The 288,358-nt window shown below is 36.6% G+C and overlaps 24 protein-coding genes across 37 annotated transcripts in view; 20 read left to right on the top strand and 4 right to left on the bottom strand.

The window, feature by feature from the left end:
* The window catches only part of crygn1 (crystallin, gamma N1), a 12,420-nt gene extending 8,134 nt beyond the window's left edge, over positions 1-4,286 (bottom strand). The window contains exon 1 of the mRNA XM_079877450.1: positions 3,698-4,286. Coding sequence (XP_079733576.1) covers positions 3,698-3,718 — 21 coding nt within the window. The 5' untranslated portion in view covers positions 3,719-4,286. The remainder of the gene's footprint in view (positions 1-3,697) is intronic.
* LOC307161903 (uncharacterized protein) overlaps positions 1-11,365 on the top strand; it is a 150,839-nt gene extending 139,474 nt beyond the window's left edge. Inside the window, exons 1-4 of one of the 2 annotated variants that reach the window (XM_079876855.1) lie at positions 8,971-9,110; positions 9,579-9,644; positions 10,042-10,161; positions 11,109-11,365. In XM_079876855.1, coding sequence (XP_079732981.1) covers positions 9,035-9,110; positions 9,579-9,644; positions 10,042-10,161; positions 11,109-11,224 — 378 coding nt within the window. In that variant the 5' untranslated portion in view covers positions 8,971-9,034 and the 3' untranslated portion in view covers positions 11,225-11,365. Of the gene's footprint in view, positions 1-8,970; positions 9,111-9,576; positions 9,645-10,041; positions 10,162-11,108 lie in introns of those variants that run through there. The other variant, XM_079876856.1, reaches the window with a different exon arrangement.
* On the top strand, positions 4,324-5,588 carry ly97.3 (lymphocyte antigen 97, tandem duplicate 3). Its single transcript, XM_079876821.1, has 4 exons — positions 4,324-4,568; positions 4,872-4,924; positions 5,202-5,324; positions 5,419-5,588. Exons 2-4 carry the CDS (start codon positions 4,876-4,878, stop codon positions 5,526-5,528), a joined length of 282 nt encoding a protein of 93 aa, XP_079732947.1. The 5' UTR covers positions 4,324-4,568; positions 4,872-4,875; the 3' UTR covers positions 5,529-5,588.
* A 4,642-nt stretch (positions 11,366-16,007) lies between the features above and the next one.
* On the top strand, positions 16,008-17,021 carry LOC307161596 (uncharacterized protein). The gene is made up of 3 exons (XM_079876450.1): positions 16,008-16,069; positions 16,189-16,308; positions 16,437-17,021. Exons 1-3 carry the CDS (start codon positions 16,018-16,020, stop codon positions 16,535-16,537), a joined length of 273 nt encoding a protein of 90 aa, XP_079732576.1. The 5' UTR covers positions 16,008-16,017; the 3' UTR covers positions 16,538-17,021.
* Positions 17,022-29,470: 12,449 nt separating this feature from the next.
* tgm1l1 (transglutaminase 1 like 1) lies at positions 29,471-58,723 on the top strand. Its single transcript, XM_079876100.1, has 14 exons — positions 29,471-29,592; positions 38,567-38,853; positions 38,945-39,136; positions 40,574-40,825; positions 45,665-45,783; positions 46,793-46,900; positions 48,392-48,569; positions 50,616-50,754; positions 51,022-51,214; positions 52,405-52,558; positions 54,352-54,636; positions 55,783-55,943; positions 56,097-56,233; positions 57,122-58,723. The coding sequence occupies exons 2-14, from the start codon at positions 38,568-38,570 to the stop codon at positions 57,267-57,269; spliced, it is 2,352 nt and encodes a 783-aa protein (XP_079732226.1). The 5' UTR covers positions 29,471-29,592; position 38,567; the 3' UTR covers positions 57,270-58,723.
* A 1,812-nt stretch (positions 58,724-60,535) lies between these two features.
* abhd4 (abhydrolase domain containing 4, N-acyl phospholipase B) lies at positions 60,536-68,416 on the bottom strand. 2 transcript variants are annotated; one of them, XM_079877785.1, is made up of 9 exons: positions 68,241-68,396; positions 66,959-67,047; positions 66,447-66,551; positions 65,232-65,520; positions 64,277-64,461; positions 63,080-63,191; positions 62,220-62,406; positions 62,056-62,136; positions 60,536-61,286 (listed from the first exon to the last, which is right to left on the bottom strand). In XM_079877785.1, the coding sequence occupies exons 1-9, from the start codon at positions 68,282-68,284 to the stop codon at positions 61,266-61,268; spliced, it is 1,113 nt and encodes a 370-aa protein (XP_079733911.1). In that variant the 5' UTR covers positions 68,285-68,396; the 3' UTR covers positions 60,536-61,265. The 2 variants fall into 2 exon arrangements, with proteins under 2 accessions (XP_079733911.1, XP_079733912.1); XM_079877786.1 differs by lacking the exon at positions 60,536-61,286 and having other exon boundaries at positions 61,369-62,136; positions 68,241-68,416.
* Positions 68,417-69,161: 745 nt separating this feature from the next.
* On the top strand, positions 69,162-74,756 carry dad1 (defender against cell death 1). Its single transcript, XM_079876857.1, has 3 exons — positions 69,162-69,428; positions 70,605-70,753; positions 74,572-74,756. The coding sequence occupies exons 1-2, from the start codon at positions 69,218-69,220 to the stop codon at positions 70,733-70,735; spliced, it is 342 nt and encodes a 113-aa protein (XP_079732983.1). The 5' UTR covers positions 69,162-69,217; the 3' UTR covers positions 70,736-70,753; positions 74,572-74,756.
* A 297-nt stretch (positions 74,757-75,053) lies between these two features.
* pigr (polymeric immunoglobulin receptor) lies at positions 75,054-90,896 on the top strand. Of its 2 annotated transcripts, XM_079875698.1 has the most exons (8): positions 75,054-75,186; positions 78,665-79,009; positions 80,054-80,135; positions 80,242-80,468; positions 87,536-87,614; positions 89,444-89,538; positions 89,745-89,794; positions 90,116-90,896. In XM_079875698.1, exons 1-8 carry the CDS (start codon positions 75,138-75,140, stop codon positions 90,197-90,199), a joined length of 1,011 nt encoding a protein of 336 aa, XP_079731824.1. In that variant the 5' UTR covers positions 75,054-75,137; the 3' UTR covers positions 90,200-90,896. The 2 variants fall into 2 exon arrangements, with proteins under 2 accessions (XP_079731824.1, XP_079731825.1); XM_079875699.1 differs by lacking the exon at positions 89,745-89,794 and having other exon boundaries at positions 75,066-75,186.
* Positions 82,909-86,823, bottom strand: LOC307161285 (uncharacterized protein; the record flags this gene model as incomplete). Its single annotated transcript, XM_079875906.1, has 5 exons — positions 82,909-83,120; positions 83,230-83,286; positions 85,212-85,308; positions 86,245-86,318; positions 86,751-86,823. 5 exons carry the CDS (start codon positions 86,821-86,823, stop codon positions 83,104-83,106), a joined length of 318 nt encoding a protein of 105 aa, XP_079732032.1. The 3' UTR covers positions 82,909-83,103.
* Positions 90,897-91,643: 747 nt separating the features above from the next.
* On the top strand, positions 91,644-92,890 carry LOC307161858 (polymeric immunoglobulin receptor-like; the record flags this gene model as incomplete). The annotated part of the gene is made up of 6 exons (XM_079876795.1): positions 91,644-91,659; positions 91,769-91,972; positions 92,056-92,352; positions 92,440-92,502; positions 92,576-92,609; positions 92,809-92,890. The coding sequence occupies 6 exons, from the start codon at positions 91,644-91,646 to the stop codon at positions 92,888-92,890; spliced, it is 696 nt and encodes a 231-aa protein (XP_079732921.1).
* Positions 92,891-105,303: 12,413 nt separating this feature from the next.
* LOC307162432 (polymeric immunoglobulin receptor-like) lies at positions 105,304-114,141 on the top strand. Of its 3 annotated transcripts, none has more exons than XM_079877704.1 (5): positions 105,304-105,427; positions 105,611-105,925; positions 106,027-106,335; positions 106,415-106,451; positions 106,646-107,179. In XM_079877704.1, exons 1-5 carry the CDS (start codon positions 105,367-105,369, stop codon positions 106,662-106,664), a joined length of 741 nt encoding a protein of 246 aa, XP_079733830.1. In that variant the 5' UTR covers positions 105,304-105,366; the 3' UTR covers positions 106,665-107,179. The 3 variants fall into 3 exon arrangements, with proteins under 3 accessions (XP_079733830.1, XP_079733828.1, XP_079733829.1); XM_079877702.1 differs by lacking the exon at positions 106,646-107,179 and adding an exon at positions 113,930-114,111 and having other exon boundaries at positions 105,312-105,427; XM_079877703.1 differs by lacking the exons at positions 105,304-105,427; positions 105,611-105,925; positions 106,027-106,335; positions 106,415-106,451; positions 106,646-107,179 and adding exons at positions 112,539-112,752; positions 112,837-113,151; positions 113,265-113,567; positions 113,675-113,711; positions 113,930-114,141.
* Positions 108,632-109,726, top strand: LOC307161283 (CMRF35-like molecule 1; the record flags this gene model as incomplete). The annotated part of the gene is made up of 3 exons (XM_079875904.1): positions 108,632-108,959; positions 109,042-109,313; positions 109,634-109,726. Exons 1-3 carry the CDS (start codon positions 108,851-108,853, stop codon positions 109,724-109,726), a joined length of 474 nt encoding a protein of 157 aa, XP_079732030.1. The 5' UTR covers positions 108,632-108,850.
* Positions 114,142-114,943: 802 nt separating the features above from the next.
* On the top strand, positions 114,944-124,172 carry LOC307162431 (polymeric immunoglobulin receptor-like). Its single transcript, XM_079877701.1, has 10 exons — positions 114,944-115,193; positions 115,337-115,672; positions 115,756-116,052; positions 116,452-116,485; positions 117,117-117,161; positions 118,101-118,189; positions 118,693-118,745; positions 118,829-118,918; positions 118,987-119,053; positions 122,408-124,172. The coding sequence occupies exons 1-9, from the start codon at positions 115,091-115,093 to the stop codon at positions 119,041-119,043; spliced, it is 1,104 nt and encodes a 367-aa protein (XP_079733827.1). The 5' UTR covers positions 114,944-115,090; the 3' UTR covers positions 119,044-119,053; positions 122,408-124,172.
* A 4,160-nt stretch (positions 124,173-128,332) lies between these two features.
* On the top strand, positions 128,333-136,322 carry LOC307161857 (CMRF35-like molecule 1; the record flags this gene model as incomplete). Its single annotated transcript, XM_079876794.1, has 8 exons — positions 128,333-128,375; positions 128,486-128,794; positions 128,883-128,913; positions 129,337-129,437; positions 132,736-132,782; positions 135,863-135,922; positions 136,032-136,088; positions 136,185-136,322. The coding sequence occupies 8 exons, from the start codon at positions 128,333-128,335 to the stop codon at positions 136,320-136,322; spliced, it is 786 nt and encodes a 261-aa protein (XP_079732920.1).
* A 4,635-nt stretch (positions 136,323-140,957) lies between these two features.
* Positions 140,958-155,500, top strand: LOC307161855 (polymeric immunoglobulin receptor-like). Its single transcript, XM_079876791.1, has 21 exons — positions 140,958-141,085; positions 141,266-141,580; positions 141,675-141,983; positions 142,081-142,123; positions 142,558-142,658; positions 142,791-142,843; positions 144,930-144,992; positions 145,095-145,151; positions 145,236-145,248; positions 148,429-148,746; positions 150,770-151,078; positions 151,162-151,207; positions 151,512-151,570; positions 152,238-152,274; positions 152,365-152,451; positions 152,585-152,685; positions 152,903-152,952; positions 153,028-153,075; positions 153,157-153,216; positions 153,886-153,951; positions 155,334-155,500. Exons 1-21 carry the CDS (start codon positions 141,025-141,027, stop codon positions 155,355-155,357), a joined length of 2,220 nt encoding a protein of 739 aa, XP_079732917.1. The 5' UTR covers positions 140,958-141,024; the 3' UTR covers positions 155,358-155,500.
* Positions 155,501-156,459: 959 nt separating this feature from the next.
* Positions 156,460-199,084, top strand: LOC307161854 (polymeric immunoglobulin receptor-like; the record flags this gene model as incomplete). The annotated part of the gene is made up of 11 exons (XM_079876790.1): positions 156,460-156,613; positions 171,329-171,649; positions 175,705-176,013; positions 195,856-196,164; positions 196,247-196,292; positions 196,588-196,646; positions 197,312-197,348; positions 197,439-197,525; positions 197,656-197,756; positions 198,226-198,285; positions 198,963-199,084. The coding sequence occupies 11 exons, from the start codon at positions 156,460-156,462 to the stop codon at positions 199,082-199,084; spliced, it is 1,605 nt and encodes a 534-aa protein (XP_079732916.1).
* Positions 199,085-204,529: 5,445 nt separating this feature from the next.
* On the top strand, positions 204,530-206,379 carry LOC307161853 (polymeric immunoglobulin receptor-like; the record flags this gene model as incomplete). Its single annotated transcript, XM_079876789.1, has 4 exons — positions 204,530-204,600; positions 205,515-205,829; positions 205,939-206,247; positions 206,330-206,379. Exons 1-4 carry the CDS (start codon positions 204,555-204,557, stop codon positions 206,377-206,379), a joined length of 720 nt encoding a protein of 239 aa, XP_079732915.1. The 5' UTR covers positions 204,530-204,554.
* A 387-nt stretch (positions 206,380-206,766) lies between these two features.
* LOC307162430 (uncharacterized protein) lies at positions 206,767-220,991 on the top strand. Of its 3 annotated transcripts, none has more exons than XM_079877700.1 (7): positions 206,770-206,841; positions 214,418-214,496; positions 214,631-214,731; positions 215,316-215,365; positions 215,480-215,545; positions 216,375-216,442; positions 217,804-220,991. In XM_079877700.1, the coding sequence occupies exons 3-7, from the start codon at positions 214,650-214,652 to the stop codon at positions 217,862-217,864; spliced, it is 327 nt and encodes a 108-aa protein (XP_079733826.1). In that variant the 5' UTR covers positions 206,770-206,841; positions 214,418-214,496; positions 214,631-214,649; the 3' UTR covers positions 217,865-220,991. The 3 variants fall into 3 exon arrangements, with proteins under 3 accessions (XP_079733825.1, XP_079733826.1, XP_079733824.1); XM_079877698.1 differs by lacking the exon at positions 214,418-214,496 and adding an exon at positions 208,314-208,350 and having other exon boundaries at positions 217,804-220,563; XM_079877699.1 differs by lacking the exon at positions 214,418-214,496 and having other exon boundaries at positions 206,767-206,841.
* LOC307162429 (polymeric immunoglobulin receptor-like) lies at positions 219,674-224,952 on the top strand. The gene is made up of 8 exons (XM_079877697.1): positions 219,674-221,181; positions 221,921-222,235; positions 222,372-222,695; positions 223,269-223,308; positions 223,416-223,549; positions 223,783-223,817; positions 223,939-224,013; positions 224,198-224,952. Exons 1-8 carry the CDS (start codon positions 221,010-221,012, stop codon positions 224,249-224,251), a joined length of 1,149 nt encoding a protein of 382 aa, XP_079733823.1. The 5' UTR covers positions 219,674-221,009; the 3' UTR covers positions 224,252-224,952.
* Positions 224,953-226,200: 1,248 nt separating this feature from the next.
* On the bottom strand, positions 226,201-258,934 carry lrrc24 (leucine rich repeat containing 24; the record flags this gene model as incomplete). Of its 4 annotated transcripts, none has more annotated exons than XM_079876428.1 (6): positions 226,201-230,182; positions 231,327-231,495; positions 232,811-233,089; positions 238,030-238,249; positions 258,492-258,714; positions 258,824-258,922. In XM_079876428.1, 4 exons carry the CDS (start codon positions 238,189-238,191, stop codon positions 229,026-229,028), a joined length of 1,767 nt encoding a protein of 588 aa, XP_079732554.1. In that variant the 3' UTR covers positions 226,201-229,025. The 4 variants fall into 4 exon arrangements, with proteins under 4 accessions (XP_079732554.1, XP_079732553.1, XP_079732552.1 ...); XM_079876427.1 differs by having other exon boundaries at positions 238,030-238,204; positions 258,824-258,892; XM_079876426.1 differs by having other exon boundaries at positions 258,492-258,934.
* On the top strand, positions 244,633-246,753 carry LOC307160929 (extracellular superoxide dismutase [Cu-Zn]-like). 3 transcript variants are annotated; one of them, XM_079875283.1, is made up of 2 exons: positions 244,633-244,761; positions 245,990-246,753. In XM_079875283.1, the coding sequence occupies exon 2, from the start codon at positions 246,005-246,007 to the stop codon at positions 246,656-246,658; it is 654 nt and encodes a 217-aa protein (XP_079731409.1). In that variant the 5' UTR covers positions 244,633-244,761; positions 245,990-246,004; the 3' UTR covers positions 246,659-246,753. The 3 variants fall into 3 exon arrangements, with proteins under 3 accessions (XP_079731409.1, XP_079731411.1, XP_079731410.1); XM_079875285.1 differs by lacking the exon at positions 244,633-244,761 and adding an exon at positions 245,402-245,524; XM_079875284.1 differs by lacking the exon at positions 244,633-244,761 and adding an exon at positions 245,402-245,556.
* A 9,200-nt stretch (positions 258,935-268,134) lies between the features above and the next one.
* Positions 268,135-271,757, top strand: them6 (thioesterase superfamily member 6). Its single transcript, XM_079875689.1, has 3 exons — positions 268,135-268,213; positions 269,537-270,041; positions 271,440-271,757. Coding segments are annotated over exons 1-3 (618 nt in total). The 5' UTR covers positions 268,135-268,211; the 3' UTR covers positions 271,551-271,757.
* A 1,009-nt stretch (positions 271,758-272,766) lies between these two features.
* Positions 272,767-276,135, top strand: LOC307161143 (protein THEM6). Of its 2 annotated transcripts, XM_079875693.1 has the most exons (4): positions 272,776-272,817; positions 273,253-273,757; positions 275,182-275,328; positions 275,512-276,133. In XM_079875693.1, the coding sequence occupies exons 2-3, from the start codon at positions 273,257-273,259 to the stop codon at positions 275,287-275,289; spliced, it is 609 nt and encodes a 202-aa protein (XP_079731819.1). In that variant the 5' UTR covers positions 272,776-272,817; positions 273,253-273,256; the 3' UTR covers positions 275,290-275,328; positions 275,512-276,133. The 2 variants fall into 2 exon arrangements, with proteins under 2 accessions (XP_079731818.1, XP_079731819.1); XM_079875692.1 differs by having other exon boundaries at positions 272,767-272,817; positions 275,182-276,135.
* Positions 276,136-277,393: 1,258 nt separating this feature from the next.
* Positions 277,394-287,032, top strand: ftr67 (finTRIM family, member 67). Its single transcript, XM_079876384.1, has 7 exons — positions 277,394-278,066; positions 278,147-278,242; positions 282,226-282,459; positions 284,411-284,564; positions 284,688-284,747; positions 285,733-285,819; positions 285,942-287,032. Exons 1-7 carry the CDS (start codon positions 277,470-277,472, stop codon positions 285,995-285,997), a joined length of 1,284 nt encoding a protein of 427 aa, XP_079732510.1. The 5' UTR covers positions 277,394-277,469; the 3' UTR covers positions 285,998-287,032.
* The last annotated feature ends 1,326 nt before the right edge of the window (positions 287,033-288,358 follow it).

Raw genomic sequence — 288,358 nt, 5'->3', positions numbered from 1 at the left:
CAACTCGGGCTAAGGTGATTGTACAGCGACTCTGGGATAAACAACGAGAATGGGATGACCCATTGCTGCCTGAAGAGCTGCTCCAAGCCTGGAATACATGGGTAGCAGAACTGCCTGAATTATCTCGCATCACCTTACCTCGCTGCTATGTTCCCACAACCATGGACCAGCCAGAAGTGATACGAGATGTCCATGTGTTCTGTGACGCATCTGAGAGAGCATATGGATCAGTGGCCTACCTACGCTCTGAGGACGCTGAAGGTGGTGTTCACTTGGCATTCCTGCTGGCCAGATCTCGAGTTGCGCCGAAACGACAACAATCCATGCCAAGACTGGAGCTTTGTGCAGCAGTCACTGGAGCTCAACTTGCAAAGCTGATAATCAGTGAGCTCACCTTACCGATCCGGAATACCATCTTGTGGTCCGACTCGACCACTGTCCTGACATGGCTCCAGTCAGACTCGTGTCGATTCAAGGTCTTTGTGGGAACCAGGATTGCTGAAATCCAAGCGCTCACAGATCGGCGGGCATGGAGGTACGTGAGATCAACACTTAACCCGGCAGATGATCTGACCAGGGGTAAATCCTTGGTGGAACTAGCACAACCGAATAGGTGGTGTCAAGGTCCATCTTTCCTTTTACGAACCCCTGATGAGTGGCCAAAAGCTCCAGCAGGGACAGTCGGAGAGGATCCTACTGAGCTACGGCGTTCCTTGTTCTGCCATTACATCTCAAGTTCTGATAGGCATGTCCCTGATCCCAGCAGGTATGCTACATGGAGTGAACTAGTGGAGGCCACAGCCAGCACCCTTCAACATGAGGAAGCGGAGCAAGCTGCTCCATCTAGTGCAAGAACTTATCAGCAGGCAGTCTCCCTCCTCCTTAAACAGTCCCAGCTCGACAGTTTCCTAGAGGACTATAACCTTCTTAAAGCCAATAAACCAGTTCCTTCTAGTAGCCGCCTTCTTGTTCTGGCTCCTGAGTTTGATGCAACAGAAGAGGTCATTCGGGTTGGTGGACGCCTCCGAAGAGCAGAGGATTTGGATCCTAACTTCAAACATCCTATTGTGCTGGATCCGAGCCACTGCATCACCAAACTGTTAATCCAGGATTTTGACCAGAGATTATGCCATCCTGGACCAGAGCGAGTCTTCGCTGAACTCCGACGGTCGTACTGGATATTGAGAGGGCGTGAGGCTGTTCGGAAGCATCAATATGCTTGTCTGGAGTGCCGGAAGTTAAGATCCAAACCTGTTTCACCGAAGATGGCTGATTTGCCTCCCGCACGACTGCGTTTGTTCAAGCCAGCGTTCTATTCCACTGGGATGGACTGCTTTGGGCCATTCCATGTGAAGATTGGTAGGCGTACAGAAAAGAGATGGGGCATCATATTCAAGTGTCTTACCACTCGAGCAGTGCATCTTGATGTACTTACCTCTATCGACACAGATGCCTTCTTGTTGGCAGTACGGAGGTTTACAGCACGTCGTGGTACCCCTGCTGAACTTTACTCTGATCAGGGGACAAATTTCAGAGGGGGAGAGAAAGAGTTGAGAGAGGCTTTCACTGTCATGAATCCTAACCTGCAAGGGTTGCTGGCAAAACATCAGATCAACTTCCATTTTAATCCTCCAGCAGCTCCACACTTTGGAGGAGTGTGGGAGCGAGAGATTCGCTCTGTGAAAGCAGCACTTAGCACCACAATTGGAGCACAAAGCGTTCCTGAGGAAGTACTGAGAACGGTTTTAATTGAAGTGGAGGCGATCTTGAATTCCAAACCGTTGGGGTATGTGTCAGCTAACATCTCAGATGTTGACCCAATAACACCAAATCATCTTTTGATGGGGCGGCCCAGTAGTTCATTGCCACAAGTTGTCTATCAAGATTCTGAACGCCTAAGTCGCAGACGGTGGAGACAAAGTCAGATAATGGTGGATCATTTCTGGGCCAAGTTCATCCGCTACTACTTACCTGGTCTTCAGCTCAGGCAAAAATGGCAAAGGACTACCGAGGACCTTACTGAGGGGTCCGTTGTAATGATGGTTGATAACCAATTACCAAGGGCTCTATGGTTAGTAGGCAGAGTGGCGAAGGTGTTTCCAAGCACTGATGGGCATGTGAGAGCCGCTGAGGTAAAGGTTAATGACAAGAGCTTCATTAGACCTGTGGTAAAGCTAATTCAGCTGCCTGAATTGCCCAAGGAGGATTAACAGTCAATTGGAACACATTTACATTGCAAATGTGGGGGCGGCTGTTACAAAGGTAGCGCAAAGGCGCCAACTAGTGGCTATTAGTGGATAGGCGGGAAGTGATCGCGTACGTGAAATGCGCGTGAGGAATAACAGCTGCGCTCTCCTCAGGAAGACTGATATAGAAGTCACGGTGCAGTGTTCGTGTTGAACAATAATAACTGTGTACGTCCTTGCGAGAAAACTACACTACATACACTACACTGCATTCATACCTTCGAATACCTGATGTAAACATACCATTCCTGTTAATCTGAACTGAGAGGCAACTACTTAATTCAAGTTTGCATCTGTAACCAGTGTCTAATGTATGTCTGTGCTGCCGAAGATAATTCAGTAAAATGTTTAAACTGACTTCTGCCTCCTGTCCTGCGTTCTGACCGACGCTCCAGGGCGAGAACTATAGCCTCCTAAGCACCTGTGGTCCTTTCTCTTTAATACACACACTCACACACTCACACACACACACACACACACACACACACACACACACACACACACGCACATACGCACACACACACACACACACACACACCAGATGCTGCTCAATAACATCATGCATTGGAGTTTTTATGCTTTCCAAACATAAACATCTGGTTGCACTGTTGTTACAAATTTTGCTTTTTAAATTTTTAAAATATTAAAATATGTTTTCTAGATAATTTTTTTGAAAAACAAAAAACAAACAAAGTTAGCAAGCTAGATAACTAGATAAAAGTTATCTAGCTTGCTAACACAGATAGAGTTGTGTTTAAATCGAAATAATTTTTATATTTAGGGAAGCATAAGCTAAAATGAGCTGAAAGTCATACTTTATATGATGTGTAATAATAGCTAAATTGGATGATTAATGAATTAGACATTATAATTTACAGCTAATATTACCAATTAAACCTAATAAATTATATGATGCATGTTTTTCTGTACAAAAGACTTAATGTTATGGAAGAACATAGAAGGCTATATTCTTTCTGACATACAAATTGCTAAAAAATAAAATGCACTTGTTTTATATTGGGGTCAGTGAAAATAATTCATTGTAATTAAAAAATATTAAGTTCAAATCTATTAGAACTACTGTGCATAGTTCTCATGGCTCATAGTTCAGAACTACAGTCCTGTGCATTGAAATGTATAATGTAAATATATGCATTAATTTGAGAGCAAATGTGTGCATGAGAATTTGGTACAATGGCAGTAAAATATATGATCAGCCTCCAATACACACTCATAAATATAAGTTTACATGCAGAGTTGTGCAACATTTAATGTCTCTAGATGGTATACAGGTATGTTCATGTTTATATGTTGTTCATGTATATGCAAAATTGTATATGTGTGTATAAAAGAATGCATATATGTATTACATATAAATGTTGCTTTGGTTGGTCAGCAGGTTATAGTCAATCATTCCCTGAAACTCCTCCAGATATGACTCCGGTACTCACCTTCCCTGAATACTGTGACATCTTTCCCTGCCTGGATCCTGGACACCGATCCACTGGAGTGAGAGAGAGCAACCGGAGGGAAAGATCCGGACTGTCTGATATATGTGGCCTATACGCCGCGAGGTTTTATCGCGAGGTTTTGCCCACAAAAGCGGCACAATGAAGAGCTTAGCAGTTTTTGCATCATGGACAGATTCTCTTACACTGGGCTCTGCTGATATTGGTGTTCAGGAGGGCGAGAAACACAACGGCACAATCTATTGTGTTAAAGCTCCGATTTACAGTCACTTGTTTGGGTGTGTGATCAACTGAAGCTGGCAGACAGTCAAAACAACACAACACAACACAACACACACACAGATCAGAGCTGCAAGAACATAAACATCAAGAGAAGAACTAGACTAGAAGAGATGCACTATCTATCTGTCATTATATCTGTCTATCCATCTATCTATCTATCTATCTATCTATCTATCTATCTATCTATCTATCTATCTATCTATCTATCTATCTATCTATCTATCTATCTATCTATCTATCTATCTATCTATCTATCTATCTATCTATCTATCTATCTATCTATCTATCTGACCCAAGCTATAAAGCTACAGCACAGGAAGGAAGTTGCAGACATCTCTTTCAAACACACAGTTACACCCATAAAGTTGAGAAATACTGTTTAATTTTCTTGGGCCAAGACCATATTTGATATTGATATAGTTGTGTTGCATGAAGTATGACCAGGCTTGGTCTGTTTGCACATAGAACGAGAGAGGAGGGAGGTGATAAGAAACAGTAGGATAAAGGTGAGGTTTCATAGACATACAGACAGAAAGCGGATCAGTTTTACTCAGTCCACTGCAGCACAAAGGTGAGTTACGCAGTTTTATTCATTGAAATCATTTTTTTTTTACAGTACATTAAAACATACTTAAGGGATGCATCATAAAACATAAGATAAAACTTTATTGATCTACTCTTGGCAATAGCATGGCCTTTGACCATATACTCCCTCAGACTATTTACAGGTTTATTTTAGTATGTTTAAGATGCTTGGGTTTGGTTTGAATTGGTTGGTTGCTGTCTAGTGAGTTTTAATACTCTTTAGAGTAATCTTGTTTTTTTTTTTACCAACAATAAATGAGTCGCTTCTCTTCTTCGGTTTGTTTCACAGAAAGATGAGGTTCCTCGTATTGGCTGTTGTTCTCATGCTGGTCGTAACAAGCGGTGAGTGTGATGATTGATTTCCCGTCGTAAAACGGACTTCATATCATGTATGATGCAATGAAACACTCCTTTGTGTGCTGAAAAATACATGAGAATATTCATACAGGAAAAAAAGAAAGAAAAGTCTGTTAATACCTGTAGTTTAACTACTGTATGTGGTGTGTGGGCAGGTTTTGTTTGTGACATTTCTGAAAATGTCCACATGGAGAATAGCAAAAACATGTCCAAACTACAAGCACAAAGTGTGATTTGAAATATTGGCCCGTGTGTGTTTAAGGCACGGCCCTGGACTGCCATCTCTGCACCCCAGTTAAAGCAGGAGGGTCCTGTGAGGTCACCGCTGTAACCTGTCCACCGGAGAAAGACGCGTGTGCCGCCGCCAAGTTTCGCAGAAGTCCATGTGAGTGTTGATGTCCATTCAGACAACAATGAGCTGTTTTTAGGCAATGCACTATTATTAATGTAATTTTAAAAATCTGTTTTTTTTTAAACAGATGGTCATTTCCAAAAGTGCATGTCAATGTCAGACTGTGAGATGCAGAAACAGAACGCCTACATCAACATCAAGTGCTGCCAGAAGGACTTCTGCAACACCTTTGACTGATCTGAGCCGTATATGAGCCGGATTCATAAAACAGCTTGCAATAAAATAGATTATACATGATGACAATGCTTCTGATTTGTGACTTAAATAAAATAAAGCAATATTTCCTCACTGAATTTTTAGTTGTGCAAGTTACAAATAAACAGTCGGTGGCAATTGGTCATTAAAAAAAGTTTTTTGGTGATGCGATTTGCTTTTTAATACAGATATATCATACGAACATATTCTCATTCACACAAAATTGTTTATCAAATCAGTTTGCTTTGTTTTTTTAAAAGATCACTTTAAATCTGCTTTTCAAATTATGAAAATGTAAACATTCTAAAAAATAGTTTAAAGATTTTGAAAAATGGTCATTAACATTAAAATAAAAGCATGTTAGCATTTTTGTTGATGTGATTTACTTACACAATATCAAACAAATACATGCTCATTCTCACACAATATACAATATAGCAATGTGCAATAGAAGACTACTGCAGTTAACCTGTAATGAATTCACTGGAGACAAGCTGGTAGAGAACCCAAATGCAACTTAAACAGAACTCAGAACTCAGAACTCAGAACTCAGAACTCAGAACTCAGAACTCAGAACTCAGAACTCAGAACTCAGAACTCAGAACTCAGAACTCAGAACTCAGAACTCAGAACTCAGAACTCAGAACTCAGAACTCAGAACTCAGAACTCAGATTCAATACTTGACCAAGACACAGAGCAAACATGAGGTCTTAAATACACAGACTAATTACAAGACAAGGAACAACTGTGAACAGTGATCAGAGGATTAACCAATGACAAGACACATGGCAGGATCACATGACAAAACACAGAAACATGACAATGACAAGAACAAGAAACAAAACCCAAACCGTGACATAACCTTTCCATGTTAAAACATTAAGATGAGCGAATCACATTGTGAAATGTTGAAGTATTATTAGTGCATGTCATCTATAATATTTTTCAAACACAGATTTCAAGGACAGCCTATAACAGCTGTGAGGTATGAAGCTTGTTTCCACCACAGAATAAAACTATTTAAAAGGTAATTGCGACTTTTTATCTCACAATTCTGACTTTTGTTCTCGCAATTGTGAGTTTATATCACGTTATTCTGAGAACAAAAGTCAGAATTGTGAGATAACAAGTCACAATTATCTTTTTAAATTGTTTTATTCTTTGCTGGAAACAAGCTTCCATAGTGAATGTCAATATCAGAAGTAAAATATGTGACAGTTTTACATTTCCACAATGTCAAAATCAGATGTTTGTTGCCGACTCATGCATTTAAAAGCAAATGCCTTTTTGTCTTGTTTTTCAGTAAAAATATCTAAACATTCTAGAATTAAATTAATTTACTTGAAGAGCAAAATGAAAGTCTTGTTTTCTGAAAAAGATTAAAAAATAAGTTTGTGCTTAAACCAAGAAAAGTATCTGTCAGTGGGGTAAGAAAAATAAACTTAATTCAAAGAGAAAACCAGATAATATTTGGTAACACTTTACAATGAAACGTCATTAGTTAACATGAACTAAGAATGAACAATACTTCAACAGCATTTATTAACCTTAGTTAGTTCATTTTAACATTTACCAATTCATTATTAAAATCAAAAGTTGTACTGTTAACATTAGTTAATGCACTGTGAACTATCATGAACAAAAAAAGGAACAGCTGGATTTTTATTAACTACCATTAACAAAGATTAATAAATAATGTAATATTGTAAAAAAAAAAAAAAAACTTTTTTTTGTATACTTTTTTAGAAGATATCTGTAATGAAAAAGACAAAAATACTACAATTTTTTTTTTCTTGCAGTGACTAACATTAGCTTTCATAGTACAATCTCAATAACCAGCAAATAAAATAAGTTGAAAATGGCAACTGTTGTCTGACTGCCATATCAATGAGCTTTACATACCCGGTCTTATGTTACATAATAAGAGCATTAATCACTGATAGATCAAAGATGATGAGCTTTCATTTAATCTCATTAGCTAGTTAAATAAGCCAAGAGCAGAGCTAAATCCAACAGACATTAAAACCTTGTGCACACATGTACCTTGGACCCAAAATACACAGTAACTCACACTTTCTGGAACATTTCAAATCCAGTAAACGCTTGCAGAACAGATTCAGACACTAAACAATCATCAAAAGTCTTAGAATATTGCTAAAGGCTCATGAATTACCAAGCCTCTCAAAAAGATATTATATACCTCTTAATCCTAAATCTGATATTTCTCCCCTCAGGCTCTTGTGTCCCTCAGCTTTATTGAACTTTCCTGCCACGTCCTCATAGGATTTGAGAAGAAAACATTAGTCATTTGTCCAACACACAGTGTTGGGAAGGTATCCGTCATGTTCTCATGAGACTCATTGGCAGACATGCTGTTTAATCGACCTTTCTGACCTTTCCTGAACCACTGAAGGGGAGCTGATGCTGACCATCATTCACTAATTAATTATAAAAGATGAAAGATTAAAGAAAAGGGGCACTAATATAACATAAATCCCCATCAGGGTACAAGAACATTTTCACTGTAAAAAAACATTTGATCAGTAATCTTGACAACAAATGGTTTTCCGTCACTTTAACTCATCAAAATAATTTAACCAATTTTAATTAATTTTTTTAAGCTATAAAAGACTCAACTATGCAAATTTTTTTTTAAAACGTTTGAAATTACTAGAGCCAGTTTTATTATACTTTAAGGCAGCAACTGAACTTAAGTTAAGTTGAATTAGGGGATTTAATTAAATTTTTCAACAGTTGTTTACATTGTTTTGTATATTATTTAACCCCGATAAGCTATTCAGGGTCTTTCTGACCCCAAATGATGTTTGCAAAAATTAAAAAGAATCTAATCTAATCGAATGCAGTGTTATTTTACATTTGATTATTCAATTTCTGCCGAATACTGTTAGACCTACCTGAAAATATGAAAGCCGTGTTTATTTAATTTGTTTCATCTTTGTTCTGTTGTATTTAATTCTGCAGTTGCGCCCGCTAGTCAGGACTAACAGATTCATGATTTATCATTGATTAATTATTGAATGCCGAACTCGTAAAATGATCACTTTGGTACATTGGACAGGAAATAATATAAAATAATGATAATAATAATAATAAAAAGGCCAGCCCACAGAGAATCCCAATGCTCCCGATGGCCATTCTGGGCCTGCACCACCATATTTGTGTTTGATACCCAAATGCAGATAATATTGAAAAAATATTTGTAATTAATATGCCACGTTAAAAACAAGTTAAGAGTGGTTTATTGTAGTAGAACGGGACAGAACAGGATCTTGCACAAGAACATTGCACAATCAGTACTGAAGATCTGAAGCTAATGCATGAGTAAACAATGATCAAACACACAGTTGAGCAAATGTTATTGAGCCTTGAGTGTCTGTGGCCTCATTTTAACACAATGAACAAGTTCCAAACTCTCTGGGAATTCCTTAATTACTGGAAATGATTTACTCCTGAGTGCGTGACAAGTATGCTATATAAGAGATTCGAGATACACACAAGTGCTTATGAACTTACAAAACTCTCAATACTACATCACTTAGGAGGTAAGTTTTCACATTATTATCCTAAAACAATACACATTAGATATTTGCACTACTTCAGTATACAATTTAACACTTTCGTATAATTTGACGCTGTCTATAAAGCGCTTTAACACAAGTTTTATAATTTGCCTGGTGAAAATCTAAGCTTAATCGCTTGGTAAAGTAACACCACAAATCTCTTCAACCTGACACATGAATTGAGGAATAATTCATGTCAAATCATTCAAGTGCAATAGATAAGGTTAGGGGTTTGTTCAAAGCTCTAACACTATAGTAACAGTGATGCTTGACTTGCAAGAACAGAGTACAGTTCATTTTCCGTTAACGGATTTCCACATCTGGGCCGACACTATGTTGCTGTCTGGGCAAGCTGATCAACCAAAAACGAAATTTCACCACAGATATACTCTTAACTCAGATACTGATGAGTGTTGTACTTATTAATTATAATAATTATTATTTTCTCAGCTCTAATCAACAGAATAATGAAGACTTTGCTGGTGGTTCTTGTTCTTGCTCTGGTGTTGAACTATGGTGAGTTAAAGCTGCTGAATTTTAATAACAGCATAAAAAAATTGAAACGTTCCCTATTGTCTCGGTATGTTACTGAGTATGTTAATGTGATTTATAAGTGTACATTACTTCAAAAATGAATTGGAAAATAATAATTTTTCCATTGATGTCACATGACTGCTGTTTCTGGCTCCAAATTAAGATAGTTAGAACGGTTTCTGTTCTACAGATCATAAACAATGGTCCTAATCTAATCTAATCTGACTGTGCAAACTATTGATACAACATAATCATGTTGTGACTGTAAAATCCCCATACTAAAATTCCGCAATACTGTTACCATTTCTTAATGAGAGGTTTTGAAAAAAGTTTTACATCAGTGTTGATTTATGCACATGTGTGCTATAATCCTTTGCAGGATCTGCACTGAAATGCCACCACTGCGTTCCTCAGTCTGGAACACGCTGCACGCCATCTCAAGAGACCTGTGGCATTGGAAAAGATGCCTGTATAGCGGCCAGATTCAACTTCCCTCCCTGTGAGTTTAAAGTTTCAACTTTCTGTCAGTTTCACACTAAGAAATGCATATAAATGTCCTGAAAAAAAAGTTAAATTAAATATTTTTTTTATAAAATGTATTAAATTAGAATAAAAAATATATAATTAATTGTAAAATGTGGAAAGTAATAAAGAATGAGGAGGTTTGTCCAAACATTAGACATGAACCAGGATTATTATAATTAACTAAAACCTTAAAAAACTGTTTTGTTACTTGAAATTGTCACGAGTGGATTGCAGCAAGTACGAACGGAGTAACAAACAAACAAACAGTCTTTATTTATAATCCGTAAAACACCCAGGAGAAGCGTAGGATAGAAAGCAAAACCAAAATATCCATAAACAAGAACTGACGAAGGACTGAACAGGGAGTGTATACGGTATATGGCAAACAAACAAAGAAACACAGGTGAGAATCATAAATAACCATAGAAACAAACAAGTACATAATCAGTAACCAAGGAAACCAAAGCTAAACAGAACTGGGAAACAGAAGCTTTGTCAGAAATCGAATACTTCCCTTCTATATGGTTAAAAAAGCTAGTTGCCAAGGAAACATTTCTTATTTTTATTTAGTTTAACTTGATGTATGAAAATAACTAAAAATTGAACTGAAATAAATGTATTTTACATTTAATTACATTAATTTAAAAAATATAGAAATATGCAATAAACAACAAAATTACTAAAACTTTAACTAAAATGAAAATGGAATATTTACAAATAAAAACTAATTTAAACTATTAATAAAAACTATATTAGTAGGCCTATCTCACTCACATGACTAAAATAACACTCACATGGATGCTAACAGAAACAGCTGTAGTTTGATTCTTTGCATTTCATTATATGCAGATAAATGTTCACTTTGTGATTAGATCAAGTCATGATGTTCATAAACTGCTTTTATTTTTGTGTTTGATGTAGTCATGGGCTTTCGGAGATGCAGCAGTAAGAGTGAGTGTGCTCTTCTCCAGAATAACACCGCCATGAAGATTAAATGCTGCCAGTCGGACCTCTGCAACAACGTGGTCATCTTGTAGACGGCGTTCTGTCAACTCAGAACATAAAACTGCTAATAAACCTTTCATGTTTACAATACAGTTCAAGAGGCTTCACCAGCTCTCTGATAGGGTTTCTTTTCCTCACTGAAAAATACAAATAAATATTTTACACACATTGTCAGAATGTCCTCTGCTTTTTGACTCATGCAGACAGTGATACTGTTTGTTAATCTTTTTCAGGCTTTTATTAATATATAATCATTCATCAACTCACATGTGGTAAACTGAAGCTCAAGCATGTTCACTTCTGTTTCTGTTTCTGTTTGAGCTTCTGGAAAACGTTTGTTCTCGCACGTCAAGCAGTTGAGCCGGTTGAGCTTCTGTTTATATTCGCTGATCAATGTTTATATGTGAATTAAAGCCTAAATTAAATATGTTCATCATATAAAGAGATTGAGTCTCTTCAGAAAGTTTGGACTAAACTGCTCAAATTATATGGATTAGTTTTATGATCTCTTTATGAACTTTTTGAAGCATCAAAGTGGTAGTTGAGTAGCTGTCAAGGGAGGGACAGAAATCTCTCAGATTTCATCAAAAATATCTTAATTTGTGTTCTGAAGAGTAATTACATTCTTAGGGGTTTGGAACCACATGAGGGTGAATAATTAATGACAGACTTTTCCTTTTTGGGTGAATATCCCTTAAACAGTAGATCCATGTAAACCTGCAGCTTCCAGTCCAGACCACTTGGTGTCACTCTCACCTCAAACCTTTTTTTTTTCTTTTAAATTATTTTTTACAATCGCTACATCACATTTCTCAATACTTAGGTCACTTTTTCAAAACTCTTCCCACAGTGAGCACAACAGCAGTTTATGTGGGCTAAACTATGGATCATTTATCATTGCTTTGGCACAAAATGCATTCAATGACAAAATCTTTCAAATTACATGAATTATTTTCTCACTTAGACACAGGCACCACCAAAACTATGTACCTACAGGCCAATATGCACATGATTACATATACTCTTTTCAAAACATAAAGCTGCAGTCCGTAGTTTTTCCTCTTTGTCGCCAACTCTGTTCGAAATCTGCAATTGCAGTTATTCACGGAATTATCAACTTTACGTGGGTTGTGCCTCGGCATGGCACAGCGCGGATGAATCCAATGTTTTGAGGAGAATGTGCGCTGTCAGTCACCTCGCCATGTGGATACTGTCATTCGCAATCACAGATTCTACTTTTTTGGAAGTATGACCAATTAAGAATTTTCACCGGAAACTGTAATCTGAACAAGTTAGTAACATCCAATTTTGCTCTGACCAACTAAGAAAAAAAAAAAGAAGCATTGCAGTAAATCGCGCTGATTAAATCTAACGATCACTTATCATATCATGTCAAACTGTGCAAATTATACTTTGTTCTCAAATTGTTAATGTTAACAACATCAGCATTGAGTGACTACATTTAATGCCCCAATATTTATCCTTGTTTTCGAATGGGCCCGGTTGCAGTCTCTTTTTTTCTGTATCCACTCCGAAGTCCGAAGTCTTTTGCATTTTACAACGGGTGAATCTCCAGTTGTCACTGGTGATTGTCATTTGAACCTTTCTGGATACGCCATCAAATTGCTATGTTTATATCAAATGCTGTGAGAAAAGGCTATAAATCTCCACCTCCAACATCCACACGCCTACATCCAGTATAGCCTATTAGCCGAGACTCCTTCTTTATGTGTACAGATGTGACGTAATGATGCAAAGACATGCTCGAATTTCCCACGGAAATCCACCAGTAAAACTGGAATTAAAAACATTATTACAAGCTTACCGTTTTGAATCGAGCTAAGGGAAGCAGATAGTTTTGAACACTGGCTGGTTATGTACCTGCTCAAAAAATTATTTTGGATAATTTTTAACCCAAAAAAGTTACGGACTGCAGCTTTAAGTTCAAAACCTAACATAATACAAAAATGAATAAGACAGCAATTTGCTACATTTCTACAGTAATAAAATATTGAAATATATTCTGAATCTAAAAATGAAATACCGTACTATCATTCGGTATTCTAATTCTAATGCATCAGTTGTGATTATATTATGACTATTTTAATTCCTTTTAAACTTGCCTTACTATCTATAATGTATATCCACACGCAGACGCAGAGAACACAGTTCGACCACACACACACACACACACACACACACACACACACACACACACACACACACACACACACACACACACACACACACACACACACACACACACACACACACACGTCTGGTTCACTATCTTTGTGGGGATTCTCCATAGACTTAATGGTTTTTATACTGTACAAATTGTATATTCTATCCCCTTACACTAACCCTACCCCTAAACCTACCCATCACAGAACACTTTCTGCATTTTTACATTTTCAAAAAAATATAATTTAGTATGTTTATTAACCCATTCCCCTCATGGGGACCGCTGGCTGGTCCCCACAATGGAGGTGATCTCAGGTTTTACTATCCTTGTGGGGACATTTGGTTCCCACAATGTAATATAAACCAACACACACACACACACACACACACACACACACACACACACACACACACACACACACACACACACACACACACACACACACACACGGCTGCCAAAGGAAGAGCAGTGTCCTCATGCACAGAGAATCATGTGGAAACAGAGCTGCACTTTCTGAAATCCAGCCCTAATTATACACACATTAGGGACACTTTCTATCCCCATTTCACAACCCACCAGAAAGACCTCCATCAGAAAAGAAATATGGACAAACTCCCACACCAGCTAGGAGAAAGCCCAGCAAGCTCAAACCTGGCTCAAAGCTGAATTCCTGTCACGACAAAAGAGCCTCCAGTGGGACAGAGCTACCAACACACTCATACATGCCTAGAGACACACTGTTATAAATATCAGAAGATTAAACATTTTTATTGCTATGTTTATTTTCATGTTAACATTTTTTTTCTTCTTCATTGTTATTATTTTATTATTAATTATTTATTTATTTTTATTGTATAGTGTTTTTAATGCTTTGGCAATGTAAAGATTTTTTTCCACCATGCCAATAAAGCTTTTTGAATATTGAATCTTAAATCTTGAAAGGACTCAAAGGACATGTTTGGGTGTCCATTCAAATCTCACCAATGCAAAATAAATATATATATATATACTGTATATATATATATGGGTGGGAAAAAAGGTAAGAAAACTGAAAAAGGTTAAAGGGTCGAGGTCTGGTTGAGTTGCGTTAGTAGTGTGTTGAAACTCGCTGTTATGGTAAGCGGTGTGACATTTCCCAAACACACTCAAACGCTTGACCAATCACAACACACTGGTCCAGCCAGCCAATCAGAGCACATTGCGCTTTTCAGAAGGAGGGGCTTCATAGAGACAGGAACTAAACTGAGCGTTACTGACAGACTTGGAAGAGAGAAGCTGCAATAGTGTAAAATATGTGAATAATAATGTTTTTTTTCTTCTTATTTACATTCAAGCATGAAAGCCTATAGGTAGATCCCAAAAACAAACTCCAACCATAATAATCAAGATGTTCAGAGTAATAGGCAGGTGAGTTTGATCAGGCTTTGAGCTAAACACTGCAGGGCTAAAAACTCGGCAGATTTGAGGAACCATGACCTACATGTAAACATTTTATCAAACGTTCCAGTAAATGTTGCTTAAGCACATTTAATACGATAAGGGAAAAACAATGTATCTGTTGTGGCACAACTGGAAAAGACCAGATCAGAACAAAACAAAAGTTACACAACCACACTGACCATGCAATAAACCAATAAAAGTGGCACGTATCATCTGAAACTTAGCCAAGAGCACACAATGATCAAATTGTGTTACTAGTTTCTTTGGCCTGAATCCAACAAGGAATTTCCAATTCCTGACAAAGATTCCTGGAACTTTACAGGCATCATCACAGTATATAAGGGACACACAACACAGGTGTGTATGAACTACATTCAGCTCTGCTTCACAGTCAAGGTACGTTTACAGCATTATGCAACTTTGTTTTATATATACTGTATATAAGACTGTAATAAGTTAAATTCAGTGCATATTAATTGTACTTTTAATGGAAGAATTGTATGAAATAATGAAAATAGGTACTGGACCTTGACAAGCATAACTGTGTTTTAATAACTCTTTGACAGTCATATTGTTCTCTGATTAGTCTAGAATAAGAAATGAAAAGATAATTTAACAATAATTTTGAGAAAAACTTTATTTTTTCACTCTAAAATCTAAATAACTGCATTTTGCATTGTAACATATTTTCATGAAAACAAATATATTAAATATAATCTCAGCATTATAATGCAATAAATTGCAGTAGTTATGAGAATCATACTTTAAAATCAGATAAATAAATTCCACAATTAAATACAACAAATGTTGCCATGCTATGCAAATAGTTTACCTTTTGAATAAATTATCATAAAAAGTCACAATGTAAAAAAAAAAAAGAAGAGAATTTTAATGAATAAATAAATAAATAAATATATTTTTCCATATAATTAATAATAATTATATAATAATGACAAGTTTAAAAATTCATATTTGTGGTCTAAGTACTGCAATTAAAAAAAAAATATAGGGACATATTTGAACAATGTAAACTACATGAATTTATTGCTCATTAAAATATGAGGGTGCATTAAATGTTTCATAACTGTTGTCAAAGAATGAGCATGGATGATACCTTAAAACACTGTTCTAATAACAAATGTGATTGATTAGTAAATGGATTGTTTTTTTTTTATTATGATTAGGACTTTATTCAACAGAATGATGAAGGTTCTGCTGCTGACTCTTGCTCTCGCCCTGGTGTTGGCGAATGGTGGGTTTGCATGTTTAAAGCCAGAAGTCCAGTATTAAAAGCTAAATGTTTCCATCTTGATGCAATAGTTAGTGTCATATGTTTTGCAATAGTTCATAATCGCTTGAACTGTGTTGTAGTCTCTGCCCTGAAATGTAACAACTGTGTCCCCCGCAATGGAGGAAGATGTGTGACCACTCAGGAGACATGTGGCTATAAACAAGACGCCTGTGTATCTGCCAGATTCACCACATATCCCTGTGAGTCTCTATCTTAAATTGTCATGTGTGGAACGGATTTTGCACACAAATATAGAACGTTTAGAAAGACTTACAGCAAAATATGTCAAGATGAACAAAGACACTCATTTACTTTTACATTCCTCTAGTTTCCTACTTCCGGAGGTGCATTAGCATGGGAGATTGCATGATTCTTCAATCCAGCCCCTATATTACAGCCACTTGCTGCCAGAGAGACCTGTGCAATTAAACACAGCAACAGACCCCTGTCCTTTAAACACACATATACAGTCTTAAAGGGGAAATTACTCAAACTACTTACTAATGCAAGACCAACATACACTATTTAATTACAGGATGTTACACAACGTGTACATTTGAATTTGTGTAAATCTGTAGGCTACTATATGGGCACTTTCACATTTGTATTCATATTCATATCACTGCCATACTGATTGTTGCATGAATAAAATGTTGCATTAAAGGCATGATTTTGTAAAACCATCATCCTTACTGTGTCTTCAAGTCCAAGTTTTTTGTCAATTTTTTACATGACAGATGCAAAATGAATAAATCATTCATAAATGACAATTTACTATACAGTAGGTCATTCTGGTATTGCATGTAAAATGAAAATGAGAATACTGTGTGCAATATAGAGCATAACTAAGACTACTGTGGTACATATTAATAAAAAGCTCTTTAGAGTGTAAAATAAAAAGGTTCTTTAGATTATAAAATGTTCTTTACACCAAGAAAAAAATAAGAACTGTTCACTGAAAGGTTCTTTAGGGAGACAAAAATGGTTCTTCTATGGCATCTCTGGAAAAAATAAAAATAAAATAAAATCTGGAACCATTATTTTTACAGGTGTGTTCACACTTGCAAGGTTTGGATTAAAACGAACTCAGGTGCGATTGCTCTTTTAGTGCGGTTCATTTGAGTAAGTGTGCCATCTGAACCCAAGCGTGTAAACCAGACGAGTGGATTGAACCCCCTGAAAAGTTGGGCCTCGGTGCACTTCCAAACGAACTCTGGTTCAGTTCTACTTAAATATGCCTACAACACGAACCAAAGACATCTAGATTAACCAAAAACAGGACGTGGTGTCACAAGATGCACCTGTTACAAGGACAGAATGGTCTAGAAATCGCTGTCTGAAAAATAGTGTATGGTACTATATTTGATTTGAAACTTATATCACGACACGAAAATTTGTTCTATATAGTACAATATGAATGTGTACAGTATGAATGAAATTCGGACGTAGCATCTCGCCGTAAGTAGTATGTCATCCAGCTACTTCTTGCTTCCAGTTTTATGAATACTATCAGTGTTGGGGAAAGTTACATTCAAAAGTAATGCATTACAATATTGTGTTACTCCCAAAAAAGTAACTAATTGCGTTACTTTTTATGAAAAGTAATGCGTTACATTACTTTTGCATTACTTTTTCTCACCTGGGCTGGGCTTGCTTGTTTCTATTGAAAAAAAAAATCTATTTTTGGCAAATGTTAAGGCCCTTTCACACCAAAAGTAAAATGAATAAGCCTCAGGCTGAAGGAAATGCATGTGTATGCCTGTACAGTAGAGGACGCCGCTCAAACAAACCTTTCAGCCATTCTGGATTAAAGAACAATAGGATACAGGAGAAGGAAGTTCAACACTCTTATTTCTAAATCTAATCTTAAGTTATTTAGGGTTTTTAAACATTTTTAATTTATGATTGAATTAGTTCATTGAAGGTCAGCAGCAAAGACATTGATTAATAAAGTAAGATTAAATAAAGTATATTTGTGTAATTCAATATAGTTAATTATAAAAGTTTTACGTAAAATTCTGAGATTGCATTTCACTGTTTTTATTCATTTTGAGGAATACTGAATGTTTTCGTGCAAGTGAGATGAGCAAATGCATGTTCACATTTAGTCTAGATAGAATAATAACCGTTGTTTACACAGCGCACACAAGCACAACACCTCCTCACTTATTTCTCTCAACATGTGGACAGGAGAGCTGTCAGTCAATAAATGTGAAAAAGTAACTAGCGTTACTTATTTGAAAAGGTAACTTGGACATTTTTGAAAAGTAATGCGTAACACCGAATACTATGAATTCGGACATAGCCTATACTACTCAGCTCACATACTGTTTTTCACATACGGAACATCAGACTCAGACAGATGGTTAGTGGAAATATAGAGATGTTATTGCAGCAGATGAGCAAATGGTAAAACAGGTAAGCAATTTAGAATTATAGCAATTAGAGAAGATACTTGGATTGTAATAGAGGTTACGAACCGTGATGTGACATTTGAACCGAGGCTTCGGAGCTCGTGTTGAGCATAGACAGTAAAAGAAATGGACACAGCGACCCCATTGGATTCAACGGAGAAAAGTGAAGTCAAATAGAAGCACTCACTTCCTGATGGCTGAGCGTACTGCGCAGACTCAAACTGAGCTTGACGACGTAGATGTGACGTGAGCAACCCGTCTGTCTTCTAGTAGCTGTGCCAAGAGAAATCTGAATCATTCCCTTCTGAAACTTGCAGAGACGGAGAGTGTGAGTAGGAGGTGTTCATGAGCTGGAGCAGGAGAAACTTTTGCTAAGTATTCTGATTAATTATTTTGTTATTTTGCCTCCACGTCCCCCCGATTGCCCGCGAGCTTCTGCTCCTGTCCATACGGTAATTTCTCTACTGTGCGACAGAGAGTCGCGTGGTTATGACGCAATTGTTAGCCTATTTTTACAAAAACTGCTTCTACGGGGCCATAACGTAAGATACAAGGTAATGGAGCCTTTTATACATTTTCGTTTTTCTTTAGAAATAAATAATGGACAAATGGAGTCTTTAAACGCCTCAGATGTAAAGTTATTCGCTGTCAAAGTGACGCCAAAATGAATGGGAGTCAATGGAATGCTAACAGCAGGTGATGGTCTGCTAATGCTTCAATGCTTTCTGAAACATTGGCCCACTGGTGTTGAGCATAAATGGGCGTGCCAGATGAAGCCGCGATTCGAGGCTTGTCGTAGAAATGACGTGACCAATGACAAACAAAGCCTCGCTTTCTGTCCAATCACGTGTGCGACGTAATGTTCGAACCCCCAGATCTTACTTTACGAGTTTTCATTCAGACTTATTAAATTATATTTTTAAATATCCAGTCATACAAATAATTGAAAGAATACAAAATTATTTCAGGAACATAAAATATTTGCCATATGCAATTCATATGTGTACATTATTCTTCAATTTACATCATATTGATATTTATACTGGCATTAAATACCACAGTTTATTGGGCACATTAATTTATCACAAAAATAAATTCAACACACACACACACACACACACAGTCCACATAACATGAAACTATCTTTGGAATGTGTGGTGGCTGCTTCGTCCGACGAAGCTTCTTTCACAGGGTTTTGGCTGCTTTATTTTTTGCTAAACAGCAGATAGCGCTGTTTTCGACACTCTCGAAGCTTGGAATCCTTTCTCGTAACAATCAGGGGAAAGCCTCAGAGCTTCATGGGGCTTCATTTGTCCATCCCTACGGTATTGCAGGTGATGGTAGAGATCGAGAAAGAGAAGAGGGTTGTACAAAGAAGCACACACCTCGTCTTGATGGCAGTAGGCCTAATGACTGGCAATCAAATTGACTCACACACACAGGTAGACAAACTGAAGAAGAGCAAAAACATACACAAGCTTTGGGGATGAAGGTAAGAGTCCTGTCTCGAAAGGAGACCAAGCGAGGTGTGTGCTTATGAGTGTGTTGATGAGACCGTGATGATCAATGGCAGGGGCAGGTGATGGCTGAATGAGTGCAGGTGAGGATCAGGAGGGATGCTGGGAAGTGTAGTCCAGAATGTGAGTGAGGGAGTATAGCAGTGAAGGAGGACCGGTCCGGTACACTCGTGAAAGTATGGAAGTAGGCATATTCGGACTTGCCACTTTTTTTTCTTGTCATAGTCGCGATGTTGCCCATACAGTTCAGTACAGGGGTCGGAAACAGCAGATCTTGCAGCAGATCTTTGTGTAGGCTATGTGTGCAACGGAGGGATTCTTGTCGCTGTTTTGACTCCTTCACATATTTTAGGCTACTCAGCTCAGCTGGTAAAAATACCATCATATATACGCACATTCATTAAATGTGCGCTTTTAGCACACAGCATTGTTTTGGATCTTTGTTAAGCAAAAAAGTAATAAAAACCGTTTTTTTCCCCCGTTTTTTTTTATTTTTTTTGTATCTTTAGGTTCAGTCTTAAAAGTGTGAACGCTAAGTGAACCGCTACCAAAGTATAATTTTCTGTTTTGGTCTGGACCAAAAGAACTGAACTACACTATGGTGTGAGCACACCCAAGGGTCACACAGAACGTGTTTTGTAGGTCAGTTCAATGTTCAGTTCCGTTCAATTACTGTGTGATCATCAAATATGAAATTAGTTAAATTTAGTTATAAAGCAGCTTAGAAAACAGTGATATCAGCGTAAAGCTCAGTTCAGTGAGTCTCAGTGCAGTCAAATCAATAATTTTGCGGAATATTATGTGCCCCACTAAGCAAGCCAAAGGTGACAGTGGCAAGGAACCCAAACTCTATCAGGCGACATAAATGGAGAAAAAACCTTGGGAGAAACCAGACTCCGTACGAGGGACCAGTTTTCCTCTGGCCAACGTACCAATGTTAATTCCAGTCTGCAAAACAAGTCAGATTGTGGATTGGGATCATTGGTATTATTCCTGAAACAAATGACTCTTATGAGCCGGTTCTTTTAATTAATAGCTCAAAGGAACCGGTATGGATCAGTTTGCCCTATATAATTTAAACAGAGAGATTTCTGTTAGACATGTTAGATGCAGTACCAATGCAGCCCTTTTTTGTATGCAGTACCAATGCAGCCCAAAGTCAGCATTTTTTTTTTTTTTGCCTCAAAATCCAATGAATTTGTAATATTGTGTCGTGATAATAACAAAACTCCCTTAATTTTCTTTCTCTGTCCAAAAAAGAAATTGCAGATATAATTCAGATTCATTTGTCACAATCAAAAATAGGAGGTCAAGTCTATACATCACACTTTTGCCTTGTATTGTAGGTCATCCAGTTATTCTATGCAAACACACATTTCACATACTATAGACATTATACTTAGCTTACTATATAGTACACTGCAAATCTAGTAAATATAGCATGCATTGATTGGGTCACCTCTTGGGGAACCACTGTCCTAGCTCCAAACACTAAAAGAGCCAGCTAAAAGAGCTCTTCAGGATCACTTGAAAACCACAAGCTGAAGCAGGTTCAAGGTTGGATAGAAACTTTGCTGGGCAGTGGGTCTCCAGGAACAGGGTTGAAGACCTCAGAGTCAGAACCCAAAATAGAGAGACATTTAGAGCAGTATATATGGCCTCTGCCTCTAGAGGGCACTCCATGATTCAAGATCAGTGTTTCCCAGTTTGGGCTTGTCTGCCTGGATGGTAACCCTCATTCTGTGAATCTTTAGCATTCGGTGACTCCAAAATAACCCTGCCCTTGGTAGCAGCAAAAGCTTGCGATAGCTTTCACAGAACAACAACTACCAATTAGACAGCATTACAGTTCAGTCAAATCTGACTTAAAGGTATAGTTCGCCCAAAATTGAAAATTCTGTCATTAATACTCATGTCATGTGACATTCGTCCATCTTCAGAACACAAATGAAGGACTTTCTGATGAAATCTGAGAGCTTTCTGTCCCTTTATTGACAGCTACTCAACTACCTCTTTGACGCTTTAAAAAGTTCATAAAGAGTTTGCAAAAATAATCTATATGAATTGAGCGGTTTAGTCAAAATTTTCTGAAGAGACTCGATTGCTTTATATGATGACTAGATTGAATTTAGGCTTTTATTCACATATTCACATTTCGTGCATCAAGCAAGTTCGGTTGAGCTTCTTTATGTTTATGTTCGCTGATCAATGTTAGTAAGGAATAAAAGCCTAAATTAAATCTGTTCATGTAAAGCGATTGAATCTTTTCAGAAAATTTGGACTAAACTGCTCAATTCATAAGGATTAGGTTTACAATCTCTTTATATCTCATATTTTCCAAAGATGAACGATTGTCTTATGGGTTTTGAATGACATGAGGGTGAGTAATAAATGACAGAATTTAAATTTCTGGGTGAACTATCTCTTTAAATTAGTTAACCCAACTCATTTTAGTTAGTACTTTCTGATCTGAATTGGGTGGGTTAGATTGTGAGATAAGAGAAGCGGATGTTTTATGGATGAATCACCCTTACGAAAAATAAGTTTTCTTCAAGTTCATTTTATGAAGTATACTTAAGTAATGTTCAAGTATATTTTTAAGTATAGGCTACTTTATGTAGTAACTATACTAATATCAATGTGTACTTGTAGTAAACTTGTAAGTGTACTATTTCAATACTGCTTGGGACTAAATTGGCCCACTTAAACGTATACTTTTATATACTAAAAGTGGGCCAATTTAGTCCCAAGCAGTATTGAAATAGTACACTTACAAGTTTACTACAAGTACACATTGATATTAGTATACTTAAGTAATGTTCAAGTATATTTTTAAGTACTTTATGTATACTAATATACATAAATATCGCACCTCTCCCACGTCATCGGAACGCTTCCCCCGCTGGACTACATAGTGCTGAGCGCACCGACAGGCTGCATAGAAAACCCGGACTGGAATACAGTGCTTTTCGCACAGATCTTCGTCATCGGAACGCTTCCCCCGCTGGATCACATAGAGCTGAGCGCACCGACAGGCTGCACAGAAAACCCGGACTGGACCACAGTGCTTTTCGCACAGATATTATCCAATCATACGCAAATAAACTCACTGTCCCTCCACAACTGCATTACCATCACACACGCACTGTTAACTGGGACAACCTCAGATCTTTTCAGCCTGCACCCATCTCTCCACCCTCTCACCATGCCAACTTTGCCCTACTCAACACTCGATCGCTTAACAATAAAGCCCCTGCTCTACATGAATTAATCCTTGACAACACTTTGGATTTCCTTCTGCTCACTGAAACCTGGCAACAACCCAATGACTACTTATCCCTCAACCAAGCATCCCCCACTGGCTACAATTACATTTGCAAACCCCGCCCCTCCCGCCGTGGAGGTGGTCTTGCTGTTATTTTCAATCAGAACTTCCGGATCACTGAACTCACTCTCCCCTCAGTATCATCATTTGAATATCTCGCCTTCAAAGCTCTTTCATCCATGACAGTTATCCTCATTTACCGGCCACCGAAACCAAATCCCTCCTTCCTCTCTGATTTTACTGAACTCCTCACACTAGCCTCATCTCTCTCTCCACGTCTGCTGCTACTCGGTGACTTAAACATCCACATAGACTCTCCCATCTGCAAGCTGTCATCAGAATTCAACATTTTACTGGACAACTTCACTCTCACTCAACATGTCACATTCCCCACCCATGAAAAAGGACACATCCTCGATCTGGTCTGCTCCACTAACCAACCAGTGCTCGACCTCCATCCTTGCCTCTTTCCCCTCTCTGATCATAAACTGATACGGTTCACCATTCCTTCTCCAACTCCACGCCCCCGCCTCCTCAGAGAAATCACCTTCCGTAACCTTAAATCTATTGATTCCCATCATCTCTCTGACTTGATCTCCACCACTCTCCACCTGGACCCAACCCTCACCTCACCTGATGATCTCACAAACCACCTCAACTCTGCTTTGAGTACCTCCCTTAACACTCTGGCCCCCCTTAAAACAAAAACCGTCACTTTTAACACTTCGTCACCCTGGTACACACCTGCACTCCGAAAAATGAAACAAACTGGTCGCCAACTCGAACGTTTGACAAAAAAATCAGCTCTTACAGTACACCATGAAGCCTATAAACTCCACCTCACTTCCTACAAAGACGCCCTCATTCTTGCCAAATCTGCCTACTTCTCCAGCATCCTCACCAACCCCTGTCAAAACCCTAGAACCCTCTTCTCCATATTGAATAACCTCATCAAGCCTCGGACCATCACCCTCCCTACCTCTACTCCTGATCTGTGCAACTCATTCCTTCACTTTTTCGCAGAAAAAATCAACATAATTTATCAGTCTCTATCCTCTGCAAACGACCTCCCAGTAACTACTTCAGCATCGGACATGGCCGACTTTCCCCACCTCCCTCCTGACTTTACTCACCCTCCTCCACACTGCCTTCTCTCCCAGTTTAACTTGGTCACCACTCCTGAAATCTACAAACTCATCAGCTCCTCCAAACCTACTACATGCTCACTTGACTACCTCCCTACTCCACTCCTAAAGTCCTGCCTCCCTGTCCTTTGCCCTTACCTCACTAACCTCTTCAACTCCTCACTGTCCCTTGGATCTGTCCCCTCTGCTTTCAAAACTGCCGCTGTCACCCCAATCCTCAAGAAACCTGGTCTGGATCCCTCTTCACTCAACAACTACCGCCCAATATCCAACCTCCCCTTTCTGTCAAAAACCCTGGAACGCATAGTCGCCTCACAACTACAAACCCATCTTCATGCCAATAATCAATATGAACCCCTCCAATCTGGTTTTCGCCCCCTCCACAGTACAGAAACTGCTCTCCTCAAAGTCCTCAATGACCTCCTCACCTCTGCTGACACCGGTTCCCTCAACATTCTTATCCTTCTCGACCTGAGTGCAGCCTTCGATACCGTGTGCCATAACACTCTGCTTACCAGACTTAAAAACCTTGGTATCGAAGGCACTGCACTCAGCTGGCTACATTCCTACCTCTGCAACAGATCCCACTTCATCTCTCTCCATAACCACACCTCTGCCACAGCCACAGTCACCCAAGGCGTTCCCCAAGGCTCCGTACTCGGCCCCCTCCTCTTCATCATCTACATCCTTCCCCTTGGTCAGATATTTCGCCATTTCAACCTGAATTACCACTGTTATGCCGATGACACCCAGATCTACCTCAGCACAAAGTCCCCCCACAATCCTCCCCTCTCCCACATCAACTCCTGTCTGTCAGCTACTAAAATCTGGATGCAACAGAACTTCCTCAAACTCAACAGCAATAAAACAGAATTCCTCATCATTGGCTCCAAATCCACACTCGGCAAAACCAATAACCCCACTCTCACCATCGACGGCACCATTGTCTCCCCATCTCCCCAGGCACGCAACCTTGGCGTGATTTTTGATTCAACCCTCTCCCTTGAGCCCCACATCCGTCAGGTAATTAAAACATCCTTCTTTCACCTCCGCAATGTTGCTAAAATCAGACCCTCACTCACACCCCCTGCTGCTGAAAGACTCATTCACGCCTTCATCTCCTCACGACTGGACTACTGCAACTCACTACTCCTTGGTATTAGCTCAACTTACATAAAAAGACTACAACTGGTCCAAAACGCAGCCGCCCGACTCATCACCCGCTCCAAATCCTGGCACCACATCACGCCAGTTTTAAAACAACTGCACTGGCTTCCCATTTCCCAACGGATCAAATACAAAATTCTGGTTCTTACCTACAAAGCCATCCACCACCTGGCCCCATCATACCTCACTGACCTCCTCTCCCCCTACCAACCCTCACGGTCCCTCAGATCCACCTCAGCCGGTCTCCTATCCATCCCCAAGTCAAAACTCTGTAGTTTTGGGGACAGAGCTTTCTCGAGGGCAGCTCCAAGGCTCTGGAACTCCCTTCCCCTTGAGATCCGCACCTCTGAGTCCCTTACCATCTTTCAGTCCCGCCTCAAGACCCATCTCTTCACCTCTGCCTATCCATAGCCCCCCCAATTTATATATATATATATATATATTTTTTTTTTTCTGCCCTGTAAAGCGACTTTGAGTTAGAGAAAAGCGCTATAAAAATTCAATTTATTACTAATATCAATGTGTACTTGTAGTAAACTTGTAAGTGTACTATTTCAGTACTGCTTGGGACTAAATTGGCCCACTTTTAGTATATAAAAGTATACGTTTAAGTGTACTATTAGTGTAAGAGTAGTAAACTTTAAGTACACAACTAGGTTTCTCATTTGTAATGCATCTGTACTACAAGTAAACTTATAAGTATACTAGTAGTTTACTATTTTAATACAAGTAGTACATTTTTTAGTTTATGAAAGTACACACTGAAGTGTACTCTCAGTAAACTACTAGTTTAGTAGTTTATACTGCAAGTATACTTGTAAGTTTTTTTAAGTGAACATAACATACTTATAGTTTACTATTTATATATTATTTTTGCACTTGCAGTATACTACTATGTTCAAATGTAGATATTATTTTTTTATACTTGAAAAATACCTTTAACTGTACTTTAATTTTAAAAACATTTTATTAGCTTCATGCATCCTTTTTTATCAACACTTGAATGTCGGTAAGTTTCATAAAGAAAGGCAACATTTTAAACAAAAGAGTTGGGAAAATCCAATATTTGTCAAAGACTACACACCTTGATCAGATTCAGAAACGTGATCAAAACACAGATGGAGTAGATCGAGTCCAACACCCTCAAAGCTTCACAGTCGTTTTCTCTTCATGGGTTACGCTTCATTTCATTTGGTAATATTAAACAGTTTTGATTTACATGCTGTTTAATGTTTGATGATCACATTATTTTACATTTGAGTGAGCAATCTTCTATCACTTGTTTCAGCTTCTTCTACTCCTGTATTTTGATCCGGAGATTCTGTACTAATTCCTATACACTACCAGTGGACTAGCCTACACAAAAATTCAGATACGCAGAATTAGAAGCATATCTGTTTTATATCAATATTCTAATAAATATTTTCAAACAATGTAAGTTTCATAAGACTGTAAATTAAAAACTATGTAAAAAAAAAAAGAGTATATTTAATAGGCTACTCGCTCAAAACATTAACACAACTACAAGCCATGTATACTTTGAATACTTAATTATACTTTTAAGTATATCTCGATCAAAAGATTGAGTAAGTACAGGCCAAATATACTTGGACTTTTCTCTCAGTATAAGTCAAGTACACTTAAGTGTAATTCTAAGTATATTTCTGAGAAGTATAAGTATATTTTTGAGAAGTATATAAAATGTAGACTGAAAGTATACTTTCTCATTTTTAGTTTAAAAGAAGTATACTAATAGAAAATTTGAATAAACTTCTTTCGTAAGGGCAGACGAGATGAATGACGCTGCTCATGATGATGTATTTCCTAACAGCTTTTTTTCTGAATGGATTTTTGTTCAGATAAGAAAAAATAAGACACACCCTCATTGCTTAATCCTTCTGACACATTTGGTGCCACCTTAATTTTTCCCCCACTACAGACTCTATGAAGTCATAACTTATCAATCAAAGTATTCACGTACTATATGTTGTGACATATAACCATATGAATCAGAGAGTGTAAAGTTTGTGTCCGTAACTCTTCTTACTCATTTCCCGTTTGCTCTCTAATTTAGCAGAGAAAGGTTGCTTTACTCAATACTCATTTAGTCTTGACGTCAAAGCTATGCCCACCAGTAATTTTTTTTTCCTTTTAGGTCATAAATTGCAAAATAAACTCTGGGTACTCTTCATGCAAAAAATATAATTTCTTATTAAGAAGAAAGTGAGAATGATACAAGTGTTATGAGAAACATAAAATTAGTACAGTTGCGTGTGAAAATCACAAGTCTGGGATGGCAACGGTCAAAAATAAAGTTTAACATCACAATACAAAAGTATTTGACCGCATAATGATGCCATTGACCAATTAATATGGAAGAATAAGTGATAACATTCTATTACAGTAATTTAGTCAGACACTTGTGAAACTGTGAACTCTGAGGTTTTCTTTTCCTGTGCAATGGTTTTACTGGAAACCACATACAGTACTTTCAAAACTTTCCACTGACCTGAGTAACTTCTGCTGACTGTCTCATCAGTTACACATTGTGTATGTGTAAAAAGAATTCAGCACATTCCAAAAAGTATCAAAGAACCTTTGAAAAATAAAGCAGGCACAATGAAAACAACAACAAAAAAAGCCTAATTCACATTCACATAACTAAATGAAAGGATTCCGTGTTGACATGTTTCTATGAAAACAGGCAAATATGGGAGGCATATTAAAGAGAGAAACATTCTCATTCTAGAGACTATATTTGACTGGACAAAAATATGGATACGCCCCTGAGTGCAGGATGATGTCATCAATTTTCTTGGTCCATTTTCCTTGAAGAGAAAGGGGATTTTAAATGTGTATGTCCGATTAAATTATATTTAGTCAACTTAGTAGTTAGTAATTAAAAGACTTGGTAATTAACTTTGAGACATGGACTAAAATACTCAAAAGTCCAAATTTGATTTTATGACGTCTTAAAAATAAACTTTAATATTTTTTTGACAGAACGCAACATTGCTTTGTTCTTATTTCATAACACACTGTGGTTGTACTTTAAAGTAATGCCCTAGTGTAGGCAAATGTAAAAATGTTTTAACCAACAAACTTAAAAACGCAATAGAAAATCAGATCTTTATGAAAGGGTGTATAGCTTACACTTTCACTTCCTCTAAACTATTATTAGGGCAGAAAGGAAATTGCTCTTGTGACATAACCCAGTCCTTTCAAATAATTATTTAGAATAAAGTTAAATATCAAGACTGGTAACGGCACTGCAAGCATTCATATTCCTTACTGGAAAATGTCGACTCATGAACTGAGCCCTTTAATAAGACTTTAGGAGAACTGTCCATTTAACAAGTTAAGGGGAGACTGTGGGGACAAGTACATTTTAACATCTTACTTCAGTCTAGAAAATATAGCACTACCATTAAGAAATGTACACTGTAAAAGACTAGATCATAATCTTCAATAATAAAAAAAAAAAAAAAAAAAAAAAATAGCCTATATATTTTTTGATTATTGATATCTCGATTCTGTCACTAATGTAAGCAAATTTATGACACCATGTGAACTCCTTTATGAAATGTATAGATATGATAGATAGATAGATAGATAGATAGATAGATAGATAGATAGATAGATAGATAGATAGATAGATAGATAGATAGATAGATAGATAGATAGATAGATAGATAGATAGATAGATAGATAGATAGATAGATAGATAGATAGATAGATTTTTAAAAGCACGTCATTGCCGAGGGGGTGGGCGTGTGTCTCTGATGGGCGTATTATGAACGCGGTTTATATGTGCTAGTCTTAGTACAGTGTTGATCTGACCCTGCTGCGAGTTTTGCGTTCTGCACTCATTTGAAGAACACTATCGGAATCCCGTGAAGAAAACCAGTTTACTAAAGTAAGGCGAAATCTTTTTTCTTTTCTTTTTTGTTCAATGACTTACTGTCAGTCGTGTTTGATCTGTGCAGAAGTATTACTTGACTTTGCGTGGTCTCGCGCGCCTTGCGTTCCAAGGTTTACGGTTCTGCAGATCAAATTATCATCCATAATTAGTCTATAGTAACTATTACTGCGTATGTTTATGTTTAAGTGAACCGTAGCACTTTCACGATGTATTTGTAGTCTCGTTTGGGTGACTGATGTGTGAACTTTTGAGAACAGGGAAACTAAAACCACAGTTACAAGCCACAGTTATTCTTTTTTTGGGTATGCAATTGTCTAATATGCCTCAAGGATATGCAGTGCATCACGTATTTGGACTGAAATCACACATGTCTGAATGTAATTTCATTGTTTGGCAAAATATCAAGCCTTCGAGCAAAACATTATTAAGTGAAGTTCTGTGCAAATGTTTATGCAGCTTTTAAGAGCAGATGCATAATGCAATGACACTCATACTTCTTATGAGTGCAAATATTTTTTGGGATCTACATAGGATATACTGTATGTCAGTGTTTGGCTAGAAACACAGTTAAAGCTACGCTGGACACTGACTGCATGGTTTCCAGATGTTTTTGCTTATGGATTCCAGCTGTTTCTGATTTGATAGGGTGGGGAACTGAACAAAAAGCTCCTCACATTGTTCAGATACTTCGGTTCATCAGAACCTGAGATCTGTATCTCTCCATACCTCTCCCCTGGTTTCTGCATAAATGAGTGAGTTAGATTCTGATGGTTTAAAAGCCTTTCCTGCTGTTTTTCCTTTTTACATGTATCTGTTTATTTTACTAGTCCCATTTCTTGAGGCTGCTGCTTTCAAGAATTTTTTTCTTGGGCATCCATTTGAAGGAGGATTTTGTGTATTCCACATAACTGGTCAGTGTGATTATCATGTGCTCTTCTCCTCATGACTCCACCGACGGCTGTAAACATGAACTTTTATGTGTTTAGCATCTATCTCAGTTATCATTGACAAACATTTCATTTCAATGGAGAAAATGATGAAAATGATGACAGAATTATTATTTGTTTTCTGTTAACTTTTCCATTCATATGCACGTGTTTCTTGTGCTTTAGTTATTTTCAAACATTTATAAATTTGATTGTATAGCAAAACTCTCTGTCAAGATCTTCTCCCCTCAAACTAAACTTCTGTTGGATGGATATTGTGAATGTTATGTTTAGTAACTCATAAACTGAATAGAGAGCCAAGAGACATTTTTAAACCCTCTGGAAAGGAAAGGTAAAGTAATTTTATAGCAGCAGTTTTGGAGTGTTTGAGTCTTATCTGACCTAACCATTCCTGCCCTATTGCATTCCAACAATAAGGGTCTGGTTTTGACAGCCAAAATCAACACATATGCACACACATCCTGATGTGAACCACAGTGGTGCAAAAAAAGTGGTAGAATCCAAAAAAATCTGTTTTGGGTGGTTGTCAGGTTGTTGCTATGTGATTGCTTGGATAACCATTACCACCCAGCAAGCTAGGGTGTTCTGATTGGTTGCAAGGTGATCCCAGCTAACAGAACATTCTCAAAAATTCTCCCTGTAACGTTAACAGAACATTTGTTTAAACTTATCGTGAAATCAAAATCAAACTCAATCAAAACTCAAAACGCACAAAAACGTTATTTATATTGTTTATGAAACGTTTTAGTTGGACATTCGTCTGACATATTTGAAATGTTATTACTTGTTTCAGAATGTTCAGAGAACATTCAAAAGTAACGTTCCCATAATGTTTTCTGAGTAATAAAATGGAACGTTTCCTGAACTTTCGCATAACCAAAAAAAAAAAAAAAAAACTATTTAAAATGTTTTTTTTTTGTTTTTTTTTTTACCTTTTAAACGTTCAGAGAACATTCAGAAGTAATGTTTTCATAACTTAATGGGAATGTTTGCAAAAGATTGTTAGAACATGTTTTTGTTATAGCTGTGATGAACTAGAACATTAACTTATCTAAAACATCTATTTGCTGTGATGTAAGAATGGCATGTTGAGTCAAGTTCTTTCTCAACCGCTGATAAACCCAGTCACTGCATCATAGAAATGATGAAAGTTTGAAGAATAGAGGAATAAAGGTGTGTCACATGATGACTTCATTAGGTGTGTGAACTTATGCCTTCAGTTGTTTATTTTCATTGTGTTTATAACTCTGTTGCCAGGTGTAACGGTCTGGGACGTATCCATAGTATCCGAGTTGGGTGTTTGGCCCTCCAAATGTGCCTTGTGGTGTGAAATTAAAATAACTGGCATCCATATAAAACTTGGATGTGTAAACCAAGATACAAGATGAACACACACGTGTGCACTGCTTTTGTCAAATAGTTCACTCCAAAATGACAATATACACCATAATTTACTCACTTTTATGTTGTTTCCATATGATTAGTGGAATACAAAAAGAGTCAGCTGTTTTGCACAGAACGACAGACTGAAATTGAAGCTCTATGCTTCTGCATATTCGAGCCATCATTGACATCAAACTATTAACAGTGAATGAGATGATTTCAAGTGAATAACGTGAGACTGTTCCTTACACAAAGCTAATGTATTTACATTTGTCCCAAAAAGAGCAGTTTCAACTTTCGGCTTAGCATCTCCTTTTGTGCTTTACGAAAGAAAAAAGTGGTTTGGGGCTCATTAGAGTGAATAAATGACTAGAGAATTCGCTTTTTGGGGGTAAACTAGGCTATCCCTTTAAAATCTAAATACAGCTCAGAGGAGTAGATCTGCAGCCGCCGCCCCTCTCATGTGCACATATTTGTCAGTTGCTCGCTCTATCTTTGGCTTTAGACAGGCTGCTGGAGTTACATTAGCCCTCATACACACACTATCAAAAAAAGTGGGCATATACAATTCCAGAAGTTTAGGGTTGGTAAGATTTTACAAAGAAGTCTCCCATGCTCACCAAGGCTGCATTTATTTGTTCAAAACAGTAATATGTGAAATGTAATTACTATTTAAAATGACTGTTTTATATGTGAATATATTTTTTAAAATGTAATTTATTCCTGTGATCCTTCAGAAATCTTTTTTTTTTTTTTTGTTGCATTTCTTATTATTATCAATGTTTAAAAACCGTAGTACATTTTAATTTTTTTTTTTTTTTTTTTTTTTTAGGATCTTTGATGAATAGGAAGTTTAAAAGAATGGGATTAATGGCAGTTTTATTTTTGGAAAACTTATATTAGTGAGCAGGGTTCATGGGTCACAGTGAATCATGATTTAGAGAGAGCAGATGTGTGAGAAAGGCTGTCCTGCATTGGAGAGGTCAGGTCAGGTCAGGCTTGAGTATGCATTCTAGCATTCCGATCATAGCTGTCTATGTATACATGTAAGATTCATTCTTAACATCCATATATCCCTGTGGCATCTCATGACACCCAGTGGAAAAATGTGCTGCTCTTATATAGCTCATGAGACCTAACTGTTCTCAGTCATAGTTGATGCTTAACTGAAACACAGCAAAGATATTTCTCCTAAAAGTCCTTTGTTGAAGTCAAAATAGTCATACAGTAAGTGTATAGAGCTATAGAAGGAATGTGCATAACAGCACAGATCATTGATGAAATATTGAGATCTCTTTGATACCTTTGGTATCTTTTGGTATGTTATATCGTTAACCCTATAAAGCCTATCATATCTAATGCACATATCTAAAGTCCCCTAAATTATCAACATAATCAAAACTTTGCTGAAAAAAACATTGTCCACAATTCTACATGCTTTCTGTCGCCTGATATTGTAGACTTTTGTTTAGCAAGTAAGAAGTTTTTTTTAATAATTGTAAAAAAAAAAAAAAAAAAAAAAAAAAATCCATGATCAGGTGTCTTTTTGCTATGAATTATTGAAATCTTGCTGTATAGTTATGAAGATCTCATTAATCAGAATTTCTTACTTTTTTGTAGGCATATAAATATGAGCATCTGCAACAAATTACGTCTGTGTTGCACGTCAGACGCATCACACACATGACCAGCGTCGGCCAATAGTGAGCCTACGTGGTGACGTGCAACACAGACGCGCTGCGCAAAAACACTACGTGAACCAACTCGAGGCCCAGATAGAAGGAAATGAATAGTGGAATAAAGTCGTTATTTTTGTTTGTTTTTGCGCACAAAAAGTATTCTCGTCGCTTTATAAACTTAAGATTAAGCCACTGTAGTCACTTGGACTATATTAACGATCTCTTTAACCCTCTGGGGACCAAAAACGCGCTCGCGCGTTTTGCTCGTTTTTTTTTTTTAGCAATGAAAATAAACACTAAATGCTCTGTTAATTTTGATCTTTCATTTTCGTGTAATACATCAAACGATCCTGTTCAGTTTCTATTTTTTTTCTGTATACTCACAATAAAAATAAAGTGTTTTGCTTTTTGACAAATAAAGAAAAATTAACATGATGCGATTTCTGCCTTCTCACTGTCAGTAAACTCCCATTTGAAACGCGTTCGAAAATGATCTATAACTCCGCGAAAATTCAGTCAAACAGGCAAACAGACCCACGGGCATAAAGCTTGAGATCGCATCTGTTAAATGAAGTAACTTATATAAAAAACAAATATTCTCATCTTCTGTAATCTGTATAAAAAGAGAGCGACTCCAGTCGAGCTCATTACGAGCTAATTCACAGTAATGTGACCACTCCCCGGAGAGCGCGTGCTATTCAAACGCAAATTCTGAGAACTATTGAAGATCTGTGAAACGCCCACATCAGCTGTAAACAAAGCGCGTCGCGATCGAGTGAGGCATAATATAGCGGCTATATTATATTGTTTATATTATAGCCTACCTTATGGAGAAAAGATTCCTCAGAACAGTGCTGATATGAGGAACAATATATCCTGATATGAGGAGCAGATCCCGCTGAGGAGTGAGGTAGGCTGTTTTCTTTTCTCAAGTGTGGAATAACGTTATGGAATAACGTTAGTGTAGGCCTATGCAAACCGCAAAAAGATGAATCGCATTTCTATAATATGACTCGCCTTTCTGTGAGATGAATGAAGGGTACATATTTGTAAAGACTGTTTGAATCGCGCGTCTGTGTGTGAAAGAATAAACTGCTTTGCTATAGCCTACTGAGATGAGTAAAAATCGACTGGAATATGTTGAAATAAAATGTATTTGTATAAGCAACGTATTAAACTGCAAATTAGCATTTATATGCCCTAATATTTCATAAAAACAACGTTACAGTCAGTCACTTGTTGACTAGATTTGGGTACAGTTTTTAGGCTACTGTAAAATATACTGCCACATAAAATAAGCTTTTGTTTAGCAATTTCTGCTCATATCTAACGTTTTATATATATATATATATATATATATATATATATATATATATATATATATATATATATATATATATATTTGTCAAAAATAAAGTCATAGACTAAGATGTTAGATGTTCCAATGTTGGCTATATTCAAACTAATGAATACATATGATAAAATATAGGCCTATAATCTTTTTTCTTTTTCTTTTTTACAAAGAAAGAGTACACTTGAAATATTGTTGAAATTGTAATTATTGTTGTAATTGTAACATTTTTAATAAAATAGCAAAACATATTTACAAGAGAGATGTAAGCAAAATCTTAAATGGTCAATATAAGTCTTCTTCTAAATACATCCTTTGTCCTTGCATTGTGGCTCAGTCAGTGTCACACCTGAAAGAATGGCTCATTAGGCAGAGTCATTATGCAGAGTGGGTGTAAACTACTCCTCCCCCTCGCATATTGGCTTTCCAAGCAAAACCTGTTTTACACCATTTAAATCAATGTATTTTTTTTTTGTGAACGATAAAGCAAGACTATTTTCATATAATTTTGAAGCTAGAACTCAAAGGGACCACATCCATTAGTCAAAAGTCTTGTGGACACATATTTAATATGTGTTTTGTGGTCTTAATTCAGCAACTTTCATTTTTATTTTTTCCAATAACCACGCATAAACATTATTCTCTTAAAAATACAAACATCTACATACAAGTTGCTCGCATATTATGGTAGCCCTGTTTGTGCTATATATAGTGAATTTACACCTTTGTCATTAACATGTTTATAAATAACTGAAAAAAGCACAAATGTCAAGGCATGTCAGAACATCTCAAGGGCCCCAAAAACACCTTGGTCCCCAGAGGGTTAATAACTTTTCTGGGCCAGCAAGTTTCAGTCACCTAGAAGCCTATGGAGGAGTGAGACAGCTCTCAGATTTCATCAAAAATATCTTAATTTGTGTTCCGAAGATGAACGAAGGTCTTACGCGGTTGGAACAACATGAGAGTGAGTAATTACTGACAGAATTTTCATTTTTGGGTGAACTAACCCTTTAAGATCTATTCTATAAAATTCACATTACACAGATTCGCCTTCCTTGACCGATATAACCCTCTCAGTGTTGTCTCACTTTGTGCCTCCAGGGCCATAGAGGTTGTGACCTCTTGAGGCTTGTGTTTAGGAAATTGGGGCGGTTCGTTGGTTGAACACAGAGAATTGCTTGAATGAAGTCTTTGAATGAGCAATGGCTCTTTTGAGAATCTTTAAGCTTGAGGCGACTCATCACGCATTGTGAAAGGTCTCAGGACATCACAGTTCAACCTCATCTCGTCATGGGTACATATTTCCTAATTGAATAAAACAATAAAGCAGATTCACATTTGTCCTCTGTAGTCTGTCCTGTAACTGTAGTGTTAATGGCGTAGTCTACAGGCTTCAGTGACTTACACTCATCCAGAGCAGCATTGCACACATTCTTGTGCTGCACATGATCACATATACAGCTGCAAACTTATGAGCAGAACTGTGTGTGTTTGGCTGTATTAAACTGGTAAACCGTAGGACGTTTTTTGCTAAATGTGACTCTGGATCACAAAACCAGTCAAAAGTCTCACGGGTATATTTGTGGCAATAGCCAACAATACATAGTATGGGTCAAAATTATCGATTTCTCTTTTATGCCAAAATTCATTAGGATATTAAGTAAATATCATGTTCCATGAAGATATTTAGTAAATTTCCTACCATAAATATAGAAAACATTTATTTTAGTGAGTGAATGCAGCACAATCACGAACATGAACAACTTTAAAGGTGATTTTCTCAATGTTTAGATTTTTTTCAACCCTCAGCTTCCAGATTTTCAAATAGTTGTATCTCGTCATATCCTAACAAACCATACATCATTGGAAAGCCTATTTATGCAGCTTTCATATGAAATTTACCTTGAATTTTCATTTACCTTGAAATGCAATGTAAGTCATTTTGGATAAAAGTGTCTGCCAAATATGTAATGTAATATCCCAAAACGAACAAAAAAAAAATATATGGATGGAAACATAGCTATTGAGCTATAGTTGTTATCTCTTTAGTCTCCTCTAGAGTTTTAAAAGAGATTATTGGGGTTTTAAGAGAAAATTCTGATGAGAACAATCCTACAATAAGTCTCAATTTGCTGTCCATTCAATCTCTTTGCAGTTGAGGAGAAACCGTTGAGATGTTAAAGAGAATGTAGAGACGTGTCTGGTTTGTTAAACTGAAGGGAATGAGTCTCAGAAATGCTGCTGGTTGGTTGTTGAGAGTTTGGAATTTGGTAATTGTGAGAAATGTCTTCAGAAAACAGAAGAAAACATGCTGTGGAGATTAAAGGAGGAGAGCACGAGGCCATTGGGAGGAAAACACATGGTTCTCATTTTCAATTTTCAACGTTTACTCAGCGTCACTGGGACAGAACGCACATGCGACGTCAGCATTTCTGATCCTCTTGATTAATCTATTTTGCACCAAAAAACTACCGATCACTGATCATTTGGGAATAATTACTGATGTTTATTTGGCAATGGCAATCTGAGACATAGTATCTGGTGGTGGAAGCAATGCTGGGAAATTCCAGTATCTTTAAGCGGCATGTTAAAGTTTACAGCTCATGACCAAAAAGGCAATTACTTTAACAACACTGGAGAAACGCAGATGTATGTGGACTATTCCTTTGCATGGTGGCTTTAACTCATGCACTTTTTGATTAAATGACATGGGAGAAAGCCTTATAAGAAAACTTATAAAGTGTGTGTGTGTATATCTTATTTTATGTTTTTTAGGGAAAATAAGGGGTCGTCGTTAGAGAGTAATTATGTGAATCTTTTTGTTTTGTGCTGTTCCTAGACAAATGAATGCATAAAAAAACTAGTATGGGAAACCATATTCACTATGATTTAACTTTTCTAATTGTAGAATGCATTTTTGCTATGTTTAATTCCATGAGATGCATCCAGTTATCATCATAAAAACATATTTTGCATTTTAAACCAATTTTGTATACTAATTTTTATTTTGTGCAAATGTTTTACTTCAAGCATGATCTTTAAACACCATTTAAATTCAGTCTTGAATGGGAAAATACAAAAAGAAACAATTACATTGCATTATTGCATTATGCATTTATCTTATGTGTGATTCATACTGGATGCATATGTATGACCCTTGGTTTCATTTTTATTTTGTTTTGTGCAAATGTTAAAGTCTTATTCACCTACAAAAAGTGTTAATCAGTTACATGCGTATTGCTAGAGAACATAAGCAGGGGAAATAGTCTTGTGTTAACCTCAAAAACTAAAACTTCACACTTTACATTTCCTCAAGCCAGGCCCATATCTATCTCTAACTTGTTTTTGTTCCATTTCAAAGTTGAGAACTGTTTTATATCTTGACAGAAGCATTATGCAAATGCTTAATGCTTAACCCTATGAATGATATATTCACTTCACTCTTGGCTCTCTGATTAATGAGATCTTGTTTGTATCCTCTTTGAATTTGCTTCACCGATTAATCATTATCAACCAATGTCATTGTGAAACTTATATTGTCTGCTCATTTCACTTGCATCAAGTCTTTGATTTTCCATGTATTAATTACTTTGTACGATGTCTTTCAGGATGCCAGGAGAAAGACGGTCAATCCGAGATAACTCCGCTGTCGGACGTTTCCACGGTGTTTCTGATAGCAATGGTCTGGCCGTCCCTGAGAGACAGACCGAGGCCAAAGTGAAGAAAGACGAGAGCGGATGTCGACGTTGGTTACGGAAGGCTTGTCCATGTTGCTTCCGGCAACAGAGCAACTCGTATGATTTGACCTCTGAAAAGGATGCTGTGGTTGTCGGGGATGAAGAAAAAGAAGAGCCGGCATCTCCAGTTCCTCCTAGCGGTGATACAGAACTAAACGGTGAGAAGCTCAGTCTCAGACAGTCAAAATACTAAAAACCTCATCTGACGTTCCTCAAATTCAATCTTTTTTCTCCACCTTTTCCCATCAGAGTTGTCTCTAGCAGTGCGTTCTGTGGATCTGCTCAGCCGGAAAACTGATCGGAACAAGAAGGAGCATCACACGGATCAATACTATGGTGACCAGCTCATCATCCGCAGAGGACAGACGTTTCAAATGGAGCTTGAGCTCTCACGACCTTTCAACCCAAACACAGATAAACTTCACCTGGAACTGAAGACAGGTGAGCGTGAAGAGAAGTCGCATAAATACGTGCTTTATCTATTTTGAATGTTGATTTCAAACATAAAGTAAAAACCATGGGATTGATAGATAGATGGTAGATTGATTGATCGATTCAAATTCTTCCTCTTTCCTGCATCTTTTGCATATTTAAACCCTTTCCAGCAGTGACTGTATGATTTTGAGATCTATCTTTTCACACTCAGGACAATTGAGGGACTCAAACACAACTATTAAATAAGGTTCAAACATTCACTGATGCTCCAGAAGGAAACATGATGCATTAAGAGCCTGGGGGCGAAAACTTTTTGAATTTGAAGATCAAGGTCATTTGTACATTGTCTTCTGGGTAACATGTATGTATCTTTTGTTGCTTCTGGGGTGCAGTACTAAATGAAATTTTTTTATATTTAAACAAAATAAGAAAAATCTTCATCCTGTTCAAAAATGTTCCGGGGGCTCTTAATGCTTTGTGTTTCCTTCTGGAGCATCAGTGAATGTTTCCCTTTTTATGTGGAAAAATTAAATTCAGAGATTTTATAGTCAAGACCTCAAGGTATTAAACATTCAGAAAAAAAAAAAAAAAAACATTTACCAGAGTAAAATGTGTGACAATAGCCCCAGTTCCCCCTACACATTTTCTCATGGACAAAAATATCACATTGTGATTATTTCAAGTATAGTCTTTCTTTCTACTGTTTCTGTTGACTGCTTATTTGAAATGAGTATTTACAGACTCAAGAACACAACAGGAGTGCTCATCTCGTCTCACTGATAAGGGCTTAAACATCTGTGGTATTAAAATTTCTCTCTCAAGCCGCACCCAATGATACAGCTCACTTATTTTGAAGAGACAGGAAGTTAAGGAGTGAGAGATTAACAATAAATCCAATTCACACTGATACAAGATACAAGATACCGATAACTCAACTGTTCAAACTAACTGATGCGAACAGATTCGCAATCCATTTCAGAGTGAAACAGGATATTCAACTCCCAAAAAATGTCAGGATTTGATTGGATCATGAAAGTAATTTTTCATAAAAAAATATAACTTGACTTTTCCTTTCTGTTGATGTGCACTATTTTTCTTACTCAGCTATTTTCATGTTTCACATCTGACACATAAACATATAAATGCATGACTTATTTAACTATTAATAAATATGTCAGATGTCTTCTACATAAAGAACAGGAATTGAAAAAGGAAGGACCAGATTTCATCATTTGTGCAAGCCTTATGTGTTTTATTACCAGCTAACTGCTTTTGGCTGACCTTGACCTTGAGTGACTGAATCAGTATTTCAACATAGTTGGATTGCTTGGATTTGGCTGAAATCCTCCCTCATGCAATAATTTACCAGAAATTTCTAAACTCAGATCCAAATTAATCATGTTCTTCTCAAAGCATGTGTTTCATGTCCATGTCATCATTCAGGCACGCTCCCGCTGGTGTCAAAGGGCACGCACATCATCATACCGTTGGTGGAAGAACTCCAGGATGAACGCTGGGAGGCCAAGATCGTGGAGCAGAACGTCAACCGGGTCAAGCTGTCCGTCAACTCCTCCACCACTGCTGTCATCGGAAAGTACAAGCTGACCGTCGCAACGCAATGTCTGAAGACGGGCGAAACTACCACACACGACCCTGACAAAGACATTTACATGCTCTTCAATCCCTGGTGTGAAGGTAAGACAAAAACACTTTGTTCCAACATATGCGATCTTATTCGTAATACAGAGCAGTGATCAGATTGAAAAGCTCATACACTGATGTAGATGTGTCTCCACTCTGAATGAATGCATATACCTCACATTTCGTGATATTGGTTTAACTTTGCTTTTTAAACCAAAAAAACGGCTCGGAAAAACAGAAAATATCCACTTTCCCTTTAAAGGGTAACTAAACCCCTGGTCAGAGCCTGACTCCACCCACTGGCAATATTTGAAAAATGCTGGAAAGTGGGCAGACCCCAGCGGAGATAGAGGGGACGAACCGAGGGTGGGGCTGAGCGGGGGGGCGTGCACCTGAGACCCGCAGTGACGGATTAATTGACAGCTGCTGTCAGACTCTAAAATGGAGAGTGACACACAGGGTCGCAAGACGACGTAAAGTACATGCATCTGATGAGTTTTATTGAGTTGATGCCAATAGGGCGCGCTCTCTGTAGGCATATTCATATTTTGCCGCTATGTGAAAAAATCCAGCAAAATGCAGGTTGCACACTTGAGCTCTAGGCGGGAACTCACGGTCTTCCAGGCCAAGTGCATGCAACCACTGGCGCCTAATTTCCAAATCTGCTAGAAAGCTATGCAGTCCAGCAGTGCTGTTGCAACCAGCAACACTACAGCTACATACCCTCCTGACCACTGTACTAAATACAGATAAATCTACGCTAGCTCGTACCAAGGGCGTGGTGAGCTGGAACCTGCTTACGTCACGCAGTACCGCTTACGTCATGTAGTACCGCACACATCCAATAGGAAAATTCAACTGCAGTAGCCACCGTTCAACCTGAAGAGGGCAGCACTCAGACATTTTTACACCATATATTGTAGAATTAAAACACTTTATACCCAAATGTCAAAAAAGTTACTCGAAACAATGAACAGCACTAATAAAGCCCCATTCTTACAGATCATTAACTAAAAAAAGTTGGTTTAGGGTGTAGTTACCCTTTAAAGTGCTCATATTATGCTTTTTTCAGAATCACCTTTTTTTTTAGTGTGTAATATAGCTGTTTGTGAATGGAAAAGGTCTGCAAAGTTTCAAAGATCAAAGTGCACGACAAATGGAGTTATTGTCTCACAAAAGAAAGAACTGTTTCTAAACTGCCTAACACGAGTCGTCAGTAAATCCAGTCTTACTTCGTATCAAAGCCTATGTATGTTTGTAACAAAATTTGCATAATGCCCATATATAGACTTCATTGGCTCCCTATGAACAACGTCTACTTTGACCCGCCCTCAAACACTGTAGTTGTAGCTGAGTCCAGGAAAAGTTTGGTTTGTGTTGTTAACATGTCGAGAAGACGCTGTTTTCTGTGCTGCGAATGCAAATCCACTTTGGATGAGGAGTTGGGCGTGAATTCACAGTGTAAAACTGATGCCATCGCTACTGTTTGTATCACTGTGTGTGTGTATATACAAGTGCTGAGGAAGGTCTGGATCTGAAATTCAGATATGGTAATAGGCGTTTCTTTTCCGACACGCGCTCTAAGCAGTGGACCAATCACAACAGACTGTGACATCTGACCAATCAGAGCAGAGTAGGCTCTCGGAAAGGAGGGGTTTAGAGTGACCGAATCTTTGATTGAACCGTTTCAGACGTTGTGAGAAAAGAGCTGATGCTGCAAATGTATATTATATGAAATTAAATTAATGTTAAATTAATGTAAAATTAATGAAATTAAATGTTTTTTGACTTTGGATTCATGTAAATCTATCATAGTAGACCTCCAAAACAAAATTAGGAACCTTTAAATTGTATAATAGGGGTCCTTTAATAAAATAAAACAACGGGTGCTATCATTGTTACATTTTTCCCTGTAAAAATCTCAAAAATGTGTTATGGTTTCATGATCCTTTAAGAAGATATTTTATGCTCATAATTGCCATAGTACCATTTTCATCAACACAGAGAATGTAATGCATTTATGAATTACGTCATGTCACAATGTCGAATGCTGCGAGGATGACTGTACCAAACTCATCCATTGACGAGAAGCCAAACTACACCTCCACTGAAGCTTGTCTGAGAAACGCTGATATATTTAGTCTAAAATATTGCACAGGCAACTGTTAAAGCAATATAACATGAAGGTGCAAGTTTCCTCTTGTAGCCCAGTGACTTACATCAGTCTTCAGGAGGATTGAACGTGTTCTTGCAGTCCATTTGTGTTGCAGAAGTTTGGATTAACAACTACTTTGGCTTCACTGCAACGACTGGCTAAACTAATTTGTAATATTTCACAGAAATCACTGTATTTTAGTGCAATATTACATCTGCATAGGCGATAAAATGCAGATGTGAGAACTGTTAACCGTTAATATGTATGTAAACTACATTAAGAAAAGAAACTAAATTTATAAATAGACTGATGGGGGAAAATAAATAAAATAAAAAAGTTCAGCAAATGTGGATATGGCTTTTGAACAACTTGAGATTCTCTTCCATAGAATTACAGTTTTGTTTACAGTCACTAATAAAGGTAATGCAAGCCGAATCAGCAGACAATACAAGTTGGATAATGATGTTTGTGATAAAGAATGACAATTTTAATCAATGATTACTTGGTGAAGCAAATACAAATCGATTAAGGAAACATAATATCCCAATATTTATATCGAAATAAATGGGCGTGGCCTGGTTGATTTAGTTAGTAGTGTGTTGAAACTTGTGGTTATAGTAAGGGGCGGGGCATTTCCCAAACACGCTCAAAACGATTGACCAATCACAACACACTGCTCCAGCCGACCAATCAGAGCACATTGTGCTTTTCCGAAGGAGGAGACAGACTGGGAAGAGAGGAACTGCAACAATGTTAAATATGTGAAAAATGATGTTCTTTTTGAACATTCGAGCATGAAAAATTACTCTAGTAGAGCCCAAAAAGATAATAGGTCCTCTTTAAAGCTTGTTTTGTAGGGTGGTTCGGGCTTTGCACTCTTTCCTGCGCTTGAATGCCAGAGATGATTGTTAAAGAAAGAGAGAGATCTGCCAAATCACCTTTCACTGCTGGCACTGTAATCTTTTCTCTCTCCTTCTATTTTTTTCCTCTGTCTGCAATTTTTTCTGACGTTTCTTCTACTGTCCCACCTCATCTGGCAGTTCACATGTCAAATAAATCTTCCCCTCTCCCGCTCTCTTTCTCTCCCTCGTTGGCCGCTCTTTCACTCCAGGCCCTTCCTGTCATTCTTTACTGGGTTCTTTCAGCAAGGCTTGTTTTATAACACTACATTTGGCTCATTCTTGAACTTCAGAACATGCTGAACTCAGTAACTCTGAATGTAATGTTGTAATTTAAGGAAGTACTTCAATAACAGGGTGTAGCTGAGTTTCAGATAAATGTTTGGTCAAGCTCAGACTCTTTATTCATTATGACTTGCTACACAAGGGCACAATGCTACAATTTAGGGAGTATTCTATTATTAGCCCAATTTTTACAAAACATTAAATAAAAGCTTGGAAAAATGGAATAAGTGACCAATTAAAGGGATCATGAACTGCATCATTTTCTCTCAGGTCCAAGATTTGTACATCAAAAAACATCCTAATTTAGAAGTAAAAGGCTATTTTCTATCCTGTTTTTGACCCTCTCTTTGTTTTAATGGGCATTCAAGACTTGGAAGTAAACACGCACTGCTATGATTGCTTAACAGTTTTTTGCATATTAAAATAATTTTCAATGTCCCAGCCATTACACGTGTGGAATTGTTTTGAAAACTCAGAATGTGGAAAATATCCTGTTACATACTTGAAACATTTGCCAACAACGTGAAACATTTTTGCATAATAAATATGCTTTAAGTCTTGGTTGTGACAAATACAGTTTAAGTACTTGGAGTTACCACAGTTATAGTTGATAAATGATAACTTGCATTGTTTCATGTAAACGGAATTATGAATAAATCTACCGTCATTTGCCATTCTTATAGGCTATTAGTTATTTTTCAATAAAGTAAAAAAACTTATGACTAAAATGTTTTATTCAGCGAATGGCTTTGATCAAAATAATAACAAAAGCGGTTTCTACGTGCTTTCTTCCATATTCGGGGACCCTCGCATAAACCACATAAATGCCCGAAGCCAAGGACAGAACAGCGAATCACAACAATTTTATTTTAAGTAATTTTAAGGTTTCCATTTCCAATTAGATTTAATTTTTCATTTTAATTTAATTTAATTCATTTATTTCCCTTTAATTTTAGTACTTTAAACTTATTTTATTTAGCTGTCAAGGCTTTCAAGTTTAGGTTTTTCATCTATTCTTTATCTTTTATTTTATATTTTGATTCTATTTTTAGTTTTTTTGTTTTTGTTTTAGACCACTGTTTTAGAAGTTTGAAAATCATGCCCTATGTTCAGGTAATTGTGATATTGTGTTAAAGGAAAACTAATATGATTTACATAAAAAAAAAAGAAAAAAAAAAAAAGAATGACCCTGATGTGTTTTTCTGTCCTTCTGATCTTCTTTTGTCTCACTGCATCACTCTTCCAGGCCTCTTTCCATTACACTGGTCTTTTCTGAGTCATTCTTTTCCATTCATTTAATCTTTCCTCTAGAACTAATCTAGTTCTCTACTATCATTTCCGTTACTTTATAGTGCCTCCATTCTCTCCCTTTTCCCGTCTGATTGCACCACACTTGTGTTCACGCCCTGGTGGAGAAACATTCCAATGGAAGCAGAACAGATTCCAGACGTTGATGATGTCACTGCTTTCCTTTAAAATGAACCAAACCTCCGTATCAAATCCTGGAACTGTGTTTTCATCCTCCCTTATGACTCTCTCTGTCTTTCTTCTCAGAGGACACGGTGTACATGGAGAGTGAGAAAGAGCTGAAGGAGTACGTCTTAAGTGATACTGGAAGAATCTACTACGGCACTGAGAAGCAGATCGGAGCTCGGACGTGGAACTTCGGCCAGGTGTGGAGATCAGAACAGAGCACTTTCTCTGGGGAAAATAAAACATGTTAATGAAAATTCTTGTGAAAACTTATCTTATACAATCAAGAAAGCATGAAGCAAATCATAATTGACACATGGAGTCTCAAATTTAATTTTTACCACAAATGCCAAAGGCAGGTGAACTTACAATTTACTGGCCATAAAGAAATGACCTGCCGTGAAACTGTGTTTTGCATTATTTTCGTAAAATATATATATATATTTGTCAGGGTGAAATGTTTTAGTAATTTTCCCTTTCCATAGCATTTATAACAGTCAGTGGTATTTTAGTATTATTAATACACCATTATAGTATTTATTAGGATTTTGCTTGAATTAGCTGTTGTTATTTTTTTTAAATTTTAGTTTAAGATTTTGTGATTTTGTTATGTGCTTTTGTCAATTTTATTATTAATTTTTTTTTTTTTTTAATCTTTCATTTATTTTTATTTCAATTTTAGTTCATCTTCAACTTCAAGGCAACAGTTCCAATTTCCATCTAAGTTTTTTAAGTTTAGGTTTTCATCTAAGACTTGTATTTCCTTTTATTTCAACTTTCAATGATCAAAAACAATTTTTAATACGTTTAGTTAATAATAACAACACTGATACTAGTTCGTTTTTTTGTTGTTGTAGTTGTATTACAAAAAAATAAGCATTTTCAACTTATTCTCGCTAAAATCGCCCACTTAGACAGGAAAAAAAAACATCTTAACAACACGTAAAGCACCAAACCACAGTTTGTTTTGTTTTTTGTGACATTTATGGTAAATCTGACATCAATTATACCACAATTATAGATTGCATTGAAAAAACAATGGGGAAAAATTAACTATGAAAATGTGTGTCGACTTTGCAACCAGAATTTGTTTACACAACAAAGCTAATTTTAGGGAGTTAATTTTGGACCATGTTTAGACTTAGTTGACAGCACCATTGAGATTTTACACCAAATGAAAGTTGTCTCTCTGGATTGTCTCTCTCACAGTTTGATGAAGGAGTTCTGGAGGCCTGTCTGTTTGTGCTGGATAATAGCGAGGTTCCTCCCTCAGGTAGAGGAAATCCTGTCAGTGTGGTCCGGGTCATCTCTGCCATGGTGAGTCACACCTCGCCTGACTATATTAATGGAACACATCTAGTAAAAAGTGCCGTATTATTCTTTTTTGTTATCAACTTTTGTTATGCGCAAAATAACATACATGCATATTTTCAATCTTCAATCGGCCTGTATTTCGGTCTTTCGATGCAGACCACAACAACTTCGCCAGGCTTTTCAGTCTCTGCTGATGTCTTGTCTGAGCGAGTCCCGCCAATTATATTTAGGCATATAATATATATATAAAAAACAATAACAATACTTAACACAATCTATTTACAATTGCCTTTTTTTCACAGAAGCATGAGTGTTTAAAGGCCCCAATATACTCACGGCGATTTCTTTTTCGTTGTTCGGTTAGGGGCAAAAAGAAGTCGGAAACACATGACCAGCGATATACTGTTAGCAAACATCCCAATGTTGCACACTGCTGAGAGCGGCATTTAAATGAATATATAAATATGAGCTGTGCACTTTCCTCTCAAGAACAAAATAAGCGTAACAAAAACACAGCGGTGAGAAAACAGCAGTTAAAGGAATAGTTCACTTTAAAATGAAAATTCTGTCATCATATACTCACCCTCATGTTGTTTCAAACCTGTATGCATTTCTTTCTTCTGCTGAACAGAAAGGAAGATATTTAGAAGAATATCAGTAACCAGACAGTTTCTGGTCCCATTGACTTCCATAGTATATTTTTTTCTACTATGGAAGTCAATGAGACCAGAAACTGTCTGGTTACTGACATTCTTCTAAATATCTTCCTTTCTGTTCAGCAGAAGAAAGGAATTCATACAGGTTTGAAACAACATGAGGGTGAGTATATGATGACAGAATTTTCATTTTAAAGTGAACTATCCCTTTAAGAAAGCATCTGATCATAGCGATTGATCAGAGCTCTGCAATTCATCTCTCCCGTCAAGTCACGTCACGTTTATTTATATAGTTTCTTTAAATTAAGCAGCTTTGCATGAAAAACCCTTAAGAATTACAATTTCAATTTCGACTCTGATGCAGCTCTCCAGTGTTTTCATGTTTTAACTCACATCTGACCTCAACGGACTGAACAGAAGGAATGAACCAGAGTAGGTTCTGCGTCAAAGAAGGCGGAGCCTCAGAGCCACACCCACCTATTATTTAATCGCCATGGACCAATGGTAGTTCGAAGGTGTTTTCCAGTAACTTAGCTTCAGAAAACTGTTCCGAACTACCGAAACGAACTTTGTTTTGGCCTGATTTTGTTCGAAATGACGTCACATACAGTTTGTACTTCAAATTCACTCAAAGTATATCGGGGCCTTAAGTGATCTGCTAAATCTGTGCAATAACAAGTGGTTTTAAAAGTGCACCAATAGCTTTATCCCAAGCCTCTATAGTAGAAACTTGTGCTTTATGAATCACAGCTTATGATCTCTCCATGAAAACCACTCTTTCTTTAGAAAGACACTTTACCCGCTTGACCTCAGAGACCCTTGAATGAACCTTTTCTAGATCAATTCTCCGGATGACCTTGGCGTTCTGGAGGGAAACTGGTCTGGGAATTACGCGGGTGGAACGTCTCCCACGGCCTGGAGCGGCAGTGTAGAAATCCTCAGGCAATACCACAGCGAAGGAGGAAAGCCCGTCAAATACGGGCAGTGCTGGGTGTTTTCTGGAGTCACGACCACAGGTGTGTGTGTGTGTGTGTGTGTGTGTGTGGAGATTCCTGGAACAGGATTCTAGGATTCCAGTTTCTAGCATAAAAAACTTTGACTGTGAAAAATCACATGTAAGCATAATGTATCTAACGCTCTCACTAAAACCCCTCCCTCCAAAGACACATCGGCCAATCCGATATCAACGTTTGTGATTAGCTTTGTAAGGGTCCGTTCACACAGAACGCAGTTTTCCATTGCACTAAGATAATTTGTCATGGTTTTTCTATGTAAACAACATGCGCTAGACGGACATGTGTTCGCGACTTGTGTCATCCTTAAGCGCTCAAGCTTAAAGAAGTTCAACTTTTAAATAAAACGTTTTTTCATTTGATTCACGTCTCACATTTTTAACCGCAAAAACGTTCTGTGTGAATGGCCCCTAAAAAGTGCAATTATTTAATAAAAATTACTAAATAAAATAATAATGTATACATAAATGAATTAATCTTAAAGTCAACACAAAATCTAAATCAAAATCAGAGATCAAGTTAAATTGCTGTCCTCTATTCAAAAATTTTCTCTGGGGAAAAAATGTAGACGCATTAAGTTCAAACTTAACTTTTTACCACACCTGCCAATGGCAGATAAACTGAGAATATAACAGCCATACATATTTGACCTAACATGAAACTGTAACCCAAACATAAAACATGCATTTTACTCTTTGTCTTTTTTCCTGTTTATAGATTCTAGTCACTGTACAGTAAATCCGATTTACTGTAATTAAACAAATGTTCCAGAAATATTAAATGAAAATTACTTACAGTAATGTGGAAAAAATAATAATGTATAAGTAAAATTAAATGTGTTATTCTTAGTCAACACAAAACGAAAATGTTCATTATAGTATTTTCTAATTGCATGTTTTTGGTGTTATTATGTACAAATTATCAATGCATTTCATTCCACATACAAAAAAAAACAAAAAAAAAACATTTGTTTTCATAAAAACTGATTTTTGATATCTGTCAAGTAGTGAGAACATTCTATGAATGATACAAAAAATTCAACCTTGCTTTTTTTTTGGTTGCAATTCCTAAAATAAAATAAAAAGTCACTGGCCAACTAGTAACTTCACAATTCACAAACAACAGAAAGACAAAAATAAGTCCTGAAAATATCCTAATTTATTGAAATTTGCAATTATCTTATGATGTTTTACACATCAAAAGTACAGGGTCAAATTGTAATATCAGTGGATTTCAGGAGGGTGTTGATGTCATAGGACTAAAAAAATATGCTATTGTTTACAAGTTTAAATAACCATCGGAATCCGGAGTCGCCAGCCACACACTCTCTCTACAGCAGTCCGAGTGCTGTGACATTCATAGCTGACCCCGTTTAACAGTACTGAACTTCAGTCTGCACACTGTTCACTCCACACACTGACATTAAGTGTTTGACTCTTGCACTCATTACTACTCGTCTTCAGTGAATTATTTTGCCTCAGGTTTCTCTCATTCTTTCCTCTTCCTAGTTTGATATGATTCACTCTACCATTCAAAAGTTTTATTTTTATTTTTAAAGAAGTCTCTTATGGTCAATAAGGCTGCATTATTTGATCATCAAAAATAGCAGTAAAATATTGTAAAATATTATTAACACTTAAAATAAAATGTAATGTATTCCTGTGATCAAAGCTGAATTTTCAGCATCATTACTCCAGTCTTCAGTGTCACATGATCCTTCAGAAATCATTCTAATATGCTGATTTACTGCTCAAGAAACATTTATGATTATTATCAATGTTGAAAACAGTTACGCTGCTTAACATTTTTGTAGAAACCATGATGCATTTGTTTCAGGATTCTTCGATGAATAGAAAGTTTAAAAGAAAAATTTTATTACAGAAATTTGTGTAACATTTTAAATATCTTTTACACTTTTGATCAGTTTAATGCTGAATAATAGTATCATAATATAATAGTATCGTACTGACCCCAAACATTTATGTATATTACTGTATCGAATCTCTACAAACAGACGAATAACTCTCTCTATATATATATCTGTCCCAGTATTGAGATGTCTAGGTATTCCTGCGCGTTCCGTAACGAATTTCCAGTCTGCCCATGACACGGATGTCTCCTTGACAACAGACGTGTATTTCGATGAGAATATGGAACCGATCCATGAGCTCAACTCTGACTCTGTATGGTGAGCATTTGTGTTTTTTCATGGAAGAATTAATATTAGGTGTGGGTCAGTATAAAATGATAAAATCCAATACTGCCGTTGTATCGGTCGGTCAATATTGCAATTTATTATTTTATACTGACATATATATCTACAGTATATACTGTATATATATATATATATATATATATATATATATATATATATATATATATATATATATATATATATATAGTACATATTCTCTTATTTCTCTTTCTGTATCCCTGATTTCCTCTGTTTTCTCAGGAACTTCCATGTTTGGAATGATTGCTGGATGGCCCGTCCGGATCTGCCTCCTGGAATGGGTGGCTGGCAGATCGTGGATTCCACGCCGCAGGAAACCAGTCACGGGACGTTCCGCTGCGGGCCGGCGTCACTGGCCGCTGTACGCTCTGGACAGGTCTATTTGAAATATGACACACCTTTTGTGTTCGCTGAGGTGAGTCCAGACTCGTCAATGTTGAAATTATTTTCATTTCATTTTCATTTTCATTTTTTATTTTTGTTTCGAACATATTACAAATAGACAAAGAAAATACAATATAACATATATAAGTTGTAAACAAAGCAACAAAACAAAACAAAACAAACAAAGTATTTATCCACAATATTTGAATAAATAACTAATGTGTTCGAAAAGGAGCAGGAGGAAGCCAAAGCTTAACATATTATTATTATAATTATTATAATTATCATTATATCCATAGAACAACCATCCACGTCCTTTCTGTCTACAAAAGTGCTCATTAGTTTAGTCAAATTGACTGCAAACAAATAAAAGACAATTACTTGAAAATTGGTTCTTATTTTCTTTTACCACATTTTCTGGAATATAAGGAATAGTATTACTGGAATATTATTAATGGCAATTTACATTTCTGAATGTAATCATAAAAAGTGACTTACACATATAATATTAGTTGCATCAATGTATTTTTTTCAACAATGCAATTTTGATACTTATAGTCAGGTGCGACTTATTTTCTGGAAAATATGCACATTCATGCAATTGTGCATGATTTTAGAATATAACAACTTGCTCCAGCTTAATTCTTAAAAAGCTTACTTTTTTGGCTAACATCACCAGTGTTGTTTTAATATTATTGGTGTACTATTTTAATATTTATTAATATTTTAAATGAGCTTCCATTTTATTTTAATATTTTCCATTTTCGTCATTTTAGTTTTAGTCATTTAAAAAAAAAAAATTATATTTCTAGTTAGCTTTAACTTATATTTTATTTAAGTTTTTCAATTTTTAACTTACAAATAAACTTACTTCTTTTTAGTTACAGTAGTTGCAAAGGCAACTTTCCATCTAATATACATTTTTTATTTATTTTTTATTGTTTTTTTGTTTGTATTTTAATTACTCAGAAATTATTTTGAATATTTTTAGTTACAACAAAAAAAAAAAAAAAAAAAATCAAATCCTAAATTGAATCAAGTTCTGCTCTCATTTCACTCCTGTCCTAGAGGACGGGCTGGCCCTGACTTGTTGGCATCCATGTTAAATATTTTCTTTATACCCTCCATAAAATCCTGTTTGAAACCTGCATTTATCCTGACAGTCATGTCTCTTTAAAGGATTCTCAGCTCTAAACCTGTGCTGTTTTTTTTTTGGTGCAGGTGAACAGTGATAAGATCTACTGGCAGAGGAACCTCGACGGGAGCTTTAGTCAAATCCACAGTGAGAAGAAAGCCGTCGGTCACTGCATCAGCACGAAGGCTGTTGGCTCTGATGAGCGTGCTGACATCACAAACCTTTACAAATATCCTGAAGGTGAGAAACACAAACATGCACACTTTCAGACATCTCAGTGTCTCGCCCTGCATGTACCCACATGAAGAGACAACAGCAGGCTGTAAAATAGAGGCCCTAAGCCTAAGCCCTATTTTTTTCTCTCCCATTGTTGATCAGAACAGTGGATGTTACTTACTTGTTCAGATTACATTTCCGGTGAAAATTCTTATGTTGGTCATACAAAAAAAAATAAGAAGCTGTGATTGCGAATGACAGTATCCACACCGGCGGCGACTGACAGCCTCACATTCTCCTCAAAACATTGGATTAATCCGCGCTGTGCCGAGCCGAGGCACAACCCACGTGAAGTTGATAATTCCTCGAATAACTGCAGTTGCAGATTTCGAACAGAGATGGCGACAAAGAGGAAAAACTAAGGACTGCAGCTTTAAAATTATGATATATAATTATTGCATTTTTATTGGAACTTGTTCAGTTTCCCAGAGAAAATTGTATTAGATCCAAATGTCTATCGAAAAATAAGTCATATTATGTAATGTTACATTTTAAAATCAAAAGAAAACAGAGGAAAATGTATTTTAAAAGAAAGAAATGAAAGAAATTAAGCCTATTTTGGTACCATTTAAGTTTTTTTAAATTGTTACATAATTTTAATTTAAATAAATCACCCACTACAGTAAATACATTTATATATACACATTTGATACTATAAATGTATTACTATAAATATATTCAGAATCTTACTATTATTTCTTCATAATATGTTTTATTTATATTAAATCCCCAAAAAAAGATATATATATTAAACGTAAATTATAAATATAGATTTTATAATTGTATGTACATACATGCAGTAGAAAATGTGTTCATATTAACAAATGTGTATATATACATATATTTAATTAATTTATTGTATTGTTCTTTTTAATGGCACACACCGGCACAAATTGAGCACAAACGATCGACACTGGTTTGGAATGATTTGGACAACATTGGGTGGAGAGTGACGTATTTGTTCCTGAACATTTTTTCCGACATATATTTAAGACACAGTTGTAGTTAAAACAATTTTAATGGCATAAACCGGCAAAAATTTAGCACAAACGAATGGCTCAGGTTTGGAGCGATTTGGATGGCATGGGGTGGAGAGTGACGTCACAGATTCAGAATTATATTGGCTATTTCTAAGAAGGGGAAATAGATACAGTTTATTCATTTTAATGGCACAAACCGAGCACAAACAAATGGCTCAGGTTTGGAGCGATTTGAACAACATGGGATGGAAAGCGACGTCACACAACCAATGTTCAATATCTCCAAAACCACCACATGGCACAAACGAATGGCATAGTTTTGGGGATTATTTCGTTTTATGGGGTGTCAACTTCATGGAGTTTTATCCATACTGTAAATTCATATTCTTAGCCAATGCTGTCTTACCAGAGCAATTTACAATACAGAGCATGAATTACTGGCAAAAGCCAGGACAGATGCAGCCAAGAACACACAATGCGCAGTTTAACTGGCTTAACATTCCACTGCCTTCACACCAAAATACCTGTCATTATCTCCAAACGGTAGTTTAAGTTTAACGGAGACCCACCCACAGCAAACAATGGCATCACTGTCTCAGTTAGAGAAAAAATAAACAGATGAGACAATTAAACAGACTTAAAAGTAGGAGTAGACTTAAAGTAAGAGTAAAGAGCTGTGAGATGGATATATATATATAGCAGCTTATATCATTTAGTATGGGAAGTGTTGTGATCCCTACTTAAAGTCCTCATTTGTAATTTTCTTTCCCTCATCAGACTCGGAGGAGGAGCGCATCGCTGTGGAGACGGCCTGCCGCTACGGCAGTAAACCCGATGTCTACTCCAGTCCCATTGCTGAGGACGTGCAGGTGGAGGTGAAGATGGAGGGAGAAGGTCCACGCATGGGAGGAGACGCTAAGCTGAAGATCATGGTGAAGAACACAAGCTCTCATCCTCGCAGGACCACCCTTCACAGCCAGGTGGCGGTCATGTACTACACCGGCGTGCTGAAGGACACAATGAAGAAGGAAAAACTCAATGTGGAGCTCATGCCACATGAAGGTCAGTTAGTTTTAACGAAGTGATTACTTCGCGACTGCTAAAAAAATACGTTCTAGTATGAATGTAATCCCAAAGTACTACATTCGCCATGTTGTCATTACCACCTACCAACGTCGGTTGCGTTGGTGCACTGCCATTCATAAACCCTCTCCCGTGGCATACTAGCTACACATAGTATGTACAATACACACATTTTCTCAATGTATAAAATACTTGCATTAGGCAATGCATTCTGCTATGCATTTCCTGCCATATTTAACATAAAACCACATACGCCACATTTAACATGTTCTTTATTCATTATATGGTAAAATGAACACTAATAACATTAATTTATTATTGTTCAGGTTTAGCAATTTTTGTACTTTAACGCTAAGGGATACGTAGTTCATTTACTCACCCTCAAGTTGTTCCAAACCTGTGTGAATTTCTTTCTTCTGCTGAGCACAAAAGAAGATAGTTTGACCAAACCAAACCATTGACTTCCATAGTATTTTTTTTTATCTCCATACTATGGAAGTCAGTGGTTCATCAACTGTTTGGTTAATGACATTCGTCTAAATATCTTCTTTTGTGTTCAGCAGAAGAAAGAAACTCTTACAGGTTTAGAAAAACTTGAGGATGAGTAAATGATGAATACATGTATACAGATTTGCTACTGTACATTTACTAGAAACTATTTTAAATTTAATGAATTAAGTAATTAATAAAATATTAATACTTTTTTTTGTCAAATTAAATGTTTTATTATAAATGATAAATAAACAAAGAAAAGTAAATGTTTTATTTCTTAACATTTTAACAATTATGTTATTTATTTAATTTAATCCACAGTGTTTAAAAAATAGGCACTATACAGTATATACCGTGACATCTCATTTCAATTCACCCTTCTGTCTATTTTACATCCTTTAGAAAAGCACTTCAAATTAAATAAATTCAATAATTAATAAACTATTAATGAATAAAAACACATTTTTATTTCATATAAATGATAAATAAACAAAGAACAAATAATGTTATTATATATATTTTTAAATATTAGATTCATTATCATTTATTTAATCAAGAGAGTGTTTAAACAGTATATATTCTCATGTGTAAAGCTCATGATCATTGCTGATTCCTCTTATTTTTGTCCTTCAGAAAAGATCATTGATTGGATCCTGCCTTACACACAGTATCAGAATCAGCTGGTGGACCAGGCCGCGCTCATGCTGACCCTGTCTGGACGGGTCAGTGAGACCCAGCAGGTTTTGGCCAATCAGACCAGCTTTAGGCTCCGAACACCTGATATCCAAATCGAGGTGAGACACCCAGAACCTTCAGCTGCATTTGAACACCGTACAGATGTGTTTACCCTCAAATTTTTTGTGTAGAATATTTTATTGCATATTAAAATTTGTCTCATACTAAAACAAATGAGAGGGTTTGTAAATATGCTTTGCTTCTCGTTGTAGCCTATAGGAGAGGCGTATGTGGGCAAGGAGATGTCCGCGAAGATCACGTTCACAAATCCTCTGCCCTGTACTCTGCGCAATGTGGTGGTCCGAGTGGAAGGACTGGGGCTGAGAGACCTCCATCCCATCAAAGTGGGGTAAGAGCCTCAAAATTATTCAAGATTACTCCTCACTAGTTAGAATGGAACATGTGCAGGATTCCATCGGAATTTTGGAAACCATTTGGAAACAATTCTGAAGGATTCTAATGGGATTTTTTCTTATAGCAACCCAACAAAAAGTAAATCCCATAGAGCATAATTAATCTAAGGCCTAAACCTGGCTTAATCTAAGCCCCTGTCTGTGAAACTAGGCCTATATCTTTTTGACTGATTCAGTTTATTGCTCTTGTGTCTTAGGCCGTGTGTCCACCAAAATGCTTTTAGCCAGCTGAAAACGTTATACCCTCTGCTGAAAACACCCAGTTGCGGTGCGTTTTTTTCAGTTGAGACACTTTGCTTGTTATGATCAGGAATATCCGCGAAAGTGTTACTAGTATCTCATTTCACACATATTTTGTTTCTGTGTTGATTCTATATTAAAATGTCAATACAATGTAATGTATTTTCTCTGGCTCTTGTTTTAAATGATTTTGTTCCGTTATTATGCTTGTTGTTGTCATCTGTTGACATTGTACAAGCAGAATGTGGCGGTTGGTCAGTGTGGTATTAGTCCCGCCCCTCCTCCACTGTGATTGGACGGTTGGGTAAAAAGTGACAGTGATGAGCGCTGTGTTTTATCCAAAGTTGAACATTCTTCAACTCTCAGCGACCTGTAAAAAAAGGCGAACGCTCGGCGCTTCAGCGTGAAAAAGACGCTCAGCGCCTCGTGACGCTCATAGTGTTTTAAAAACACGCCAGCCACGTGAAAAAACGCTTTGGTGGACACACGGCCTTAGTGTTTGAATAGTCACACATATAGAAGTCCTCGCTTTTCTCCCACCAATGAATGCGTTGCATTTATCTCTTTCTTCCATGTTTTCTCAGTGATGTAGGCAAGCATGCCAATGTAACTGTGACGGAGCACTTTATCCCGACGATCGCCGGCCAGAGGAAGCTTGTGGCGTCTCTGGACTGCAAACAGCTCTCGCAGGTGCACGGCGTAGCCGACATCAACGTTCACGAAAGCCAGTGAATTCAGTCTGCTGTTATGGACTGTATTCCTTCACGGTGTTATTTCAGTATCATCAGAACCTGTATGTGTCAAAGCCAGTGTTGGGGAAAGTTACTTTTAACTTTTGTAAAAGTAATGCTTTACAATATTGCGTTACTCCCAAAAAAAGTTACTAATTGCGTTACTTAGTTACTTTTTATGAAAAGTAATGCATTACATTACTTTTGCATGACTTTTTCTCACCTGGGCTGGGCTTGCTTGTTTGTTTTTTAATGACAACAAAAAAAGTTCTATTTTTGGCAAATGTTAAGGCCCTTTCACACCAAAAGTGAAATGAATAAGCCTCAGGCTGAAGGAAATGCATGTTTACGCCTGTACAGTAGAGGACGCCGCTCAAACAAACCTTTCAGCCATTCTGGATTAAAGAACAATTGGATACAGGAGAAGAAAGTTCAACACTCTTATTATTTCTAAATCTAATCTAAAGTCATTTTTGCTTATTAGTGTGGTTGAATTGGATCTTGAAGGTCAGCAGCAAAGACATTGGTTAATAAAGTGAGATTAAATACATAAAGTATATTTGTGTAATTCAATATAGTTAATTATAAAAGTTTTGCATAAAATTCTGAGATTGCATTGAACTGTTTTTATACATTTTGAGGAATACTGAATGTTTTCGTGCAAGTGAGATGAGCAAATGCATGTTCACATTAAGTCTAGAACTATAATAACCATCATGTTTACACAGCGCACACAAGCACAACACCTCCTCACTTTATTTCTCTCAACATGTGGACAGGAGAGCTGTCAGTCAATAAATGTGAAAAGTAACTTGCGTTACTTATTTGAAAAAGTAACTTTTTTCATTGAAAAAGTAATGTGTTACTTTACTGGTTACTTGAAAAAGTAATCTGATTACGTAACTTGTAATGAGTTACCCCCAACACTGGTCATAACTGCCTGTTAATGAACTACATTAACCATTCTTAAGTGGTTTACACTGAGCCACACGATTATTTTTTTAAGGTTAGACATCTTAAAGAAATAACCCTCTTTTTCAACACACTATGTTATGAAATACCTACTGTATGTGCCTAATTTTATATTGTTTATTTCATTTTACACATTATTTATTTTAAAAATGGTTTTGCTTTGCTTCACTGTATGTATTAACTGTTTGTTAGTTCAGTTTAGCTGATCAAATGTTTCTGTTCACCACTGAAAAAACTAAGGCCTGTGGTATTACCATATATGAGTATTATAATTTTACATAATGAATCTTAATCTTAAAAAAATATTTGTTGCCAATTTATTTTATTTTTTTTGCCTTTCTGCTGCCTTATATTGGATATTGTTCACAATAATGGCTATTATGAATTTGTTTAATGTGCCTTCAAGGAACTGAGTTAATATTGAGTTTCATTGGTCTTATGCAAAATGCTGTCGTATCTTCACTTAATTTGCTACTGCAAAAACTGTAAACTAACACTATTCATGTACACTTAAACTATGAAGACATATGAAGTTACTTACTTCGTTATATATTAGATTTTTATGAAGAATATAAAAGTTTTATGTATGTTTGTATTATTTATCTATGTAATGTATTTTTCTTTAACAAATGACATTTTATTAACCGCATATTTTGTTCTCTGTAGTTGTTTTTGAACATGTTTGGCCTGCTTGAACAAGACAAGACATGTGTGTTTGATTTGGAAAGATGAAGTAAAACACTCCCTTAGTGTTTGCATTTGAACAAATGTCATCTGTCTTCTTGAGATAACCCGTTGAAGAGTTTTATTAAACAATCCAATAACACCAAACACTTGTGCATCACCAACTGCTCATTAACGCAAATATGAAATCAGCCAGTCACATCATGGCAACTCGATGCATGTGGGCATGTAGACGGTGGATGCATCGAAATCACACACTTCTCTACAGTATGGTAGGCGAAAAACGTTGTGGAGAAAAGTCTTCCTTCTTGTAAATGAAGCTCAAGAGGCAAAGTTACAGAAATTAAAATAAGACTTTATTGGACAAAGCTGAGATGACCGCGGGAATTTCCAAGGATCCGTATTTTCCCCTAAAAGTGATTTGGCAGACCAAACCATATAAGTCATAGAGACTTGAAACTTTGAGGGATGGTAGTACCCACCCCGTCTACAACGTCAAAGGCTCGCCCCACTTGGCCTGATGGTGGCGCTACAACAATCAAAAGTCTGTAATGGCTCCTAAATTGCTCTTTAATGGATCTCTGATTCGATAGTCACCGGCCAACTTTTGGGGTATTTTGGGATTTTTCGAAAAACCTACTTTTGCGAACTAGTCCTAGGCTTTCCGCTCGATCGGAACCAAACCAGTTCAGAAAGATTCTATAGAGTCTGATTGTCAATAATAATCATCCGCGATGCAAGCCAATACGTTCGAAATTGGGCGTGGCCACTTTTAAAACAGCAATCCCTAATGAGATAATTTCACCAAACTCGGTATACGGGCTCGGTCTGTGGTCGTGTGAAATAGAAAAAAAACAGCTACAGCTACGCAACAGTCAGTCTGATTGACTTGAAAACTGGCATGCAGTGTCTTTGTCCAAGATGCCGTGATTGTCTACGAGAACATTCACGTATTTAAAAAAACACGGGTGCCATCGGCCAATGAATTTCGAGCGGCTGTCAAACAAGGTTAACGGAGGCCGAATGAAACTCGCTGGGCCTGTTTGACTCGCGGCCCTAGAGGCCTGTGATAAGTTCGAAAGACATTGCCACCAGGGGGCACCTTTGTGTTTTTCATGTGCGTAAAGGATTGTAGGGCTATATCACAAGATTTTTCGCACATGCCCACGACATATATGGTAGAACTCCTCATTCTGAGCAACGGACCACCGTTGTAAAACAAATTGTTTGTTAAATATTTAAGATTATTTAAAAATATATATATACTTTCGCGAACTAGTCCTAGGTTTTTGTCTAAACCTCGATAAAAGCTTTAAAACTACTATATTTCCTTGGTAAAATGCCTGTATTGGCTGAAAATGGTCTTTTCCATCTATGAGCTAAGTGGTTACATGCTTGCTAAATGTAACATAATACCTTTTTACAAAAGTGCTTAAAGGCCTTAAAGCTCTTGAACCCCGATTATAGCTTATCTGCTGTTTGGCAATTACTATGCAACTTTTTTTTTTTTTTTTAAGATTCACCCCACCTGTTTCCCACAATTAAATCTTTCTCCTCTCGTCTTTCTCTACTGGAATCCTGCCAGTATATAATCAACCCTTTCCCAGAGGCAAGATGCTCAAATAATCTTTAATTTAACATTTTCCAAGGACAATCAACTCTTTCCCAGAGGCAAGATGCCTCCAAAAGACATATTTATTTCACACTTCTTTAATAATGGTTTGATATATTCTTTGGTCTTTCACAGTCATCTGTTTGATGGAAATCCCCTGACTTTACAATCACTGGTCAGTGGGCCACAAGACTTTCTCAGACGCATCTGACCTTTGTAATTATTATTTCTCGCAGCTTCATAATACTGCTGCTACAACTGTTTATTATAAATTGAATAAATATTCTCTGCAAACACCATATGTGACAAAAGAAGCATGTCCAAATTCACAGTACTTCCGGTGAGTTTTTAATTTTTTACTATCCCATGAGGCCATTGAAGAGGATTTATGAATGGCAGTGAACCGACGCAACTGATGCTGGTAGGTCACATGATAATGAAAACATGCCCAATGTAGTAGATTTCATACTATTTACTATTCATACAATATAGAACACACTTTTTAGAAGTCATGAATGTAATTACTTATTCAAAATAAGTACTTAAGAGTATGCAATTTTGGATGCAGCCATGATCAAGATGATCTGCTGAAGTTCAAACCGAGCATTAGAATGGGTAAGAAAGGTGATTTAAGTGACTTTGAACGTGGAAGGATTGCTGGTGCCAGACGGGCTGGTCTGAGTATTTCACAAACCGCTGATCTACTGGGATTTTCACGCACAACCATCTCTAGGATTTATAGAGAATGATCTGAAAAATAGAAAAACATGTTGAACCTTGAAGCAGATTATATTGAAATGGATTAAAATACAAAATCATATCTGTGATACAGTGAGATCATGCTATAGCTGTTTATTGTTGCATACTGAATATTGATTCACATGCCATTTTTACAATAGCAGGAACTATACTGTGTATGCAATGAGCAAGTTTTAATGGGAATGCTCTGATGAAATCCGAAAAAGCAAAACTTTGCATCTAGCACCTCTTAGTGTTACTTAATTGTAATCACAAGAGGAATGAGAACTGCTTCCAGAAACACATTTTAAAATAAAGAGAAACAAATGCAGACACACTGTATTAAAGGTACAGCCTTGTATTGAGATATGCACGTTATAAAATACAGACAACCGTTTATAATGCAGAATGAAATAATTATTAAACATCTCTTAGTCAATATGACCATCCAAACATTGTCAATGCATTCATGGCACAGGTTTAACGGGTAGCATGACTTTCTCAGTGCATGCTAAAAAAAGAAATCTGAATAAAATATGGGTTAGAAAATACAAATACAACCAGCTTCCAGTAAATTCTGCAGTACAGTCATTGAGCTTTTCAACATTAAAGGCCACAAACAATACAATTTGATTATGAAGTGACAAGGTCTGAGAACAGCTTTGCCTTTAAATGTTTCTATCAATCTGATCATCCCACAAACACAGGACAGAACTCTTTCAAAGATAGAAATGCCAAAACACAAATCAATGTCCATCCTGTCTGATCATATTCAGTCTACCGTATTGCAGATATTCTCAACCACTCGGTTGAACTCGTCCGGCTGATCGGCGTAGACGTGATGGGAAGCATCTTCAATCATCTGCAGAGAAAAGCCAACAACATTTACTCATTTTTGTTTTTCCATGAATTGAAAACGTGCAAACGCTGTCGTTTCTTACTCACCGTGACACTGGTGAGGTTTTTGCCTCTGATCTGAATGACAGTGTTTCCAGTAGAGCTGTCCACCCATGAGAGCGATCCGTACAGCATGCTGACGGGTGTCGACGGTGGCAGCAGGTTCACACGCTGAACCATAGGCCTTTTGGCCCAGCCGAGAGACTCAGACATGGCTTTGAAACCCACTTCACCACTGAGAGGAGAATAGAGAAAGAGAATAAAATACACTATTGCTTCTACATCTGTAAAGGAATGCATCTCTAGAAAATCAAAGTTAAAGAGGCCATGTTATATCCCCTTTTACAAAGTCTTGATTTTGTTTCTGGGGTCTACCACAATCTTTTTCAAGGTTAAATGTTTAAAAAACACATTATTTTTCACATATCTGACATTGTTGCAGCTTCTCTCTTCCCAGTCTGTCAGTAACGCTCTGTTTAGTTCCTGTCTCTATGAAGCCCCTCCTTCTGAAAAGCGCAATGTGCTCTGATTGGTCGGCTGGAGCAGTGTGTTGTGATTGGTCAAGCGCTTCGAGCGTGTTTGGGAAATGCCCCGCCCCTTACCATAACCACGAGTTTCAACACACTACTAACTAACTCAACCAGGCCCCGCCTCTTTATTTTACGTATGCCTTGTACAGGAATTATTTTAATGAGGAATAGTGACGTGTTTGTTCCCGGAAGAAAACTCAAGACTGCAATGGAGGCGCCTTAGAAACAGTGACACTGATATAGAGAATAACTCCCGCTGGAGGGACTCTGTGCTTTGTAACTTTGCAGACCATTTTCATGCTCAAACAGCAACATTACACACTAAAGAAAGCTGAAAATGTGAAAAAGCATAATAGGTATTGTTTAATAAGACTGTACCTCGGGCTCTGGGCGTTACAGTGGTAAATGTATTGTGTCATGGTGTCGTCATCAAACAGACCCTCAAACTTCCTCTTGAAGTCAGGACGGAATCTGTTCACCAGCCCTGGACCTGCAGATGAGGACGTGATGTGAGCAAATGTTTTTTGTTTTCTAAGTGGAAATGAAGTGCTTTAGTGTTTTCTTAAATAACAGATAAACATTAACTTTTTGTCAAAAGTCTAGTATGCTGCCTAAATAGACAGCATTATAAGCAAGGTAGCATAAGATTATCCTGGAAATCCAGAGTTCTCGCGAGAGCACAAGTTGAATTTGCTCAGCGAGTTCCTCTGGCGTCGAGTAATGATGCTCATTAAATATGCCCTTGTATCCGAGCTGCACCAATCACATCGGGTTATCTGATGTAGGCGGGCCAGAGGCGAGCTAAACGGAAGACGACAGCGCTGTGACGTCGAAGTCATTAGTAAACATTGCAAGATGGCTATGGATGAACACCAGTTGTTTGAAACGGCTTTGGCCGCTACAATGAACGAGTTAGACTTGGCTTTTTATCTAAAAGAGGAACAGAAGACGCCGCTCGAATCGTTCCTTTGCAAGAAGGGCGTTTTTGCTGTTTTGCTGACCGGATACGGCGAGAGCCTAATCTACCAGTTAGCTCCGCTGGTAGCTAAGCGTATGGGGCTTGTTGTGATTGGTCGTAGTGTTATCCAATTGCGTGCAGTGAGATTTTCAAATGCATGTTTGGTGCCGCCCCTCGAGCTGGCCGATTTTCATTAGTCGATGCCAGACCATTAATCTTACAGATTTAGGTCTGGATTTCCAGGCTAGCATAAGATACCAAGTTACGATCAAAGTTTTAGGTGTATTCACATATTTAAATCACAGAGATTTTAGTCTCATGATGCATTGTGATCAGCACAGTGAAAAAAAAAAAAAACAGAAGAAGCAAGAGAAACGTTGATTATAAATATAAGTCAATTAATACTGAAAAGTATCAGTTACAAATAGTTGTTCATTATTATTTATATATTTATTATGAACAAGAAAAGACTTGTGTTTGAATATTCGTTTATGCTTATGCATAGTTCCAGATCAGTAGCATGTGATGTTCATTTCAGTTGGTGCCACTGTATGAACTAGACATCACTGCAGGTTACTAGGCTTTGGAGACATCATGCTCATGGTTCTCACACTCACCCCACGGTCCAGCTGCTCTGATGACAGCCAGTGGGTTGAAGAGGCTGAACACTGAAGCAAGAGCTTTCACCCAGCGAGGCGGCGATACCCTCTTCAGCTCTGACCCTTGACCTCCTGACTCCTGTGACTGAGGCTGGGGTCTCTCAGGGAAACCCCACGCGTCCACCAGGATGAGGTGACTGACTCTAGAGGACAAAAACACAACTGGTCTCAGGGTCGTGTAGTTCAATATATTAAAGGTGTCCTTCATGCAAAATAGAAAATTCTGTCATTAATTACTCAGACTCATGTCGTTCCAAACCCGTAAGACTTTCATTAATCTTCAGAACACAAATGAAGATCTTTTTTGATGAAATCTGAGAGATTTCTGACAGCTACACAACTACCACTTTGACGCCTCAAAAAGTTCATAGAGTTCGTAAAACTAATATACATACATATTTATTTACATTGATGCATTTAGATGCTTTTATGCAATAGAGGAATATAATCAATTCATCTCATAATTTTGCTGTAGGATCTTTTATGTTATTTATATTTTTACTTTTTTGTATGGTATTTTTTATTTATATTGTTGTATTTATTTATATTTTATTTTACATGTGCAAATTATACATTTATACATTTTCAGTAGTGGCTTAAATGTCTAAATACTTTGCAAAGTGCTCAAATCGAACTTTCATTTCCAATGTGAGGAATGAACCAAAAGTAACACCAGTAATATAAGATGTTAAACCTTTTTTTGTCTCACTATTTGTTCAGACTAACAAAAGTTAAGATATTATTTTTTACACAAAATTTTATTTTGCATAACATGTATACATTTTTTAAAGCAACTATAACATAAAATAGAAAATGGGTTTAAAATGAAATAATAGTGAGTAGCTGACAACTCCTATTGTAAACTATTATTATTATTGTGCTATAATTTGACTACATAAGCTTTCTTAGATACCTTTCTGGATATTGAATTGTATATGACGTTGCTAGGTAACCACCCAAGCTGTGGCCCAATAAGATCATGCGTTCCAGCCCCACTGATTCTCTCCATTGCTCTATTGAATTAACAAACTGCTCTTCGGCCAGTGAGGCTTCAGATGGGAATGACGGGCGAGAACTGCGCCCGAAGCCCAGCAGGTCAATGGCGTAGACGGGTCGAGAATGACACAATGCGTCCAAGTTACGGATCCAGAGGCCGACCCCCCCTCCAAACCCGTGGACCATCACTAGGGGCGTCTGAGTGGCTAGAGAAAGAACGAGACACAGTCAGGCTTTTTTTAAAGGGATAGTTCACTTTGAAATTAAATTTTGGTATGTTTTAGCTTTCCTCAAGGGCATCCAAGATGTAGGTGTCTTTTTTTCCGCAGTAGTTTCAATTTTGATATTTTTAGGTCAAACCGTTCTTGTCTGTCAGTCATTTAATGCAGGTCTATGGTCACGGTCTCAAAGAGCATGCACAGAGTCCAAATTAAAACAATTCCCCATCGTCCAAATTAAACAATTCCCCATCGTAAGTACACATTGATGGTCTAAGACACGAAACGAGCGGTTTGTGTGAGAAAACGAACAGTATTTATATCGTTTTTACATCTTATACACAGCCACGTCTAAGTGAGCTGAGGGCGCGGGCGCTTCCTGGTGTGTGTCGTGTGCGCAGACTGGTGCATAGATATATACAATAGATGTCGCCTTAAAGACATTCGTTCCAATGAACTGCCATAGACAAGGCGACACCTAGTGTATATATCTATGCACCAGTCTGCGCACACGACACACACCAGGAAGCGCCCGCGCCCTCAGCTCACTTAGACGTGGCTGTGTATAAGATGTAAAAACGATATAAATACTGTTCGTTTTCTCACACAAACCGCTCGTTTCGTGTCTTAGGCCATCAATGTGTAGGCTACTTACGATGGGGAATTGTTTAATTTGGACTCTGTGCATGCTCTTTGAGACCGTGACCACAGACCTGCATTATCTGACTGACAGACAAGAACGGTTTGACCTAAAAATATCAAAATTGAAACTCTTGCGGAAAAAAAAGACACCTACATCTTGGATGCCCTTCAGGTAAGCTAAAACATACCAAAATTTAATTTCAAAGTGAACTATCCCTTTAAGTGTGCTAAATACTTTTGCAGCTACTGTAGACGAAGATTAGAAACTCTACCTTGGTCTTTATGTTTGAGTGCTGTCTTATTGGTGACTTTAAGGGTCCATATTCTGTTTTGATTTGGCAAAGTCACAAATCTGGACCAAACGTTATTCTGGATACCTGGACATATTAAACAGAATAAAAACATGTATCGGTAACACTTTACAATGAGGTTCATTAGTTAACTACCTTTGTTAACATGAATTTAGAATGAACAATACTTCTTCAGCATTTATTAATCTGATTAATGAATTTAAACATTTACTAATACCTTCTACCTAATACCTAAAATCAAAGGTTGTATTTGTTAACATTAGTTAGTGTACTGTGAACTAATATGAACAAACAATGAACAGCTTTAATTGTATTAACTAACATAAGCAAATACTGTAACAAATGTACGGCTCATTGTTAGTTCATGTTAGTTAATACATTAACTAATGTTAACTAATTAACCTTATTGTAAAGTGTTACCAATGTATCCTATACAAATTCTAAATATTAAAAGGGAACTGTGAGGATCTTACAGGCAATAATTTTAGCTTCGGCACTTTTCAGTAAGGACATGGATGTTGGTCTCCAAGAGGGCCACCAGGACCAGTTCCCAGAGGTCGGCCTGCAAAGACAGAGACATGTAAAGTCACTGAAGGGGAGAGAGCAATAGAAAGTATATGACACTGTGTACATACTGTGTTACATCATCTGCCTTTATACACAGTACAAGCCTGTCACCTGCTGGCAATAAAAAATTAATACTGAATAATGCTTTGTGAGTACAATTCATTCACAAGCACACAAAAGAAAATAGTTTTTTTAATAAACAGCTAATTATTATTAAATATTGTTTTTTTTATGGTCTACTCTGAACTGTACATAATGTGAATAAAATGTTCATCTTACATGTAAACATTCATACTTTAGAAGTAAATTATTTTAGGAACATTACTATAAAATATTTTTATTTATGTTCTGTTCTGTACATCAAATGAATAAAAGGTACCATTATCAATTAAAATGTTAGTCTAACTTTTAAAAATAATACTCTTATGAGCAAATAAGTCAGAAAAGTTAAGTTATTATGTTAGGAGTATCACTTTATTATTCAGTACTTTTATTTATGGTCTGCTCTGAACTGTACATCATATGAATAAAAGGTCCCATTAACATTAACATTTCCCTCTAATATTTAAACATTAATATTCCTATACCAATAATAAGACTAAAAACTTTAGAAGTAATTTTTTTTAGAAGCATCACTTTATTATAAAATGTTTAAAGGTCTACTTTTTTTATTGGTCTATCATATAAATAAAAAGTGCGATTAAAATTTACATTTAAATTTTTAGTCTTACAGACGGAAAAGTTAAGATATGAATTATGTTAGGAGCAACACTTCATTATTCAATATTTTTTATTTATAGTCTGCACTGTATATCATATGAATAAAAGGTGCCACTAAAATTTACATTTTAAGTCCTAAATTTAAAAATGAATATGATAATACAACAAAAAATGAAGCTGTAAAGTATTCTATATTGTTATCTTGTTGAAAAACTGAGCCATAACTACTGTGACGTAGGCTAATAACTCAGCATGACTCTGCATAACCTTATGAAATCATCCAACACAAGTCATACCAGCATGTATGATTTATTCTATTACTTCATTTCAGACATTCACGGCAGGGATCCTGAAAATAGTGAAATGTTAAACATACAGTGTTACATAATAGAAGGACACTTCATGTTACATGAGCGACTCACATATTGTATAATATGACTGCATTTATTAAAATATTACGGTACTCACTCTGTGTCAGTCTCGTCTTGCATTGTGGCGTTTGCAGGAGACATTATGAAGCATAATACAATAACTATCTAAGACGAAAGACTGTTACACTTTCAGATTCGTATGTTTGCTACCGGACCTGTCACACTCAGTCTCTTTAAAGGCCCGTGTTTGTGTTTTGTAACACTGACGTAAGCGCATTTAAAGGAGCCGCACCATAGAAATAAAATAAGTGGGTGAAATGCATAGGTGAAATGGCATGAAATTGTCTCAATTCGTGATTCGTGAACATATATATAGGCCTATATTGGACATTTTTATGTTTCAAAACATTACTGTGGTAATGAGATTATAAGATAAGGAATAATCTTAGCTCTGATCTATTTCCTGTAGCATTTTCTTGATAGTATTTGCAAGACTTGGAACGAATTTATCTGGATAATTAGGTTTTCTGGAAAATTTTAACCTATCAGCCTATTATTCTTTAGTTTCACAATTGTCTCTAGTTATCCCGAGTGGATTTGGAAAATTACAGGCCTACTGATAGAAAATTAGGTTGTGTAGTTATAATTGATGTATTTGATGTGTTATTTTGTTTTAGACATGTATTTTGCAATCTAAGGAAATTGTATATCTGATAATTTGGCTAAATTGTATTATGCTTTATATTCCAAAAAAATATATATTTCTATTTAAAACGATATAGCCTATATAAGTAGTCAAATCATATGTCCGTCTTTTATAGTGTTAAAGTAATTGGGTTTAACGTCATTATTTTCTTTGATCAATAGCAATGTTCATAGTTTATTGTTGTTAATTAATATGATTCTGTTTGTTTTCTCGAACACGAACGCTTCACGAGCATCGGAACTAAAATTCACCTGCAGTTTCAATGGGGAACATTTAGTGGACGCACATCTGTCTCTCTCTGCTTACACGTCATTCATTTCCTTGCTGCTTGATTTCTAGGGATATTGTGCTCGTGTTGAGGAGAAAATATGTCTAACTCGGTATTTTCTGTCTTGTCGCGTTTTGTGGAGGAGTACAGGAGCAGCACACCGAATAAGCTGAAGATGATCGACGCTTATATGCTGTATATTTTGCTGACAGGAGTGTTTCAGTTCCTGTACTGTGTGTTGGTGGGAACGTTTCCCTTCAACAGCTTCTTATCTGGATTCATTTCATGTGTGGGATGCTTCATACTGGCGGGTATTTACGCATATTTAATCATATATAAATAGAATCAAAAGTTATTGTTTAAAGGGCTTATTTTGTATCTTTGTCCAATTTATATATTTATGTCTGTTTATAATGCTAATTAAAAAGGGACCAAAATTAACCAAAAAGGCAAACGGTTATGTGAAACTTTTTTCTTTTAATTTAATTGTCTTTACGGGTTCAAAAAAGTTTGCAATAATTAAAAAAAAAAAAAAAAAAATGTTTTTGGAATAGCTATATTGTGCCCAACAAGGCTGAATTTATCTGATCAAAAATGCAGTAAAATTGTGAAATATTCATGCAATTTAATTTTCATACTTGTTTATGTTTTATAATGTGTGTTAAAATGTAAATTGTTCAGCTATTATTTCAGTCTTTAGTGTTTATATATATGTATGTGTATATATATATATATATATATATATATATATATATATATATATATACATACATACACCCCATTTAGATGGTAAAACAACTTAATATTAAAGAATAATAGCATATTATAATATAAGATAAATATTTATTAATTATATTGCATTGTTTTATCTTTATTTTATGTGATTATTTAAAGAACCTCAAATCTGAGTTTTGGCAATCAAACAGATAAATATAAAAACAAGGGCTGTCAAACGATTAATCGCGATTAATCGCATCCAAAAGAAAAGTTTGTGTTTACATAATTTATGTCTGTGTACGGAGTATAATTATTTTCTATATATAAATACACACACATGCATGTATATATTTAAGTAAATGTGTTATTTATATATAAAATATTTATATATAATATAAATTATATATAATATAAATATATATACACAGTATATACATGCAAATATTTCTTAAATATATACATGCATGTGTGCGTATTTATATATAGAAAATAATTATACACCGTACACACACGTATTATGTAAAAACAAACTTTTATTTTGGATGCGATTAATCGCGATTAATCGTTTAACGGCCCTAATAAAAACAAATTGCTATCGGTCAAAAAATAAAAACTTCCCATGTTTTCTAATCATTAATCACTTAAATAACCACCTACACCAAACAATGTTGATATATCCAGGTCTTGTATGTGTGTTTAGTGCTGTAGTCAATCATAAAGTAGGCTATAATTTACTGATCATTAGTGTCTTTATGTTCTTCTATCTTCAGTCTGTCTTCGCATCCAGATCAACCCTCAGAATAAAGGAGAGTTCCTGACCGTCTCTCCTGAGAGAGCATTCGCTGACTTCCTCTTCGCTCACACCGTTCTGCATCTAGTGGTCGTCAATTTTGTTGGCTGAATGAGAGCGTCACAGCAGGTGTGTGTACAGCAGATGCTTGTGTTTTAAGAATGGTTCAAAATCACTTTTCATGTGTATAAATTGTTAGACAATCTATTTAGTAAAATCTGTGTGTGATTCATTTCCAATTGTATATGAGGTTATGTTTTGCACAGATGAGCTGTCTCATAGCTCAGAAACCAGAAAAGAAAACAAAGCAACAAAATTGCAGATATGTATCCTGATCCTATTTTAAAATACACTCTAAAACTGCTTGCTTCCTAAGCCAATTTCTCTAAAAACTCTCTAGCTGACATATAATAAACCCTCTGGTGCCTAATATAGACAAGAGACCTGACACAGCTGTACATGCTTCCTTTTCCATGTCATATATTGATTTGTGTGCAATGAAATGTGTAGTTGGACAGAAGTGCCTTAAAGGGGACCTATTATGCAAAATTCACTTTGTTTGTTTGTTTTTTTATTTTCATAACAAAAACAAAAAAAACAAAAAAAAAACAGTGTTATTCATTTCACAAAAAGAATGTGATGGACAATTGCCGAAAAACCCTCAAGGGGCTTAATTAGTGGCAATCTCCATATAAACAATTATATTTAACAAATTAAAAACATATTATAAAACAATTTAAAATTGGATTTAAAGCACAAACCCATATGGAAAATTCAAACAACTTAGTAACAACAATTTTACTCTGTTTAAACTGTTCTTTAGAAACCTCAATAAATGATGTGGGAAGACTATTCCATACCTTTGACCCTCTGTATAATATACTAAACTGTGTTTGAGTCATACGAGAGTAGGGAGGCCTAATAAGAAAACTACTACGAGTCGAATAGTGGTGAAATTCATTATTAAAAATAAAAATATTACAAAAGTGCTGGGGAAATAACTTTTTTATAGAGCTATAAAGCAATTTGAAGCTGATTCACTTGGTAAACACTAAGAATACTTGCCTGAGCAAACAGTGATTGGGAGGAGTGTCGACGATTTACACAAAATATTATTCTTAAAGCTCGCACATTAGAAGGTGTTTGAACACAGATGTGTGTATGCAGTGTGTGTAAACAACCTGCCTATAATGGTAAAATCCACCCACTCCTTTTTTATAATGTTTAAAAAATAATTATAACCGCCCATGACTGGTGACGATCTGCCCTAATTAGCATAGATCACACCCTGAGTGAGCCATAACAGTTCGCTATTGCTGTTTACTCACTGTAGCAGCTGAAGATTTACAATTAATGCACCAAAAGCATTACAAATGTTCTTTTATTGGATGTACTAATGAACGTAAGTCCAAAGCCTGTCTACGCAAAGCCTGTTCACTCTAACGCCCTATTAAGTCCTATTGGTTGTAGTTCCAATCAGAGTTCCACTGGGGGCGCTCGCTAGGAGTGCAAAATGAATGGGAGTCAATGGGGCTAGACGGCTAAATTTGTCTCCCTCACCCGACTGCCGTTGAGAAATCTCAGATTTGATTGTAGGTTTTGCAAGTTCAGCATGGGTTATAGGTCGAAAGTTGAATGAACGAGTACTTATTTCTTTTCGATTTCTTACAGGTTGAGTTGTTGTTGCCCATAACACGCTAGCATTCTGCTAATGACGTCAGCATTCTGACGTCATTGACATTTTGAAAGACTTTTTAAAGCAAATAAGTGACTCTAAAAAATCTAACACCAAGCAATGTGTAATTTCATTGCATCCCCTTTCGAAAACAACATTCAAATTACTAGACAAAAAATTATATCCTGAGAAAAGTGGATTTTGAGCGGTATAGCTCCATAGACCTCCATTCATTCTGCACTCGTCATGTGAGCGCCCTCATATGGAACAAGAGTGGAACTGCAACCGGAAGTTTATTGAGTGGCACTTCTCCCCTCATTAGACTTTCTCTGGTAAGTCTCAATAGACTCTCGGCATCTGAGCCACTGAGGACACCGTAGTTGAATTTCATTTATGTAGAAAATGTGCAGAAGAAAGTCGTTAAAGTGTAATATATTTGCGCAAATCATTTTTCGCCGGACTGCTTCACAAACGAGGGTCAGTGCAATGCTGGATTTTCCTAAAAGTTGTTTCTGAAAGATTTTTAGATTAATATGACAGTACATGCTAGTTTGAATCAAATCAAAGGGATACTTCACCGATTAGCATTAAGCTTTGTATTCAGTAGAAACCTGGTAGTATTTTGGAGTGACCGTGCTTCCCTCCCTCATGTCCCCCTGAGACGAGAGATTTCTGTATTGTGTGTCTGGAAAAAAACCCTCAGATGACGCAAAAATCGTCATTTAGCTCATCAGAGGCTCTTTTGTCCAGAGGCGAGAGACTCCAGCCAGTAGGAGGAGCTCGTCCCGCATGTGTTCAACCCGCCCATAGGGGGATCTCACCATAAAACACCATCTTTTCAGTTTCCAGTCGACTAGTAGCCTAGTTGTATCATTTCTCCCGATACTGCCCTCTGTAACTGGTAGGCGTGGCTTGGGAGTGTCCTCGTAGGGCAGCGAAGCAAGTGCATTCTGGGAGTTGTTGTCTTTCATCCACATGAGCCAAAAATACATTTTCTGGCTTTTCTCAGTCTAGAAGGCACCAACTTCTAAAATAATTTCACATTTCTACTACATAAATGACCCAATTTAAATATACATTCGTCTTTCCAGCGGTGAAATATCCCTTTAAATCCACATCCACTACATAAATTTACCCACTAACTTTTCAGAAATGTTGTAACTTCTCTATCTGTCTCTATCAGAGAGTCTCTTATCTGTGTCAGACTCCGGTTTGAACCTGTAAGGCTGAACACCGCAACTGACAATTTCTGACGTTTTGGCTGCGTGACATTCTCCAGTTTTGTTGTTGCTGGAGTATCCGAACCACAAGCTGTACAGACTCCGCCCTCTTCTGGAAAGGGGGTGGGATCCAGCAGCTCATTTGCATTTAAAGGGACACATACAAAAATGTTGTGTTTTTGTTCACAGCCAAATAGGGGCAAATTTGGCAAGCTATGATAAATGATGAGGGACTCACCAGAGACTTATATTACATCTTGTAAAAAGGGGCACAATATAGCCCCCCATTAATCTGTCATTGCTTAATTCTATCTTTCATTCTGTTACAGCATTTTGTGTTCATGTTCGTTCAATAAGGCTTTCAGTTACCATATGTGACCCTGGATCACAAAACCAGTCACAAGTCACACGGGTATATTTGTGGCAATAGCCAACAATACATTGTATGGATCAAAATTATAGATTTTTCTTTTGTGCCTAAAATCATTAGGATATTAAGTAAAGATCATGTTCCATGAAGATATTTTGTAAATTTCCTACCGTAAATATATAAAACATTTATTTTTGTTTTATATATTAAACAACTATTTACATAAAAAGTTGTATCTCTGCGAAATATTGTCCCATCCTAACAAACCATAAATCAATGGAAATCTTATTTATTCAACTTTCATGTGATGCATACGTCTCAATTAAAAAAAAAATTGGCCCATGTGACTGGTTTTGTGGTCCAGGGTCACATATGTTATTTAGAGAAATGTAAACGTCCAATGTAAAGTCATCATCATGATATGTTCATGATAGGATGAATTATTGGAGCATTAGGAAGAAGTCATCCCAAAATAAATGTCTGTAAAAAAAGAAAATGTGTTATTAGTGCTGTCAAGTCAATTAATCACATCTAACATAAAAGTTTGTGTCTGTGTTCTTTTATGTCAGATGCGATTAAGCAATTTGACAGCACTATTTTTTTATGTGTAACTTGTTTTCTCAAGATTTACTGGTCTTGTATTTTGCAACAACCTTTGATGAATTATATTTGTTTTCCACAGATATGAAGACCAAATCCTGCAGAACAACTACAAACCCAACAGTCTGTGGATCTCTCAATGTTAATATATGTTTTGACAGAATTGTCATTCATGATCAGTTCTCGTCTTGTTCCTTAATTTTTCTACTTTTGTAAAACTTTCTGAAAGTTATAGAAAGAAAAATAAATGCCATTAAAAACAATTCAATGATCCTGTGGTGTTTTATTCTATGTAACATATCTCATCTGAATCTTTGTGTTTATTTTTAAAAAATATATTAAAATGAAAACATTGAACAATAGGCTATTTTATTTTATTTTGAGTCTAAATGAAACCAGAGTACAGTTAATGTTACAATGAAGCAATTCATTTATGCAGGCATCAGTGTGAAAAAACACATTTTTTATAATGCTTATAGGCCACCATATATTAGCATTGCACTGAACACAATTGCAGTGTGGAACACAAATGGTAAACCTCCCACATCTGGATATGGTTTAGCCAGAAGGAAGTGAGAGTAAACGCAGAAGAATTCCTTCTTGCAACAGCTGTCATTAGAAAAGAGGGACTCCGATGGTTTATCAACGATGACTCTTCCGCTACTTCTAACCATTCTTGTTCTTGGTGAACTGCCAGGTGAGCTTTTATCATTCCTTTTGCAAAAACAAATGTTAATGAGGCATTGAAACCATTTTCCAAAACTATTATATGGAAGGGAGCTTGGAAACATGTTTAGAAAGCCGTTCTGCTGGTAAAATTGGTCATGGGTTTAAACTTCCTCTCTTTGGAATATTATATTGAACTGTTTGCAGTTTTAAAACCCAGAATTGAAAAGCGTTCCTAGTTGAGTTTTCATATGAAGGAAAAGGCTGTGACCCTAAATTCCAAGTATTTTGGAGTGTTGTCTGGTAGCTTTTCCAAACACAATGTTTTTAGTTAAGTTTTCATTTTCAAAAGTGTCTGTTGAAAATACATGTGAAAATTTTATATTTTGTTATTTGCCTTTTATGCTTGATTGTCGTTTTTGGAAGACTGATGGACAACAGCTTGTGGATGTTTTGAATTTCATAAGTTAAATGGAAAAAGTGAAAGTAAAAACTGGACTGTGAAAACAGGCCTTATTGGTCACTAACAAACGGCCATTTCATGCAGCCATTGTAAGATATTTACAGTTTTCAATAATTTAACGTTTCTAAAGAATTTTAGCTTTATAAAGAACTTACAGTGATGACAGTCATTTTGTGACTATTTGATTTTTTGCTTTTGTGAGTGTAAATAATACCAGAAGCATTCTGGCATTATTATTAATGTTAGAGTGAACCGATGTATTTTTTTGCAGGCACGCAAATCTACAAAATTATGTAAATGACTAAATAAGCAATAGTAATTTGAATATGTACTAATGATTTAAGAGTCACTCACTCTGATCATCTGCATTCATAGACAGAGAAAGTATGTGTATCACTGGAGAGACATTTTGAGTCTATTGAGGTCAAGGAACAAAATTCTCACAACTATGATATATTTGCATTAAAGAATATATTTGAATTGCCATGAACTCGTTTTTGTAATTTATTGCTGTTTATAGCCAATATAATACTTTTATTTGTAATATCGGTAACACTTTACAACTTACAAGGTTTCATTTAAGATTAGTTAACTACAATTGTTAACATTAACAATAAACAGTACATCTACAGTTTTGATTAATCTAGTTAATCTCTGCATTTACTAATACGATTTTAAGATCAAAAGTTGTATCTGTTAACATTATTTAAAGGTACATTTTTTTTGTTTAAAATTAATAAAATGTGAATGAGTCAATGCATCATCGTTCCTTCTTCCAAAGCATATTTTCACAGGAAATTGTGTCACTCACCCATGTGTGTCTCGTCATCTTTATTTATATAGCGCTTTATACAATACAGATTAGCCATCTACAGGAATAAACAGGAAAATAATGATTCTATAATGCAAACAGAATTCAGTTCTGTTTTAAAGCAGTTCTAAAAGGACAGTAAACAGGGATTATTCAGTTTAGTGTTGATTCAGTTTGGTTCAATAACTGTAAAGTTAATCAATTGTGAAATGAGTTCAATTCACCCATAAAGCAACCAGCTCAGTTCAGCTCTTATCCAATAGTGTCAGTGTATTCAACTCAATAATATTGCAGAATAGTAAGTCATAAATAAATAGAGAAGTTGCTCCGGCTACTTTGACCCGTGTCTGGTGTGGCAGAGGTTAGTTTTCTAGAGTGAGAAAGGTTGACATGGAGCAGCTAAAACTCAAACCTCCAGGGCTGCGTTCCCAAAAGCATCGTAAGCCTAAGTTGATCGTAAAAAACGATCGTACGACTGATCTTAATATTATGGTCTGTTTCCCAAAAGCATCATAGCTTAAGTAGCACTTGAAAATCTTCGTAGATCTACGAGTGCTCTGGAGTAATCGTACATCCCCAAGTGCATCGTAAGAAGACAGATTTATGAGGACACCTGCAGGACAACCGGCAGATTACATCTTTAACTTTATTCAAATGTATGTGATTATAATATAAGTTTTTGATTGTACTTTATTGTACACTTTATTACTCTTTTTTGTTGTTGGTTAATGTATAAATTAAATAATTAAAAAGGTCAGAAAAAAAAAATAGAAATAATTTAATCAAATAATTTTAATCAAAATTAAATGAATGAAAAAAAAAAAAAAAAAAATCCTTTAAATCTGTTAAAAATTGCATCTTCGTTTCGCTCTATCTCCTCTAAAAGGACATTCATTTCATCTTTTTGAAAGGTATCTTTTCGTGTGTTTTTTTTTTGTTTTGTTTGTTTTTCAGCCATTTTGTCAGTGCCTCCGCCTGTAGGTGCTTTAAATAGACTTGTCTTGATTGCTAATCCACAACAGATGACAATTATTAGGTTAAACATTCAGAATACGATTCCATATAAGGTTATGTTTCAGCTCTTCACGAATGGACAGCGACTCTTAAGTAGCACGTAGAGCGCGTTCTCGCGCGTTCATGTTAAGTGCATTTTTAGGAAACGCTCGTGGAATTGCTGCGAGCGTTCGTAACTTTGCACGTAGAAAGCGCTCTTAAGAGCTAATATACATCGTTATCGGGAAACCCGGCCCAGGGAATCACCCATTTAAAGAGGAGAGTCTGCTGGCAAAAAGAGAATAATAAACAGGCAGAGCTCGTAATAAAACAAGAATCAACATTGGCTTGGCTTTTCGGAGATGGTGAAAAAAAAAAACAGGGATTTGAAATGTTGTAAACGTGACGCGGAGATGGTGCAGCATCGTCCTGGATAATGCGACGGCAGCCATATTGCTCCAGAACGCCCACCACACACCAGCTTACTGGTGGAGAGGAGACAGTGATGAAGCCAATCAGTATATAGGGATTATTAGGAGGCCATGATGGACAGAGACCAAGGGGCAAATTTGGCCAGGACACCAGGGTTACACCCCTACTCTTTTTCGAAGGACATCGTGGGATTTTTTTTAATGACCACAGAGAGTCAAGACCTCGGTCTAACCTCTCATCCGAAGGATGGTGCTCTTTGACAGTATAGTGTCCACATCACTATACTGGGGCATTAGGACCCACACAGACCACAGAGTGAGCGCCCCCTGCTGGCCTCACTAACACCTCAACCTGGTTTTCTCAGGAGCTCTCCCATCCATGTACTGACCAGACTCAAACCTGCTTAGCTTCAGTGGGCAACCAGTCTTGGGCTACAGGGTGATATGGCTGCTGAATATTGGCAGTTGATTATTATTCAACTGGTAAGGCATTTTGTTGAACTGATAAATTGCATCATGTAGCTCTCCAACAGAGTTCCCTGTAAAGCATTATCTATTGTGAAGGGTCACATTCATCCGCACAGTCACGCAGAGCCGAAGCACAACCAAAACAATGTTCTTCTGCACAATGCATGCAGTTTGTATAACCTTTAATGCACTGTGAATGCGAACTAACATTAACAAAGGTTAACAAATGATGTTAACATCGTTACCTCATGTTAGTTATTGCATCAACTAATGTTAACAACTGAGACCTTATTGTAAATTTGGTGTCATTATCTGTCCATTATCTGGTTCGGTCTGTTTTTAGGCTCCTACTGCACCGTGACGACTGTAGGAGATCTGACTGTGCTGGAGGGTCAATCCGTCACTGTCCCGTGTCACTATAACCCGCAGTATATCAGCCACGTGAAGTACTGGTGCTACGGCCGGATGAAGGACTTCTGCTCCAGCCTGGCGCGCACCGATGACCCCACATCAGCCCCTAACGTCAAGGGAAAGGTGACGATCGCGGATGACCCCACTCAGCATGTGTTCACCGTGAGCATGCAGAACCTGACGGAGGGGGATTCGGGGTGGTACTGGTGTGGGGTGGAGCTCGGAGGGATGTGGGTTGCTGACAGCACTGCCTCCCTTTATATCAGCGTCATTCAAGGTGAGTTAAGAAAATCATTTAAATGAAAATACAACTAAACCTTCACAAACTAAAATATAGGCCATGCTAAATCCGTCACACTACTACATCTTGTATCATCAAAAAAGATAATTAGCAAAAAAAGATTACATTTTTTAAATAAAATTGTTAATGTTATAGTGATAGATAAAACATTTGCCTATATAGCTGATCATTATTTTAATGATATTGCTATGTGAATTCAACAAAACTTGAAAATGTTCAGGTTGCTCCATAAAAAAAAAAAAAGAAAAGAAAAATAGCATTGTGATTATTATTATCATGACAATTACATTTCCTTCTATATTTGTATTATGTACTAAAATGCAGAAAAATCTCATTCACATTACTGCACTGTGGAAAAAATAAATTTAAAATATTTATAAATTATATATAAACATTTTATTCATCATTCTAGTATTTTTTGTACATCCTTTAGTTTATGCTGATTTAAAACTAAGTCAAATTTGATGATTTGGTGGGGGAATAAAAAACAAATCCTAGTATTCCTAAAATAATCCTACAAATGTTTTGTTTGTTTTAACATTGATAATAATAAGAAGTGTTTCTGAGCAGCAAATCATCATATTACAATGATTTCTGAAGGATCATGTGACACTGAAGACTGGAATAATGATGCTAAAAATTCAGCTTTGATTCCAAGAATAAATTACATTTTAAATATATTCAAATAGAAAACAGTTATTGTAAATTGTAATAATATTTCACAATATTACTGTTTTTACTGTATTTGATTAAATACATTTTCTAGTTTATGAAAAAGGCATCTTTTAAAAACATTAAAAAATCTTACAGACACCAAACATTTGAACAGTAGTATATATAAATGTGTGTGTATTCCCCTTTTGAAATGTGACCTTTTCTGCTGACTGTATTGATTTATAATGATTGTTTCTCGTATTGATATACTGATATTTTGTGCATTCCTAAATGAAATCTGTAAACCACTGAAGCGTTTGTGAAGGTGTCATAGAGGTGTAGTAACTCATGGTGGTTTTGTTGCAGGTGTGTCAGTGGTAAACAGTATGGTGAGTGCAGATGAAGGCAGAAGTGTCACTGTTCAGTGTCTCTACAGTAAGAACCTCAGGTAGCCTATATTTATATACATATGTAATACAAATTTTGTCTATGCCAAACATTTTGCTAATTCATTTCTTTTTTTTAAAATCCTTGTATTACTGTTTTCACTGCAGGTCCAGTGAGAAGCGGTGGTGTCGCAGTGGGAACTGGAACTCTTGCATGGTGACTGATTCTGAAGGAACATTCAGCAGTAGAAGCGTGTTCATCCACGATGACAAGAACAGCATGTTCACTGTGAAACTAACGCAGCTGGAGATGAGAGACTCGGGCTGGTACTGGTGTGGAGCCGGTCAGCAGCATGGGGCTGTTCATGTGTCAGTCACACCACGAGCCACTACATGTATGTTACACAGAGCCTATCGCTAACATCACAAACTACATTCTTACAGTTTTTTTGTAGAAACGTGTATGCAAAACTCGCTGTCACAATGTCAGATGTCAACATGTTTTAAGTGCTGTATGGTTGCTGCCGCATTGCATCACTATGGAAGTTTGTTTGGAAATAGAAAATTATAACTTCATTGTGACTTTTTATTTCACAATTATGACTTATGATTTCTTAAAATTACGAGTTTAGATATAAATTTCAGAATTGCAGGACATGAACTCAGAATTGTGAGGAATAACATCAGAATTCGAGAAATAAACTTGCAGTTGTGAGAAATAAAGTAAATAAATGAGAGATATAAACTTGCAATTGCAAGAAAAATTCTAATTAACTTATCTAGAGTTTATTACTCTCAGTTCTCACTTTTCTCATAATTGTGAGTTTTATGTCTCGCAATTCTGACTTAATAGCAATTTCAAGTTTATATTTCACAATTCAGACTTTATTTCTTAAAATTACGAGTTTAGATATAAACTCATAACTGCAAAAAGTAAAGCCTGAATTGTGAGATATAAACTCGTAATTGCGAGAAGTGTAGCAAATTAATATAAATAAGTAATCATAACTTGTTATTATTAATTACAGTGAGGAAAATAAGTATTTGAACACCCTGCTGTTTTGCAAGTTCTCCCACTTAGAAATCATGGAGGGGTCTGAAATTGTCATCGTAGGTGCATGTCCACTGTGAGAGACATAATCTAAAAAAAAAAATCCAGAAATCACAATATATGATTTTTTAAACTATTTATAAATAGCAAAATAGCAGGGTGTTCAAATACTTATTTTCCTCACTGTATAAATATTTGGATCAGTTAATCGAATAACTTGTTGCTGATTTAATATTACAATCAAATAATCTGTTCATCCAATGAACACTTAGTATTGATCGTGTCTTAACTCTCAGAAAGGATATTTTTTATGGCCACAGAAAATTAACTCTTTCCTTAGCATGTAGCTGTGATAGCATCGTTAAATTGACGTTGATTTACATGCAAGGGACCAGAATCCACTCGTTGTGTGAATGTACACACCGTTTTATTTAACTAAATCACTAACACATAACTATCTAAACAAACACATTCATACAATCCTGCATACATGGGTAAAATGGAAAGTGAAAGTGAATGAAACTGGAAACAGAAACAGGGAATGAAGCAAGGAAATGAGTCATTTAACCATCTAAACAGAACCATTCTGACTTCAAAGCTCCTTGTTAAGAGAGGTCCACCTCTTATACACTGAAAAAAATGAGTCGTTGGATCAAAGTAAAAAAATTACTTCAACTTGTTACAAGTAATCGGTTTACTTTATCTCAACTTAAAAAAAATAATTTACTCAAATCACATTTCCATAGTCAACTTAAAGTAAAAATACTCTTTCAACCAAAGAGATTTGTTTAATTAGCATTAAATTATAAATTATTATTTGGATTAACTTAATTTTTAACATTTTTTATATATTAAATATCAAAATGAATACAAAATCAAATTACAAACATGAAATATAACCGAATTTTTGTCTGAAAAAATAAGCCTTTTACACTCTGAAATCAACATTTAACTGTTTATTTAGTGCAATCTTCCAACAAACTCACAGAAACCAGAATTTCCACTTGTTAAAACATGTGATGAAGAATTCATTTGATTTACAAAAGTCAATTCTGAAACCGTTTATGTGCATGACTTAATAAAAAAAAAAAAATACATTCAATAATAAAACCGTCAACAATGTAATTTTGTACAACAAAAAAAAATCATCCATCAATAAATGTATACATCAATTCCATTTGCTATAGTAAAATTGTCACTTGACATTTCAGATTACCTTGCATTAAATTTAGGAATGTAACAGAAAACATTGAAAAGCCCTTAATATGGCATTGATAAATCATCCAGTGTAACATCAATTCTTTGAAAAAAAACAAGAAAAAAAAAAAAAACATTGAAAGCTCCTTAAAAGGCATGACATGCAGGAACATTTAAAGGGTTAGTTCACCAAATTAAAATATTTTTAATGAGATCTGAGAGCTGTTTTACTCCTTCATAGGTTGCTATGTAATTTCATTCTGCCGGCCAAGACAAGTTAGTAAAGACATTGTTAAAATAGTCCAAGTGACTACAGTGGATCAACCTTAAGTTTATCAAGCGACGAGAATACTTTGTGTACAAAAAAAAAAAAAAAAAAAAACCTTTCGACTTTCTTCAACTATTAATTTTTTTGAGTTTGGGTCTTGAGTGAGTTCCCGAGAGCGCCACGACACAAGCGCGAGAACTGAGAAGATGACGCTCACGATGAGTGAGTAAATACCACCAGAATTTTCATTTTTGGATGAATTAACCTTTTAAAATCCATTTGCATCTTCGCTATGTCCATGACAATTTTTTGAAAGGCCTCAAAGGTATATTTAAGTACTTCAGGATACCTCAAGTTCTCAGTACGTGATTCCAAACATCATGGCACAAGCAGATGCAACTGAGGACAACTCATGTAAAACCTCAGTACCATCAATGACAATGCTGATGTCCAGGGGAGTGCTTAGACCATCACTTTCATAGAGCACAAAAACTGTCCAAGTTCACTCTGTGCTTCATCTTTTTGGCCAATCTGAAAGACACAATAAAAAAAAAAATTTTTAAAAAAAGGAAACAATTCTTACTCCGAGAGCTAATTCATAAATTCAACTCTTCTTACCAAAAAGAGACCAATTACTTACCGTTATCTTCTGACTGGACTACAATGACTCCAAACTGTTGTCTTTCAACATCTGTATCTTAAAAAAGACAAACACAGCAATCACCAACTTTCATAAAGAAAATTAAAATCCATGGATATGCTTTTGCACCTAAGAGCCAAAAATTGTGCAAGTTTAGATATTTATAAATAATATGTTAAATAAGTTGGTGTAATTTGAACATTTATCAATAATTATTTTCAAAGTTGCAAAGATGTAATTTCATACAGATTTCATAAAATAATGTATTTTGTGTAACGTATTATGTAATAGGTCATTGCGTGCGTGTTTAAAATGTTTAAACTTTTATGACGTAATCGGAACCTACTGCAGTGTGTTAAAACGTCAACAACGTAATTGATCAATCAAGTATTTACCATATATTTATTCTTTTAAAGGGGGGGTGAAATGCTATTTCATGCATACTGAGTTTTTACACTGGTAAAGAGTTGGATTCCCATGCTAAACATGGACAAAGTTTCAAAAACTAAGTTGTACGTTTGAAGGAGTATTTTTGTTCCAAAAATACTCCTTCCGGTTTGTCACAAGTTTCGGAAAGTTTTTTTCGAGTATGGCTCTGTCTTACGTAAGAGAGAGCGGAATTTCCTTATATGGGTCCTAAGGGCACTTCTCCGGTAAGATCGCGGCCGCGCGCGCACTCGTAGACCAGAGCAAGAGAGTGAAAGCAGTTCGCCATCAAAGCGCCCTGCCCGGCTTTTGGGAAGTCAGTGTCACCAAAGAAGTGTGTTTTTGGTTGCCAGGGCAAGACAACCCTGCACAGATTCCCAAAGAACCCAGCGTTAAGGAACCCGTGGATGGAGTTTGTTTTCCTGAGCATAAACGGAGTTGTGTAAGACTGTTGTTCCCTGCATTTCGACGATGATTGTTTTATAAACAAAGCCCAGATCTACGGATTTGCAGATCGTCTAATGCTTAAGGATCGAGCAGTCACAATGATAAAGGTTCGCGGTCGTGCGTTGGAACCGGACGGTGAGTAACTGTTGAACAAATAATGTCTCTGTGTGTTGTCACTAGCTCGGTGCGTTAGCACAGCTAAGCTTCGCCCACACGGCCCGCCCCCAGCCGCTCGTTTTTTTCCGGAAAGACTCGGTACATCCTATCTTTCAATTAAAAATATAATAAAACAAAAGACTTTTTGGAGATATGAAGGATGCAATATTACTCTATTGGTACTCAAGATTAACAGGAGATTGAGTGAAAATGAGCATTTCACCCCCCCTTTAAGGTTATACAGTAGTATGTATATATGAGGCTACTGTCACTTTAAGAATTAACACACATACCAACAAAGACAAACTCGATTTTTTGGCAAATGTTTAAGACACAACCAAATGTGTTAAAGTGAATACTTGGCAAGGTAGACATTTTCAATTAAAATAAAATATCTATGACCATTCAAACGCCATATGACACTAAAAACCCATACACAAAAGAAATATATTTGAAATATATTTTCAGGATATATTTTGGAATATATGCAAATATTTGAAATTGGCCCAATAAATATTTTTCATACTTATATTTCATATATTTTTGTTATATTTCAGAATATATTTCAATGTATTTGGAATATATGCCACATATATTTTTAACACTTTTGGGGACCCATACAGAAAAAAATACATTGAAATATATTCTGAAATATAACAAAAATATATGAAATATAAGTATGAAATATATTTATTGGGCCAATTTCAAATATTTGCATATATTCCAAAATATATCCTGAAAATATATTTCAAATATATTTCTTTTGTGTATGGGAAGAACTCAATTCAGTGCTCTGCAATATATTGATAAAGTGTAAATTCTCTGATGTCCACTTTGAATTCAAACTTTGAATTATTTGATAAAACACGTTTGCATTAATCAGTTAACTGATCCTCATGTGATTATAAATGTATGATAGAAACAAACGTAATTTAATTTGTAACATTACTCACCATGTAATTTTGGGTCCACCATGAGGTTATCCTGCAGCAAAAGAAGATGATGGTCGAGAAGAATTTTGTCCGTGCGTGGTCGTCCGTGGTCACTCGGCTTAAACAGAATGCAAACTTGTCATTTGATTTGAAGCATAATCACACCAACTTAACTGTTGCTTGACTCATTTTAAAGTATTAACCACTCTTGCTACTTTATTTTTCTCATTCACCAATGTTTCTACATCAATCAAATGTCAGAAACTTATGCAATCCACTCAATGAACGAAATGTATACACGCAATGTATTATAACGTTAACGTTACAATCTCTACCGATAGTAACAATTATATACTATTTTAAGGTTTTTCCTGTATCAAAATGAGTTGAAGGTGGTAAAATCCTGCTTGGAAAATAGGTATCTGAACTTGGGCTGTCACGATTATTAAATTTGGTAGACGAGGAGTTTTACCGCGACGCGCTGTTTGAATGCTGAATGGATCAAATGATTGACAGCTGCAACGGAGGGAAGACGAGATTGCGCAAACTTTAATTTAACGATGTAAAATTTCTTCTGTCCCTCACAAGAAGATATGAAATGGCTTTACACCACTTAAATCATTATATTAGAATTTGTGAATGATTGAGTAACAATATTTCTGATTATTTATCGCGACAGGCCTAATCTGAGCCTGTCTGAGTTTTGAGGACAGCCGGATCGGGAACGCCATTTGACGGAGGCGGGAGGCGGTCGCCTTGTAATTCTCAATGCAGGAAAAACCCAAATAAATAATGTAATTAAAAGTCCACAAATTATCTAACGTTACTGACGTTACTTAAGTATCTATTAATGGCTATCCATCGTTACTAGGCCTAACAGTTAACGTTATAGCTAACATTAACTGTACACTTGAAATATCAGATGACTCTGACCAAAATAAAACAGATATTCAACCAAACACATGCATGAATGCATTGAATTCTACTTTAATATTATAGAAATGTATATTAACGGCGATAAAACTTAATGAAAACTTATTTTAGGATTACTCACCAATACTGTGGATCCGCAACGGTCTTCATACAGCAAAACAAGATGGCGGCCGAACAGAAAATTCTCGACCCAAGCTTGATGACGTCAGTAGTCACGTGGTTTGGACGTGGACGTAAAATTGTAATTTGATTTAAAGCAATTAGTTTAAATTACACCCAAAAATTTTTTTTACTTCAAGACAACTAAACTCAATTACATTAGACCAACGACAAGCCAGAAAAGTGAATGTATTGAGTCAGATCAAGTATAAAAAGTTCTTTAAACTAATGACAAGCCATATGCACTTTTTAGAGTGTAATAAACCTCAGTTTAGTTAATATTTAGTTAATTTTACGATACTTGCATTGCGTTAGCTGTTGAAAAAGCGTCTGGATGCAGAGGATAAAGTCTTGGTGCTTCATTTTGTGAAGACATTTTGATGAAGTTGCGATGTTAGTCTGACTGTTTAAACATAGCTGGCATTAGTCGAGGCCTGAGGGGCCGGGTGAGTCCCTCAGAACATCAACCAGAAGATGCAGAGAAGAAGAAAGTGGGATCTGTGCGCTTTAACCTCTGAGCATGGTCTCTCATAGGGGTCATGAGCCTGCGGTAACTTAAGCTTTCGGAGGGAAAGTTTACGATTATTTCTCTTCAAGCATGGTAATTTGCATATTTAACTGGATTGGGTGTTAATGCAGAAACTATTAAAGACAACTACTCTATTCTTGTAATACTAATATGTTGCATAGGTATCAACGTATAATATACACATTAAAATACAAATTCGTAGATGCCTAACATGGTATAGGTCAGGTTACATTAACTGGTGGTTCTATCATAAAGCATGCATAAAACAGTATACAACACAAAAGACACTATACAGGACAGTAATAATCACACACAATGTTCTGAAGATATGCACGTTCCTTCATAGAGAATGAATGTGGAAGAGTCCTTTTTTATGGTCATAAGGTGTGTTTCAAAAGGGGTATAGATTTAATTTGAGAGTCTTTCACATTCTTTTTGGTAAATGGCTTTCATGCCTGGGTGTTAGTTGCTCTCCGGGGGTTGTCCACAGATACCCTGGTGTCTCGTTTTGTTGTTGGTTGAGGGGTTTTAAAGATTGTTAAATATAACAAATAATTATGTCTGATTGGTCCAGCTGTTACAGATGAAAAGTCAGAATTGTCTGATTAAAAAGTCACAATTATTATTGTTTTTGTCACGTGGTGGAAACAGGCTTCCATACATCACTGATCTGAAGTTAAACTCTGCTCAATTTTGTCACATTTGATCTCTGTCCTTGTGCCAGGGGCCACAGTGTCTCCTGTCCAGTATCTGAAGACAACAGTCCGGACTCCATCTGTAATGGGCACAAATGACCCTCACAGGTGACCTCTGTATATTTCCTCATGGCAGATTTCAGATGAAGGGATAAAACGATTTCAGCAATGAGCAATACTGAGATCTGTCACATACACTCTTAAAAATACACTCTTCTCTATTGGCATTGATGGTTCCATGAAGAACCGTTAAAATCCACGGAAATGCTCCAATCCACGGAAATGCTCAATGCTTCTTTACAGTGGATAAATGTTCTTTAGATTTTTTAAATGTTCTTCACACTAAGAAAATAATGTTTCTTTTAAGAACTGATCACTGAAAGGTTCTTCTATGGCATTGCTGTGAAAAACTAATTTTGGAATCTTTATTTTTAAGAGTGTATGAATGAATATTCTTTTACCATTAGTTGATATTTGGGTAACACTTTAATTTGATGGTTCCTTTTGAACATTCTTTTGACTATGTAACTTTGCACCTACATGTCAACTAACTCTCATTAGAGTATTAGTAGACCGTCTGCTTAATATCTGCTAACTCTTTATTGTTCCTCCAACAGACACTCTACTGACTATAAAAAAGCACTAAATGGTTTAGATCCCCAGCGAGCTCTTAACGCATTATAGTCCTTTACATCTATTGCGATCTCAAAATTCTGGCTGGTTGATAATACCTAGAATATCAAAATCGACTGCTGGCGGTAGATCCTTTTCCTTGCACCAAAACTTTGGAACAGTCTTCCTAAAATTGTCCGGGAAGCAGACACACTCTGTCAATTTAAGTCTAGACTAAAAGCACATCTCTTTAACCTGGCATACACATAACACATTATAATCCTCTATAATTCAATGTTAGGGTCTATAGATTAGGTCAGCCGGAACCGGGAACACTTCCCATAAATCCTGACGTACTTGTTACATCATAAGAAGAATGGCGTCTACGCTAATATTAGTCTCTCTGTTTATCCCGATGTTTACCGCAGTCCGCCGGATCCAGGCCGTATCCAGATCTGATGAAGGACCTGCGCCTGGACACGACGACAACGCAGTCCTGAAGTGTCAACTAGTCTCTCCCCTGTGAAGGCCTCCTTCCCTTCCCTTTAACTCTGCAAAGATAAAACGCTGTCAAAATAATTCCGGTTCACATGTATGGCTAAATAATTCTGCATTATGCATTTTTAAGGCCAGACAAGTCATTTGTTGAGGTCAATTTGTAAAGAAAGAGCCTGCGCACATATATATTCAAACGCACATACCTATAGACTAAACACGTAATACGCATGTGCACACATTCTCACAGGTTCGAGTTTTTGAAGTTTGCGTAGAGAACTTTTTTTTGTTGTTGTTGTTCTCAATTTTTCAAGGCTTGCACCTTGGAACCTGTTTCAAGGTTTGCGTTCTCGAGCCGCCAGGCACTGTTGATGTGCGAATGAGCAGCCGGAGTGCGTTAAGGGTTTTCTGTTAGAGCGGTGTCGTGTTAGCGGCCCCTAAGTTAATAACTAATGATCTTTGCAACGGAACGGAAGTGAATCAATCAAAACTAACTTTAGCTGGACAATAACTTTATTCTAGAGCTGTTGTAAAGCCTAAACAATCTCTGTTTCCTATTATCACTGTAAAGCTGCTTTGAAACAATCTATATTGTTAAAAGTGCTATATAAATGAAGGCGACTTGACTATAAGTAACTTTGCAACTACTTATTCTAACCCTACCAGTCTACTAATAATCTACTTACACTCTAATGAGAGTTAATAGACATGTAGGTGTAACGTTACCTATAGTCAGTAGAATGTGTTAAAGGGACCATTAAAATAAAGTGTACCCGATATTTGACCAGCACTAATATTGGTATTCGACTAACACATCATGTCTGTTTCAGCCGTCCTGTTTGGGAGTCTGTTCTCGTGGTGTGTGGAGTAGTACTTCTGGTCATGACTGTCTCTCTGGCACTTTGGAAGTTGCGGAAACATTATAGTAAGTTTGTGTTTTAAGCGGCCTAAAAAGTTATTGGTTACTTAAACTCGTCTGGAACATTACTCCATTCTGATTTCTAAGCTTAAATGATGTCTCTGGATTTGTAGACTACCTGTTTTCCTTCATTAAACCTCAAACTCAAAAGGTTGTGTTCTCATTTTTCTGTGAATAATGCTTCACAACTATTTTTTTGGTTCATTTTGCAGAGAAAAAGCAGAAGCATCAAAGGACAAATGAAACGAACGATAATTTCACAGTCAGTGCAGTTTATCTCTGTTATCTAACAGTCACATCACCCAATGTACTTTCTTCGTGTATCTAACCTTGTCTCTTTGAGGATGATTCATTGGTGCATGTTATTATGGAAACAAAATAAAAAATAAAAACAATTGTTGCCACTTTTTATCTCACAACTGTGACTTTTTTTTCCCTCCGAATTGTGAGATATAAACTAACAATTAAAAAAGGGTAATTGCGATATAAAGCTCTTTTAGTGACCAGTGGATGTTTAATAATGCAAATATTGATGACAAGTTCTTCTGGGTGTGGTATTTGATAGTATTCTCCTTGTTTGCAGATGTGTCCATGGAGAGAAGGAGACTATAAGAACACCTCAGTGATTTTCCTGAATGCTCCAGCTCAGCAGGTCCAAATGCTCTAACAGAGGAGCCTCGTGATGGGAAACAACTCATGGACATTCTGATGATGGAGAATTTAAAGTGAGCTGATGGACACTATGACTCTAGTCAATGAAAGACCCGCAGAATCGAGAAACTGGGGTTATATTTGACATTTCTTCACATTTAACAGTTAAATGGAGTATAATCTTTCATTTCAGTGCATTTTTCATGTTGTATATTTCATGTTTATCTGTCTAAGTAAAGGTGGATTCGGAAATATTGTAATTACGAGATTCCAACTTGTAAACTCTGAAAGCTCTGACTTGTACCATGTGACTGCTGTACCACCTGACTGCTGCAGTTCATTTTGGCGTTGATAGCGCTGCCATAGAAACGCATTATTCCGAGTCCGAGAACAGCTTTGAGTAGAACATCACGGATTGTCATCTAGTAATTACGGTAATTATGGTAAAAACACAGCTTTTGTTATTGTTATGAGTGAGTAGTGTAGTGTGGAATGGATGTGTTCTTACTAAGCGCTGTTTATTAAACACAGTGAAGGAAATGTGTGAGACACTTGTGCGTGATTTTAGAAGAAGGGAAGTACTGAGTGTCTCACTCTTGTTATTTTTGTCTTGTCATGTTTTTTTTATCTGCATTTTTCCATTATTAAATTCTGTACTGAAAAAGTGCTTTATTCACATTTTGTTTCAAGCTGTATTGAAATCTTTAACTGAGGTTGTTTGTCACCTGCTGTCTATTCTTTTGCTTACAAGTGTTGACCACAAACAACCCAATTGTGGTGTGACTGCAGTAGTTTTTTGACACAAGCAACCACAGAGCACAGATACAGGAAGTGAGTCTAACACAGCTAGAGCATTTAAATCATGGGCAAACCCTCTTGAGTCTGTCTCTGTAGTATTAAGAAAGGGAAAAGAAGACGTATGCAAAGATGATGCAGAGAGAAGAAACATTGCAACTTTTTTCCAGAAGGAATGTCAGCTTGAAGAAGTTCATTGTGTTTTTCCTTTGGTTTGTAACAGGCAAGTGTTGAGTTTCTTCATACGGTTAGTTGGCATGTTCTGCTGTATGACATGCTGTACTCCAGTTAAAACCAATTCAAACAGCATTTTGCAATATTTATTTTATAATTACAGACTTTATTAATAGAGAAGTTAATTTGTCATGCCACTGGACTATTTAAGATAAACCAAGTGAAGATAAAAAATGCCTTTGAAAGAAATGGTGACTAGTTAGACAAATACTGCATTTTACTCCTTATACATTCATATTGATTTTGACGTGATCTTGATTTAAATAAAGTCCAAGCACATGTTTTGTGTTGCCTATGTATTAATTTTGTATTTTTTTACTGATACTTAAAAGAAATGGTGTATAGTATGTGCATGTAAATATGATTATTTTGTCATTAACATTGACAAATAAGTCAAACTAAAGTTGATCTTTTCTTCGCGCAGGTCCTGAATGCACAACAGGATCAGTAAACAGAAAGTTAACGGTTCAGACTGGAGGATCTGTCATTATTCCATGTTATTATGACAGGAAATACACAGAACACAAGAAATACTGGTGCTTTCATGCAAAATCAGCATATAATTACTGCTCTATTCTGGCATATGCTAATGAAACCAAAGGAAAAGTGTCTGTAATCGATCATCCAGATCAGAGTTTCTTTACTGTGACTATGAGAAACCTGCAGCTTAAAGACACTGGATCTTACTGGTGTGTTGAGGAGATTAGAGGATTATTTCAAGAGGATGAAAAAGAGCAGCTTCATCTCACAGTTCAATCAGGTATGAGATGAGTTTCACATTCAGACGAATAATTCTGATCCTGATTCCTAATAAATCTCAATCTCAAACGTCTGTGTGTTCAGCTCCTGATGTGTCTGTGATGAACAGCAGTGTATCTGGACATGAAGGTGATAATGTCAGTGTCCAGTGTTTCTACACTTCTGGATATCAGTATAAACTCAAACAGTGGTGCAGATATAAAGATCAGAGCTGTTACACTGAGAAGAGGACTGACACATCCCAGAATTCATCAGTCCAGATCAGTGATGATGGGAGAAGCTCCTTCACTGTGTTGATGACTGGACTGAGACTCAGTGATTCTGGATGGTACTTCTGCTCTGCTGGAGATCTGCAGACTTCTGTTCAACTCACGATCACTGGTAAAACTCATTCACTAATCAAATCTTTATAGGTTTTTCTTCTAGGAAAAAAGACTAAAATAAGTTTGCATCTTTTTCTGTGTTCAGTTCCGGATGTTTCTCTTGAAGATCCAAATGTTCCTGTTCTCACCGTCGCTGCACCAAAACCAGGTAATACAGACTCTTGTTGGTGTATGACAAAGTCATAAATTATTTTAATATTTTCTTAATTTCTTTTTGACAGCAGTTGTGACCACAGAAGCATCTGAGAGAAACAGGTTAGTAGCTAATTAAAATGTAAGATTTATATTTTCTGTCATGGTCTTGATTAGATGCTTAACTGTCTGTGTAACAGTTGAATTTATTGTCTTTCTGAACATTTAATTGATTTTTGTGTGTGTTGTCTTTGCTTATTTTTTGTCTTTTCTTTAGTTTTCTGATCAGATTAATTGTGTTTAATTTCTCTCTGTTTCTTAGCAGAAATGCAGCTCTCTCATCTACAAAACCAATTAACAACGGTCAAACGGCAAACAGTGAAGAGCAGCAGAATGAGTATTGAAATAGGATGTTTATTGCTTAAATTAAAACATGAAAAACAGATTAGAACTTTTAAATTAACTATACAGAAATTATTATGATTTTTTAATTTTTATTAAAGATGGAATATTGTCCATCGGATGAGGATAAACATCATTGTTCTAAACATCGCTTTTATCACTGGGTAAAAGAACGTTTCATACTTGTAATCTAAAAGCTGGGTTACCTCTTTTACCCACTGTAAAAAGCGTGAGTGGCAGTGTGAAACGATGCAGTGAATGTCTAGATGCTTAGCAACCAATCACTTTCATGCTTGGCAACTGAAAGTCATTCGTGCCTCATATTCACGTGCTTTGTCACGGAAACACCACACGTTGAAAAAACATTTGTTTCAAGCCAGCTTCACATCCTCTAGGAATGGATCCCAATCTTTTCCAACTCACGACCCCAAACACGTACGTCTCCATGGCCCACTGCAAGAATTTTAACTGACCCGACTATTTGTGTTGCGTTTGTTAATGAGGACTTGTGGCTATATTGCTCAACACTGCAAAAGCACATTGTAAAGAGAAACATTTGACGCTCTCCAGAGAGCAAACACAAATATGCACTGGAGCGTTTTCCAAATCTGTTTAGCCAATATCCTATTATTACAGCTTCAACTGAGGGTGCTCTTGGTTTCATTTAAGGGTGTTTAGCATCCTCTATAGCACCCCTGTGGAACCAGGCCTGACCGAGCCTCAAGAGACTCTGGGACATAAGATAGACCTAAGACCTTATAAACTAAAATCTTTGTGACTTACCTAATGCAAAGGTTGGCGTTGTTTAGCATTTACTAAGCACTTTATGTCGGGCTAAAGAGAAGAAAGTTGCAAGTGGAAATCAGACTTGACGTGAATCTTATTCTGGTAAAACAATGTGTAAGGCTAAAATAAGCTAAATAATGTAAAGCTTAATTTGAGCAAAACAAAGTTGCTTCTTCTCCGCCCCCACATATGTGAAGATTAGTGCTAAACTTTATCTTCTTCATTTAACTTTATTCCTTACTTGTAGATGAAGAAACATCTGCATTTGTCCTTTTCAGTGACTCTGTTGATAACTATTTAAAAAGGTTGAAAACCACTGATATAGCCTTCCTCGTCTATAGGCCTGTAATATGAGGATGCGCATTGCTAGAACATTTTATGCAAACATATCCTTTGCGGATTTTGTCCAAATGGTGACACTGACACCACAAATATGCAAGGACATTAACCCAGGATTTAGTGTACAGGGTGAAATGGCAGTTGAGTTATTTGTTAATTATAAGCAGTGTGAAACATGAAGGAAAATAACCCAGGTTTCCATGTATCCGGGGTTTGGTCCAGGGTTAAAGGTAGGGTAGGCTTTTTTTTTTTCAAAAACACTTCTTGTTATTCTGGTTGAAACTCTCTTCACATCCTGATAGCAATCAATAATATTAAAAAATGTACATTCATTCTACCCAGAGACAATGTAAATAATAGATTTATTGTTTGAAATGTAAGTGTTATCGTAAGCATGCATCGGTTTTGAGATTAATCATCTGCTACAGGATTTATTTAAAATTTTCGACTGTAACTGGTGTAGCAAAAAATAGTCTACAGTAAAACAGTAGCTACATGAGTGAGGCCATCGTCTTCTTTTGCATATGCTGTTGCCTATCTTTTTTTAATTTTAGCAGAACTGCAGTTAAACTGCATCTGTGGTTGGTGTGAAATGGTTTAGAACCACAACAAGGTATTAAAGTCATTTGAACAGCTCAAAGCAATTCAGATATTTAGTTTAGAAATATAGTGAAGCAAATGTATGTGTATGTATGTATATATATATATATATGTATGTATATATATATATATATATATATATATATATATAGGCTATATATGTGTGTGTGAGCAAATTATAGGATGAACTGAATACCTTTTTCATGATTTGTTCATGATCACAGGCATTATGGGTATCTGGAGGCGTGGATTCCAGTTGTTGTTCTATTGCTGCTGATGGTGGTTGTGGTTGTGTCAATCATAATATTGAGAAAGAAGCGCAGTAAGTAATGATACATTTTCTGGATCACAAAACCTGTCACATGTCGCAAAGGTATATTTGTGGCAATAGCCAACAATACATTGTATGGGTCAAAATTATATTTTTTTCTTTTATGCCAAAAATCATTAGAATATTAAGTAAAGATATTTAAGATCAGTAAGATATTTTGTAAATTTTCTGCCTTTAATTAAATGCTCTTCAACTATTGTAAACTGGTCAAATTCAACTGCTTGAACACTGAGCTGCACTTCGGTCCTGGAGGGCCACTTTTTGTGAGTGAATGCAGCACAATCACGAACATAAATGAACAACTTTAAAGGCGATTTTCTCAGTGTTTCGATTTTTCTACATCCTTAGATTCCAGATTTTAAAATAGTTGTATCTCGGTTAAATATTGTCCTATCCTAACAAACCATACATCAATGGAAAGCGTATTTATTCAGCTGCCAGATGATGTATGAATCTCAATTTCAAACAATTGACCCATGTGACTGGTTTTGTGGTCTATGGTCACATATGACAGATTCCATCAATCATTTAGGGTGCTTTCACACTTGATTTTCGACTGCCTGATCCAAACCAGTTCGATTGCTGCCTCCGCCGGTTTGTGTTCATATTACATTATTTGAATATGAACCATGTTGCGCTTGCAACATTAAAAAGTAGTAGCTGTTTAACCCGGTTGCTTGGTAAGAAAACGCAGGAGAAGGCGGCACAATTCATAACATTGCTCACCTCACTTTTAGATTTTGGTTTCCTTTTGACTCTGTCTCTCGACACTGCGTCATCAAAGCTGATGCTTGGGGGTTATCCCCTCCTTCCTCTAATCTACTGAAACCTTATGAAATCGAGAATTCGCCCGCCAATGGTGCTCAAGCGGGCAAAATAGAGGCGGGCTCCCGCGCACAATAAGGTGCCGCTGGAAGCCATTGCCTTAGAATCTTTTCCTTCAGCTACAAGAAGCCATCTACATCTCGCAGTTGAGGTACGCTCATCTGGGGGACGGACCCGGATTGCCGCTCCCCTGCAGCGTTCTGGTGAGTATTTCTTTCAGATGTCTTCCAGACTGTGGTGTTTCTGCCTGGGTGATGCCCTCTCAGGAGCAGCGCTGCGTTAGTCCGTCTGCCCTCAATAACAGCCGTGGACCTTATGGACTCCGGTGATGAGGTCATGTCGACTAAGTGTCCTCATTTCTCTCATCCAACCCTTCAGGACGTAAGCTCGGCTTCTCCTGCTCTCCCCCCTGTGGTAGATTGTGGAGACTGCAACTAGGGTTCTCATGTCGGCACAGGTCCCGCATGGCCCTTGATCTATAAGCAGCCCCTCGTCTCAGTGCAGCGGTCTGTTGTGAACGAAAGACAAAATGCCCGGCACTTACATGAAATAAACAGCCCCGGTCTCAGTGCGGCGGTCTGTCGTGTGCGGAAGGCAAAATTCCCGCCACACAACATAAGCAGCCCCTGTCTCAAAGCAGCGGTCTGCAGTGGAAAAAGATGGAAAAAGATCCAGTCGCTCACTCAAGAGCACGATAATTACATAATAAACAGCCCCCTGTCTCAGAACAGCGGTATGCCGTCCACAAATCTCAGTGCTGTGACCTGATACGCACAGAGGACGAAGCGCTTCGATCGCTCACTCACTCATGAGCAGTAAGCACCCCCCACCTCAGAACGGTGGTCTACCTTCCATAAAGCATTGAGCTTCGGCCACTCGCTCACTCTCATAATGCAGCTCCCCGCCTCAGAGCGGTGATCTGTCATGTAATTAATCTGGATGTTTGACTGATCATAGTCCATTCAGAGAGTGTATTAAACCATCACAGACTTCTGCTTTGTAACCACCCAGAGTGTAGAACTGTGCTTTGTTGTGAGGCGAGCTCACATTTCATATGGACGCTCACAGTTGTAACTTATACTTCCGTTCATTTCGAGCTGAGAAGTTTCTGCCTTTAAGAGTTCTCAGGCTGATGGCTGTGGATTTGGCACTGTGGTTTGCTTTGCCTCTTGTTTTGCTCTCACTCATGGCGACGATAGCGAGACTGTAAGTTCTCACAGGAACAGTAATGGCCTTTGTGTCCCGCTGTGCAGTGCATTAATATATTATGATATATTTAATTTCATAAGGCTTCAGCAGATTGGAGGAAGGAGGGGATATGTGTCAGCTTTGATGATGCAGTGTCACGTTCCCACCTCTCAGGGAACCGAGGTTACGTTAGGTAACCGGAGACGCTTTTAAACCTTTGGGTTTGTGTTCAAAGTGTCAGGCTGTCAGCACATAACAGCAATTGCATCTATCAATGTACCGCAAATGTTCTAAAGATCACAGGAGTTCATTTGTCCTGAAGGCAAGCAGAAACAAGTCATGACGTCCAGCTCCACCTCTCTGGACGTCTAATGGGTGGAGGGATGGAGATATAGGTTGGGTTAGAGTGTGGTTGGATATTATACTGTAGCTCCACCCATTAGGCCCAAATTACATTCAGAGAGGAGGAGCTGGACTTCACACTCACAGATTGCTCTGCAGTGAACAGCCTCTCAGCAGAAATGAGATATATATTCTCTCTGCTTGCAGTGCATCAGTCACGCTTGTCAGGAAAATGAGGGAAACAGTGTTCACATCATCCAAACAAATCAAACTCTGATCAATCAAACCCGTTTGCTCACCAAAAGTGCTTGTGTGAAAGCAGCCTTTGTGTTTGATCAGCTGTGCATCTAGAAGCTTTGCACATAAACTTGATGCTGATGTCTAAGAACGAAAGACTGATAACATCAGTTGTTTTCTCACTAACAGACAGAAATAACACCCACAATACAGAGGTGACCAGAGATGGAGACAGTGATGTGGTAGGTTTGAGCTGACAACCGATTTGAGTTAAAACTCATAACTGAGAGACTCATTATAATCAGATTTGTTTATAATTATTCACAGGGAAACAGTGTCCGTTCATCATCAGCGGTTGCAGAGAATGACGTGACTTACAGCTCTGTGACAGTACGACCTAAAACTGAAACTAAAGCAGTAACTGAACTCACAAGAACATGCACAGAGATTTGTCCTGTAATGTAATTGTCAGTATTCTTCTTAATCATCTTTGGTCTCTCCAGTTTAGCCCAGCATCAGTGGAGGACGAGGTGACCTACAGCTCTGTGCACATACAGTGAGAAGTTACAGGTTTGTTGATGTTAATGATCACAGGATGTTTTACACAGACACTGAACATGTGATTTCATCTCAGTGTTTAATCTCTTTATCACAGGTGCATGTTCCTGAGAAAATATGAACACAACAGCGCTGAACTTGAAACAAGCTAATTTACTTATTTTTTTTATTTTTTTTTTAATTACCAATTTATAATAAAATATATTAATTTACTTTTCCTAGTGGTAACATAGTGAAAGTACAGTACTTCCATGAAAAAACCAAGTGGTTTACTTACTGTATAGGGGTTAGTAAAGAATTAAATGTGTGTGAAAACTGTTGATCGTAAAAAGTCAAGTCAAGTCAAGTTTATTTGTATAGCGCTTTTCACAATACAGGTTGTATCAAAGCAGCTTCACAGTATTAAATTAAAATAATACAAGGTTTGTTTCTAATGGAATTTATTGATTGATAAAATTAAAATTAAATATCCCCAAAATATCCCCAACTGAGCAAGCCAAAGGCAACAGTGGCAAGGAACCGAAAAACTCCATCAGGTGACCTAATGGAGAAAAAAAAACCTTGGGAGAACCCAGGCTCAGTCGGGGGCCAGTTCTCCTCTGGCGTTTATGAACTAGAGACCGGATTTAACTGTAATATTAAAAATATTATATGAATGCCTGGCTGAAGAGATGCGTCTTTAATCTAGTTTTAAACTGGGAGAGCGAGTCTGAGCAACGAACAGTATCAGGAAGGCTATTCCAGAGTTTTGGAGCTAAATGTGAAAATGCTCTCCCTCCTTTGGTGGATCTGGATATCCTAGGTATAACCAAACGCCTCGAATTTAGTGATCTTAAAGAGCGCGATGGATTGTAGGGCGATAGAAGATCCGTTAAATAGACTGGAGCTAAGCCGTTTAGGGCTTTATAAGTCAGTAGCAATACCTTGTAGTTAATACGGGACTTTATATGTAACCAATGTAGTGCTATTAAAATCTGTGTTATATGATCATATTTTCTTGATCTAGTAAGAACTCTAGCGGCTGCATTTTGGACTAACTGTAGCTTGTTTATTAAAGATGCAGGACAACCGGCTAATAATTAAAAATAAATAATCTAGTCTCGAGGTCATGAATGCATGAACTAACTTTTCTGCATCAGAAACAGATAGCATATTATGTAGCTTAGCAATGTTTCTAAGGTGGAAAAAGGCTGTTCTTGTAACATATGAAATATGATTTTCAAAAGACAGGTTGCAATCTAATATAACACCCAGGTCTTTTACTGTAGAGGATAAAGTAACAGGGCATCCTACTATGTTAAAATTGTATTGTGAGGGGTTTTGTGGGTGGTTTTTTGAACCGATAAGTAGTACCTCTGTCTTGTCTGGATTTAATAAAAGAAAATTACGCGTCATCCAATCTTGTATATCTTTAACACACTCTGTCAATTTGGATAATTTAGCGTTTTCATCCGGCCGTGATGAAATATATATTTGAGTGTCATCAGCATAACAATGGAAACTAGTTCCATGTTTCCTTATAATATTTCCAAGTGGCAACATATATATTGAGAATAATAGAGGGCCTAACACAGATCCTTGCGGCACTCCATAGTTTACTGGAGTTATGATCGATTTTTCTCCATTTAAATAGACAAAATGATAGCGGTCAGATAAGTATGATCTGAACCAGCTTAATGCTTGTCCTTGAACACCAGTATAATTTTGTAGTCGATCTAAGAGTATTGTGTGATCTATAGTATCGAACGCAGCACTAAGATCAAGTAAAACTAATATTGAGATACAGCCTTGGTCAGAAGCTAAAAGTAAATCATTTGTGATTTTAACAAGCGCAGTTTCAGTGCTATGGTGCGGCCTAAAACCAGACTGAAACTTTTCATAGATGTCATTTTCTTGCAAGAAAGAGCCCAGTTGAGCGGACACAACTTTTTCTAATATTTTAGACATAAATGGAAGATTTGAAATTGGTCTATAATTTGCTAGGTTATTATGATCTAATTGTGGTTTCTTAATGAGTGGTTTTATAACTGCCAATTTAAATGTTCTTGGAACATGACCTAAAGATAAAGATGAGTTAATAATATTGAGGAGAGGCTCTTCCACTATAGGTAACACTTCTTTCAATAGTTTAGTTGGTATAGGATCTAATAAACATGTTGTTGTTTTAGAGGAAGTGATAAGTTTATTTAACTCTTTTTGTTCTATAGCACTGTAATTGTTCTTGTGGGGTGATAATTGAGGCTGAATTATAAGGCGCGATTGAAGATTGAACGTTTACAATTGTGGTTCTGATGCTTTCTATTTTCTCAGTGAAGAAGTTCATGAAACCATTACTACTAAACTGTAACGGGATATTTTGTTCCGGTGACGCATGTTTATTTGTTAGTCTAGCCACGGTGTTAAATAAAAACCTTGGATTATTTTGGTTATTTTCTAGTTTGCAGAGGTGCTCAGCCCTGGCCGCTTTTAGGGCCTTTTTATAACGTGACATACTGTCTTTCCACGTGATTCTAAAGACCTCTAAGTTAGTTTGTTTCCATTTACGCTCTAAATTACGGGTTTCTCTCTTTAGAACATGCGTAGTATTGTTGTACCATGGTGCTTTAATTTTCTCTCTGACCTTTTTTAATTTAACGGGTGCAACAATATCCAATGTTCTGGAGAGAATGGTGTTCATAGTGCTAGTTAGTTCTTCTAGTTCATCTGTTTGTTTGGGTTCACTGAGCAGCTGAGACAGATCGGATAAGCAATTTGAGAAATTATCTATGGTAGATGGGAGGATTGTTCTGCCTGGTCGATAACGCGGCGCAGCATGACATATTACAGCAGTACGTAATATGCAAGTTACCATGTAATGGTCAGTTGCGGTATAATATCTATATCGGTTGGATCGGTTCCATATGATATAATTAAATCGATTGTATGATTAAGACGATGAGTGGGACCAGTGACGTTTTGCTTGACCCCAAAGGAGTTTAATAAATCTGTAAACGCAGTCCCTAACGCATCATTTGAATTATCTACGTGTATGTTAAAATCTCCAACAATTAATGCTTTATCGACGTTGACCAATAGATCTGAGAGAAAATCTGCAAACTCTTTTAGGAAATCAGCGTAAGGCCCTGGCGGTCTATATATGGTAGCCAAGCTAAAGATAATAGGGATTTTTTTTCTTACATCTGAGAGCGTAACATTTAGTACAAGTACTTCAAACGAATTAAACTTGTCACCTGTTTTCTGGGTAACATTAAGAATATCTCTATAGATTGTGGCAACACCACCGCCACGACCAATCAGACGGGGCTCATGCTTATAACAGTATCCTGATGGTGTAGACTCATTAAGACTGAAATAATAATTTGGTTTAAGCCAGGTTTCAGTAAGGCAAAGTACATCGATGCTATTGTCTGTGACTATTTCATTTACAATAACTGCCTTAGGTGTGAGTGATCTAATGTTTAGAAGACCTAGCTTTAGAAATTGTTTTTGTTCACTAATAGCGAGATTTTCTGTTTCAATAACAATTAGATTTTTCCTAGATCCTGCAGTAGATTTATTTGATCTCACTAAATGAGGAATAGACACAGTTTCTATGCAATGTTCTACACTAGTATTTATATCAATTAAGTTGGTGCAGCAGAGACTGTAATTTGGACTTTTGGTTACTAGTCAAACGGTATTTAACGACTTGGAGATGTTATCAGACACAAGATCTGCTCCGATTCTACTTCTATATGAAAAAGCATAAAGCATTCATATTGGAAAGTTGTAATGTCAAAAATATTGTTATTTGTTATGTTTGTTTTTTTGTTTGTGTTTTGCCATTTTTTCCCCCACAATAATCTAATAATAGCAAACAAATAATAATGCAAATCACTAAATATTTAAGATACATGGTATGTAAATATTTAGGTGTACATTATCAATTTATTTTCAGACTTGTTTTGTATATTTTAAAATGCATTAAAAACATCTACAAAAATAAAGAAATTATTGTCTGTGATGAATAAGTTTCCAGCCTCCATGCCACAGCTTTATGCTTATGTAATGTAGGGCTTGGTCAGTGTTGCCAGACGTACGATAATTATCGGATTTGTACGATAATTTTGACCTCTGTACGATGTACGATCAATTATGAAAAAAATCCCATAATGTACAATAATTTCAGAATCTTGTGACATTTCAAATGATGATCGTTGCTGTAGATCCTACATTTACCATCATGATTGTGAGAATGTGTGTTGTAAACGTGGTGTTACGCATGTCTTCCATCTCATCTCACAGAAAAAAAAACACATTACGTCTTCTCAGCCAATCATCGTGGAGATTGACTCTCTCTCACGTGCACTACACAGGGTAACGTTCTTGCCGCGGCGCTAAGTCAGTTGTTTCCAAGAGGTCGATAGTAAAGCAATAATAAAGTAATGAGTAAGAAAATTAGTGCTGAAAATGAAGGTGAAGACAAGATGAGGCGAAGAGGAAGGCAGAGTCTATGGAGCAGCCTAAAAGTAAGCACTGACAGCAAACATACAGAACTGAGTGGGAAAAGGACCCCAGTTTTGCAGGATGGCTAAGACCTGTTTCGGGCAATAACACCAAAGTCTTCTGCCGGTGTTGTAATGTGCACATGGTGGCTGAGATCACTGTTTTAAAAAAATCACGAAAAATCGAAAAAACATCAGGACAAAAAGAAACGTCAGAGAGTGAACAGCTAGATACAGCAGTGAAAAATGCAGAGATCAAGCTAACAGGGTTCATGGTAGAGCACAACATAGCATTGAGGACCTCTGACCATTTGGTTGGGTCTTAACAGCTCAGCACATGAGCCTTGGTCGCACAAAGACTGTTTACTATTACTTTGAGAGTTTAACCGAAAACCTGAAAATTTGTGTCGTTGTTAGTTTTTTCGATGAGGGCACAAACAGGATTCAGACCCATTTCTGGAAACTGGTGCAGATCTATTCAGACCAACAGAGACAGTTTTGGGGCCTTTACAGCAAAAGTCATTCGCTGATGCAGATTTACCTATCGAAAACATAGTGGGGTTCGGGTCGGATGGTTGCAATACAATGATGAGAAAAAACAATTCTGTCTCGAAATGATCTGCCAGGCATCACAGTGCAGCAGTGTATGTGTCACTCTGTGCGATATGTCGCCCAACGGCCCATATGTACACCCATCTTTTTACCATTTCGATCACAGAATCTATGCAATGTGCAATCTCCGTCTCTTAGTTTTATGAGATTTGAAATAACTGAAAATAAATTTAAAAAGAAACCCCACCACTTCAGGTCGACTTTGCACCAGGGCCTAAATATTACACTGGAAATAGGGATCTGATCATTTATCCAGCTACAGAAGCCACTTTATGTTGATAAGTCCTGATTGACTGATAATCTGATCTTCTTGATCAGTTCACAGTGATCGCATGTTAATGCCAAGTGATAACGCCGCCTATGTATAGAGAGTCAGTGACGTTTCCCCTCGTGGTGTGAAGAACCATGCAGCCTATTCTGAGAAGACAAGAGGAAGTTTATTATTTTAGAGTTCAGAGATGATCAGCGAAGATATCAACAGATTGTTGATCTTTTCTTCGCACAGGTCCTGAATGCACAACAGGATCAGTAAACAGAAAGTTAACGGTTCAGACTGGAGGATCTATTTCATTATTCCATGTTATTATGACAGGAATAATATTAGATCAAATAATTAATAAAAAAATGTTTTATTCCCACTTTTTAAAAATTGTTTTTTATTTCTGACAGCAACTGTAAGCACAGATCAGACTATTCTCCACATTGACCAGAAGGACTTTTGTCTGTCGATAAATAACAGGTTTTGTGAAACTCATGAGATTTGTATTTGTTACTGTCAAGGTTAAGTTTAGCAGTTAGAAGACTTTAGTTCTGCTGTAGGAAGTCCTCATTGCAGTATATTTTGGCCAGGAATTGCATTTTTCATGATGTTGAGAAAAAACTTCTATAGACGTTCCTGGAACGTCTTCATGATTGTTTTTATTTGAACGTTCTCATAACAGTGTGAGAGAACGTTTTGAGAACGACATTTTCAGAACATTCGTATGATGTTATTTGTACTTGATGATGAATTTTCGCATATAATGCTGACAGAAAATGTCCTTGGAACAACATTCTTGCAATGTCCTTATAATGTTATTGACATTTGATATTCTTAGAATATTAAAAATACATTTTCAATTTCAATATTATGTTTTAAGTAAAATAAGGTTAAGAGAATGTTATACTATAACATTATTGTAACCTTTTAAATAATTTTCCAATCACACAGAATGATTTTAGAAATATTGCAAATCACTGTTCCCACAAAGTTTTCAGAACATAAATCCGTCGAGACACTGTTTATTTATTTATTTTACTTTTTTTTTTTTGTTTGTTCTCCCTGAAAATTTTACTCTTTCCTGTCAATTCTCCTTATAAATCCCAATGTCAGTTACATCTGTAATGGTCATAAGTAGAACTGGATGAAATGTCAGTATTTGGAGATTTAATTGTCACTAGTTCATGTTGTGTTTGGTTAATCGATCATCATGTGTTACACCCATATCTCTCATTTTGGGTCTTAAATCTGCAAGATAAACTGGGTTGTAGCATCATGAAAGTTAATATGCACAGACATAAGCAAAACTACACAAATTAGACTTTTAGTTGATGTGACTTTTAATACCTGCAAAAGATGCATTACTACCTGTGACATAGACATGCATGCCAATAAAAAAAATTCAAACAAAGATTTTAGCTTGGTAACACTTTACAGTAACATTCAGTTCATTACAATTAGTTTTGCATTACTGTAAGAGTGAATTTTTTAAATGTATTGTTTGTTTTTTACTTATTAAAGTTTATTTTATAAATATAAATTTGTTCGTAGTTAATTCATTTTTGTTTGTAATAAATTAATGTTTGTGTATAAGTGTATGCAGAAATTAATATCAATCTAAAGGTTAAAACTGTGTTGTTCATTCTTAGAAACCTGAAGTATTACTGTAACTATCACAAATTGATACTTTTGATAACTGATACTGAACACCCATCAAACAATGGAAGAAATATTGATTGCACTGTATTTTATGAATATGTACAGTCTGTTCACCCCTTATCCACGTGGTCCAAGACATTTAAGAGCATTTCCTCCTCCGTCTATGATAATATGAGGGCAGAAAGCAGAAGCTGAGCAGTTGAGCTGCTGAACTGCAGTGAAAACCTCATTCAGGACACATAAGCAGGAGCAATCACAATGACCGCGTACGAGAAGGCAAAAATATTCTACATTTCAATCGGGTTTTGGCTCACTTTAGGTGAATATTTTATGTTGTTCTGTTTTTGTTTCTTATATATCCAGTTTATGATTTTGTAATGACACATTGTATGCTCAGCTGTTCATGTTGCTTTAAATGTGTTTTTTATGTGGAGATAGAACAAATGAAGAAGTTCTTTACTGTTAATCCTAGACATAATAACAGTGTGTGTTGTGTGTTTAGGTGTTGAATGCTTCAGCAATGAGCCAAATCACACCATAACTATTAAGACTGGAGAATCTGTCACCATCCCATGTCATTATGATGAGAAAAACCCACCGCAGAAGAAATACTGGTTCTCAGATAATGATCTATCTAATATATACACAAACACAACAGAGGAGAATCTGTCAGTAATCGATCATCCTGATCAGAGTCTCTTTACTGTGACTATGAGAAACCTGCAGAGCTCAAAACATGATGGGGGTTATTCTTGTGTTGTGGAGACTGATGGAAAACCGACTGTCACATATGAGCTTCATCTCCAGGTTCAGTCTGGTATGAGATTTTGTAATTATTTTAATCACATTCCAATGCCTAATTCTCTGACTTCACACACATATGTTATTATCTCAAATGTCTTGTGTCTGTGTGTTCAGCTCCTGATGTGTCTGTGAAGAGCAGCAGTGTATCTGGACATGAAGGTGATAATGTCAGTGTCCAGTGTTTCTACACTTCTGGATATCAGAATAAACTCAAACAGTGGTGCAGATATAAAGATCAGAGCTGTTACACTGAGAAGAGGACTGACACATCCCAGAATTCATCAGTCCAGATCAGTGATGATGGGAGAAGCTCCTTCACTGTGTTGATGACTGGACTGAGACTCAGTGATTCTGGATGGTACTTCTGCTCTGCTGGAGAGGCACTGAATCCTGTTCATCTCACTGTAACCGAGGCAGAACCAGGTAAAACATATTTAATACTGTATTTAAAAACTGAAAAGGTAAAACTCAATCGATAATTGTTATTTGGTTATTTTGACAGTAAGTGTGACCACAGACACCGGCACTGAGAAGGACAAGTAAGTCTTAACAAATTCTCATTATTGTGATTAATTCATTAGCAACATCAAAACTTTGTCTTTAATGCCATAAAACAGTTATTCAAGTCTTTCTTCTAACAAAATATTTTCTTTAATGTGTCTAAATTATACATAATCTAGAGATAAATGTTTAGTTAATATCTGATAGTGTGCTATTGTCTTTTATCTTTCAGATGTTTTTCACAGAGCTAGTTTTCTCCACATTGACCAGAAAGATCAGATTATCAGAAAACTGCTGATTCTGCTTTTGCTTTGTCTAGAAACTTTAAACTGTGTATTAAACTAACCATGTGTCTAACATCTAACCTTATTTAACATCTAACATTTGAACAGGATGTACTGTACGGAAACCAATGGAAAACTTGTGACTGAGTGTGTGCGTGTGTATGTATAAATAACATAGTTTGAAACTAGACAGTCTGTTAGAATCTTGTGATTAACCAATGAAGTCATCATTAAAACAAAGTTTGCTTTACCTAGTAACAGAGGGGTTTGCATATGAAGAACCTATCAAATAGTGGGGAAATTATGTAATGCAGCACATTTATGCCATACCTCTATACTATAAAAACTGTTGTATTCTTGTGCACTGTGGGATTTTCTCAATGGAATTTGTCTGAGATCCTCCGGCCTTGATTCTTCTTGGGAGAGTTTCTCTGAGAACTGCTCGAAGACTCTCCCGGCCATTATTAAAGCATTTAAAGGATATTTGCTGATGTCTGTCTGTTCATTTCTGCTTCGCAGCAGGTCAGTTTAGGGAAGCAAGTAAGTTAGAGACTCGGCCAGTTGTCGACGGAAGACGCAGAGAGCTAGAGTATAAAGGTCATTAAGTGTCGATTGGAAGACGCCAGATTTTATTTATTAAGTGTCGATTTGCAGACGCTAGCTAGATAGTCAGGTTTAGGGGAAAAATCCACTACATCTTATACACTCAGTCAGCAGATTAAAGATCTGTGTGTAGAACCTACATTTGCTAAACCCAAATGTCTGCAATGTATTTTTTTCTCACCATTTTTCTTCAAATGTATTTTTTCTTTTACCAAAAGCGACTTACTAACGAGGAACATACCAAATAAAACTACAAAAATAATAAATATATGTTCTGTCATCATGTTAACTAACCAACAACATGCAGATAAAAGAGATAAGGGTTTTAATTCAGAAACATCAAAGCTAAATAAAAAATATTGCATATGAAAATATATGTTTTTTATATCTCAAAAATATGCAAATAAAAACTTTTATAAGCTTACTGTAAAATCAACAGTCTATTCTTTTGATGAATCAGACCAATTAGAGGTTGAACTTTCAAGGGGAGAAAAATTTCAGCACAACACCAGAACAGACTGTTCCTGCTGTAAAGGTTCACGTGAAACTGACGTGATTGAAACCAGACTTCATTTACCCCAATGGATAAAAGCATGTTTAAACAGTTTAAATCGCTCCCTAGCCCCTATATAGTGCACTATGTGTCATTCGCCATATAGAACTAGTAAACATGTGAACAAGTGGTCGATTTCAGCCGCAGCTTCAGTGTCTTTTAAGATGTAGGGGGCGGGGCTCTTCAGATTCTAGAGAGCATTTGATTGGACAGAAAATACTCCGGTAATCCTATAATTGTAAAATGAAAACTAGATATGGAAACAGCTTTGACATTTACTGCATTACTCATATACTTCTAATTTTAAATGTTAATGAATTATTTGAAGCTTCTCTCAACCAGGTGACACATTTGTAACTTGCCTTGCAACACTTACAGAGAGGCTGTTTGACACAAGCAACAAGAGAGAATGAATGCAGGAACTGAGAAAGGCTGTAGAAATCTATGATGACTTTAGACTTTATGCACGTCTCCTTGAGTGAGAATCTGTTTCTATAGTATTAACCTAAAAATTTAAACTTGCATGGAAATGATGATGATAAAGAAAGAAGAAACATTGCAACTTTTCGACAGACCGACAGTCAGTTTGAAGAAGTTCATTGTATTTTTCCTTTGGCTCATAACAGGCAAGTGTTCTCTATTTGCTTACAATTAATTTAACTCATACGAGTAGTTAATATATCCTGCTGTATGACATGCATTTTGCTGCTACTTTTATACATTTACTGATACATAAAAGTCAAACTGAAGTTGCTATTTTCTTCGCGCAGGTCCTGAATGCACAACAGGATCAGTAAACAGAAAGTTAACGGTTCAGACTGGAGGATCTGTCATTATTCCATGTTATTATGACAGGAAATACACACAACACAAGAAATACTGGTGCTTTCATGCAAAATCGTCATACTATTCCTGCTCTATTCTGGCATATGCTAATGAAACCAAAGGAAAAGTGTCTGTAATCGATCATCCAGATCAGAGTTTCTTTACTGTGACTATGAGAAACCTGCAGCATGAAGACACTGGATCTTACTGGTGTGTTGAGGAGATTAGAGGATTATTTCAAGAGGATGAAACAGAGCAGCTTCATCTCACAGTTCAATCAGGTATGAGATGAGTTTCACATTCAGATGAATAATTCTGATCCTGATTCCTGATAAATCTCAAATGTCTCGTGTATGTGTTCAGCTCCTGATGTGTATGTGATGAACAGCAGTGTATCTGGACATGAAGGTGATAATGTCAGTGTCCAGTGTTTCTACACTTCTGGATATCAGTATAAACTCAAACAGTGGTGCAGATATAAAGATCAGAGCTGTTACACTGAGAAGAGGACTGACACATCCCAGAATTCATCAGTCCAGATCAGTGATGATGGGAGAAGCTCCTTCACTGTGTTGATGACTGGACTGAGACTCAGTGATTCTGGATGGTACTTCTGCTCTGCTGGAGATCTGCAGGTTTCTCTGAGAAATGAGGTTTCTCCCATTCTCTCAATCGAAATAAAGTGTAACCAATTTATTTATCTGTGTAATGGAGTTGAATTCATTCTTAAACATTTTGTCTATTTTTGCACGTGGTGTTGCCTTTTTTTTAGTTTTCCAAAACCAGGTAATATAAGTGCATCAAATAATTAATAAAAATGTGCTTTATAAACAGTAAACATAGTTTACTATTTTTTTTTAAATGTGCCCCAAATCTACATGATGTGTCTTGTTCAGCACTCATAATGTTCATTTTTGTGCTGTTTTCATATCTTTATATCTCTTCTCTCTTTCAGATGGCACGTGATGGAGCGTTTCTGTCTGTCACAGAATTAGAGATCAGACTATTCTACACATTGACAAAGAAGAAAAAGGACTTTTGTATCTAGATAAATAACAGGTTTTGTGAAACTCATTAGATTTGTATTTGCTACTGTTAGCAGTTAGCAGACTTTTGTTTTGCAGTAGAAAGTCCTCATGGACTACTTGCACTGAGCCTAGAAAGTATCATAGAAAGCAATGTATCATATGCTTACACATGCGATTATTTCACCACAGGGTGTCAGTGCTTGTCTAAACTAGTGACCGCGATGCAGAAGTGTGTGAGACCTGATGAATAACATCAGTACAAACATTTATATATTTTAATTAAATATTGTAATGTAATGTAATTTACATGTTTATGCCCAAAATGCTGAATTAATATTCAAAATCTCAGCCTCCCCGGGGAAAGTCTATGCCAGGGTACTGGAGAGGAGAATCCGGCCGATAGTAGAACCTCAGATTCAGGAGGAACAGTGCGGTTTTTGTCCCGGTCGTGGAACACTGGACCAGCTCTATACCCTCTCCAGGGTGCTAGAGGGTTCATGGGAGTTTGCCCAACCAATCCACATGTGCTTTGTGGATTTGGAGAAGGCATTCGACTGTGTCCCTCGCGGCGGCCTGTGGAGGGTGCTCCGGGAGTATGGGGTTCGGGGCTCTTTGCTAAGGGCTATTCGGTCCCTGTACGACCGGAGCAGGAGCTTGGTTCACATTGCCGGCAGTAAGTCAGACTTGTTCCCGGTGCATGTTGGACTCCGGCAGGGCTGCCCTTTGTCGCCGGTTCTGTTCATAATTTTTATGGACAGAATTTCTAGGCGCAGCCAGGGGCCGGAGGGTGTCAGGTTTGGGGACCACACGATTTCGTCTCTGCTCTTTGCGGATGATGTTGTCGTGTTGGCCCCATCAGACCAGGACCTTCAGCATGCACTGGGACGGTTTGCAGCCGAGTGTGAAGCGGCTGGGATGAGAATCAGCACCTCCAAATCCAAGGCCATGGTTCTCAGTCGGAAAAGGGTGGTTTGACCGCTTCAGGTTGGTGGAGAGTTCCTGCCTCAAGTAGAGGAGTTCAAGTATCTTGGGGTCTTGTTCACGAGTGAGGGAAGGATGGAACGGGAGATTGACAGACGGATCGGTGCAGCTTCTGCATGCGGTCGATGTACCGGTCTGTCGTGGTGAAGGCGGAGATCTCGATTTACCGGTCAATCTACGTTCCTACTCTCACCTATGGTCATGAGCTGTGGGTCATGATCGAAAGGACAAGATCCCGGATACAGGCGGCCGAAATGAGCTTTCTCCGCAGGGTGGCTGGGCAATCCCTTAGAGATAGGGTGAGAAGCTGCTCCTCCACATCGAGAGGGGTCAGCTGAGGTGGCTCGGGCATCTTTTCCAGATGCCTCCTGGACGCCTTCCCGGGAAGGTGTTCCGGGCATGTCCCACCAGGAGGAGACCCCGGGGAAGACCTAGGACACGCTGGAGGGACTATGTCTCCTGGCTGGCCTGGGAACGCCTCGGTGTCCCCCCGGAAGTGCTGGAGGAAGTGTCTAGGGAGAGGGAAGTCTGGGCATCCCTGCTTAGACTGCTGCCCCCGCGACCCGGCCCCGGATAAGCGGAAGAAGATGGATGGATGGAATATTCAAAGTAGTTGACTGTCATTCTCCTCTACACTGTGTGCTTTACTGTTTAAGATTAGCTAATTAAATATTTAACATCATTAAATTTATGGCACGTACTGCACACCATCGCACACAAGCAGTCCTTTTTTATCAGTCAAATTCATTTAAAAATGTAAACTCAACAGGTATGAAATATTATCAGTATGAGAAAAAAACAGGTTAGAGGGGAAATATATTTATTTACTATCGAATGCACAGTTGGAAAGAAAATATATTTATAGAAACATTTCAGCAGGTTCAAGATAATTCATGTTAACGCATGCGCTGAATGCTGTTACCGGAAACTTCTGCGCTCTAATAATAACGTGGAAGCAGTTGTGAAAGTCTTCTGATGTAATATTGAAGTTACCCTTATACAGTACATGCTATTTGTGGGAAATAAAGCATTAAAAAAAACAGTTGTGCAAGTAGGCTATTCTAGTGGCCAGGATCCACCCACGGAGACAGGAAGTGACGGTCTGATTGACACACCAACCACAAGTGACCAACCATCGTTTCCAAGTGTCATTTAGGGGCAGTTATCTGAAATCAGTCACTGCAATAATCAAATAGTGGCCATAATTAAAGCCAACTTTACACACTCTCCGCCTGCGCTTCCCCTTTGAGCGGTTGCTCAAAATATCATATTTTAATATCATTCTTCAAAATATCATATTTTGTGTTCAGCAGAAGAAGATAAATTCATTCAGGTTTGAAACAACTTGAGGGTGAGTATGATGACAGAGTTTTCATTTTGAAGTGATGAAAATACCTATCTTTTAATACCTGCAAAAAATGCATTACTTCCTGTGACATAGACATGCATGCCAATAAATAAAACGATTTTAGTTGGTTACACTTTACAACAATGTTCAGTTCATCACTATTAGTTAATGCATTGCTGTATGTGATTAATAACTTGCAATGAATAATAATTAAAAACAAATATTGTAGTTTTTTTTTAATTATTAGCCTGTTTTTTGTTTTTTTTGTTTTTAACATATACATTTGTTTGTAGATAATAATTTTTTTGTTCATAATACATCAATGGTCATTTATAAAACTTGTCTATACAGAAAATAACATTTATTACATAATAACATAATTCTTAGAAACCTGAAGCATTAACTAATGTTCATGATAAAACATGCTTTTGATAACTGATACTGAACACCCATCAAACAATGGAAGAAATATTGATTGCACTGTATTTTATGAATATGTACAGTCTGTTCACCCCTTATCCACGTGGTCCAAGACATTTAAGGGCATTTCCTCCTCCGTCTATGATAATATGAGGGCATAAAGCAGAAGCTGAGCAGTTGAGCTGCTGAACTGCAGTGAAAACCTCATTCAGGACACATAAGCAGGAGCAATCGCAATGACCGCATACGAGAAGGCAAAAATATTCTACATTTCAATTGGGTTTTGGCTCACTTTAGGTGAATATTTTATGTTGTGCTGTTTTTGTTTAGTGATATTTATTGTAAATCCTGGATATTATAACGGTTTGTGTGTTTATTTAGGTGTTGAATGCTTCAGCGATGAGTTAAATTATGTTTTAACTATTAAGCCTGGAGGATCTGTCACCATCCCATGTCATTATGATGAGAAAAACCCACCGCAGAAGAAATACTGGTTCTCAGATAATGATCCATTTAATCGTACATACACAAACACAACAGAGGAGAATCTGTCAGTAATTGATCATCCTGATCAGAGTCTCTTTACTGTGACTATGAGAAACCTGCAGAGCAAACATACTGGACTCTATTATTGTGTTGTGGAGACTGATGGGCAGCCGAGTATTAGATATAATATTTATATTCAGGTTCAGTCTGGTATGAGATTTTTATAATGTTTTTTAATCACATTCTAATGAATAATTCTCTGACTTCACACACATGTATTTTATAATCTTTTATAATCAGATGACTTGTGTCTGTATGTTCAGCTCCTGGTGTGTCTGTGAAGAGCAGCAGTGTATCTGGACATGAAGGTGATAATGTCAGTGTCCAGTGTTTCTACACTTCTGGATATCAGAATACACTCAAACAGTGGTGCAGATATAAAGATCAGAGCTGTTACACTGAGACTGACACATCCCAGAATCCATCAGTCCAGATCAGTGATGATGGGAGAAGCTCCTTCACTGTGTTGATGACTGGACTGAGACTCAGTGACTCTGGATGGTACTTCTGCTCTGCTGGAGAGGCACTGAATCCTGTTCATCTCACTGTAACCGAGGCAGAACCAGGTAAAACATATTTAATACTGTATTTAAATGCTAAAAATGTAAAACTCACTCCATAATTATTACAATAAAGTTTTTGCTGTTAGAAAAAAAAACTTTTATTTTGACAGTTAGTGTGACCACAGACACCGGCACTGAGAAGGACAAGTAAGTAACACATTCTCATTATTGTGGCTTATTCTTTAGCAATATCTATACTTCACGTCTATAACGTTACATAATATTTTTTTTCCAGTATTCCTTCTGAAAAAAAATGTGAATACTAATATTTTCTGTAATGTGAGGGCTTAAATGTGTCCAAGTTAATGTGACAGAAACATATTCAGTTGCCTCTTGATAGTGTGCTACTGTCTTTTATCTTTCAGATGGCGTTTCTGTCTGTCACAGAACTAGAGTTTTCTCCACATTGACCAGAAAGAAAACTTTTGCTTTACACATTCAGATTAAAGGTCTGTGTGTAGAATGTATTAGACGTCTACATTTGCTATGTCTGCAATGTATTTTTTTTTCTCAGCATTTTTCTTCAAATGTATTTTTTTCTTTTATCAAAAGCGGCTTATAAATGAGGAACATACCAAATAAAACTACAAAAAAAAAAAGTTTTTTTTTTTTCGATGTAGCCATTTTTTATATTAATAATGTACTGACCTCGCGCAATAATGTAATTTTAGCCAGTGAAAGTATTTGCATATGTCATCATGTTAACTAACCAACAACATACAGATAAAAGAGATTTGGGTTTAAATTCAGAGGCATTAAAGCTTATAAATGAAAAATATTGCATATGGAATATATATGTAGAGAGAAACTATAACTTTTAAATGCATATCTTCCAAATGTGAATTGGTTTGCATTAATTTGAACATACTTAAAAATAACCTTAAGTCAAACATATTCACCAAAAAAATAATTAAATGCCCAATCTTCTCAGCTAATAATGAATATTTTATGCCACGTATCATGTCATCTGCCTATACAAGCCTTGTTGGATGTGTTCCCACTCATGGACGGTTATTCTCAACTAACAGTGCAGACAATGTGTGAAATATGTGTGAACGTTTACAATAACAGAAGCACTGAGAATACCCTTGTTTCTCCTTTTACCCAATCTGAGGCTGTGTCGTCATGCATTTGATCAGCATACAAAATGATAAAAGCTTTTTTCCATTGATAACTTCTATACAGAAAAGTGCTCCATTTATACTTTCACATCTTATTTTCAAGTCATATTAAATTCTGTTGATACATTTTTTTTTTTTGTTTTTTGTTTTTTGCTTAAATGTGTTGACCCAACCACAAAACAGACTAAAAATAGCCAGTTTCTGAGGTGACACCTATAATTGCAAAAAGAGAACTAAAGAAGGAAGCATGTGAATCCCAGAGCGGAAACGCTTTGACATTCACTGTATTGCACATAAATACTTCTCATTTTGTTTGACTCTCTTCTATGATGACTTTAGTCTTTATGCACGTCTCCTTGAGTGAGAATCTGTTTCTATAGTATTAACCTAAAAATTTAAACTTGCATGGAAATGAAGAAGATAAAGAAAGAAGAAACATTGCAACTTTTTGACAGACCAACAGTCAGTTTGAAGAAGTTCATTGTATTTTACCTTTGGCTCATAACAGGCAAGTGTTCTCTATTTGCTTACAGTTAATTTAACTCATACGAGTAGTTAATATATCCTGCTGTATGACATGCATTTTGCTACTACTTTCTACATTTACTGATACATTCAAGTCAAACTAAAGTAGATTTTTTCTTCGCGCAGGTCCTGAATGCACAACAGGATCAGTAAACAGAAAGTTAACGGTTCAGACTGGAGGATCTGTCATTATTCCATGTTATTATGACAGGAAATACACAGAACACAAGAAATACTGGTGCTTTCATGACTCGGCAGCATATAATTACTGCTCTATTCTGGCATATGCTAATGAAACCAAAGGAAAAGTGTCTGTAGTCGATCATCCAGATCAGAGTTTCTTTACTGTCACTATGAGAAACCTGCAGCATGAAGACACTGGATCTTACTGGTGTGGTGAGGAGATTGGAGGACTATTGCAAGTGGATGAAACAGAGCAGCTTCATCTCACAGTTCAATCAGGTATGAGATGAGTTTCACATTCAGATGAATAATTCTGATCCTGATTCCTAATAAATCACAATGACTTGTGTCTGTGTGTTCAGCTCCTGATGTGTCTGTGATGAACAGCAGTGTATCTGGACATGAAGGTGATCATGTCAGTGTCCAGTGTTTCTACACTTCTGGATATCAGAATAAACTCAAACAGTGGTGCAGAATTAAAGATCAGAGCTGTTACTCTGAGAAGAGGACTGACACATCCCAGAATTCATCAGTCCAGATCAGTGATGATGGGAGAAGCTCCTTCACTGTGTTGATGACTGGACTGAGACTCAGTGATTCTGGATGGTACTTCTGCTCTGCTGGAGATCTGCAGGTTTCTGTTCAACTCACGGTCACTGGTAAAACTCATTCACTACTTAGACCTGCACAGGAGTTCATGATAGCAAAAAACAACAACAAAAATGTAGGGCGGGATCAGATATTTTTCATAGGGAATTGATTGTATGCTTGTGGTTTGCTATTGGTGGATCTGATGTGAGTGACAGGTTGCCCCGCCCATCAGAGAAGAGAAGAGATGTTCCTGCAAGAGGGAGGCAAAGTTATTTTCATTCAAGATTATGAGGCACATGAATAATAAAAAAAAATAACGATGTGCATAGATAAATCATTCATTAAAAAAAATGCTGCAATATTCCAAAAAAAAATGAGAATTGTGTATTTTGTTTTTATAGTGATTTTAAAATCTTATTGGTGGCGACAAATTTATAATATTTTTTTTCTGCATTTTTATTCAACAGCAGCTGTGACTACAGAAGAACTTGACGAAAAGGGGTTAGTAGCTAATTAACATATTAATCAATCTTAAATATTGCTCAAATATTAAAGTCCTCCTGTAATCAATAATTTTATCTCTTAAAACTCATCTTTGATATTTTTTTCCTTGAAAACTAATTTCTTCATGCCTTCAAATAGCTTATATGTAACTCTACACCCTTGCCTCATTTAGTATATGCGGTTCTATGAATATGCAAATGAGCACCAGAGATCCACTTGCGATCACACGTTGATCTGATTGGTTACAAGGTAGTGTGTGACGTCAGAAACACCAGCGATTTCAAGCCGCGTTTTTGAGACTGTCTTTGTTTCACTGCAGTTTTAAGGAGAAAATACTCAGCAATGGTGTCGACTTATGAATTTGCACATGGTTTGTCTTAAAGCATATTAAAAACACCACATAGACATATAAACAACATTAAAAACTTGATTTTAATCACAGGGGGACTTTAAGATTGATATTTTGTATCATGGACCTAATACAATGCTTTTTTTACGAGTATATAGTTTAATGTTCTTTCTTAACATTTTGTCAATTTCTCTGTGTGGTCTTTTTCCTTTCATTTTCTAGTCAGAACTGATCAAGTTTATTATTGAAGTTTATATTATTTCTCTCTCTTCTTTATAGCAACAACAACAATTCAACAGCAAGCAGTGAAGAGCAGCAGAATAAGTATTAATGCTCAAATAGATAAAAATTCTGCAAACAGAAAATAACTTTTAAGTAACCAGATTATGCAATTGTTATTGTAAGTTTTGTTTTTAAGGTTATTTGTGCAACATGATTTCTTTTCATTTTATGACTGTAACTGGTGTATACAGTAAAACGGCAACTGCATCAGTGAGGCCATCTTCCTCTTTTTCATGTACTCTGTCTATTTTAGTTTTGCAATACGGCGCTTGTGAAATGGTTTAAAACTACAACTTAATGGTTGTTAAAGGGATAGTTCATCCAAAAATAAAAATTCTGTCAACATTTACTCAACCTCAGGTTTTTCCAAACCTGTATGAATTTCTTTCTTTTGCTGAACACAAATATGGACACCATTGACATAGTTTTTTCTTCCATACTATGGAAGTCAACGGGGTCCATCAACTGTTGGTTACCCATATTTTTCAAAATATCTTCGTTTGTGTTCAGCAGAAGAAAGAAACTCATACAGGTTTGGAACAACTTGAGGGTGAGAAAATTATGACATAATTTTCATTTTTGGGTGAACTGTCACTTTAATAGAAATTGAACAGCTCAATGCATTTCAGACATTTAATTATAGAGATACTGTAGCAAATAGTGTAAATCAAAAGTAAAAAACATTAAATAAATTTAAACCAACAATAACTGCAGCCTTTTAACTAAATATCAAATGTGATCTCAGCAGAACAGATGCCACAATCACATAAATGTAATCTGATGAGGTAATATTTTTGCAAGTGACAGAGTTCACTACAAATATGAATAACAAGTTCAAAAAAGTTAAAAAAACCATAGAAAAATGCACCATGGCAAATTTAGTTTCAGCAAAATAACCATTGTCATGATAATGACTGCAATAACAGTAATGATTTTGTATGCATGTATAATATGAACCATTTGTATTGTTTATTCTCACAGGCATTATCTGGAGGTGTGGATTCCGACGGTTGTGTTGTTTCTGCTGTTGGTGACTGTCGTGTCAGCTGTAAAACTGAGAAAGAAGAACAGTCAGTATGGATTTACCTTTCTTATTATATGACCTATTCCATCAGCCATTCAGTGTTTGATCAGTTTTGCACACTATTGTTCAAAAGTTTGCAGTCAGTATTTTTTTTTTAAAGAAATTAATTATTTTTTTCTCCTGCAAAAATGAATTAAATTGATCAGAAGTCACATTAAAGACTTTTATAATGACACAAAAGATTTTATTTCTAATAAATGCTGCTCTTTTGAACTTTCTATTCATTAAAGAATCCTGAAAAATGTATAACTGCAGTTTCCACAAAATATGAAGCAGCAAAACTGCTTATAATAATAACTGATAATAATCAGAAATGTTTCTTGAGCAGCAGATCATCATATTAGAATGATTTATGAAGGACTGCAGTATTACATCAAACTTTCATCAGACTTACTGACCCAATTGAGCGCTAGTGTGTATTTATAAACTTTATGCTGATGTCTAAGAACTGTCTAATGGAAAGACTGATAACATCATTTGTTTTCTCAGACAGAATTAACACCCACAATACAGAGGTGACCAGAGATGGAGACAGTGACGCGGTAGGTTTGAGCTGACAACCGATTTGAGTTCAAATTCATAACTGAGAGACTCATTATAATAAGATGTTTATAATTATTCACAGGGAAACAGTGTCCGTTCATCATCAGCGGTTGCAGAGAATGACGTGACTTACAGCTCTGTGACAGTACGACCTAAAACTGAAACTAAAGCAGTAAGTGAACTCACAAGAACATGCAGAGATTTGTCCTGTAATGTAATTGTCATCTTTGGTCTCTCCAGTTTAGCCCAGCATCAGTGGAGGACGAGGTGACCTACAGCTCTGTGCACAAACAGTGAGAAGTTACAGGTTTGTTGATGTTAATGATCACAGGATGTTTTACACAGACACTGAACATGTGATTTCATCTCAGTGTTTAATCTCTTTATCACAGGTGCACACTCAAAAAAATGATTCTTGCCACTAATTGAATTTAAGCAAACAATTTAACTAAAATATATTTAAAAATGTATAAAATAATCATTATTGTTGCGAATTACTCTTACACAACGTGAATGTAATGGATCCAAGTCCAAACTGATCAAATTACATACACTATACTTGATTTGTTGCCGTAAGGAGCAGATTCAGATGTGGCGCATGCGCACTAGAGTAAAAAAAAAAAAAAAAAAAAAAACTCTGAAGGCGTGAAGGGCGGCAACAGTCGTTGGAGGCGCGATACAAGACTCAGCGTCAGCAGATGTGGAATATTCGGCAAGGTAAGATATTTTCTATAGTTATAAATGATCTAGACTTCAACATCAACTATTTTGTTTTTTTTAAATGTGATCGATCTGATTTGATTAACGTTAATATCTTAGCTTTTGCCGTGACTGCACTTCAGACGAATGAACTTTTTCGGCCTTTCCAGTTATATAAAGAGTAACGTTAACGTTAACTGATCTTTTTAAAGATTTATTGTCGACTGACTACCGGTATGTGCATCATTTTTGCATTTAGGCAGATTACGCGTATGATTTTGCGTTGCACAAACACAGTCAATCGAACTTAGGCCCAAATGAAGGTTTTCAGGTAAAATTGTATAGGATTTGATGAGGATAGGATTTGTCGTTAAAACAAATATCTTAAAAAATATTTGTAACTTTGTTTATTTATAGGCCTACGGTCGAATGACTGTGTTTGTGCAACGCAAAACGCAACGTGTCATCTCGACGCAAGTTATCGTTAGGCCTAAATTTGACATTGCTTGAAAAATCCTTTGAACATGCCAAAACGTTGCACAAACATACTTAATCGACTGTATATGAAAATTATCTACATGCAAAGGTTTATAGGATTCAATTTAGTGCAACATGCTTCTTTTTTTCATGCTGAGTTGTAATTTCATTACAAAAAAATAAATCTGTCTTTGCTATTTCAGAGTCCTCATCGATGTGACACTATTCCAACATTTCTGGCTCTGGTTTGGCACAATCACTCAATTACGGTATGTGTATTTTTTTTCTTTGTAATAATTTAAACTTGACGTTTAATTGCTTTGCAAAAGTGTGATGTCTGTTGTTTTCTCTCTCTTTTTGAATTTCAGATATTTGAGTTTTGGAAATGTGGCAATTTAAAGTGTGTGGCACAGAATTATCCAGTAGGTATGAGTTATTGAAACATTCTAAGCTTAAACATGGACATTTTGGGGTGAGGTTCAGGCATCCTTGTGTATACAGTAATTGTCCTTGCACTTTTAGGACAATTGGTGTCTGATTTACAAACCAGGTGGCCTGCACTAAATGAAGTAAGTGTTATTGATATTTACACAAGAATAAATTGTAAATTACAATGGATTCCTCCACAGTTTCATGCCCATCTTTATTTCTCTTCTTTTTTTGTTTGTTGCAGAATTCATAAACTGTGCCACTTCTGTCAAAGTTCTTGGCGCAGCTGGACAGATACACTGTTAATCTAATCTTCTGGACAGAAGACATCACACATTATGGCAATTACAGACAAGGTGTGGTAAGCTTAGTTTTTTTTTTTTATAACTAATTACAAATATTGTATATATACAATATACACAATATATACAATATAAATATATAATCATATATAAAATACTAAATAAGTGTTTTTTATATTGTCATAATTTTCAGTGTGATGATGACATACACATCAAACGAGACTGTGTCATAAAAAGTCTGTGTGTACCTCAATGAGGACATTACAATACTCGTCAAAGAAATTGAGGTTTGTATGTACTTTTTGTAATGACCTAATCCTATTGCCAGCCTGTATGTTACCAATATTTCAGTGAAACTGAACAATGTGTTAATTATTATTTGATTGTTTGTCTTTTGTTTTGGTTTAGGACTGCAATCCTGAAGAAGCTGAGAGAGGAATTTCTGAGACCACTATGGGGCTTTTTGTGATCCGTAAAGAAGGTGCTGGTGCTGAGGACGAGCCAGAGGATGTTGGAGTAGTGATATAGGGTGTGCAGCGGCTACAGCCCTTTAAGAGTGTTTCCTTTGGATTGGTAATGCTGTTCGGACTGATCTACGCTCTCAACTTAAGCTACCCTCAGAGTCTCAAATTCACGTTTGAATTCTTTCAAAAGGTTCTGATGAATTTGGATGGCAGCAAGCTTTCCCCAAAGGTTCAGGCACAGTGTTTCAGTGAATAGGACATTCACTTCTTGCCTAGATGTTTCCAACAACTGAAGGGAGATTAAAAACTTTAAAAATGTAAACTTAAGACACGGATGCCCTGAAAGGAATTTTTCAATGGACTGATGACACTAACTCCAGCATGCAAGAGACTGCACCTAATGCACCATTGTAGCTCTGATACTCTTGACACGTGAGATGTTAGCCCTTGTGCTATTGACTCAGTCCAGGAACTTATCTGATGACTTGTTTTGCAGCAGAGCCGAGACTGTTATAGTCAAGAACAGTTCTTTGCCTCAGATTTTTTTGTTCCTGTGTTCTGCTGAAATTCAGCTTCAGAGAGCTGACACAGAGTTCAGCAACAGTGGAATGCTACTTAATCCACCACCAAAATTAAGATTGGACATTCTTGGTGGAGATCATCTTTAACTATGCAGCATACTCCACGGATAGCTTGATCAGGCAGCTGAGGCAGTGAGTAGGACACTTTGTTCTTGCCTAAATGTTGAGTGAAAACAAAATGTTTACCTTAAAAATGTGAAAATGTTTGATGTTGAAATTTTGATCCCTGTTAATTGGCACACAGGTTTAAAACTAAAAAGTGTAACATGAGTAATAACCACAGAAAGTACAGGATGCATAAAACTGTTGCATTAATTTGTGAAGTGCTGTATTATGTCATTGTTTGTTTCTTTTGTCAGACTGAATGCTGCTTTTGACTTGGGGAGCAAATTGCACACAATAAATGTTTGAAAATGTAACGTGTTTGACCGTTTATTCAATAGAATTAGGAAAATGTAAGATAGTTATATAAAGCAAGTAATAACTATTTATTTGAAATGAGTAAAGTTTATTTAATACACAATCTTGAATCACAGTTCATTGAATTAAATAATGGTTATGTGAACTATTCACGTCAACTGAACATGATGGTGAAGCTTAAATAAAATGTTAACTTTTACATTGGATTTATGTGATTAAATTGGATGGAAAATTGACATGTAATTGAAATACATAAGTTTTAACTTTTGGGGTTAAATATTTTTTTGAGTGCATGTTCCTGAGAAAATATGAACACAACAGCGCTGAACTTGAAACAGGCTAACATTTTTTTATTCCATGCATCGTTACAATGCAAAGCAAGCAAACTCTCAATTCAGATAAAATTATATTTATATGATTGTATCATGCTTTATAATGTACAGTCCCCTGTGGTGGCACAATGTAAGTACATGTACAAAACAAATGGTTTACTATGAAATGAAAATTCAGTTTAAGCGTTATTTAGGAATAAGTGTGTAAATTGTTGATTATAAAAAGCATAAAACATAATATATTTGCGAAGTTGTAATGTGCTTGCTTTAAGTGTGACAATTAAATAAAAAGAAAAAACTTTTAAAAAAAAACAGGCGTATAATATTTGCTATAGGCTATTGTTTCTTAATGTGTTTTGCAACTTTTTTTATAGCAGTAGTCTAATAAGGGTAGTATTTTAATATGGAAATGTTTTTTAAATGGCCCCTATTATGCTATTTTAAAGTTTCCTAATGTTGTTGTGGAGTCTCCTACAACATAGTTTATATGCATCAAAGGTAAAAAAAAATCTGTTTAATTTCCTCATAATATACTTTTTTTTTTTTTTATTCAACAATTGCACAGTTTACAGAAACGTTCATCTCCATTACAAAAATAACATTTTGTGCAGTTTCCAACATAAACAAAACAAACAAAAGACTCACATCATCACATTTTGCCAGGGGAAGTACGGATTTACAAAAAGATATCAAAGTGTTTAACCTCATAATATACATTTGCACATCTTCACATTTTCCATGACTCTCAAATGACTCGTCAAATGAATCAATCTCTCTAAATCCCGCCTTTCCGCGATATACTCTGCTCTGATTGGCCAGACAGCTCAGTCTGTTGTGATTGGCCTACCGTGTACAGCGCGTGCGTCGAAAACAAAACTGCCCATTGCCATAACATTGCCAATATACATTAGCCGAGCTCTAGAGTGAAAGATCTGGGGCACGTTCAAGTTCAAAACGGTGCGCAACGTTTTGCTAGGGTTTCCGGGTTGAACTTCATGTTTCCTGGAAACGGCGTGCACCGGTGTGCAACAGGGTTTGAGATAGCCTACGTTTTCTCTTGTTTGGTGGGTGTGTCAGAACTGCAGTCCAATCAGCAGCAACATGTATACAAAGCACGCGGTATTAAAGTGAACTTGCACAATGGGTTCAAGGAAAGTAATTTACAAATGTGTTCGATGCGCACGGTATACGCAACAACTAAGGATATTAGAAGACATGTTTGTCGTAAGTTTTATTGTAAAAATATAGGATATCAACATAATGATGTAGTTGTTTATATTTTTAGCTTCATTGCAAGTGTATGACATTTGGTATAGAAATAAACAATGGTAATTAAGGGCTTTTCCTAAAAATGAGAAAGAAAATATAGGGTATTAAAACAGTATGAACTACAAATAAAGTCAGTATGTGAGGCTAAATAGATGTGTTTTAGTCTGAATTAGGTAAGAGGTGTGCTTCCATTTCAGTTTCAGCAATCCCTTCACTCGATTGGGATGTTCTCTTTTGTTCTGGGCGGCAAGTGCAGTAACTGTAACATCAGGCATATTTTGTAGTATTAAACACATATTTATACCGACTTCATCAGGCTCAGAAAATTCTTCACAAAGAACACAAAGAATGGCCTTCTCAGCTGCCATAGTTGCAACTCTTGCGTCATCAGAACAGTGTGTTCAACGCATCACCGTTTCTGTTTAAAAAACGTTGTGCAATGTTTTGTCGGGGCTGAACGCAGCCCTGATGCAACATAAACGTTGGTAAAACAAATATTTCCTCAAAGTAGTGAGAACGACAGAAAATCTGCATTAATAGACAGTTATAGGTAGGCTAATCGTGGCCCACAAACTGATTAGCAGAAGTATTTCAGTAAGACAGTAATAACGTGAGATAGCCAGTTAGCAGGAGACCTACACAATATAAAACTCAAAACTAAGTATTTTGAACACCATCTTTCAAGAGCAAGCGGTTTGTGAATCCTGTATTGAATTTTGAGATTTGAGAAGCAGTCTTCAGTGAAATAAAGGGAACACAGTAAAAGTTTAATTTATACTGCTGTGATATCGTGGTAAAGATGAATTTTAACCTTTTACCTCACACAGAGGTTCACACACTGAAAATTTCAAAAACTTTTAGCCTTATATGTTCAAACCGGATTCAGACAATGATTGAGAGACTCAAGAAGTGACAACATGTAGAATGCAACAGGACATTTCTGTATTGAATTGATGAATTTATGTTGCTTATGTAGTTATCTTCTAGTCATTGATTAGCATATTTTGTCTTGATAATCTATAAATCGTGTTCCGGGGGCGGGGTTTATGTAAATTATAGGGTTTGTGATGTCACTAACCCGGGAGGAATGTTGTGTAGTCTCTACCAGCCGTTTGCTGTAGTCCTTAAAAAGCAATTTCTTTAAAAGCAAATATTTCCCTTTGCTTTGAACTTTAATTGTCACTTTGCAGATGTTGTTTATACTCAAACAGCAACATTACACACTAACTAAAGTTACAAAAGTGAAATCATAATCAACCACCCCTTTAAGATATATAAATTAATGACTAAAGCATAGGCATATATCATAGGGGTTGGTTATTGTTGATTATTTGGACAGGTCCCATTTCAAGATGTCCAAATACCCACACTTGGGGTCTTGGCCACTTGAGAGTGTGTGACAGGAAGTAAGTGTGCAAGACGTCCCTGGTCTGGAAAATGCCACGCTTAACGCACACTAAATCCACACTATCTGTGAAATGTCTTACTTTCATGTCGTTGCAAACCCGTAAGACCTTCTTTCATCTTTGGAAAACAAATTAAGATATTTTTGATGAAATCTGAGAGCTTTCTGATCCCCCCATAGACAGAACTTTAGAACCACTTTCAAGCCCCAGAAAGGTTGTAAAGACATCATTAAAATAGTCACGTGACTACAGTGGTTTAACCTTAATGTTATGAAGTGATGAGAATAGTTTGTGTGTGCAAAAAAACAAACATAAATAATGACTTTACTCAACAGCTTATTCTCTTTTCTGTGTCATTCTCCTGTGTTATTGACACAGTGCAGCGCTTCTGGGTTCTACGTCTGAACGCCGGCTCATTATTGGCTGACTCCTGCATCAGCATCACACGCATGTGTCGTGGTGCTCACGTGAACAACATCAGAGACTGACATGGAAGAGAAGAAATTGTTGGATAAAGTCGTTATTTTTTCATACAAAAAATATTCTTACCGCTTCATAACATTAGTTGAACCACCTTAGTTACAAGGACTATTTTAACAATGTCTTTGCTACCTTTCTGGGCCTTGAAAGGGATTGTAATGTTGCGTCTCTGGAGGAATCAAAAATCTCTTTTAGATTTCATCAAAAATATCTTAATTTGTGTTCCAAAGATGAACGGAAGTATTACGGGTTTGGAACGACATGAGGGTGAGTAATTAATGACAGTTTTCATTTTTGGGTGAACTAACCCTTTAAGCGTGTCCTGTCATTCATCACCTTGAGGAACATGCTTCAATTTTGCATAATGTCTAAGAAACGTTCCAGTGTATAAGTCCAGATGAAGATGATGGTGAGGAATTTAAATACACATGGTGACTGAACTCAAATGACGAACAGGTGATGACTCATTAATCAGAAAACATATTTCTGAATAATATATTTTTAACACACACACACACACACACACACACACACACACACACACACACACACACACACACACACACACACACACGTTTCATATTTTAATAACATGAAAATATTGAAAGTACATATTTTATGGCATACATAGCCTCTGTGGTGGCCAGCCTTTACTGCAAAGCGGTATATGTAATGCTAATAGGCCTGTAGCAAGGTATGTTGTCATGGGAAGAAGGAGGCAGGAACCGGCAAACATTTAAACACTTTAATAATAAAACAAACACAAAACGAAAGTAAAGGCTGCAACCCCATCACAGACGACTGCCACACACACATAATAATACATAAACAAACCACAACGTAAAGTCCAGGCCTGGTCCTCTCTCATCCTTCACTGTAGTCGCTCCTGCTTTTATGCTTCCGAAGCTCCTCCGTGAGAGATACGACACTGCTCATCATCAATCATGCCACCGGCCTTGTGCGTTCTCTAACGGCCCTCGGCCTCATCCTGCTTGCCACAAGGCCTATAGCTGAACTATTAGAGTTATAAATTGACCAATATTTCTGGTAAGACTTTTGGGTGAGATGTTGTCATAATTCACAGAAGACAAGAGGAAGTTGACGTCAAGTTTTAGTGCAGAAGAAACACTATCATGACCAAACCATTATGATGTTCATTCTATTTTTTCTTTCTTTGGCTCATAACAGGCAAGCATAGGTGGGAGTTAACCAATGACTAAGGAGACACACTTCCTCTTTAAAAACATTTCAAAAGAATGTTATGAAATAGTTTCAAGTTATGTGTCGCCTATAGCAACAACATACACATTCCATCATAAACACTCCCGATAAATTATTTGTTATTAAAGTGACCCCAGATAACAACAATATGTTCTAAGAACATTTTCTCTCAACATTATGAGAACAATCATCAAGTACAAATCACATCATGGACGTTCCATGAAAACATTATGAAAACATTCGGCAAATAAAAATAACATTATAAGGATGTTCCGAGGATGTTATTCTAAGAATGTTTTCTATATATATATTTAAAAAGTGGGTTGTGGGTTGATGACCATGGGAAAAATAACCAAAGACTACAAGTGTGCTGCTATACTCAGGGAATGAGGACAGCAGCACATCCAGCTCCTCTACAAAGGTACCCAATTGGGGGTGATACATTACTACAAGATGGATTTTAACAGGAGCTATAACTGTAATAGCATGAAATTCAAACAAATTTTTATTGCATAGAGAAGAACTGCTGACAGAATGAGAAGAATGTTGGATATGCTAATTTTTATCTCAAAATCACTTACTATTTCTTTCAGAATGTTCAGAGAACATTACAAAATTAGGTTTGCAAAATGGTTAAATTGAATGTTCCCTTAACATTCATATAACCAAGATTTTTTTTTTTAAACGCTTAAAGTTTTGAAAGTTTAGACATTCAGGAATAACATTTTCATTACTTAATGGGAACATTAGCAAAATTATTTTAGAACATATTTTTGTTAGCTGGGAAAGTGTCATCATAGATTATTTGTGATTGACGAATTTAGTGTGTTACAATTACCCCCAGACCCCCTACTAATGAAACAGATACAAATGAATGTGTGTCTATCCTCACTGCATCTAGTCAGATGGCGCAAGAGTGTTATATGAATTAAGGGAGAAAAGGGAAGTGCAACAGTCACTACAGACACAGTTAGACTACTCAAGATACAAGAAGAGAAACTTTCACAATGGCCACATACGCAAAAGTATTCTACATTTCAATCGGGTTTTGGCTCATTTTAAGTGAGTATTAAATGTTGTGCTGTCTTTGTTTCTAATGGATCCTATTTATCATTTTGGAATGACAGATTTTATGCTTAGCTGTTCATGTTGTGTTTAATGTGTTTTATGTGAGGACAGAACTGATTCAGAAGTGATTTATTGTAAATCCTGGACATAATAACGGTTTGTGTGTTTATTTAGGTGTTGAATGCTTCAACGGTAGGTCAAATCATATTTTAACTATTAAGACTGGAGGATCTGTCACCATCCCATGTCATTATGATGAGAAAAACCCACCGCAGAAGAAATACTGGTTCTCAGATAATGATCAATCTGATATATGCACAAACACAACAGAGGAGAATCTGTCAGTAATTGATCATCCTGATCAGAGTCTCTTTACTGTGACTATGAGAAACCTGCAGAGCGAACATACTGGACTCTATTATTGTGTTGTGGAGACTGATGGACAGCGGAGTGCTACATTTGATCTTTATATCCAGGTTCAGTCTGGTATGAGATTTTTATAATGGTTTTCATCACATTCTATAATTATCTGACTTCACACACATGTATTTTATAATCTTTTATAATCAGATGACTTGTGTCTGTGTTCAGCTCCGGGTGTGTCTGTGAAGAGCAGCAGTGTATCTGGACATGAAGGTGATAATGTCAGTGTCCAGTGTTTCTACACTTCTGAATATCAGTATAAAACCAAACAGTGGTGCAGAATTAAAGATCAGAGCTGTTACACTGAGAAGAGGACTGACACATCCCAGAATTCATCAGTCCAGATCAGAGATGATGGGAGAAGCTCCTTCACTGTGTTGATGACTGGACTGAGACTCAGTGAATCTGGATGGTACTTCTGCTCTGCTGGAGAGGCACTGAATCCTGTTCATCTCACTGTAACCGAGGCAGAACCAGGTACATTTTTTTCTCAATAACTAAATATTTAGCTTCTACATATAAAAAATAAAACACAACTAAAATTTCTGCTTTCTACTTTTAACAGTAAACCGAGCCACGGACAATCCGAGAGACTCGTTAGTATTTAAATGGTTCTCATTAAAATGAATAATCTTCCTAGAATTATTCTATATTTGGCTGTTTTGTCATCAATGCTCTATTTCCTAAATTTATTTTTCTTTATTGTTTACATAATAATTTCCTTATTGCCCTGTTTTTTCTTGCTTTTTTATATCTTTGCACAACAATAATAATGCCACAGAAGAACCAAATACCTTCTCCTGTATTGTTTAAAATAAAATAAAGCTTTAAACTAATTCAAAGACTGTGGCTAATTCTAATGCTGAAGCACATTAACAAAGTTTAATAAAGATCTGATGAAAATTTAATTCAGATATGCCTTATTTTCTGGTGCTTTTATTCAGGTGACTTAATCACACACCTTTTCTTCTGAGCTTATTGAATGAACCGATTTTAAAGTGTTTTCTTATTTCCCACAGAAATAAAGGTCTTCTGACTGTGTGGCTTCCAGTTTCAGCTGCACTTTTGCTGCTGTTGATTCTGGTCGGTGTTTTCACCTGGAGACGGAAACAGAGACCCAGTCAGTTTGACCTGCACTCTATTCTTAGGGACTGTTCGTTATTTATTTAAGGGGCCACCGGAGGAGTTTTGAGATCTGTTGTCAAAAAAGACATGACCCTCCCTTCGCCAGCAATAATTTTTTCTATGACCCTCCAAAATGATTGTGAAAAAAGGCATGACCCTCCCCGATAATTTATTGATTAGCCTAATTCTGTACTGGTTTGCGCTTGGCAAAGATGTTCAGATAGCCATTGTTTGTTTGTTTTTTAAACCATAAACTCTTGCTTTCTCATCTGGCTGTAACGATAGACCAAACCTACGATTCGGTTCGTATCACGATTTTTTATTTTAGATTTGAAAAAAAAAAATCATGTTTTCGGTGCTGATGCGGTGTGACTCGTTCAACATGTGGGTGGCGTTGCGAAAAAAGCATCTAAAAGCTGTCACAAAGAACCGGCAAAAGTAATGATTATTAATATGTCATATATAGCTAGACATTTTAATTGTTTTTAATAAACAAGTGTTTTCTGTGTCTACTGCAAAGATGAAGTTGACGATGCGTCGCGATCTTCTCAGAACGCGCCAGAGAGAAATGCACATTTCATAAGGAGAAAGCAGTCTGTTTTCCTTCGTTTTGAATTGTTCTGCATGTTTAAAAGAAATTTCAAGCTTTCTATATATTTCTCAGGTCTTTGAAGCAAGTAGCATACCTTACGCTGAGTTTCGGTTCATTTATGAGACAAGAGTCCAGTTCACTCGCCCGCGCCTCCGTGTCATGATTATCTATTTTCTACTATATTTAGACTACTTCTTATTTATTAAATCCAGATGAAACATTGATTAAAATTAAGATAAAATTAATAAAAAAACGAAATTCACTTTAAAGAAATGCTTTGTGCTTACTGTTTGAGGTCTCTGTGCAATTTTTAAAGTCGCTTCAGAGCAGTCATGTCCGTGCGTAATTGAGAACTGTCACGTCCGTAACATTTTTTTTTTTTTTTTCACATAAATACAAACACGAAAAATAAAATAAAAATAATATAAAATTTAATTTTCTGTGGAGGCCGGTCTTTATTCATCCGGTGGGTATATATATTTTGGTTTGCACAGTGTAATTTATAGAATTACTAAAAAATATTTTGCCACCTAAAAGTTAAAGATTTTTTTGTGTCACGTCACATGTGTATTTCCCTCATATTAAATATAAAACACATGTGTAGACTGATATTTTTCTAATGTCTTGACTCCTTTCAGACGTTTCAAATAAATGCATTTTCTGAGAATTTTTATTTTAAGTTTTGACTGCAAATGTCACGTCCATTCACTGGAATCAATCAATTTTAACGAATTTATCCTCAACTAGTTTTTGTGGTGTAGGTCTATGTATTTTATGTTAACTTAAATAATAGCCTACTAATAGTGATTTAAAGATGTGGTAGCGCTGCGGAGATCGCGAGTCGTCAACTTCATCTGTCTAGCCCACTGACATAAAAAATAACTGTTTTATTAGTAAACAATTAAAATGTCTCCTGCTATATTAAACATATTTGCCTGTTCCTTACAAAACACTGACAGTGGGGTTTTTGCCTGTTTTTCTTTTTTTTTTTTTTTTTTTTTTTTTGAGCAGCAGCGGACAAATTATTTCGACACACACACACACACACACAATATTGATAAACAGGATTTTTTTTGTTGCTTTTTTAATACAATAAAAATTTCATTTAATTTATTGTTTAATAAAATTATAAGCCTATTATTTTAGTTTATTAACAGCAACAACAGCTGTAAAGATGAAGTTGACGATCGCCATCTCCGTATAGTGAACACGCCTATAGAGAGAAATGCACATCATTATAACCAGAGAGTAGCCTATTTCTTTTCGTTTTAAATTGTTAAAAAGACATTTCAAGCTTTCTTAAGATATATTTCATGTATGTGAGGCATATGCTGAGTTTCGTTCAGTTAGGATGAGATGCGCTCCTGTTTACGAGCAGTGCAAGTGACCACGCGGGCGCCTCTATGATTGTGTTGTCTGCTATATTTGGTATTTGGCAATTGGTTGATAAAAAAAAAATATTAAAATTAAGATACAATTTATACAAAACGAAATTCACTTTAAAAAATCGTTTTCTGCAAAACAAAACTTAATTAAGTGGTCAAAATCATGTCTGACCCGCTCCATGTCTCTCGATATTGCGTCGTGTGTGCGGTTCACTTTTCATAATCAACATAGATGAAAAAATAACATTATTATATTTTAACAAAAATTAAACTAAATGAGCTTATTTAATGGTAACAACACAGTAGGCCTACAGTATCTGTATTTGTACAAATTGCTGCACATTCATTTTATTCTGAATTTTGCACACACAAGTTGAAATGCATTTGTTTGTGCATGCATGTAAAACATATCTGCAACATTTATCAAGTTCACTGATAATTATGCGTGCATTTATTAATTATTATCTTAATGAATAATGTAACAAGGACGAAGCATGTAAACTGTTTGTTTAGAATTTGGATCGATCATCGCTAATAGATCCGAATGAAGAAACGTACAAAACCATAGGCTATAGAAAATGGGTGGGCCCGGACCTAAATGCCCACCCGGGCCCAATGGTAGCGCCGCGGCTGGTGGTAGCCCTACATCTTACACATCGTGGAAACAAAATAAGAATGGAAACTAAAATATGCAGTATCGCCCAACAGCATTCTATCAGCAGTTCTGGCGCCTCAGTCCCAATACTGTTAAACTCGACGTATACGTTAATTCACATCACATGTTAATGCAGCGGTAGAGTTACACTCACAGGACACTGTGCACTTAACAAAAGTTCATTATTTGCTCGTGCTTTAAAGCTTTGCCGGGTAAACATTTCTTTGGCATTCTGTTCTGACATGATGCAATTTTTCTAAGCGCGAACTGAAGCGCACACTGCCAAACAGCGCCAAACTGGATTTTTGTTGGGTCAGACCCATCTGATATCGAAGGGGGGCTGATAACGCGAGATCAACATGGAGCTAAATGGAAAAAAATAGCACCAAACAAGCCACTTTGAAATGTTGCTGTTTTAATGAATATAAAAGTTGGGTGACCCTCCCCCTAGACTAAAAAAAGTTGGATGACCCTCCCCTCAACAAAGAATAAAAAGACATGACCCTCCCCTATTTTCCTCCGGTGGCCCCTTCCATAAATACCGAACGGTCCCTTAATTCTTTTTAAAGTTCATTTCATGCCATGTTATAATTTATTTCAACAGCACATATACATAAACTCTGTTAATGTCATATTATTGTTTCCCCTTTTTAAAATAAAGAGCAAGATAAACACCAAAACAGAGAGAGAAACGACAGCAGAACCAATGTAAGTCCTTTAAATTATGAGTTATGAAAATGTTTATGAAAATGTTTGTATGTGTCACACCATCAAAGACTGTTTGTTTTCGTTCACCGTTTCTCCCTGCCTTGTTTGTCATCATGGTCACTGATTTGATTTCGTCATTGTGTTCAAGTGTGTGCATGTCATTATCTCCCCTACTTAAATTCAGATCAGTTGGTGTGTCTTTTTGTCAGGTTATGTCAATGTGTACATTGTGTGTGGATTATCGTGGATTTGCCTGTTGGAATATTAAAGCATGTTTATCTTCTTCATCTTCGTCATATGTTTTGTCTCTCCCTCACAACAGAATCAAAAGTTAAACGGTGAATCATTGGTGTTTGTTTTTCTTCGTCTCAGTTCATGTGTTTGTTTCGGCTTTTATTTCATGGACTTCCCTGCTGTTAAACTACTATGCCTTGAGCAGGGAGAACGCTCCCTCGAGCAACATCTGGAGGCATTTTTGGATCTGGCTCATCAGACCACTTTCCTGGATGACTGCCTCTGCGCGTTTCTTCGGGTTGGCCTCAACACCGCCGCCACTTGAGCACAGTTGTCTGGAGAACCTCCTTGTGGGCGCTTCGCCGACTTTGTGAAGTGGGTGCTGGTGTCCTGCTGATCATTCCTCACCTTTGATGACGTCACCAGCCCCACTCCAATCCCAGTGCCCAGTCAGAACCCGTCGGTCGGAAGAAAGCAGTTTGAGCCCACTGTAAACGTCGAGCCCAACACCAAAGCGCGAGGCAGCAACACATTCTTACCTCTTCATCTGTGACTGAAGAGAATCTTCTTCTGTCCCGTCAAAACTACCCTGCCTCCCTCTCCCACCACCTTAGAGGACATCCCACATCTTCTGACTTTTTCTCCCTTTCTAGCCTCATCCTCAGCCCTCATTCCTGCCACCCACTCCTCACTGTCTTCCACCATTCCCTCTGTGTTAACTCCTCCCAGTGGTGCGGATCCACCTCGGGCCAGCTGTGAACCATCTCAGCCTGGGCAAGAGGAGCCCACAACTCCACCTACAACCTTGGCGGACATCGCTCCTCCTCGACCCGTCTCCCTGACTTCCCTGCTCCTGCGCTCCTACCGCTCACCATTCCAGAGAGGACCATCGGCCATTCGGCCTCGCCGAGCTCCCTCAGTCAGTCGGCTCCACCTGGGTCAGACCTTGCACCTGGGTCAGACCCTCCACCCCTTTGACTACGGCCCACTCAGTCGTCCCTCAGGCTCCGCCACCGCCCTCGGTCACCCCAGCTCGCCCTCTGTCCTCTGGATCTGCTCTGTCATAGTGTGAGGTTGTTGCTGGGGCGCGGTCGCCACAGTCTTCGGCGTTGCTCCATCACCTCGGATCTTCGGCTATGCGGTGGGCTCTTTCTCCAGCGCCATCGCCTCCGGCCATCGCCATGGGGGTGTCAGGACTTCTGCCACCATGGTTCTTGTCTCCGTCGACGCCACTATGGAGCACAGTTCTGGCTGTGGCCTGGGCACCTGCCATCATGCCCCTGCTCAAGGCTCCTTCCTTCCTTTCACCACCTTCAGTTCTGTCTCCTCCCGGTCAGCCGTCCTTCTCCAGAACCTCCTCATGTATCCTCTGCCGGTTTCGCCTACCCTTCGCCAACCCCTTCGCCATCTCCTCATGCTCCTCCTCTCTACGGCGCGAGGACGCACCTTCCGGGAGGGGGTGTACTGTCACACCATAAAATACTTGTTTGTTTTCGTTCACCGTTTCTCCCTGCCTTGTTGGTCGTCGTGGTCACTGATTTGATTCGGTCATGAATCTTCGTTGTGTGTTTAGTCTCTCCCTCACAACCCGTGACAGTATGACAATATCTGTGTATTTTTACAGTTTTCCCAAACGCTTTGGCTCGTTTTTAGTCTTACTATTCTATATTTATGGGAAATAAAAACCCTATTGCATGTCTGCAAAATGTAATAACTCGCCCAAAACATTTAATTCATGCTTCAAAACTATTGTGTACGTAAACTGGCCAGTGCCACCAAAATTAAGAAATTATTTTCCATTGTGTGAACCATGCTGGTCAAAAAGTTTAGATGTTTCGGGGTTTTTTAGCGCAATTTTCCTACGGACAAAATTGCGATTGTTAACTCATGATTTCTGTTCTGTCTGTGCCCACCAATCTTGCACTTCTATCTCCTCCTCAACCAGACCACCTAGAGACTTCGGGTTTTCGGCATTATGTTAAGGAAGGTCTAATCTCGGGAACGCACACACAAAAAATAAATAAATAAATAAATAAATAAAAAGATTTACTATCTCTTAGTGTTGTGATCCCATGACGTCAGAAAATTGCGCTAAAACACTCACTGAGTTTTTATTACTTGTTTCAACGTGTCAGTCAACACTGGAATGTTTGCAATATAGAAATGTCTTTTTTGTTCTACTTTTTTGTTGACACTGACTTCTTACTGTACTATGCTAGAATGTCATTTTTGTTCAGCTAAATGTTATTGTGGATCACACTGAGCATGTTAGATACAGATTTAAAAAATAAACGTTTATTAATCAATAAAGCGGCACACAGAAAAAATATCCCAGCTAACAAGGAACGTTCTCAGAACTTTGGCTAACAAGCATGTTCTCTAAAAAAAACGTTATTTTAATGTTAATAGAACATTCTTTCAGAGTTAATAATGTTCACAAAATGTTAGCACAAAAATATTATTTATGCAACGTTCATGGAACGTTTTGTTTCTGAAATATTACTAGCCTACTTGTTTCAGGAAATTCAGAGAAAATTCAAAAGTAACGTTGTTTGCAAATGTTTGCAAAATGATAAAATGCAATGTTCCCTTAAAACACTTACAAAACTGCACAGTTGAATTAGAATAAAATAGAATTGAGCCAAAGCGATTGACTCAATGCACAGTACTAAACTGTACTGAAAAAACTACTAAACTGCCAAAGCGATTGCTACGATTCACATGAGAGGTGTCATTAAACTCAAAACTTTTTAGAGCATTTTAGATTTTTTTTTCAACCTTATTTCTCACATGTTGATTTCTTGATGTATGGTTTTTCTTATTTTCTGTGTTTGTGTGAAATGCAGATATACTGTGAACCTGAAGAACCTGCAATATACAGCACTGTAGATGATGAACGCTCAAGTGTAAGTAAACCAGACATACCAACACAATGGCTCAGAAATATGACATAGGCCTATTAATAGTAAGTTTTCATAAATGTATCATGTTTAATTACAATCCCATTCTCCACAGGATCCCAACAAAGACATAACCTACAGTTTTATTGGTGATGCTCCTAGGAGTAAAGCAGTAAGTTTTACAAAAAATATATTATTCCATGGATTTATTGTACCATTACTGGCAATACATTGAAAATGATCTCGCACTTCCATAAGCCTCCAGCAGGTGGAGCAATATACAGCACTGTGGCTCCACACTAACAGTGAGAATGACTGGACTGAGAGCTCTGCAGGAGAGGAACTGAACCCTGAACTCAACTCACAGTGGCACTTTGGAAATTACAGATTTTCTCAAACACTTTGAATAAATTCTCGAATTGTCATGGAAGAGCAATAGGAGGAATGTGTGATGGTGTTAGGGGAAGACAAAATAGATTGTGTAAAAATGAACAAAGCAACTATAAATTTTCAATTTATATAACATATTTCTTCAAAAATAAATGTAATGTATAAATATAAAGGTTAATTGTCTTGTATTGTACTACAGTATTTATCTTTTCCTACTGTCTGAATCTGTATCTATTTTTTTTTTTTTTTTTTTTACAAATTGCTAACAATCGTTTACCAATACTTAAAGTACTTGTTCTAATCTCTCTTAACTCAACAACACCACATTTTGTTCATTCATATGCCAGCTCTTCATTTCAAAATGCAAAATGCAAAAAAAAAACTTTTTCTACACACACTACCTCTGTGAAAACACTGTGGGAAACTCAATTCAGTATCCCAATATCTAATCATTCTCTCAAAATATTATAGTAGCCTACTACTTTTATATCCAACAGGAACATATAGTCAATCATAGCATTGTTAAGTTCTGAAAATGTATAATATGCATTTGTTTTTAGCTGTGTATTTTACCATGTGTGGTGTGTTTTTGCCATGTGCTTTCTGTCTTTCTCCCTCACTCTGCTTGCCTTGCAGTAAATTAGCCACAGCTGATGCTTGTAAGTTGTACTGAGTAACCACTATACTGTAGCTGCGTCTCAATTTAGAGGCCTGTGTCACCTCGGCACAATGAAGACTGTCCCAATTCGAATGCTCCTTCAAATGTGTCCTTTTCGTTTTCCGTGCAATGAATGATACATTGGAGGATACAATAAGGATACTCTGAGGGCTCGTTACATGACACCCTTTTCAGCTAAAAACTTTTTTGTGTGTTTTGCCCGTTCATTTACATGGCACAGGAATTTTGTGGGCCTGAAAATGCAAACTTTAGAAAATGGGTTTCAAAGTGCAAGTTTTTTTTAATGATATCGTTATCATTTCCATAGTAGCGACTGAGACTAATCAGACACAATTATTTATTATATGTAACAAATAATCTTTAAAACTCACTCTGGGATCTATGGTCCCATCCCCCAACAAGGGCAAGAAGGGTCTTGATAACCATGACTACGATCAGATAAGTTGGTTTTATTGTTGTTAAAAATGTGGTCATGTGGTCAAGGCAGAGACATATAGGGAAGACAGAAACAGACCTCAAAACATACTTTGCTGCATTCATTTATAGACAAACTGATCTATAAATGCACATGCATCCCATAAAATTGTGTGAATGATTTACTGTCTTGTGTAGTGTCTTTTAATTCTATTATTTTTTTGTATACTGTGTATTTTATGATAGAGCCAACGGTCAATGTAAACTCACCTATACCATGTTTGGTCTCTATAAATTGATACTTTGAAGATTGAAATGATTGTGTACATGATATGCCGATAGCTGCGCAACATATTAGTATTACAAGAATCTTTCTTAGTTTCTTTATCAGAAACCAATCCAGCTGCACATTAAAACAAGATTCATAAATCAACCACAGAGGAATTTTCCCGCTTGGAAATTCCACCTTTCTCATTGGTCAAGCAAACCCGGAGAGGTGGGGCCTTTCTCAGGCTTTATTAGAGACAAATTCACAGTGACTCCCCCTCTTCTTCTGGCCTTCACTGCTGCTTCTTCGGGCTGATGTCTGTGGGGACCCCCACCGTGACCACAGCCTGCTATGCCTTCACTCTCCCAACAGAGTCACACTGTATTTTCTTCAATCCAACTCAGAAGAAAACTGCAACTTTACCATCACTGAATGGGCAACTATCTTCGACTTCCTCACTTCTTGGTTGCCCAGGGCCGGCAGGTCACAATCTGCATGTGGTCAGCCATGTGCTCAAGGAGAGAGAGAAAACCTTCAACCAGAACAGAGTCAAACAAACCACTCAATTTCATCATATCCTCTTCATCCAACGGAGAAGAAAACAATTGCAACTTCCACGTTTGACACTCACCGAACCATCAACATCCCTTTTCCATAGTCCCATTTCCTGCTTCCGGTTCCATTCTGTCACTCACTATTTTACCTATGCATGTTTGTACGTGTGTTTAGATTAATTATGTTTATGATTTAGTTAATAAAACTTGTGCACAATACGTATTTGGTTCTGATTCTCTGCTTGCAACAAAGTTTACTTTACGATTTAGATTTTGACTACAGGCTGTTATAGTACTGTACTATAAGAAAGACATTTCCCTCCCCCGGAAATGAATATTTCTTAGAATTAATAAACAATTAACGCTGAGTGTTCACGGGACGAACAGGTAGGTTGATTGTAATATTCATTTTACTACATTAAGTTAATTCTATAAACTCATCCAAATATTAATAGTCAATTATAACAAGTTATGATAGATTATTAATATTTCTTTGAGCTAACTCGTTACACTGTGTAAACTACAAAGCCAAAATGGAGAAGCCATGTGTGACAATCTAAGTACACCCTATGACTCAGTTGCTTGTAGAACCACCTTAGCATCAATTACTTGAAGTTATCGTTTTCTGTATAACTTTATCAGTCTCTCACATTGTTCTAGAGGAATTTTGGCCCGCTCTTCTTTACAACGTTGTTTCAGTTCATTGAGGTTTGTGGGCATCTGTTTCTACACATCTCTCTGACGGTCCTGCCCCAGTCCCCCCACTCTGACAGGGCCAATGCAACTCCTTGATTCTCTACTTTTCAGTCATTCTGCTGTAGATTTGCTGGTGTGCTTGAGGTCATTGTCCTGTTGGATGACCCAATTTTGGCCATCAAGCTTTAGCTGTCGGACAAATGCCCTCACATTGGTACCCAGAGGAGTTCATGGTTGACTCAAAGACTGCAAGAAGCCCAAATTATCACCTCTCCACCATCGTGATGGAAAGTTGGTATGAAGCGTTTGTGCTGATACTTTCGGTAATTATAGTGTACCTAATGTACTTACATGTCAGTATAAGGCAACAATATTGTTTTTCAAATAAAGGTTTCTGAGTCAGTATTAGATTTCGTGTATGTATTATATGTATACTTACCCTGTAACATGGAAAAAGAGGGTAACAAGCACCACTTTAATTTACAGGCCCACTGTCACACTTACCCTGTAACATGTAACAAGAGTATATTTACCCAGTATATAAAAAAAATAGTTTTTACTTGCCTTGAAACATGTAAGCCCAAAAACATAATGCACTTTTGCTATCAAAAATAAATAAATAAATAAATAACATACTGTATAAATGCACAGATAGCCAATGTATGTGATTTTTAAAAAGCCTATACTGTATGTATTGGAACACTATTATTACAAAAAGGTAAGCTGTGTATGTTGTGTTCGCTAAATTGCTCCCAAAATGATGTAAGATTGTTGTATCATAATTGTAGAATAAGTATACCCAGTTTATACTTACAGTATAAATAATAATAACAGTATAAATAAAACTGCAACAGTATAAATAATTTGTTAATTCTCCTGGTTGTTTTATTCCCAAAACATTACATATTGTCCCCTTATACTAACATGTAAGTACTTTATAGGTACACTACCGAAAGTTACGCTGTAAATTCGTCTTAATTACCTATTTTTCATTTCAGACTGCACATATTAAGTGAATAAGTGAATAAAATCAGACAGAGCCATCTGTATAGATAACTATGGTGCCACCAGTGTAGTCCAGCTCCTATGATTCAATAATCAATCACTCATTGAAAAAGACTGACTGAATTTTAGCAAATAAAATGGGATATAATGTAATTTCATTAGCCAATGTTACAGTGCGATGGATAAACTACAGTATTTTGTACTGGTAAGATATTTGATTGAACTGTTAGGTATAGATGTGTAACTCTCTAACGGTAGCATGAGTTTATTATAAATGTTTGACAATATCAGACAAGCATTCTTTATGTCTAACTTTAATGACTTTTTTGTATTTTCATTGAGAGGCTACTCACTGCAGACCCAATGTTTGGAGCTTGAAGATCCCGCCACACTCTATCCCTACCCATAACCCTATCCCTAAACCTGAATCAGGTCAAACTCCAGCCATGATGTCCAGAGAGGGGAGCTGGACGTCATTTGGCTCTGCAGTGAACGCCACTTGTTTCCATTGTGTACAGCTGTGCAGTGAATCACATTCATCCACACAGATGAGCATGGATGAATCACAAAAAAAATAAAAATAATAATGTACGCAAAATGCATTCGGTTTAATTTTGTAACCGCTAGAGGGGCAAAAGTTTCATAGTGTAGCATTAACTTGTCAACATACAAATCAAACAGATATTATTTAAATTCAGAAGAACCAAAACTTTTGACTGCATAAGAAAAATGTTGGATATCCAAAATAAAATAGGCTATTGTTTATTTCTTTTTTTGAGTAATTTTTGTAATTACTCAAAAAGTGAAATGATCACACATCATGTTCTCAGGCAGATAAATGTAACTTGGTGCTGGTAAAGTGTCATCATAAATTATTTGTGATTGATAAAAATGAGTGTGTTACTAACTGCAACCCCAGACTGAAACAGAGATGTAAATGAAAGGGTGACAAGAACATAACTTGAAATCTAGAGTCTATCCTCACTGCATACAACCAGATGGCGCAAGACGTTTGAGTGTTATATGATGGAGAAAAGGGAAGTGCAGCAGTCACTACAGACACAGTTTGACAACTCAAGATACAGGAAGAGAGACTTTCACAATGGCCACATACGCGAAGGAAAAAATTATCTACATTTCAATCGGGTTTTGGCTCATTTTAGGTGAGTATTAAATGTTGTGCTGTCTTTGTTTCTAATGGATCCTGTTTAGCATTTTGCAATGACAGATTTTATGCTCAGCTGTTTATGCTTTTAATGTGTTTTATGTGAAAATAGAACAAATTAAGGAGTGAATTATTGTTAATCCTGGACATAATAATGGTTTGTGTGTTGTTTGTGTAGGTGTTGAAGTCTTTGGTGGGTCAAATCACACCATAACTGTTAAGACTGGAGGATCTGTCACCATCCCATGTCATTATGATAAGAAAAACCCACCACAGAAGAAATACTGGTTCTCAGAAAATGATCCATTTAATCGTACATACACAAACACAACAGAGGAGAATCTGTCAGTAATTGATCATCCTGATCAGAGTCTCTTTACTGTGACTATGAGAAACCTGCAGAGCTCAAAACATAATGGGGGTTATTATTGTAGTGTGGAGACTGATGGAAAACCGACTGTCACATATGAGCTTCATCTCGAGGTTCAGTCTGGTATGAGATTTTGTAATTATTTTAATCACATTCTAATGTCAAATTCTAAGACTTACTGTATGTATTTAATTATCTCAAATGACTCTGTGTTCAGCTCCTGATGTGTCTGTGATGAACAGCAGTGTATCTGGACATGAAGGTGATAATGTCAGTGTCCAGTGTTTCTACACTTCTGGATATCAGAATAAATCCAAACAGTGGTGCAGATATAAAGATCAGAGCTGTTACACTGAGAAGAGGACTGACACATCCCAGAATCCATCAGTCCAGATCAGTGATGATGGGAGAAGCTCCTTCACTGTGTTGATGACTGGACTGAGACTCAGTGAATCTGGATGGTACCTCTGCTCTGCTGGAGAGGCACTGAATCCTGTTCATCTCACTGTAACCGAGGCAGAACCAGGTCAAATTGTTCATTAATACATATTTTTCTACTATATTTTAAATAAAACACAACTAAAATTGCTTTGCATTAAACTTTTAAAATTTACTTTTGACAGTAAACGGAGCCACAGACGATCCAAAAACAAAAAAGAGAGGCTCGTTAGTATTGAAATGTTTCTCATTAAAATCTTCATATAATTATTCTATATTTGGCTGTTTTGTCATCAATGCTCTACTTCCTCAATTTCTTTGTCTTTAATGCTTACATAATCATTTCCTTATTGCCCTAGTGATTTTTCTTTCTTTTTTTCTATCTTTGCAGAAGTGAAACAGGAAACAAGAATAATAGTACAGCTGAAGGCATTAAAGAACAAAAGAAATACATCTGTATTGTTTAAAATAAAAATAAAATAAAATAAGGTTAAACTAATTCTAAGACTATTAGCCTGAAATGCATTAAAGTTTAATGGCCTGGTGGAAATTTACTTCAGATGCCTTGTTTTCTGGTGCTTTTATTCAGCTGAATTAGTTACACAACTCTTTCTGAGCTTTTTGAATGAACCGATATTAAAGTGTTTTCTTGTTTGCCACAGAGATAAAGGTCTTCTGACTGTGTGGCTTCCAGTTTCAGCTGCACTTTTGCTGCTGTTGATTCTGGTCGGTGTTTTCACCTGGAGACGGAAACAGAGACCCAGTCAGTTTGACCTGCACTCCATTCTTTATTCTTTTTAAAGTTCATTTCATGCCATGTTATCATTTATTTCAACAGCACATATACATAAACTCTGTTAATGTCATATTATTGTTTCCCCTTTTTAAAATAAAGAGCAAGATAAACACCAAAACAGAGAGAGAAACGACAGCAGAACCAATGACACAGTAAGTCCTTTAATTTACAAGCATCTAGTTATGAAAATGTTCATATGACAATATCAGTGTATATACAGTTTTTTCGTTTTTGTTCAATTTGTTATTCTGTTGACACTCACTGCTTTCTATACTATGCAAGAATGTCATTTTTGTGTAGCTTGATGCTTTTGTGTATCACACTGAGCTGAATAGAAACAGATAGTAAACAGTATAGTTAAACATTTACTGGGAAAAAAGTCAAACTTGAACACAGAAAAAATATCCCAGCTATATTTGGCTAATGTTCTGGCAAAGTTCACTCAAAGTTATAAACAAACGTTTCTACATTGTGTTAATAAAATGTTAATATTCTTTAATAATGTTCTCAAAACTTTAGCTCAAAACCATTATACATTATTATTCTACAAGTTTTGAGAACATTATTAAAGAATATTAACATTCTATTAACACAATGTAGAAACGTTTGTTTATAACTTTGAGTGAACTTTGCCAGAACATTAGCCAAAGTTCTGAGAATAGCCTTCATTATTACATTATTAATAGCCTACAACATTCTTAGAATTCATTCAAAAGTAATGTTCCTAAAATGGACCCTATTCATATTTCCGTGTTTCTCACAAGCAGAAGTTGTCATGGGAGATGACAGCAAATATAATTTTTCTATTCGAATTTACTCTAATAGCAAAAGAAAAAATCCACAATAGCATTTTCACGACTTTTCTAAAAAAAAATTAACTTTTTTAAACTTAATATGAAATACATGAAAATGTGTGTAATAGCTATATCACAACACAACAACTTGAATAATTCTGTTTTATACATTAACTCCAACTCCCCCGCCAAATGAATCGCGCACATGGACTTGTCACCCTGGGTCACATGACCATAAACGATTAAATTACTTCCTTGAATTGACCATCGCAACAGTTCCCTTTGCTAACGGACTTGTTGAAGGGCTCGTGAAGCGATTCAGTTGTTCACTTTAGTTTGGAACGCTGCTACAAATGGCGTCCCCTTCCCGAAGTGCCATTCAAGGGTGCAAAAAAGCAGTTTGGAATTCATACATGATGTGGGTTAAGTTTGGAATGAATCTGCAGTGGTCAGGTGGTACAGCAGTCACGTGGTAAAAGTAGGAGCTCTCAGACAATTCACATCTTACAAGCTGCAATTACGAGCTCTATGAGGATGTGAACGCTTTTTACAAGTTTAAATCATGTAATTGTGGTAATTACGACATGGCGTGAACGCACCTATTTATTTTCCTTTATGTAGCCTAAACTGAAAATTCATTTACATGCCTTTTGTAAGTTCTTATTATGGTGAACAGAAATTTTTTGTCACCTTTGTTTATAGCGCTTTATACAAAACAGCTTTGCAGTGATAACAGGAAAATGCTGCATTTCGACTGTTGTTCAGCTAAAGTCAGTTCAGTGTTGATTCAGTTCCTTTGTAAAGATCATCAATTACTAAATTAGTTCATTTCGTCTATAAAGCAGTTCTGCAGAAATGATGTTATTGTCCAGTTCAGTTCAGTTCTCATCCAACGGCGTCAGTACAGTCAGATCAATAATACTGTTGAATACTAAGCAAGCCAGAGGCGACAGTGGCAAGGAACCCAAACTCCATCAGGAGACAGAATGGAGGAAAATGTTTTTTTATTGTACAAATTGTAAACAATTGTTGGGCTACTTTTTCATGCGTCAAAACGTGTTAAATTTGCTTAAATGAATAAGAATTTAAAAACTGCCATGAACAAGTAAGTAATTGTTCTGAGATCTGAACTTATTGTTTTGAGGGGAAAAAATTCTCATTTGAGAATTGAGCCAAAGCGATTGATACAAGACACCCTTTTTTTCCTCTTCTTGTTTACACAGGTTAACAAATGCAACGATCCCCATAACACATTAATCTCCAGGCCAGACAAAACCTTTTTAGAGTGAAATATGAGAAAAGAAAACATATTTTACCCCCCACCCCATACGCCTCATATCATTACATTGGGTTGGCCATGGAACCATGTGTCCATTGAGTCATGTGTTGATATCTCGATATTTCTTTTTCCTTATTGTTTTCTGTGTGTTTGTGTGAAATGCAGATCTACTCTAAACCTGAAGAAGATCCTGTGATATACAACACTATAGATGATGAACGCCCAAGAGTAAGTAAACCAGACATACTACTAACACGATGGCTCAGAAATATGACATTTTAAGAGTAAGATTTCATGAATATATATAATTTTCAATTACGATCCTCACAGGATTCCAACAAGGATGTAACCTACAGTACTATTGGTGATGCTCCTGTGAGTGACGCAGTAAGTTTTACAGAAATATATGATTTCATGTGCAGTATTAATTGTACCACTGGCAGTATATTGAAAATGATCTCGCACTTCCAGAAGCCTCCAGCAGGTGGAACAATATACAGCACTGTGGCTCCACACTAACAGCAACATTGAGGATAACACAGGAACAGAAGGCTTTTTTTTTAGGCTTGCTTTACATGATTTAAATTATGAACATCTAACATATCCAAAGATATAAACACATTAAGTTAACTTTACGTTTGCTTGATCCCCCTCCTTCCCCTATTTTTTTTTTTTTTTTTAAAGGACCCATATGAACAGATGCAAGGTTTCAAGAAAAAAGCGCTATACAGACCGTAAATAAATCTATTTGGCGAGTTCATAACTAGCCTTCTTTGTCTCTTGAAATGGGATGTCTTTTTTAACAGTGTTATATATTTTGTACTTTTTTACACGCCAAAACGTTTTCAATTTGCTTAAATGCAAAAGAATTTGAAATCTAACATGAACAAGAAAGTAATTGTTCAGAGATCTGAACTTATTGTTTTAAGAGAAAAATATCTAATTTGAGAATTGAGCCAAAGCGATTGATACGAGACTCTTGTTTGTTTCCCTCCTCTATTTTACACGGATTAACAAATGATAAGATCCACATAGAGAGGTGTCATTAATCACTGACACCAACAGTGAGAATAACACAGGAACAGAATAGGACTAACTATCACAAGAGTAGTTTTTTTAGGCTTGCTTTACATGAACATCTAACAAATCACAAACACATTAAGTGCCCTGCCCTATTTTTCAGAAGGACCCATATGAACAGTGTTATACAGAACGTAAATGAATCTATTAGTCGAGTTCATAACTAGCCTTCTTTGAAATGTGATAGTCTTTTTTAACAGTATTTATATATTTTGTAGGTATATATTTGTGTGTGTATCATTTCTTAACTTAAAAAAAAAATACTTTTAGTTTACTTGTACAGTATTCTGTTTCTGTTTCCATTTGCATTTTTACAAACATGCACATTTTAAAATAAAAAAAATAAAAGTATTTTGTAGTTCAAAAAATATTTTGACTCCTTTCCTCTGTGGAATTTTCAGTGTGTGTGTGTGTGTGTGTGTGTGTGTGGTTTAGGTATGTTATGGGGACAACGTGTACCAGAAAATAGCAGAAATTTTTGATCTTGTGGACATTTTTTTTGGACCCCATGAGTAAAACAGCTTATAAATCATACTAAATTATGTTTTTTGAAAATGTAAAAATGCAGAAGGTTTTCTAAGATGTGTAAGATTGTTTTGGGTTAGGGGATAGAATACAGTTTGTACAGTATAAAAATCATTATGTCTATGGAAACTTTTTGAAAATTGTGTAAAATTTTGACATTGATAATGTAAAAATGCTGAAGGTTTTCTGTGATGGGTTAAGTTCCTATTGGCTCACTGAGGAGTTAAAGGCCAATCTCACCATCTAAACTCACCCGGCCTCAGAGCTCACACACCACATCAAGACACAGGCCTCAACACATCAAGACGTGTGTAACTTCCTCAACCATTAGAGAGTCAAACTAACATTGCAAGTTCATCATAATTTCTTTGTTTAACATGGAAGAAAATGATTGCAACTTTAACACCATTGACTCAAATATCAAGTCATCAAGCATCAAGTCTTTATCCTGAGACTGCATCCAGACGCTTGTTCAACGGACCGACTTCTCTCCACCTACTGACATAATGCGTTAACATTATGAGAAGTGTGCTAGCCAGACGGGATTTAAAGTTTGGCTGGAGACCCAAGTTTGGTTTGAAGACGAAAAACGTACCAAGCACATACTGAAACCTAACGTGTGTGTGTGTGTGTGTGTGTGTGTGTGTGTTCTGTTTTGTTTGCCTTTGGCTTCATGTTCTATTGTCCTGTCTTGTTTTGTAATGTGTAGGGGAGACCTGAAATGATTTTAACACATGTTAATGCTTCCAATTTGTCCAACTACAACACACACAAACACACAAATAGTGTTCAATTGTTGAAGCTGGTGCACATTTGCTCATTTTATTCAGTTTTGTTACACACACACACACACACACACACACACACCAATTATGTTAAAAAGCCTGTGTTGAATAAAAACCTTTCAAAATTAATTTTTTATACATTTTCTAATGTTACATCTCACCTCTGGGTATGTTTCAACTAACCCGGACTATGTATTGTAACATTTCACTCCTCGTTTGAAACTAAGCCACACATTTTTCTGTTTGTGCTGCAAAGATAACAGCCATGTCATTTAATAGCTGACACTTGTAACTAGTTCCTGATTCACATTTTGAACTGGCTTAAAAAAACTCCAAGATACAGACAGAAATGTCAAAAATGTTACAACCGTCCCTGGTCTGTCGTCTGGTGCATATAGTATGTTGCTATATTTTCTGGATATACACTACTTTTTTCTTTTGAATGGCCGTCAACAGAGACATCAGTTTTTTGTCTGCCCATATTCTGGATGTATCACACTGTATCTGCATGTGGTGAACAGTGCCGGTGGAGCTGAGGTCAGTCTCTGTGTGAATGTGTTTCTTCACTGACTCGTGTGTTTCTGTGGTTGGTTTCACACAGATTGTGCAGTGCAGATTCACACTCACACATTATTATTTTACTTGCACACTCACTACAGGAACCAGTGTAGCCACAATTCATTTTTAAATATTCTTGAATACATTTTAAATACATAATTGTGAATTATTTTAAGGAAATATGAGACACTGGGGATGGTTGCAATACTTTTTATCTCAAACTTTAATATAATTTCCCATATTCTTTGCTATGAATTGTGTTTTGAAATATTTTGTGTTGTAATATTTGAAAAAAAAAATATATATATATATATATATACAGTATATGTGGCTAGTTTGAGTTTGCTGCTAGTTTGTGGCTAGTTTGAGTTTGCTGCTGCTACTTTGCTCACTTGCTGACGCTTATGTGGTTTCAGGCGATATTTCTGCTCTGATACGGAAACAGGAGGAAACAGAGACAGTTCAAGAAGTGACCAGCTCCTCTCATGAACACACACTCCACTATAACACACACACTCCGCTATAGACATGATTTACCTTCTGATTCTCTCTGGGATTTTACTTTACATCTCAGGTAAAAATATATATAAGTATTACTAAACCATCGTAAAGTCTGTTGTGAATTTTTTTAAATGGTTAAAGTTATAAGTCTACTATATACATCATGTGCAGTTTGTGTTTTATGTTTTCTCCCCTACGTTTCTTCTTGTCTACAGGTGCTGCTAGAGTCAATACACTGGAACTTAATATAGCAGTGAAATCTGGATCATCTGGCATTATTCCATGTGTGTATGATAAACAACATAAAGAAAATCAGAAATATTTGTGTTGGGGGAGAAATTGGGGCATTTGCCATATATATGCAGGAAAGAACGGAAAATATTCCATCAGTGATTATCCAGACCAGAGTATTTTTACAGTGCGATGGGACAAACTGGAGATCTCCGACTATGGATATTACTGGTGCGCTGTGGAGATTGGTGGCTATGGCACTGTAGACGCTGGTTATAAATTGTATCTGACGGTACAATCAGGTAAAAAACTTCTTTCCAAATTACGATTTACGAATAGCCTACAGTTTTTTTTCTGACAATGCAATTTATTAAAATAGAATATAATATAAATATGAAATAATGAAGCTATAAATACGTTATAAATAATGTAAAAGTTAAGTGTTGTTGTTGGGTTATATATTTATTAAAAATATAATATAATACTATATAAAAATGAAATAATGAAGCTATAAATAACATTGTAAATAATGTAAAAGGTAGGCTAAGTGTTGTTGGGTTATAATATGTAGGCCTGTACACACAAGTAAACCGAATTACACCTTTAAAGTATTGGGTTTCAACTTACTCAAATATCTAAGTATAGCCTATATACTCTTTATCATAGAAATGGACCATGGTGAACATATGTAGACAGTTTGTGAACCCCTTTAATAGAGTTTAATATAACTTTCAAAAAGTCCAGTACAAACTTTACTGCCACTCATCAACGGCAGCTGTCACAGAGTTGGCGACAAGAACAATCCTCGGGCTAGACCGTCCCATTTAACAACGTTAAATGGGTTGGTGATGTCACTAACCCTGGAGGAATGTCGTGTAGTCCCTACCAGCCGTTTGTTGTAGTCCTTAAAAAGTAATTTCTTTAAAAGAAAATATCTCCCTTTGCTTTGAACTTTGAGTGTTGTAACTTTGCAGATGTTTTTTATGCTCAAAACACACCAGTACACACCAACTAAAGTAAGAAAAGTGAAATCATAATCAACCACCCCTTTAATTTGCGGGTGTTTTTCTATTTGCATGTGTGTTCTTCAGTTGCAGTGCGTTGAGCTCTCTCAGCCACCGTAGGGCCTCCTGTCACGTACCAACACGCTTTTACCATTCCATTCCAATTAGAATAGGGATTGTGTGTGCTCTTTTACTGTCCATATGATGACACACACATCTTAAAGATAAAACTTCTCGTAGTGGATCAGACACCTGATATCAAGGGTGGATATCGTGGGATTCACACTCGTGCGGTTTGTTGCTGATAAACTGTTGCTTAAGTTCTGTTGCTTTTATATGAAAATAAATATGATGAACGAGACACCCAAAGTACTTGTTATATATGTCCATTTAAAAGATATGTTTATTAGGCCCACAGATATGTTTTTATTTATTTTACAGGCCTAAATATGACAACAATCACATAACCCATAGAGAAATCGCACTGTCAGAAAGTTTAGGAATAGTCACACGTCATTTATACACATAAAAGCAGGATATCAGGGTTTTAAAATCAAACATTGTAAAAGAAAACAATATATTACGGTTGTTTAAACCAATGAACATTAAGCTGTGTCATTAGCAAATCGTTTCCCATCGTGCTTTTACTCAGCGCAGTCGGTGGAGATCAACTGCAGAATCCGACACGTCCTCCTCGCCTTTGCAAGAGTTTTTTTACATCGCCTACGTCAGCAGGACATCAGAGCCTTTTATACAGTCTATATGGTACAGGACCACACTCGGACACATTTCTAACCGGCATTTCGCGGTGATCACCGGTGATCACTTCTGCGCAGATTTTGCTCTTCTCAAACAAGTCTATTCATTCTGGAGTTGGACTGGTTGCTCTGTAGCCTCTTTTTTAATGCACTGAAAAGAACCGTCTCATAAGAGTGATTCGTTCTGGATCACATTACTCGCTGAATGTGGTTTAAAAAAGCAGTTAAGCGGTATAAGTGCAGGAGACATTGTTTGAATACGGAAACAAAAACTATGTTATTTTTTGTTCATTTTTAGTATTTTAGTACAGCGTTCCTGCATATTGGTGAAAGAATGAACTTTCTATAGTACAGGAACCAAACTTCCACAATTTTTTCGGTTCTGTGGTTGTAACTGTTTAAAAATAAAACCAGTTTTGAATAAAGTGTGTTACCAACAATATAGTAAACACTTACAAATATCAAATAAATCAATATCAAAGGAATTTAGATAGGCCTATTTACATTTTTAGCCAATTAGACAATTGATGGACAAATGTTATTGTCTTTTTGACTGTTTTCAGATCCTGGTGTGTCTGTGAAGAACAGCAGTGTATCTGGACATGAAGGTGATAATGTCAGTGTCCAGTGTTTCTACACTTCTGGATATAAGAATAAACTCAAACAGTGGTGCAGATATAAAGATGAGGGCTGTTACACTGAGAAGAGGACTGACACATCCCAGAATTCATCAGTCCAGATCAGTGATGATGGGAGAAGCTCCTTCACTGTGTTGATGACTGGACTGAGACTCAGTGATTCTGGATGGTACCTCTGCTCTGCTGGAGATCTCCAGGTTCCTGTTCAACTCACTGTCAATGAACCCAAACCTGGTAAGATCACAAATCAGTTCTGCTATAAAAAATGGTGATACTCTTAATGGCCTAAAAATAACTTCATGTTTTTCTCCTTTCAGTGACACATATTCCAACAGCTACACCATCTGACCCTGAGACAGACAAGTAGGTGTACTTTTTGACCATTTAAAATAATCAAATGCATCTAAACACTTTTGTAGCCCAAAAACCTGTTGATCCTGTTCCCAAAACTGGGAAAAATTATTTGTTTATAATTTGGACAATTTGATTAGGTATTTTTAAAGGAAAGAAGTACAGGAGAAGAGCATACAAGCCTACATTGGTTTTGTGTTCCACAGAAGAAAGAAAGTCATACAGGTTTACATACAGGTTTGGAATGATAAGACTCGATTGTACTTTCATTTTTGAGTGAACATATTTTTCTTTCTCTTTTTACATTGTTTTGCAGGTACACAACTCAGACATCTGCAAACAGAAATCCTACAAGTGTGAATGAAATAATAACCAGTAAGGAGCAGCTGAACTGGGTTAATCAGATCTAATATTTTTAATGTGTTTAATTACCAATTATGATATGACATGTGTAATCATCTATCCATCAGAAAAAAAAATACTCTGGAGACAGTCGTTGTTTAGATGCACTGCATACAATGGAAGCCAATTTCAGCCACATACGGAGAAAAATAATGCTTTAGTAAATCATAATTATGACATAAAAGTAGAATTTATGACATAAAAAGTCATAATTATGATAAAGACTAAATTATGAGATAAAAAGTCATAATTGTGACAAAAAGCTGAAATTCTATAAAATGTCAGAATTATGACAAAATTCTAAATTATCTGACATAAGTCAAAATTATAACAAAAAGTCATAATTACGACTACATTTTTAATTATGACATTAAAAAGTATTAAAAACTTATAAAATCATGCTTAATTCATAATTATAACAGACAATTATGACATAAGTCTAAATTATAAGAAAAAAAGTCATAATTATGACATCAAAAAACACAATAATGACATAAAGTCAACTTTTTATGTCATAATTATGATTTACAAAAGCATTCGTTTTTTTCCTTATGTGGTGGAAACGGGCTCCCATAACATACAGCTTCTTTCATTAATGATAACACTAAGAAACTTGTTTCTCTGTTTCTGTTGTTGGCAGCAGTTATGATTACTGATTTAAGACCTGAGACACACATGTAAGTGTGAACATTGTTATTCAGTCATTCATAGCAACTGATATCAAACTATTACATGTCAGCATAATGTAATGTTAATTTTAATTGCAGAGATGAAGCTCATCCATCTCTAACACCAGCCTCAGCAACTATTAATACAGAAATACACCGCCAGGATGAGCAAAACAACTATTTAAGGCATGTAAATTAATTAATTTGCATGTATTGCATCTCTAAATTAGAAACAAAGCTTTAACAGAGGAACTTTCTGCACATTAAAGTGAGAATAGTTCTGTATGATAAACACAAATATGTCTCTCCATCACTACAGGCATGATGTGATTCTGCTCATGAGTCTTGTAGCGACGCTTGTGCTGTTCCTGCTTGTTTTTCTCGGTGTAATAGTAACCTGGAGGCTGAGAAAGAAGCCGGGTGAGTTTTCTCTTTACACTTATGGAGGACAGAATCAAGTATTTTATATCTTTTGTATATGCCATTCATAAACCCTGTCAACTGTAATTGTATAATCTTAAAAATAAAGTTTCCAAAAGCTGGTTTTCACAACAATACAAAAAAAAAAAAAGTTTTTTCTTTAACAGTGTCTATGGAAAATATTATGATATATAATCTTCATATCTCACTCTGACAGAGAGGGGTCACATTAGAGAAGAAGAACATTTTAACACCACCAGTAATACAGTAAGTATTTTACACACTGATGGAGTTCAGAGATCTTCAGAAAAGAATCTAAATCTGTGTTTGTGTTTGATGCAGACCGCCTCTGAAAACCAGATGACATCCATCAGTCCAGCAGCCGCTACTGTAAGTCATCAGTCATCCTCTCTGTAGACATTTACTGAGATCATGATTGAACATTAATGATCATCAGTTGTTTCTTCACAGTCTTCGGCCTCAGTGGACGGCTGTTCGGTGACTTACAGTTCTGTGATCTTTCAGAAGGCAGTAAGTGTCGTCTTTGAATGCTCTGAATGACTGAGTCACACTGCAGTTTGGGCTGGGACGTCCTGTTTGTCCAAATCAAAAGGGAAACTTGTTTTAGGATGGGGTGCTGGGGGAGGGGGGTCAACACATTTGAATAAGAAACAATAAAACACATCAAGCTCCATGACGCACAACAAGCGTATTGGTGAGAAGAACACTTGTTACACAAATTACACACCGTATTTAACTGCACATAACATTAGTGACATCATATATTCTGCTTGCAATTGTAATGCAATGGGAATTGTCTACAGCAAGTAAATTTAGCCTTTAAATAAAAGGGTTTTGAGCTGTTGTTTACACTGCCACATACAATAAAAGTGCATGCACAGCGACAGGAAATTAAAATTAGCTCAAAAAACTTTCGCCTGCCTTGCAGAACACTGAATCTTCACATCATTTACAGCTCATGTCTGACACAAGAGGAAGGATTGGGATAGGCTTATCCAGTTTCGAAAAAGAAAACATCATGCTAAATGAAATGAATCCTAGTTGGAAAGAACTGGGTTTAATGCCCACTTATGATTTATATTTAAAGTGTTTATTACAAATTAATTACTAAATGCTAAAAAGGAAAGAAATGGAAATCCTCAGAATTCTTATTCTTAAGCTGATCATGTTTATTCACAGGCTTTATCGTCAGTGGATCCAGAGGGCGACGTGATCTACAGCTCTGTGAAAAAACCTCGAAAGGCTGTGAGTTCATATCCATACACACCCTGCTCCTTCTTAATGACGTTATGAGCAAATGAAAGTAATTGATTGTAAATTAATAATAAATCTATTTGTACCATTTCAGTTTTTAGTTAGTGTAAACCTGTTAAATGTCACTTTGGAATAAGATTGCTGAAGTAAAAACACTTTTAAAAAAGTTACTTTAAGTTTACTGTAAAGAAAATGTTCTGTACTAAACTTATTTTATGCAAAAATATATATTTTACAAAACAATTTGGACTCTGAAATTGCTAAATCATCAAAGCCACATGCTAACCAAGCTGTGTTGCAAAGTTGGCTACAGGCCTACTAAAAACAGCCACCAAGTGTCACGGTTTGTTGTAAACACGCGTATGAAGATGAAGGATCAAAAGTCTTTAATATCGGCAACAGGACCACAGGATAAACTTCCACAAAGTATTGACGAGGCCGAACAAACTGAACAAAGAAAGAAAGTACTAGGCTGAATCTGAAATCGCCCCCTATACCCACAAAAAGGGCATTATTTGAGGGGACAGCCATTTGTAGTGGTGTCCGAAACCATAGTGGACGTTATTGAGTGCACTTATTCAATCCCATAATGCGCTGCAATTAGTGCAATAAAGAGTGTACAACCGATGTACGCTCAACGGCTGTCCGAATTCACTCACTCCTTTTCATTCTCTCCCTCAAGTGAACAGTGTTAGTGGACTAACGTAGGGAATAGTGAATGAGGGATTAGGGGACGATTTTGGATTCAGCCCTAGAGATCCTGAGGTGCACACCGCTGAACTACCGCTTTCATCGTAAGGCAATGTCTGAGTTGAACAAGATGAATACTGAGATCACTCAATGTGCTGCAAGTGCAACTGAAGAAAACACAAGCAAATAGAAAAAACACCAGCAAATTAAGAAAACATCATCAGTTTGATAACACACACGTGCTGCAAATACAGACGTATTTAGCGTTGTGAGTGTGTTTTGAGTTTTTGCAGCACGTTTTCTTAATTTGCTGGTGTTTTTTTCTATTTGCATGTGTTTTCTTTAGTTGAGCTCTCTCGGCCACCGTAGTTTAAGCTTTCGATTGATATCTTATATAAGATGAATAATAAAATATGTGATATGAAAAAAAGGCAATAAAAAAGAGCACTAAGCTTCCCATTGGTGGGACACTGACAGTTAACAGGGTGTATCAGCTAAAACTGTAAATGTGTCAGCGTTGTGTGTGTGTGTGTGTGTGTGTGTGTGTGTGTGTGTGTGTGTGTGTGTGTGTGTGTGTGTGTGTGTGTGTGTGTGTTTAAATGTAGTTGGCTTTTTTAGTTGAAACAAAATGAATAATTCCAGTCTTGAAATGCATTTCATTTCTCTTCATCTTTACATAACAGGGACATTCCAGAATGGATTCTTGACCAAATGGAGGACAAAAGTGACACAACAACTCGTTAGAAAGAGCTGAAACCTTCATTTTTATTTTCATGCAAGTCCAAATTAGGCCTACATAAATTGTAGGCTTATGGAAATGCAATTTTGTTAGTAGTTATTAAATTACAGTAAAAAAAAAAAAAAGAAGTTATTTTACTTTTTAGTTTATTTATGTTTTGTTTTGAATTAATTTTAATTGCACAATAAACAAGGACGTAAAATTGCTCATATAGCCTAATACACATCTGTCCTGTAAGTGTGACGCCATCTGATGGTGAATTGTATCTACAGTTTTACCATGTACCTCTTCATCTGCTCAAATTTATATCAACAATTTTTAAAACCAAGTAATGTATCATTCGTGATGCCTTGACCTGTTCAACAATCATCTCATATGTGTGATGTTCTCATTGTAACCTTTTAACATCTCAGTGATGTTTTCATTTTTTCTTTAAGTTCTGATCTGAAACTTCCTGAATTTTTTAAAGGGATAGTTCACCTAAAAATGAAAATTTTAATTTCTCATCCTCATGTCGTTCCAAAAACGTTCGACTTTCGTTCATCTTCAGAACACAAATGAAGCTCTTTTTAATGAAATCTGAGATCTTTCTGTCCCTCCATTGACAGCAACGCAACTACCACTTTCAAGCCCCAGAAAGGTAGTAAAGACATCATTAAAGAGATCCATGTGACTCCAGTGGTTTAACCTCAGTTTTATTGAAAGTGGAAGTTGCGTTGGCTGTCAATGGAGGGACAGAAAGCTCAGATTAACCTCAGAACTAACCCTTTAATATCTGCCTTTAGATGCTATAGAGACCATGCAGCGCCGGTTCTCTGTAATATTCTGCAGTTATGGGTACATTAACTAAGTTAAATGGTTTAATCAGTTCAGTCTCGTGTGTATCATATGATGTATTTATATTGTTACTGACCAGCATAGTTTAGCAGTTTAATGATGATTTTTATTGGGTATATACCTGTAATTCAGGCATTATTTGAGTGTGTTGTTCTACTGTGCTGTATTCTATAGAGTCTCTGTCTCCCTCTTCTGGTTCTGTTTGGGATCTACACCCCTGTAATGGGCTAATGATGTGGGTTGAGATGATCAGTGGAGGCAGGTGTTTCAGGATAATGAGAAGCCTTAAAAACCCTCAGATTGTGGCGTTCCTGGAGGAGAAGGAGGGGGTGAAGATATTTGCTGGCTTTAGTCAACTGGTGTTTTGTGTGGCTGTTGAAGGAATCAGTGTGTTTTATTTTAAGAGTGGGATGATATTGCCCCCCCAAAAAAGCAAGATTGGAAAAACAATGAGGGATAAAAATGCTTCCCTTTTCTTTTTTAGACTTTATTTTGTTTAGTTTCAAAGAGTCAGTGAAGCAGGGTTAGGCTACTTGTCTTTTTAATCTTTTTAAGCCTGCAACAATGTTTCAGTTTGTCTTTCAACATGAAAAATGTGTACCCTTTAAAAATCTGTTTAATGCACTAACAAATGCTTGGTCTCTATATGAACCTGACCAGTTAAATAAACTGTGTTTGAACAGTCTTTTACTTAGTCTGTTATGCAAATGAGTCTTATTTGCATTTGTCATTATTTATTTTGCTTGTTGAATTAGTTAGAATTTGAACTTTGGACATGTTTTTATGGTTTCGACTTTATCAGTGAATATTTATAATTATTTTTTTGAAAGGCTTTCGAATTAAGACAAAAAGCTGTAGAAAATTCCTGCAATTATTACCCAAGATAAAAGGTACAGACTCATTCTGTGATCTCATGAGAATACGTGTGTATTTTTACGTAAAGTGTAGTTCTAGCACACGTACATTTACTTACGTTTTATACACACAGAAACGTATAATACTGACGTATTACAGCACAAAAACGTAAAATATTTACGTATGAACAACTTTACTGACGTACAAATTTGTACGTGTTCCTATTTATGCATATTAAAATCGCAGCATTAATGTTTTGTCTCTATTGCATTCAATTGTCTTATCAATTACGTTTTGAGTCGCATTTATTAGATGCTGTTTACTCTTTTAAGAAATAATAATATAATAATTATAATAACATTAGGCCTATATAATAATATAATAATTAATAACATTTCGCTCTGTTCGTTCCTTCTGCTGTAAACTAGTTTCGGAGGATAAGCCATACATGGTGTTAAACAAGAATACACTTCAAAACCTTAAAAATCTTTGTTTGCAAGAAAGAGATCCAAATTCAACCTTTTATCCAGCGATCTTCATCTCCATTCTCAGCAGCAACCGTAAACATCAAATCCCGCGCTCGTGATGAATTACAATCATAGACAGTAAAAGAAATGGACACAGCGACCCCATTGGATTCAACAGAGAAAAGTGAAATCAATTAGAAGCACTCACTTCCTGATGGCTTCCTATATTTTTTTTTATTAAAGACACTTTATTCAACAATTGCACAATTTAACGTTCATCTCCATTATAAAAATAACATATTGTGCAGTTTCCAACATTGCAGGTGTTTTAACATAAACAAAACATAAACAAAAGACTCACATCATCACATTTTGCCAGGGGAAGTACGGATTTACAAACAGATATCAAAGTGTTTACAAACATTCACAGTTTTTGTTGCCTTTTGATTAAGAGAATACTTAATCGTGTTGACATATTGCTTGACCTCAATGTTAAAAGCAATAAAAGATGTTTTGGAATGCGCAAACTTACATTTATGAATGTAAAATTTTGCCAAGAGAATAATGAGATTAATAATGAAAGTTTCATTAAGCCTAGTCTAAGTTCTGTTGAGGTCATAAAGGCCAAAAAGAACATCCTTCCAAAACAACATGAAATCTTTCTCAATTTTTTCTGCAATAAAATTACAAATGTCAGACCAGAAACTTTGGACAAAAGGGCAGTGCCAAAACAAATGGGTAACTGTTTCAATACTCATAGAGCAGAAAGTGCACATTACATCAATGTCTTTTTTAAATTTTTTAACAATATGATCATTAGACGGGTAAAACTTATGAATTATTTTAAATGATATTTCTCTAATTTTGTTGGTCAGCAGATATCGGTTGGGTAAGAGCCAGACCTTCTTCCAGTCAATGTTTTGCACAAATTTATTCCAGTATGGAACCACATGGGACTGTGATAATATCTGTTTTGAACAGGGATCTTATTAGTTTATTGTTCTTACCATTGTTACAAGAAAAACAAATCTTACCAACTGAAGTGTCAGTCAGCGATAACAAAGTTAGTTGTTGTGTGTCCAATCTTGGTTGAGCTCTATATAACATGCAGACACCAGAAGAAATTGCTCCAAAGACTTTGGCATAATCTCCAGGAGACAGAGGAATTTTGTATTCTTCTAGAAACTCATTATAAGAGTAAAGACAACCAGCCCTGTTAAATAATTGGTCAGCAAAAATAATGTTATTATTAAACCAGTAATCAATAAATAAAGATTTGTGTTTAAACAGTATGTCTTTGTTGTTCCATATGTAATATTTGTTGGGTGAAAAGTTGTGTTTGAAGATAAGAGACCATGAAAGGAAGGCCTGGCGGTGAAAGGATGACATTTTTTTTATCGGGACTTTATCAATATTATAATTACAGGTTAAGAAATAGCTCAACCCACCCAGTTTTGACAGAATATGACATGGTATGATATTCCAAATAGAATTAGGGTTTTTAAAGAAATGTTTCAACCAATTTACTTTAAAAGTATTATTAAGAGTACAGAAATCGATAAAGTTTAATCCACCCTTTTCATAGTCATTTGTTAGACCAGACTTCTTCACATGATGAGTTCTATTTTTCCATAAGAAGTTAAAAAGTAGCTTGTCAATCTCAGTAATATGTTTTTTGTCCACATACAGAGATAGAGCTGGATATGTTAACCGTGATAAACCTTCTGCCTTAGACAGTAGGGTTCTGCCTCTGAGGGAGAGATCCCGTAACAGCCACTGGTTCAGCTTTTTTCTGGTTCTTTGAATAACAGGGTTGAAGTTCAATAAAGTCCTTTTTTGTTGGTCCTTGGTAATTGTGATACCTAAGTGAACAAGTTCACTTTTGACTGGAATACTACAAATGGAAGATTTCATACAGTCCTTAATAGACATGATTTCACACTTATTGATATTCAGCCTTAAGCCAGAGGCCATGGAAAATTTTTCTATGGTATTTATTGCAACAGAGACTTGATTTTCATCTCTAAGAAAGAGAGTGGTATCGTCCGCCAGTTGAGATATAATAAGCTCTCTACCTAATATATTGATGCCGTTTATCTCACTTGATTTAATATGATCAGACAAAAGCTGGGCTACCAATTGGAAGAGATAAGGCGAAGCCGGGCACCCTTGTCGGATGCCTCTAGAGACATTGAATCTGGGAGACATACCACCTGTTAGTCTAATTGAGCTATTACTATTGTTATATAGACTTTTAATAGCGGAGGAAAAAAACTCACCAAAACCGAATTTTTTAAGGGACTGTAAAATGAATGGATGTTCAACGGTGTCAAATGCTTTGTAGAAATCTACAAACAGCATGAGCCCACCCTCCTCTACCATTTCTGGGTAATCTAAAATATCTAAAATGAGCCTAATGTTATTTCCTATATGCCTTTTGTTCATGAAGCCTGATTGTGTTTCGTCTATGATGGAGTCCAGAACAGACCGTAATCTTCTAGCCAATAAGAGAGCTAAGATTTTATAATCGTTGTTAAGTAAACAAATTGGGTGCCAATTATCTAAAAATAATTTGTCCTTGTTTGGTTTAGGAATTAGGACTGTTATTCCTTGGGTCAGAGAGGTGCCGTGGGGAGGCATTCGTTTTCAATGGATTCTATGAAGACTTTCAATAAAAAAGGGGACAGTTCAGCGTTAAAAGATTTATAAAATTCGGAGGATAGCCCATCACACCCAGGTGATTTGTTATTTTTTAGTTGGTTTATAGCTTGCTGTACTTCTTCAAGTGATATAGGCATGTCACAGTGCTCTCTATCCACTTCGCTTATCATCTTCACTGAAAGGGAGTTTAAAAAATTGTCAGACGCAGTTGGGCTAAATTGAGAGCTATACAATTCTTTATAAAATTTTGAACAAAACTCTGATATTTTAAGATGATCTTCAGTGATAGCTCCATTAATATTCAACTTACTGATACTGTTGTTGATGGAACGATATTTCTCTAGACTAAAGAAATAACGAGAGTTTTGTTCGCCTTCTTCTAACCACTTAGAGCGAGACCTGATAAAGGCACACTTTGCTTTTTGCCGATACATTTCATCAAGTTTGATTTGTGAGTAAGATAACCCTTCTTTTTCCTCCTTTGTTAGGGAGTCAAAATCTCTGCAGGATAATTTTGTTATATTAGAGACAATCTTTAACTCCTCCGCTTTCCTGGCTTTGACTGTTTCAGCACCAAACTTTCTTAAATATTTTCCTATCTCAAATTTGAGCAGGTCTAGCCTGGGAAAACCCAGACTACTTCCAGCGAATTTTAATTCTCTCTCCAGGATAGAGAGCCTAAGTCCCTCCCCTTCCGGTCGACCACCATGGGACCTTATTTCGGAAAAATATTGTATGGGAGTCAATGGCGAGAGACAACAAATATTTTGATCTCGTTTGAATTGTGCCCTGATTTACACATATGATGTTTGTCAATTTAAAAGATACATTTTAAAGTCAAGAAAGTCGCAGCTTGATGTAAAACTGCTGAGGTATAAGACTGTGAAAATACGTAATTACAAAGACTACAAACCCAGAAGGCGCACATGCGACGTCATACCTTTTCTCTCAATGAATAAAGCTAACTTTACTGAAGCTAACGTCTGTCATTTTTTCTATAGTCTTACATTATAATCGTAACGTTACGCCGTCATGCCTGAGTGTTTTGAGCCAGAATACACACATACGAGCAACGGATCTTGTGACGTACATAGTGCGAGACGAGAGATGTAGTTCATTGAGCGATTTTCACATACAACTAAACGTTACTCTTCTGTTTTATGACAAACTGCGACTTTCTAGACTTTCATAATACCTTTTAAATTGAAAAACATCATATGTGTAGTTCAGGGCACAGTTCAGACGGAATAAAAAGATAAGTAATCTCTCGCCATTGACTTCCATACATATTTTTTTCCGAAATAAGGTCCCATGAGCCGGAAGCGGAGGGGCGGGACTTAGGCTCTCTATAGTCTGGAGAAGAGCCCATTCAAACCATAGACTGTAAAAAAAGATGGACGACGCCCCTTCGCTCTCTTCCATTGACGAGAACTGAAGCCGCCATCGTCCCGATATGGCGCTGACATATACCCCTTTTCCACCAACAAGAACCGGGTGCTGGTTCAGAGCCAGAGCCAAAGCTGGTTCAGAGTTGGTTCGACTGACGAGCTTACTAAGAACCGGTTTGCCTTTCCACCGGCTAGAGAGCCACAACAGAGCCAGATCTTACGTCACTGTATACGTCTCATGTTGCCCAGCAACCGCTAGTGCGGTAGCGCCAAACACAAACACGCCAGGCTTGTTCGAGATGCATCGGCTTCTCGCAGATCGATCGCCGCATGACATCAAAGCACTGCGATAGCGATCTAAAAGCACAAGGAGTCGTATGCTCTCCAAACACTCCCGCAGCTCCGATCGGTCCTCGCCACTCCGATGCATCTCGAACAAGCCATCAACAATAACGGACGTTGCAATACTATGGATGCTCATGGGTTTGCAAAAATACATCGGAATCCAACGCGTTCGTGCAGCTCGCCGTAACTTACATAGACGGATATTATAATCGAGCTGCTATTAGCTCGACTAGCTGCTATTTAAAAATGGCGGTCACAAGTTTCTATTCGTCTTGTTGTTCACGGTAACCCCGCCCCCAGCCCCTGACGCAAGCGGTTCTTTCTTGGCTCCGTTCTAGACCCTGCAATGATTTGGTGCTACTTAAGAACCAGTTTTACTGGTTCGGAGCTGGTGCTTTGGCGGTGGAAAAACAAAGAACCGATTTGAAACTAGGCTCTGGCTCCGAACCAGCACCAGCTCTGCCTTGGTGGAAAAGGGGTAATATTGGAACTTGAGTCTGCGCAGTAGCGGTCTCGGGACCAGACCTGCGCAGTAGTGAGCAGGAAGTAAAGCCGCGAAATCAACGCTCTGCCCTCACTCTCGCAGAATGCACTCAGGGAGAGTGGATTCTGCACACTTTTTTAAAAATTGATTGCAGTACGACAAGAGGCTTGTTAAAATAAAGTAAATACAATCTCCTCAGTCCTCCGAAGATCCCGAAAAAATGTCCGTTGGTGCTTCAGTGACTACTTCGCTCGGAGAACCTGTCAATCACAGCTAGGGTTGCCAACCGTTCCGTATAATACGGAATCGTCCCGTATTTAAGGCATCAATGAAGCGTCCCGTATGAAAGCCATACGGAACGCAGTTTGTCCCGTACTTTCAGGCATACGATCTAAATTAAGAATTAACCATTTCTCTGAGATAAATCTTTGTTTGATTTGCAACATAGCCTTTCGCGGAAGGCTTTAAGACCCAGCAAAATCCTCTCCCGGCTGTCGCTCCCGCTTCACAGCCATCGGGACTCGCGCTAACGGCAAATCCATTCTTTCACTGTCCGCGTTTTGATTCCGGCTAATCAGTTTGGGCGACTACAAACAATTATTGTTCATGAGTCCAACATTCTTTATCTGAAAAGTATGCACTTTTCATTTATTCATACATGGTTGCAAAAACATTTAGGCCTATTTCAAAATTGTAAGTGCCATTGTTTAAATGCTTTTTTTTTAAAAAGACGTTTAATTATTGTGCTTTTAAATTTTATGCCATCTATGTATCTTCCTGACCAAAAAAAAAAAAAAAAAAAGTTATCGTTTTGAATAGAGGTTGATGATACAGTAATATTCGTTGGTAGCTATATATTGAAAATAGGTCAAATTCAACAATTTGAACATGGAGCCACATTATTTCTATGGGACTGAACCATATATGGCCTTTAAAATGAAGATTACAAAAGAAAAGTTCATTAAGAATGAGAATTTAGAAGGATATTAAGGTATCTTTATTATTTTTAGAGTTACAGGCGCACAAACTTTGGAAAAATACTATTTATGGCACTCTAGTAATGTTCAATTGTGTTGATAGAAAAAAAAACAAGATACATTTCTAGTTTCAACATTATTTGTTCTTCAGAAAATGTGCGACCATTGAAAATGTAAACTAACTTACTCATGGAGCCACATTAACATCCCTATATTGGGACTTAATTAACCATATTTGGCCTTAAAAATTAAGAAACCAAAAGAAAAGTTTGTTAAGAATTAGAATCTAAGAGAATATTAAGATATTTTTAATATGAGTTGCAGGCATTCAAACTTTGGGCAAAAAACAAAAGTACTGCTTTTTCCCATTTTTAAAATGTCACTGTTGGCATAGCTATAATGAAACAAAGATTGGCTAAAGTCAACCAATAGACCTACCAATCTCGGTGTAAAAGTAAAATAATGCTGCAGTTTTAAAGTCATTTTAACCCCCCTGTAATCTGACTCCAAATCTTAGGTGAAAATAGTCATTTTGACCCATTTTACAAAACTGTAAATTACTCAGTAAATAGACAACCATCACATGTAGCCTAATATTTTGGCTTTCTTCTTCATTTACGTTTGTCTTTCTTCAGAATATTTTCTTTTAACAAAATCAAAGATATGAGCTGGGAAAGTGTCTGAAATTTGGTTGATTTTTCCGAAATGACCCAAATGTGTTTGTCTGAGAACCTTTATACATCTTTTGTACACATATTTAACTGTAGATGCTGAAATGATATGCACTGTGTGGTACACTACAAATATTTTGGGTGTCCCTTATTCTGTCCCTTATTTTCCTATAAAGAACCACGATTGTTCCTTATTTTCCTTTCCATAAGTTGGCAACCCTAATCACAGCTGTCAATCATGCATAACACCACCGCATCACGTAACTAACTAAAAACCAACTTATTTTTGAAACAGACACTTGAACTTACATCAGCGTGATAAAAACGACAGCAAATTAAAGAAACCACCTTTGGAAAAAAGATATTTGAAGTGTAATTTAATTGTTTAGTTGGTCTCACGTCCCGTTGAATAACACGGGGAGGCGGGGCTTATGACCTATACTAGGACCAGCCACCGGGGGGCGATCGAGACGTTTTGGCTTCACTTTTCAGGGCTTGTGCGGCACGCTTGATTCAAACCAGAGAATCATTTCTGTGCCGCCGAAATCGCGGCACCAATCAGAAACGTTTGGGGAGGGATTTACATGATGACGACAGCGCAGCGACGCTGAAGGAGTTCTCACGCAGTGAAAAATACATTGCGGAGCAGAGAGGAGAGTGACAACACGCTGGCAGACAGGACAGAGCAGACTACTTTTCGGTTACGTTTGATATTAAACATATTAAACAAAGTCTCAGCTTTCAAATTTGGTAATTTTTTAAAAGAAATTTAAACAATAAATACCGTTTTGTTGCTCTTTAATGTGCCGTGACAGATCGCTGTAGAGCATCAGTTAAAGCTGTTCTTGTGAACTGATCATCTCTTCCTTCTAGTTAATTTATAGCCTTAAATAAACATGAACAAACATAAGAAGGAATGTTGTTTTAACCACGGAAAGGCGTCAATACACTCCGTTTTTCAAGTTCAAATCCTCATATGTTAAACTACTCTCCTGACTGCTTTGTCGGACAAAATGGCGGATGGCGAAGTATGATTGGTCAGATCACCTGTCAATCAAGCTGAGCTACGTCGGTTGGTGACGCCCCATTGGAAATTATTTGTCTACATAGCTTCTCCAGACCCTACACTCAGTTTCAACTGAGAAGGGTCTGGTTTTAACCAGGCTAGAGCAGGTCCCAATTGAGCCCAAAACAGTTTTCTTTGTTTGCTTTAGACCAATAAAGTGAAATCATATCCTTAATCTTATATTGGACTACCCCATTTTGCAGTGCAGAACAGTTGAGCTTCCAATAGCTTGAGCGTGTGGCAAGTGTAGAACCAGCTGAGATATTAAGAGATATGCACATAGGCGCCGATTTATGTTTTCCTCCGTGGGTGCTCATGGGAGCACGCCCTTTAAAAAAAAAAAAAAAAAACTTTTGCATTTCAGGTGGGTGAGGCGTGAGGCGTTTTCATCCGAGAAACGCTGTGATTGGTGGAAAGGATATGGAGCAGGCGACTGACAGCGACATAACCAATCACAGTGTGACAGACGCTTCACATAGCACCAACTGCAATGTTTAATTTTAAATGAATGTAGCCTACTGGCACACGTGGGTGCTCGGTATTTTCCGTGGGTGCTCGAGCCCCGGAGCACCCACGGTATCGGCGCCTATGCATATGGCTTTATGATCAGTTAAGGGAGTAGGGCATATGCTAACATCAACATAATCCTTGTTTAAACTGTCAGATATAAGCCAATAGTCCAGTCGTGATTGCCTAGAGCCTGATTTATTGCTCCAGGTATACAATCTGCTATTAGGATTCTTCTCTCTCCATATATCTATCAATTGGCTGAGCGTACTGTGCAGACTCAAACTGAGCTTGATGACGTAGATGTGACGTAAGCAACCCGTCTGTTTTCTAGTAGCTGTGCCAAGAGAAATCTGAATCATTCCCTTCCGAAACTTGCAGAGACGGAGAGTGTGAGTAGGAGGTGTCCATGAGTTTGGAGCAGGAGAAACTTTTGATAAGTATTCTGATTAATTATTTTGTCATTTTGCCTCCACGTCCCCCGATTTCCCGCGAGCTTCTCCTGTCCATACGGTAATCTCTCTACTGTGCGACAGAGAGTCGAGTGGTTATGACACAATCGTTAGCCTATTTTTACAAAAACTGCTTCTACGGTACCATAATGTATAGATACAAGGTAATGGAGCCTTTTATACATTTTCGTGTTTCTTTAGAAATAAATAATGGACAAATGGAGTCTTTAAATGCCTCAGATGTAAAGTTATTCGCTGTCAAAGTGACGCCAAAATGAATGGGAGTCAATGGAATGCTAACAGCAAGTGATGGTCTGCTAATCAATGGCGGCGCCTGGGGAAGCTTCAGTATTTCCCCCCTGATTATTAATTACTAATTCAAAAATTGCGCCCTCAAGAAGCGTTATGACATGTTTTACGGCAGTGATATATCAAACGCTCATTGGCTCTCGCCTGCTTCGTCACAAATTGCGACATGCCGTGTTTTATGGTGCCTTCACGTGCTATGGTAATTATGGTAAATACCAAAAGCCGACGTGGAAAATGCACATGAACGCCCCCTCATGTGGTATTTTCCACTGGGCAGCTCGTAGAATATTTTGATCAGAGCCCATCTACGGAGAGCCTTGGCACTTCCTATTAGCCCCATTGTATCGATCTTGGTTGCAGTTCCATTAGAATTCCACTGGAGGTGATCGCAGGCGAGTGCAGACTGAATGGGAGTCTATGGGGCTAGACGGCTAAATGTATCTCTTTCACCCGATTGCCGTTGAGAAATTCGATGTTCGGTTCTGATTCGGGAGCCCGCCCGCACTTACAATTGATTGGTTGGGTCCTTACATGTGCTTCGTGAGACACACTAGCACACACACGCAAGGTCTCTCGCTCCCTCTCTCTACACGTTCTTACCCCAGTAGATGTAGAATCCACAGCTAGATCAATGAGAAGCCCTATTACAACGACCATCATTTGAAGTGTCACACAGTTCTGAAATTATCGTACATTACAGGATTTTTTCCATTATTGATCGTACATCGTACAGAGGTCAAAATTATCGTACAAATACGATAATTATCGTACATCTGGCAACACTGAGTGGCGGTCTTAACATAGAGGCATACGCCGGTTTCACACTGCATGCATTAGCAGAGCGTAAGCAGCGCAGGAGCAGTGCATATGGTGAGCAGGAGCAGGACACGAGCGTTTTGCTTTCACACTGGCAGCGTTTGTCACGCGCGGCTGAACCGCAGCGTGTGTATAGACAGAGTACTCTATAATCAGGGTAAGTTGGCATTGCTTTATTTCGTTTTCAAATACATTTAAGAGAAAAGACTTGTCAAGAAGCTTATTTTATTAATCATTTCATTTATATAACTTTTGATTCGTCTTTGTTTTTATTGTTCGGGCAACAAGTTTGTTTTTGGACATTTGTTTTCTTTTTAAATTGCTGTTGGTCATTTGAGTGACTGTTTAAAACACAATAGATATCATCAATGCGCTTTTGGGGTAAAACTGCGGTGTATTTTGGCCTTGATCAATGCGTGTCACTTTAATTCAGCGTAAGCGGCGCGTTAAAAATAGACTGGGCGCCGAAACTATCGCCGCACTGCTGTTCCTGCTCTGCTCCTGCTACGCGCTGCCGCGCCGCTTCTGCGTGCGGTGTGAATGCACTCATTGATTAACATGGACGCCGAAAAAAATACGCGCTGCTCACGCGCCGCTGACGCTTGCGGTGTGAAACCGGCGATAGGTAGGCGGCGGCTTGGGGCCCCCTACCAGCAGTCGTAGTAGGGGGGCCCCCAACCAACCTCAAAAAAAAAAAAAAAAAAGCATCTTATCATCATGAACGCTTCAAAAGCATGGTAAATTGTATTAATATTCTTAAGAAATACGTTGAAACGTTGAAGTAGTAGTTAAAATGTCCAGTTCATGCCTTCATGGTTATCCGTCTCTACACATACACCCCCGACTTTCACAATGAAATGGACTAGTCCGTAACGGTGCGCGGCGCGAAAGATAAACACGCAGTGACAGGAGGACTGGGACGTACACAAACAGAGACGATATAAAACGAGTCTAAACGTGAAGATGAAACGAAGTTACCCAAGCGGCTCAAATAAAAGAAAAAAGCGAAAAGACGCAGATAAGTATTTGGCAACGCTGCCAAAGATGACAATTTTTTTACGGCTACTGTTGGGGATACAGACAGGAACAACAACGTCCAAAGCGTTGAACATGCCTCTACAGCAGCAGCAGCATCTAACTTAACGTTAGCTGTGAAGTGGCGCTAGGTGAGAATAATGTTAACACACTCACATGGATATACGTGGATTTGCTTGGAGCAAAATGCAACATCACCTCTCCGAAGTTCGCCCCTCTTATAAATACCGTTTTGGCGCTTGTAAATGTGACGTGACAGATCACTAGCAGCAGGTGAACCGAATCGATTCTCTCTACTAGCTAATAGTGAATAAACACGAATGAACAATGTTGAAAGATATAGTACAACTTGCCGAAATGTATATTCCTTATATATCGATCAATCAGTGTTTTTCAACCTTGGAAAGACGTCAATAAAACAGCTGGAGAACAATTATGTCACTTAACGTTACGTTACCTCAGGAAAGCCGTAATATATAGCATGTTAGTTGGCTAGAAAAAAGATTACTTTGCTAAATATGTGTAATATATTACATATTTAGGATATTTTTTTACTTATATTATTAAAATATATTATTCAAATTGTTATTATAATAAAAAATTTGAGTTTAATATATGTTTACAGCATTATGTGAGTTTTTTTTTCTTTGGAAAAATTAACGCCTATCTTGCGTACCTAATATTTATCCAAATGAGTCAATATTGAATCAAATCACAAGAATTGAATTGAAATCGTGACATTTGTGTCAAGCAATAAAAAAAAAAAAAACGTAGCTTACCAGAAATTGTACCATGTAAACATTGTAACATGTTTCTGTTTAGTTACTAAAATGTTTTGATATCACAATACACTTATTGTGATGCTAGATTGTTCTGGTGTTATCTGAAACCGTATTCTCTGTTGGGTGCCATTGTGACTATTAGTTTGTGTAGTGCTACACTTTGTGTGTTCTCTGCTTTTTGGATTAAAGAAAATGTATGCAGGATTTAAAGGGAAAGTTTTTTTTTTCCTCTCCAACCTTTACTTCCCTGTAGATTAGCTTTACCTGCCTATCCACCATTCAGTCTGTAAAAAAATGTTTCGTTCTCTTTTAAAGATCGAATGGGGGGGCCCCATACATACTTTCGCCTTGGGCCCCCAATTTGCTAAATCCGCCACTGTGTGTGTGTGTGTGTGTGTGTGTGTGTGTGTGTGTGTGTGTGTGTGTGTGTTCTGTTTTGTTTGCCTTTGGCTTCATGGTCTATTGTCCTGTCTTGTTTTGTAATGTGTAGGGGAGACCTGAAATGATTGTAACACGTGTTAATTGTAACGCTTCCAATTTTTCCAACTAGGAACAACACACACAAACACACAAATAGTGTTCAATTGTTGAAGCTGGTGCACATTTGCTCATTTTATTCAGTTTTGTTACACGCACACGCACACACACACCAATTATGTTAAAAAGCCTGTGTTGAATAAAAAGCTTTCAAAATATATATATATATTTTTAATTTCCTAATGTTACATATCGCCCCGGTGAATATCATAATGTTACATCTCACCTCTGGGTATGTTTCAACTAACCCGGACTATGTATTGTAACATTTCACTCCTCGTTTGAAACTAAGCCACACATTTTTCTGTTTGTGCTGCAAAGATAACAGCCATGTCATTTAATAGCTGACACTTGTAACTAGTTCCTGATTCACATTTTGAACTGGCTTAAAAAAACTCCAAGATACAGACAGAAATGTCAAAAATGTTACAACCATCCCTGGTCTGTCGTCTGGTGCATATATGTTGCTATATATTCTGGATATACACTACTTTTTTCTTTTGAATGGCCGTCAACAGTGACATCAGTTTTTTGTCTGCCCATATATGTATGTATCACACTGTATCTGATGTCCATGTGGTGAACAGTGCCGGTGGAGCTGAGGTCAGTCTCTGTGTGAATGTGTTGCTTCTTTACTGACTTGTGTGTTTTTGTGGTTGGTTTCTGTCCAAAGGCCACAGTGCAGATTCACACTCACACATTATTATTTTACTTGCACGCTCACTACAGGAACCAATGTAGCCACAACACATTTTTAAATATTCTTGAATACATTTTAAATACATAACTGTGAATTATTTTAAAGAAAAAAAGACACTGGGGATGGATGCAATACTTTTTATCTCAAACTTTAATATAATTTCCTATATTCTTTGCTATGAATAGTGTTTTGAAATATTTTGTGTTGTAATATTTAAAAAAAAAAAAAAAAAAAAAAAAAAATATATATATATATATATATATATATATATATATATATAATATATATACAGTATATATATATATATATATATATATATATATATATATATATATATATATATATATATATATAATGTATGTATAGTAAAACCCATGATTAAAAACTAAATAACAATTAAACATAACAGTTTGTGTTAATCACTTTCACAGTTTTGTCAAAATGGTGACTTGAATAATGTAACATTTTATTCAGTAATTGTGGGTGAAGAAAGTGTTTTATTTAGTATTTTTGAGTTAATTTAAATTTTTAACATTTAAATGTTTTATATCAAATTGAACAAGAGAATCTGCTTATTCAGATTATACCACTACTACAGTATCTTTTAACATGCTTTAACCTGTTCACAAATCAAATTAAATCATAAGTAAAATGTTGATTGTTGTGTTGTGGCTAGTTTGAGTTTGCTGCTGCTACTTTGCTCACTTGCTGACGCTTATTTTATGTGGTTTCAGGCGATATTTCTGCTCTGAAACGGAAACAGGAGGAAACAGAGACGGTTCAAGAAGTGACCAGCTCCTCTCATGCACACACACACACACACACACACACACTCTGCTATAGACATGATTTACCTTCTGATTCTCTCTGGGATTTTACTTTGCATCTCGGGTAAGAAAAAATATATATATAATTTTGTTTAAAGTATTACTAAACCATTGTACAGTCTGTTGTTAAATTTTTTAAATGGTTAAAGTTATAAGTCTACTATATACATCATGTGCAGTTTGTGTTTTATGTTTTCTCCCCTACGTTTCTTCTTGTCTACAGGTGGTGCTAGAGTTAATACACTGAAACTTAATATAGCAGTGAAATCTGGATCATCTGGCATTATTCCATGTGTGTATGGTGAACAACATAAAAAAAACCGCAAATATTTGTGTTGGGGGAGCGATTGGGGCACTTGCAGCATAATGGCATATGCAACAGGAAAGCCAGGAAAATATTCCATCACTGATTATCCAGACCAGAGTATTTTTACAGTGCGATGGGACAAACTGAAGATCTCCGACTCTGGATATTACTGGTGCGCTGTGGAGATTGGTGGCACCCCAGACGCTGGTTATTATTTGTATCTGACGGTACAATCAGGTAAAAAAATTCTTTGCAAATTACGATTTACAGTTTTTTTTTTTTCTGACAATGCAATTTATTAAAATATAATATAAATATGAAATAATGAAGCTATAAATAATGTTATAAATAATGTAAAAGGTAAGTGTTGTTGTTGGGTTATATATTTATTATAAATATAATATAATACAATATAAAAATGAAATAATGAAGCTATAAATAACATTGTAAATAATATAAAAGGTAGGCTAAGTGTTGTTGGGTTATAATACAAGTAAACCGAATTACACCTTTAAAGTATTGGGTTTCAACTTACTCAAATATCTAATGATACATATGTAAAAAAATATGTTTAAAAAAGATTGAAAGTGATTCCAATTTTGACTTATTACTAAGATGTGATTAGTTTACAGATTTATAAGATTAGCCTATATATAGGCTACTCTTTATCTTAGAAATGGACCATGGTGAACATATGTAGACAGTTTGTGAACCCCTTTAAGAGAGTTTAATATAACTTTCAAAAAGTCCAGTACAAACGTTACTGCCACTCATCAACGACAGCTGTCACAGTTGGCGACAAGAACAATCCTCCGTAGGCTAGACCGTCCCATTTAACAACGTTCAGTCCGACCTTCGTGGCCTTCGAATGATCCAGCCTTTGAATTGGGACACGACCGTTGTTAGCCAACTATGTTCGCAAGTTCTATGGTCGCAAGAAGCATCAAAAATAACCGTTTGGGAATCGGACAACATTGGTTCTGCTGTATGTTTTAGGCTTGTTCGACTTGAAGCGGCGCTGCACAGACCGATCGGTGTATGACATCAAAGTACTGCGAGAGCGATTCAAAAGCATACAGTGTCGTCTGCTAATCGCTCTCGCTGTGCATTCATGTCATACACCGATCGGTCTGTGCAGCGCCGCTTCAGTGTGAACAAGCCTTTTAACTTAATAAAAAGAACCGACTCGTAAAGTCATAAGGCTTGTTTGAGATGCGCCTCGAGTTAAGGCCAGCAGTCATACAGTCACACAGAATTTTCTCTTAAGTAAAGGCCAGCAGAGTGGCTGCAGTGTGACAGTGAAGGGAGGGCATCCTTCCTCTTTTATAGTCTTAATGTTATCATTCAATGTCTTATGTTATCATTCAGTGTTATCATTCACTCGCTCTAGGCCAATGATGGTATTTTCAACCATATGTGGAACATTTTTAGATTTGTTCATCATATTCTACCCTTGGAGGCCCTACGGTGGCAGAGAGCACAATCCAACTGAATAAAACACATGCGAATAGAAAAAACAGCCGCAAATTAAGAAAACATCTTCATCAGTTTTTTAACACACGTGTGCTCCAAATACACACAATACAACCAAATACAGAAATACGGTGCAAAAGTTCACAACTTTTCTTTTCTTTCCTTTTTTTTTTTTTTTTTTGCAAAACATACAGAGATGACATGTTTATGACAAACAACTTTGTATACAATATACAAAATGCATTAACAATATGTTCAATGTCATCAGAACACAAATGAGAAAAGAGTTAACAATGAGCTGCAATAAAAAATATAGATAAATAGAACATCAGGGTAAGATATTAATCCATACATCACTTACATTGTACAAATTTTGTCATGTTATGTTTAAATATGTTTCATAAGAAATTTTAGGTAATGCAGGGTCCAAACATGAGATGGCAAGTTTTAAAGTTGAGGCACTCACTCACACACAGATAGGCTATAATGTCTAAAACTTTTTGTATAAAATGTATATTTGCAACAGTTATGTTAACAGCAATAATAAGAAATGTCTGTTGTAAGAACAGATATTCAGCTGATGGACACCGTCTGCGCTGTCATAGGAACATCCCAGGTGAAAATAATGAGGAAATTACGTTGTCTTTCGTTGCTCCCTTCGCCAAGTGGCACCGCTACATAATGGCACACAAGTGTCTCACTCCAAAGTCCCCACTTCAAGGGAGTAGGGCATAGGGATGCTCACCAGAAATAAGCACGTCCCAGCCGAGTTCATCATTTCCGATCTGTTCTGTGCTATTTGTAGCGCATTTCTATATTTGGTTGTGTTGTGAGTATTTGGAGTACACGTGTGTTATAAAACTGATGAAGATGTTTTCTTAAAGGGTGGTATAATGCCCTTTTCACAAGATGTAAAGTAAGTCTCTGATGTCCCCAGAGTGTGTATGTGAAGTTTTAGCTCAAAAAACCCTCATATATTTTATATAGCATGTTAAAGTTGTCACTTTTTGAGGGTGAGCAAAAACGCAACCGTTTTTGTGTCTGTTCCTTTAAATGCAAATGAGCTGCTGCTCCCGGCACAGGGGGCGGAGCTTCAAGAGCTTGTGTCCTTTTACCTCACACAGACACGCACTGAAATTTTCAAAATCTTTTAGCCTTTTATGTTCAAACCGGAGTCAGAAAGATGGAGAGACTCAAGATGAAGTGACAACATTTCTGAATGGTTAGTTGGTGAATTTATGTAACTTATGTGTAGTTATCTTCTAGTCATTGATTAGCATATCCTGTCTTGATAATCTATAAATCGTGTTCAGGGGGCGGGGTTTATATAAATTCTAGGGTTGGTGATGTCACTAACCCGTGAGGAATGTTGTGTAGTCTCTACCAGCCGTTTGTTGTAGTCCTTAAAAAGTAATTTCTTTAAAAGGAAATATCTCCCTTTGCATTGAACTTTGAGTGTTGTAACTTTGCAGATGTTGTTTATGCTCAAACAGCAACATTACACACCAACTAAAGTTAGAAAAGTGAAATCATAATCAACCACCCCTTTAATTTGCAGGTGTTTTTCTATTTGCATGTGTGTTCTTCAGTTGCAGTGCGTTGAGCTCTCTCAGCCACCGTAGGGCCTCCTGTCACGTACCAACACGCTTTTACCATTCCATTCAAATTAGAAAAGGGATTGTGTGTGCTCTTTTACTGTCCATATGATGACACACACATCTTAAAGATAAAACTTCTCGTAGTGGATCAGACACCTTTGATATCAAGGGTGGATATCGTGGGATTCACACTCGTGCGGTTTGTTGCTGATAAACTGTTGCTTAAGTTCTGTTGCTTTTATATGAAAATAAATATGATGAACGAGACACCCAAAGTACTTATTTATTTCCATTTAAAAGATATGTTTATTAGGCCCACAGATATGTTTTTATTTATTTTACAGGCCTAAATATGACAACAATCACATAACCCATAGAGAAATCGCACTGTCAGAAAGTTTAGGAATAGTCACACGTCATTTATACACATAAAAGCAGGATATCAGGGTTTTAAAATCAAACATTGTAAAAGAAAACAATATATTACGGTTGTTTAAACCAATGAACATTAAGCTGTGTCATTAGCAAATCGTTTCCCATCGTGCTTTTACTCAGCGCAGTCGGTGGAGATCAACTGCAGAATCCGACACGTCCGCCTCGCCTTCGCAAAAGAGTTTTTTTACATCGCCTACGTCAGCAGGACATCAGAGCCTTTTATACAGTCTATATGGTACAAGACCACACTCGGACACATTTCTAACTGGCATTTCGCGGTGATCACTGGTGATCGCTTCTGCGCAGATTTTGCTCTTCTCAAACAAGCCTATTGATTCTGGAGTTGGACTGGTTGCTCTGTAGCCTCTTTTTTAATGCACTGAAAAGAACCGTCTCATAAGAGTGATTCGTTCTGGATCACATTACTCGCTGAATGTGGTTTAAAAAAGCAGTTAAGCGGTATAAGTGCAGGAGACATTGTTTTAATATGGAAACAGAAATTATGTTATTTTTTATTAATTTTGAGTATTTTAGAACAGCGTTCCTGCATATCAATTGAAGAATGAACTTTCTATAGTACAGGAACCAAACTTCCACATTTTTCGGTTCTGTGACTGTAACTGTTTAAAAATAAAACCAGTTTTATTGTGTTTTACCAACCATGTAGTAAACACTTACAAATATCAAATAAATCAATATCAAGGGAATTTAGATAGGCCTATTTACATTTTATAGCCAATAAGACAATTGATGGACAAATGTTATCGTCTTTTTGACTGTTTTCAGCTCCTGATGTGTCTGTGAAGAGCAGCAGTGTATCTGGACATGAAGGTGATAATGTCAGTGTCCAGTGTTTCTACAGCTCTGGATATCAGAATAAACTCAAACAGTGGTGCAGATATAAAGATGAGGGCTGTTACACTGAGAAGAGGACTGACACATCCCAGAATTCATCAGTCCAGATCAGTGATGATGGGAGAAGCTCCTTCACTGTGTTGATGACTGGACTGAGACTCAGTGATTCTGGATGGTACCTCTGCTCTGCTGAAGATCTGCAGGTTCCTGTTCAACTCAGTGTCAATGAACCCAAACCTGGTAAGATCACAAATAAGTTCAGCTATAAAAATGGAGACACTCTTAAAGGCCTAAAAATAACTTCATGTTTTTCTCCTTTCAGTGACACATATTCCAACAGCTACACCATCTGACCCCAAGACAGTCAAGTAGGTGTACTCTTTGACCATTTAAAAGAATCAAATGCATCTAAATACTTTTGTAGCCCGAAAACCTTTTGATCCTGTTCCCAAAACTGGGAAAAATTATTTGTTCACAATTTGGATTGATTAGGTATTTTTTAAGGAAAGAAAGAAGTACACGAGAAGAGCATACAACATTGTTTTTGTGTTCCACATAAGAAAGAATATAAAGTTTACATACAGGTTTGGAATGATAAGACTCGATTTTACTTTAATTTTTGAGGGAACATATTTTTCTCTCTCTTTTTACATTGTTTTGCAGGTACACAACTCAGACATCTGCAAACAGAAATCCTACAAGTGTGAATGAAATAATAAACAGTAAGGAGCAGCTGAACTGGGTTAATCAGATCAAATATTTTTAATGTGTTTAATTACCAATTATGAAATGACATGTGTAATAATTTATCCATCAGAAAAAAAAAAAATACTCTGGAGACAGTCGTTGTTTAGATGCACTGCATACAATGGAAGCCAATTTCAACCACATACGGAAAAAAATAATGCTTTAGTAAATCATATTTATTACATAAAAGTAGAATTTATGACAAAAAAAAATTATGCTATAGAAATAATTATGACATAAAATGCTGAGACTGTGACATAAGTCAAAATTATAAAATAAAAAGTCATAATTACAACAGCATTTTTAATGATGACATTAAAAGTATGAAAAACATATAAAATCATGCTTAATTCATAATTATAACAGAAAATTATGACATAAGTCTAAATTATAAGAAAAAAAGTAATAATTATGACATCAAAATTCATAATTATGACATCAAACGTCATAATTATGACATCAAAAGTCACGATTAACATAAAGTCAACTTTCTATGTCATAATTATGATTTACAAAGGCATTCGTTTTTTTCCTTATGCGGTTGAAACCGGCTCCCATAACAAACAGCTTATTTTATTAATGATAACACTAAGAAACTTGTTTCTCTGTTTCTGTTGTTGGCAGCAGTTATGATTACTGATTTAAGACCTGAGACACACATGTAAGTGTGAACATTGTTATTCAGTCATTCATTGCAACTGATACCTGATAACCTAATAATGTAACGTTAATTTTAATTGCAGAGATAAAGCTCATCCAACTCTAACACCAGCCTCAATTAATTTTCTTATATTGCATCTCTAAATTAGAAACAAAGCTTTAACAGATGAATTTGCTGCACATTAAAGTGAGAATAGTTCTGTATGATAAACACAAATATGTCTCTCCATCACTACAGGCATGATGTGATTCTGCTCATGAGTCTTGTAGCGACGCTTGTGCTGTTCCTGCTTGTTTTTCTCGTTGTAATAGTAACCTGGAGGCTGAGAAAGAAGTCGGGTGAGTTTTCTCTTTACACTTCTGGAGGACTGACAGTATATTATTGTGCTTCATTTACAGCCATTTAATAAAGAAATCAATAAATGGACATAATATACTGTATATATGGATTACAGTATGTGAGAAGAAAGTGACTCGAGAGGCATCAAACTAGCACAATTACAAAAACAGGGACAAAAACCAGGTCAAATTTAGTTTTGCATCATGATACACACACATGTGACAACAAAAAGATACAACTGACCAATCAGAATCAAGTATTTTATATCTTTTGTATATGCCATTCATAAACCCTGTCAACTGTAATTGTATAATCTTAAAAATAAAGTTTCCAAAAGCTGGTTTTCACAACAATACCATAGAAGAACATTTTTGGTTCCCCAAAAAACCTTTCAGTGCACAGTTCTTAAAATAACCATTTTTTACATTATAAAGAAACTTTGCAATGGAAAGATTCCATAAAGGTTTTTTTTTTAACAGTGTCTATGGAAAATATTATGATATTTAATCTTCATATCTCACTCTGACAGAGAGGGGTCACATTAGAGAAGAAGAACATTTTAACACCACCAGTAATACAGTAAGTATTTTACACACTGATGGAGTTCAGAGATCTTCAGAAAAGAATCTAAATCTGTGTTTGTGTTTGATGCAGACCGCCTCTGAAAACCAGATGACATCCATCAGTCCAGCAGCCGCTACTGTAAGTCATCAGTCCTCTCTGTAGACATTTACTGAGATGATGATTGAACATTAATGATCATCAGTTGTTTCTTCACAGTCTTCGGCCTCAGTGGACGGCAGTTCGGTGATTTACAGTTCTGTGATCTTTCAGAAGGCAGTAAGTGTCGTCTTTGAATGCTCTGAATGACTGAGTCACACTGCAGTTAAGAAACAATATTGTGTACATTTAGCCTTTAAATAAAAGGGTTTTGAGCTGTTGTTTACACTGCCACACAGAATAAAAGTGCATGCACAGCGACAGGAAATTAAAATTAGCACAAAAAACTTTTGCCTACCTTGCAGAACACTGAAGGTGGACTTGGATTTTCTATTTTGAGATACAGTTTCTTCACATCATTTACAGCTCATGTCTGACACAAGAGGAAGGATTTAAAGTGTTTATTGCAAGTTAATTACTAAATGCTAAAAAGGAAATAAATGGAAATCCCCAGAATTCTTATTCTTAAGCTGATCATGTTTATTCACAGGCTTTATCGTCAGTGGATCCAGAGGGCGACGTGATCTACAGCTCTGTGAAAAAACCTCGAAAGGCTGTGAGTTCATATCCATACCCTGCTCCTTCTTAATGACGTTATGAGCAAATGAAAGTAATTGATTGTAAATTAATAATAAATCTATTTAGTACCGTTTCAGTTTTTAGTTAGTGTAAACCTGTTAAATGTCACTTTGGAATAAGATTGCTGAAGTAAAAACACTTTTAAAAAAAAGTTACTTTAAGTTTACTGTAAAGAAAATGTTCTGTACTAAACTTATTTTATGCAAAAATATATTTTACAAAACAATTTGGACTCTGAAATTGCTATAAAATCAAAACCATATGCTAACCAAGCTGTGTTTTTGAGATTGAGGTTCTTGAGATTTCGTTTAGCACTAAAAATAGCCATCAAGTGTCACGGTTTGTTGTAAACACGTGTATAAAGATGAAGGATCAAAAGTCTTTAATATAATTCTCAGACAACAGGACCACAGGATAAACTTCCACAAAGTATTGACGAGGCCGAACAAACTGAACAAAGAAAGAAAGTACTAGGCTGAATCTGAAATCGCCCCCTATACCCACAAATAGGGCATTATTTGAGGGGACAGCCATTTGTAGTGGTGTCCGAAACCATAGTGGACGTTATTGAGTGCACTTATTCAATCCCATAATGCACCGCAATTAGTGCAATAAAGAGTGTATAACCCATAGATATCATATAATAAAGGCTAGTCTCATCCGCGCTGCTGGCCAATGGAGGTCGACGCATAGACAGTATATAAACTGGACACAGCGACCCCATATGTTTCAACGGAGACAAGTGAAGTCAATTAGAAGCACTCACTTCCTGATGGCTGACCGTACTGCGCAGACTCAAACTGAGCTTGACGACGTAGATGTGACGTATGCATCCCGTCTGTCTTCTAGTAGCTGTGCCAAGAGAAATCTGAATCATTCCCTTCCGAAACTTGCAGAGACGGAAAGTGTGAGTAGGAGCTGTCCATGAGCTAGGAGCAGGAGAAACTTAAGTATTCTGATTAATTATTTAGTCATTTTGCCTCCACGTCCCCCCGACTGCATGCGAGCTTCTCCTCCTGTCCATACGGTAATCTCTCTACTGTGCGACTGAGAGTCGCGTGGTTATGACGCAATCGTTAGCCTATTTGTACAAAAACTGCTTCTACGGGGCCATAACGTTGTCACATGCCTGTCATGTCTTGTGCTGCACATGGGTGTTTTGTTATTTTGGGCCATGTGCTCGTGTCTGTTGTCTAGCCCCTCCCATCTTGTTATCTGATTATTGGTTAATTTGTCCCACCTGTCTGTCTCGTTACCCTCCTTTGTTTGTTCCCCTATTTAGCCTCCTTGTGTTTGTAGTCTTGTGCTGGTTCGTTGTCCGAGTTTCCTGTTCCTGGAGTCCTGAGTTTTTGAGTTTTTGTACCTTGTCTGTATGTTACTAATAAATTTACTCTGCATCTGTATCCTCGTCTCACATTCATCAATTCCGTGACAGAACGAACCAGCCAGATATGTGGATTCAGCGGTGTGAAATTTTTTCTGGGGAGGATAAGGAATCTTCAATTTCCTTGTTCGAATATTTCGCCAGGTGCGCTCAAAGGACTATGGAGGAGGAGGGGACCATGGTAGACGATGGTCAGCAGAAAGGCAAGCCTTCACCGCTGGTCCCGAAACGGAGGAGAGGAAGGAAGAACCCCTCCGTGACTGTTCCGGTGGTCCCGGTTCCGGTGGTCCCAGTTCCGGTGGTCCCGAGTCCAGTGGTACCAGTTCCGGTGGTCCCGAAACGGAGGAGGAGAAGGAAGACTTCCTCCATGCCAGTTCCGGTGGTCCCTGTTCCGGTGGACCCAGTTCCGGTGGTCCCAGTTCCGGTGGTCCCAGTGCCGGTGGTCCCAGTGCCGGTGGTCCCAGTGCCGGTGGTCCAGAGTCCGGTAGCTCCAAAACACAGGAGGAGAAAGGCTCCCTCCGTAACTATTCACGTCACGTCTGCCCAGCCAGAGACTGTTCATGTCACGTTTGCCGAGCCTGTGTCACCAGACAAGATGGCCGCCGCAGAGCCTGTGTCCCCTGACAAGACGCCTGCTGAAACGTTGTTGGATTATTTTTCGACGCTATTCAAGATTAGAAATTCCCAGGAATGTTCACGTCACGTCTGCCGAGCCTGTGTCTTCCGACAAGATGGCCGCAGCCGAGCCTGTTCACGTCACGCCTGCCGAGCCTGTGTCTTCGGACAAGATGGCTGCCGCCGAGACTGTTCACGTCACGTCTGCCGAGCCTGTGTCTTTGGACAAGATGGCCACCGCCGAGTCTGTGTTTCCGGACAGGATGGCCGCCGCCGAGCCTGTGTTTCAGGGCAAGATGGTAGCCGCCGAGCCCGTCTCCGGACAAGATGGCCGTCGTCGAGCCTGTGTCCTCGGACAAGATGGCCGCTGCCGAGCCTGTGTCTCTGGACAAGATGACCGCTGGGCCGGTGCCTGTGTCTGTTCCTGAGCCAGTGCCTGTGTCTGTTCCTGAGCCGGTGTCTGTTCCTGAGCCGGTGCCGGTGCCTGTGTCTGTTCCTGAGCCGGTGGTGTCTGTTCCAGTTCCTGAGCCGGTGGTGTCTGTTCCTGAGCCGGTGATGGCTGTTCCAGTTCCTGAGCCGGTGGTGTCTGTTCCAGTTCCTGAGCCGGTGGTGTCTGTTCCTGAGCCGGTGATGGCTGTTCCAGTTCCTGAGCCGGTGGTGTCTGTTCCAGTTCCTGAGCCGGTGGTGTCTGTTCCAGTTCCTGAGCCGGTGGTGTCTGTTCCTGTTCCTGAGCCGGTGGTGCCAGTTCCAGTTCCTGAGCCGGTGGTGCCAGTTCCTGAGCCGGTGGTGCCAGTTCCAGTTCCTGAGCTGTCTCCGCCGTGGCCACCCGAGGGGTCGTCTACGCCGTGGCCGCCCGAGGGGTCGTCTCCGCCCTGGCCGCCCGATGGACGGTCGTCTCCGCCCTGACCGCCCGATGGACGGTCGTCTCCGCCCTGGCCGCCCGATGGACGGTCGTCTCCGCCCTGGACTCCCGAACTTTGTGTGCCTCCCTGGTCTTCTGAACTGTCCATTCCCCTTGTCCCGCCCTGGTCTGTCCCTCCGTCCCGCCCTGGTCTGCCCCTCCCTTCCCGCCCTGGTCTGCCCCTCCCTTCCCGCCCTGGTCTGCCCCTCCCTTCCCGCCCTGGTCTGCCCCTCCCTTCCCGCCCTGGTCTGTCCCTCCCTTTGCCCCTCCCTTCCCACCCTGGTCTGCCCCTCCCTTCCCGCCCTGGTCTGTCCCTCCCTTCCCGCCCTGGTCTGTCCCTCCCTTCCCGCCCTGGTCTGTCCCTCCCTTTGCCCCTCCCTTCCCGCCCTGGTCTGCCCCTCCCGTCCCGCCCTGGTCTGTCCCTCCCGTTCCGCCCTGGTCTTATGGAGCGTCTGGTAGCCGCTCCGTAGGGAGGGGGTAATGTCACATGCCTGTCCTGTCTTGTGCTGCACATGGGTGTTTTGTTATTTTGGGCCATGTGCTCGTGTCTGTTGTCTAGCCCAGGGGTTCTCAAACTTTTTGAGTGTGTGGACCACTATTTGTAATCAAGAATTTTCGCGGACCACCTCATAATACACATCATAAAATATGTCTACACACAGTCCTACCTGAATTAATCTGCACCTTTAAATAGGCTTACTAGCACTAAAACTATAACTGGTCATCACAGTAGGCTACAACAGGCTTGTTAAAGGAAAGTTTACTGCACACAACGGCTGCCACATATTTAATTTATTTATTTAGGCTACTCAAGCGCCCAAGGGCATAATCGGGTTCATTTGAACAACAGGCTTATTTCCATAGCAATGTAGTATGAAATCTATACAGTAATAAGAACACTGGAATATAGTCAACATTTCAAAACCTTTGGCGATTTTAGGGGATTATTAATCTTCCGAGTTTTACAAGTCCTCAAAAAGTTTGTCCACTTAACAGCACATCTGCAAAACATTTCAGAAACGCGAGATCAAGAAACTAACTGGAAAATAAAATAATAACAGGCCTTATTCATTCCATTTATAAACATTTCGTTTCATATAAACTGCCTATGCCTAACTGTGCGACTGCGTTCACACACCAGACGCGAATAGCGCGTCAAATTCAAAAAGGGATTATGTGAAATTCGCGCCTGCCGCGTCTAGTGATACGCTTGACCACTTTGTATCAATTCGCGCATCAAGAGCTAAATTGACGCGCGTAAAAACAAAAGTTTGAAGCGAAATTTCGTCCGTTGTGAACGCACCATTAAAGGCTATGCGTGTGATGTGATAATGAGAACATATTTGCCTCTGCCATTTTCTCTTCAGAGAACCTGTTGCTATCCACCGAACCAATGTTGTGGTTCTAACGGCACTGAACTTGAATGTCACGGCCGAACACCACTAGGCTATTTTAGTAATCACACAATAACTTGACAATTTAATTAAAATGTTATATCAATATAGGCCTACATATTCTTTTTACTTTTCTTTTTTTAAATGGGAATTTCCTGGTAAAATGAAGGTAAAAAAAAATATTATTTTATATTTTATTTTGCCTTTCCACGGACCACCTGCAGTACCCTCACGGACCACTAGTGTTCCGCGGACCACAGTTTGAGAATGGCTGGTCTAGCCCCTCCCATCTTGTTATCTGATTATTGGTTAATTTGTCCCACCTGTCTGTCTCGTTACCCTCCTTTGTTTGTTCCCCTATTTAGCCTCCTTGTGTTTGTAGTCTTGTGCTGGTTCGTTGTCCGAGTTTCCTGTTCCTGGAGTCCTGAGTTTTTGAGTTTTTGTACCTTGTCTGTATGTTACTAATAAATTTCCTCTGTATCCTCGTCTCACATTCATCAATTCCGTGACAAACGTAAGATACAAGGTAATGGAGCCTTTTATACATTTTTGTGTTTCTTTAGAAATAAATAATGGACAAATGGACTCTTTAAACGCCTCAGATGTAAAGTTATTCGCTGTCAAAGTGAAGCCAAAATGAATGGGAGTCAATGGAATGCTAACAGCAGGTGGGGGTCGGCTAATCAATGGCGGCGCCTGGGGAAGCTTCAAGAAAATATTAAACCCTGCCTCCCTGGGTCGACGTCCGCACACGGAGGCCATCTTACCACAGGGTGCTCGCTCACTCGTAACATGCATGTAGCCTACATTTAAATAACCATAACTTGCTCAATTTTCTACCGATTTTCAAACGGTTTGGTTTGTTATAAACGTCAGAGATGTAGTTATGACACTGCATACATATGAATAATTATAACAATGGACTTCCATATGAAAGAATTATAGCCACGTTAATAACGTTTGTAAGAAACCAAACCGTTTGTAAATCCGTCAAGATTTCAGCGAGATAAGAGGATTTGTGTGCGTGCTGCTCACTCACCTTAATTCACAGCTTCCCTGTGGTAAGATGGCCGCCGGTGATGCCGGAAGTGACTCCGCCGTAAGACATCTAGCCTTTATTATATGATATCTATGGTATAACCGATGTACGCTCAACGGCTGTCTGAATTTGCTCACTCCTTTTCATTCACTCCTTCAAGTGAACAGTGTTAGTGGACTAACGTAGGGAATAGTGAATGAGGGATTAGGGGGCGATTTTGGATTCAGCCCTAGAGATCCTGAGGTGCACACCGCTGAACTACCGCTTTCATCGTAAGGCAATGTCTGAGTTGAACAAGATGAATACTGAGATCACTCAATGTGCTGCAAGTGCAACTGAAGAAAACACAAGCAAATAGAAAAAAACACCAGCAAATTAAGAAAACATCATCAGTTTGATAACACACACGTGCTGCAAATACAGACACGTGTTTAGCGTTGTGAGTACGTTTTGAGTTTTTGCAGCACGTTTTCTTAATTTGCTGGTGTTTTTTTCTATTTGCATGTGTTTTCTTTAGTTGAGCTCTCTCGGCCACCGTAGTTTAAGCTTTCGATTAATATCTAATATAATCTAATCATGTTTATTCACAGGCTTTATCGTCAGTGGATCCAGAGGGCGACGTGATCTACAGCTCTGTGAAAAAACCTCGAAAGGCTGTGAGTTCATATCCATACACACCCTGCTCCTTAATGACGTTATGAGCAAATGAAAGTAATTGATTGTAAATTAATAATAAATCTATTTGTACCATTTCAGTTTTTAGTTAGTGTAAACCTGTTAAATGTCACTCTCGGCCACCGTAGTTTAAGGTTTCGAATGATATCTAATTTAAGATGAATAATAAAATATGTGATGGAAAAAAAGGCAATAAAAAAGAGCACTAAGCTTCCCACTGGTGGTACACTGACAGTTAACAGGTTGTATCAGCTAAAACTGTAAATGTGTCAGCGTTGTGTGTGTGTGTGTTTAAATGTAGTTGGCTTTTTTAGTTGAAACAAAATGAATAATTCCAGTCTTGAAGTGCATTTCATTTCTCTGCATCTTTACATCACAGGGACATTCCAGAATGGATTCTTGACCGAATGGAGGACAAAAGTGACACAACAACACGTTAGAAAGAGCTGAAACCTTCATTTTTATTTTCATGCAAGTCCAAATTAGGCCTACATAAATTGTAGGCTTACGGAAATGCAATTTTGTTAGTAGTTATTAAATTACAGTAAAAAAAAAAAACTAAGTTATTTTACTTTTTAGTTTATTTATGTTTTGTTTTGAATTAATTTTAATTGCACAATAAATAAGGACGTAAAATTGCTCATATAGCCTAATACACATCTGTCCTGTAAGTGTGACGCCATCTGATGGTGAATTGTATCTACAGTTTTACCATGTACCTCTTCATCTGCTCAAATTTATATCAACAATTTTTAAAACCAAGTAATGTATCATTCGTGATGCCTTGACCTGTTCAACAATCATCTCATATGTGTGATGTTCTCATTGTAACTTTTTAACATCTCAGTGATGTATTCACTGCGACTGCAACACATCGTCATGTAAACGACTTTTGGTACCGGTTTTGACATTTTTGCAATAAATAAATTATTGTGATTACACGTCTGTTGTTTTTCTTCATAACTGTAGCCTACGTAGTTTTAAGAAATGGTTATGGGTAGGTTTAGGGGTAGGAGTAGGATTAGTGGCTCAAAATATCTTTTAATGCTATATTGTTAATAAAACTGCCATTTCCCTACACATCTCTGTCCATTACCTTTTATTATATTCTGTATGTTTAGGTATGGGAGTAGGGTTAACCCTTGTGTTATGTTGGAATTTTGTGCACTCCCCTTATGGTTCGGGTCAAATTGACCCTAATTGGATTCAATACTATTCCTCAAAAATCACACTATGAAAAACAACAAAGATTCAGGTACAAACTGTAAACTTTTAATGTCAACATTTGTCAAATATTCCAAAAAATCTGAAGATATGATTTAATGAAAATGTTTTTTTTTTTTTTACCATTTTTAAAAACTGTTTTGTTGTGACAAAATTTGAATATACATTATATTTATATATATATGCATATAATTTTTTTTTTTTTTTTTGCTTAGAACATCATAACTGAACAATTAATTAATCTGAGCTCATTTTTCCTGCTGTCTATGTCGAAGTCTCAAGATATTTCAGATATCTTGAATATATAAATGAGAGCTTATTTTATGTGTCTGTCAAAGATTTTCATTTGTAATTTGCAATTAATTCTGATCACCAAGATTTAGCTTTTTCAAGTGTGTTTGGTTTGGGTTAGAGCACTTTTAGATACACTTACACTTAGAACTGGAGTTGATGCCCTGACATACATAAAATAAATGTTTTTATTTTGTGTCTGTACAGTTGCTTTTGAATAGCTAACTATGATGGTCAAATTGACCTGCGAACATCACAAACGTAATAGTAATTTTGTTTGTATATGTCCAAAAAAAAAACACCAGCATGTTGAAACTTTGCATGCATGTTTATGATGATAAATGTGAAAAAGTCACAAAATATCAATAAAAAAAAAAAAAAGGTTTAATATTATTTCAGGTAGCTTGAAAAAATAAATGATAGGTAATTTTTACCATCTGTGGCTGACAAAATATTTTTCTGTATTGAAATAAGTGTGGAAAACCTCATTTTTTAGCTTCATAAGGTAGTAAAAAAATTAAATAACAAAATATAACCAAGAAATGTTATTATTTTGGGTCGTAGCCTACAGTTGCCTTAGAGCGTTATGCGGGTCAAATTGAGCCGCGAACATCACGAAAGTAACAGTAATTTTGTTTGTATATGTCAAAAAACACCAGCATGTTGAAACTTTGCATGCATGTTCATGATGATAAATGAGAAAAAGTCACAAAATATCAAGAAAAAAAAACATAAGTTAACCAGTATTTCCAACAACTAGAAAATCTAAATGGGTCAAATTGACCCGCAACATAACACAAGGGTTAAGGGATCTTACATTTATCTATAAAACGGTAAAAGGGAAATTATACAGATATATATGATATGAAAGATTCGTAAATAGTTAACGTTTTGTAGGTATAAAGTCGTAATAATGTTACGTTTAAATGTTGCAGATATGTCCATATCTTACGTTTTAGCATATATCCAAATGTACAAAAAGTATGTTTTCTATCTTTGAAAATTACGTATTAATACCTACGTATTAACAATGAGACCAGGCTGCATTCTACAATGACCAATATAGTGGGGCATGTTGTCACAATTGCACCTGCCATTTCAAAGCAAAATTTAAATGGTAAAACGATTATGAAACGTCAAAGACAAAAATAAATAAATAAATAATATATATATAAAAAAATGTTATAAATGTATCCATTTATTTGACATAACTGTGATACTGTCACTGTGTCACAACCACCAGCTGAGGGCACTCCATCATTCTGCTTTATCTCACCATGAACTACATTTCCCATAACCCATTGCCTGGATAATCATGTTCTGATACTTCCACTTGTGTGTTATTATCTTGTTCACTTTTGTCTATTTAAGCCCTGTGTATTCACTCTTACTTTGTGAAATGTCTTGTTGCACTGCAGTTCTCAATTCTGCTTTTTACATACCTGACTCTTGTCTGAATGTGTGTCAGTGATGTTTTGTTGGGCTTGATACCCAAACAAGAATGGAATTGTAATTTTAGTTTGGAGAATGAAATAAGATGCTTGTGTAATTTCTGTTCTGCCTGGTTCGTATGATCTTAATCAGCATCTTGATATGCCACACATGTAAAGTGGATGTATTATCTCAGAATAGGAGAAGTGCTCACTACCACAGATGTAGACAGATTTGTGAACAATATTTGAGAGAAATTGGCCTTTTGTGTACATAAAAAAAGTCTCAGATCTTTGAGTTCAGCTCATGAAAAATGGGGACAAAAACAAAAGTGTTGCGTTTATCATTTTGTTCAGTGTAATTAACAATAAGAGGTATATATACAGCAGACTTGCCTCTGTTCGTTTGCAGTTTATCAGCATCCCTCCACCACCCCTCCTCCACACTTTTAGTTAGCCAAATGCGCATAAAGCTTTACTCCATCTAATTATATATAAGTGTGAACTTGTGAACAACAACAGTGAGAATAACACAGGAACAGAAGAGAACTATCACAAGACATTTTTTTTTTGTAGTTTTTTTAGGCTTGCTTTACATGAACATCTAACAGATCCACAGATATAAACACATTTAGTTAACTTTAGGTTTGCTTGATCCCCCTCTCTGCCCCATTTTTTCAGAAGGACCCATATGAACAGCGTTATACGGACCGTAAATGAATCTATTAGTCAAGTTCATAACTAGCCTTCTTTGAAATGTGATAGTCTTTTTTAACAGTATTTATATATGTTATAGGTATATATTTGTGTGCATATCATTCCTTCACTTTCTGTTTCCATTTGCATTTTTACAAACATGCACATTTTAAAATAAAAATAGTAGTAGTTTTTTTTGTAGTTCAAAAAATCTTTTGACTCCTTTCCTCTGTGGACTTTTCAGTGTGTGTGTGTGTGTGTGTGTGTGTGTGTGTGTGTGTGTGTGTGTGTGTGTGTGTGTGGTTTAGGTATGTTATGAGCACAAAGTGTACCAGAAAATACCAGAAATCTTTTATCTTGTGGGGAAATTTTTTTTGGACCCCATGAGTAAAACAGCTTATAAATCATATAAATTATGTTTTTTGAAAATGTAAAAATGCAGAAAGTTTTCTGAGATGTGTAGGATTGTTTTGGGTTAGGAGATAGAATACAGTTTGTACATAAAAATCATTGTGTCTATGGAAACTCTCCATAAAACATGGAAACTCGTGTGTGTGTGTTCGTTCTTGTTTAACCTACATCAAGAGGACCAAATGTCCCCTCAAAGATAGAAAATTATGTAATATTTTGACATTGATAATGTAAAAATGCAGAAGGTTTTCTGTGATGGGTTAAGTTCCTATTGGCTCACTGAGGAGTTAAAGGCCAATCTCACCATCTAAACTCACCCGGCCTCAGAGCTCACACACCACATCAAGACACAGGCCTCAACACATCAAGACATGTGTAACTTCCTCAACCATCACAGAGTCAAACTAACATTGCAAGTTCATCATCATTTCTTTGTTTAACATGGAAGAAAATGATTGCAACTTTAACACCATTGACTCAAGTATCAAGTCATCAAGCATCAAGTCTTTATCCTGAGACTGCATCCAGACGCTTGTTCAACGGACCGTCTTCTCTCCACCCACTGACATAATGCATAAACATTATGGGAAGTGTGCTAGCCAGACGGGATTTAAAGTTTGGATGGAGACCCAAGTTTGGTTTGAAGACAAAAAACGTACCAAGCACAATGTTTTCTCACCATTCCTGATTTCTACTCAACACATTCGGCTGGTCTAGTGGCTGTCAGAAACGAAAGCTACTGCTCTCTGTGTGTTTTTCTGTTTTCTCCGGTCATATGTTAATATGTAAATTGCGTGAGCTTATTTCATCCATTAGATTGAAAGATCTGAAAAAGTCCATAAATTTACCCGCCCATAGACCCTCCCCTCGAAGAAATCAGGACAGAAGTGTTTGAAAATGGACAAAAGAGACGGATTAAAACACCAGGTGTAAACATGTATGTGTCTCCCTCGTCTACTTGTGATCCGATCGACCAAAACACATCTTAATACCAGCTGTAAACATGGCCAAAGATACTGAAACCTAACGTGTGTGTGTGTGTGTGTTCTGTTTTGTTTGCCTTTGGCTTCATGGTCTATTGTCCTGTCTTGTTTTGTAATGTGTAGGGGAGACCTGAAATGATTGTAACACATGTTAATTGTAACACTTCCAATTTTTCCAACTAGGAACAACACACTCAAACACACAAATAGTGTTCAACTGTTGAAGCTGGTGCACATTTGCTTATTTTATTCAGTTCACACACACACACACACCAATTATGTTAAAAAGCCTGTGTTGAATAAAAACCTTTCATAGAAAAAATACATTTTTATACATTTATATACATTTTCTAATGTTACATATCACCCCGTTGAATATCATAATGTTACATCTCACCTCAGGGTATGTTCAACGCTATCTCACGACCAACTAACCCGGACTGTGTATTGTAACATTTCACTCCTCGTTTGAAACTAAGCCACACATTTTTTTGTTTGTGCTGCAAAGATAACAGTGATGTCATTTAATAGCTGACACTTGTAACTAGTTCCTGAATCACATTTTGAACTGGCTTAAAAAAACTCCAAGATACAGACAGAAATGTCAAAAATGTTACAACCGTCCCTGGTCTGTCGTCTGGTGCATATAGTATGTTGCTATATGTTCTGGATGTATCACACTCTGATGCCCATGTGGTGAACAGTGCCGGTGGAGCTGAGGTCAGTCTCTGTGTGAATGTGTTGCTTCTTTACTGACTCGTGTGTTTCTGTGGTTGGTTTCTGTCCAAAGGCCACAGTGCAGATTCACATATATATATATATAATAGTAAAACCCATGATTAAAAAACTAAATAACAATTAAACATAACAATTTGTGTTAATCACTTTCACAGTTTTATCAAAATGGTGACTTGAATAATGCAACATTTTGTTCAGTAATTGTGGGTGAAGAAAGTGTTTTATTTAGTATTTTTGAGTAAATGTTTTATATCAAATTGAACAAGAGAATCTGCTTATTCAGATTATACCACTACTACAGTATCTTTTAACATGCTTTAACCTGTTCACAAATCAAATTAGCCATAAGTAAAATGTTGATTGTTGTTGTGTTGTGATAGTTTGAGTTTGCTGCTGCTGCTTTGTTCACTTGCTGACGCTTATTTTATGTGGTTTCAGGTGATGATGATATTTCTGCTCTGAAACGGAAACAGAGACACTTCAAGAAGTGACCAGCTCCTCTCATACACACACACTCCACTATAGCACACACACTCCGCTATAGACATGATTTACCTTCTGATTCTCTCTGGGATTTTACTTTACATCTCGGGTAAGAAAATATATATATAATTTTGTTTAAAGTATTACTAAACCATTGTACAGTCTGTTGTTACATTTTTTAAATGGTTGAAGTTATTAATGGTTAAGTTAATTCTACTATATACATCATGTGCAGTTTGTGTTTTATGTTTTCTCCCCTACGTTTCTTCTTGTCTACAGGTGCTGCTAGAGTCAATACACTGGAACTTAATATAGCAGTGAAATCTGGATCATCTGGCATTATTCCATGTGTGTATGATAAACAACATAAAGAAAACCAGAAATATTTGTGTTGGGGGAGAAATTGGGGCATTTGCCGTGTATATGCAGGAAAGAACGGAAAATATTCCATCACTGATTATCCAGACCAGAGTATTTTTACAGTGCGATGGGACAAACTGGAGATCTCCGACTCTGGATATTACTGGTGCGCTGTGGAGATTGGTGACAAATACACTGTAGATGCTGGTTATTATTTGTATCTGACGGTACAATCAGGTAAAAAATCTTCTTTCCAAATTACGATTTACGGATTACAGTTTTGTTTTCTGACAATGCAATTTATTAAAATAGAATAAATATGAAATAGCCTAATTAAGCTATAAATAATGTTATAAATAATGTAAAAGGTAAGTGTTGTTGTTGAGTTATATATTTATTATAAACATAATATAATGCAATATAAAAATGAAATAATGAAGCTATAAATAACATTGTAAATAATGTAAAAGGTAGGCTAAGTGTTGTTGGGTTATATTATGTATTTCTGTACACACAAGTAAACCGAATTACACCTTTAAAGTATTGGGTTTCAACTTACTCAAATATCTAATGATACATATGTAAAAAAAAAAAACTTTTAAAAAAGATAGAAAGTGATTCCAATTTTGACTTAAATTACTAAGATGTGATTAGTTTACAGATTTATAAGATTAGCCTATATACTCTTTATCATAGAAATGGACCATGATGAACATATTTAGACAGTTTGTGAACCCCTTTAAGAGAGTTTAATATAACTTTCAAAAATACAAACGTTACTGCCACTCATCAACGACAGCTGTCACAGTTGGCGACAAGAACAATCCTCCGTAGGCTAGACCGTCCCATTTAACAACGTTCAGTCCGACCTTCGTGGCCTTCGAATGATCCAGCCTTTTAATTGGGACACACACAGCCGTTGTTAGCCAACTATGTTCGCAAGTTCTATGGTCACAAGAAGCAGCAAAAAGAACCGTTTATGGCAAGCCGTTTTAACTTTTATTCATTTCCAGGATATGAATCCTTGATATCAACAACTACATTTTCATTTTCAAGAATTATCATTTTAACTAGTGAAAATGTAAATGCTGATATCAAGAATTAGCATTGTTACTAGTGGAAATCTAATTCCTGATATCAATAATATCATTTTAACTAGTGAAAATGTAGTTGTTGATATCAAGGATTTATATCCTGCGAATGATTAAAAGTCAAAACGGCTTGCCTATTGCCATTCCCAGGAAATAAATTGTTAATATCAAGAATGATAGTTTTTACTAGTTGAAATTCATTTGTTAATATCAAGAATTATAGTTTTTACTAGTTAAAATTCAATTGTTGATATCAAGAAAGAACATTTTTACTAGTTGAAATGTAATTCCTGATATCAAAAATTGCCATTGTTACTAATAGAAACATTATTCCTGATATCAAGAATTATCATTTTAACTAGTGAAAATTTAATTGTTGATATCAAGGATTCATATCCTGGAAATGAATAAAAGTTAAAACGGCTTGCCATAACCGTTTGGGATCGGACAACATTGGTTCTGCTGTATGTTTTAGGCTTGTTCGACTTGAAGCGGCGCTGCACAGACCGATCGGTGTATGAATAGCTCTCGCTGTGCATTCATGTCATACAGCGATCGGTCTGTGCAGCGCCGCTTCAGTGTGAACAAGCCTTTTAACTTAATAAAAAGAACTGACTCGTAAAGTCATAAGGCTCGTTTGAGATGCGCCTCGCCTGAAATATAGGCAAGAGAAGGCTATGCGGCTACAAAAGAGGCCCTACGGCATAACATCTACAACTTTTTTGTATAAAATGTATATTTGCAACAGTTATGTTAACAGCAATAATAAGAAATTTCTGTTGTAAGAACAGCCTATTCAGCTGATGGACACTGTCTGCGTTGTCATAGGAACATCCCAGGTGAAAATAATGAGGAAATTACGTTGTCTTTCGTTGCTCCCTTCGCCAAGAGGCACCGCTACATAATGGCACACAAGTGTCTCACTCCAAAGTCCCCACTTCAAGGGAGTAGGGCATAGGGATGCTCACCAGCAATAAGCACGCCCCAGCCGGGTTCGTCATTTCCGTTGTGTTCTGTGCTATTTGTAGTGCGTTTCTATATTTGGTTGTGCTGTGAACTTTTGCAGCTTGTTTCTATATTTGGTTGTGTTGTGAGTATTTGGAGTACATGTGTGTTATAAAACTGATGAAGATGTTTTCTTAAAGTCCAACTGAAATCAAAATTGACCCTATTTACTTTGTTACCGCATATGACTAGTCTTGTGGTGAACAATTAATCCGTGCAAGTTAAAACACAGAAAAAAATTGTTTGCCGTCGTAATCTTTAATCAAAGTCTGAAAAGTTACTTCCGGTCTGGAATGGCGTCCCTTCTCTGATGATGTAGGTTTGACGGCTTGGGTTGGGAAACGCTTAACCACTCCCCTCAAACCGTTAGTCTGTAATGAGCGAGAGATGGAGAGGAGGAGCGCTAGAGTAAAACCCTGCCCTCTGTTCAATATTCCGTTTCACTGGGAAATACGTCACAGCACTGGAGAAAAGTCGTTTGCAACTTCCGGTTCACGCGGACTTTAAAGGGGTGGTATAATGCCCTTTTCACAAGATGTAAAATAAGTCTCTGATGTCCCCAGAGTGTTTATGTGAAGTTTTAGCTCAAAATACCCCACATATATTTTTATATAGCATGTTAAAGTTGTCACTTTTTGAGGGTGAGCAAAAACGCAACCGTTTTTGTGTCTGTTCCTTCAAATGCAAATGAGCTGTTGCTCCCGGTACAGGGGGCGGAGCTTCAAGAGCTTGTGTCCTTTTACCTCACACAGACACGCACTGAAAATTTCAAAAACTTTTAGCCTTTTATGTTCAAACCGGAGTCAGAAAGATGGAGAGACTCAAGAAGAAGTGACAACATGTAGACAACATTTCTGAATGGTTAGTTGGTGAATTTATGTAACTTATGTGTAGTTATCTTCTAGTCATTGATTAGCATATTCTGTCTTGATAATCTAAATAAAAGAAAATATCTCCCTTTGCTTTGAACTTTGAGTGTTGTAACTTTGCAGATGTTGTTTATGCTCAAACAGCAACATTACACTCTAACTAAAGTTAGAAAAGTGAAATCATAATCAACCACCCCTTTAATTTGCGGGTGTTTTTCTATTTGCATGTGTGTTCCTCAGTTGCAGTGCGTTGAGCTCTCTCAGCCACCGTAGGGCCTCCTGTCACGTACCAACACGCTTTTACCATTCCATTCCAATTAGAATAGGGATTGTGTGTGCTCTTTTACTGTCCATATGATGGTCACACACATCTTAAAGATAAAACTTCTCGTAGTGGATCAGACACCTTTGATATCAAGGGTGGATATCGCGGGATTCACACTTGTGCGCTTTGTTGCTGATAAACTGTTGCTTAAGTTCTGTTGCTTTTATATGAAAATAAATATGATGAACGAGACACCCAAAGTACTTGTTATTTATTTCCATTTAAAATACATTTGTACTGGCCTAAATATGACAACAATCACATAACCCATAGAGAAATCGCACTGTCAGAAAGTTTAGGAATAGTCACACGTCATTTACACATAAAAGCAGGATATCAGGGTTTTAAAATCAAATTATAAAAGAAATATATTACGGTTGTTTAAACCAATGAACATTAAGCTGTGTCGTCAGCAAATCGTTTCCCATCGTGCTTTTACTCAGCGCAGTCGGTGGAGATCAACTGCAGAATCCGACACGTCCGCCTCGCCTTCGCAAGAGTTTTTTTACATCGCCTACATCAACAGGACATCAGAGCCTTTTATACAGTCTATATGGTACAGGACCACTCGGACACATTTCTAACCGGCATGCATTTTGCGGTGATCGCTTCTGCACAGATTTTTCTCTTCTCAAACAAGCCTATTGATTCTGGAGTTGGACTGGTTGCTCTGTAGCCTATTTTTTAATGCACTGAAAAGAACCGTCTCATAAGAGTGATTCGTTCTGGATCACATTACTCGCTGAATGTGGTTTAAAAAAGCAGTTAAGCGGTATTAGTGCAGGAGACATTTTTTGAATACGGAAACAAAAACTATTTTATTTACTTAGTTATTTTTTGTAAATTTTTAGTATTTTAGAACAGCGTTCCTGCATATCAATTGAAGAATGAACTTTCTATAGTACAGGAACCAAACTTCCACATTTTTCAGTTCTGTGACTGTAACTGTTTAAAAAAAAAAAACAGTTTTATTGTGTTTTACCAACCATATAGTAAACACTTACAAATATCAAATAAATCAATATCAAGGAAATTTAGATAGGCCTATTTACATTTTATAGCCAGACATTTTATATAAGACAATTGATGGACAAATCTTATTGTCTTTTTGACTGTGTTCAGCTCCTGATGTGTATGTGAAGAGCAGCAGTGTATCTGGACATGAAGGTGATAATGTCAGTGTCCAGTGTTTCTACACTTCTGGATATAAGAATAAACTCAAACAGTGGTGCAGATATAAAGATGAGGGCTGTTACACTGAGAAGAGGACTGACACATCCCAGAAATCATCAGTCCAGATCAGTGATGATGGGAGAAGCTCCTTCACTGTGTTGATGACTGGACTGAGACTCAGTGATTCTGGATGGTACCTCTGCTCTGCTGGAGATCTGCAGGTTCCTGTTCAACTCAGTGTCAATGAACCCAAACCTGGTAAGATCACAAATAAGTTCAGGTATAAAAATGGAGACACTCTTAATGGCCTAAAAATAACTTCATGTTTTTCTCCTTTCAGTGACACATATTCCAACAACTACACCATCTGACCCTGAGACAGACAAGTAGGTGTACTTTTTGACCATTTAAAATAATCAAATGCATCTAAACACTTTTGTAGCCCGAAAACCTGTTGATCCTGTTCCCAAAACTGGTCTAAATGATTTGTTCACAATTTGGACTGATTAGGTATTTTTTAAGGAAAGAAAGAAGTACACGAGAAGAGCATACAACATTGTTTTTGTGTTCCACAGAAGAAAGAATATAAAGTATACATACAGGTTTGGAATGATAAGACTCGATTGTACTTTCATTTTTGAGTGAACATATTTTTCTCTCTCTTTTTATATTGTTTTGCAGGTACACAACTCAGACATCTGCAAACAGAAATCCCACAAGTGTGAATGAAATAATAAACAGTAAGGAGCAGCTGAACTGGGTTAATCAGATCAAAAATTTTTAATGTGTTTAATTACCAATTATGAAATGACATGTGTAATCATTTATCCATCAGAAAAAAAAAATACTCTGGAGACAGTCGTTGTTTAGATGCACTGCATACAATGGAAGCCAATTTCAGCCACATACGGAGAAAAATAATGCTTAAGTAAATCATATTTATTGCATAAAAGTAGAATTTATGATAATAATTATAATTATGATAAAGTCTAAATTATGAGATAAAAAGTCATAATTGTGACAAAAAGCTGAAATTCTATAAAATGTCAGAATTATGACAAAAGTCTAAATTATCTGACATAAATCAAAATTATAACAAAACGTCATAATTACGACTACATTTTTAATTATGACATTAAAAAGTATGAAAAATGTATAAAATCATGCTTAATTCATAATTATAAAAGACAATTATGACATAAGTCTAAATTATAAGAAAAAAAGTCATAATTATGACATCAAAAAACACAATGATGACATAAAGTCAACTTTTTATGTCATAATTATGATTTACAAAAGCATTAGTTTTTTTACTTATGTGGTGGAAACGGGCTCCCATAACATACAGCTTCTTTCATTAATGATAACACTAAGAAACTTGTTTCTCTGTTTCTGTTGTTGGCAGCAGTTATGATTACTGATTTAAGACCTGAGACACACATGTAAGTGTGAACATTGTTATTCAGTCATTCATAGCAACTGATATCAAACTATTACATGTCAACATAATGAAATGTTAATTTTAATTGCAGAGATGAAGCTCATCCATCTCTAACACAAGCCTCAGCAACTATTAATACAGAAATACACCGCCAGGATGAGCAAAACAACTATTTAAGGCATGTAAATTAATTAATTTGCTGGTATTGCATCTCTAAATTAGAAACAAAGCTTTAACAGAGGAACTTTCTGCACAATATGAGAATAGTTCTGTATGATAAACACAAATATGTCTCTCCATCACTACAGGCATGATGTGATTCTGCTCATGAGTCTTGTAGCGACGCTTGTGCTGTTCCTGCTTGTTTTTCTCAGTGTAATGGTAACCTGGAGGCTGAGAAAGAAGCCGGGTGAGTTTTCTCTTTACACATATGGAGGACAGAATCAAGTATTTTATATCTTTTGTATATGCCATTCATAAACCCTGTCAACTGTAATTGTATAATCTTAAAAATAAAGTTTCCAAAAGCTGGTTTTCACAACAATACAAAAAAAAAAACGTTTTTTCTTTAACAGTGTCTATGGAAAATATTATGATATTTAATCTTCATATCTCACTCTGACAGAGAGGGGTCACATTAGAGAAGAAGAACATTTTAACACCACCAGTAATACAGTAAGTATTTTACACACTGATGGAGTTCAGAGATCTTCAGAAAATAATCTAAATCTGTGTTTGTGTTTGATGCAGACCGCCTCTGAAAACCAGATGACATCCATCAGTCCAGCAGCCGCTACTGTAAGTCACCAGTCCTCTCTGTAGACATTTACTGAGATGATGATTGAACATTAATGATCGTCAGTTGTGTTTCTTCACAGTCTTCGGCCTCAGTGGACGGTTGTTCGGTGATTTACAGTTCTGTGATCTTTCAGAAGGCAGTAAGTGTCGTCTTTGAATGCTCTGAATGACTGAGTCACACTGCAGTTTGGGCTGGGACGTCCTGTTTGTCCAAATCAAAAGGGAAACTTGTTTTAGGATGGGGTGCTGGGGGAGGGGGGTCAACACATTTGATTAAGAAACAATATCGTGTCTATAAAACACATCAAACTCCAGAACGCACAACAAGCGTATTGGTGAGAAGAACACTTGTTACACAAATATACACACTGGGATATTTAACTGCACATAACTTTAGTGACATCATCGATACTGTTTGCAGTAATGCAGTGGGAATTGTCTACGTGAAGTAAATTTAGCCTTTAAATAAAAGAGTTTTGAGCTGTTGTTTACACTGCCACATACAATAAAAGTGCATGCACAGCGACAGGAAATTAAAATTAGCACAAAAAACTTTTGCCTACCTTGAGGAACACTGAAGGTGGACTTGGATTTTCTATTTTGAGATTCAGTTTCTTCACATCATTTACAGCTCATGTCTGACACAAGAGGAAGGATTGGGATAGGCTTTGAATCCTAGTTGGAAATAACTGGGTTTAATGCCCACTTATGATTTATATTTAAAGTGTTTATTGCAAATTAATTACTAAATGCTAAAAAGGAAAGAAATGGAAATCCTCAGAATTCTTATTCTTAAGCTGATCATGTTTATTCACAGGCTTTATCGTCAGTGGATCCAGAGGGCGACGTGATCTACAGCTCTGTGAAAAAACCTCGAAAGGCTGTGAGTTCATATCCATACACACCCTGCTCCTTCTTAATGAAGTTATGAGCAAATGAAAGTAATTGACTGTAAATTAATAATAAATCTATTTGTACCATATCAGTTTTTAGTTAGTGTAAACCTGTTAAATGTCACTTTGGAATAAGATTGCTGAAGTAAAAACACTTTAAAAAAAAGTTACTTTAAGTTTACTGTAAAGAAAATGTTCTGTACTAAACTTATTTTATGCAAAAATATATATTTTACAAAACAATTTGGACTCTGAAATTGCTAAAACATCAAAACCACATGCTAACCAAGCTGTGTTGCAAAGTTGGCTATAGGCCTACTAAAAATAGCCACCAAGTGTCATGGTTTGTTGTAAACACGCGTATGAAGATGAAGGGTCAAAATTCTTTAATATCGGCAACAGGACCACAGGATAAACTTCCACAAAGTATTGACGAGGCCGAACAAACTGAACAAAGAGAGAAAGTACTAGGCTGAATCTGAAATCGCCCCCTATACCCACAAATAGGGCATTATTTGAGAGGACAGCCATTTGTAGTGGTGTCCGAAACCATAGTGGACGTTATTGAGTGCACTTATTCAATCCCATAATGCACCGCAATTAGTGCAATAAAGAGTGTACAACCGATGTACGCTCAACGGCTGTCCGAATTCACTCACTCCTTTTCATTCTCTCCCTCAAGTGAACAGTGTTAGTGGACTAACGTAGGGAATAGTGAATGAGGGATTAGGGGACGATTTCGGATTCAGCCCTAGAGATCCTGAGGTGCACACCGCTGAACTACCGCTTTCATCGTAAGGCAATGTCTGAGTTGAACAAGATGAATACTGAGATCACTCAATGTGCTGCAAGTGCAACTGAAGAAAACACAAGCACATAGAAAAAACACCAGCAAATTAAGAAAACATCATCAGTTTGATAACACACACGTGCTGCAAATACAGACACGTATTTAGCGTTGTGAGTGCGTTTTTAGTTTTTGCAGCACGTTTTCCTAATTTGCTGGTGTTTTTCTCTATTTGCATGTGTTTTCTTTAGTTGAGCTCTCTCGGCCACCGTAGTTTAAGCTTTCGAATGATACCTAATTTAAGATGAATAATAAAATATGTGATAGGAAAAAAAGGCAATAAAAAAGAGCACTAAGCTTCCCACTGGTGGGACACTGACAGTTAACAGGTTGTATCAGCTAAAACTGTAAATGTGTCAGCGTTGTGTGTGTGTGTGTGTGTGTGTGTGTGTGTGTGTGTGTGTGTGTGTGTGTGTGTGTGTGTGTGTGTGTGTGTGTTAAATATAGTTGGCTTTTATAGTTGAAACAAAATGAATAATTCCAGTCTTGCATAGAAGTGCATTTCATTTCTCTGCATCTTTACATCACAGGGACATTCCAGAATGGATTCTTGACCAAATGGAGGACAAAAGTGACACAACAACACGTTAGAAAGAGCTGAAACCTTCATTTTTATTTTCATGCAAGTCCAAATTAGACCTACATAAATTGTAGGCTTACAGAAATGCAATTTTGTTAGTAGTTATTAAATTACAGTTCATTTAAAAAACAAAACAACAAAAAAATAAGTTATTTTACTTTTTAGTTTATTTATGTTTTGTTTTGAATTAATTTTAATTGCACAATAAATAAGGACGTAAAATTGCTCATATAGCCTAATACACATCTGTCCTGTAAGTGTGACGCCATCTGATGGTGAATTGTATCTACAGTTTTACCATGTACCTCTTCATCTGCTCAAATTTATATCAACAATTTTTAAAACCAAGTAATGTATCATTCGTGATGCCTTGACCTGTTCAACAATCATCTCATATGTGTGATGTTCTCATTGTAACTTTTTAAAATCTCAGTGATGTTTTTGTTTTTTCTTTAAGTTCTGATGTGAAACTTCCTGAAATTTTTAAAGGGATAGTTCACCTAAAAATGTATATATTTTAATGTCTCATCCTCATGTCTTTCCAAAAACGTTCGACTTTCGTTGTGATCTTCGGAACACAAATGAAGCTCTTTTTAATGAAATCTGAGATCTTTCTGACCCTCCATTGACAGCTAAGCAACTACCACTTTCAAGCCCCAGAAAGGTAGTAAAGACATCATTAAAGTGATCCATGTGACTCCAGTGGTTTAACCTCAGTTTTATTGAAAGTGGAAGTTGCGTTGGCTGTCAATGGAGGGACAGAAAGCTCAGATTAACCTCAGAACTAACCCTTTAATATCTGCCTTTAGATGCTATAGAGACCATGCAGCGCCGGTTCTCTGTAATATTCTGCAATTATGGGTACATTAACTAAGTTAAATGGTTTAATTAGTTCAGTCTCGTGTGTATCATATGATGTATTTATATTGTTACTGACCAGCATAGTTTAGCATTTTAATGATGATTTTTATTGGGTATATACTTGTAATTCAGGCATTATTTGAGTGTGTTGTTCTACTGTGCTGTATTCTATAGAGTCTCTGTCTCCCTCTTCTGGTTCTGTTTGGGATCTACACCCCTGTAATGGGCTAATGATGTGGGTTGAGATGATCAGTGGAGGCAGGTGTTTCAGGATAATGAGAAGCCTTAAAAACCCTCAGATTGTGGCGTTCCTGGAGGAGAAGGAGGGGGTTAAGATTTTTGCTGGGTTTAGTCAACTGGTGCTTTGTGTGGCTGTTGAAGGAATCAGTGTGTTTTTATTGAAAGAGTGGAATGATACAATGAGTTGGAAAAACAATGAGGGATACAAATGCTTCCCTTTGCTTTTTTGGGCGTTATTTTGTTTAGTTTCAAAGAGTCAGTGAAGTGGGTTACTTGTCTTTTTTATCTTTTTAAGCCTGGAAACAAAGTTTCAGTTTGTCTTTCAACATGAAAAATGTGTACCCTTTAAAAATCTGTTTAATGCACTAACAAATGCTTGCCCTCTATATGAACCTGACCAGTTAAATAAACCGTGTTTGAACAGTCTTTTATGGGTTGTTTTAGTCTGTTATACAAATTAGTCTTATTTGCATTCGTCATTATTTATTTTGCTTGTTGAATTACTTTGGATTTGAACTTTGTACATGTTTTTATGGTTTCGACTTTATCAGTGAATATGTATAATTATTTTTTTTAGAAGTCATTCGAATTAAGCCAAAAAGCTGTAGAAAATGCCTGCAATTATTACCCAAGATAAAAGATTCAGACTCATTCTACAATGACCAATATACACTCACCTAAAGGATTATTAGGAACACCTGTTAAATTTCTCATTAATGCAATTATCTAATCAACCAATCACATGGCAGTTGCTTCAATGCATTTAGGGGTGTGGTCCTGGTCAAGACAATCTCCTGAACTCAAAACTGAATGTCAGAATGGGAAAGAAAGGTGATTTAAGCAATTTTGAGCGTGGCATGGTTGTTGGTGCCAGACGGGCCGGTCTGAGTATTTCACAATCTGCTCAGTTACTGAGATTTTCACGCACAACCATTTCTAGGGTTTACAAAGAATGGTGTGAAAAGGGAAAAACATCCAGTATGCGGCAGTCCTGTGGGCGAAAATGCCTTGTTGATGCTAGAGGTCAGAGGAGAATGGGCCGACTGATTCAAGCTGATAGAAGAGCAACTTTGACTGAAATAACCACTCGTTACAACCGAGGTATGCAGCAAAGCATTTGTGAAGCCACAACACGCACAACCTTGAGGCGGATGGGCTACAACAGCAGAAGACCCCACCGGGTACCACTCATCTCCACTACAAACAGGAAAAAGAGGCTACAATTTGCACGAGCTCACCAAAATTGGACAGTTGAAGACTGGAAAAATGTTGCCTGGTCTGATGAGTCTCGATTTCTGTTGAGACATTCAGATGGTAGAGTCAGAATTTGGCATAAACAGAATGAGAACATGGATCCATCATGGCTTGTTACCACTGTGCAGGCTGGTGGTGGTGGTGTAATGGTGTGGGGGATGTTTTCTTGGCACACTTTAGGCCCCTTAGTGCCAATTGGGCATCGTTTAAATGCCACAGCCTACCTGAGCATTGTTTCTGACCATGTCCATCCCTTTATGACCACCATGTACCCATCCTCTGATGGCTAGTTCCAGCAGGATAATGCACCATGTCACAAAGCTCGAATCATTTCAAATTGGTTTCTTGAACATGACAATGAGTTCAGTGTACTAAAATGGCCCCCACAGTCACCAGATCTCAACCCAATAGAGCATCTTTGGGATGTGGTGGAACGGGAGCTTCGTGCCCTGGATGTGCATCCCACAAATCTCCATCAACTGCAAGATGCTATCCTATCAATATGGGCCAACATTTCTAAAGAATGCTTTCAGCACCTTGTTGAATCAATGCCACGTAGAATTAAGGCAGTTCTGAAGGCGAAAGGGGGTCAAACACAGTATTAGTATGGTGTTCCTAATAATCCTTTAGGTGAGTGTAGTGGGGCATGTTGTCACAATGGAACCTGCTATTTCAAAGCGAAATTTAAAATGGTTATGAAATGACAAAAAAAAAAAAAAAAACGTTTTTAAAATTATTTTGGCCAGCCAATGTTATGTATCCATTTATTTTACATATCTGTGATAACTGTCACTGTGTCACAACCACCAGCTGAGGGCACTCCATCATTCTGCTTTATCTCACCATGAACTACATTTCCCATAACCCATTGCCTGGATAATCATGTTCTGATACTTCCACTTGTGTGTTATTATCTTGTTCACTTTTGTCTATTTAAGCCCTGTGTATTCACTCTTACTTTGTGAAATGTCTTGTTGCACTGCAGGTCTGAGCGTTATCCTAGTTTCCTGTGTCTTGAGTTTTTGAGTCTCTGCCCGTGTGTTTGACCTTTTTCCTGTAATATGTATTATGATGCTGCATTGTCCCAATAAATCTGCATTTGGATCTTCACCCCAAGTCTCTGAGCAGTTCATAACACCCTGAAATTGACAATGTATGAAAAGGTTCTCAATTCTGCTTTTTACATTTCACACCTCACCTGACTCTTGTCTGAATGTGTGTCAGTGATGTTTTGTTGGGCTTGATACCCAAACAAGAGTGGAATTGTAATTTTAGTTTGGAGAATGAAATAAGATGTTTGTATATGTTCTGTTCTGCCTGGTTCGTAAGATGCATGAAGCACACCATGCACTATATATAAAATATCTCTTTTTATGAATAAAGGGTCAATAATCTATAAGGCCTTCAGATTCAGTGTTTTGTACATTATATTTGTGCATATTTCTTTGGGAAGTGTTGTACTGTAAGGCTGCCTCGACTCTTTGCTTTGATCCGAACCTTTTCAAGTGCATGTTTAACTAAAATACTGTCAAACCATAGCATTCCTATGTGTGCGTGTGTGTGCGCGCGCGCGTGTGTGTGTGTGTGTGTGTGTGTGCAGGATTGATGATGTCTCTGCTGACTTCAGTTTTCATTACATAAATGAGTGCAGAAACAGGAACGGCTCATTATCAGAGGTCAGAGGAAGTCAGATTTTCATTTCAGGTTCTGTCTTTTACTCATTCGGACGGTCACATGGCTCTTCCTCCGATTCTCCTTGGTGTTTTACTTTACACTGCAGGTAAGAAAGAAATTACATTCTTCCCTCAAAACATGCTTTTGTGTTTGTTTTTATAAACTACCCTGTTCTTCGGTTGTTTCTTTGTATACTTGATTTACTGATTGATTTCACTTCTTAAAGACAACAGGGTGAGCAAGTACTGCATGTAGATTTGATTATAAGTGTGTATAATATATTTTACTTTACAGCACTGTTCAGTTTATATCCAGCTGTGTAAGACTTGAACATTGCATAAAAAACCTTTCAAAAGCTTAAAGGAACACTCCACCGTTTTTTGAAATAGGGCTTATTCACCTTCTTTCCCACATTTAGATAGGTGGGCAAATGCATTTTTGTCTCAGTGCATGCGTTGTTTTAGTTTGACAGGGTCGGCGCTAGCTTAGCTTAGCACAATGAATGGAATCATTTGTTGCCAGCTAGCATGTCCTGAGTAAAAGTGATAAAAAATTTTTTTTTTTTTTTTAAAAACCCACCTAATTAACCCACCTAGTAACACAAATGTACCATTTCATTTGATGTCTATATCCCACTGTTTCTAAAATCACCTTCCTCAGACCATGACTTAACACTTTCATATTGTCATATTATGTTACATTATATTGTATTAAACTTAAAAAGTCCCCCTTTCCATATTTCACCTGCAAGTTCACCAACATCAAACACATCCATAAGTTAATGGCGGCAGGAGGTCAAACCAAATAAAAACCACTGAACACGCTGAACAAATAATTATTTGATGCATATATTTTTTATTTAATTTGAAAAGTGTGTTTAGGTATTTGTACCAGTATATCATTAAAGCTAAGTGTTCTAAAGTAGAAGACTTGTTTATAACATATTTGTGTGTGTGTGTGTGTGTGTGTGTGTGTGTGTGTGTGTGTGTGTGTGTGTGTGTGTGTGTGTGTTTTCTACAGAAACTTTGAGCATGAAGACATTAGATCATGTAACTGTGAGAGAAGGAGGATCTGTTACAATCCCGTGTCTGTATGACAGTCAGTATAAACTAAACTCAAAGTTCTGGTGTAGAGGGTTTACTTGGGCATTCTGTCAAATCACAGCCCGTGCAAACGATACAGGGAAATGGACAATAACTGATTATCCAGCCCACAATATTTTTACTGTGAAACTCAACAATGCAACATCTTCAGACTCTGGACATTACTGGTGCGCTGTGGAGATTCATGCAAAACCAGATGACAGAAAATATTTGTATTTAACTGTTCAACAAGGTAAAGACTATTTTCTGTGATATGTGGTTTTATGCTTCAGTAGATACCTGATTAGATTTAACAAAATACTAAATTCAACTTTGTTTGTTTGTTTGCTGTCTGTGTTCAGCTCCTGATGTGTCTGTGAAGAGCAGCCGTGTATCTGGACATGAAGGTGATAATGTCAGTGTCCAGTGTTTCTACACTTCTGGATATAAGTATAAACTCAAACAGTGGTGCAGATATAAAGATCAGAGCTGTTACACTGAGAAGAGGACTGACACATCCCAGAAATCATCAGTCCAGATCAGTGATGATAGGAGAAGCTCCTTCACTGTGTTGATGACTGGACTGAGACTCAGTGATTCTGGATGGTACCTCTGCTCTGCTGGAGATCTCCGGGTTCCTGTTCAACTCACTGTCAATGAACCCAAACCTGGTAAGATCACAAATCAGTTCTGCTATAAAAATGGAGACACTCTTAATGGCCTAAAAATAACTTCATGTTTTTCTCCTTTCAGTGACACATATTCCAACAACTACACCATCTGACCCTGAGACAGACAAGTAGGTGTACTTTTTGACCATTTAAAATAATCAAATGCATCTAAACACTTTTGTAGCACAAAAACCTGTTGATCCTGTTCCCAAAACTGGTCTAAATGATTAGTTCACAATTTGGACTGATTAGGTATTTTTTAAGGAAAGAAGTTTACGAGAAGAGCATACAAGCCTACATTGTTTTTGTGTTCCACAGAAGAAAGAAAGTATAAGTATATGTGGCATAGGGTGATTTGAGAGACAGAAAAGACTGAACCCCATTTTATTTTTGGTAGGAACACTGCCACTGATTCTGTAGACCTCTCATTGTCATATAATTCACCCCTGTTAAGAGTAAACTCTCCAGCAGATGGCGCTCTCTGTGATACACATAGGCAACTACTAGTAAATAGCTGACGCCAGAACAAGAGTTGTCGAGTACGTGTGTAGAAGAGCGCTAATGAACTGTTACATCTTTTTGTATTTCCAACAGGTAAATACACTTGAAACAGAATCTTGAAAATAGTTAACAGTAGTAGAAACACAGATAGCGACCTGTTGTAATGTTAACTCTCTACAGCAATGAGTTTTCTTGTGAGTTTTGACAAGCTTCTTCGAGTACAATGGCGCGCGGTCAGTTAACGGTTATTGGCAAAGCCACTGAGTATGTTTGTTACATTATACGAGAGCTGGTCAGCTAGACAAATAATACAGTTCAGAAATTAATGCTGTGTAAGTAATGCATGAGGTTAACTGTTAGGTCAAATATGCTAGAAGTGAATATTGAAGGTATCGTTTTGTTTATTAGCTCCATGTTTGTGTCAGCATCAGCCCCAATGAGTGAATGCATGTTAGCTAACGCTATCGCGATAGAGGTTATTGCTATGGTTACACTCCCTACGTGGTTTCTTAAGAGAGGATTCCTCTATTGTTTAAGTGTCACATTATTTCTATATTGATATCTCCATACTGGGGAAGGGAAATTGAGCGACAAGAATAGAACATAGGCTAATGTTGTTCAGTGAGAATGTTGTACACACATACATGCGTGCGAGCACAGACATAATCGGCGCTCACACACGCGTGCGCGCGCGCGCGCACACGCACACACATACACACACTGGATCTTCACAAATACTTACCTGTTATATGTTTACTGCTTCTGAGAGAGATTGTTATTGGGTAAATAAATAACTGTTATATATGATTAATGCTACCCACATATAGTAAATACTTACACGCACACACATACACACACTGGATCTTCACAAATACTTACCTGTTATATGTTTACTGCTTCTGAGAGAGATTGTTATTGGGTAAATAAATAACTGTTATATATGATTAATGCTACCCACATATAGTAAATACTTACCTGTTACATTATTACTGTTTATGTGAGACATTGCATTTATCCATCAGAAAAAAATACTCTAGAGACAGTCGTTGTTTAGATGCACTGCATACAATGGAAGCCAATTTCAGCCACATACGGAAAAAAATAATGCTTTAGTAAATCATAATTATGACATAAAAGTCTAAATTATGAGATAAAAAGTCATAATTATGACACAAAAAGCTGAAATTCTATAAAATGTCAGAATTATGACAAAAGTCTAAATTATAAGATAGAAGTCATAATTATGACATAAAATGCTGAGACTGTGACATAAAACATAAAAAGTCGTAATTACGACAAAAAAATAAATTGACATTTAAAATTATGAAAAACATGTAAAATCATGCTTTAGTAATTCATAATTATAACAGAAAATTATGACATAAGTCTAAATTATAAGAAAAAAAGTCATAATTATGACAAAGTCAACTTTTTATGTCATAATTATGATTTACAAAAGCATTCGTTTTATCCTTATGTGGTGGAAACGGGCTTCCATAACAAACAGCTTCTTTCATTAATGATAACACTAAGAAACTTGTTTCTCTGTTTCTGTTTCTGTTCAGTAGTTATGATTACTGATTTAAGACCTGAGACACACATGTAAGTGTGAACATTGTTATTCAGTCATTCATAGCAACTGATACCAAACCATAGGCGTAATTTGCGGGTGGGACGGGTGGGACATGTCCCCACCACTTTTTGCCAGGGTCGATAATATTGTCCCCACCACTTTTTAAAACATCTCGCAGCACGAAGGTACCAATTCTACAAATAAATAAAACATCTCAAGTTAACTGGCAGAGCATTCATTAGATTACTTTTTTAAATAAGAGACGATCTAGCAGTAGCACTGAAATGTGTTTTTTAAATCAAGTGATCAAAGTGCTCGTTGCCGCTGCGATCAGTGGCGCGGATACAGTGTTTTCTCGTGTGGCTCATGCACACGCTGCACTGTCTTCACTCGGACGCGCGCTTCAGTCCGTTGCAGATATTCTCTATTCGTTCTGGTGAAATCACAAAACATAATGCACACAAACGTGTCCCTGCTTGATACACAACCACTGATGAACATAACCGGTTTTGATGAGAGAAAAAAAAACTATACGAGAAAAAAAAACTACACGAGAGCGGATTAGAACCCAGAACCTCTGACACGCTTGGCAAAAGTTCTACTACTGGACCATTAAGGAATACATTGATCTAATATGCAGATCTATGTATTTATTCACACGAAAATTCTCAGCACTGACAACATATATTACATCTCATTAAACGACAAATGAAACCCCATGTAGCCTACTATTTAAATCGATTGCTGGACATCGTAATGTTATTGTACATAAATCTGATTTAGCATTTTTTTTGTAATCCCCACCCCACCTGTCCCACACACTTTTTAAAACAAAGTTACGCCACTGTACCAAACTATTACATGTCAACATAGGAATGTTATGTTATTACACAATAATTGCAGAGATGAAGCTCACCCTTGTGAAAAAAAAGTGCACTTAAGTGTACTTTTATAAAGTGTACTTATTACATAAATAATATACTTTAAATATATACACTTAAGTGTGAATTAAATGCCATCTTTTCGGCGCACTTAATGCACATTAAGTGTAATTAATTTCAAATATATCATATATTAAGTTGAAATAAAATGTAATAAGTTGCCATTAAGAGTGATTTTTTGGAACAACTTAATTGGTACTTTATTACAACTTTATATATACTTTCATAATTGCTTCTAGTGTTTTTAAAATATACTTAAAGTGCACTACAAAATGTAATGACACGCAATTAATGTGATTTAAAATATACTTTAATGTCAGTTAACAATACACTTAAGTGTGAATTAAATGCAATGTTTTCGACACACTGAATGCACATTAAGTGCAATTAATTTCAAATATATCACATATTAAGTTGAAATAAAATGTAATAAGTTGCCATTAAGAGTGATTTTTTGGAACAACTTAATTGGTACATTAATACAACTTTATATCTACTTTCATAATTGCTTCTAGTGTTTTTAAAATATACTTAGTGCACTACAAAATGTAATGACACGCAATTAATGTGATTTAAAATATACTTTAATGTCAGTTAACAATACACTTAAGTGTGAATTAAATGCAATGTTTTCGACACACTGAATGCACATTAAGTGCAATTAATTTCAAATATATCACATATTAAGTTGAAATAAAATGTAATAAGTTGCCATTAAGAGTGATTTTTTGGAACAACTTAATTGGTACATTAATACAACTTTATATCTACTTTCATAATTGCTTCTAGTGTTTTTAAAATATACTTAGTGCACTACACAATATAATGACACGCAATTAATGTGATTTAAAATATACTTTAATGTCAGTTAACAATACACTTAAGTGTGAATTAAATGCAATGTTTTCAACACACTGAATGCACATTAAGTGCAATTAATTTCAAATATATCACATATTAAGTTGAAATAAAATGCAATAAGTTGCCATTAAGAGTGATTTTTTGGAACAACTTAATTGGTACTTTAATACAACTTTATATCTACTTTCATAATTGCTTCTAATATCTTCAAAATATAGTTAAAGTGCACTACACAATATAATGACACGCAATTAATGTGATTTAAAATATACTTTAATGTCAGTTAACAATACACTTAAGTGTGAATTAAATGCAATGTTACAATCAACAAAACTAAATGTAAAACCCTCTAAATTTACTGACAAAATAATCTCTAAAAGAAGTACATAAAAACCTTTCTGTTGATGCACAATAAAACCCCAAGAAACACTATGCATAAACACAAACAGTTTTGGAAAGAGACCTTTGGGTAATGCTTTACAAAAATATATTAGTTACCTACTTCAGTTAACATGAACTAAGAATGAATAATACTTTAAGCATTTATTAGTCTAAGTAAGATAATATTAGTCTTGGTTAGATCATGTTGGCTAAAAAATAAACTAATATTAACAAATGAGACCTAATTAAAAGTTACCGAACCTTGTTATTTAGCTCTTAAAGGGATGTTCAGCAGAAGAAAGAAATTCATACAGGTTTGAAACAACATGAGGGTGAGTATATGATGACAGAATTTTCATTTTAAAGTGGAGTATCCCTTTAAACCTTTACCAGCACCAACATTAAACAGGACCAAATGCTTACTCCAGCATTACAGTGAATCTAAGTTTGTCTAAAAAAAAAAAAACACTAAAAAAAAAAAAAAAAACATTGAAGAACTCCAAAAGCACAAAAACCAAAATGATTTGTCACCTAATTTTTTAAGTTGTTGGAAAGTGCTGTTTATGTCAATGTCCCAGATGCTCTCCAGAGTATATGTGAATGGAAATGTTTCAAAGATGCAGGAAAGTCAGAAAAAATGCCTTGAGGAAAAAAAAAAAAAAAACAGAAAATTTGTTTATAATACAGATCCAGTCCATTATTATATTTGGCTCAATTGAATGAAAGAGATAGATATACAGTTGCGCTTCAAAGTTGATATGCACCTTGCAGTATCTGCAAAATGTTAACAATTTTATCAATAATAGGGATCACAAAAATGTGCGTTTTATCTTTATTTAGTACTACCCTGATGAAGCAGTTTATTCTGCAAGGTGTATGTAAACTTTTGACTGTTAACTGTTGATGAATGTGTGATGTGATTGATTACCTCAGTCACCAGGGCCACGTCGTAGTAGAAAGCTGGGCAAGGTTCCTTCTATTTCCCACAAACACCAGGATTCCACTGACTACGCCATCTTTACTGACACTGGGCTTAAAGTGATTAAAAATAGAGAACCTTTTTATTGCTACTTTACAGGGAATTAAGCATAACTTTATCAATTACACAAATATAGATATATGACCCATGCAAACCCAAGACCAATGCAAATTAAGAAAGGTATTCTTACATTTTAAGCTTGCCCCACATAGCTATCTTCATGAAGGATGTTCCTGTTGCTGTATTTACCACGGTTGACACAGCAATGCTGCAAGCCTTCTTCCTTTGGTTTGTTACCTATAAAATATATGATGATTATAAATGCACAGGTGGGAATTTATTACTTGCACATGCAAAAGATTCAAAGCATTTAAAAGCTATAGGGATAGTTAGAGACTTAAAAAAAGGAATGTTTTAGCTTGATCAGGATGTGCTGTCATGATAAATCTTGTAACATCACCTCATCAATACAGGTCTGTGATTCCACACCGCTTGCACTGTATCTCCAATAACAAATATGAACTGATCCTGCAAAATGAATGTTTAAATCCAGATAAACACAAAAATATTACATATTCCAAAACAAATAGTAATTGAACAACTATTTAAATACAAAATGAAATTACATTACAAGCATTTTTTTATAGAGGTGGGTAATATATTAAATATTTATGGTGGTTATAAGATTGATTATTTGTATTAAATGTATATAAACGTCTTCGAGTGTTACAATATTGGATCAGCATTCAGCAAATGTTTAGTAGCTTGTTTAAAATAATTTAAAAAGTCGGTTTAGTTTAAAAAAAAAAATCAGCAACCAAATTCCTCGAACACGACCACACACGCCTTCCTCACATTACAATGTAAGACATTATTAGAATGCAATCATATACAAATTATTGAAAACATGATTAATTCACCTCCCGAGTCTATTGAGTTTATAATATATGCGATTAAATTGAACTCAGCAACTGACATGTTACGGTGAAAAAATAATTAACTAAAGAAAGCATCAATATATACTTACTTGACTGATTATTTGCAGCATAACGTCTCATCTGCAAACAAACATCCAAACGTGGTGCTGCTTTTGTTCTCTTGTTTGGCTAGCTTCAGTATGATCACGCATCGCAAACGGATCGCAAAACATAGCGCATTTTTCAAACTCTAGTGAAGTAGAGCGTCATAATGACGTAGTATTTCTCGCGCATGCGCATTAAACAAAATATTCATTCATATATCATGCATGGTTAAATGTTATTTCAGCTTTTCTGTTTAAGTTGAAGTTGTTCTAACTCATTGTGTTGTTAAACTCTGTAAGTTTACAAAACTTTACTCATTAACCTAACTAAAAGTCAATCTTTTTTTTCAATGTAGTCTAGTGTGATTAAAATTAAATGTATTTTAACTGAATTTAAATGCAAATTCATTTTGTTTACATTTGTTTAACTTTTGCTCGCAATTAATACAATTTTAAATGTGTGTTTAATTGACTTAGAACAACATAATGATATTGAAAGTATTATGTTCACAGATGTAAAGTAGCTACAACACATTACTATTAGACTCCTCTCATATATTACATTTTATTTTCAAATATTATGTAGAAAGCTGACACTAGTTGAGTTCATAGAGCAAGGGCTGGTGATAAAAATGTCAACAATAAGTTGTACTGGATTATACTGTATAAGCAGATGTATTGGAAAAATACATTTCAACTGCATAATGCACACAGTATATATTATAGACAAAACACATTTAAAATACATTAACAAATTAATTTTGGACAACACACTTGAGTTGGAATTAAAATCAATTATTTTCCATGTTTTCCATTAAAACTGTTATTTTATATATTAGTCAATACATCAAAATAAATTCCCTTTAATAACTTATAACTTTAACTTTAATAAATTTAAAACACTATAAATCATAATTATTTAAAATGTATGTTTAAGTAAAACTTAGTAGACATTGCAAAGTGCATTTTTTAAAACATGCACTTAAGTGTGTTTATAAATATTGTCATGAAAGTGTTCTTTCTTTAAGTTAAGCTTAATTAGACATTATTACAAAGTGCATTTTTAAAAAGTGTACTTAAGTGTGTTAATAAATATTGTGATGAAAGTGTACTTACTTTAAATTAAACTTAATTAGATATTATTACAAAGTGCATTTGTAAAAAGTGCACTTAAGTGTGTTTATAAATATTGTGATGAAAGTGTACTTTCTTTAAGTTAAGCTTAATTAGACATTATTACAAAGTGCATTTTTAAAAAGTGCACTTAATTGTGTTTATAAATATTGTGATGAAAGAGTACTTACTTTAAGTTAAACTTAATTAGATATTATTACAAAGTGCATTCGTAAAAAGTGCACTTAAGTGTGTTTATAAATATTATGATAAAAGTGTACTTTCTTTAAGTAAAACTTAATTAGACATTATTACAAAGTGCATTTTTAAAAAGTGTATTTAAGTGTGTTAAGAAATATTGTGATGAAAGTGTACTTACTTTAAATTAGACTTAATTAGATATTATTACAAAGTGCATTTGTAAAAATTGTACTTAAGTGTGTTTATAAATATTGTGATGAAAGTGTACTTTCTTTAAGTTAAGCTTAATTAGACATTATTACAAAGTGCATTTTTTTAAATGCACTTAAGTGTGTTTTTAAATATTGTTATGAAAGTGTACTTACTTTAAGTTAAACTTAATTAGATATTATTACAAAGTGCATTTGTAAAAAGTGCACTTAAGTGTGTTAATAAATATTGTCATTAAAGTGTATTCCCTTTAAGTACACTTAAGTGGTCTTTAATTTTAATTTTATTATATTATCTGCAAGTGCACTTTTCAAAAAGTATACTTTGATTATTTTAAGCACACAAAAAGTACACTTTCAATACAATTAAGCACACTTCTTTTTCACAAGGGCATCCATCTCTAACACCAGCCTCAGTGACTATTAATACAGAAATACACCGCCAGGATGAGCAAAACAACTATTTAAGGCATGTAAATTAATTAATTTGCTTGTATTGCATCTCTAAATTAGAAACAAAGCTTTAACAGATTAATTTGCTGCACATAAAAAGTGAGAATAGTTCTGTATTATAAACACAAATATGTCTCTCCTTCACTACAGGCATGATGTGATTCTGCTCATGAGTCTTGTAGCGACGCTTGTGCTGTTCCTGCTTGTTTTTCTCGGTGTAATAGTAACCTGGAGGCTGAGAAAGAAGCCGGGTGAGTTTTCTCTTTACACTTCTGGAGGACTGACAGTATATTATTGTGCTTCATTTACAGCTATTTAATAAAGAAATTAATAAATGGACATAATATACCGTATATATAGATTTGATTTTAAATTATTTCATTACAGTATGTGATAAGAAAGAGACTGTAGAGTGACTCGAGAGGCATCAAACTAGCACAATTACAAAAACAGGGACAAAAACCGGGTCAAATTTACAGTTTTGCATCATGATACACACACATGTGACAACAAAATGATACGACTGACCAATCAGAATCAAGTATTTTATATCTTTTGTATATGCCATTCATAAACCCTGTCAACTTTAATTGCAAAATCTTAAAAATAAAGTTTCCAAAAGCTGGTTTTCACAACAATACCATAGAAGAACATTTTTGGTTCCCCAAAGAACCTTTCAGTGCACAGTTCTTAAAATAACCATTTTGAAAAAACTAAAGAACTTTTTTCCTTTATAAAGAAATGTTGTGCAATGGAAAGATTCCATAAAGTTTTTTATTTAACAGTGTCTATGGAAAATATGATGATATTTAATCTTCATATCTCACTCTGACAGAGAGGGGTCACATTAGAGAAGAAGAACATTTTAACACCACCAGTAATACAGTAAGTAGAATACAGTAATACAGCAGCCGCTACTGTAAGTCATCAGTCCTCTCTGTAGACATTTACTGAGATGATGATTGAAAATGAATGATCATCAGTTGTGTTTCTTCACAGTCTTCGGCCTCAGTGGACGACTGTTTGGTGACGGTGATTTACAGTTCTGTGATCTTTCATAAGGCAGTAAGTGTCGTCTTTGAATGCTCTGAATGACTGAGTCACACTGCAGTTTGGGCTGGGACGTCCTGTTTGTCCAAATCAAAAGGGAAACTTGATTTAGGATGGGGTGCTGGGGGAGGGGGGTCAACACATTTGATTAAGAAACAATATCGTGTCTATAAAACACATCAAACTCCACAACGCACAACAAGCGTATTGGTGAGAAGAACACTTGTTACACAAATATACACACCGAGACAAATTACACACCGGGATATTTAACTGCACATAACTTTAGTGACATCATCGATACTGCTTGCAGTAATGCAATGGGAATTGTCTACGTGAAGTAAATTTAGCCTTTAAATAAAAGGGTTTTGAGCTGTTGTTTACACTGCCACATACAATAAAAGTGAATGCACAGCGACAGGAAATTAAAATTAGCACAAAAAACTTTTGCCTACCTTGCAGAACACTGAAGGTGGACTTGGATTTTTCTATTTTGAGATTCAGTTTCTTCACATCATTTACAGCTCATGTCTGACACAAGAGGAAGGATTGGGATAGGCTTATCCAGTTTCGAGAAAGAAAACATCATGCTAAATTAAATGAATCCTAGTTGGAAAGAACTGGGTTTAATGCCCACATACAATTTGTATTATGTTTATTACAAATTAATTACTAAATGCTTAAATGGAAATAAATGGAAATCCTCAGCACACCTGCTTCCCATTGCCCCTTTTTGTAAATGATCACTATTTTTGCATTTCTGTTATGTGATATTTGTAGCACATAAATTACAGACTAATGGTTGTGATACAGAACTCTTAAAGCTGATCATGTTTATTCACAGCCTTTATCGTCAGTGTATCCAGAGGACGACGGGATCTACAGCTCTGTGAACTTGAAACTTGAAAGGCTGTGAGTTCATATCCATACACACCCTGCTCCTTCTTAATGACGTTTTGAGCAAATTAAAGTAATTTGTGAAAGTAAATGAAAGTCATTGTAAATTGATAATAAATCTATTTGTACCATTTCAGTTTTTAGTTAGTGTAAACCTGTTAACTGTCACTTTGGAATAAGATTGCTGAAGTAAAAACACTTTTAAAAAAAAAGTTACTTTAAGTTTACTGTAAAGAAAATGTTCTGTACTAAACTTATTTTATGCAAAAATATATATTTTACAAAACAATTTGGACTCTGAAATTGCTAAAACATCAAAACCACATGCTAACCAAGCTGTGTTGCAAAGTTGGCTATAGGCCTACTAAAAACAGCCACCAAGTGTCACGGTTTGCTGTAAACACGCGAATGAAGATGAAGGATCAAAAGTCTTTAATATCGGCAACAGGACCACAGGATAAACTTCCACAAAGTATTGACGAGGCCGAACAAACTGAACAAAGAAAGAAAGTACTAGGCTGAATCTGAAATCGCCCCCTATACCAACAAAAAGGGCATTATTTGAGGGGACAGCCATTTGTAGTGGTGTCCGAAACCATAGTGGACGTTATTGAGTGCACTTATTCAATCCCATAATGCACCGCAATTAGTGCAATAAAGAGTGTACAACCGATGTACGCTCAACGGCTGTCCGAATTCACTCACTCCTTTTCATTCTCTCCCTCAAGTGAACAGTGTTAGTGGACTAACGTAGGGAATAGTGAATGAGGAATTAGGGGACAATTTCGGATTCAGCCCTAGAGATCCTGAGGAGCACACCGCTGAACTACCGCTTTCATCGTAAGGCAATGTCTGAGTTGAACAAGATGAATACTGAGATCACTCAATGTGCTGCAAGTGCAACTGAAGAAAACACAAGCAAATAGAAAAAACACCAGCAAATTAAGAAAACATCATCAGTTTGATAACACACACGTGCTGCAAATACAGACACGTGTTTAGCGTTGTGAGTGCGTTTTGAGTTTTTGCAGCACGTTTTCTTAATTTGCTGGTGTTTTTTCTATTTGCATGTGTTTTCTTTAGTTGAGCTCTCCCGGCCACCGTAGTTTAAGCTTTCGAATGATACCTAATTTAAGATGAATAATAAGATATGCGATAGGAAAAAAAGGCAATAAAAAAGAGCACTAAGCTTCCCACTGGTGGGACACTGACAGTTAACAGGTTGTATGCCGCTAAAACTGTAAATGTGTCAGCGTTGTGTCTGTGTGTGTGTGTGCGCGTGTTTAAATGTAGTTGGCTTTTATAGTTGAAACAAAATGAATGATTCCAGTCTTGCACAGAAGTGCATTTCATTTCTCTGCATCTTTACATCACAGGGACATTCCAGAATGGATTCTTGACCGAATGGAGGACAAAAGGGACACAACAACACGTTAGAAAGAGCGTTAAGTCCAAATAGGCCTACATAATTACGGAAATGCAATTTTGTTAGTAGTAATTAATTCACAGTTCATTTAAAAAAAAAAAAAAAAGTTTTTTACTTTTTAGTTTATTTATGTTTTGTTTTGAATTAATTTTAATTGCACAATAAATAAGGACGTAAAATTGCTCATATAGCCTAATACACATCTGTCCTGTGTGACGCCATCTGTGACGCCATCTGATGGTGAATTGTATCTACAGTTTTACCATGTACCTCTTCATCTGCCCAAATTTATATCAACAATTTTTAAAACCAAGTAATGTATCATTTGTGATGCCTTGACCTGTGCAACAATCATCTCATATGTGTGATGTTCTCATTGTAACTTTTTAACATCTCAGTGATGTTTTAGTTTTTTCTTTAAGTTCTGATGTGAAACTTCCTGAAATTTTTAAAAGGATAGTTCACCTAAAAATGAATATATTTTAATGTCTCATCTTCATGTCTTTCCAAACCCGTTCGACTTTCGTTCATCTTCGGAACACAAATTAAGCTCTTTTTAATGAAATCTGAGATCTTTCTGACCTTCCATTGACAGCTAAGCAACTAACACTTTCAAGCCCCAGAAAGGTAGTAAAGACATCATTAAAGTGATCCATGTGACTCCAGTGGTTTAACCTCAGCTTTATTGAAAGTGGAAGTTGCGTTGGCTGTCAATGGAGGGACAGAAAGCTCAGATTAACCTCAGAACTAACCCTTTAATATCTGCCTTTAGATGCTATAGTATAGAGACCATGCAGCGCCGGTTCTCTGTAATATTCTGCAATTATGGGTACATTAACTAAGTTAAATGGTTTAATCAGTTCAGTCTCGTGTGTATCATATGATGTATTTATATTGTTACTGACCAGCATAGTTTAGCAGTTTAATGATGATTTTTATTGGGTATATACTTGTAATTCAGGCATGATTTGAGTGTGTTGTTCTACTGTGCTGTATTCTATAGAGTCTCTGTCTCCCTCTTCTGGTTCTGTTTGGGATCTACACCCCTGTAATGGGCTAATGATGTGGGTTGAGATGATCAGTGGAGGCAGGTGTTTCAGGATAATGAGAAGCCTTAAAAACACTCAGATTGTGGCGTTCCTGGAGGAGAAGGTGAAGATATTTTCTGGGTTTAGTCAACTGGCTGGTTGCACCAGCTGTGCGTAAGTTATAACTTAGCCTAGTTTTGACGTAAATGGACACTAAGTTACGACTTACGCACTTCTAAATATTTTTGCGTTGCACCATTAAACTTAGTTGAAGCGTAACTCTACGTTTAAACTAAATATTTACGGCAGCCTCCGATCAGGAGTAACGGATGGAATAAAATATCAGACAGACTGAACTGCATCAATAAGCTCTTCTTTTACCTGACAGTCTTCAATTCTTTAGACATATATGATTATGCTGACATTTACACTCGCTTACATTTTAAGAGAGAGAACATTATGTGAAAAGATTACTTTGTTAGAGGCTATCTTTAACACGAACCCACCCTAAGCGCGCCGCCGTGCGCATCGGTCCATGTTGTGCATGTCAAATATCAGTCATAATCAATAAACGTAATTTCTTATGTTTTTTGTATCAAGATTTATTTATTGATCCACTTATGCTATTCATGATCAAGTATCGTATTTAATGGAAACTTATTTTTACCGTTAGTAACGTGAGGCAAAAGAATGAAGGATAAACTGAAATTCACAGCATTTCAACACAACATCTGCTCACGTATTTGAAGGCTGCTATTGGATCATCGAGGCTAAACGTCATATTATGCGACTACGCATTACTTTACGGAGAGCTTACGACCTACTAGCTACGTTCGGCCTTACGAACAGATGGTGCAACGGAATAAAGTTCAGAGTTAGTTACAAACTAGCTAGTAGTTACTAAGCCTCTAGTGTGGACTTTACGTTCCACTTTAAGAAAGAACTTACGAACGGCTGGTGCAACCCTACCCTGGTGCTTTGTGTGGCTGTTGAAGGAATCAGTGTGTTTTTATTGAAAGAGTGGGATGACATTGCCCCCCGAAAAAAAAGCAAGGTTGGAAAAACTGAGGGATACATAATGCTTCCCTTTGCTTTTTGGGGCTTTATTTTGTTTAGTTTCAAAGTGTAACTGTGTATTCACTCTTACTTCGTGAAATGTCTTGTTGCACTGCAGTTCTACCAGAAAGACTCGGGAGAATTATTTCAACAAATCGTACATTTATTGACAGCTCAGCAAACTGAAAATATACGTGAAAATACAAGTCATTTGGCGTATGGCCCGTCCGTAGTGCATAATCCGAGGGTATCGGATCTGCAATTCCTGCCTGAAGACGAAGGCAGGGGCGCAGCCGACCCCCTCGGGAGGTATGGACAGGACCATCCTGGTGGTGGTGGTGGGGAGGATGGGGGTAATCGTCGCTTCAGTATCTGCGAACTCAACATGTGTAAGTACCGAGCTTTTATACAGTGAGCATAAGAATATGATTGGATAGAAGTGAAGGCAATAGGTGACTTAGTAATTGAGTCTTCCCGGCAGAACTTATGCTAAAGCTTTCATTTCTGAGCGTTATCCTAGTTTCCTGTGTCTTGGGTTTTTGGTTCTCTGCACGTGTGTTTGACCTTTTTCCTGTAATATGTATTACGATTCTGGATTGTACCAATAAATCTGCATTTGGATCTTCACCCCAAATCTCTGAGCAGTTCGTAACACCCTGAAATTGATAATGTATGAAAAGGTTCTCAATTCTGCTTTTTACATTACACACCTGACTCTTGTCTGAATGCGTGTCAGTGATGTTTTGTTGGGCTTGATACCCAAACAAGAATGGAATTGTAATTTTAGTCTGGAGAATGAAATGAGATGTTTGTATATGTTCTGTTCTGCCTGGTTCGTATGATGCATGAAGCACACCATGCACTATATATATAAAATATCTCTTTTTATCAATTAAGTGTCAATAATCTATAAGGCCTTCAGCTTCAGTGTTTTGTACATTATATTTGTGCATATTTCTTTGGGAAGTGTTGTACTGTAAGGCTTCCTCGGCTCTTTGCTTTGATCCGAACCTTTTCAAGTGCATGTTTAACTAAAATACTCTTGTGTCAAACCATTCTCTGTGTGTGTGTGATGATGTCTCTGCTGACTTCAGTTTTCATTACATCAATGAGTACAGAAACGGGAACAGCTCATTATCAGAGGCAGGAAGTCAGATTTTCATTTCAGGTTCTGTCTTTTACTCATTCGGACGGTCACATGGCTCTTCCTCTGATTCTCCTTGGTGTTTTACTTTACACTGCAGGTAAGAAAGACATTACATTCTACCCTCAAAACATGCTTTTGTGTTTGTCTGTATAAACTAGCCAGATCTTCTGTTGTTTCTTTTGTATACTTTGATTTCACTTCTTAAAGACAGCAGGGAGAGCAAGTACTGCATGTAGATTTGATTAAGTGTGTATATAATATATTCTATTTTACAGCCACTGTTCAGTTTATATCCAGCTGTGTAAGACTTCAACATTGCATTAAAAACCTTTAAACAGCTTAAAAAAAAAAAAAAAAAAACCTTTCAGTAACCGTACAGTTGCAAGACTCATTGTTGACTTTTGGCATTTTTTTAAATTACAGTATTAAAATAAATCACTAGAATGTTCTTAACACAAATGTACCATTTCATTTGATGTCTATATCCCACTATTTCTACAATCACCTTCCTCAGACCATGACTTAACACTTTCATATTGCCATATTATGACACATTATATTGTATTAAACTTAAAAAGTCCCCCTTTCCATATTTCACCTGCTGTAAGTTCAACAACATCAAACACATAAGTTAATGGCGGCAGGAGGTCAAACCAAATAAAAACCACTGAACACGCTGAACAAATAATAATTTGATATATTTTTTATTTAATTTGAAAATTGTTTTAGCTATTTCGTATTATTATTATTATTATTCTTATTAAAGCTAAGAGTTCTAAAGTAGAAGACTTGTTTATAACATATTTGTGTGTGTGTGTGTGTGTGTGTGTTTACAGAAACTTTGAGCATGAAGACATTAGGTCATGTAACTGTGAGAGAAGGAGGATCTGTTACAATCCCGTGTCTGTATGACAGTCAGTATAAACTAAACTCAAAGTTCTGGTGTAGAGGGTATTATTGGGCATTCTGCCTAATCACAGCCCGTGCAAACGATACAGGGAAATGGACAATAACTGATTATCCAGCCCACAATATTTTTACTGTGAAACTCAACAATGCAACATCTTCAGACTCTGGACATTACTGGTGCGCTGTGGAGATTCATGCAAAATCATATGACAGAAAATATTTGTATTTAACTGTTCAACAAGGTAAAGACTTTTCTTTTCTTCTTTTTTACTTTTCCTCTGTGTGATATGTGGTTTTATGCTTCAGTAGATACCTGATTAGATTTAACAAAATACTAAATCCAACTTTTTTGTTTGTTTGTTTGCTGTGTGTGTTCAGCTCCTGATGTGTCTGTGAAGAGCAGCAGTGTATCTGGACATGAAGGTGATAATGTCAGTGTCCAGTGTTTCTACACTTCTGGATTTAAGAAAAAAAAAAAGCAGTGGTGCAGAATTAAAGATGAGGGCTGTTACACTGAGAAGAGGACTGACACATCCCAGAATTCATCAGTCCAGATCAGTGATGATGGGAGAAGCTCCTTCACTGTGTTGATGACTGGACTGAGACTCAGTGATTCTGGATGGTACTTCTGCTCTGCTGGAGATCTCCGGGTTCCTGTTCAACTCATGGTTCAGAAGGACAATAATACATATAAAAATACATGTAAGTCATTTATTTCAGTAATCTTGTGGAAAAGTATTTAATTGACATAAGACATTATATCTGGACTATGTTATGTATATTTACACTATGGGGCTGTTGAATGCTTGAATCTGATAAATGATTTCAAAGTACAGACTACAACAGCAGAAGAACCAACACTGACCAGCAAATAAATATAGTAAATAATAGGATAAAAAATGATTTCCATGTTTTTTCCACAAAATTACACTTTATTATGTACGGAAAGCACATATTCATTCTTCCGCTCTCCAGGAGTCTCTCTGAACAGTGTTTTGAGGTGTGCTTACCGTATATAAGCAGAATAATTGACTCCAGCCCATTGAATTATTGAAATCCTGGGTGTGCGTTCTTTTTAATAATTTAACGGCCCGTCTGCAATTATTCCTCACATAATTCACCTATTATAGATGTAATTTCATATTTATAAATATTATTTTATGTTGATATAATAAAACATAATTGCAATAAACTAGAATCAAACATTATTTTTGAACATTAGTTTTTACAGTATCCTATGTAACTGTTTTTTTGCTTTTTGTCCTCCAAACTCAGCTGAGAATGATACAAGCTCTGATGAAGCTGGTCCGTCTTCGTAAGTAAATCCCTGAAACTTGAAATAATCAAGTAACTGATTTAAAAAGGGACTTTTCTTAATTATGCCATTGACATTTTAGACCCATAAAATGATTCTATTTATAGTAACAGTAAAATAACAAGAAATGAGACCGAGGACGCCTCGTCTGACCACAGGAACAGGATTCTTCTGCTGATATGGACAGCTGTGCCGCTACTGACGCTGGTTTTGGTGATCTGGAGGATTAAACAAAAACACAGTCAGTTCTAACACAGCTTTATATTCAATTCAAAGCAATATTCCACTGCTAATGCCTCAAATCCAATTTCACGGGATTTATTGCACTGCCGCATTACATTACCTTGGTGAAAACTCACATTTTGGTCTCCATGAATAACACTTATCTTTTTTCATTTGTATAGCATTTTGCCTACAAGAAGTTTTTTTATTTATTTGCATGTGGTTTTATGATGTGATTCTTCCTGTTTTAAGATTTCCACACACAAGGACAAGACGTCTGTTCTGTGGTATGTGTTTCGGCCTTGAAATATCTACACATCAGACATACACATCTAAAACTGCAGCTTGACTTTAGATCCATACCATCTGAATTATCTTTAAAGTTTTGTTTGCGCTCTTCTTATACAGACAGAAGGTCTTGTGATGTATGACACAGTGGTCTTCAAGAAAGGAAAGGACAATGAACAAAACCAGGTCTCCATTGTAAGTAACACTAATACATACTGTAAGTAATGTTCTAATATAATCTATTTATGGCCAAGTTGGTGATCTCATGATTTATTTTTTCCTGAGGAAATGCATAATGTACCATGATCTCAATGCTTTTAATCACTGGCTTGTTGAAATTCATCCCACTCTATCTTGTGTTTTATTAAATGATTTTCAGAGCCGTCCTCCTGACCAAGAAGAAGTGATTTACAGCGCTTTGAAACTTCACTAATAACAGATGATCTCTGATGGCAATTCACATTATCCATATTAAAATATGAAGTAATGGCATATTTGTCTGTTTTAAATCATCTAAAGTTTCCTTTAAAGCCACAGAGGAGGTGAGAAAGAAAAAGAGGAATTTCCAGCACAGTTTTAATGTGTTTGCAGATTGAGAGGTCATGGTTGTGTCAGATTATCATTTTACTATTAAGAGTTTTGCCACAACTGCAAAATGCAAGTTTGAAAGTGTCGCCTATATTTATTAGCATGTAGGTTTCTTCTGCTTTTCTACTTTTATTCTTAATCAATGTGAGAAGTAAAACTGAAACACTTCATGACCACATCAAAGAGCAACACAATCAGTTTCAGTCAACTTAACATTTGTTACACCACTTCAGAAAAACCTGAAAAAAAATACACTCACTTGAAATCTAATAACTCAATATTTGGCTTTGCAAATAAAGGATTTTTTTAGGCTGCTAAATATTTTAGCATTATTATTGTTGATGGATTAAAAACAGGTTAAAACATTTTCTCCTAATCAAGATTAATATTTGCTGTAAACCATTTGTAGGTTGATTTCCTCAAACTGTATGTGGAATGTATGGGATATTTCAATTTGTACATCAAGAAATATTTTGCTTAAGAAATCATGTGTATCAGACATATTAATACATAAAATAAATATGCTGTTATGGCTCTTATTCACTGTAATGTTATGGGATTTTTATCACACGTGTGTATACTATATTGGTGTATACACATATACAGTTGATATAAGAAGTGTACACACCCCCAAATATTAAATTTAAAAGTAGGCTACACCATGCAACTTTTTTGATAAAAATTACCCAAACGTAAATGAGTCAATACATCATCAATCCTTCTTCCAAAGCGTGATTTTTGTCTTACCCTGATTCACTATGGTTAAGCAAGCCTATTATAAGTGTTTATATTTTAGACTGGTTTTCACAGGGAATTGCGTACATACGTCACTCACCCGTGCGTATCTCGTCATATCCGTAAAAAGAGAAAAGTTGCTCCGGCTGCTTTGAAGTTTCTGGTGTAGGAGTGGCTTAGCTTGTCACAAATAGCGAGAAAGGTTGACATGGACTGGAGCAGCTAAATCTCCGATCTCAGGACGAACAATGGAGCGTCATAATAAAAAAAGAATCAACATTTGCTTGTTTTTTTGGAGATGGTGAGACCTAAAGGATTTGAAATGTTGTTGTAAAAGCGTTGCGGAGATGCCCATTTTTATTAACAGGTAGGCTAGTAATGTGTTTATTGAACAGATAAATTGTCATATGTAGCTCTCTAGTTCATTGTAAGCATTACTGTTAAGTGTTTCATCATGAGTTGTTGTAGTGGTGTGCTTGAATTTATTTTCAAGAAAGTAACGTCTATTAAAGGGTAAACTAACAGTACTCAGCTTGAGATCCCTTTCGTCGAAACTGGGATAACCATATTCATCCGCAGAGTCAGAGCCGAAGCACAGCCAAAACAATGTTCTTTCGCGAAATATATGCAGGGTTTTTTTTAACCGCTAGAGGGCCTAAAGTTACATAGTGTACTTTTAATATTAAAGTAAAATATATAGAAGTCCAACAGGAAAAAATAATAATCATTTACAAAATTAGTTGTACACCTGTAGCACAAATCTACATAATGAGTTATGTACTAAAGTTATTTTAGTGTTAAGGTTGTGAAACCCTAACCCATAAAGAATGTAATGTTTCTGGTTCAGAACAAATGTCATCAGGTTCCGGTATTTGTATTCATTTATTTTTTTATAATAAAATCAAACTGCTTCCAAGTGTAACAGTAATACTGATGCCTTATTAACGCCACTAAATATAAAAAGCTAGGAAGTTTATAGTGAATGTAAAGCAGCTTACCTTTGAGTCCTGGTTACTGTCAAACTTTCACTATTTTCCTTTGACACACAGTAGCAAATCTCAAATAAATGCATAATTTATTAGGATAAAATAGGTCGATATTTGATAGACATTTGACAGAAATACACAAACAAATGTATTGTTGAGCAGAAGCTTAACACCTTGAGATGTTCCCACAAGCTGTAATGAATGCTTTTATACAGTATACCCTGATGTGATCATCACTAAATTGTCCGTATAATGCTGGAGAAGAAAATAGCAGAGGAAAAAATACCCACACTCTCAAAAACAATACTGTTATATATGAAAGAAACTGGCATATCTAATAACTTACAAAAAGCTAGCTGTGAATGTAGAGTCCTGTTTGTTTATTCACAGTGTTATTCCAACAGAGGTCAAGAGTAGGAGAGCAAACGAGCCTCAGACAGAAAATAGATGCGACTACTTCATATCTGTCCCGTCTGTAGTAAACACACACCCACCCGCATTTGATTCTTGTTTAAAGCAGGTTTCTTGCTCCTCTGCTGCCTGCCATTCACAAATAAATACACACAGGAATGCATGTGAAAAGAAAGAATACTTGAAATATGTAGACAGCATTTGCAAGAAGAAGGACATTAAGCTTTTCACACTGTCTGGCACTGGGACGTCACGGCACAGAAGTCCTCTGCTGTTGTCCTCACAGTCCCTGTCCGAGAGGTCAAACCCTGTGATTGACCTACGCCTGGATCACTTCATTTCACAGTAACACGACAAAAAATATCCAGTTTTTTGGTAGTTTTATGTAACCTCTTCTTTTAAAGGTAGGTAGCGGCTCTCATTCTACAAGAATTTGCTTTTAGCAAAAACCAGCACTGTTCTCTTGAAGGAATAGTTCATCCAAAAGTGAAAATGTATTCATTTATTCACCATCATGTCATTCTGAAGAGGCTGCGATATAAATGATCATTATCTGTCATAGTGAGTTGGGGATACTGGATTGCTAAAACATTTTTAACTGTTTTTTTATTTTTTTAATTACATTAAAGTTGTGCTGTCGCAGTTTGGCCTTTTTTTTCTGCCCTCGCCAAGTGAAAAACAAGCCAGATTTAAGCCAGAACTACAATACTGTTAAAAATTTTGAGGGATGTTTTATTAATGTTTTTTAAGTTTCTTATGCTCACCAAGGCTGCATTTATGATCATAACAGTAAAAACAGTAATATTGCGAAATATTATTACAATTTAAAATAACTGTTTTCTATATGAAAGTATTTTAAAATGTAATTTATTCCGGTGATCAAAGCTGTATTTTCAGCATCATTACTCCAGTCTTCAGCATCACATGATCCTTCAGAAATCATTCTAATATGTGGATTTGATGATCATGAAACATTTCTGATAATTATCAATGTTGAAATCAGTTGTGAAAAGTTTTTTCAGGATTCTTTCATGAATATAAAGTTCAAAATAACAGCATTTTCGCAAATCGTTTGTAACTTCATGTCTTTATCGTCAATTCTCATCAGTTTAATGCATCCTTGCTGAATAAAAGTATGAATTTCTTTAAAAATGAATTATTCCAAATGGACTGCACTTGTAAACTCTCTTTTCTCTCCCCAAACATTCACCTGCATTTTCTTCCTCATCTATTTTTCATTAAATTTGCAGCCTGTTTTTTTGGAGCCTCCCCCTTTATTCACTTGGAATGTTTCTAAACTAGAGAAATGCAATCTTTTTTTTTATCGGTCTAAATTTTTAATTTAAAATTCTTAACATGACAAAAAATTGATATCACTTTACAAATCAAAATGCTGTTATTTTTTATCTGTGAAACACAAACAGGAACATGTTTAATATGTGAAACGCAGAGTGTTTTTGTAAATAACACCTTAAGTTTCCATTTGTGATTCTACCAAAAACAGCCCATCATAAACAATGAAAATGAGAACTGTTTTCATTTTTGGATGAATTATTCCTTAAAAGCTGCTGTGTGCAATCCCAGTTTAATGTGCAGAGACGATTATGTAGCCATTCAATTAAACGAATATACCCAAAAATGAAATTTATACTCACCCTCAAGCCATCCGAGGTGTATATGACTTTCCTCTTTCAGCCGAACACAATCTGAGTTTTATTAAAAAATATCCTGACTCTTCCAAGCTTTATAATGGGAGTGAATAGTGCCCAAGTTTTTCAAGCTTTTTAAAGTGCATCCATCCATCATAAAAGTAATCCATACAGCTCCAGGATATTATTTAATATACCTCAGATTGTTTTCGGCTAAAAGAAGAAAGTCATACATGCTTGAGGGTGAGTAAATTATGGGATAAATGTTCATTTTTGGGTTGACTATTCCTTTAAGTTGCCATTCACAGGTTGATTTCCCCAACTAGAGTAAACGCTGATGCTTTTAACATTTCTCTGCTTGTTAAAAATTAAGGTTCTCAAAGAGGGTTTTCATAGCAGTGCAATAGAAGAACAATTTTTAGTCTCCAAAGCACCTTTTAGTTAACAGTTCTTAAAATAACATTTTTTTCTTAGTGTGGAGAACATTTAAAAAACTTTTTACACTATAATGAACCTTTTGTGGAATGGAAAGGTTCTATGGATGTTAAAGATTCTTCATGGAACCATAGATGCCAATAAAGAACCTTTATTTTTTAAGAGTGTAGCAACACTGACTTAACCAATGTTGTGTGTTTAGAACCGGTACAACCTGCTAACAGGGGAAGTCAGACAATAATTTTGCAAATACATCTGATGGCACTGAAATTGCACAACGCAGCTTTAAAGTCTCTTATTCCCTTAATGTTTTAAAAAAAAAACTTTTGTGCTCTCAGAACAAAAGGAAATTCAGCAGGATACCATCCACTGGCAAAACCCGAAGTCTTTCCAGCGATACAGTTCAGCAGTGGATCTCGTAAGCGATCTGCGTGTCAAACAGCAAGCTCTGGTTCATGAACAACCCTTCGGGATCAAGCGGAGGTCCTTCCCCTCCTTCTGCGGGAGCTCTGCGGGGTCCGATCCCTGTGGCCCGTCCTGGAGTCAGACACTCACTGGCCTTTAGCACCGACCCCTGTTGGATGCATGTCGGTGGTGAGGGCAGCACCGGTTTGGCGCGGTTTAACACGTACATCTCGTGGCCGCGTTCGTCCCGGTACTCTTCGAGCTGAGCGAACGTGGTGGGACCGTCGGAGTAGTCGTTGACGTAGAGGATGCTTTCCTCTTTGCTGGCGCCGTACCCGCCTTCCTCTTTCTGCCGCTGGCGATGACGACTGTAAATCATGCAGAGCAGCAGCAGCGCCGTCAATGCAAGCAGCGAGATTCCCACCGCGATGGCCGTCTGCGTGGCGGTTCCCAGTGCGTTGAAGTCCATGCTTTCCAGTTCATACAGCGGCTCCTGGCTCACGTCCACAGAGGAAGGATGATAGTACGACGAGGAATGCAACCGAGGCCAGATTTCCGAGCGGGACGAAGACATGTTCACAGAGAGGTAAAAAGTCACACGAGCCACACCGCCGGGATTCCAGGCCTCACATTCGTAGCGTCCGGCATGCGCCACCGTGACATTGCTGAGAAACAACATCCCGCTTCCCGTATCAGGATCGAAGTTTTCCCGGTCGCCTCCCTCTTCGGCTACTCCTCGGACTGGCCCGCGACTCGACGACCCTCCTTTTCCGCCAGGCCTAGCCGTCACCAACCTCCCGCCGGTCCTTGCGTCTCCGTCCATCCCGACCTCCTGCACCAGACCTCTGGGAGACAGCTGGGCTTTTCCGTGAGACGCTTTCCTCCAGGTGACTTGGGGCTGCGGGTATCCGGACGCCTGGCAGGACACGCGTAGACTCTCCCCCAAACGCACTGTCAAGTGGCTGGGCTCCAGTTGCACTACAGGCGGGATGCAAACAAGGCTGTTTGGGGGAACCTCCACCAGACTGAGGTGGGACAGCCGCGGAGGTTCGGCACACAGCATCCGGCGCTCGGCTGAGCTCAACAGCCTCTGACCCTCTTCGTTTATCCAGCCGCGCAGCCAGTGAAGAGCGCAGTCGCAGCGCCACGGGTTATCTGTCAGAGCAAACGCAATATAAGCCTCTCAAAATACAGCATTATTAAATATTCATCCAAACGGCATGTTGTGCAAAAATACTTGAGCAAACATAAAGCTTGGCTGACATCTAAATGCCATGTCTATGTGGAACGTTTGCAGGTCGTGCAACTCGTACAACACTGGATCATAGTGAACGCTTGGATCATGAATATTAAAGGAACACTTCACCCATCTGCATTAAGCTTATTTTTGAATGGTTGTGCATTATTCCCTCATTTTCCCCTGAGACGGGAGAAATACGGATTTCAGTGTTGCAGTTCCTACTCATAATGATGTAAAAATCGTCATTTTGCGTCATTCTGAGCGGGAAGACCCATATCTTTGTAGAGGGGTTAAGACTACAAACACTCGTTCCTCATTTTTCCAGGGGGTGGGACCATCTTGTTTGGAAGCTAAGCTAACAGGCGCTGTGGAGCCAGATGTGAAGTTACGGCAATGGCGGAACGCACTCAATATGATATGGAAGACAAGGATTTCGAAAGTCTGATGCTCGAATCAGATGTTCGTGGCTATCTTTACGAGCTGCAGGAGACAGGAGGCAGAAGACCTGCCTGTCAGGGACGACGAGCCTGGACTGGCTCGAGCTGGGGCGGACTGGTGATGCCTGTGCTCTCACTGTGCGTCTACGGACACAGAGATAGAGTCCTTCTGCTGCAAAGAATTTCAACGATGCCAATTTCTCCTGGACGAAATCTCTGAATCAGACGAGGACACGGACGTTTGTGTTGTGAACCATCCTAGTTTCTGGATTAGTGGGAGTGGCTTGCGGAGCTGTGCAATGTGGTGCATTGTGGGAGTTGTTGTCTTCCATACAAATGCGCCCTAAAGTTACTTTCTGTCTTTCCTCGGTCAATAAGGCACCAAATTCGAAATGTATGTTACATTTCGACTACATATATGACCCACTTTCAATAAAGATTAATGTTCCTACGGGTGAAATGCTCCTTTAATTAGTTTACTTAAATGAGAAGAGCTACCAATGGAAACATGACTTAATTAATATTCATGAGATAATCTCACATTTGCATTTCTAGGAGAAAAAATCTAAACAGTAGAAGACTAAAAAAGAGTTATTCTGATTATTGCGGCAGAAGCTCTTACCCGTGACTCTCAGCACCTGCAGGCTGACGAGGGGTTTCAGTGACGCGGGACTCAGGGTCCTCAGGTTGTTCCTGCTCAGATCCAGAAGAGCCAGAGAGGACAGACCCACCAGAGCTTGATCTCCCAGCACCTCCACCGCATTCTCCTGCAGATGCAGCTCCTGCAACCGCTGGAAAACATGCATCAACATTGATGAATCAATCATTATGGTTACTGCAACGAGCATGATCGTACGATCATAAAACACACTTTGTAAAGCAACGTAGAGTGGATGCAGTGTCATCTATTTTCAGTTCAGTCCCTCCATCCAATAGACCTTTAGTTTTGAGGGAAAGACTTGCTGTGTTTTTAATGGCATCCGCTGTAAAAAGCTGTATTAAGCTTCTAGATCACTTATAATTTTCCACAGCTCATGGTGTCTGGGGTTTTTTGTCTACTGAAAGTTCTCGGAAAGATATTCTTGCAGTGTTTCGTCAGCAGAACAATCCAAAAACTCACTAAATAACAGTACAACCCCCTGAAGAGATGTACCTATATCTATCCCTCACAGACTCACTTTCATTCCTGTTAAAAATCAAAGATGGCACTGCTGTGAATGTCTTATACCATATTGCTGAAAAAGTCCCATTCATTTATGACCATTTCAAAACAAAAAGGTTGTGCAAATGTGTGGAGCTTTCTAAAAATCATTTTATTTGAACAGCCATATGATGGTATTAGTATTTCATAAATGTTAGGATAAAATGTTGAACCAGGTTTGTTATTATAACTGATTCTAAAACTAAAACCATAAAAAAAACATTTTCGCTATATCAAATCAGTGTTATAGTGAAATTAAATAAAATAAAATATAATACCGGTATATAATTTTTCAGCTTGTTGCTAAGGCAACATTTCCCTGTTTCGTTTAATTTAACCTGATGTACTAAAAAAAACAAAAATTAAAACTAATAAAATGTAATAATAAAAAAATGATAGACATATTTAAAAACAAAACAAAAACAAATGTCCAACACACAATAAAATTACTAAGACTAACTGAAATGAAAATGGAAAATATAAACAAAATCTAATTCAAAATATTAATAACTATAATAGAATCTCAATTATACAAAAAATTAACACTGGTTTCCTCAAAATGTTGTCAAAAAAGTGCAAAAAGCATCATGTTTTCATAGGCACAATAGTATAGAAGAATATTTGTACTCAGTCAATTATATTTCCAATGCATTTATTTTCTCCTTAATTTTATTTTGGAAATCGAAGTAAGTTTCTCAGTATTATTTGTAGCAAATCATGATCTCTTCCATTCTCTTTTTGTTGATTTTTTATTTATTTATTTTTTGGACCTTACAAGCCAAAAAATGTGAGTCCTGGCTAAACTTTTATCTTTAAATGAACATTTTAGTCACATTTATACTGTAAATGAATGTTCCCAAATCCCATAACATACTGTAAATGTAAATTTTCAGATGTGGTTTCACCTGCAGTCCGCGGAAAGTGTAGTCCTCGAGTCTGGTGATCTGGTTTCCTGCGAGGTAGAGGATGCGCAGGTGGTCCAGGCCCCGGAACACGTCCGCTGTGATCAGGTGGATGCGGTTTCCATTGAGCGCGAGCTCCAGAAGCAGACCCAGGTTCCTGAAGGCCCCGGGCTCCAGCGTGGAGATGCTGTTGTTCTGCAGGTAGAGGTAGTGCAACTGGCCGAGGTCAGAGAGATCCCGCTGACGGATCTGTCCAATGGCATTGTCCTGTAGAAAGATGGTCTGAAGCGGACACAAATTCCATGGGAGTAACATTAGTGCATATCACAGTTTTAAAAGAAAAGAGAGAGTGAGTGATATGCGATAGGTGCTTTATTTTATAAACCATCATTAAAAACTGAAGCAGTGAGAACTAGACATAATCAGTTTGACCACTAGGCTATTTCTTACGATATACACACTTGTCAGCTTTAAATAGCTGGTTTATGAATAAACAACACATTTCTGTTCTCTGAAAAACATAATAATAATAAAATAATAATGAAATGATTGAGATGATTATTGTTATTATTATATTGTTAATATAATTATTGTAAGTATTGTTGTCATTATTAATAATTATATAATTATTATTAGTAATGGATATTATAATATTATATTAATACTATTTGAATATGGAAAATGTTATATTAATATAATGGAATAATAATAATAAATTAATAATGAAATGTATATTATTAGTATTATTAATATAGTTATTGTAAGTATTATTGTTGTTGTAATTATTTATAATTATATTAATAATGACAACAATATAATTATATTATTAATGGATATTATAATATTAATACTATTATTTGAATATGGAAATATAATTATTATTATTATATTAATAATGGAATACAAATAGTAATAAATTATATTAACAATACAATTTTGATTATTATTATTATTATGCATATAATAATTGTAAGTATTATTATTGTTGTCATTAATAATCATAATAATAATGACAACAACAAAATAATCAATATAATATAAATAATGGATATAATAATATTATATTAATAATATTAATACAATATGGAAATTAAAATATTGTATTAATAATGGAATAATTATTATTATCATTATTATATGAATAATGAGATTATTATTATTGTTGTCTTTTTTAATTACAACAATATTAGTAATAAATTACATTAATAATGGAATTATTATTATTATTATGTTTTATTGTCATAGTCTAATGATTATTTAGTTGAAAACAGAAATAAAACAATAATTAAAATTGGTCCTGCATATTATTATTATTATTATTATTACTGTTATTGTTCATATAGTTGTCATCAATAATAACAATATTAATAATAAGTTAGGCTATATTAATTATTGAATTATTAGTATTATGCATGTTTTACTGTTGCAACGATAATTAAAATTGGCTCTGTATATCGGTGTTCAGATAAAAAATGGTCTGTATCGTATCAGTCATTAAAAGGCAACACTGATCAAACTCTAATGAGAATCTGTTTCGCTTGCAGTATAAGCTTCATTGATTTTATACGCTAGCCTACATCCATCTCATCCATGTCGACCTGAGTTTCTGTCCTGATCACTGACAGCAGCGAGAGACTGCTGACAAAACACACTCGCGCATAAATATTTCTCTCTTGCTGTTCATCTTTGCTCTGTTCCAGGAGGATTCAGAGTCAAAGAAGGTTTCCTTTAACTTAAAATGGATCAATACAAAGTTCTGTGAGCATTGCACAGTTCTGGGTCGGCTATCAGTGAAACGCACAAACAAATCAATTACCAGCTTCAGGAACGGCATTAATGGGCTTTCAAAGAGTAGGACTGAGTGCCCTGTCTCCGCTACTATAACTCTATTAATGATGCAACATATTACACTAATTCATGTTCTAATTGATTTCTATCAAGCTATTGTCTGTAATCAAACACGGGCCGAGCTGAAGCAAATTTCTTGTGCGGCATAGGTTGCACGGGTCAATTGAGCAATTTATGCAAGCCGGCTCATGAATATTCACGAGCTGCAGTAATGTTAGTGATGTGACTGGAGCAGATCCATAGACATGCAAATAAGGTTGGCCATGGGAGTCGCTGATGTAACGAATGATTCCCAGCACTATCTGGAGTTATGATCTATGGTTTTAATCTCAACTTTGCTGTATTGTGGGTCAAGGTGTCGACACGTACAGAAGAAGGCAGTATCTTATCGTTTAGGCTGACCAGAATAAATATGTGTGACCGGACGCCGAGTAGACCTGAGGTCAAATGCAGCCTGGTGTGATTAATGTATATGGTTTTGTTTTCGTTCACAAAAGTCTATAAAGAACAGAATGGAAACCTTATTTATTTGTGTGTACAATGTCAAAAACACTCACAATAAGATCAAAAACATTTACTACAGTAAACTTTAATTTTATGTCGACTTTATGACTGCTGATCATTCATCAACCAATCAGATCATTCTCAAAACGTGTTGATTTTCACTAACTTGAAAGTTGTTGAAAGTTGCTCAGTTTTCTCCCATAAAAGCTATATGGAAAGTATTTATAATATTACTGATCATTCACTGAGCAAAAATTTGGTGTAGAAACAATTTTCTCTCAGAAATTGCTAGTCAATTTCACAAATAATTACAAAGAAATGGCAAGTAACACATTGAATTAAACATGACATTTTGAAGTAGAGAGACTTTTTTCTTGTAAAACACTCCAATAGTCTTCTTTGTTGTATTTAAAACTTAAAACGTTTTTTTTTTTTACAGTGTACTGCTCAAAAATTATAACATTAAATTATATGTATGTTTCAATGAAAACTTTTACACAAATATTAAATGTAACACCAATGGCACATTTAAATTAACTTTATATGACTAAAATTATACATTTTTCAGCACTTTTCAGCACACATGCAAGCAGTTCTTGTTACTCTAAAACCTTAATGTTGGAAGTATTGTTCCATATTTTCTCTATGTTGTTTTTAACATCAAAACGCACACACACATTCTTATGATTTGAATATTTATTTAAAAAATATCGACTCTTATTTATATTAAATTAGATAAAAAAAAAAAAAACTGTAAATGTCATAAAAATGGTGTACCAGAAGAAGGAGATAAAGGATTTTGCAAGCATTTGACAAATTCAAATACCTTTCTTTTTAAATATGCAATGCAAAATTCCTTTAATAAATGGTTAGGTTATAAAATGATGCTTTACATTCTTAAAAATAAAGTTGCCAAAGGGGGTTTTCGCAGCGATACCATTGAAGAGCCATTTTGGGGTTCTCAAAGAACCTTTTAACCTCTTAAAATAACCATGTCTTTCTTAGTGTGAAAAACATTTTAATAACCTAAAGTACCCTTTGAATCTTTTGCAGAATGGATGTTAAAGGCTCTTCATGGAACCATCGATTCCATTTGAGAACCTTTATTTTTAAAGCCACACTAAGTAGAAATTGTGTTTTTGTCAAACAGCGACCCCTAGAGTCGCTGTGGAATACTTGCACTGTCGTAAATATATTATAGTATAACGTTTTTACATGATTGCAGCTAAATCACAAGTAAATAGTCTATAGTCTAGGCCTACTGTATAATTTAATTTGTGTTGTTTTTATTGGAATGCAAACATTACAAAATGCCAGATAACATCAATAAAGTTAAATGTACGTCGCATTATTTCATAACATTGGCCGTTATGATGTCATTAGACATGATTATTGCAATTTATCATAATAGTTTGCAAATTGTGCTCGTTTACACTATTAACAACCTCTACGTTAGGCTTATTTATGTCCTGATTATGTGAGATATTGAAAACTGTTCTCATGATAATCGCAGGAATCAACGTCAACAGCGTCGTCTGATATTCCTCAGGACTACGTGATAAATACACCTCACAACACCTGAGTTCAGCTGCCAAACTAATTCGTGAGGCATAGCTATCTGATTTATCAAAACGATTCCATTTACACCTGGTCACATAAATGTATTTTTGCGAAACGGATTTAAATCCGATCTTCAATTCTCGCGCTATACGCAGATTTAATGGAGTGCACGTCACCGAAAGCAACAGATATGAGCTGCATTTTATAGACCATCAGCTAAAATCTCAAAATCAAAGATCGCAATAAGAGAGAGCAGTAACAGCCCTGGTAAGATCATTTCGTTTCTTTACTTTTAATGATGAAGATTGTGTGTTAAGCGTCTGTGACTTACTTTCACTTTGATTTGCGATAGTTTGCACGTTGGCTTATGAATAGATACTCATCTGCAGTGATGCGTGTTCCAGTAGCGTCATCATATCTGGATGATATAACATATAGCCTATAACACGCTCTCACACGTTTTTTTATTTTTTTAGCATTTTTGGGAGGAGTACAATTTACATGTGGTTTCAACAACCATATGCATTTACACTTGTCCAGTTTCGTCTGGAATGCGTCTCAGATCTCCTCCTGAAGTGGTTTGAGGGATCGGATTCAAATCCGTCTCGAATGCGTTTCGGAGGGCATTTACACCTGGTCTTTTCACGATCGGATAGCTATTCCATCTGAGAAAACGCAAGAAGTGGCCAGGTGTAAACAGCCCCCATGACAAAAACATACGCACGAAAGCCGAAAACATACGCTGGTTGGCATCTCACGTCCATAGACAGTATATAAACACTCACGTCCAAATTTGACGAAGTGGTGGGGGAAGTGACGTATGCCGTAAAGCAGTCGAATTTTGTAGTTCTTTTTATGCTCGGGTTACTACCCGAACCCCGAAGTTACATAGTGCCAGTAAAAGCGATACAGACCCCGTCAGGCTATGGCAAAGACGTGTCATTCAACCTATTGTAAGTCGATGTACCATCACAAGGATCTTGGAAATATATTATGAAGGTTGAAAAGTTACATAGTGTCGCTTTAAAGAGATAGTTCACCTTAAAATTAAAATGACTATTTACTCTGTTGTTTTTGGGCGATTTCTAGGTGTTGTACTTCATGTCGTGTTTTTGTTAATCTTTATTCCTCACAACTTTTTCTGGATGAGAAAAAAGGGCATACGGCATTACAACAACACCAGGGTGAGTAAATAATGACTTAATTTTCATTTTAGGGTAAACTATCCCTTTAAAAGTTTATGTGGAGTTTAAAATCGCTTCTCAAGTCATTCTCAAAATATGACTCGCATGCTTAGTGTGATCACTGACCTGTGTCCCGTGAGTAATGCCTTGCGGGATCTCTTTGAGTCCGGTGGATCCGCATTCCACGGTCAAACTGTAACAGCGACACCCAGAAGGACAACCAAGAGAAGATGCGCACAGCTGGGCCAACATCAGCACCAACACCACAGAGAGCTGAGGAGGATTCATCTCAGAGAAAAAACTGCAAAAACAGGAAAGACGGAATGATAGAAAAGAGGCGGCAGAACTAGGGCAAAAGAGAGGAAAGAGAAAAGAAGAAAGAGAGAGATGAATTTCAGTTAAACCAGCGGAATAATTGCCCAAAAGAGAGAGACAGACGCAGAAAAAAGAAAAAAAAACACGGTTTGTTGTTAAAGAGTGCATGCATGTGTGAACTAATCGGATCCGTAACGCATGAGAATCCCGCCTAAGTGGATCGGAAAATTGAATCCTGCGGTGCAGAAAGGGAAGAAAGTGTAGAGTCAACATAAGGAGGAAAAAAAAGACGGATAGCGCTCACTCCTGCCTGCTGGTCCCAACAGAACAGTCTCTTAGGAGGAATCTGTGCTGGGCTTTGGTTAATTAAACATGAGGCTTGAGGTGCACATGCTCTGCCTCCAGGATCTCTCTTCTTTTTTTGAGAGAATATGAAATACAACACCAAACACTGCCCAGCGCACACTACACGCTTCTCCCAGGAGACCAGATCAAACCCTCAGCCTGCTCCACTCGCCTCATCCATCTGAAATCTCCAGCTTTTCATTAAGACATGGATTAGAAGAGTTATGAACAAAGACATGTGCGTTTCGGCCCCCTGGTCCCAGATTTACAGCTTACTCGATCTACTTCACGGCTGGACAGTATGAGTGTTCATAAGACTGAGATTATATAACACCTAGCGTTGGGTTTATGATCAAATAATAAAATTGCATTACAAATAATAACATGGATATTTAATATATCTTCACTATTGTTCAAAAGTTTGGGGTCAGTACGATTTTTCCAAAAGCATTTTATGTTCACCAAGGCTGCTTTTATTTAATCAAAAATACAGTGAAAACAGTAATATTGTGAAATATTATTACAATTTAGAATAACGGTTTTCTATTAAATGAAAAAAAAAAAGTAATTTATTCCTGTGATCAAAGCTGATTTTTCAGCATCATTACTCCAGTCTTCAGTGTCACATGATCCTTCAGAAATCATTCTGATATGCTGATTTGCTGCTCAAGAAACATTCTTATTGAAAATGCTGCTTAACAACTTTGTGGAAACCGTGATGGAAACATTTTTTCCGGATTTTTTGATGAATAGAAAGTTTAATAAAAATGTATTTGAAGTAGAATCTTTTTAATAAATAATTAAATATATACATATTTATTTTTAAATATATATACATATTTTTTTTATATAATGTACATGAATGAGTGCATGAATGACATCTGGACATCAGATATGCTCTGACTGACTGTGATGTTGTGGTTGTGTCAAACATGTCCACTTTTGACAGCCAAATGACTTGTTGCTGGAAACTCGAGGCACCAGCTAAAGACGCAGTGAAACGTGCTTTCATAGATCAACAAGGAAAAAACCTGACAAGAAAACATTAAATCTCTCTGTACCTGCCAGCAAAAGCAGCCTTTGTGCTTTTGTGTTTGTCGCCTTTATTTCTGTAGCGCTTTATACAATACAGATGGTTTCAAAGTGATACAGGAAAATGCTGTATTTCGGCTGTTGTTCAGCTGAAGTCAGTTCAGTGTCGATTCAGTTCCGTTGTAAAGATAATCAATTATTAAATTAGTTCATAAAGCAGTTCTGCAAAAAATAATGTCATTGTCAAATGGTGCGTTTCCCGAACAACGACGTAACTCACTGCTTAAATACCATAGTACGATGAATCGTTGAAGAAATCAACTAGCTAGTCACGACTGTTTCCCGAAACTGTATTGTCGCAAAGTGGTCGTTCAACCATGTTGGTTTATGACGTCATGCATGCACGTGTTGGAGTTATAACTTCTTTTAATGAATCTGTTTGAGATCGATTTAACGCTAGATGTTTTGCTATAAATTACAGGCATGACATCTGAGGACTATTTCTCATCTTTCTCAGTTATTTTGCTTTATTTCCAGATTCAATCATCGGCTCGTTCTAGTAGAGCACGTTCGCACATGCGCGCACTTCAAAAATTGTGCTTAAAATCTCTTGACAAACTAAAAGACGTAAATGACATTTGTATGTATTCTAAATTAAAGACACAGGTTGTACTAAATGTCAGCTTGCTTATTTTGCTCAAGATAAGGATTTATTAAGTCCACATGTGTCATGCAAACTAGAATCTATGCTTCTAACCACAGGTGGAGAGCTGTCCTTCCGAACTTTGAGATGCTATTTGCGAATGTTCGTTAGAACGATGGTTTCGGGAAACATGACTCGTTGAACTATGCTGATAACAACGGAACTTGCGAACATAGTTGGCTAACGATGCATTTGGGAAACGCACCCCAGTTCAGTTCTCATTCAACGGCAGTCAGATCAATAATATTGCTGAATATTAAGTGTCCCTAACTAAGCAAGTCAGAAGCGACAGTGGCAAGGAACCCAAACTCCATCATGTGACAGAATGGAGAAAAAAACCTTTGGAGAAAGCAGGCTCAGTCGGGGGGCCAATTCTCCTCTGGCCAACGAACACACACGGTGTGATTATGATTCAGGCTGCTTCACAAGTCAGAATTCAGATTGTGGATCAGTAGCATTCAAATATTTCATCCAGTTCCTTTTGCTAAGATCGGATGGTCATTGGTCTGTTCTTGTGGTTTTTGCTGAGGATTGGAGGCCTTCACAGGGGGGTTGTCTAGTAGAAACGGTTTCTGCTAACATTCAGGTTCCAAAACTACACCTCTTTCTTTCTGTAGCTAATCTGAAAGAAAGTTTGCTGAGAACCAGAGCATCATCAAAGCCCTGACAAGTCTCACGAAATGGATCAATACAGAGTTCTGTATGCGTTTAACAGTTCTGGGTCTGCTGTCTCTGAGCTCAGAGCCCGAAACATGGTAGTGACTGAAAAAGATCAGCGCTGAAAGATTTAGAGGTCCTGACCACGTGGATCATAAGCGACATGAGGCGATTTGGAAACGCAGATTTGAGATGCCAGCTCTGAAATGAATGCATCAAGAGCTCCAAAATAGTCTTCAAAACCTTAAATATAAAACTAACATCTCATTTAAAAAAAAAAAAAAAAAAGATTTAATATGGCGGAAAGAAAAAAGATTGTCTCTGTGAGAGCAGTTTTGCTTCACTGTGATACATTTGAGCTGTTCCTCACTTAAATGTGTCATTGAATGATGAACCATGAGCAAATGTGAATATTTTATGCCTGTTGCTTAATTTAGAGAGTATTTGAGAGGACAGCGAGCTCGATTAATGCAACATGACCCACATAAGCCTTTTTATCTGCTCAAAGCATGAAGGAGAAAGACATGATAAACATCAGTGGAGAAATGGCAGCCTATTCAAGTCCACTGTCCTGCACTCAAACGCTATTCTCCTGTGGCTGGAGAAAGAGAATGGAAATCACAAAGAGGGAATAAAGGGGGGAAAATGGGAGTTTTGCCTTCAGCGCCTTTCTTTGGCTACGTGTGCCGCCTCGCAAACATCGGCAAGTCAAAAGAAGGAGCTGTGAAGTGTTGAAAAGGCGATGTTCTGTGAGATATGGCGCTCCCTTACATGTGCGTCTGGGTTCTGAAGTGATTCTGTCAGATGATCATTTAAACGCCGCAGGAACATCTACAGAATTGAATATTTAGCGGCTTCGCATCATGAGACCTCGTGTTTGGAATTCACTGCATTCTCCCTCCAAGAACAGCAGAGTGTGTTGAGAGTGGTAAACAGAGGCATGATGGGTGGATGTTGAAGTCTCAACAGATGCCATATCTCAGATGGATGGATATTAGACAGACAGACTGACACGTCTAAGTGAAAAAGGAAATTCAATCAGAAGAAAGTGTAGCGACTAGCGAGGGTCTTACCATCTAATGTTGACTGAATCATGAAAAGTGGGAATTGGAGTTTGGAGAAATAACAGATTTGCAACATTGAAGTGTGACTGTCGGTAGATGCTAAAACCAGGGATATCATCGTAATATAAAACTAAAACCATTAAAAAACACTTTCATTACTTGAAATAAAAAAAACAAAAATAAAATTTAAATATAATAATAATAATAAAAACTTAAACTTAATTTCAGCTAGTTGTCAAGGCACCATTCCGTTAAGTTTAACTACTAAAATAACAAAAAAATAAATGAAAAAAAAAAATCCCCCAAAAAATATATAGACATATTTGAAAAATATATACTGTGTATAATAATAAAAATGACAAAACACAACAAAATGAAAATAGAAAAAAAAAATCTAATTCTATAATAGTATTAATTTGCCCTTTTTTTATGCAAGCATGTGTTTCTTGATAAAAATCATACAAATATCTCCATTGATGGCCAATTAATTTGGCCAATTGCAAGCAAAGAAACATGCTTGCAATATTAAGTGGCCATCAATGGAGAGATGTATCTTGTCTACTAAATCTCGCTTTTAGTAGAGGTTTTATAAATAAATAAATACAAATAATATGTAAATAAATAAATAAATTGTCCTGACCAAAAAAAAAAAAAAAAAAAAAAAAAAAAAGACTTTATTTCTTTTGTAGAACACAAGTGGAGAAATAAGGTCTGAGGCTTTCTATCTTCATAAAAGACACACAAGCACCACAAAAGTATCATAAAAGTTTCATAAAAGTAGTCCAAACGATTGATCTGCTATATTCCAAGCCTTCTGAAGACATAAGATTCATGATTCTTTGAGAAACAGACTGGAACTTAAGTCACTATTCACTGATAATCATTTCCTCCAGTGAGCTGTTAACCGCGTTCTCAAACTTGCTTCATAAATTATTTTCCTGTTTTTTGACTCAGAGCATTATGTTGAACTCACACAGAAAAAATAAGAACAAACACTCAATCCGTTCTAGTGAAAAAGCACATCTGCAATTCAAACTGCTTTTCAAACTAATTCAGCTCATCCGTTTCTTAAACAACTACAAAAAGAAAACAAAAAGCATAATTTTTCACTGGTGGAACGCTTCAGTGGGTTTTCTAGATGATGTACAGTATGAATGTCAGTTTGCCTTCGAGATATTATTTTCTGCTGTCATGAGCCTGGTTATAATTCTGTACTCTTTGGATGAGCTATAAGGGCTGTTCACTGCTTCAGCTGACAAGCTAATAGACTCTTGTTTATAGTTTGTACCAGTTCTGAATGCAGTAAAGGCTTTGTTTGCTCTTGTCTGAGAGCAGCTTGGGGGGTTTAATATCTACAGTGCCGTATGTAACTGGGTGTTTCGTGAAATGCCACTTTATTCAGGATTCTGCCCCTGAGCGAGACAGTGTAGACAGCAGACTGTCCTTGTACTGGGAAAACTGTACTTGAAATGTGCTATGTGTTGCTCTGGATAAGAAAATAATGTGAACTCGGTGGATGACAATTTAAGGTAAACTGTATATTTAACATCCGTTTACATGCCTATTTGCTTCCTTCATGGTGGACCGGTCTAGTTTCATCCTTTCGGCTGCTGGAATGAGACTAAATGTGACCCTGGATCACTAAACCAGTCACATGTCGCACAGGTATATTTGTGGCAATAGCCAACAATACATGGGTCAAAATGATCAATTCTCCTTTTATGCCAAAAATCATTAGGATATTAAGTAAAGATCATGTTCCATGAAGATGTTTTGTAAATTTTCTACCGTGAATATATAAAACTTTTATTTTTGTGAGTGAATGCAGCACAATCGCGAACATAAATGGACAACTTTAAAGTTTAAAACTATTGGATCTGCCCAGAGCCACTCTGGATCTGCCATAACCAATCGCTAACGTTTGGTCGTGACGTATGTCTACAGCTCAAACTAGCACACCTCAACGTCATCGTTCTCAGCCACTCCCTCTGTTCGCTGATTGGACCGCCAAAAAATTGGCCAGAGAAAACCCAAGAATATACCGCAAATCCAGACGGAGTGCTTAAGGAAAATGAAAATGAGCGGAAGTACGTAGGAGTGCGGAGCCAGGCTACACTTTACTTGCAATCACTCTACTAAAAGGGGATTTTAACATCGATGCCATAGAATAATCATTCCCCCAGACATTTTTACTTCTACCTGCAAAGACAATTAAATAACAGTCCAATTCCATGTGAAATATAGGCTTGTCAGGTTCGGGACAGAGTCTGTAGAAATGGTTTCTTGAAAAATAACAACTTATGTGAGATGAATATCTGCTATAAGAAGTAATGTCAAGCATAAAATTCACATGTAATTGAACATTAAATGAGAATTAATGAGTCAAGAGGAAAGGAATCTATAGCAGAACTTCTTTTAATAAACACAAACCAATGAAGCGAATCTACACTGGAGAACACATTGTGCAATGCAAGACAAAGAACTGAACAAACTGAGAGCTATATATACACAGGCAAACAAAGGGAGCTAAATGAAACACAGGTGAACTTAATTAGTGACTAACAGACTAGCATGGTTAACTTGTAGCTCCACATGAGTTATAAAAGAGCAGCCAAAAGTGTGATTGCAAAGAACATTCTCTCAACCAAAGTTCAGGACTGCACACGGATTAAGCTTTGTGGTATTTTTGCGACTGCAATATTCAGGCTCCACACGGATTGAGGACAGCTTTTCAGCTATACGGTAATATACCTTTGCTGTTTTAGGCTTGTTCTTTTTTTCTCCATTCTTGCAAAACTGACTTGGTTTAGTACAACTAAAAGTTTAAGCAAAAGTATAGATGTTGTCTTTTATTTTACCTGTCCTTGTGAAAAAGTACACTAGCATGCTTTAAAAAGAAGAGTACATATTATTGAAAATAATCCTGTAAAAAATATACAAGAATGTAATGTTTTCAGACTTAATTGCATGTTTATGCATGTTTTAAATGTATATTAAACAGTCCTTTTGTTTGATTTGAAGTACATCTTTATTTGTAATCCATTTCATAATTACTTGTATTGTCTTTGAAATATGGTTAAAGTGCACTGCTGAATGTACTGATATTTACTATGCAGTTATGGTCAACTAAAATATATTTTAATATAATTTTTATTTAAACTTATGTAATGCATTTAAAAATATACATGCAATGAAACATGAAGTTGCAATTTTGTACATTTAAGAAAATATTAACTTTTTATATTTAATATTCAATAACATGTAGGCTACAATAGATCAAATTAAGTGTACTTTAAAGCACAACAATTTTTGTTTTAAAACAATGTACTTTAAAGAAACTCTTAGTTTGACTTTTTTTTTTTTTTTTTTTTAAGGTGTATGTATACTTAATGTCACTCCTGCCAGCAAAAGCGCTATGATAGCCACCAGAGGGCACTTCTCCCTAGACCTTTTCCATTTCCATAAACCTTTGCCTGGACTCATTTTAGTGTGATTACATCCACCTGTATGTCATTGGTTTGCTTATGAAAGTGTACGGTGTGTACAGTGGCTTTTTAAAATTCAGTGTTATCTGCAAGTGGACATACAAGGTTTTATTTTTTATTATTATTGTACTTTCAAGATACTACAGGTACACATCCAATACCAATAAGCACACTTTTTTTTTTCACAAGGGTAAATGGCAATTCAAAAATTCTACAGTTTTCCAGACAGCAACATAGTGTCGGCCCACATCTGGTATACATGGATTGCACACAGCCCAGATGTGGGCCGGATCTGGGCCAACACCATGTTGCTGTCTGGGTTCTTATATGGTTTTCCGTTGCAAACTAATCTGGTTGTGCTATTTTACCTAATGCAACTTCCATTCTCAAAGCTCCCTGCAACAAAGCTTTGACCTTTTATTCTGTCACATATTACATTCTTAAACCAAACGGCATGATTTCACTTAATCCACTCTTCATTGTAGGCTTTAAAGATCAACATGGAGAAAATCATCCTATTCCCTCTGATATTGCTGGTGCTGCATATACAAGGAGGAGAGTTCTCCAAAAGACCAGTATGTTTGCTTGCCGAAGCGCCACAGCCGGAAGTCGTGGAGTTCGACAACACAATCTATGCCACTTGTGAAGTAACTCCCAGCCCCAATTTGCCACGTAACCAGCCAAAGATCTTTGGGCAAATCCTCTTCAAGCAGCTCTTCCCCAATGGAGAATTAGAAGTGAAAATCAACCTCCGTGGTTTGCCTGCCAACGATCATCAAGAGCGCGCCATGCACATCCATCAGTATGGAGACCTCAGTCAAGGCAGCATCACTGTTGGTCCTCATTATAATCCAAACGGTGTTGACCACCCTCATCATCCTGGAGACCTGGGCAACTTTGCACCTGAGCAAGGAGTTATAAGGCAGTTCCTGACGCTTCCAGACGGCAAGCTCTTTGGCCCTTATTCCATTCTGGGACGTGCGGTGGTGGTTCATGAGAAGGAGGATGATCTGGGAATGGGTTCAGATGAGGAGAGTAAAGTCAGTGGGAATGCTGGACAGAGAATTGCTTGCGGTGTGATTGGTATTACTACTCCAAGTCTGTGGCAGAAGACTGAAGCGCTCCCCAAGAAAAGCTGTGGAGGAAGGAACTAAGAGTCGAATATGGTGGAAGGGCAGATTCAAATAGGATAATCATTATTTTCCTTGTGTATTCTTTGTATGTGTCCGACATTAAAGTATATTTCATAACCTGAACATTCCCATGTTTTTTTTCTTGGTCTTTTCAGAGGCTTTTTGGCCATAGCTTCCAACAGTAAATGCACCCATAAAAATAAATGTAGGGTGAATGCAGGTAAAGTGGGCCGTTTAGTTTGATTTACTGTGCTCAATGGGTTAACACTTTAAGAGCATGACAGTGGCCTTTAATTAAAGACACTATTTCTTTAAATGATAAAATGGTTTTGGTTGATGTAATATGACTCTGGAGGGTGTGGCTACATCTCAAAGGAGGACACCCTTATTGTTAAAGGTAGAAAACCCTCTAACCTAAGATTTTGTTTTCTAAATTATAAGGTTTCTCACAAATATTGTGACCGTTCCTGGTTTGTTACTAAAGTTAACAGGGAATCAAATGCAAAGAATCGAATGTGGTGTTTTTTCTTGTAAGGAGTTTATATTTTGCTGACCCACTTTGGCTGAATGTCTTAAAGTGGGCCAGTAGGATTTATGTAAAGTGGGTGACCTTAAGTAATTATTTTCAAATTCATTAAATAAGTTGATGTACATTGGTTATTTTATAGTTGACATGTATAATCTACTTTTTTAGAGAACAGAAATGAGTGTGCCGTTGGAAATTCGAGTCCGATGAAAGAGCAGAAAATGAGTTAAGTTCAATCTGTAAAGTGAAGAAAGGATGAGAGGAGAAAAATGTAGATTCAGAATGTAACGCTTTAAAATATAGACAATTTAAGTTCATTAAAAGTGTTTAGAGAAAACAGACAAATGTTTTACAATGTGGTTACAATTTTAAATGTTCATCTTATTGAATTTGTGTTAGCAGTAGGCCGTACTTGTTGCATGTAATGTAATTCCATTTTAATGTTGTAGAGTTCATTTTCATCCATATTCAGATTTCAGAATATTTTGATATTCAGATTTAATTCCATTTAATGTCAATATAACATGTTCTATCAGTTGTTTTGAATTTTACACATGCATTGAGTGAACTGATGAGTATTACTCATAGCCTATATCTGCTTTTGGGTTTGTTAAATATGCTTGTGTTTTTGTGTTTTTAATTAAGATACAAGATCATTTTTGATAAATCAAGGATGGCTCAACTTACGAGACCAGCTTGGCCCACTTTACCTGAGAAAAATGTGTCTGGAGTGCATGATCTCAATGTTCATTGGTATAACTTGAAAATAACACATCAACTTGAAAATATTAAAGCTGGACTCTTAAGTAGTGATGTAACATTTGACACTGAAGCTTCAAAGCATGTATCGAATTCGCAGCGCAATTTTTAATGAATCTCTGTGCCGGAGTGCGTATTGTTTTCAGAGAAACACGTGATCAATGAAAAACGAAAGGTGTGTTCGACATCGGCTGCGGCTGGATGTAACCGATCGGCGAGTGTAGCCGCGTGCGGGCGGGGAGGAACTGCAAATGGAGACGTGTAGTCGGACACTTTCTGCTTCCCGTAGTGACCGCTCACGTGGTGTTTGCATACTTTACCACAGCTTAAGTGAAATAAATGCAATATTTGCCAAATAATACACAGATGTTTCAGAGACATTTTCATTCAATACTTTATTCTTCATACAGCGTCTGTAGGAACAAAAATAAAGTTCAACATAAGCTACTATCAATTAAGGGGAGTATACGTTTTTTTAATCAGTTATTTGATAAGCATGACACAATATAACATCGCAACTAAGAGTTCTCCGGCTACTCTCGAATCGCTCTCGCGGTACTTTGATGGCATACATCACAGTCACGTGGCGTCGGCGCTGTATCAAGTCGGACAAAATTTCTATGCCTCGCTTTCTTTCCAGTCACATGAATGTATCACTTTGTGTGTCGAAATGTTTGAACCCAGACCATAACTATACAGGTTTTTGGAAGTTTAAGTCCATTTACAAAAAAAAAAAAAAAAAAAAAACTATATAAATAAGCCGATCATATATTCTGACACATAAACAGCATATAGAAACCATAAAATAATTATACCAACATTTACTTGCATCAAGCAACTCTGTTGGTATTTTTATAATTAGTATTAATATAATTGTTACATTTATTTTATTGCTACACTTTAATATGAGAATTATATTATCAGAAAACTGAACATTTTGCGTTGTCAGGCTTTTATTTGTGCTTAATGGATAAAACAATGACGCTGCGCACTCAGCTGCTCATAAACATGGCTGCAATATAGTTGACCTGCCACAATATGGCGCTGTTTTCAACACTCTTGATGCTTCGAATCTTTTCCCGAAACATTCAGGGGAAAGCCACAGTGCTTCAGACCTTCAAGTCTGGCCACTCTCCATTGACAAGCATTAACTTCCTTGAAGACGGGTACTCTGTTAAAGGAGATTTTCTCAATGTTTACATTTTTTTGCACCCTCAGATTCCAGATTTTCAAATAGTTGTATCTCGGCCAAATATCGTCCTATCCTAACAAACCATACATCAATGGAAATATTATGTATTCAGTTTTCAGATGATGTATAAATCTCAATTTTAAAAAATTGACCCATGTGACTGGTTTTGTGGTCCAGGGTCACAAATATGTGCACAATACACTATTTCGTGATGTCAGTAATTTTCATTTTTGGGTGAACCTTCGCTTTAATGATCATATCAGTCAGATTAACTTGATATTGGCAATTTTAAAAGAACCACTTGTTGTTTGTCTTTCTACTTTTTATGATGCAAATCAATGTATTGTAGGAAATCTAAGAATTAATGTCAAATCACAAAATCAAAAGAAATGAAGAAATAATATATTTTGCATAAAGAAAATAAAGTGTGTTTTATTTTAGGACCAATAATACTTAATTTTAATGAATATTAAAGGGGTCATGACATGAGAAATCAAATTTGCCTAGATTTTTGTGCCATTAAAACTTTCCAACAACTTTCAGAGCTTAAAACAGTCTTCTCATTATAAAGAAAAAAAGCACTTATTTAATCAAGCTCCAAAAACAGCATGTTTGGATATTGTAGGATTTGTGATGTCACACGGGCGAATACATTTGCATATGACTTTTTCCAGAGCAAGACATTGACAAATAATTATACATCATCGCATCATAGGCTCCGCCCACTGGTGTTCAGTCACTTAACGGCGGACATTTGCCTTCACGGGATGCAAGCGTCACGTCAAATAAAACCCATTAATCACTGACGGTGTCTAGTGGATACAGTTTACAGATGTACGTTCAGATTCTGACAAACTCCACGTGCTCGAGTCTGCCGATAACAGGACAAATGAAAGAGTGAAAGAACTTTCGCTTTGACGCGTTCGGTTTAAACAGCTCTGAGACTTCAGAAGAATCCCAGTGTCGGAAACAAGTGGATGGTTTATTTTAATGGCGTTCCGGATCGCGTCCGAGAATTATATGTTTGTTCGGAGCATTTTGTTTTGTGAATGGGGTACAGTGTAATGTAGAGTTCACAAATAAACTTTTATTAACAGATGACAGCAACTGCATTACAATCCGTATGTAAATGATTTCATAATGCTTTGTCTGTAAATGACGGTTTTATATGGATAATGTTTTTTAAAAACTTGCTCACATGCAATAGCGAGTGGGCGTTGATACGGTTTCCTATGCAATGACGTTAGCCAATCATAAGTGTCTGTTTCCTGACAAGCCTTAAAGGAGCCGCCCCTTAAAAAACAGATCATTTCAGACCGAGGCTCAGAATGAGGGTTGAAAATAGTTGTTTTTCCATATATATATATTTTAATTTCCCTCTGAAATTCTCATTTTGGAACTATTTTGCGATAACGATTCCCATTATGTAATACAGTACACATAGCCTAACAAATTTTTTGACATTTTCTCATGTTATCTCCACGAACACACATTTTGTGGTCGCTGTCACGTTTAGATCTAGCCTGTTGAGTGAGTCATTATTTCAGTGAATAAACTCTCTGCGCTTGCACCTGACACCCTCATATAACATCACATTCAAACCTAATGTGTTCCCAGGAGTGCTCTCTTAATGGCCAGAGACGCAAAGAGGCAAATGGCTCAAACTTAAAAGCTTCAAGTGTCTCCTAACCCATATCATCGACACAAATCTCACCTGTTGCGTCAGATGACAAGAGCATTCATCAGCGACTCCCTGCGGTCGAGTCAAATGCACCGTCTCTAATTTGAAATGAAGGTTTTAAATAAGAACACTTGAAGTGATCAAATTCACTGTGTCAGGAAGAGATAAAAGAGAGAAATTGTGAGTGAGAGTGCAAATACACAGATATGCCCTCCGGCCATGCCTCCCATGTTGTCATGGAAACAATAGCACAGGGCTTGGATTCTGAAGGCAAGGCCTGCAGGCACTATTACGACTGAGAACTGTGTTCAGCAACGAGCAGACACTGAAGAATAAGACCGAGACAAAGAATCAGAGGGCGAGGGAGATTAACAATGTGAACAGGGAGAAAGAAAGAAATACATTCACTAATTGCTTGCAATGAACCACTTATCATGCGCTTTGAGTCAAGTATGCGGCAAGCATCACTAATGACAGTGCTCATACTTAAGAGTTAGGTAGGGTCCTATGATTTCATGGATGGACAATTTCAACATTCATTTGATAAAAAATATCATATCATGTCATAACCTAAAGGTCTTCACGACAATCAGACAAAAAAAAAAAATTCACTTATATATATAATAGAGAAGTAGAATACAGAAAATGTTAAAAAACAGAATTTACTTCTCAAAGTAATAATAATAATGATAATAAATATTTTACATTTATGCATTTAGTAGGTGCTTTTATCCATAACGACTAACGAAAGCAATCCATATCCATAACGAAACTAAGCAATCTGTAAAAGAGTCAGCAATATTCGTAATATACAATATCTGGTTTATTATTAATATTAATATTTTCATTCGTGTTTAAACAGTACCTCTGTTGAGCAGGACTTTTTTTCATCAAATCATTTGTTTTATTACTACCATTTTTGATAATACATTTGTATTTAATTATAAAACTCAAAAAAAAAAAAAAAACAGACAACAAAGAATTTAGGAAAAAAATTAAATAATAATAATCTGCCCCCATTATTGTTAAAATTGTAATACATTTTTTAATTGTTAAAAAAAAAAAATTTTTTTGATTAGATGTTATTTCTGATGATTCAAATTTCATTAAACCATTCAATTGGAATCCAGACAAATTCAAATGAAAAACAATAAACAATTCAATAAAATGAATTTCATAGGGCCCTTGTTAGTGAACTAAACTAAGCCCTGACCTTAAGTCTGAAACGTTGGCACGTAATTCATGTTTGAGCTGCAGACATGAATGATAAATAATGAGGTGAGGTGTGCCGGTACTTTTCTGAAGCGATCAGACTTACAATTTTAACCAAGCAGAAGATGAAAAGTCTTCGAAGGATGGATGCTAGTAGCCATAAAGACAAACATACCAGTGGAGAGACAAGAAATGTTAACGTCATTGGGCCCTGGTGAAATACCAATGCCTACTCTCAAATTACATCCTTTTACCATACATGGGAAAAAAATTATTTGACAATTAAAGCTCTAAGCGATGTTGGGTGACGTCACTTCTTGTTGACGTTCGAAGTATTGTCAAACAAAACGAAGGCTAGCTCGACCCTCCCTCTTCCTCATCCCGTCCCCTCCCTTCCGTGCTTCCTGAAACAGTCATGAACCATTAGAAAAAACAAACTGGATTTACACACCTGTCCAACAAAAACTGAATGTCGGATCAGAAACCCTTCTGCCGGCGGACTTCTCGCCACCTTTTGAACGCTTTTCCGATGTAAATTCGTGACTTTGCGCATTCCTTCTCCTTTTCCCTATTCTTTGTTATGTGTTCATCGAAACGTTGTCTCTTTGGTCGTGTGTCGGCCATATCAAAATTCTCAAGAATATACAATTTTAATGTTAGTCGTTGTCTAAGACATCTCTCCTCTAGCTAACTTCCCTCTTCATGCTTCTCTCTCCTCCACGCCCCCCTTCATGTGCATGCGCACTAACCCCCCCAACCCCCACCCCCAAATCATTCTTGTCAGTTATTGGCTGGAACACTGTTTGTTATGTTTCGTGGTCCAGGCTGGGCCAGTTTGTTTTTCTTGCCATTTGTGGAGCCTGGGCTGTCTACAGAGACCGAGACAGTGTGTTCAGGGGACAGGCAGCTAGCGGATAGTGAGGAGATGTTTGCTGGATGTGACAAAAAATGTTGTGGCCTAAAAAACGCCCGACATCGCTTAGAGCACCTTTAATATTAGTCAAATGTTATTTACAGTTGGGAAACAGTTTCATGAAAACAACTAAATCCATTAATCCATCCACCTGGAGAGCGTCAAATGTTTCTATTTACAACGTGTTCATGCAGCGTTGAGCAATGTAGCCAATCTGTTGATTTCTTGAACTCAATGGCCAATCAGAAGTGTTTAAGTGATACTCACCACTCAAAACACTGAGTTTTTCCCAGTGCTGAGTTGTGCACGTTTGAGAATCGTGTCATTATAACAGAGTGTAGACATTATGCGAATAAGAGATTCATTATGCAGTCGGCTTCATCGATTATAACGGAACTTTGTGAGATCGCGATTAACTAAGATGAGTGATTATAAAGGAAGCGCTCTTTGCACGCTTAGTAGGTTCAGATTTCAGAATTTGAATAAAACTCTAGTTTTTCATGCTTGACCAGCGGCCACGTACAAACTGCAAAGTTTCAGGAGTGACAGCTAAATTAATGTATAGCATTTGAGTGATTATTATTGTACCTATGTGATTTTTTTCTCCTTTCCCACAAAAATGATGTTGTGTCTCATTTGATTGGGTGGACCAGCTGTCAATCTAAGTGTGCCAGTGCCTTCCCAACCCTTATGTAGCCTCACCAATGCAACATACGTATGACCAGACTTCTTTTTTTGCACTTTTTATCTTCTGCTAGGTTAAAACTGTGAGATGCATCTGCGTGTGTTTGTGTGCTCAACTAAGAGATGAGATTATATAAATTGTTCTGCTCTGTGATGTGTGTTTTCCATTCAGCTCATGGTAATCACAGAACACGAGGGTAGTAATCAGAGATGCATACACAATTCCACCCCGTTGTCTTTTATCATTTCTCATCAAAAATACAATTTACACACTCCACAATACAAGCAAGCATACAAAACCAGCACCTACTGTCGGCGAATCAATACGAGGCCTGTGAATGTCTGTTGTGTGTGCTGGCGTGTCACCAGTTTACCCAGAGAATCTGAATTTCGGATGGTCCAAATGAATAGACACATCTGCTTGTTATTTAATCGCAGTACCGTGTCCAGATGCGGTTTGCTGTGATTGATTTTTCTGGTCGCTAAGCACAGATCAATATGTGTGTGTGTTTGCCAGAGGAGCAACACTGTCCACTGATTTTAAAACTTTTAAAGGGGTAGTTCACCCAAAAATATTCTTCAGAAAACTTGGACTAAACCACTCAATTCATATGGATTAGTTTGATCTCTTAATGAACCGTTTGAAGCGTCAAAGTGTCAGTTGTGTTGCTGTCAACAGAGGGACAGAAATCGCTCAGATTTCTTTAAAAAGATAATTTGTGTTCTGAAGATGAATGAAAGTCTTACGGGTTTGGAACTACATGAGTGTGAGTGTTTAATAACAGAATTTTCATTTTTGGGTGAATTAACCCTTTAAGACGCAAATCAATGTATTGTGGGAAACCTGAGAACGAATCTCACGAAAACATGTCCAGGTCGCATTTCCCCCCAAAGTCTTAAGAAATTAAATTTTCTATAAAGGAAATAAAGCCTATCTATTTGGCATTGTTGAATTATTTTCATGAATATTAAATTGAGCACATTTCCCCTGAAATTCTCATTACCATAATGCACCCAGACGTTGTTTTTTTTTTATTTAAATTCTCATTATTCTCTATAATGATTCTCATTAGATTCTCATTACTGTAATACAGTATTTTGTGTAGTAAATAATAGCATAATGCCATAAAACCATGATGTATTACATAATAATAAAAATGTTGTTATTATTATTGTTTATTTAATTGTTATTATTATTATCATTATTTTATCACTATATATTTTATTTTACTTTATTGCAAAACAATTATGAGACTCATTTTCATTGCAGTAACGATAACTGGGAGAGAGATTGAACTTAATTGTCATAATGCAGTAATGGTCCTAAAATAAGCTTGATTTTATTTAAAAACTTTAAGCAAAATATATTTGCATGGCTGATCAAACACCCACTTTATTTGACTGCCAATCACACACAAACCTCCATTGTTCTTTACACATGTTGGGTAACATTACAGGATCCACACGTGTGCAGAGAGCCTTGCTGGCTGGTTTGTATCGATCGCTGCTCTGTTATTCTCTGCACGCTCGTTGTGCGTGTAACACTGTGCTCTTGTGCTTATACGCTGGACTTCCAGCCAATAAAGTCAGATAAAGCTTGAAAACAAACCAGCATCATCACTAAATCACCTGTAGCTCAACTTCCAGCTCTGTGTGCTCAGTGCCATTCACATGCCTTTCTGAGCGCCTTCATTAAGTATTGAAGGAAATTGAGTCTCAAATCCACATGCAATATGTATTTTAACCAATAACGGCGGATTCTATACATTCTAAGAAAAGCTTGTAAAAATAGGACCCAATGTACCCTGTTGATATGCAGAAAATATTCCATATTGGTGTTTATCTGTATGTTGAATTACACATTGCATTGTGTCATGTTTTAGGGTTAACGGAAATGTCAATACAACTGAACAGATAATGTGCAGGCAGAAAATGACTAGTACTTTTTCTGTTTGTATATGGATTTTTCTCTTACAGTGTATGATTCACTACATCTTTTTTAAACAACTGCTCAGGAGATTCAGTATAAAATTAAGGTAAACCAATATGGCTGATGCTGATACTGATCTAAATCCATGAAATATATAATAATAATAATAATAATGTAATATTATTTATTATTATTATTTATTTATTATAATGTATAGTTCAGTCATGAGACTCTTAGTGGAGTGGCTAAGTGCTTATGTTTGGCAGAATCGTTCAGTTTATGATACAAGCGTGAAAATTGGAATGAGCAGTCTCCATGGGTCACTTGACAAGAAAATTGTCCGAGCCACTTGAAATTTCAAGATGGCGGCCATTTTTCAAGATGGCCGACACCTTAGTGGAGCAGTTAAGTGATATAGTGGTTTATTTGGTGATACAAGCATGAAAATTGGCATGAGCAGTCTCTGTGGGTCACTTGACAATAAGCCACCTACAGCTACTTGAAATTTCAAGATGGCGGCCATTTTTCAAGATGGCCACCACCTTAGTGGAGCAATTAGGCTTAAGAAATCATTTAGTTGGTGTTACAAGCATGAAAATTGCCATGAGCCTAATTGCTCCACTAAGGTGGTGGCCATCTTGAAAAATGGCTGCCATCTTGAAATTTCAAGTAGCTGTAGGTGGCTTATTGTCTAGTGACCATCAGAGACTGCTGATGCCAATTTTCATGCTTGTATCACCAAATAAACCACTATATCACTTAACTGCTCCACTAAGGTGTCAGCCATCTTGAAAAATGAAAAATCTTGAAATTTCAAGTGGCTCGGACAATTTTCTTGTCAAGTGACCCATGCAGACTTCTCATGCCAATTTTCACGCTTGTATCATAAACTGAACGATTATATCACTTAGCCGCTCCACTATCTAGAGGTCATTTACATGCAGTATGCAAAGCAATCACATCATTACCACATGGCACAAGCTGATTGGCCCTGTGCTGATCCTGCAGCCAATGAGATTGCCTGCTCAAAATGTAATAGTCTGGTTCATTGTTTCTCTGAAATCCTCCACCTCCCCCAGCTCCACCTGCCTAGATCTGCTTCTGGTTTTATGGATGTCTATTTATGCAGCATGTCGTACATGCTCACAGCAGTGTGTCTGTGGCCCTGTTTACTCCTGGTATTAAGATGCGTTTTGGTTGATCGGATCACAAGTGGACGACGCTAAATACAGGTGTAAAACGTTTTGAGCTTGTCTACTTTTGACCACTTCCAGAGGTAGTCGAAAATGGATTTGACCGGATTGCTTTCGTATAGTGTAGGTTGAATGTGTTCGAACAGCCACAAAAGACTCCTAATCTACTGACCTAACGCTTAACATTATGGGAAGTGCGCTAGACAGATGGGATTTAAACTTTGTCAGCTAAAGACCCAAGTTTGGTTTGAAGGCGAAAAACACACCAAGCACAATGTTCTCTCATCATTCCTGATTTCGAACACACGCTCACAGAGTTCGGCTGGTCTTGCGGCTGTCAGAGCAGAAACTAAAGCTGATGCTCTCCGTGTGTTTTTACGTTGTCTCCGGGCGCGTTCATATGTAAATTACATTAACTTATTTTGTCCATTAGATTGAAAGATCTGAAAAAGATCTGAAACCTTTCCCTTGAAGAAATCAGAACAGAAGTGGTTGAAAGTGGACAAAAGAGACAGATTAAAACACCAGGTGTAAACGGGAATGTGTCTCCCTCATCTACTTGTGATCCAATCGGCTAAAACACATCCAGGTGTAAACAGGGCCTAATCTTCTAGCAGTAGTAAGTCCATACTTGCTCTGTATAGCAGCAGCGTTGCAGATCTAGTCTAGCCAAGAACAAATACATTATATATTTTTTAACACTGCTCTCTAGATCAGTGTCAGCCTCAGCCATATTAGACAACCACAATTTAATGAGAAATCTGCAATATATATTTTTTTGTCACTTATTTACAAAATGTTACCTCAAAATTCACTAAATACATCTGAAATCAGAAAATGTGCTCTGTGCTTTGACAAAGATGTCAGTGGTATGACCATTTTCAACCGTTTTTTTGTGATGACAGATTCTTAAAAATCGCCTGAATAACTGGCTCGCCAGATGAATCAGTCTATCACTAAACGAGACAGTTTGTAATATTTTCATATTTCCTGTTCTTTTCCAAGAATGTTCTGTATGTTTGCCATATTCAGGCTCTGACATTCAGCGTCTGTTGCACAACTGACATATTGCATTGCATGCAATCAAACTGTTGTTGAACTGTTGTTGTCTCTGTGTTAGTGAGTAGTGTGTTAGTAAATGTGAATTAACTGTGCTAAATCAACCAGCCTTCATAAATAATAGTAATTTGGTAGTAACATCAAAATATATTATAAAAAAACACACTTTTTTTCATGCTCTTTTTGTTGTTGATAAAGGTTTCATTAATATGTTGCTCTTTGCTACTTTGTATCTTTGTCAAATAGTACAAAATTATTCTCAAGTGAGACATCAAATAAAAAAGAGTTATATCTGAAGAAATATTACCTGAAATGTTAGTCATACAATGTGTAATCAGAGCCAAATTACATTTCAAACATAATAACCCTGAGCACATCTACTCTCTGTCACAGTGACAGCTCAGAACAAAGTATCTCCTTCTCCATGTGGTCCAATTCAGTTCTGAATGGCCTTAATGATACTGATTTTACAGTACTGCACAACGCTGAATAGGAGAGACATATTTAAAGTCAAAATACGAATCACACGAGTGCATTAGTACTTCCTTCAGTTTGTTGCAGGCAGAAAGACAGTGTTGTGAAAGCATGAGGAGAAACAGCAGTGCACGTGTTGTGCATTCAATTAGACAAAGTGTTTTAAAAGTCACGGGATGCATGCATGAGTATCTATCTATCTATCGGACTAGTGCAGACAGAGGATCTTACCTCCTGTAACGATGCGTGGTCTCGGTGCAGTGCTGAGTGTGTGCGGTGTTGAAGAGCTACGCTGTTGGTCTTTATACGGACTGAATTCAGATGCACATGAATGAAATATCAATCCACGTCTGGACGGCGAACAAAGCGGCATTTGAGCTGCGATCCGGAAAGGCCACCGCTCCGTCCTGCCATCCTCACAGCAGCGAAGCTGGAATATTCCTCTGTGACATCCCTTACAAACAAAATACCAAATCAATATCGGCCGAGTCGTGAATCTCTTACCAATAAGAGATTAACAAACCAAAATGACGTTCAGGATCCCTGTAAAATAGGTTAAGAACCTTTCGCCAATTCCCTGCTTCCCAATGAGCTCAAGCTGGGTCGCCTACATCTCTCTCTCTCTCTCTCTCTCTCTCTCTCTCTCTCTCTCTCTCTCTCTCTCTCTCTCTCTCTCTCTATTGTTCACTCTGATTCGTAACGCAAGACTCGCATCAGTGCTTGGATCGTTCATTCAGAGCGTGTTTCCTTTTGACTCAGATTTGTACACCGTAAAAATCTAAAAGTAGGCTGTAACATGATAAGAATAAAATACTGTTCTTGATTATCAAATGACTGCTAAAATATATAAATACCTGAAATACACATTTTAAGTTGATTTGCGTATTATAGATTAAAGCCTATGCTAAGAAAAAACAGTAGCCTACTGCGTTCCAACATTAGGCTACAGAAAATAATCGGCCTACATTACGATATTATTATTATTATCACTATACTACAATTATTATTCATCTGCAATTCACTTCCTCTTTTTAAGTTCTCTCTCAAAGTTCTTTGTCTCGATCTATGTTTTTCTGTAAGACTTGAACCGTTGACTGACACATTTTTCCGGTCACATGATTTCAGCACCAAGGACAGCGACACGTGACCAAAATACCCAGGCTTCCACAACAAAGGAAAACATAAATGCACTATATATGAGTAGGCCTTTATCTAAGCAACATCACAAAAGCATGAGTGCAGTTGTTCAGAATATCTATTCATAACAGAACACTTTCAAGTATAAAATTGCTTTTACACAACAGTGCAATAAACAAGAAGTTAATGGGTAACTTACATTTTAGACAATATTGCCAGTAATTTTTTTGTTTTTTGTTTTATTTTCTATTTTTGTTCCGCCAATGAAAATAGCTCCAAACAAAGCCAAAGCAGCAATGACTCACTCATAAAGACTGTCACTTTACGCCTCCTATTGGTGTATTGATTTAACCTGCAGAGAAGGTCAATGGCTAACATATTTATGTATCATTATGGCACAAAAATACGGTAGGTAGTTCAAAAGTACATGCATACAAACATTGTAATACTATGCAATTTTTTGTTAGTTCAATCAAAACGAACAACTGGGATTTTTGTCATTTTCAAGTTAATCTGTACTTTATAACAAATCCATCAATAAAAAACCCCACTGAGTTGTTGTTGTAGTTTATTGCCGTATCAGCATCACCGGCAATTACATGGCAAATACAAATTAAACATTATTATAAATACAATATAAAAAATAAAAAAAAATTGTTAAAGTTTCTGGATCCATAAATAAGTCCTTAAAAGTGTGTCCTGATAAAAAACACTGTTTCATAACATAAAAAATTGGACAGTGCAAAAATATATGACAAGTCGGTACTACCGTATTGATATTTTGGTGCTTCTTCACCCTTTAATAAAAGTCAGCCTATGACCTATCCGACACCTTGTATATCCAACTTGGTCTTGTCTTGATCTATAACCACAGAATTTATTTTAATGAATGTGTTATTTTACCTTCCTCTGAGAGGCTTAAATCTACATTAAACCTCTTCATGAGCAGACAGGTGCAGTACAGTACACCAATGCACTAACTCACGGTCCATTACTGTCTTTTGGTGTTCAATTACATGAAATAACACTTATTTGTGAGAGGGAGTTGGTGATCGCTCTGCTGTAACTGTCATTTTCATGCCTGTGTGTATATTTATTTCATAAAGATAAAGTCATTGTATAAAAGAATATGTTGGTATGGTGTGTCGAATAACAGATTTGTTCTTTGCTCCTGGGGCGACTCTCATCCCAATAGCGAAGACGAATTGACTGTCACCCTACTTTAATAATGCATCTCTCCCAGACTGATAATAACACCATTTATTTCAGAACCAATCCATGCTTTTAATGAATGTTTCGACAGAAACAAGCTCTTCATAAATGATAGCCACCCAGGTGTCAACGGCATAACCCAGATCTCAATAATGTTTGTCCTCAGCTGCCGCACTTTGTCATAAAACAAGGGCTTGGTGATGTCATTTCCGCCCTTGTGTTAAATCCATAAAACTAGGTGCACGGCACACAATGGAAGGTTGAGTTTTCAGCAAATTGGAAAGGCACCCTGTCACCATGGTGATGTGATCCTTGGATGACATTAATATTGGTTTACAAGAAGGAAGAGAAACTCTGCATTTTCCCCTCTGTTTGCTCTCCTGCGTGGAGAATGCAGTTGCTTATCTGTGCACATAATCCCTGTCGTGTTCTTTTGACGGCTGCGTTATTGTATTTATATATGGGTCGTATTAACCTCTGGGATGGAGCAGGGTAGAGGGGGATCAAGGCAGGCTGACCCACATTCAAATACATTTGGATCCGTGTGCATCTGTGCTGATGCATGCATTCAAACACGTTTTGAGCAGTGCGATTGTATCGTGGTGTTTGTTTGCATTTACTCTGCGTGTAAATACCCTCAGGGCTGTGCTGGTCCATGTCGACCCAGATCTGAGTAATTACACATCAGAGACCAGCGTCTGGAGTAGATGAGAGATTTAGTACGCCACATACAGAAACAAACACACATTAGTTCATATAGCTTCATTATTCTAGACAGATAAAACCAAAACCAAGTGAGCAGCTTACCTCAATTTTTTTTTTTTAAGATATCAAACACGCGTTCCCAGGTAACTTGTTCATTCCAAACTTCATTGGACATTCCAGCTGATATTTCTGACCTCTGCAACAAAAGCATTTAATTGAATAATACATGGAAGATGAGTTTTGGAAATTGGAAATTCTGAGTTGCCAGGTTTTCATGTACAGTATATTTCACAGATGAGGCAATCCCAGAATATACTGCAAGAAAAACAGATATCATTTTACATATTAAATGTATGCCGTTCAAAGGCCTTTTTTATGTTTTTAAAGTCTTTATTTGATAAAAAAAAAAAAAAAAAAAAAAATATTTGTCAGATTTCTGGTGCGTTCTAGTCAAAACACATGAGGTACTGATTTAAAGACTTTAATAAGAAAACCAATGCAGGAGATCACAGGAGAATACAAATTAGCATACTCTACATAAAGACGACACAGAACAATGGACTGAGGAAACTGAGGGCTTAAATACACCGTGAGTAATGAGAGAACTAAGGCCCTGTTTACAACTGGTATTAAGATGCATTTTTGTCGATCGGATCACAAGTAGACAAGGGAGACACTTTTACATCGAGGGGAGGGTCTATGGGTGGGTAAATGTATGCTTTTTTTCTTCCAGATCTTTCAATCTAATGGATGAAATAAGCTCACACAATTTACATATGAACACAACAGGAGAAAACATATACGGAGACAGCCGCAAGACCAGCCGAATGCTGTGAGTGTGTGTTAGAAATCAGGAATGTTGAGAAAACATTGTGCTTGGTACATTTTTCGTCTTAGTTCAAACCAAACTTGGGTCTCCAGCTAAACTTTAATACTCGTCTGGCTAGCGCGCTTCCCTTAATGTTTACGCATTAAGTCAGTAGGTCGAGAGTAGAAAGTCTTTTGTGGTTGTTTGAACACATCCGATCACATGAACGTTTACACTACGAAAGCAATCCGTTCGAATGTGTTTTCGACTACCTCTGGAAGTGGTAAAAAAAGACAAGCTCAAAATGTTTTAGATCCCGTTTACACCTGTATTTAGCATCGTAATACCAGGTCTAAACAGGGTCCAAATGAACAACAGATAGGAAACTAGGTCAATGACAGGGCAAACAGGAACAGAGAAAACAGGCTGACGAAAACCACGGGGACGAGGGACAGAGATGGAGCCAATAGACTTGGAGACCTGGGCGCAGACGGAGAGCCAGCGAGACCTGGCAACACCGATGGTCCTGGAGGTCGACTCAGAGCCGCAGTGACGATTGTCTGAGGTTGAGCCGGAGGAACGAGGGAGCCCGGTGGAGCCGTAAGACCGATGGTTCCAGGTGGAGCCGAGGGAGGGAGGAGCCAATACGGCTGGAGGCGGAGCCAGGGGATCCTCTTGACTAGGCGGAGCTGGAAACCAGAAGACCAGACGTAAATCCACACAGTAGAGTGGTGTCAGAGGAGGAGCCGAGGGGCTGAAGGGAACCAGTGTAGATGGGGTCGACAGACTGGCTGACTTTGAAAGAGATTTGAGTTGGACAAAGCAAGGAATTGGCTCACAAGGTTTTGGAACAGAGCAACTGTGAACTACAAAACAGTAGCTATACGAGCTCTGAATGTGTAAGTGTGCGTGTGAGATTGTACATTTCTTTGTGTCCAAACATAGGCAGAGTGCTTTGTAGGAATTATTGTAACACTGAATTGAGAAACGGAACTCGTTTTTACCCTGGAGAAAGAGGTGGGCCATGACTTAAACAGCTTTGAAGGATTACAGCATTGAAAAAAAGTCATATTTTGGAAAGAAAACATGAGCAATGGTGTATAGACAGATGTTTTCTTTTTGCTAATCTTCGGGGGTTTTGGGGAGGGATGAAAACAAGGGCTTTAGCATAAACAGCAGAACAGAAAGGCTCAGACACACACGCACGCACACACATTCAGACATCTGTCTCTATACTCTCTGCTCGAGGTCAAAGAATAAGCAGATTTAACTGATTAATGTTGTGCACTTTTATCTGTGTGTGTGTGTGTGTGTGTGTGTGTGTGTGTGTGTGTGTGTGTGTGTGTGTGTGTGTGTGTGTGTGTGTGTGTGTGTGTGTGTGTAAAGGCCCGTTCACACCAAGAAAGGATAAAGATAACGCTAACGCTCTGTTTATAGGCCATGTTCGAAAAGCAGAAGCTTCAAATAATAGCCTAAAATAACTTCCGCTGTAGTCTGAATCAATGGCTGTGCACATTGCATGAGATTGTTGTGATTTATTGATGTATGTCATGATGAAACAAAGAAAGATCAAGTTATTCTGATACATATTTCATGATTTATAGGGGAGCGCACAAGCCTACTGAATGTGTATGCGCAATACCTCAGAGCACTTTTTTTATTATTAAAGAGATGCAATAATAGAATACAAACAACATATCACATTTAAGATCAATATAATTAGACAAGGTTATACATCTCATAAAACATTAATTACGAGTTAATACTGTACAAATTAAACAATAATAATGTTAGCATTACTTTAACTTTCCAATACGGTATTAGAACAAATTGAAGTTGTTCAAATAAAGGAATATTTCCAGCCCATAGACGATTATTAAAAATAACTGTTTTGATAATCATAAACGTGTCATATCCTCCAGGTTTGAGTGCAATGATTGGATACATAATGCTGCACATTAAAATGGAAGATTACACACATGGTAGGTTAGCATTTATGAACTGCTTGAAATACTGATGTTTATTGTCAAGTTCAACCAAGTTAGTTACATTTTCTTGTCAAAATTGGGGACCGTCCATTGACAATAATGCAGGCAGAAATTCGATTACGCTACCGAACGAAGCCGGTGTGACGACATGCAGACTGTGATAAAGGTCTATTCTAAGCGCAAAGAGCAATAAAGGTGACATATATTATGCCCCTTTTCACAAAATGTAATATAAATCTATGGTGTCCCCAGAATGTGTCTGTGAAATATCAGCTCAAATTACCCCCAGATCATTTATTATAGCTTGTCAAATTAGCCTCTTTTTGGGTGTGAACAAAAACGTGTTTGTTGTGTGTGTCCCTTTAAATGCAAATGAGCTGCTGCTCTCAGAAGACGGCCGAACCTTTACACGAGCTTCGGATACAATTACAAAACACGTGAATCTCACTTATCCAGAAATCTCTGAAATAACCAGTAGTGGAGTGCAGCCTTACAGAGAGACTCAGGAAGCGGTTGCAACTTTTAGACGCACCTGGATGTTTCTGAATGGTTAGTGGATAGGCTGTACATTTATGTAGTTGTTGTGGAGTTACATTGATTCATCCGTTTCTGATGGATTTCCCTTGAAAATAAAATGAATACACTGCTCTCTTGTCTCATCTGAGGGTGGGACTCTAAATAGTGTGCTGTGCTCGTCTACCAAAGACAGAACAGTTTGCTGCTTTGCTCGAACTTTTGCCATTGCGTTAGAACTGGTTACACTGTTGTCGCTTAAAAACCAAATGGCGGCGCCATGGGTGGAAACGTGCAGATTAAGGGGCGGTAATATTATAATAAGATCCCCTTCCTACGTCAGAAAGGGAGCGAAATCTGATCGGCTTATTTTTTGACATGCTTGCAGAGAAAGGCTTACCAAAATAAAGTTACTGGGTTGTCACTTTTCAATTTTTCTGGGTTGGTAGATGCACCGGGGACCTGATTATAGCACTTAAACAATGAAAAAAAGTCCGATATGTCACCTTTAAAGTCGACTTGTAGATTAGTTTGTGCGACCCCCCTAGCCCATATCTCATCATGCCACACGACTTTATATGAATAACCAAGGACAGTTTCTGCTAAAAAATCTACTTTACTGTTCTACTGAAGAAGAAAAAGACACCTACATCTTGGATGGTCTGTGGGTTAGTAAATTAACAGCAAACTTTCATTTTTGGGTGAACTATCCCTTTAAATAACCTATCTATCTGAAAGTCCAAGCCACTCATTCCAACACACACACACACTGTAAAAAATGATTGTGATTTTAATGGTAAAAGACTGTAAAAATGCTACAGTGAAAAACTGTCAATTGGTTAACAGAAAGTTTACTTATACTGTAAATAACTGTGATCTAATGGTACATTTAATGTAATACTGTTAAATTTACAGTTTTTGGAAGTGAAAAAGAACAAGTCATTGTATAATTTACAGTGAAAAAAACGTAAATTGACACTCCCACAATTCCCTGCGTGACACTTCACATTTGATGAATTTTTGTTGAAATAACTGTTTCTTCATAGTTTTCTTAGTATTTTTCTAATCAGTTATGTACATTAGGGTTTTATGTTACATTTAATGTTGTTAAATTAATGTTTATTGCATTTTTAAAATGTCATGTGTGTTACCATGATGGTGTTTAATGTTTGTGTGAATGACACTGTGCAGCTTCTTCTATATATTAGTAATTACTTCCTTGTGGTTGATCATGTGACTCTCATTACTGCTGTGATTATTGGTTGTCAGTGTAATACAATGGTACAAAACAGATATTAATACTTCAATAAGTCTGTAAATGAACATTATATCAGATAATTAAATACGGTTTATTACTGTAAATTTTAAGTTAAGTCTGTAAAACCTAAAATGTTGCTACTGTATTTTTTACGGTAAATTTCTGGCAACCACAGATGCCAGTTTTTTTACCGTAAATTTAACGTAATAGTTTTTACAGTGCACGCAAACACTCACAGCCCATCAACACCGTCGTCTGTAAATACTCCTCAATGCTTTTCAGCAGCTACCCCTCAATATGCTCATTACGATTTCAGAAACACATTGCAACACAATCGATACATTTCCATTAACGTGATGGACGACTGTTTTTCAAATGCTCTCCTGTCTCAACAGAATCACAGGATGCCGTTTATGAGACAGAAGTGTCATGACTAATGTTCGCTCCTCAGACAACGTCTGTCTTCCTGGAATTTCAGCCCATTTAACTTCAGCCGATTATTCACATTCAGACACACTGCAGAGCTATTATTTTCACGTTAAAGCTTTGATGAATTCATGTAGTAATGCCTTATGCGGAAGGAGAATGAAGGAAAATGGCTACAGTAATTTTCCGTTTCTTTCAGACGTTCCGAAGGCCTGTTCATCCCTCTCCGTCACTGACAATGCCAGACTCAATCTCTTATAATTCATCATTCATATTGACTTACAGGACTTCACAGAGGACACAAACTGCAGCCAAAGCAGGAACGAATCCAGCAGATATGAATACCTGAATTCATAAAATGACAAGGAACCTTAAAAACATGTAAATTTATGCATCCCACATGCTCATTCATTTAAAAAAAAGAAAGAAAACACATTAGCAGCCTGGATGTGATTTAGTTTTTAAATAAGTCATTCATAACATGAATTCTGTGAGAATTTTCTCAAAACAAATGCAAATCTGCTCATGCTACGATTTCTTTAGTCAGTGCATCCAAATTTGAGCTTCTGAGATTCATAGCCTATTAACGTAATGTAAGCAGTAAAATAGTACTGTTGTATTAGTTACAGCATAGATCTACTACTACTCACACACACACTGTATGCAAATTTTCTGTAAGAATGGAAAACCTACAACATTTGCCAAAATGTGGCCTACATTATATCCCACAATGCAACGCGCTTGACAAGAATGTTGATGATGGAACCACAATAAATACCACAATCTCTTTGATTCATTATCTGAAAAGGCGTTTTTACACAAGATTAGAATAAAAATAGACTTAATTATTTCTGAGACTGAAAATATCTACTCTTATAAATACATTGAAAATGTAACTGAATTATTACTTTACATTATCTGAATAAGCAATAACAATTCAGATCATTTCTACCATTTTTTTTAATAAATAAATCTATTACAGATTTAAAGAAAAGAAAAGAAAAAGAAAATACATAATACAGTTAAATTAAATTCTTTTTTTTTTATTAATGCTTGAATAACAATAACACAAGAATGTTGCCAATGGAATACACACACACACACACACACAATAAATAAATACATTCTTTCTATATGATTAACACATGACCAAATGCATCTTACAACAAATTGAAAATAATTACAATTTAGCCTAATATCAAATAAATAAATAAAATAAAAATCTAAAAGTTATACAAACAACATAACCAAAACGTTGCAAAACAACATGACAGGGACACAGACACAATTGTATCAATTCATACAGACACTGATACAAAGCTTCTAAATACATGGATTTTCATTAAATATTTCTTCATAATATTTAAGAAATCTTAGGGGTTTTAAGGAGATTTAAGAAGTGAGTTTAATTCAGTTTCAAAGTGGGAATAGGATGGAATACCATTTGCAAACTTCTGCTTATGAATGAAGAATTTGGCATCTAAACTAAAAAAATATATTCTCCAGGGGTCTATTTTTATTATTATCATTGTGTCTTTTAAACTGAAACAGAGTGTAACATTGGCTGAATCAAATATGTGAGAACCTAGGTCAGACCAAAATTGTTTGGATATAGGGCAACCAAAAAACAGATGTGCAAATGTCTCCTCTGGTTCTGTCCAAATATTTAAATAGAATTATTAGGCCTACAATTGACATGGTATATTTTATGTACAATTTTGAAATGTATTTCCTTAAATACAATATGTCCCAGGTAAAAGCCAGGCCCTTTTCCAATCTACCAATCTTCTACCGAACTCCTTCCGAACATTTTCACGTTACGTCATATTTAGGGGGCGTGTCATCGTGCGTTCAGTCTGGAGACGTACAGAACGTAAAGCAGGAGCTGTGGGAACAGCGTGGACATGTAAGTGCTGTGTTTGACACTTTCACTACTGTAAATTTACTTCCAACGAGTAGTTTTATCGTTGTAAATGTGTAATCGATTTCGCAAAGGTTTACACAGTGCACAAAGTTGACAGTTTCTGTTCAAATGACAACTCTGATCCTTCAACGTTGTAAATAATGTGAACGTGCTGCATAGTAGGCTAGTTCATATAATAAAATAGTTAACCCTAGTTAATGCATGAAATACAATGAGCAATATGTGTTACGGTATTCATTATCCTTTGTTAACGCTAGTTATAAAAATAGAGGTGTGCTTTGTTAATTCATGTTAGCTCAGGTCTATTATGTATACAACTTTTGATCTTAACTAAGACATTAACTAAGATTAATAAACACTTTAGAGCTATGTTTTATTGTTAGTTCATGTTAACTAAATGTAATGGCTTATTGTAAAATGTTACCACAAAAGCACAAGTATTCTGGCAAGTAAATAGTTGTAGTTTTCTCTCAAACGAAACACCTGGTTATGTTAAAGTGTTAGGGGGTTAGATTTCAATTAAAGTGCCAATGTGGATTTTAATCAGTTTATCTCACCAATGCAATAATCAAAAACATTACTCAACATTACATTACTCAAAAAATATTTATATATTAAAAAATATATATTTTTATTACGACAAATACATTCTCTGGTGTCTGATACTGGAAATATGTTTAAAAAATTCTCGTTAAAACGTGTTCTCAAACCAGCCTAACTAGTTCAACTTGAACAAGGCTTGTAGCAAAAACCTAAAAATCTCAGAATCTTAAAGGGATAGTTCACACAATACTGAAAATTCTGTCATCATTTACTCACTCTCAGTTGGAATCCAAACCTGTATAAATGTATTTTTTTTGTTGAACACAAAAGATGATATTTTGAAGAATGTTGCTATTAACCAGACAGTTGACGGGAGCCATTGACTTCCATTGTATTTTTGCTTTTCCTACTATGGAAGTCAGTGGCTACCGGCGTCAACTGCTTACCAACATTCTTCAAGTTAGAAATATCATCATCTGAAAGATACTCGTACAGGTTTGGAACAACTTGAGGGTGAGTAAATGATAGAATTAAAAATTTTGGCTGTACTCTTTAACTCCCTTTAATCCCTTGTACTATGCAACTTTTTAATAACCAAATAAAATTGTAATAATAAAATATAATATTTTTCATGCTAAAATGAATTAAAATGATATTGTTTAAAATAGTTTAAATCACTGATTTGGCATGTCAGTTGCCCATGCATATGTTTAATATGTCTCTTGTGTATTCTGGCCTCAATTTGACTTCTGTCTATGGCAGGGAGGACACACTGCTGTGGATTCTGGGTGTGTTGCTACTCCTGTTCTGCAGTGTGGATGTGTGGTATTATATTCGGGCAGTGGTTGTGGTGGTCAGGGCCTGGTTCCTCTCACCTGTATTTGACATCACAGGAGAGCAGACCGCTGGCGGACGAGTCCTTCTCCATGACGTTGACCTTTGCCATATGAACAACGCCCGTTACCTACGCGAGTGTGACTTTGCCCGTTTGTCTTTATACACCCGCAATGGGGTGTTCAAGGCATTGAGAGCTCTAGGGGCCACCATGGTTGTTGGGGCGAGTACCATCCGCTACAGACGCCCGCTGTGTGTCGGTGAGGCGTTTGAGCTGCGCAGTCGAATCATCACCTGGGACGACAAGTCATTTTACCTGGAGCAGCGCTTTGTGTCTTGTAAAGATGGGATGGTCTCAGCTGTTATGTTCTGCAAACAGAATGTCCTGCGCAGCAGCCCGGACAAGATCCTGCAGTACCTGTGCAAAAGAAAGGTGAGCAGCTTTAATAGATTCATTAAACCTTTTAACCCTTTGTTGGTCATCGGTGAATGTGATTTCACCAAGTACAACATGTTCCTGAATCAACATTTCAATCATCCAATCATTTCCCTCTGATGTTAGCGATAAGTTATGGGTAGGGATAGGGTTCGCAGAGGCGGACTTAACCATCAGGCAAAGGTAGGCGGCCCCCAAAAACCAAAGGCCCCCTGACATGCTTTTTATATACGAGATGCGTGTTCATCCACGTTGACCGTGCTTCTTGTGTATCCTGCTTGTAGCAAATAAAAATATCATGCATCTGAATCTAAATACTGAGAAACATTGCGTATTATATTTTTATTGTTTTAAAATGACACTCACTCGTTTCTGTGAAGGACCCAAGTAGAGGATGCATGCGCAACTCTGACATTTGTCCTTCATTTTTGGTTGAAATAATCCTTAAGTGTGTAAATGTATAATTTCCTCTTCATTATTTTTTCAGTTTCTTTTAAATTTGTAGTTAAAATAAAAATAAATGTATTTTGAAGTTTAGAATTACAATGAAAATGACCCCAAAGCACCACCTAGTGTCCAACCTACTTTAATACTGGTTTAACCTGTTTTAACATGAATACTTTTCACTGGGGTGAATATTATAGGGCCCTATTCCTATATTTTTTTTCTGGGGCCCCCAGATCACTATATCCGCCCCTGAGGGTCAGGACTACATTTTTGGACAGGAATGTTGTTCCTTAGACAGGAACATGTCTTTCTTGGGAAAATCACGGTGAATGGTGGTCATCGGTCATTTTAAACAAAATTATTTCATGCTTTGTATTTTGTTCTTCATTGGGATAATTTAACACTTTTCGACTTTTGTGGCACTTGCTACTGTATATAAACGCACACGAAAATTGATTAGAAAATGTAAATGGTCTTAGAAAATGCGGAGCAATTTTTGGGGTACAATCTACAAATCAGCCTTGATGAAATTAATGTCTAAATATATGCAAACCTTAATAAAAATAAGTAATTATGTCTGCAAATACTCTTATAAGCAACTAATGAATACACAGCCTTATATATACTGTACATTGTATTAATTGAAAGTATGAACTGTTTTTATATAGAAATAAATGGTGCATTATTAGAGGTGAATATTATCTAGTACCATACAACCACCCAAAAAAAAAAACCTAAATATTAAGGAATAAATATTATTGAAACAAAAAAAAAGTACATTCATTTTATTAAAAAAGATACGCTTCTATCTTTTTTGAGTGTGACTCACCCCTAACTGAGGAATACCAGAGAGTTAAAGGAAGTGTTTACTTCATGTTGTTCCAATCGAATATGAATTCCTGCATTTTGAAAACATTGCAGCCTGACATTTATAATCTGACTTTCTAGGTTGAAGTGCCAGAATTTCCTGAAGACTTGCAGCACTGGATCAATTTCATCTCGGCCAGCAGTAAAGCCCTCAGGGGGGAAAGTCAGCTCGATAATAAAAAGAAGGAATGATGGCTCACTGCCTTAAATGAACTCTTGCTCAATGGTTTACAAAATCGAAAGAATGTTCTGATGCACATACATTAATGTCTCAGGTGTTTGGATAGGCTACTCCTATGCAAAATAAAAATGTGAGTTCTGCTGTACTATAAAAGCCGAAGAAGAAGGAAGATTGTGAATATCTAAAAATAAATTCTTAAAAACAATGGATGAATAATATTTTCTGGTGTATTTCACGGTTTATTAACGCCACCAACTGGACTGGAGTGGAAACTAAATATTTAAGGTGAGACACTACTGTGTACTGAAAATTTTTCATGCATCTATTAATTTTGAGGTTTTGGGCTTTTTAGCTTTTCAAAAAGTTTTTTTTTTTTCAGATTAGTGGAAAGAAAACATCAAAAATACACTATTAAGTGTATATTTTATTGCACTTTATTTATTTGCGTCTGTAGTTTTCAATTACAGTTTCAATAATAGCTGTTTTTTTCTCAATGTAATCTCCACTTCAGCAGATACACCAAACTTTAGTTTTATTCCTATCTATATCCACAAGGTTTTTATGTAGGGGGTTGTTCATATATAATTTGCCTGATTTTTTTTACATTTTATTCCTAAAAAAAAAATGGTGAAAATTACTTTAATTTTTTTTTTTCTGGCGGTAGACATTATTTTCTGATCTATGGAGTGATACAAATCCAAAATCCCCTTTGTAAAAACCTTTAACTCCTTTAACTTAATATGTCGAATTTTGAACCTGACTTCATCCAATGTTTAGATTTTTGTTCTAGAAATGTACTCAAATTATTGCATATTTAATTAGATAATGCCTCATTTGCATATTTAAAAATCTTTTTCGAAATCGTGTAATACAAAACATGTTTGCAATTCTTAATGTATTCAATCAACTAGGGAAGTGTGGTGATATATATATAAGTAATTTTTTTACCCTATTCACCTGGGGTGTCTTTCCTTAAAAATAATTAAAATGTAATAAATAAAAACAACTATTTCATGAATATGTTATAATCCTAATACACATTTACACATGTCTTAATACACATTTCAGAGTGAAACTATTTAAATGATCTCAAAATTTCTGTAACCACCATTCAAAATATGTTTGTTTTGTCTTGGAAACCTGTTTTATAGTGGGATATAGAAATCTAGCGTCATGTAGTGCGGCCTACTGCGTAGTCACGTGATCTCATTAAACCAATCAGAGCGCAGTATCTGTCATTGCGGAAGTGCGTGTAGCCGGTTTTTGGGTGTCCATCGCGTGAGTATCAAGAATATCATCTTTTATCATCAAGATTATGCGTATAAACATTGATAAATGCACCTATTTCATCAATTTATATGTATTTAAACGCAAACCAGTAGACCTGGGATAGGTTTCGTTGCACTATTGTCAATGTTCTGTATGTGCGTTTTGATATTTAATCTAAATGTAGCTTTTTCATTCATTTCCGAAATGAATGAGTGAATGTTGCATATATTCTAACACAAACTCTTACATTAACATTTAAAAAATGACCTAATGATGTCTTGCGTCGTATTTAGTAGCATCTGAAGCCTGTCAGCATCGCTTTTTCTTCACTATCAGAGTAGCTAAATGTTTGAAAAAAACTCAATTAACCCAGTTCTGTATCTCCATCTGACGTTCGTGAATTCTTCATGATGTGAATAATTAATACTCTTCACTGTGTAACAGAATCATGCTGCTGTGGATTCTGTCCGGGTCTCTGGTTCTGTTCGGCAGTTTTGACGTGTGGTACTTCCTGAGAGGCTCGTGGATGGCGATCAAGTGCTGGTTCCAGGGTCCGGTTCGAGATGTTCTGGCCGAGCAGGTCGTTCACGGACGGGTTCTGCCCCACGACCTGGACTTCATGTGTCACATGAATAACGCCCGCTATCTGCGCGAGTGCGACTTCGCCCGCTTTGCGCACTGCACCCGGAACGGGCTCTTCGGGGCCGCGCGCGCGCTCAACGCCACCATGGTGGTCGGGGCCACTACCATCCGCTACAGACGCTCGCTGGCCCTCGGCGAGGCGTTCGAGCTGCGCACCCGCATCGTGTCGTGGGACGAGAAGTCCTTCTACATAGAGCAGAGATTCGTGTCTAAGACAGACGGGTTCATCTCTGCTGTCATGCTGTGCCGACAGAACGTGATTCGCGGAAATCCACAGAAGATCTTGGATTTCCTTTGCAAGAGGGGGGTATGCATTTTTCTAACATTTTTGTGGATTAAAGCAGTTGTTTTTTATCTTTTAAAAGACACTGGACCTGTCCTCGTGTTAGTGACCCCATCCTTCCATTTAAAAGGCAGTTTTATGTTTTTATGTATAAAGACCCAATTTATACCTAGAATAACATTATTGTTCCACTTTATTTGGTAGCACTTTAGTTTAGGGTCGAATTCTCACTTTTAACTAGTTGCTTATTAGCATAGGATATTGTCTGTTTATTAGTACTTATAAAGCACATATTAATGCCTTATTCTGCATGACCAAATTCTGCATCCCTTAATTCTACCCAAAACTTAAACTTTAACTATCTTACTAACTGTTAATAAGCAGTGATTAGGAGTTTATTGCGGTAAAAGTCATAGTTAATAGTGAGAATTGGACCCTAATCTAAAGTGTGACCCTTTATTTTAAGGTGACGTAGTTACATTGTACTTAAATAAGTAGCCTACTGAGTAATATTAATAAACTACATGTACTATAGAGTTAGGGTTTGGTTTAGGGTTAGTTACTTGTAATAATGCATAATATATGCAAAACTTACTCTTATAGTAAGTAGTAAAGTGCAACAACGTCACCTTAAAATAAAGTGTTATCTAAATACTCATAAATATTGTTACAAAAATTACGTTACCTTTACGTTACAATATAAAACCCCATGCTAGAAAAAAATAAAATTTTATATATATATTTAAGTGAAAATGTGTATTATAAATATGTGTAAAATATTATTTGGTAAATTAAGTTACTATTATGTTTTTCCGGTAACATTTTACAGTAAGGTTCATTAGTTAACTACCTTATTTAACATGAACTAAGAATGAACAATACTTCATCAGCATTTATTAATCTAAGTTAATATTAATTTCCACATTTATTAATATGTTATTAAGATCAAATGTTGTATTTGTTAACATTGTGGACTAACATAAACAAACAATGAACAGCTGTATTTTTATTAACTAATATTAACAAAAATGAATAAATACTGTAACAAAAATATTGCTCATTGTTAGTTCATGTTAGTTAATACGTTAACTAATGAAACTTATTGTAAAGTGTTACCGTTTTTCCTAATCCCTATAGTACTGTACTGTTATTTATTTAAAATGTATGTAATTTTTTACTTTATTATGATTTGTAAAAAATAATAATCATATTTTTGTTTATTTAGTTTCTATAAAATTGATATTATTTTATTTTAATAAAATGTTTTATTTCTCAAAACTTTTTCACGGATCCCCTCGCACTCCCTCGCGGCCCCTTGGGGATCCCGGTCCCAGTTTGAAATTAGAGCATACCATATTGTTGGACATATACAGTATCATGGTAATACCACGGTAATTGTCTTTGAAGTATGTTCCTGTTTGACTAACCTATATGTCTCTAATTTGAAGGTGGACTGCCCTGACATTTCAGAGGATCTTCAGCACTGGATTAGATTCATCTCAGCCAGCAGTCAGGCTCTCAGAGCAGAGAGTGGACTAGACGAGAAGACCAAATGATCATATCTAAAACTCTTACCGTAAGCCTTCCTTGTGCATGTAAGTTTCCCGTGATGCTAACCTTGAATCATGTAGCTTATCTCTAAATGTCAGTTTTAAAATTACAAAAGGGTTTTTTGGTCCAAAACCTGTGTTGGAAGCTTCAGTGTTTACTCTATCATACCAGCCCTTTGTAGAGTTTATTTTAGTTCAGAAGTATTGCACTCATTATTGTATTTACAGAATCCACTCCAGAAGCTGCAAGGAATGAAACTGACAAAACGCAGAGCATGTTTCTCTGTTGACAAAGAGAACGCATGAACGAATGTTGAAAAAACTTGAATGCTTGGAGCTTTTGAACGCTCCCATGACCAAATACGCACATGAACGTAACGAAAATCACTTTAAAAGGATTTGCACTGAATATTTTAATAGTCGAAATGGTAAATGAGATCTGAGCGTGTTGTTTTATCATATCACCTCATGGATTTGTTGTGCCGGTCAAATATTTTAAACTAGTTTATCTATTTAAAACTGAAATGGTTTATTATTATTATTATTATTTGTGAAAAGGGAACATGTATTTATTCAAGTAAAAAAATCTGAGATTTGCATTATTTATTTTAGAAGAGTCTTTATGTAAAGTTATTTAGCCACCTGTATTGAAACCTGAAGACTTGCATTATGAAATAAAGTACTGCATCGTAAATATTGTTTGTATATGTTTCTAAGTTATTAGAAGCATTTGCTTATAAACACTGTTCATGTCTCTGTATCAAGTGAAAGCAGCACTGCTGCCATCTAGTGTCGTGTTACACTCTCAAAGTGGAAAGTTGAATTAAACATGTACATGAATTTCACAATGTCTCAGCATTTGTGTATTTTTCACCTATTTTGAATGAATGGCAGCAGCACTGGAGATAACATGAATAAAACCTGATGATCATGTTCTCCAGCATGATTTGAGATGTTCCAGAGAGCATCTTATCCTTCAGTGTATAAGCAAGAAAATCTGACAAATTATGTATAAGGCGTTTTTCTAATCAGTGTTACTTATTTAGTTTTAACTCTGAACAATCGGAAATATTTTGTATTAGTTTTACGATGTTTCTTTGTTATACTTCAACATTTTTAATAATTTAGTTTATTTCCAAATTTAAATTAGATTATTTTATTTGTGGACCTTTAAATAAAAATATAAGATATTAAAGTTTAATATATGATCCTAAAAGCAAGCTTTTAAAATTGTTTTTTATATTTCTAAAATGTTTTTACACCTTTTTATTTATTTATTTTACCTTCTGTTTCTCTTATATATAATAGAATAATTATATATAATTTAATTCATTTACCTTTTTAAATAATTAAAGAAATATTATTTTTATTTGGCGGTAATTACATTTTTTTTTTTACCTTTTTCTCTTTTATTTTATAAAATATATTTATGATCATTTTTATCAAGCTTGTATATTTAAGTTCAGTAATTTCACTTAAATGACAATTAATAGGTCATTTTCATTGCCATTAAGTGAAATTACTGAACTTAAATATGAGAGCTTGATAAAAATGACCATTCTAGAAGAAAATTTCAGATGGCACTTAGAGGCTTTAGCATCTAAACTCTTCATATATATATATATATATATATATATATATATAAAGAGAAAAAGAAGGCAAAATAAATAGAAAGGTGTAAAATATTTTATAAATGTATTTATATAACCATTATTATTATTTTTATATATAAAATATATATCGCTCTTATTTTTATTTTATATTTGTTATAAATACATTTATATCTGAATATAAAATATATATTCAAATATTCAAATAATTAAGACATTAAATCATTTATTTAATTATTGTTTTATATATATATATATATATTTTTTTTTTTTTACACACACACACACACACACACACATATATATATGTGTATGTGTGATATTTTATTTTGTTATTTTTATATTTACTGATTTGTAGGGTGTCATATGACCGTGACTCATTTTTGTAAGATTCATCTTCTAATTCGTAACAGAGCTGAACTCTGTGTATTCTGACATGCTCAGTTGTTGTGAGAGCAGCTGTTCCGCCCCTCCCCCTCCTGTCAGACTCTGGTCACATGACTCACTTCCTGCATAAACAAAGCTTGCCTGGGCTTCATTCTGCTACTGGGGCTGGACGGCAAGAATCCTTTCAAAATGGCGCAAGCTGGGGTTTTCCTGGAGCATGACCAGTTCAACTGTTCTATATGCCTGGATGTCTTAAAGGACCCTGTGACTATTCCATGTGGACACAGCTATTGTAAAGGCTGCATTAAAGGCTACTGGGACCAGGACGACTATCTGGGGATTTATGGCTGTCCTCAATGCAGGCAGAGCTTCGCTCCCAGACCTGTGCTGGGCAGGAACACAATGCTGGCTGATGTGGTGGAGAAACTGAAGAAGACAGGACTGCATGCCGGGCCGACCCCGTCCGATCCCACCGAAGCTGAACCTGGAGATGTTGAGTGTGATGTGTGCTCTGGGAAGAAAAACAAAGCCTTTAAATCCTGCCTGGTCTGTCTGGCGTCTTACTGCGAGACTCACCTTCAACCTCACTTCGAGTCTCCTGCCTTTCAGAAACACAAGCTGGTTTCTCCTTCAAAGAAGATACAAGAACAGCTCTGCTCTCGGCACGATAAACTACTAGAGGTGTTTTGCCGCACAGATCAGCAATGTATTTGTTACCTTTGTTTGACGGATGAACACAAAGGACATGACACTGTTCTAGCTACAGCAGAGATGAATGAGAAAAAGGTAAAATTGTAGAGCATTTCTAGAGTGTGATTTTTACGAGTCAGAACAAACTATTATGTAACCTGTGTTTTTCTTCCCAGAATGCTCTGGCGGAGATGCAGGTGATTTCCCAGCAGAGGATTCAGGAGAGAGAGAAGGAGCTGGCAGACCTGAGACAGGCTACACAGACGCTCACTGTGAGTGCTTTCTGTTTTCCCAACACAAACTTCACTGAAGGAGCTCAATCCGTGGAAACCGCTAGATTTTTAATTATAGTACATTTATTGGGGGCAAATAACACAGCTGTCTAGATTATTTTATATATTAAATGTTCATTGTGAGAGGAGAGGATGTATTTTATAGTTTTATGTACACTACCGTTTGGGATCAGTGAGATTCTTTTTTTAAAGAAATGAATACAGCAAGGATGCATTAAATTGATCAAAAATGAAATAATGTTACAAAAGATTTCTAGTTCAAATAAATGCTGTTCTTTTGAGCTTCCTATTCATCAAGGAATCCTGGAAAAAAATCCCAATTTAAAAAAAAAATATATTTTCAATATTTCAATATTTTCAAAGTTTTCAATATTGATAATAATCAGAAATGTTTCTTGAGCAGCAAATCAGCATATTAGAGTGATTTCTGAAGGATCACGTGACACTGAAGACTGGAGTAATGATGCTGAAAATACACCAGTTAAATTTATAATATATACAAATGTTCATAATATAAAGTTATTTTAAATTGTAACAATATTTACTGTATTTTTGGTAAGACATATATTATTGCTCAAGTACAGAAACCTATATCGAGGCAAAATCAAACAAAATGATTATTACTTTTCACAAAAAGTGGACACAATTTGTTTTATACTTTATTCTTTTAAAGCTCTTGCCGATAATTTAAATCACAGTAATGTAATGAAAGAACAAATGAAAATAAGATGAAAATATTTATCTTGAACTTTGTCATGGAAACTAGCACATATGAACCTTAATCAATTAAAAAGGGAATTTACGCTGTAGCCACACTGGACAAGCAGTTTGGAAAAAGCGATGGATGGATGTTTCATTTGCAGGCGCCATCTTCTGGTCAGACGCGGGAATTCACTCAGCGCTTCACTCTCACAGTGCATTATGGGTATTCTCTAGCTGTTGAGCATACATTGGTTGTACTCGTTATTGCGGTGCATTATGGGATTGAATGAGTGCACTCGATAATGTCCTCTATGGTTTCAGACACCACTGCAAATGGCTGTCCCCTCACATACAGACCCTTTCCAAAAAATTAGAATATCATGGAAAAGTTTATTTATTTCCATAATTCCATTCAAAACGATAAACTTCCATAGATTATAGATTCAGGGCCCACAACTTAAACGATTTCAAGTATTTAGTTGTTTATTTGTACATAATTTGGGCTTTCAGCTCATAAAACCCACGAAAACAGGATTTAAAAAAATTAGAATATTACATGAAATCACACAGTAATTACACAGTGATACCATGGTCATTGAACCAGGTTTTGGTTATTTTGGCAGTGTGGGCAGGTGCAAATCCTGCTGGAAAATGAAGTCAGCATCTCCATAAAGCTTGTCTGTTGAAGGAAGCATGAAGTGCTCTGAAAATGTCCTGGTAGACGGCTGCGTTGAGTGGACAGCACAGTGGACCAACACCAGCCGATGACCAACACAGACTGTGGAAACTTCACACTGGACTTCAAGCATCTTGGATTGTGTGCCTCTCCATTCTTCCTCCAGACTCTGGGACCTTGGTTTCCAAATGAGATGCAAAACTTGCTCTCATCAGAAAAGAGGACTTTGGTCCACTGTGCTTTATTAAATCCAGAGTCAACGCAGCCGTCTACCAGGACATTTCCAGAGCACTTCATGCTTCCTTCATTTTCCACGATGATAAAAGTGCATCTATCCATAATAAAAGTGCATCTATTCATGGTAAGTGCATCTATCCATGATAAAAGTGCATCTATCCATGATAAAAGTGCATCTATTCATGATAAAAGTGCATCTTATCCATGATAAAAGTGCGTCTATCCATGATAAAAGTGCGTCTATCCATGATAAAAGTGCATCTATCCATGATAAAAGTGCATCTATTCATGATAAAAGTGCATTTATTCATGATAAAAGTGCATTTATTCATGATAAAAGTGCATCTATCCATGATAAAAGTGCATCTATCCATGATAAAAGTGCATCTATTCATGATAAAAGTGCATTTATTCATGATAAAAGTGCATTTATTCATGATAAAAGTGCATCTATTCATGATAAGTGCATCTATCCATGATAAAAGTGCATCTATTCATGATAAAAGTGCATCTATCCATGATAAGTGCATCTATCCATGATAAAAGTGCTTCTATTCATGATAAAAGTGCATCTATCCATGATAAAAGTGCATCTATCCATGATAAAAGTGCATCTATCCATGATAAAAGTGCATCTATCATCATAAAAGTGCATCTATTCATGATAAAACTGCATCTATCCATCATAAAACTGCATCTATTCATGATAAAACTGCATCTATCCATGATAAAACTGCATCTATCCATGATAAAACTGCATCTATCCATGATAAAAGTGCATCTATTCATGATAAAACTGCGTCTATCCATGATAAAACTGCATCTATCCATGATAAAAGTGCATCTATCCATGATAAAACTGCATCTATTCATGATAAAACTGCATCTATCCATGATAAAAGTGCATCTATTCATGATAAAACTGCGTCTATCCATGATAAAACTGCTTCTATCCATGATAAAAGTGCATCTATCCATGATAAAACTGCATCTATTCATGATAAAACTGCGTCTATCCATGATAAAACTGCATCTATCCATGATAAAAGTGCATCTATCCATGATAAAAGTGCTCCACACAGCTCCGGAGGGTTAATCAAGGCCTTCTGAAGCGAAGCGATGCGTCAGTGTAAGAAAAATATTAAGATTTAACACGTTACAAAGTAAAATTCTAGCTTTTGGCCAAACGAACATACGCAGGTGTTCTTACGCCTAAAGCGCAACTTACGACGTCAGAAGTAGCGTAGCGCGTCATGGCGTAGCGTAAATACCAGCAGTAACGTCTCATTACCCGCAGAAGTTGTGCTTTAAACTTGAGTGAAATCCATATGTTCGTTTGGCCGGAAGCTAGTTATTTTACTTTATAAAGTTTTAAATATGGATATTATACACAAACGCATCGCTTCACTTCACCTTTATTAACCCGCCAGAGCCGCGTGGAGCACTTTAATCATGGATGGATGCACTTTGATGGACTTCAAAACAGAAACAGCCATTCACTGCCATTATGAAGCTTGGAAGAGCCAGGACATTTTTTAATATAACTCCGATTGTATTCGTCTGAAAGAAGAATGTCATATACACTACCGTTCAAAAGTTTGGGGTCAGTAAGAATTTTAATTTTATTTTTGGGGGAAAGAAATAAAATAAATCAATACTTTTATTCATCGAGGATGAGTTAAACTGATCAAAAGTTACAGTAAAGACATTTATAATGTTAGAAAATATTCTATTTTAAATAAATGCTGTTCTTTTGAACTTTCTATTCATCAAAGAATTTTGAAAAAAAAATTATACACAACTGTTTTCAACATTGATAATAATAATGAATGTTTCTTGAGCATCAAATCATCATATTAGAATGATTTCTGAAGGATCATGTGACACTGAAGACTGGAGTAATGATGCTGAAAATCAGCTTTGATCACAGGAATAAATTACAGTTTAAAATATATTAAAATAGAAAAGTCATTTTAAATTGTCATAATATTTCACAATATTACTTTTTTTTTTTTTTTTTTTATCAAATAAATGCAGCCTTGGTGAGCAGAAGATACTTCTTTTAAAAACATTAAAACATCTTACTGACCCCAAACTTTTGAACAGTAGTGTACACCTAGGATGACTTGAGGGTGAGTAAATCATGGGCTAATTTTCATTTTTGGGTGAACTATCCCTTTAAGTTTCAGTGAATGTTCTGGTTGGAAGGAGTTCTGAAAGTAACAGTATGTCTACATTGTACATCAAACTCTCACTTCAAAAAGAGCAATAAAAATCCTGTTTTCCACGGCGTGACCCCTTTAAAGTCGAAGTCATGCGTTCTGATTTGGCTTTTGTCTCCCCTCAGCTCTCCGCACAGTCAGCCCTTGAGGAGAGCGAGCGTATCTTCACAGAGCTGGTGTGCTCTATAGAGCGACGGCGCGCTGAAGTGAAGGAGCTGATCCGGGGTCAGGAGAGGGCAGCAGTGAGCCAGGCTGAAGCGCTTCTTCAACAACTGGAGCAGGAGATAACAGAGCTGAAGAAAAGACACGGTGAATTAGGAGAGCTCTCGCAAACAGAGGACCATATCGCCTTCCTTCAGGTAGTGCTGCTGGTTATTCACAAATTGCTTTCTTATCCAAAGTTAAGTGCCTTATGCACACAATGGTGGTTAGTTCATGAAGCACATTTTCAAACCTAATCAGTGTCTTTAACCACTAAGCAACACTCACTTACTCCATAGTGAAGTACGTATATTCGTTCGTATGAATAGTTCACCAAAAGATGAAAGTTGTCATTATTTCTTCATGTTGTTTCAAACCTGTGTGAGTTGATGCAACAAAAGAAGATATTTTGCAGAATATCTGAGCTGCTTTTTCCTTATAATGAAAGCATATGGCAGCCGGAAGCTTTTTAAAGTCAAAAAGGCACCATAAAAGTAGGCTGTGCAACTCATTTTGTGTTCAATAAAAATCTGTAGCTCCTAAATCTATATTGTACGGGAGCCTGTTTCCGCCTCAGAATAAAAACATAAAAAAGGTAATTGTGACTTTTTTATTTTCAGATTTCAGACTTTTTTTCTCTCACAGTTTTCTCAATTTTGATTTAACATTTTGCAATTCAGACTTTTTTTTTATTTTAGAAGAAAAAAAAATCTGAATTGCAAGATGTTTACTCAAAGTTGGGTCTTTATTTCTCACAAAAAACTCAGAGAAAAAAAGTTGAATTAGGAGATGTTACCCTTAAATTTGCGATGTATAAACTCATATATATGTAGTATTTGTGTTGTGATATATAAACTCATAATTCTGAGAAAAACTTCTGAATTGTGAGATTTTTATTCAAAATTGCAAGACATAAACTCAGAATTGTGAGAAATAAAGCCAGAATTGTGAGATGAAAAGTCACAATTAGCTTTTAAAAAAAACTTTTATTATTCCGTGGCAGGAACAAGCTTCCATACTTTTGCACTTACTAATACTGCATTTTTTTAAGGATTAAAGTTGGCATGAAACAGAAGTTGCAATTAGTCTTTTCTTCCTTTTTGTGACCATGGCCAGATTTACCTTTTATTATGACATAGGCAAAATACAAAAAAAATAATTTTTACTAAATAAAAAGTCCCAAAATGTACACAATGTAAATGAAAAATCACATAATATAAATAAGTTGTCACAGAATAAGAATTTGTGAATAACTTATTCAGACAACCAGTTCTTTATTTACCCTTGCAATGCAAACGACACTTCATTCACTTTAGAGGGGGGTGGGGTTATGAGGCTTGACTGACAGTTAGAGGAGCCAATGGAGTTACGAGGTTTAGTCACAAGCACTTTTTAATACTTTTTATTGGTTAAATATTTGCAAAAACCACAGACAGACATAATGGGAGACCAGTAATGATTCCTGAAAAAAAAATGGAGATATGAGGTTTCTGTCCGACAGCAGAAAGTAAGTAATTGTCTTACAGAGATTTAGCATTACAGTGAAATAATAATGTTAATAATTAAAATATATATTATTTCGCCTCATTGTAAACCCCCCCCCCCCCCCCCCTTAATTAGATAGAATGAAATATCATATATGAAAAAAAAAACACACACACACAAAATGTGTGCACGGATGTGTAATTTATAATAAGCACTGCAATATACTGTAAAAAAAAAAAAAAAAAAAAAAAGATAATTGGCCATTTTGATTTCATGATGACTTTAAAAATGTGTTACTTTTGGGTGAAATGTGAGCATATGGAATTGTCCTTTGGACTGTTTGGTACTCCTGGTTTTCACTGAGTTTCACATGGTGAACCTTTATTGAAAACTTCAAAGGACTCAAAGAGAGACACAGAATTGAGATTGCATCAGTCTGTGCTTTAATCTGTCATTGTGTGCTGAGATGAAAACTGGCCTTTGTGAACTGAAACCAGTATCAGAAATTGGATTTGGGTTGCGTACGGTTTTTGATTCACACAAGCTTAAAGTCAAGCCGCTGCCTATGGCTAACATAGTTGCAATCATTTTTTTTTTCTTCTTTTTTTCATTGTTCTTATTCAGAACTGCAAGTCTCTGTGTGCTCAGCCTGTTCCTGTTGACTTGCCAAACATTACCTGTGACCCAAACTTTGGAACAGTGATGGCGGTGGTGACAGAGTTTCAGGCTCTCCTCGAGGACGTCTGTCAGGGGGGATTTGTCAATATCTCAGAGAAAGGTAAACAGCCTTGCATTGTGTTTTAAATGCCACATTTCAAGCCATTTAGAACTAAATCAATATTCCATTGCATTGTGAAATTACCCGTAATGCTCAATCTAACACTCCTGTTCTGGTTTGCAGTGAGTGATGTTACTATTATTCAGAGCACTAAACCAAAGACAGATTCAGAGTCAAATGAAGGTAAGAGTCCATACAATTAAAAACACCTTAAATCAAGTCTAGACAAAATTCTGCTTATAGAATCTGTTCTAAAACCTAGTGAGCTGCTTCGACGCCTGCTGTCTACACACTTAGTGTGATGAATATGTTTCCACTATGAAGAAAGTTTTCATGGATGTTAAGGGTTCCTGAAACATCAATGCCAATAAAGAACTTTTATTTTTATATAAAGAACTCGCAATTGATTCCAACAGAATCTGGCGTTAGCTTGTTGTTAAACTACTAATGCAAAATTGTAATATGCATTAAAAAAGTACATTGCACTTTGACTTACTGTATATTTTAATTAGATTTTACTATTGTTATCTGTACTTTTTAGATTTCAATTAAATAAAATAGAACAGTAAAAACAGTAATATTGTGAAATATTATTACAATTTAAAATAGCAGCTTTCGATTTAAATATATTGTAAAATGTAATTTATTCCTGTGATCAAAGCTGAATTTTCAGCATCATTACTCCAGTCTTCAGTGTCACATGATCCTTCAGAAATCATTTTAATATGCTGATTTGCAGCTCAAGAAACATTTCTTATAATTACCAATGTTGCAAAAAAATTTTTTCGGGGGAAACCGTGATGCATGTTTAAGGATTCTTTGATAAATAAATACAAAGTTCAGAGGAACAAAATTTGAAAAATATAATTTTTTGTTACATTGTAAGTGTCTTTTTTTTTAATCCGTTTAATGCATCTTTGCTTAAAAAAAGTATCATTGTTTCTTTAAAAAAAAAAAAAAAAAAGAACTTTAGTGATGCCATCCCTGGTAGTGTAGATTATGACTTAAAATGCTGTCTAGGTAGGCAGCTCACTAGGTTTTGGAACAGAGCTTAATAATTAAAAACTTAAGAGGATGTTTCATTTTAATATAATAAAATATTGGTAATACCTCATACCTCATGTGAAAAAGCTTACAGTGCTAACAGGATAATTTTTTTATTTCACAGCTTTAGCACCGTTGTTTGGCCAGCCTGTCCAGATCCCCTTTACCGTCAGCGTCCCGACAATTGGTGTGTTTCCATTCTCGTCATTTGGTGAGTATCAGGAAAAGATTTTATTCTATAGTGTTGACCTCAGACATGAAGATATTAAGCTGTGACCATGGTATCATCTTTGACCTCTTAGTTTCTGTGTACGTTAATCATTGTCTCTTCAGGATCGAGAACACAAGGTCCTCGTCAGAGACTGCAGCCACGTAGGAGACGGAGGTAGCCTGAAGTGCGGCCTGAGAAACGCCTGAGTATAATTCATTGAAGAGGCCAAAGTCGGTTTGTCTTAGTGGTTTGGAATATGTACATTTTAATGGTAAAAAAATGTAAAGCTATATTAACCACAAACTCTTATTACTAAATAAGACGGAAATGTAAATGCAGATGCGTTTCAGTGTCTGCTGTCCAAGTCTCAATGGTATAAACTTTAAACTTACAGAATGTTAAACTGTATATCTTATAATTACAGATGTGCTTGGAGTGAAAGTTAGAATATTGTGTGTTCCAAACTTTTATAGAGGCCATATTATGCTCTTTTACGAAGTCTTGATTTTGACGTTTTCATAAGCTTGAATATTTAAAAAAAAAAAAATTCACAAATTTGATATTGTTGCTGCTCCTCTCTTCCCAGTCTGTCAGTAACGCTCTGTTTAGTTCCTGTCTCTATGAAGCCCCTCCTTCTGAAATGCACACTGTGCTCTGATTGGTCGGCTTGACCAGTGTGTTGTGATTGGTCAAGCGCTTCGAGCATGTTTCGGAAATGTCCCGCCCCTTACCAAAACCGTGAGTTTTAACACGCTAATAACTAACTCGACAATGGCTCGTCCCTTTATTCTGTGTATGCCTCGGGTGGGAATTATTTAAATGAGGAATATAGTGACGTGTTCGTTCCCGGAGGCGTTTCGAGGAGTTCAGAAACAGTGACACTGATATAGAGAATAACTCCCACTGGAGGGACATTACAGATCAAAGAAAATGAACATGTAAAAAAGCATAATAGGTCCACTTTAAACTAATTACCTGTTGACTAAGCTATGATTATAGTATTTTCTTATGTATTAATCATGCACATTATTTAGAGTGCTATATTGGTGTAATTTATCAGTGTTTATCAACTGATGCCGTCTATATTCATAGAAGTGTTATTTTAGCTTCATACGTCTGAACTGTATTTGTGTGTATTAAACATTGTTTAATTGCAAGTATTTTTAAAATTATGATAAAAAAAAAATCATTAAAAATAAAGTTTATTACAAGTAGTTTGATGGCTCTGGGATTTTACTGTGGAACCAATTGAATTTCACACACACCAAAAACATTTTTTGAATGCATGGAAGCGTTCAATGATGCAATGCACTTGACTTGAGCTTTCATTTCCTGTGTGACGACTGAACCAGAGTCGATATCAACCACTGTTTTTAATCTCTCTCTCTCTCTCTCTCTCTCTCTCTCTCTCTCTCTCTCTCTCTCTCTCTCTCTCTCTCTCTCTCTCTCTCTCTCTCTCTCTCTCTCTCTCTCATTTGATCAACTAAAAAAAAGAATTTCGAGGAAACAATTATCTGAACATCTGGATCTGAACAGATTTGCAAAATCTGCATTAAAGGGAAGATAAATCTGCTCGTGAAAAATAAACCGTGCCTGTAATTATGAAGGTGGATTTTATAATCTGTGTGTCACATGAGCTTTACATTTGCTTTAAAATGAACAGCTTCTTTGTAAATAAACTCGTATTACTTGTAAAACATAGTCATCTCTATATTAATGATACGTGTAATTAACACTATCTTAAAGATCTTTTAAACATATTACTTATTTTTAAATGCTTAAAATTCGTTTTGGGGACAAATATAAAATTGTGAAGATGGCCTTTATGCATATTTTTCTTTTTTTAAACATTAAAATTTGTATTGCCTCTCCAAAAAGTAGTTTGCTTTTACAACTAATGTAAAGATGGAAAATTAAGTTAATTTGTTAAATTAATTTTCTCTAACACCTTATGCAAATCAGTTGTGTATATATTAGCTTGAAGGCATTCACTTAATGCTTAAGTAGAACAGTCCAGGTTAGCAAAGATAAATGGCAGTATATATTTTCAAATATTTCATGTGTAGTTGTAAAAGAGTTATGAAGAAAAGGTTTATTAGTATGATTAGTATATTTATCACCATCCTCAGAAGTTAGAGCACCTCATATAGAGACAAAATATAGTGTCCAAAAGCATTGTCCGGCAAGAAATTTGTTTTTAATGACCGTACAAGTTCAATTAAACCATCAAAATATGAGGAAAATATTTTAAATATGAGTGGAGAACAAAACACTAAACTTGTTTAAGGTTCTGACAAAATTATTTGGGCAATGCAAAAAAAAAAAAAAAAATCATAGAAAAACAAAAAGCTCACAGGAAAAGCATGCATTGACTACAACATAATATGTTATTAATTTTTAATTGGTTCTCTCTTGTTTTTGCATGTGTTCGTTATTTCTTTGTATGTCAGCCTGGCAAAAAATTATGCCGGCACAATTTGGCAAGTTTCAGTGCATTATCACAAATAAAACAATTGACTCCAAGCACAACTGCGCATTA

Source organism: Squalius cephalus, assembly GCF_949319135.1.
Source record: "Squalius cephalus genome assembly, chromosome: 7".
Lineage (NCBI taxonomy): Eukaryota > Metazoa > Chordata > Actinopteri > Cypriniformes > Leuciscidae > Squalius > Squalius cephalus.
This window is presented reverse-complemented; position numbering and strand designations above follow the sequence as displayed.

Excerpts from the sequence above, each read along its gene's own strand:
- LOC307162431 (XM_079877701.1), top strand. The coding sequence starts at position 115,091 with ATGGAAATGAAGAAGATAAAGAAAGAAGAAACATTGCAACTTTTTGAC. Across the intron at positions 118,190-118,692 it reads AAAACTGAGAAAGAAGAACA|ACAGAATTAACACCCACAAT; the intron begins GTCAGTATGGAT and ends TTGTTTTCTCAG. Across the intron at positions 118,746-118,828 it reads GAGATGGAGACAGTGACGCG|GGAAACAGTGTCCGTTCATC; the intron begins GTAGGTTTGAGC and ends AATTATTCACAG.
- tgm1l1 (XM_079876100.1), top strand. The coding sequence starts at position 38,568 with ATGCCAGGAGAAAGACGGTCAATCCGAGATAACTCCGCTGTCGGACGT. Across the intron at positions 52,559-54,351 it reads CCTTTACAAATATCCTGAAG|ACTCGGAGGAGGAGCGCATC; the intron begins GTGAGAAACACA and ends TTCCCTCATCAG. Across the intron at positions 55,944-56,096 it reads CACCTGATATCCAAATCGAG|CCTATAGGAGAGGCGTATGT; the intron begins GTGAGACACCCA and ends TTCTCGTTGTAG.
- ly97.3 (XM_079876821.1), top strand. The coding sequence starts at position 4,876 with ATGAGGTTCCTCGTATTGGCTGTTGTTCTCATGCTGGTCGTAACAAGC. Across the intron at positions 4,925-5,201 it reads CATGCTGGTCGTAACAAGCG|GCACGGCCCTGGACTGCCAT; the intron begins GTGAGTGTGATG and ends TGTGTGTTTAAG. Across the intron at positions 5,325-5,418 it reads CAAGTTTCGCAGAAGTCCAT|ATGGTCATTTCCAAAAGTGC; the intron begins GTGAGTGTTGAT and ends TTTTTTAAACAG.
- LOC307161596 (XM_079876450.1), top strand. The coding sequence starts at position 16,018 with ATGATGAAGGTTCTGCTGCTGACTCTTGCTCTCGCCCTGGTGTTGGCG. Across the intron at positions 16,070-16,188 it reads CGCCCTGGTGTTGGCGAATG|TCTCTGCCCTGAAATGTAAC; the intron begins GTGGGTTTGCAT and ends ACTGTGTTGTAG. Across the intron at positions 16,309-16,436 it reads CAGATTCACCACATATCCCT|TTTCCTACTTCCGGAGGTGC; the intron begins GTGAGTCTCTAT and ends ACATTCCTCTAG.
- LOC307161143 (XM_079875692.1), top strand. The coding sequence starts at position 273,257 with ATGCTGCTGTGGATTCTGTCCGGGTCTCTGGTTCTGTTCGGCAGTTTT. Across the intron at positions 273,758-275,181 it reads ATTTCCTTTGCAAGAGGGGG|GTGGACTGCCCTGACATTTC; the intron begins GTATGCATTTTT and ends TCTAATTTGAAG.
- them6 (XM_079875689.1), top strand. Across the intron at positions 270,042-271,439 it reads AGTACCTGTGCAAAAGAAAG|GTTGAAGTGCCAGAATTTCC; the intron begins GTGAGCAGCTTT and ends CTGACTTTCTAG.
- dad1 (XM_079876857.1), top strand. The coding sequence starts at position 69,218 with ATGTCTAACTCGGTATTTTCTGTCTTGTCGCGTTTTGTGGAGGAGTAC. Across the intron at positions 69,429-70,604 it reads GGGATGCTTCATACTGGCGG|TCTGTCTTCGCATCCAGATC; the intron begins GTATTTACGCAT and ends TTCTATCTTCAG.
- LOC307161855 (XM_079876791.1), top strand. The coding sequence starts at position 141,025 with ATGGCCACATACGCGAAGGAAAAAATTATCTACATTTCAATCGGGTTT. Across the intron at positions 141,984-142,080 it reads TGTAACCGAGGCAGAACCAG|TAAACGGAGCCACAGACGAT; the intron begins GTCAAATTGTTC and ends TACTTTTGACAG. Across the intron at positions 148,747-150,769 it reads GTATCTGACGGTACAATCAG|ATCCTGGTGTGTCTGTGAAG; the intron begins GTAAAAAACTTC and ends GACTGTTTTCAG.
- LOC307162432 (XM_079877702.1), top strand. The coding sequence starts at position 105,367 with ATGACCGCGTACGAGAAGGCAAAAATATTCTACATTTCAATCGGGTTT. Across the intron at positions 105,428-105,610 it reads CGGGTTTTGGCTCACTTTAG|GTGTTGAATGCTTCAGCAAT; the intron begins GTGAATATTTTA and ends TTGTGTGTTTAG. Across the intron at positions 106,452-113,929 it reads ACCGGCACTGAGAAGGACAA|ATGGCGTTTCTGTCTGTCAC; the intron begins GTAAGTCTTAAC and ends TTTATCTTTCAG.
- abhd4 (XM_079877785.1), bottom strand. The coding sequence starts at position 68,284 with ATGTCTCCTGCAAACGCCACAATGCAAGACGAGACTGACACAGA. Across the intron at positions 64,462-65,231 it reads ACAATTCAATATCCAGAAAG|AGTCAGTCACCTCATCCTGG; the intron begins GTATCTAAGAAA and ends TTTGTCCTCTAG. Across the intron at positions 61,287-62,055 it reads TTGAGAATATCTGCAATACG|ATCATTCTCTATAAATCCTA; the intron begins GTAGACTGAATA and ends TCTATTTTTCAG.
- LOC307162429 (XM_079877697.1), top strand. The coding sequence starts at position 221,010 with ATGATGTCTCTGCTGACTTCAGTTTTCATTACATCAATGAGTACAGAA. Across the intron at positions 223,309-223,415 it reads GATGAAGCTGGTCCGTCTTC|TAACAGTAAAATAACAAGAA; the intron begins GTAAGTAAATCC and ends TTCTATTTATAG. Across the intron at positions 223,550-223,782 it reads GAGGATTAAACAAAAACACA|ATTTCCACACACAAGGACAA; the intron begins GTCAGTTCTAAC and ends TCCTGTTTTAAG.
- LOC307162430 (XM_079877698.1), top strand. The coding sequence starts at position 208,319 with ATGATTACTGATTTAAGACCTGAGACACACAT. Across the intron at positions 208,351-214,630 it reads TTAAGACCTGAGACACACAT|GCATGATGTGATTCTGCTCA; the intron begins GTAAGTGTGAAC and ends CCTTCACTACAG. Across the intron at positions 215,366-215,479 it reads TTAACACCACCAGTAATACA|TCTTCGGCCTCAGTGGACGA; the intron begins GTAAGTAGAATA and ends GTTTCTTCACAG.
- pigr (XM_079875698.1), top strand. The coding sequence starts at position 75,138 with ATGACTCTTCCGCTACTTCTAACCATTCTTGTTCTTGGTGAACTGCCA. Across the intron at positions 80,469-87,535 it reads CACACCACGAGCCACTACAT|GGGCCACAGTGTCTCCTGTC; the intron begins GTATGTTACACA and ends TCCTTGTGCCAG. Across the intron at positions 87,615-89,443 it reads GGCACAAATGACCCTCACAG|CCGTCCTGTTTGGGAGTCTG; the intron begins GTGACCTCTGTA and ends TGTCTGTTTCAG.
- ftr67 (XM_079876384.1), top strand. The coding sequence starts at position 277,470 with ATGGCGCAAGCTGGGGTTTTCCTGGAGCATGACCAGTTCAACTGTTCT. Across the intron at positions 284,565-284,687 it reads TGTCAATATCTCAGAGAAAG|TGAGTGATGTTACTATTATT; the intron begins GTAAACAGCCTT and ends TCTGGTTTGCAG. Across the intron at positions 284,748-285,732 it reads AGATTCAGAGTCAAATGAAG|CTTTAGCACCGTTGTTTGGC; the intron begins GTAAGAGTCCAT and ends TTTATTTCACAG.
- LOC307160929 (XM_079875283.1), top strand. The coding sequence starts at position 246,005 with ATGGAGAAAATCATCCTATTCCCTCTGATATTGCTGGTGCTGCATATA.